General features: G+C 43.9%; 2 protein-coding genes across 3 annotated transcripts; one reads left to right on the plus strand and one right to left on the minus strand.

The window, feature by feature from the left end:
• The first annotated feature begins 9,395 nt into the window (after window positions 1-9,395).
• On the plus strand, window positions 9,396-11,343 carry LOC143769027 (E3 ubiquitin-protein ligase RNF182-like). The gene is made up of 2 exons (XM_077257629.1): window positions 9,396-9,535; window positions 9,783-11,343. Exon 2 carries the CDS (start codon window positions 9,831-9,833, stop codon window positions 10,530-10,532), a length of 702 nt encoding a protein of 233 aa, XP_077113744.1. The 5' UTR covers window positions 9,396-9,535; window positions 9,783-9,830; the 3' UTR covers window positions 10,533-11,343.
• An 8,775-nt stretch (window positions 11,344-20,118) lies between these two features.
• ZNF335 (zinc finger protein 335) lies at window positions 20,119-196,884 on the minus strand. Of its 2 annotated transcripts, none has more exons than XM_077251693.1 (28): window positions 196,694-196,884; window positions 95,935-96,852; window positions 93,358-93,559; window positions 89,137-89,211; window positions 82,194-82,412; window positions 77,207-77,311; window positions 76,357-76,485; window positions 72,195-72,393; window positions 70,498-70,675; window positions 67,695-67,807; window positions 64,409-64,427; window positions 63,453-63,569; window positions 62,193-62,269; window positions 34,623-34,783; window positions 34,318-34,547; window positions 33,777-33,879; window positions 33,577-33,668; window positions 33,212-33,471; window positions 33,019-33,118; window positions 32,767-32,943; window positions 32,492-32,634; window positions 31,902-31,981; window positions 31,551-31,621; window positions 30,007-30,084; window positions 29,303-29,386; window positions 28,750-28,815; window positions 28,451-28,532; window positions 20,119-28,369 (listed from the first exon to the last, which is right to left on the minus strand). In XM_077251693.1, the coding sequence occupies exons 2-28, from the start codon at window positions 96,835-96,837 to the stop codon at window positions 28,269-28,271; spliced, it is 4,164 nt and encodes a 1,387-aa protein (XP_077107808.1). In that variant the 5' UTR covers window positions 96,838-96,852; window positions 196,694-196,884; the 3' UTR covers window positions 20,119-28,268. The 2 variants fall into 2 exon arrangements, with proteins under 2 accessions (XP_077107808.1, XP_077107807.1); XM_077251692.1 differs by having other exon boundaries at window positions 28,451-28,535.
• Window positions 196,885-288,358: the final 91,474 nt, after the last annotated feature.

A 288,358-nucleotide genomic window follows, 5' to 3' on the forward strand; every position in this document is an offset into this window, starting at 1 on the left:
CGAAGGTCCTGCACACACCATCTATAGGAACGGACACCGCTGAGGAGATCGGCTGTCTGCAGAGGGTGAGTATAACCATTTTTTTAATTTTTTTAATTATTTTTAACATGATATATTTTTAATATTGATGCTGCATAAGCAGCATCTATAGTAAAAAGTTGGTCACACTTGTCAAACAGTATGTTTGACAAGTGTGACCAACCTGTCAGTCAGTTTTCCAAGCGATGCTACAGATCGCTTGGAAAACTTTAGCATTCTGCAAGCTAATTACGCTTGCAAAATGCTAAAAAAACCGCGAAAATACCGGGAAAAAAACGCAAAAAAAAAATGTGGATTTCTTGCAGAAAATTTCCGGTTTTCTTCAGGAAATTTCTGCAAGAAATCCTGACGTGTGCACATACCCTGAGAGTCAAAATGAGAAAACAGATCCAGAAAATAACCTTGTCTGATTTGGCAAGATTTATTTTGCAAATTATGGTGGAAAATAAGTATTTGGTCAGCTAAAAACATGCAAGATTTTTGGCTCTCACAGACCTGTAACTTCTTCTTTAAGAGGCTCATCTGTCCTCCACTCATTATCTATAGTATTTGCACCTGTTTGAACTTGTTATCAGTATAAAAGACACCTGTCCTGTTGTGAATTAGACTTTTTTGGCTCCCTCTAGTGGTTACTAGTGATATGACTCTGGGATTTCCTTCCCTCTGTTTGCACCCAGCTGGGTCGTTACTTCAGGGGTGTTGCTATATAAACCTCCTGGAACCTTAGTCCAGTGCCTGGCATCGGTGTTATCAGACACATTCTGTTTGCTCCTGTTTGCTGGTCCTGGTTCGTGTTAAATTAAGCTAAGTCTTGCTTCTTTGTTTTTTGGGTTATTTGTTTGCTATCATTTTTGTCCAGCTTGTACTAAATGTGATTCCTGACCTTGCTGGAAGCTCTAGGGGGCTGGTGTTCTCCCCCCGGGCCGTTAGACGGTTCGGGGGTTCTTGAATTTCCAGTGTGGATATTTTTGATAGGATTTTTTGCTGACCATATAAGTTATCTTTCTATATTCTGCTATTAGCTAGTGGGCCTCTCTTTGCTAAATACCTAGCTCATTCTTATGTTTGTCTTTTCCTCTTACCTCAACGTTATTATTTGTGGGGGGCTTCTATCCAACTTTTTGGGGTATTTCCTCTGGAGGCAAGAAAGGTCTTTCTTTTCCCTTCTAGGGGTAGTTAGCTCTCCGGCTGGCGCGAGACGTCTAGGATCAACGTAGGAACGTTCCCTGGCTGCTGGTATTTGTGGTGCTAGGATTAGTTATATGGTCAGCCCAGTTACCACTGCCCTATGAGCTGGTTTTCTGTATTTACAGACTTAGCATTATTCCTGAGACCCTCTGCCATTGGGGTCATAACAGTATGCCAGGCCAACATTGAATGTTTAAAGCATTGCAGAAGTGGGATAATAAGAAAGGAAATTCTGAGTTTTTTTTTTTCTTTCCTTCTCTTCCTCCCCTTTACCTTTGAGTGGCGTGTGCTTGCTGCAGACATGAATGTGCAGACCTTGATTACAAGTGTTAACCAGCTGGCAGCTCGTGTGCAGGGTATACAAGATTTTGTTACCAGTAGTCCTATGTCTGAACCTAAAATACCTATTCCGGAATTGTTTTCTGGAGACCGATTTAGGTTTAGGAATTTCAAGAATAATTGTAAATTGTTTCTTTCTCTGAGACCCCGTTCATCTGGAGATTCAGCTCAGCAAGTTAAAATTGTTATTTCTTTTTTGCGGGGCGACCCTCAGGATTGGGCTTTCTCGCTAGCGCCAGGAGATCCGGCATTGGCGAATATTGATGCGTTTTTTCTGGCGCTCGGATTGCTTTACGAGGAACCCAATCTTGAAATTCAGGCAGAAAAAGCCTTGCTGGCTATTTCTCAGGGTCAGGATGAAGCTGAAGTGTATTGCCAAAAATTTCGGAAATGGTCCGTGCTTACTCAGTGGAATGAGTGTGCTCTGGCCGCAAATTTCAGAAATGGCCTTTCTGAAGCCATTAAGAATGTAATGGTGGGTTTCCCCATTCCTACAAGTCTGAATGATTCTATGGCGCTTGCTATTCAAATTGACCGGCGTTTGCGGGAGCGCAAAACCACTAATCCTCTGGTGGTGTTGTCTGAACAAACACCTGATTTAATGCAATGTGATAGAATTCAGACTAGAAATGAACGGAAAAATCATAGACGTCAGAATGGGTTGTGTTTTTACTGTGGTGATTCTACACATGTTATATCAGCATGCTCTAAACGCCTAACAAGGGTTGTTAGTCCTGTCGCCATTGGTAATTTGCAACCTAAATTTATTTTGTCTGTGACTTTAATTTGCTCTTTGTCTTCTTACCCTGTTATGGCGTTTGTGGATTCAGGTGCCGCCCTGAGTCTTATGGATCTGTCATTTGCCAAGTGCTGTGGTTTTGTTCTTGAACCGTTAGTAAATCCTATTCCTCTTAGAGGTATTGATGCTACGCCATTGGCGGAAAATAAACCGCAGTTTTGGACGCAGGTGACCATGTGCATGACTCCTGAACATCGGGAGGTGATTCGTTTTCTTGTTCTGCATAAAATGCATGATTTGGTCGTTTTGGGTCTGCCATGGTTACAGACCCACAATCCAGTCCTGGATTGGAAGGCTATGTCTGTGTCAAGTTGGGGCTGTCAGGGAATTCATGCTGATTCCCCGCCAGTGTCTATTGCTTCCTCTACTCCTTCGGAAGTTCCTGAGTATTTGTCTGATTATCAGGATGTATTCAGTGAGTCCAGATCCAGTGCTCTGCCTCCTCATAGGGACTGTGACTGCGCCATAGATTTGATTCCAGGTAGTAAATTTCCTAAGGGAAGATTATTTAATCTGTCAGTACCTGAGCATGCCGCAATGCGTTCATATATCAAGGAGTCTCTGGAGAAAGGGCATATCCGTCCATCCTCTTCCCCTCTTGGTGCGGGATTCTTTTTTGTGGCCAAGAAGGACGGATCTTTGAGACCTTGTATTGACTATCGGCTACTGAATAAAATCACTGTAAAATTTCAGTATCCTTTGCCTCTCTTGTCGGACTTGTTTGCCCGGATTAAGGGTGCCAAGTGGTTCACCAAGATAGATCTTCGTGGTGCGTACAACCTTGTGCACATTAAGCAAGGTGATGAATGGAAGACTGCATTTAATACGCCCGAAGGTCATTTTGAGTACTTGGTGATGCCTTTTGGGCTTTCTAATGCTCCCTCAGTATTTCAGTCCTTTATGCATGATATTTTCCGGAAGTATCTGGATAAATTTATGATTGTTTATCTGGACGATATTCTGGTTTTCTCTGAAGATTGGGACTCACATGTGGAGCAGGTCAGGATGGTGTTTCAGGTTTTGCGTGAGAATGCCTTGTTTGTTAAAGGCTCAAAGTGTCTCTTTGGAGTACAGAAAGTTCCCTTTTTGGGGTTTATTTTTTCCCCTTCTGCTGTGGAGATGGACCCAGTCAAGGTCCGAGCTATTCATGAGTGGACTCAACCCACGTCAGTTAAGAGTCTTCAGAAGTTCTTGGGTTTTGCTAACTTCTACCGTCGTTTTATCGCTAATTTTTCTAGCGTTGTTAAACCTTTGACGGATATGACCAAGAAAGGTTCTGATGTTGCTAACTGGGCTCCTGCAGCCGTGGAGGCGTTCCAGGAGTTGAAGCGCCGGTTTACTTCGGCGCCTGTTTTGTGCCAGCCTGATGTCTCACTTCCCTTTCAGGTCGAGGTGGATGCTTCTGAGATTGGGGCAGGGGCCGTTTTGTCACAGAGAGGCCCTGGTTGCTCGGTAATGAGACCATGTGCTTTCTTCTCTAGGAAGTTTTCGCCTGCTGAGCGGAATTATGATGTGGGCAATCGGGAATTACTGGCCATGAAGTGGGCATTTGAGGAGTGGCGTCATTGGCTCGAGGGTGCTAAGCATCGTGTGGTGGTCTTGACTGATCACAAAAATTTGATGTATCTCGAGTCTGCTAAACGCTTGAATCCTAGACAGGCCCGCTGGTCATTGTTTTTCTCCCGTTTTGACTTTGTGGTCTCGTATTTACCAGGTTCAAAGAATGTGAAAGCTGATGCTCTTTCAAGGAGCTTTGTGCCTGACTCTCCTGGAGTCACAGAACCTGTTGGTATTCTTAAAGGAGTTATTTTGTCAGCCATTTCTCCTGATTTGCGACGTGTGTTGCAGAGATTTCAAGCTGGTAGACCTGACTCTTGTCCACCTGACAGACTGTTTGTTCCTGATAAGTGGACCAGCAGAGTCATTTCCGAGGTTCATTCCTCGGTGTTGGCAGGTCATCCGGGAATTTTTGGCACCAGAGATCTGGTGGCTAGGTCATTTTGGTGGCCTTCCTTGTCACGGGATGTACGGTCATTTGTGCAGTCCTGCGGGACTTGTGCTCGAGCTAAGCCTTGCTGTTCCCGTGCCAGCGGGTTGCTCTTGCCCTTGCCTGTCCCGAAGAGGCCTTGGACACATATTTCCATGGATTTCATTTCTGATCTCCCGGTGTCTCGGGGTATGTCTGTCATCTGGGTGGTATGTGATCGCTTTTCAAAAATGGTCCATTTGGTGCCTTTGCCTAAGCTGCCTTCCTCTTCCGATCTGGTTCCTGTGTTCCTTCAGAATGTGGTTCGTTTACACGGCATTCCTGAGAATATTGTGTCTGACAGAGGATCCCAGTTTGTTTCCAGGTTCTGGCGATCCTTTTGTGCTAGGATGGGCATTGATTTGTCGTTCTCGTCTGCCTTTCATCCTCAGACTAATGGACAAACTGTGCGAACTAATCAGACTCTGGAAGCTTACTTGAGGTATTTTGTTTCGGCAGATCAGGATGATTGGGTGACCTTCTTGCCGTTGGCTGAGTTTGCCCTAAATAATCGGGCTAGTTCCGCTACTTTGGTTTCGCCATTTTTCTGCAACTCTGGTTTCCATCCTCGTTTTTCCTCGGGACATGTGGAGCCTTCTGACTGTCCTGGAGTAGATTCTGTGGTGGATAGGTTGCAGCAGATCTGGAATCATGTGGTGGACAACTTAAAATTGTCACAGGAGAAGGCTCAGCGTTTTGCCAACCGCCGCCGCGGTGTGGGTCCCCGACTTCGTGTTGGGGATTTGGTGTGGCTGTCTTCTCGATTTGTTCCTATGAAGGTCTCCTCTCCTAAATTTAAGCCTCGCTTCATCGGTCCTTACAAGATATTGGAAATCCTTAATCCAGTGTCCTTTCGCTTGGATCTTCCGGTTTCGTTTGCCATTCACAACGTGTTCCATAGGTCTTTGTTACGACGCTACGTTGTGCCTGTGGTTCCTTCTGCTGTGCCTGCTGCTCCGGTGTTGGTTGAGGGCGAGTTGGAGTACGTGGTGGAGAAGATCTTGGATTCTCGTCTCTCCAGGCGGAGGCTTCAGTATTTGGTCAAGTGGAAGGGTTATGGTCAGGAGGATAATTCCTGGGTAGTTGCCTCTGATGTGCATGCGGCCGATTTAGTTCGTGCCTTTCACGCTGCTCATCCTGATCGCCCTGGTGGTCTTGGTGAGGGTTCGGTGACCCCTCCTTAAGGGGGGGGTACTGTTGTGAATTAGACTTTTTTGGCTCCCTCTAGTGGTTACTAGTGATATGACTGGGATTTCCTTCCCTGTTTGCACCCAGCTGGGTCGTTAGTTCAGGGGTGTTGCTATATAAACCTCCTGGAACCTTAGTCCAGTGCCTGGCATCGGTGTTATCAGACACATTCTGTTTGCTCCTGTTTGCTGGTCCTGGTTCGTGTTAAATTAAGCTAAGTCTTGCTTCTTTGTTTTTTGGGTTATTTGTTTGCTATCATTTTTGTCCAGCTTGTACTAAATGTGATTCCTGACCTTGCTGGAAGCTCTAGGGGGGCTGGTGTTCTCCCCCCGGCCGTTAGACGGTTCGGGGGTTCTTGAATTTCCAGTGTGGATATTTTTGATAGGATTTTTTGCTGACCATATAAGTTATCTTTCTATATTCTGCTATTAGCTAGTGGGCCTCTCTTTGCTAAATACCTAGCTCATTCTTATGTTTGTCTTTTCCTCTTACCTCACCGTTATTATTTGTGGGGGGCTTCTATCCAACTTTTTGGGGTATTTCCTCTGGAGGCAAGAAAGGTCTTTCTTTTCCCTTCTAGGGGTAGTTAGCTCTCCGGCTGGCGCGAGACGTCTAGGATCAACGTAGGAACGTTCCCCGGCTGCTGGTATTTGTGGTGCTAGGATTAGTTATATGGTCAGCCCAGTTACCACTGCCCTATGAGCTGGTTTTCTGTATTTACAGACTTAGCATTATTCCTGAGACCCTCTGCCATTGGGGTCATAACACTGTCCACAACCTCAAACAGTCACACTCCAAACTCCACTATGGTGAAGACCAAAAAGCTGTCAAAGAACAATAGAAACAAAATTGTAGTCCTGCATCAGGCTGGGAAGACTGAATCTGCAACAGGCAAGCAGCTTGGTGTGATGAAATCAACTGTGGGAGCAATAATAAGAAAATGGAAGATATACAAGACCACTGGTAATCTCGCAAGATCTCACCCCATGGGGTCAAAATGATCACAAGAATGTTGAGCAAAAAACCTAGAACCTCATGGGGGGACCTAGAGAATGACCTGCATAGAGCTGGGACCACCGTTAACAAAGTCTATCATCAATAACACACTATGCCGCCAGAAACTCAGATCATGCAGTGCCATACGTGCCCCCTGCTTAAGTCCGTACATGTCCGGGCCTATCTGAAGTTCGCTAGAGAGCATTTGGATTATCCAGAAGAGTATTGGGAGAATGTCATATGGTCTGATGAAACCAAAGAACTGTTTGGTAGAAACAAAACTCATATTTGGAGGAGACAGAATGCTGAGTTTCATCCAAAGAACACCATACCTACTGTGAAGCATGGGGGGGCAACATCACGCTTTGGGGCTGTTTCTCTGCAAAGGGACCAGGATGACTGATCTGCGCACATGAAAGAATAAATGGGGCAATGTATCGTGAGATTTTGAGTGCAAACCTCCTTCCATCAGCAAGGGCACTGAAGATGAAATGTGGATGGGTCTTTCAGCATAATGATCCCAAGCACACTGCCAGGGCAACTAAGGAGTGGCTTCGTAAGAAGCATATGAAGGTCCTGGAGTGGCCTAGCCAGTCTCCAGATCTCAACCCAATAGAAAACCTTTGGAGGGAGTTGAAAGCCCGTGTTGCCCAGCGACAGGCCCAAAACATCACTGCTCTAGAGGAGATCTGCATGGAGGAATGGGCCACCATACCATCAACAGTGTGTGGCAACCTTGTGAAGACTTACAGAAAACGTTTGACCTCTGTCATTGCCAACAAAGGATATATAACAAAATATTGAGATGAACATTTGCTAATGACCAAATACTTATTTTCCACCATAATTTGCAAAATAAATATGCCAAATCAGACAAGGTGATTTTCTGGATTTGTTTTCTCATCTTGACTGATGCGATGAGATGCGAACTCTGCTTCAGGAAAATGGCCGCCGCGATCTCCATCTGCGCACGCGCGGCATCCCGCGGCCATTTTCCTGAAGACGCGGCCAGCAGAGCGCCGCTTCTGCGCACGCGCGGCCAAAGGAAGATGGCCGCCCCCACCGATCACCAATGAAATAGTGCACATCGCGCTCTTTTAACTCCCCTGTGCAGTGGATTCGGGACCTTGGGCATGCGCACACCACTACGCCACCAACGGAAAACTAAGCAAGATCTGGGGGAAGACACCACGCCCTTTTGACCAGACCAGCCTGATTGACAGGCGAAAACGGCTACTTTGGTAATGTATTTTGGCAGCATAGGTGGGGAATCGGGGTCCACAAAATACACTGTTGTAATGCACAGCTCAGGCCCTATTTAACAGTATTTTTATCTCATACTGAAAAAACGGGGTGACAGGTGCCCTTTAATACTAGGGTCTTGCGATTTAACTCTTAGAAATGTTTTTTTCTTTTCATCACATATTTGTATCTGATATTTAACTATTAGCAATATACCACAATTTTTAGATGTAGCAGATCAGAGAAAGATAACCCCACCCACACCACAGCTTTCTGTGTACATTGCCTATTGACAGTAAGCTGTTTATCAGAGGAGGGGGAGTGGGCAGACCAGGGCTCAAGGGAGCATCAGTCCAGACCATGATTATCTCCTGGTAATAAAACCTTCACTGCTCTTTGGAAACAACAGCACACAGTCTAATAAGTGACACATCCCTGAAATCTGTATCTCGGCTCCTTCCTCATGCCATCTTCAGTTACCAAAGCAAAAACTTGTTGATCAATTCACTTTAAAGACTTATTCAGTTCTATGTAATTAGCAGGGTTGCTAATTTGAATTTATTTTCTGGACAGATTTTCAAAAAATTACGGTCAGATTGTGAAACCATAATAAATCATTATGATTATAAGTGATACATGTTTACAACCCACAATTTCGATAGGAAGACATTATCTGCATTCACTGTAAAATGATAATTACAGTCAAAATTATCTGTATAGGCTTTTTCAGGTTAAACAAAATGACTGGTGCCTTTAATTTTTTTAGAACAAAAAGTGCCTAATTTTTATGGACTGTCCTTGAATTTCTGCACAGCTGGCAACCCAGGTAATAAGACGTCTGTTAGAATTCACCGTGTTTGCAGTGTCCATAATTCAGGAACGCTCTTGGAGCTCCCATCAAGCGTTACTATAATTGACATATACTTTTACACCTCTGCCTGCCCCGAGATCTGGTCCTGATCATATCCAGCTGATACAGGTGCATGTAACCTCTGCTGGGGGACATGATCCCGACAGGTGTTTTCAGCCTCCGAATGTTTCACATTCAGACAGCAAGCAGAGGTCAGGAAAATTTCAAGGATGCCGAAAGTACATCCGAAAGTTGCCGAACTTTTCAGAATGCAATAAATGAGATTCGCTTATGTAAAACTGGAAATCCCTTCTAACAACTCAGATTTTTTTCATGTGAAAATCCCGCATAAGCATCAGCTGCTTAAGGTGGTGTGTTCTGGAGAGAAGCCAAAACTTTGTGTTTAGGAAGCGAGAAGATTTTGTTAGAATATGTAATGCAGTTCTGTGCACTTTGACAATGAATCACACCACATATTTTATTTATGATACAAGAATTGAGAAGGATAAAGACTGGCACAGAGTTACCTGTGTGTGTAGAAGGGAGACTCGGACGTATAGACTGGTGTATATAGGTCAGTATGTCTTCCTGTGCTTCTGGCCGCAGATACTGCAGTATGATGAGATGGTTAGGTCTCTTCTCTCTGTTTCCATGACTACCACTGGGCTTATTCCATGTTGGCTTGATACAGAGCTGAGCTGCATCATTCTACGTAACACGCTCCATCCTCCCTCAATACCTATTACTCCTGCTCCAGCCCACTTTTTATCACTGTCTCCTTCTTACCATTCCAGTTTCACTGTCCCCAATTCCTGACTTCATCTCCCTCCGATTCTATGAAAACGGATTTCTACTGACAGTTCAGGAGGTAGGTGGCAGCTCCCTCCCTCCCTCACTAAAATAAAACCCTCACTCGGATCCATCCGGTGTAGGAGGATCAGGGTTACAGAAGAGCGTGCATGAGGTGGCTTGCTAGAGGTGGGAGTGTGTGTCATTCCTCAGCTTCTAATTTCATGTAGGCTACTAATCCAACCTTCATTGTCCATATACTAATTAAAGCAGATCATCATGTCCCAGACTAGATTATTACTTTTTTTATTGTTGTTTATCCCCAGGGCCTGTCCTTCTCCACCAGCCTTCGCCGCTTTACAGACCTTGCCAAAATGACCAGCTGTGATGGGGATTCATTGGAGCCACTACTTGGTCCTCTAGAGCTGGAGTGCAAGATATGTTACAATGGGTTTGATACTAGGCAACATCGACCTAAAGTTCTAGGTTGTGATCACCGTATGTGTGCTCGCTGTCTCAAGAAGATGGCATCAAACTGGACTCAAAGCCCACCGGCTACAATATGCTGTCCATTCTGCCGTCAAGAAACCGCATTGCCTGAGGACCTTCACCTTTTACCAGATGACAGCGGCCTGCTATCCAAACTCAGTTGTCATGAATGGATCCACAAACGTGGTTGCACTGTGGCACCAGAGGTCCTCTTGAGTCCTGGGGACTTGTGTCCTAATTCCTCCGAGTGCCTAGTCATCACCATCATGGAAGTCTCAGATGATACTCCAGAGCCTGGTGAGCAAACTCCAGTGCTAGACATCTTAAGGGTGAAGATATCATCAAGTCTAGCATGGCTACCTGGATCTTGTATTCCTCACTGCTGCGGTCCTTGCAGGCCTGTGCCACGAATCCTGCTAGGTTTCCTGTGCCTCGTGTACATTAGTTCATTGCCACTTGGTGTTTATCTCATGATGACTGGGCATCTTCTAGGCATTATCCTGGTCAGCCTAGTGCCATGCACCCTAATTCTTAGTCTTTTGTGCTATTGCTTCTGCCATGAGTTAGCTGCCTGCCTTGCTAACTAACACCAACACTGATTGTGTAAAAACTATGTCACCAGCATCCCTTCACCTTCACTGACAGTGCCAAGCCTATGCCTCTAATACACTTTGGTGTGCCAAGCCCTATACCCTACTTCCATTTGTGTCCTTCGGTATAATCCATTCATTGATTCGAATCACAAGAGTCTGTGCTTACACATTGAGAATATGACCCTCTCATCCACTCTCCCTCACCATTATTCTGCATTTACTTCAAATAATATTACCTAACAAGCATCAAATTGATATTTTCTGACAACCTCAACCCTAGAAGATATCACTAGTTGAAGGTCCATACATTGGACACTTTTTTATTCACCACGGCAATAAAGGTTGCCTTGGCCTAGGTGTTCATGAAACTAAGTGTAAAGGTAAAATTCACGACATTTCTACAAATGCAATAACAAAACTACTCAGAGAACATTTCTAAGCCAAAACCCTTGAGTCAAACGTGTTTCATTAACAAAGCAATTAAACATATACATCACGTTGCATGCAAGAGACTGATGAGATTAGCATAAGTATTGCTAGTACCATTCATTTTGCATAAAGTACTAATATGCAAAAGTAAGCGACATAAATGTAGACAATGGACTATATCATGCAGACTCTTGTAATTTTAAGAAAGTTACTGATACTCTCCAGAGAGTGATGATCCCGGAGTCACTTATGATAGTTCTGGTCATGCTATGTTATTAGGCAAGGGCTAAGGCTTCTCATATTTATATGTATATTCGTATATTTTATTATCCATGCTAGCAAAATGATGTTGCAGATAAAGTGAGTTTATTTTCTATTTTGTATGTGTATTTCTTATGTGAAGGTTCTCTACATCATGTTTTAATGCACAAAATTGATTTATATTCATTTTGAAAAAAACAAAACAAACACAAGAATACCAAGGATAGTTTTTCCCCCCCCGTTTCTTATGCTTCATGATGATTTTACCATATTTTTAATCTATGTTTACACCAATATTTTGTGCCAACATTTTTGTGCATACTGTTTAAAGGCACACACGCTTTCTCTAAACCACAATCACTTGTTGAGCGAATTGCAAAAAATGTTTAAAACGTACAACAAATGTGGTGTAACGCATGTATGACACTTTTGGTGCAAATTGAGGCATTATCCTGATGAATGTAATGTAAATATCCCCAAAGTCCTATAATAGTAACAACAAAGAATCTACATGAGATATTACATATTTCTACAAATAGTTTACAACACATATTTGAACAACAAGATGTATACTTCTTAATCCGCACCAAAAGCCATTCTTAAAGGTTTTCTACAAAGATAAAAAGAAGAGTGGCAGGTTCGGATAGGAAGTCCGCTCACCTTGCAGATATATGCAACTGCCAATCAATTTCAAAGCAATCAGTAACATATATCATCTGATGCCACCTCTATGTCCTTTCTAGGGCTGGCACCAATCCCTTGATAATTAATGGAAAATCAAAAATAAGGTGATATAAACCGCTGCTGACAAATCCAGGGGTGAGGTATATACTTAATTTATTGATAACAGCATCAAGCAGATACCCTTATCAGGCTCACATATTCAACTTGGTGGGGCATTATCAATTTCTCACCTTTAGCAAATAGTCAGAAGGCCGTGTAACTTGGACGAGGATCACAACACATTGAAGGAACGGTCTGTCGCCTATCCCACCTGACCGTGCCTGACGAACAGAATTACATGCTATCACGCATGGGTTGGGAGATCAGATGGCCAGTCTGCGTATTATATTGCGTTCCTCGTTCGAGTTATATGGCTTTCTGACTCTTCCCTTAGATTCGTCATGACTCTTCAGCAGAGTTTATATGTTCCCTTACTTTTGGGCTCCCATAAAATGATTCTAGATTTCTCTTCCTGGAGAACAGTGTGGGAGCTCAGATGACTTCTTTAAAGTTGGGTGTAGGACAGATTCAGCAAAATATTTAGACTTCTGCTATATTCCTAGTGGCAACCAAGAAAATTCTTATTTTTCAGTGTAACGGTAAAATACAAAATATCACTCAACTCCCATAAAGGTGTGACTTTGCAATGTCACTCTTTAAAGAGGACCGTTCATAGAAGTTTTCAGGTTGAGCTGGGCACACAATGTGCTGCACAGCGGAATAAAACATTTTTTTTATTTGTTTGTTTTTTATATTTTGTCTCTCCATAGTAAAGATATTAGTGATCTAAGTATTTGCCATCTAATGAGTTAACTTTCGTTAAGTTCAAGTGGGTGTTATCAGACAGTTTTCACTGGGGGCGTGTACTATTACATTGCCCAATCAAAGCAGGCAGCAACACAGCCGCTATTACATTATGTGTCCAGTTTAACATGAAGCATTTGGAGAAAGACTCTCTTCAAATTTTAAGTACAGGGATGTGAAAAAGTATTTGCCCCGTCCTGATTTCCTTTTCTTTTGCATGTTTGTCACACTTAAATGTTTCAGATCATCAAACAAATTTAAATGTGAGACAAAGATAACACAAGTAAACACAAATTGCAGTTTTTAAATGAAGGTGTTTATTATGAAGGGAAAAAGATATCCAAAACTACTGGGCGCTGTGTAAAAAAGTGATTGCCCCCCTTCAAAACATTAATAAATTAACTGTGGATTATCACATCATTGGGAAGCCAAGTTCAATTTCCTAGCCACTCCCAGGCTTGATTACTATCACACCTATTCACAATCAAGAAATCACTTAAACAGAACCTGCCTTACAAAATGAAGTAGACCAAAAGATCCTCAAAAGCTAGACATCAGGCTGCGATACAAAGAAATTCTGGAACAAATGAGAAACAAAGTAATTGAGATCTATCAGTCTCTAAAAGGTTATAAAGCCATTTCAAAAGCTTTGGGACTCCAGTGAACCACAGTAAGAGCCATTATCCACAAATGGCAAAAGCATGGTACAGTCGGGAATTATTCCCAGGAGTGGCCGGTTGTTCAAAATTACCCCAAGAGCCCAGTAACGACTCATCCAAGAGATCACAAAAGACCCCACCAACAACATCCAAAGAACTGCAGGCCTCAGTTAAGTGTTCAGGACTCCACCATCAGAAAGACACTGGGCAGAGATCCAAGATGAAAACCACTGCGGAGCAATAAGATGATATAGGCTAGTCTCAGTTCTGCCAGAAAACATCTTGATGATCCCCATGACTTTTGGGAGAATTCTCTATGGACTGAAAAGACAAAAGTTGAACTTTTTGGAAGGTGTATGTCCCATTATATCTGGCATAGAAGTAATTCAGCATTTCAGAAAAGGAACATCATACCAACAGTAACATATGGTGGTGGTAGTGTGATGATTTGGGTCTGTTTTGCTGCTTCAGGACCTGGAAGACGTGCTGTGGTAAATGGAACCATGAATTCTGCTGTCTATCAAAAAATCCTGACAGAAAATGTCAGGCCATCTGTTCGTGACCTCAAGCTGAAGCTCACTTGGGATATGCAGCAGGACAATGATCCAAAATATACTAGTTAGTCCTTCTCTGAATGGCTAAATAAAACAAAATTAAGACTTTGGAGTGGCCTAGTCAAAGTCCTGACCTTTTCTTTGCCTAATATTTAAATTTGTTTGGTGATCTGAAACTTTCAAGTGTGATGAACATGCAAAAGAATAGGAAACTAGGAAGGGGGCAAACACTTTTTCACACCACTGTATGTGCCTGGAACAGTGATGCCAGGTACGGCACTTATGATTAAAAAGGTAAGTGCAGGTGGAAGATTAGCCAAAACTGCACCCACTGGCCAATGGCTGCACCATGTGGTCTCAACCTCAGGCCTCATTCATCCATTTGTGACTTTTCCTGTATGTAAAAACATACACCTTTGTTCTTACCTGTTTTGGATCAGTGTCAGTTTTTAAAGGGAACCTGTCACCCCCAAAATGGAAGATGAGCTAAGCCCACCGGCATCAGGGGCTTATCTACAGCATTCTGGAATGCTGTAGATAAGCCCCTGATGCCGGTGGGCTTAGCTCAACTTCCATTTTGGGGGTGACAGGTTCCCTTTAAATCATCTCCTATACATTAATTTCAATCTTGGACAGCCCACGGATTTCACACTTATGTCACCCATGTGCTGTCCTTGAAATCCATGGATTCGTAGACTTGTATGGATAAATTTGATCTGAGATTTGTATCATAAATAGACATGTCTCTATTCATTACAACGGGTACGTGTTTTATCTGTGAAACATACTTATGCAACACACATGGGAAACAGACATGTGAAACCGGCCTAAGGCCTCATTCAGACAAGAGGCTGTAGAGTTTGGATCAGGAGACTGTCCTCTTCACACCGATGGGCATCATGGACTGCGAATGTGAATGCAGCCTTAAAAATTGTCAGTGCATCAGTAAATGGCACAGGTCTTGTGACAAATCGGCACTGAAAAAACACAGTAAAAACACAACATATGCACACAGCCTTACATTTAGGCCAGAATAACACTTGCAGTGTTTATTATAGTCAAAGCCAGGAGTGGATTCTAAAGGAATAAGAAATATAAAGGAAGTACTTTTTCTTTATGGATCTACCTTTGGCTCAAAAAAACTGCATGTATGTTTTCTGCCAAAATTAAAAAGCATTTATCACATTTAGAAATCTCATTAAAATGATTGTTCAGTCAAAACAACTACGGTACTCATTTTAAAATACCTATTAATAAATATTAAACCTGGTGTACGTACTTTTAGATTCCATGTCAGAATGGCTGTATATTAAAATAAGCATTTCACGAGGTCAGCTAAAGAGCGAGATTGCTCATGAGTCCAAGTGTACTCAGTGACAACCGCCACAACCTGACAGAAGCAGCTTGTACTGAAAAGTGTGAGATTTCAGCAGCAGCAGGGAGGAGGGACACTGAGGAACTGCCCTCAAGAGAAGTGGGTAAAGACTGAGTTTACCGACATTCTGGAATGTATTTTTAAAGAAAGCACAGAAGATTCATAAAGTGTTATTTCTATTTAAATGTGTGCAGATTGTATTATGAATCCTGGTGACTGGTCCGCCTTAAAGGATATGTTCAATATTTTATTTTTTTTAATTAAACGCATGTATATTTGGCTAAAATTAATATTTGCAATAGAGTTTCAATAACATTTTTGCACGGTTTGGTTTTTAAAGCTGTTTGTTTCCATGCTCATTGCTAGCTTCAGCATGAGATGGACAATGAATCCGTCCGACGGCTTCTGAAAGGGAATTTGTAACTCTTTTAGGCTAAGTTCACGTGGATAAAGTGCTCTCCTCTCAGCACAGCGTTCCCAGATTAGGCTTTTGTGCAAGGACAGGGGTTTGATAGAGCCTAAAGTGACTTTGTTGGCCTCAAAATATTTGATTTTACTCACTAATATAGCGCCATTAATTCCACATTGCTTTACAGACATTATCATAACTGTCCCCGATGGGGCTCACAATCTAAATTCCCTATCAGTATGTCTTTGGAGTGTGGGAGGAAACCAGAGTACCCGGAGGAAACCCACACAAACACGGAGAGAACATACAAACTCCTTGCAGATGTTGTCCAAGGTGGGATTTGAGCCCAGGACCCCAGCTCTTTAAAGCAACAGTTTTAACTACTGTGAATTGTTCTATTTGAATCAGCTAAGAGAAGCTCAGGAAAACACAGCGTGAAACTCTGTCAGAACACAGTGACTGACAGATTCTCAGTTAACTCATCCTGCAGCCAGCAATAAAGTACAACACCAAGGCTGTAGAAGGCAAACGGTGCAAAACTTTGAATGAAACTCATATGCAAACATTTTTTTGTGCAAAATGCATGCATTTAAGTATAAAAAAGCCCCAGAAGGTGTCCGTAACCTTTAACATGTAGTAGTAGAACACGGCACTCCGGACAGCAGGTGCACCAGCAGGAGCCCAATCCGTAGTATGATATCTATGGAGAACTTGACACTCAGTTGATGTAGAAAAAAAGATGATTTATTTGCAATCCACAGTGAACATATATGACGTTTCGGTCTCGGTTTAGACCTTCTTCAGCTAAACTGTGTATAAGACAAGTGAAAAATAGAAAAAATAAATAAATAATGTGTAAACCGATGTACAAATGTATAATTAAGAAACAAGTCTAAAAAATATATATGACATATCCATATACCTTATAATCATGGTCGTCATGCCAAGTTCTTCATAGACATCATAACCTACATGATCATCCATTCATTTGATCCTGCAGCAGTTTGCAAGATGGATAAAAAACACTAAAGTGTGTCCTGAATAATTTCTAATGTGGGCAATTAACTAACCTGGGAGGATCTGGTCTGAGAAGTTAGCTAATGCCAAGAAAAGTGGGCACTTTTGTAATATGGATAAATGAAATATAGGGATATTATTGCCACCACTTCTTTAGGTGTCTGTAGGACTGTGCAATAACTCACCCATTCTGATGGGCATTTTAGGCTCCATAAGCCCAGTGCACATCCTTCCAAACCAACTCTGCGAGGCGAGGTGGCCAGTCTCTAGGATGTGTGAAATAGTACAAATACAGAAAATAAATATCATTTATGCACAATACAGTATGGACTATACACAATGGCATATTCATTTCTCAACTCTTTCTAATAAGGAACCTTTCAGATTCTTAAAAACTGATATTATAAAAATAGGAATACAGCGATGCTTCCACCTCACTATACCATAGGTGCAGCTGAAGGGCATGCTGCCCATGTTGGCTATCACAAGTTAAAATCTAATAAGAGATTTCCTATTTGGGTTTAAAGTAGTTGCCCTGATGGACAATCGGAGTAAACTTGCCCCAGCATTAGCTTCTCTAGCCTATTTTATCTGCGGAGCAAGCAGAGCATAGCAACTTGCTGTTCCTACTGTCACAGGGACACCGCATCAAAGAAGAGCCAGAAGACCATGGAGTCTGGTTTCACATACTCCTGCACTGGTTAGAAGTACTTCACCATCATATTAAACTGTGCAGGTTTTTCCCTTGCTAGTAAACATGCAGGGGTTAATCTGTTCAGATGAAGCTCCTGGATCTTTTCTCCCTGGATTGTCTCAGCTGTTCAGTGTTGGCCACTCAGCTATATATGCTCGCTTCTGGCTCCCAGGGATTGCCAGTGTTAGTTCTTACTGCCTTGTTCTGGAGTTGGAGGTGTAGTTCGCGGTTGGAGGTGGCGTTTCGAGATTGTTCAGGAGATTGTTGCTTGGAGTTTTGTCTGTGTGCTCATCCTCATCCTCTATTTGGTTTCTCTTCCCTTAAGCGCCCTTGTCCCAGTCTGTTGTTTGGTATGTGTATTTTGTATGGTTGGTATTTTCATTTATCCCTATCCGTCTTTCCATATTTGTCTACTAAGTGTGTTCCTATAAACTTCAGCTTCCCACTACCCTGGGTGTGGGGAGGGGACAGATAGGGGTGGATATAGTAGCATAGCAAGGAGCGTGACCCCTGCGTATCCACCTTCAATAGTAATCCAGGGGTCAGACTAGGCCGCCCCTAGTTTTAGTGACCTGGTTAGTGCCCATAGTCCCAACACCATTGTGACACCTACATGGGGCATTACACAGAAATGTACACATTGTGTATTGTAATGTGCCACATCTGCACAACGAATGGTGTCTGCCCTTTACAGAGGATTCCCATATTGCAGAACCTTACATTAGTTTATAATATAACTAAAATATGTTAGAGTGACAAGTTGAGTGCCAATATTTGCAGACAATAGCAACATGCCCATTGTGCTAAAGTGGTTTAATTTCTCAAAAATTATTTAGAGTAGACTAACGTTGAAGGTTATGTTAGATTCGGTATGGCACTGTATTGGAGTATACAACTGCAGGCTTATGCTGTAGAGGGACTGTCTGTAGCAGACTGCAGATGGTGCTGTTCTAGACTATATTGTATGACCTTTTAGGTTTGTTTTGCCTCCATGTTCATGATGCAGATGATGGCTGCTGCATTTCCCAATTGAACTCCATACACTTTTTGTTTTTGAAAGAACAGCGTATATATAAAGATTCCCTTTAAGAACAATTGGTATCCCAGTAATCAGACATATGGATTTGCCATAGGGGGCTTTTTCTTATAGGATATGCCTTCAATCCCATGTGTTTGTGCCATTATTTTCACATACCCTTTAAAGTCTATGGTGCTATTCTCATGTCTGTGATGTTTTGCGGACCGTGTGTAATTTCTTAATTTGATGATATCAGTGTGCAGTCTGTGATTAACATTGTAACATAAAGGAGAAGATTTACAGTTATTTTTTTTATATGTGAAAAGTCACTGAGATCCAAAACACTGAATAATAATGGCCCGTGCTTTAATGTAAAATCAGGGATGTCTGAATTAGGCTAAAAGGGGATATTGCAAAAAGCAAAATGTTATCACTCAAGGGAATACATAATCTCAAGATATATGCAAACAAAAACCCACTTTAATCATCTCATGTCATGTTCCATAGCCATTTGTAGCATTGATAACTCACCACCTACTTTGCAGGAACACATGGGAGCCAATTCATCTGCAAGAATAATATCCAGAGATTATCATAGGAAAGATTCAGGAGGGGCACACAGAAATCAGGCTGGTGGTAAGGTCAGCACTCTAAAAACGGATTCCATTAATACGTAGCAATAAGGCGGACTGAACTCACAGTGGACTCCTCTTGACGAATTGGCCCCTGTCATTCAGCCTCGTTTACAAGGGCAATGCATGTTATAACACACTCACAGATTACTATAATATTATGTAAAGGAGACGACGATGTGGCTGAAATATGATCTAAAAATAAATCCCCTTGAGAATAGGACATTCGCATTAAGCAGCTCTTGCTGTGCAAGTAACAAAGGTCAGAACATCTCGCTCCATTCTGCATAATGGCTGAGGTACATAAAAGTGTTCCCTGAACATGAGAAGCTTCCTGTAGCCCTGATGATACAATGCCCAGTATGTGTTCCGCCGCCACTGGGGAGATGCTTTTCTACAAGCTACAGGATGACAAACCACAGGGTCCATTTCTAACTCTGCTTACAATAGAGTTATTGATATATGTGGGACACTTCTGTTTCCAATGTTTTAAATTTTAAAGGGAATCTGACGGCATGTTTTTGCTTATCTGAAAGCAGCATGATGTATGGGGCAGAGACCCTGATTCCAGCTAACTGACTGGATTGCTTGCAACAGTTTTGATATACTCACCGTTTTCAGTTCTGCAGATCTAGCAGTTCCCTGAATGCTTAGCTCTTTATATCCTCGCCCATACCACTGATTGGCAGCTTTCTGTGTGCAAGGTGCATAGGCAGAAAGCTGCCAATCAGTGGTGGGGTTATACAGGGCTCATGAATACGGAGGACTACCTAGCAGAAGGTTCACTAGTTCAGTAGAGATAATCTCCTGATAAAACAGCGATTTTATCAAACTGCATTGGCAGCCATGTGGCACATTGCTGGAATCAGGGTCTCTGTCTCTACTTTATGCTGCTCTCAGATTAGGAAAAAAAAACACCTGATGATATATTTAACTGAATTTATTCTGAAGATATCAACTACTGCTAGGAGCCTTGAAGATTCATTCATGTTCAATGGAATCTGGTTCTCCTTCCAGGATCACCAGGTAGAAAACAATGCAATATATACGTTTCTAAAGAGGGAAGTGAAGAGTTTCGGGGGTCACATACATAACAGCAACCAAAGAATAACCATGTAGCAAACACAAGAGACAAGTGTTTTTCACTTCATATGTCAATTTAATACACTTGTACAGAGGCCAGAAATATAACCCACGCTCTATGTCATTTTCCAGGAATGGATCCGTAATTTACACACGTAGCCCATACAATATACAAATATGTACATATCCACATTTAAAAAAAAACACATTAATTTTTCCATAGTTTAAAAAAAAATGACAATATATCCTGTATACTGGGTTATGTCAATGTTCTGAGAAAATATTCAGCTTGATCTGCCATACAGCCCACTACAGCGCTACAGGAAAAAGAACAATTCTGCCACATGGCGCTCCATACTGCTTCTAGGGGATAAGATCTCTGTAACGCAGATCGATAGAGAATCCAACAGAAGGAAACTGTACGGAATCAAAGGCCCAGAGGTACAGCAGAGCCTTACAGTGCCCCATTACAGCCCCTTACTAGGTCGGCCATCACTCACAAACCAGGGTCGTAACTTCACACTAAGGGCAGGTGCAGAGGACCATGTATTCTCTCATCCAAGAATATGATCATCAGAAAATGCGCTAGTGTGCACCTAGACTAAATCAGAGTCATCGCATGGTTCCAGTGGTGCAATACATTTCTGATCTTCCCCAGGGAATGTCCACAAGTCTGTTTTTTCCAATCGTTGATAGATCTGACACCTTGGAGTATGTTACTGGTAGTATTAGGCTCTCTACACCTCCAATGCATAACGCTTAATACGTCAGCCACTGGCCACAATGCAATAATACAAAAAACTACATATTGCCCACAATTCATCATTTGCATTTTTTTCAGCCTCTTTTCTTTTTTGAGCAAAACTTTTCAAAATTGCGCACACGATTTATGAGTTTAGCACAAAATAAAAAATTACATGATTTTTTTCTTTGACGCACCAAAATTACCAGTGTGCTTAAAATCACTACGGGATGAGGGTAGAGAGGGAAAAAAGCTGGAGGGGCACTGGAGTACATCTGCACTAAATTTTGGAAAATCAGTCTAAAACATCTAGTAAAAGCCACAGTGACTTAAAAATCAGAAAGTCGTTAATCGAGAAGTATTCACACTAAAAACTGGTGAAAATGCAATGCTGATTTGTACTCATAGTGCACAGTGGGAGGAATAGGGGCATATCAGATGCAGTGCACATATCCATTGTGAACAGACGTGCGTGTATCCTGCCAATGTCAGCCCTCGTTTGAGAAACTTTTATTAAATAATTGATAAAGAAATATATACAGAAAATACATGATTTGAGGTAGATAATATACTTTACAGAAGTTATGTTATAACTAGCACATTGGAATAAATGCTGTGAATGGCTGAGAGAACAGAATTAATAAAGCAGGACAATAACATATCCATGTGTCGGTAAGACCTCATTCACATGTTAGTTCTTTTCACTTGCGAGAAAACTAACCCAACTAACATCAATGTTTGGGTCAGTTTTCACCGTCGGTGTTTGGGTCAGTTTTCACCCTCAGTGTTTGGGTCAGTTTTCACCATCAGTGTTTGGGTCAGTTTTCACCATCAGTGTTTGGGTCAGTTTTCACCCTCAGTGTTTGGGTCAGTTTTCACCGTCAGTATTTGGGTCAGTTTTCACCCTCAGTGTTTGGGTCAGTTTTCACCCTCAGTATTTGGGTCAGTTTTCACCGTCAGTATTTGGGTCAGTTTTCACCGTCAGTATTTGGGTCAGTTTTCACCGTCAGTATATGGGTCAGTTTTCACCGTCAGTGTTTGGATCAGTTTTCACCCTCAGTGTTTGGGTCAGTTTTCACCGTCAGTATTTGGGTCAGTTTTCACCCTCAGTGTTTCATCAATTTTTCTTGTATGCAAAACAGCCACAAATTGGTAGAAGTTTCTCAAGATTTTCATAGCAAGCAGTCAGTAAACAACAGCAACTTGGTCCATATCGGAGTCTTATAGATTTCTATTTATGACTGATTGCTCCTTAAATTTTTTGTGGATTATCATTTCAAGAAAAGAAAATGGAAAAGTGAAGACTAGAACAGGTACATATTAGTGATGAGCGAACGTGCTGGGATAAGGTGTTATCTGAGCATGCTCGGGAGCTAACCAAGAGTCTTCAGCGTGCTCAAATAATATGTTCAGACAGCCGCAACATATGCAGGGAAGGCCTAACAGGAAATCCCAGCATATGTTGTGTCTGTCTAACAGCCAAGAGACATGCAGCCACGGGGACTCAAACATATTATTCGAGCACCTCGAAGACACTCAGCACCCGAGCATGCTCAGATAACACCTTATACCAGCACGTTCGCTCATCACTAGTACATATTCTAACTGTGAAAAACATGAACAGATCACGGATGTATGAATGGCGCCTTATCAACCCTCACTTACTTTTTTTTTTTTTTAAGTTCTGGATCACAGAGGTAAAATATAATATATTATTATTACAGAAATTGTATGAGATTAGAAAAACATGGCTGCTTTTATCTCTGCAATCAATGAATTTGGTAAAAATGCTCTTAAATGGATGCCACTACATTTCCCAAAGAGTTTGTCTTGCAGAACAGACAACCTCTTCGTTAATTTCACTAGTTATAGCAATGATATGTTCCTAGCTATCATTCAGTTGTTAGGCGACGGTTGCACTGTAAGTGCCAATGATGTTCATCCAGTAATAGATATAGCTAAAACTGCTGAACACATAAAATTTTGGATACGATGGTATTAAAATACACAGAAAATACAAACAATACCCAAGAAAGTGAACAATCTTAATACATCCCAAGATTTTGGGTACACACATGAAGCATCTGTAGAAATTTGCTAAGTGCCGATGAGATGTAAAATCTCATTCATTTTGCTGTTACTGTAACGCAACGTCTGACTTTGTGCCTGGAAATCTGGACAAACGAAACATGTAGCCTATGTGCCACATTTGAACATTCTCTTCATGAGAACGTTAGCGCATGATCTGAAGGATTTCTGCAAGACGGCTTAAATGTGTTCTCTGGGAAGAGAAAAACAACAAAGAAAGGAATAAAAAAATATTATTGTAAATAAAATCATAAATACCTATAATTAGCAAATGACACTCCTTTTGTTTAGGGAGGTCATCACTATAGTATATTAAAATTGTCGATGTCTTGTAAAACTGACAGAAACCTGCCCTAGAATGATAACAGTACAGAGATTAGTGGTATAGTTTATCTCCAGGTCACCGTAAGCACTCAACATTCAGAAAGACAGGTAGGACAAAAGTGTGTGCTGTTTCTTCTCATCTCAGAACTCTTGATATCTCCAGTATTATATCAGATAGTCATGGTGGACAGCAGTGTGAGCAACCTCTTCTTACCTCAGCACCCCTGGTATCTCCAGTATTAGATCAGATAGATAGGGTGCACAGCAGTGTGAGCAGCCTCTTCTTACCTCAGAACTCTTGATATCTCCAGTATTATATCAGATAGGGTGGACAGCAGTGTGAGCAGCCTCATCTTACCTCAGCACCCCTAGTATCTCCAGTATTAGGTCAGATAGACAAGGTGGACAGCAGTGTGAGCAGCCTCTTCTTACCTCAGCACCCCTGGTATCTCCAGTATTAGATCAGATAGTCATGGTGGACAGCAGGGTGAGCAGCCTCTTCTTACCTCAGCACCTCTGGTATCTCCAGTAATAGATCAGATAGTTATGGTGGACAGCAGTGTTAACATCATCTTCTTACCTCAGCACCCCTGGTATCATCAGTATTAGATCAGATAGTCATGGTGGACAGCAGGGTGAGCAGCCTCTTCTTACCTCAGCACCCCTGGTATCTCCAGTAATAGATCAGATAGTTATGGTGGACAGCAGTGTTAACATCATCTTCTTACCTCAGCACCCCTGGTATCATCAGTATTAGATCAGATAGTCATGGTGGACAGCAGTGTGAGCAGCCTCTTCTTACCTCAGCACCCCTGGTATCTCCAGTATTAGATCAGATAGTTATGGTGGACAGCAGTGTTAACATCATCTTCTTACCTCAGCACCCCTGGTATCTCCAGTATTAGATCAGATAGTCATGGTGGACAGCAGTGTGAGCAGCCTCTTCTTACCTCAGCACCCCTGGTATCTCCAGTATTAGATCAGATAGTCATGGTGGACAGCAGTGTGAGCGGCCTCTTCTTACCTCAGCACCCCTGGTATCTCCAGTATTAGATCAGATAGTTATGGTGGACAGCAGTGTGAGCAGCCTCTTCTTACCTCAGCACCCCTGGTATCTCCAGTATTAGATCAGATAGTCATGGTGGACAGCAGTGTGAGCAGCCTCTTCTTACCTCAGCACCCCTGGTATCTCCAGTATTAGGTCAGATAGACAAGGTGGACAGCAGTGTGAGCAGCCTCTTCTTACCTCAGCACCCCTGGTATCTCCAGTATTAGATCAGATAGTCATGGTGGACAGCAGTGTGAGCAGCCTCTTCTTACCTCAGCACCCCTTGTATCTCCAGTATTAGATCAGATAGTTATGGTGGACAGCAGTGTTAACATCATCTTCTTACCTCAGCACCCCTGGTATCTCCAGTATTAGATCAGATAGTCATGGTGGACAGCAGTGTGAGCGGCCTCTTCTTACCTCAGCACCCCTGGTATCTCCAGTATTAGATCAGATAGTCATGGTGGACAGCAGTGTTAACATTATCTTCTTACCTCAACACACTTGGTACCTCCAGCATTACATCTTCCTACGTATGAAAGGAGTGGACAGAGTCTCCTATTGCATATACTCAAAAGTACATATTACTATTCTAAGACAGTTTTCTGTCAGAGTAAGAAGATGCTGACCATTTTAATGTACAATTAGTGATAACCTCCCAAATAAAAAACAGTGCGATTTTCTAATTAAAGGTATTCATTCATAACATTTCCTTTTTTTTATTCCCAAGAAGTCCTAAAATAGCACTCCATTTTTAAATTCATCCTGGTGACCTACAATTGTATTGTTCGATGGTTTTTTAATGTGGTCACCATCTCAATCAAAGATACTGAGGTGGAAGGTATGATGGAGACAACAACATTTATCAAAGATAATGATGATGACTGTACAGTGCCTGTCACACCGTTAAAACATAGGAGATCGCAGTTCAGCCTCCTAACTACAGTGGGTACGGAAAGTAATCAGACCCCTTTAAATGTTTCACTCTGTTTCATTGCAGCCATTTGGTAAATTCAAAAAAGTTAATTTTTATCTCATTAATGTACACTCTGCACCCCATCTGGATTAAAAAAAACAACAGAAATGTAGAAATTTTTGCATATTTATTAAAAAAGAAAAACTGAAATATCACAGGGTCATAAGTATTCAGACCCTTTGCTCAGACACTCAAATTTAAGTCACATGCTGTCTATTTCCTTGTGATCCTCCTTGAGATGGTTCTACGCCTTTCATTGGAGGCCAGCTGTGTTTAATTAAACTGATAGGACTTGATTTGGAAAGGCACACACCTGTCTATATAAGACCTCTCAGCTCACAGTGCATGTCACACCAAATGAGAATCATGAGGTCAAAGGAACTGGCCAAGGAGCTCAGAGACAGAATTGTGGCAAAGCACAGATCTGGCCAAGGTTACAAAAGAATTTCTGCAGTACTCAAGGTTCCTAAGAGCACAGTGACCTCCATAATCCTTAAATGGAAGAAGTTTGGGACCATCAGAAGTCTTCCTAAACCTTGAAGGCCAGCCAAATTGAGCAATCGTGGGAGAAGCGCCTTGGTGAGAGAGGTAAAGAAGAACCCCAAGATCACTGTGGCTGAGCTCCAGAGATGCAGTAGGGAGATGGGAGAAAGTTCCACAAAGTCAACTATCACATCAGCCCTCCACCAGTTGGGTCTTTATGGCAGAGTGGCCCGATGGAAGCCTCTCCTCAGTGCAAGACATATGAAAGCCCGCATAGTTTGCTAAAAAACACATGAAGGACTCCCAGACTATGAGAAATAAGATTCTCTGGTCTGATGAGACGAAGATAGACCTTTTTGGTGATAATTCTAAGCGGTATGTGTGGAGAAAACCAGGCACAGCTCATTACCTGTCCAATACAATCCCAACAGTGAAACATGGTGGTGGCAGCATCATGCTATGGGGGTGTTTTTCAGCTGCAGGGACAGGACGACTGGTTGCCATTGAAGGAAACATGAATACGGCCAAGTACAGAGATATTCTGGATGAAAACCTCTTCCAGAGTGCTCTGGACCTCAGACTTGGCCGAAGGTTCACCTTCCAACAAGACAATGATTTGAAGCACACAGCTAAAATAACAAAGGAGTGGCTTCAGAACAACTCTGTGACCATTCTTGACTGGCCGAGCCAGAGCCCTGACCTAAACCCAATTGAGCATCTCTGGAGAGACCTGAAAATGGCTGTCCACCAATGTTCACCATCCAACCTGACAGAACTAGAGAGGATCTGCAAGGAAGAAGGTCAGAGGATCCCCAAATCCAGGTGTGAAAAACTTGTTGCATCATTCCCAAGAAGACTCATGGCTGTACTAGCTCAAAAGGGTGCTTGTACTCAATACTGAGAGCATGGTCTGAAAAAAAAATGAACTTTTTTTAAATTACCAAATGGCTGCAATGAAACAAAGAGTTACCCACTGTATATACTTATAATCTAATGGTTTATTTAGGAGAATATAGAGAGAAGGATAAGCACAGTGCCCCACAGCAGATTCAGATGGTACTGGTTATAGCTGGGTCATGTGATACTGTACGGATTTTCACATTTTCATTCATGTCTACGTTTAGAGTTCCTATTAAAAACTGAACAGATGCTTTCACCTTTTTGTAATTTTCTTTGTAGCATATTGTAATGTAAGTATAGATTCCCTTGTAATATGAGCCATTCTACCACATGACCACCAACGTGAATGAGCTACTTTTGATCTTTCACCATATTTTTTTTGTCTGTTTTTATAGTTTGAGCGTGGTTCCTGTATCACTTGTTCCAGGAAAAAAAAATCGGCAGAAACTGTACGGATTTCTTCTCTGTGGTCAGTCACATCCTGTCACTTTGTCTAAGTCTGACAACTTCAGCATTCAGTTTGTTTGTTGGTTCACAAACTTGGCTTGTAGTCAACAGACTAATAAAGGCCTGAATGCCGATTGGCTGAGCGCTGCAGATTTCATGGAGTAGTCCTGACTCAGGTAGTTTAAGATGCTGATGAAGAGTGCAGGACGCTTCAGACAAAACTCCGCTGACCTCCGTGAGGGATCAGGTGCAGAAACAAGATTCTCATTTGGCACACCTTTCTCAAATAGAGGACAACAACGTCTGACAAATCAATAGAGACGCAAGAGACAAAACAATGCCAAGAGCGAAGGCAGAGAATTTCCACCCGCACCGCTCCCATCACAATGCGAAAATACAGCACGCTGACCTCAGTTATCTGCAATGATGAACAACCCCTCCGAGGGTGGATGTCAGCTTCAATGGCTAATGTGGAGCCAGATGCCATGGACAAGTGTTTATTGCAGAGGAAAAGGGAGGAAGAGGATTACCGATTTTATGATTATCCATGTACTCGGGGGATTAAATACCAAAATCTGCCCTAATCCTTTTAATCTGATAAGGGAAGAGGGAGTACAATCACAGATCAGACACCAGCTCCTGCACCAGAAGAGGTGACAGTGTAGTGTAACTGTGACCTAAAACGTATCCTGATCATTGCGTATGATTGCTCATCACCAGATCTGGGGTCCATAATAGAGGAAAACAAATTCTTGTAAACATTAGTGATGAACGAGCCCAGGGCAGCGGAGGCCGTGCAAGCAGTTTCCTCAGCAACTGTCAAAGGCTGCGCTCAGCATACACGGAGCCCAGCTAACAACTGCTGGCACGCTCAGGAAAGCCAAGGAACGAATGACTATTTCGGAAGATCCATGTTCAGTTCAGCATGAGAAATGCTCTCATTTGTCATTCTCACAGGGCCGGTTATAGTCTACAAGGTGATTTCTGTATCATGAAGTAAATAATGATGACATCAAAGCAGGCCAAGTCACCGACTAACAGAAACCATAGAACCATGTCTGCCACTAATCTGCCAGGGTGATCACGTCGTACTGTATCTCCTGCTGTAGAGCCGGCTCCGTTTCCGCACTGTACACAGTCTGCGCCATTGCTGCATCTGCCACGGCTGAGAGACACAAAAGTGGGTTATGTTCGTGCAAAGCTAAGCCATGTCTAAATAGTCATGCATGTTACTAGTGATGCCAACCTGTAACGGCAGAGTGGGCTGCAGCTTCTAGTTGTTCCTGAGTCAGAAGTTGCTGCGTGGGTGACATGGGCACAAAATGGATCTGCTGAGTGGAGAAATTCAATGATTAATTAACGCTTTGCCCTGAGCCCATTTTCGCTTCATTCCCAGTGACCTTGATTATAGGCTATGGCTCAATGAACCAGACAATACCCGCTAGCACTCTAATAACATAGGCCACAACTTGCATGGGTGGTGGGCAGGCTACCGGGGCACACAGGAAAGTCACTACAATACCACAAGATACGGCATCTAGTCACCTGGGGGTCTTGGATAAATTGTCCTCCTGCTTCATACTGAATGTGAGTAATTTGTCCATCTTGAACCTAAAAAAGAGTCATAACATGTAGATAGAACAAAAGTAAAAGATCGTAACAACAACACATTTAACAATAGCGTGACACCGTCAGAATAAATTGGTTAAAAAATTCTGGTTTTAGACATGTAGTGTCAAAGGATAACTAAAGGGGTTTTTGAGATTAGAAGAAGGCATCTGATTTTTCTTTTTTTTTTTTTTTGCCAGAGCACAAGGGTTGTACCTGAAATTATAGATTGAACCTATTTGCTGACTTGTGACTGACCTGCAATACCAAACATGGCCCATGGATAAGAGTGGTGCTCTTTCGAGGGAAAAAAAGCAGGCAACCTCTTCGAGAGTAAAGAAGATGATAATCACTGGAATAAGCCATGATGTATGCTCACAATGTGTGGAAGGTAAAACTACATTAGGGAGTCAGCAATCCTAAATAAACTAGTGTCAATAATTCGAAAGATGGATACTGTGATTTAGGCCGGAGGAGGAGAACTACTTACCCGAATATGGTGACCTTCAGGGAGCACGACATATTCCTGTGGGATGAGGTGAGAGACTCCATCTTGGGAAATTATGTACTGAACCTACAGACAGATATATCGGAAACAAATCTTTAGAAAGTCTGTACATTGTTATAATATGTGGAATCCGAACAGTGTTTTTCAAGAGAAGAAGACAAAGCAGTGAGCCAGTGATCACAAGTCTGCATATTGCATATACGTAGTTAACTAACAAGCGCTTTCTCTTTCACTTCTCTCAATGGTGAGGAGACGATCGGATTGTAGAAATCAGCAGCATCCTAACAGTGAGCACGTTACACATGATTAGGATTCTAGACGTTAGAATCCATGTTAAATTATATATAATGACACAAAAACCCCTATAAATTCGACATCTTCCACATAATACATGCAATCAGGGTTTAAATGAACATTAGCTGATATACAGACTAGCACAAACAGAAAAGCTTGTCAACAAGAGTGAAAAATTGTGCACTAACTGGCTGACTCATTTCCTGGCAAAATCTGCGAGTGGGACCAAGGCAATCAGGTGATGGCCCCAGAGGCCATCTTCTGGAAGGGGTAGTGTCTAATGAAACTGTGCGTGTAAAGAAACGCAAAATAGGCTATAGCAGGGTGCTGCTCTGGTCTGCTCCGTAGCTGCAGACAGGGCGATCTTCTCAGACCTGGGGTAAAGACGTTACCTGATTATCTGCTGTTACGAGCTGCTGGAGGGTCTGTCCATCTGCAGTTGTGATTTCCTGAATGTAGGCTGTATCCTCCTAAAAAAGTGAGAGCAAAATAATGATTTGAAGATCTAGGATCTCGAAGGTTAGAAAGCTGGCCAAAGTAATAGCATGGCTTAAAGTACAAGTTAATAAAAGGATCCTTTGGGTAAAAGGAGTTTTACGGTTTCAGAAAACCCCTGTTCCCCGGCTGAACGCAGCTACGATTGCAGGAGCAGTGGTAGAGACTCAGCACTGGACCTGGGGAAGGTGAATAAAGCACAGTTTATTCGTTATTTAAACAAACTGTAGCTGGGGACAAAGGTTTTCTGAAACTGGAAAACCCATATAATAAAGGAGCAGCTTCTGGTAAGTTGTCATTTCAGTTGCTTTATAGGGTGAGGGTGGGGGGACAGATTGGGCAGTTGTTGAGAGGTTTTTCATTAACTATGGCAACCATAGTAGCTGCCAGAATAGATAAAAACTATAGGTCTGCAGAGTTATGCAGGGTCCCAGCAGTTCTGCTCATTGAGGGCTATGAGGCCTGGGGTGCGGCCTCCTTCTCCTGAGCTGGACATTACATTTAAAGGCTTCCCCAGACTGGTGTCCACAGGTCGGGACCCGGTCCTTTTGTCTGCCCTTATTAACACACTGAGGTCAACTCTGACACATGGTAAGGTTTTTAATATTAGACAGCGTAGGACCATCCCGATCAGGGTCACCTTGTTGACGGTGGGATGGCTTTTATGCTATTTTTTGATCAAAACCAGTATTACTAAGAACCCTGTGTTATTTCAATGCTCTTTTGCTTTTGACTTATTTATTTATAGCAGGGTTTTTGCTCATTTTGTCTCTTGTAAGTTTTGTGAGTCATTAAGGGCTATGTAGCCTGAAAAAGAGAAGACTAAAGTGGTTTTCAACTACTATATTCTCGTCAGAGTCCTCAGCTGTCAGAGGGTAGATGGCAGGTCCAGTATAGTTAAGGCCTTCATACACATTAGACTAATGTCAGCTGGACCCGCCGATATCGACAGGTTCAGCCGACACTGTAATGTGTATGGGGGTGTCGGACAACTATTCATCGGGTGAAATGTCAATCGGCATGTCCAATCTGGGACTGTAGATCGCGTTGTTCTCCTGAGGATAAGTGGCTGATAAACATCCTTTATCATAAAAAACAAAGGAGCTCTTGGCTGATCGAGCTCTTCTGTGTATGGGAGAGACGGATGAATGATCGGCCGAAGCATTGTTTGACCTACAACAATCTAGTGTGTATGGTCGGCTTTAGGGACTTGTACAGACCATTGGGGGGATGGGTGGTCATTAAAGGGATAAGAAAGGTGTATTTCTACTATGTGGAATTGTTCTTACAGGACTGAAACTGATCAAAATCACTTTAGAGGCTACAGTAATAAAACAGAAAGGGTCAGCAAGAAAACATTAGTAAAGTATATACGTACATTTTTCAAACATAAAAAGGGCATAGAAAGTATTTAGCCATAAATCATTATTGACATTCTGACCTGGTTGCTCACAGTTTCCTCTTGAGCCAGGAATATGTGCTCCTCATCTAGGCCTGGTACAGATGTCAGTTCTGAAGAAAAATATGGTTTAAGACGTCTAAATATCAACAGGATGATTAATTGTGGATTACGTAGGGGTCACCAGAGAATGGTAATACATCTCTACTTCTTTCCTAAAACAGTGCCACTCTTGTCCATGGCATGTGTCAGGTATTGCAGATCAGCCCCACTGAAAGCAGATAAGCTGTAATACCAAACATGGCTCATGTACAAGACTGTGGAGGATAGAGGGAAAAAAGGAGACTACTGTCATTTTAATTGACAAAGTCATGTCCTTATCCTCATATGTACCTGCTTGCTGAGGCTGCTCTACAGTCGCTCCAGTGTGAAGTCTTTCAATATGGAATTTTAGGTGACCTTTCCTATTAAATCTGGAAGAAAGTAGAAACACTTAAACCTCTAAGTACTATTAAAACCTGTATATGTTATGTAAATAACAGGGCTCCCTTGTAAGGTAACCTCTCTGGAAGCAGGAAAAACAATATTCTCAACCGTCACCCTTTCGGGGTTTAGCGCTGCATGTCCCCGCTACTGCACTGATTGTGTACAGCCAGCAGCGGTGACATCATGCCATGCCTGCTGCTGCCAATCACTGATCTTGGCTGCCCTGATGACGTAGCCAGTGCAAGCTGCTGCGGTCAGTTAAAGGCTGCAGTGCTGTTTACATGCTGTCACCGCTGTACAAAATCAGCGGAGCAGCAGCGAGAGGTAGCACTGGACCCCAGGAGGGAGAGTAACAGCTCACTTTGGTTTTCTTTTGTCCCTTTGAAAAGGGACAACTCTTAACTAACATACCAAAGCAGAAAGATCTTTAGCATAAAGAGGAAATAGGGGTAAGGATCTACATAAAGAAACAATACAAGGAAAGATGGTGTGCCTACCTCTGTCCACACAAGTGACACGTATGCGGCCTGTGGTTGGTGTGTGTCATTGCATGTCTGTTTAAATCTTTCTTATTCCTGGAGGCAAAACTGCATTGATTGCAGCGGTGAGGCCGGAGATCAGAGTGAAGAGTCATATGATCCTGGTAGAAAGACAGGAAGAAAGTCAGACGAATCCAAGAAAGTCAGCAAATTCCCAGCTGAAAATACAAATGTAATCAAAGGAAGGGACAGACGGCCAAGCTGCTGGGTGGACTACAGTCCTAAAATCTTACCCTCACAATATCCCATGTTGCAGCAAAGAAAGTCCCACAGTCTGGGCATTTAAATCCACTGCCTCCTTCAATATGGGCTCTTTTATGGCTCTCCATTTCTGCACGTCCCCAGAAGGATGAATTACAAATTTTACAGGAAAACTTTTTCGTTGTAGGCGGAGGCTGATCGGAGGAACTCTGTTAAAAAAAATATCATTAAGAGATACTGCTGGAAAGAAAATATGCTTAAGTAACTTAGTATGGGGGTCTTACCTGGAGGTGCTGGGGCTTGCTCAGAAGCTGTACAGCATTTTTGTCTTTCCCATTTTCTGCCAACAGCATATGAGGAGATTTAGGGGGCGCATCATTCTCACTGAAGCCATAAAAATTAAGTGTAACCATTAGCTGCATACACAATGGTGCCATGACACATTACCAATGACAAAATAGTGAAACCTATGTATACCTGCACAATGGGGTCTGCATGTTGTCTGCATTTATAAGGCTGTATTCTGCAGTGGTGAAAGCCGTATTGATTGTGATCTGCTGTACGGTACCCTCGTAGCCGGCTTCTGCCATACCAGTCTCTCCATAACCAGCCTCTTGCCCTTCTGTCACTTGCCTCTCATCCATATGCAAAGTCAGAACCTGAGCCATTTGTGGCTCCTGAGATGAAGCTTCTGGCTCTTGACCATCAATGCATGCTGCCGATTTTACTACAGCTACCTGTAGCGGACCAGAGAAGATGTTTGCTTCACCTTGCTAATACATGTAGACTACACCCAACAAGGCAGCACTTTGTATCTGTACTGAATATTTACGCTCACTTACTTGCAATGGTCCTCCAGGACCATCTCTTTGGGCGCTCATGTTCAAAAGAAGATCGAGAGCTGCTTGAGTGGCAAGTTCATCACCTTCTCCACCTAAAATAAAAATGTGTCCACCAACCACAAGTAATCGGATTTTCTACCTTACCTAAAGTACAAATACAAATGGATACTGCAGAAACAAAGGGAATGATATAATCTCACCTTGTTCATAAATTATGGTCGCAGCTTCTAGTGTATTCTGCGCTTGCCCTCCATCCTGGGTGGGATGGTGAAGCATGTGATAAGACAGCTCACTGGGTGGATTCTGTAAGAAAATATGAAAATATCAAATAATACCAGATTTTCTAGTGTCATCCCATGGTTTTATTACATTTACATCATGTCATTAACTAACATCCAATTTTCTCTTTAAAGCGGACCCCAATATTCATCAATTTTCTGAACTGAGCAAAACATACCAATTTACACTGATAACAATTGATCCAATGGAGCATTCACATCACTTTGTTTAAACCTGATGATATTGGTTTGTGCAAGGCAAGAAGGCACTGCAGTGACGCCAAGCACTACATATAGACTAGGAAATGCATTTACCATTCAATCACACGCCGCTCCAGGCACTCAATGTAATTAAAGGGGACCACGTAAATGTAGTTTCCCTAGCTAAAACATTTCAGGATCTCATTGACCCACTCATCAGATTGTCTATATATAATGAAATAATGACCTGCACTTTACTGACCTCTGCGTCTTGTGTAGTTTGAGTCTGGACCATTGGTTGTTCATGCTGTTGTTTGAGCTGCTCAATCTGTTGAGGAGAGAAAAAGGGCCGCCGTCGGCATGGTGCTTCCTCTGGGTGTCGCTGCACCCACTCCTGGTACAGTTGCGCATGTCGACACTTAACATGGAGACGTAGGTTTTTCTTGTGCTTAGTGGTGAAGTGGCAATACTCGCAGGCAAAAGGCTTCCCAGCTGATAACAGGAATGAAGACCATCAAATTCTATGATATATACAAAAACCACGGGCCACTGGAACCCAAAACTTACCGGAATGTTTGGTTGCCTGGTGAGTGAGCAGGAAGTCCTGTCGGAAAGTATGATATTTGCACTGGTTGCATTTAAAGGGCTTGTCGTTCATGTGAGTGAGCTGGTGATTCAACAGCTGCTTTCGGTCTTCACACATGTAGTCACAAAACTCACATTTATACCTGAGAGAAAGAACAATAGATTTTCGGAAATGCTACTGAGTAATGTTGTATTCCTCTAGGTATTATAAGCTACTTTCTGCTGTTAGCAATAATGCATTCAAAGGAAATCAATAGGTCAACACAACTACTGTAATCTAGCAAAAGTCTTCTTCAAATTCAGCATGAAGTGGTACTTTTACGCCATTGGCTGTTATGACCTGCTACAAACATGATGCATGATCAGACACCTGCTTCTAGCAGCGTTCCTAAGGAATCGTACCTCCTTCCTCATGATCAATGACCAACAGTTCATCAACATTCTTGGGTTTACACTGCAACCGCCTTCTTCAAAGATTTTTATTGGAGTTCTAGTTAGACAACTGTGGCAGCCACTCTACAATCATCCATGACTCCTTCTGAAACGAAGTCTTAGTGGACTTTAAGGTATGTTTGAATTAAGGTTAACCCCTTCACGACATGCGCCATACATGTACAGTGCATGTCGTGTCTCTCCTTTTGATGTGAGATCCGGTGGTGAGCCCACATCTTTCCCGGCACATGTCAGATGTTTTGAACAGCTAACATGTGCCCCTAACAGTCGCACGTGGAATCGCAATCCATCCGCAGCTGTTAACCTATTACAAGCTGTGATGGTGTGATATGCTATGTGGGTATCATTTTTGTGTATATTTCAATTTTACTTATTTTCATGGTGTTCTCTTGTAGAAGGAGTTATTTGCTAATTGAGGAATCGCTGTTGCTGCCATCTGATATCAGCCCCCACAGTACTGTATTGTATGCTAATGACATGTTGACCTAGCTTGTTGAAACAATGAGCCTGAGACCTTCCCCCTCCTGACCTGTGAATGAGGAGTGAGACTTGTAAATATCAGGGAGGTGAGACACAGATCAGTCCTGTGTGGAATGATGATGTGTTCACAGGATCTCAGAGAGAAAGAAGAGTATATGGACTATGCTATCCTCTGTCTGCTGGATTGTTGGACTTTTATCCTGTTACTGAACTGCATTTGTGTTCTGGACTATTTTATCCTTTTTGTGGTGGATCGTATATGAACCTTTCGTATTTTTGCCTAAATAAAGGTCATGGAATTGTTTACTATACTCTAGCTCTGTTGATTGTGCGGTACCGGAGAAGGACCCCGTGACACGCCGCTGTCAATCTCTGACAGCGGCATTTAATGTGATCGCGCCTGAAGCACGTCACTAATCCCGCCCATCGGCACAAGTATCACATGACCGTGGGTTGCCGATGGGTTGGCATGACAGACCCGTGTTGCTGTCATTGCTGGATTGCTAGGAGCTCTGCTCAGCGGTCGGCGCTCATAGCAAGTGAGAGTTTCTGCTACACACTGGCCATCTGATCATCACCTGTGAGTAGCAGAGGCGATCGGATTATTGCAGCTTTTAGTCTATCATGGAGACTATTGAAGCAAGTGAAAAATAAAAAAAAATGTTTTTAAAAATATATATATAAAAAAACAATAAAAAAATTCAAATCACCCTCCTTTTGCCCCATTCAAAATAAAACAATAAATAAATAAACATATTTGGTATCGCCGCATTCAGAATCGCCCAATCTATCAAGATATAAAAAGAATTAATCCAATCAGTAAACGGCATAGCGAAAAAAAAATAAAAACACCTGAATTACGTTTTTCCGGTCACCGCAACATTGCACTAAAATGCAATAACGGATGCAATAATAATCAATTAATGCAATAATGATCTACACCAAAATGGTATAATTAAAAACATCAGCTAGGCACCCAAAAAGAAGCCCTCACTCAGCCCCAGATCACGAAAAATGGAGACGCTACGCGTCTCAGAAAATGCTGCAGTTTTTCATTTTTTTCTTTTTTAGCAAACATTGGATTTTTTCACCACTTAAATAAAAAAGCACCTATACATGTTTGGTATCTATAGACTCGTAATTACCTGGAGAATCATAAAGACAGGTCAGTTTTAGCATTTGGTGAACCGAGTAAAAAAAACAAAAAAAAACAACCAAAAAACAGTTGTGTAATTGCACTTTTTTTTGCAATTTCACTGCGTTTTTTTTCCCGTTTTCCAGTACATAATATTGTAAAACAAATGGTGTCGTTCAAAAGTACAACTCGTCCCGCAAAAAAATCAAGCCCTCACATGGCCATATTGACTGACAAATACAAAAGTTAAGGCTCTGGGAAGGGGAGCAAAAAAAGAAACGCAAAAACAAAAAAGGGCTGTGGTGTGAAGGGGTTAAATAATGGCCAAGCTTCATCTTTTCCACAGAAGGCATTATTATTATTCATTTTTATAGCGCCATTTATTCCATGGTGCTTTACATGTGAAAAAGGGCATACAAAGGCAAGTACAATAAACATGAGCAATACAAGGGACACACAAATACAAAAGGAGAGAGGACCCGGCCCGCGAGGGCTCAAAGTCTACAGGGGATGGGTGAGGATACACTAGGAGAGGGTAGAGCTGGTCGTGCGGTGTTTCAGTAGACTGAGGTTCACTGCAGGTTGTAGGCTTCCCAGAAGAGGGGAGTCTTCAGGTCTCCGTGGTAGGCGAAAGTCTGATGTGTTGGGGTAGAGTTCCAACACAGCGTGGGAGAAGCACAAGAAAAGTCTTGTATGCAATTGTGGGAAGAAAATAGGGGAGTAGAGAAGGAGATCTTGAGAGGATTGAAGGGTGAGTGTAGGTAAGTACCGGGAGACCATGTCACAGATGTATGGAGGAGACAGGTTGTGGATGGCTTTGCATGTCATACTTAGGGTTTTGAACTGGTGCCTCTGGACAATAGAAAGCCAGTGAAGGGCTTGGCAGAGAGGAGAGGCTGGGGAATAATGGGGAGACAGGTGGATTAGCCGGGCAGCAGAGCTTAGGGTAGACTCAAGTGGTGCAAGAGTGCTAGAGGGGAGGATAGAGAGTAGGAGGTTGCAATAGTCAAGGCGGGAGATGATGAGGGTGTGCACAAGCAGTTTTGCAGTTTCTTGGTCAAGGAATGTACGGATCCGGGAAATATTTTTGAGTTGGAGTCGGCAGGAGGAGGCAAGGGCTTGGATATGTGGCTTGAAAGAGAGGGCAGAGTCGAGGATCACTCCAAGGCACTGAGCATGCAGGACTGGGGAAAGTGAGCAGCCATTGACGTTGATGGATAGGTCAGGTGGAGGAATAGAGTGAGACGGGGGAAAAATGATGAATTCTATTTTGTCCATGTTCAGTTTTAGAAAGCGAGCAGAAAAGATGAAATAGCGGACAGACATTGTGGGATTTTCGTCAGTAAGGAGGTGATGCGTCCAGATAGATAGATCTGCGTGTCATCAGCATAGAGATCATACTGCAAACTGTGTGATTCTATGAGCTGTCCTAGGCCAAAGGTGTAGATAGAGAAGAGTAGGGGTCCTAAAACTGAGCCTTGGGGAACACTGACAGACAGGGGGCGAGGTGCGGAGGTGATGTGGGAGAGGGAGACACTGAATGTCCGGTCTGTTAGATATGATGAGATCCAGGATAGGGCCAAATCTGTGATGCCAAGAGATGAGAGAATCTGGAACAAGAGAGAATGGTCTACACTGTCAAAGGCAGAAGACAGGTCCAGGAGGAGGAGGACAGAGTAGTGTTGCTTGTTCTTGGCTGTTAGTAGGTCATTGGTGACTTTAGATAGGGCAGTTTCAATTGAGTGATGCGGTCGGAAGCCAGATTGTAACTGGTCAAAGAGGGAGCAGGAGGAGAGGTGGGAGGACAGCTCAGGATGGACATGCTGTTCCAGTAGTTTGGAGGCATAAGGGAGAAGTGATATAGGGTAATAGCTAGATACAGAGGATGGGTCAAGGGAGGGCTTTTTGAGGATGGGTGTGATTGAGGCATGTTTGAGGGATGAGTGGAAGACACCATTTGTAAGTGAAAGGTTGAAGAGATGTGTTAGGGTTGGGATGAAGACTGTGGAGAGGTTAGGGATGAGGTGGGATGGGAGTGGGTCAAGCATGCAAGTGGGGAGATGTGATCTTGACAAAAGGGTGGAGAGTTGATCTTCTGTCATAGTGGAGAAGCTGGTTTTGGAAGGATAGGGCTGAGCAGTTAAGAGGAGGGGCATTGGGGGCTGCGGGCGAAAGCTTTCTCTGATGTTATCGATCTGCTTAAAGAAAGAGGCAAAGTCTTCAGCAGAAATGAGAGGAGAGGGAGGAGGTACTGGGGGACGGAGTAGAGAATTGAAGGTGATGAAAAGCTGTTTAGGGTTATGAGACAGGGAGGATATGAGAGATGAGAAGTTTGTTTTGCGGCAGTGAGCGTGAACTTGAAGCTGGCGAGGGACTGTTTGTATGCGAAAAAGTGATTGGCAGAACGGGATCTCTTCCATCGCCGCTCAGCAGCCCTGGAAGCCCGTCTCAGTTCTTTGGTCAGGCTGGTCAGCCAGGGTTGCCTGTTGGTTGTATGAGTTTTGGAGTACGTGAGGAGGGCATCACAATGAGTGTTGCTTTTATTGTGGTGTTATAAAAAGTGGCAGCAGCATCTGTGTCATGTAAGGAAGTTATGTCTGTAAGAGGGAAAAGGGATTCAGAGAGTGAGTGTAAACTGTGGTGTTTGAGATTTCTCCGAGGGTGAGTTTGTGTAGTAGGGGTTGCACACTAGGAGAGGAGAGGGAAGAGAATGTCAGTAGGTTTTGGTCAGACAGGGGGAGGGGCGAGTTAGTGAGATTAGTAAGGGAACAGAGGCGGGTGAAGGTAAGGGCCAGCGTGTGGCTATCTGTGTGAGCGACAGCGGAGGACCATTGAGTGAGGCCAAAAGAGGCAGTCAGTGATAAAAGTTTAGAGGCAGCTGAGGTGGAAGTGTCAATGGGGATGTTGAAGTCACCCATGATGATAGTGGGGATGTCAGCAGAGAGGAGATGAAGTAGCCAGGTGGTGAAGTGGTCGAGGAAGGTGGGGATGGCTAGTTCTGGGGGGCGGTAGATGATAGCCAGCTGGAGGTTGGAGGGGGAGTAGATGCGGACGGAGTGCACCTCAAAAGAGGGAAGAGTAGAGGAGGGTGGTAGTGAAATTGGGGTAAAGGAGCAGGTGTCGGACAGGATCAAGCCAACTCCTCCACCACGTTTGTTGCTGGGGCGAGGGGTGTGAGAGAAATTGAATCCACATTAAGAAAGTGCAGCTGGAGAGGCTGAGTCAGAGGGGGTGAGCCAGGTTTCAGTAATGCCAAGGAAGGAGAGTTTGCTAGTGATAAAGAGGTCATGGATATACGACATGACGAATTCTCTTAATATCTCTTGATATTTTGATTGAATACATATTTACACGCTGCATGTTTCCAATGCCAGGAGAAAAGAAGCAGGCCCAAATCATCACCAAGCCACCACCATGATTCTTTGCGGGCAGGGTGTTCTTTTCAGAATATACTTCATTCTTTCTTCTCTAGACATACCACTGATCCATAGGTCTGATAAGCTCGAGTTTATAGTTTCTTCCACAGAACAAAATCTCTAAACTTCTGAGGTTTACTAAAATGATTTTGAGATTATTGGAGCAGACGTTTCTTGTGCTTTAGGATCAGTTCTAGTTTGTGACGTGAGGTTTTGTGCTTGGAGACCTTCGTGAATAGTATGTGTCTTACCGTGCAAACTGAAATCTCAGTAGTTGCTGACGATAATAGCGTCCTCTTTCTTCCATGTCCAGGTAGTGTATCTAGTGTTCTTAACACTGTATCTCTAGGAACATTCAATCCCCTTGCTTATCTATTTGTACTCTTGCTCTTGTGCATGCAAAGCAATGTTTCCTTCTCAACTCTTTGGACCACACTTGTGACTTATTTCCATTTTTATATTTCTAGCATACAATCAAATGTCACAGTCAACAAATCGTTCGCTAGTCCAGGTAATTGATGAGTTTTATCTCAAGAACACCTGATGAAACAAATGAAGCTCTAAATTATTTCCATCAGGTATATTTGATGCAAATTTATGCACTTATGAGCGTTTCTATTCAATAGGTTGAATAATTTTGAGGCTGCAGTAGTCATTAAAAGTGACATTTTGTGATGAATTTGGAGAAACCACTTGTTATATTAGTTGTATTGAGCTATTTAAACGGTTCTTGTATGATTGCTTTATAGCAAAAAAATTGTTTGCAAAGCAAGTTTATTAGCAAAATGTACATTGGGCTGAATAATTTTGATTACAACTGTAATATGAGGCCTGTGGTCATGCTACGGAAGGAGACCTTGTAGAGCGAAACTCAAATTGGAAAAGCACAGTGATCTAGCATTAATGAATTGTTATATGCTTCTATCCATCCTTTGTTTTTGAGAATAATACATTTATTAGCCCATTATTATAAACCACTCTTGAGAAATAGAGGTTGTTTGCCTTCTATCCAGCATACATCACAATTTTTGGACAACTTAGAAATATATATTTTGTATTCACTCTATATATTTTTGTATTCACTTTAGTTTTATACAGAAGATGGACATCTGCCCTGTTGATTTGAGGATCCTACAATTTTCACACTGACCTATTCTAAACTCTAGCTTCCTGAAGAATTCAACATGTAAAATAGCATCAATAGATAAACTCTGACAAAGGTCACCCTGCCTGTGATGATAATGAGACTTCCGAAAAGTCTTCGGTGAAGAAAGGAAGTGTGAGTCTAAAATAGCCCCAAAGGCCAGTGTAAAACCTGCAAAATTGGTATATTTTTTAATATTGTGATATGAAAAATATATCTTGCCAGCGCCAAAAGTAAAAATACCATAACAAATAATAAATTGAACACAAAAACCTGCTTTAAACAGGTTATTCGGGACTCCTAAACTTCCTTAGGATGGTTAAAAAATATCACGTCAGTGGGAATGAGGCATCTGGCACACCCGCCGGTGCCGGATGGAAGTGTTCAGTTGTAAAGCTTCATAGCACAGCTCCGTCACCTGCTGCGGCCAAGTACTGCACCTCCAATTCTATCTGAATAAATAGGAGGAGGAGGTGCAGTACCCAGCCGAGGCCACTATACAGCCGATGCTTTGCAGTTTCACAACTGAGCTGTTCCGCCAGCTTTGAGAACACCTGTTTGTTGGGGGTGCCGAGTGACCCTCCTCACCTGTCAGATATTGATGACCTATGCTAAGGATGGGCCATCAATGTAAAAGTCCCAGGCAATTCCTTTAAAAAATAGGCCATTATCTTATGATACATTCCCTATAATAAATTGATCATCAGCAGAAAATAAAAATTGCAAAAATGATCTGACTTGGACAGCAAAACCAACATGAAGATCAATACAATCCAAAATTAACACCCAAGAAAATGAATACATAAATAGGCACTGAAATATGGTCAATATCTATTAAGAATAAATGAATCCAAGGTCATGTGAACACGAGGAAGATTTCAAATGAATCGGATAAATGTACAGCCTGGAGACAAGTAGTCAATGCATTTAATATAGCGAAATATTTAAAGGCTGATCCATTTAATTATCAAGTAGTTAATGATCCAGTGGAAGAAACAGCCACATCTCAAAAATCACATTAAAAAGGTTACAACAAAACACACAGTCGATAAAAGTGACCTCAAGGTAAAGCCTGAGCCAAACTACAAATACCATAACATCAAATAATAATGAGGCTTCCAATGGCGGGCAAAACACATTACAATTGTAAAGTATAAGGAGAAATCAGAGGAAGCTCACTACTGAGTAGAAAAACAGGAAATGGGAAAGCAGTATGGGGGTGCAGACTAATCAGAGTAATAGGTGGGAGGTAAAAATCAAACCAAACAACGGGTAAGACGAGTGCCCTAAAATCAAGTCGCTATTAATGACGGTATATTAAGTGTTAATGGAATACATAAGGTAGCAGCATGTGCAAATAACATGAAGAACATGAAATACTGTGGGCTATTAACAAAGAAAGAGCAATCAAGCTTTAATTAGCTTTCATCCATCTAGGGTGCGCGTAGCAATAAAAGCCAAATGATGAGTGGTGGCCGTGGGATACTCCGCCACCGCTACATTTTCTTATGTATGAGCCTCAGTTTCTTTCAAACACAAAGAAAACATGAATGGAAAGATATAACGAACCACATAATATATTACTCAGGACCTAGAAAGCAGGGAGCTAAAACAAAATGCAGGCACTAGGAAAAAAATTCTATCTACCAATTAAAAGGAGGTAAAGGGGCACCACGTTTTTGCTACTTAATCTGAGAGCAGTATAAAAGTACAGAGAGCCTGATTCCAGCAATATGGCACTTAGGCTACGTTCACATTTGCGGCTAGCGCCGCAGCGTCGGGCGCCGCAGCGGCGCCGCATGCATCATGCGCCCCTATATTTAACATGGGGGCGCATGGACATGCGGTGCACTTGCTTTTTGCGCCGCATGCGTCCCTGCGGCGCCCGCGTCGGGGCGCAGAGGACGCAGCAAGTTGCATTTTTGCTGCGTCCAAAATCAATGGAAAAAAGGACGCATGCGGCGCAAAACGCAGCGTTGTGCATGTGTTCACATTTGCGCTGTGCGTTGCGGCGGCGACGCTGCGGCGCACACCGCAAATGTGAACGTAGCCTTACTTGGCTGCTTGCTGCAGTTTTGAAATAATCACTGTTTTACCAGGAGGAGATTATTACTGGAGGACTAGTAAACCTGCTGCCATGTAGTCCTCTATATTCATGCACTTTGTGAAATGCCGCCCACACCACTGTTTGGAAGCTTTCTGCCTATGCAGTGTACACAGAAAGCTGCCAATCGGTGGTGTGTGTGTGTGTGTGTGTGTGGGGGGGGTTATACAAAGCTCAGCATTCAGAGAAATGACAGATCCGCAGCAGAGAAAACTGGGATTTTATAAAAATGACAGGTAGAAGCCCTGGCTGGAACAAGGGTCTCTGCGGCTACATCATGTTGCTCTAATAGGGGCTGGCAAAAACCTAGTGACAGAGTTCTCTTAACCCCGTCACCCAATTTCCGTTTTTTCCTCCCCTTCTTCCCAGAGCTAGAGCTCTTTTTTTCTGTCCACATAAGACTCATGAGGGCTTGTTTTTTGCGGGACGAGTTGTACTTTTGAATGACATCATTCATTTTACCGCATAGTGTACACAAAAAAAGGGGGGGAAAAATTCCAAGTGCAGTCACATTATGAAAAAAAAAAAACTCCACAATTCTGACATTGCTTTTAGGGACTTGTTTTTACGGAGTACATTTTGTGGTAAAAAATGACCAGCCAATATATTTTTCCTCATCAATACGATTATGGAAATACCAAACAAGTCCAGTTTTTTTAAACTATTTTAGTGGTGAAAAAAAAATGTTGTCGCCATTTTCTGAGAATTGTAACATTTTTTTTTTTTTTTGCCTGATGGAGCTGTGTGGTAGCTTATTTTTTGAGGGGCGAGATGATGTTTTTATTTGTACTATTTTGGGATAGATGTGAATTTTTGATCGCTTGTTCCAGAATTTTTTGGGGACCAAAAAAGCGTAATTTTGGTGTTTTTGATTTTTCTTTTCATTTAAGGTGATTATTTTAATATTTTGATAGATTGGACTTTTCTGAAAGTGACGATACTACATATACGTATTTTTTTTTTAATATCTGTTTTCAATGGGGAGGGGGAAAGGGGCTGATTTGAACTTTAAGTTTTCATTTTATTTTGTTCATCTTTTTTAAAACTTTATTTCTGTACTTTTAATTTGGTTATGCGATGGTCCGAATGCTTGTGCTATATGCAGCGATGACTCTTATAAAATGTTATAAAATGTAAAGTGTGCTGTCCTATCCAGATCATCAGCAGCAGCTATGTGAAGGAGTTACACAAACTCACTACTTAGCATCCGAATAGTCTTTTAATGAAGATTATTTAGAGTTGCCTAATTTTGCATTTAAATTTAAGCAAATGGAAACCAGTGTCCACAGCTTTTCGATGTTCACTGGTTATTGCGGAAACCTTTGGAATTGAGTTAGCAAGACACCCTATTGTGGTTTTATGAAATGAAGCCTATTCAATACATTGGACAACCGAGAAAGTAAAACTTTTATATAGGGGTGTCCACTACTGTCTGAGGACAAACTGGAAGTGTGAGGTGGTGGACCAAAGAAGAGAAAATACTAAAGGAACACTTGAAGTCAAGAAGATGAAAACGTAATGATAAAGGGCAGCTTTGGTGATACAAGGCATACTATGAAGTTATGCAAAAGCTTCTTAGAGAAAAAAGGCACAGAATTTCAGGAAAAAGACATCTTGCCAACTATTAAGCATGGCAGTGAATTAATCATGCTTTGGGGTTGTGTTGCAGGAAATGGCATGGAAACCATTTCACAGGTAGAGGAAAGAACTGATTCAATGAAATTTCAACAAATTCTTAATGCAAACTTAACACCATTTGTAAAAAAGCTGAAGTTGAAAAGAGGATGGCTTCTACAAATGGATAATGATCCTAAATGTTACATAGTTTGGTCGCAGAAGAAACTTGTGAGAGTAGATTATATGGGGTAATTCAACGTTTATCTACACAGAACATGAGGTACATGCATCAGCTTCTTAATACAGCATAACAGGAAGTCCAAAGGATCTTTTACCAGAGAGAAAGTGAAACCAAAGTACAAGTATATGCATTACATTCAACTAAGCATATAACAGTAACAACATCGCCATCTACTGTCAGAAAAGTGTAAACTCCTCCTGCACACAAATAAGGGTACCGTCACACAGTGCAATTTTGATCGCTACAACGGCACGATTCATGACGTTCCAGCGATGCATTTACGATATCGCTGTGTCTGACACGCTACTGCGATCCGGATCCCCGCTGAGAATCGTACGTCGTAGCAGATCGTTTGAAACTTTCTTTCGTCGTCTAGTGTCCCGCTGTGGCGGCATGATTGCATTGTGTGACACAGGTTGTATACGATGTGCGCACAGTAACCAACGGCTTCTACATCGCAAATACGTCATGAAATTATCGCTCCAGCGCCGTGTATTGCAACGTGTGACAGCAGTATACGACGCTGGAGCGATACTTATACGACGCTGCAACGTCACGAATCGTGCCGTCGTAGCGATGAAAATGGCACTGTGTGACGGTACCCAAAGTCTGCATCTGTTGCATATCTGCCAAGACTAAACACACATGAAAATCCACAACAGATTACCTCAAAAAGTGCGAGCTAAAAGAATCTCACAGAACTGGAAGAATTTTTCAAAGAAAAATGGATGAAAATCCCTCAAACAAGAATTGAAAGAGTCTTGTTTGGCTACAAAAAGCGTTTACAAGCTGTAATACTTTCAAAACGGGGTGCTACTAGTACTAACTATGGAGGGTACCCAAACTTTTACATGCCACTGTAGAATACTCAACAAAAAAAAATGGCCACTATTGATCTGATAACTGATCCTGTAACTCCAAAATCCCTCTCGTCTTCACCTATTAACCACATCAGGGCCCTTGCCCCCCTTCATTAGCAGTCTATTAACCCCTTCACCCCCGGAGCTTTTTCCGTTTTTTCGTTTTCGTTTTTCGCTCCCCTCCTTCCCAGAGCCATAACTTATTTATTTTTCCGTCAATATGGCCATGTGAGGGCTTATTTTTTGCGGGACAAGATGTACTTTTGAACGATACCATTGGTTTTACCATGCCGTGTAACAGAAAACGGGAAAAAAATTCCAAGTGTGATGAAATTGCAAAAAAAGTGCAATCTCACACTTGTTTTTTGTTTGGCTTTTTCGCTAGGTTCACTAAATGCTAAAACTAACCTGCCATTATGATTCTCCAGGTCATTATGAGTTCATAGACACCTAACATGTATAGGTTATTTTTTATCTAAGTGGTGAAAAAAAATTCCAAAGTTCGCTAAAAAAAAAAAAAAAAATTGCGCGATTTTCCGATACCTGTAGCGTCTCCAATTTTCGTGATCTGGGGTCAGGTGAGGGCTTATTTTTTGCGTGCCAAGCTGGTGTTTTTAATGATACCATTTTGGTGTAGATACGTTCTTTTGATCGCCCGTTATTGCATTTTAATGCAATGTCGCGGCGACAAAAAAAACGTAATTTTGGCGTTTTGATTTTTTTTCTCGCTACGCCATTTAGCGGTCAGGTTAATCCTTTGTTTTTATTGATAGATCGGGCGATTCTGAACGCGGCGATACCAAATATGTTATTAAATAGATGTGGACATGAAAATGTACACATCGGTACTTGCGCTGGTATAGCTGCCTATCGGTACTACTTCCCCACAAAATGTAAAACAAAGGAAAAAGGGAATGATATAAGCCCAAGGCTGAATTAATAAACTTAAAATCAGTGAACCAGCATGCACGCCTGGTTAAAAAGAATGATCGATTCTTACCCTTAATGTGAAGCCATAAGGGAAGTAAAAGTCATCCTGAATGAAAGTCTGCTGTTGAGGAAAGTTCTCCAGATTCCGCTTGATTGCTCGGGCCGGTAACAATTCGTGCAACCCCCGTATGCAGCACAGCAATCTCGTGGAGACAACTCGAATCCCCCTCCGGTGCAAGCAGTGTAAACGGCGCCTGCGCAGGACCTGTGAGCCGTGGTGACGTGACCGCGCACGTGACGAGGGGTGCGAGTACGGATGGCGATATGGACCAAAAGAACAGAACAACGCGTTTCGGAGACGTCTGTCTCCTTCCTCAGGTATGGTCCATACCTCCCCATAATGGTCCTTATATAGACGCCAGCCGTACTAAAAGTTATTGAAACCCAAAAAGTTCAATCCCACTGTTCAAACCCTTGGGGATAATAGTGTCCAAAGTAAAAATCCATTTGGTTTCGGATCTAGACATGGATTTAATGAAACTCCCTCCTCTCCAATGTGGATGTATTCTTTCAATTCCCGTAATCTTCATGCTTTGTACTTTTCCCGCATGGTACTCAATAAAATGCTTCGAGAGTGGGTGTCCCAGAAATTTATTATTAATGTTCCGGATATGTTCGTTAATTCGAACCCGCAAGGATCTTTTAGTACGTCCAACGTATATTTTATTGCAGGGGCATACGATGGTATAAATGACCCCTGTAGAAGAACAAGTTATAAATTCTTCGATCCTCAATTCGGTATTCCCAATCTTCTGTTGTTTCTGTGTTTGAGTGTTATTACACATGTTGCACTTTTTACAGGGGAAAAAACCTTTTAAAACATTCCGTGAGAGAGTAGTTTGAATAGATGCTGGTTTCTTTTGCACTGTCGGAGCGATATAAGTACCTAAACTACGGCTTTTCCTATAAATAAAACGAGGTACTTCTGTGATATTGTCCCCCAGTATCTTATCTTTTTTCAATAAGTGCCAGTGTTTTCTCACTATACCTCGTAGGATATTTGAATTTGGATTGTACTGGGTAATTATTGGAATACAATCCAGATTGTCATTTTTTAATTTAGTAATGGGATTTATCAGATCCTGACGTGGTTTCAAAAGTGCTGCATCCCTAGATTCCTTCAGCATATCCAAATTATACCCCTTTTCCAAGAATTTAGTAGTTAGAGCTTCCGCTTCATCCTCAAAATCCTGTGGCTTGGAGCAATTCCTATTTAATCGCATATATTGACTTTTTGGAATGTTCAAAAGCCATTGTGGAAGGTGACTACTGTCTAACGGGATGAAACTATTGGTATCTGTTGGTTTATTGAAAGTTCGAGTTTGAATAGTACCCCCCTCGATAAAAATGGTCAGGTCTAAAAAATTAATTTGATGTGCACTAGTATTACTTGTAAAATTTAAAAAAAATTCATTTTTATTTAAATTAATTAAAAACTGATTTAGGGCCTCCTGCCCCCCTGACCAGATAAAAATCACATCATCAATAAACCGTTGCCAGAGGACCAGGTCCGCGCGCAGCACGCCCCTATGTGTGTACACGAAGGTTTCTTCCCACCTACCGACGTACAGGTAAAATATAATACATACTTATATTTTAACTCACAATTATTTTATGTACCAGGATAATTTTTACTCCCAGCAGTGGGGTACTGCTATGGGGACCAGGTTCGCGCCCAGTTACGCTAACCTGTACGTCGGTAGGTGGGAAGAAACCTTCGTGTACACACATAGGGGCGTGCTGCGCGCGGACCTGGTCCTCTGGCAACGGTTTATTGATGATGTGATTTTTATCTGGTCAGGGGGGCAGGAGGCCCTAAATCAGTTTTTAATTAATTTAAATAAAAATGATTTTTTTTAAAATTTTACAAGTAATACTAGTGCACATCAAATTAATTTTTTAGACCTGACCATTTTTATCGAGGGGGGTACTATTCAAACTCGAACTTTCAATAAACCAACAGATACCAATAGTTTCATCCCGTTAGACAGTAGTCACCTTCCACAATGGCTTTTGAACATTCCAAAAAGTCAATATATGCGATTAAATAGGAATTGCTCCAAGCCACAGGATTTTGAGGATGAAGCGGAAGCTCTAACTACTAAATTCTTGGAAAAGGGGTATAATTTGGATATGCTGAAGGAATCTAGGGATGCAGCACTTTTGAAACCACGTCAGGATCTGATAAATCCCATTACTAAATTAAAAAATGACAATCTGGATTGTATTCCAATAATTACCCAGTACAATCCAAATTCAAATATCCTACGAGGTATAGTGAGAAAACACTGGCACTTATTGAAAAAAGATAAGATACTGGGGGACAATATCACAGAAGTACCTCGTTTTATTTATAGGAAAAGCCGTAGTTTAGGTACTTATATCGCTCCGACAGTGCAAAAGAAACCAGCATCTATTCAAACTACTCTCTCACGGAATGTTTTAAAAGGTTTTTTCCCCTGTAAAAAGTGCAACATGTGTAATAACACTCAAACACAGAAACAACAGAAGATTGGGAATACCGAATTGAGGATCGAAGAATTTATAACTTGTTCTTCTACAGGGGTCATTTATACCATCGTATGCCCCTGCAATAAAATATACGTTGGACGTACTAAAAGATCCTTGCGGGTTCGAATTAACGAACATATCCGGAACATTAATAATAAATTTCTGGGACACCCACTCTCGAAGCATTTTATTGAGTACCATGCGGGAAAAGTACAAAGCATGAAGATTACGGGAATTGAAAGAATACATCCACATTGGAGAGGAGGGAGTTTCATTAAATCCATGTCTAGATCCGAAACCAAATGGATTTTTACTTTGGACACTATTATCCCCAAGGGTTTGAACAGTGGGATTGAACTTTTTGGGTTTCAATAACTTTTAGTACGGCTGGCGTCTATATAAGGACCATTATGGGGAGGTATGGACCATACCTGAGGAAGGAGACAGACGTCTCCGAAACGCGTTGTTCTGTTCTTTTGGTCCATATCGCCATCCGTACTCGCACCCCTCGTCACGTGCGCGGTCACGTCACCACGGCTCACAGGTCCTGCGCAGGCGCCGTTTACACTGCTTGCACCGGAGGGGGATTCGAGTTGTCTCCACGAGATTGCTGTGCTGCATACGGGGGTTGCACGAATTGTTACCGGCCCGAGCAATCAAGCGGAATCTGGAGAACTTTCCTCAACAGCAGACTTTCATTCAGGATGACTTTTACTTCCCTTATGGCTTCACATTAAGGGTAAGAATCGATCATTCTTTTTAACCAGGCGTGCATGCTGGTTCACTGATTTTAAGTTTATTAATTCAGCCTTGGGCTTATATCATTCCCTTTTTCCTTTGTTTTACATTTTGTGGGGAAGTAGTACCGATAGGCAGCTATACCAGCGCAAGTACCGATGTGTACATTTTCATGTCCACATCTATTTAATAGCATTTGTATTATTTACAATCCTCTGTGGTGATTGTTGTACTCGCTGCAGGCAAACTGCCTTGTGACTCATAGCGCCACTCATAACCTTCTTTTTGGATACCAAATATGTGTATGTTTGATTTTTTTTTTAATTGTTTTATTTTGATTGGGGCGAAAGGGGGGTGATTTGAACTTTTATATATTTTTTTTTTTTACATATATTTTTAAACACTTTTTTTTTTAATTTTTGGCATGCTTCAATAGCCTCCATAGGAGGCTAGAAGCATGCACAACTCGATCGGCTCTGCTACATAGAGGTGAAGTACAGATCACCTCTATGTAGCAGAAATCCAGGTGTACTTTGAGCACCGACCACAGGGTGGCGCTCAAAGTAATCGGCCATCAACAACCATAGAGGTCTCAAGGAGACCTCTGGTTGTTATGGCAATGCACCGCTGACCCCCGATCATGTGACGGGGGTCAGCGGTGCGAGGAGCTCCGGCCGCGCGGCCGGGAGCGCTAGTTAAATGCCGCTGTCAGCGCTTGACGGCGGCATTTAACTAATTAATTGGCGCGAGCGGATCGCGATTCCACTCGCGCTCATTGCGCGCACATGTCAGCTGTACAAAACAGCTGACATGTCACGGCTTTGAGGTGGGTTCACCGCCGGAGCCCACCTCAAAGCAGGGGATCTGCCAGCTGACGTACTATTCTGTCAGCTGGCAGAAAGGGGTTAATGATAAGTCTCCCTTCAGCCAAGGCTCTCCCTCTCCTTCCAGTATCCATAATGCTTTCCATTACTTATCTCAATGTGCCCTCTCCAGATAGAAAATAACATACAATTAAACAGACCATTGTATGTAACTTCCAGGATCAGTCTTTGCTAAGAAATGACAACAATTTCTAACATTTTCATAAAAAAATAGAAAGAAATCCATTGTTATATTTTTCAGCCTTTCCTATTATCTTGTTCTAAAAGATTTTGAAATATTCCTCACTAGGTACTAGGTAGATTCTTTCTGTTATAAGAAATTAACATTTAACCCTCTTGTCTCCTATAAAGATGAATTGCTAAAAATCATGCAAAGAGCGGTTACAGATGGTGTTATAACCACACAGGTGCGGGATGTGCTGATCGTCAAGAATCCATGCATTGCAACTTTGTACCTTCTTCCTAAGGTTCACAAGAGTGTACACAACCCTCCAGGTAGGCCAATAGTCTCTGGGGTGGGTGGGCTTACGGAGGGCATCGGCAAGTATATTGATTCATTCCTCAAGCCCCTGGTGGAGACTATTCCCTCATATTTGAGGGATACTTCAGATTTTCTCAGAAAGATTGACTCCGTCCACATTGATGAAGATATGATCTTGGTCACGTGTGACGTTGAGTCTCTATACACTAGTATTCGCCACCAGGATGGCTTGAGGGCGGTGTCTTATTTTCTGTCCATGACCAGCTTCTCCTCCAGTGACAATGAGTTTCTTCTTGTTCTTTTACAACTTTTGTTGACACATAATTTTTTTCTTTTTAATGGGTCCTTCTACCTGCAGCTCCAGGGGACTGCGATGGGCGCGGCCTGTGCGCCCGCCTACGTAAATCTCTTCTTGGGGCTGTGGGAGAGGGACCTATTCTCGTCGGATCAGGGTACATCAATGGAGCGGGTCATTTTTTGGGCCCGCTACATTGATGACATATTCCTGATCTGGCGGGGGTCTTCAGTTGATTTACAAAATTTCGTTGCAGATTTAAACAGGAATGATTTGAATATACGGTTAACATTTACATTTGATTTTAATATGATTGATTTTTTAGATGTCACTGTGAGGAGAGGCCTGGATGGAGTTTTGGTTGCCGATGCCTTCCGTAAGGACACGGCAGTTAATTCTGTCCTACATGCGTCTTCCTCCCACCCTCCCCATGTGATTAATTCTGTTCCAACTGGCCAATTCCTTAGAATTAGAAGGATCTGCTCATCAGATGAGGACTTTGAGGCTCAGGCCAAGGATATGACCAATCGGTTTCTGAACAGAGGCTATAGCAAAAGGTGCCTAAAAAGAGCATATAATCGGGCAAGGAATACTCGAAGACATCAGCTTCTCTATTCAACAACGAAAACTAAGAACAATTCTCAGGTAAGATTGATTACCCAGTACCACTCACAATGGAATAAGATGCAGGATGTGTTGGCAAAATATTGGCCAATACTCCTTGCCGATCCTGTACTGAGGCAATACCTACCTGATCGGCCCTCAGTTACAGCTAGGCGGTCACGCAATCTAGGTGACCACCTGGTGAGAAGTTATTTTCCACCTCAGATCCCTCCTCCTTTGTTTTTTTCCGGTCGGCCACCCCATATTGTGCCGTGGGGGTGCAAGCCTTGTGGAAAGTGTGTGGTGTGCCCCAATATTATTCATGCTAGGGATTTTTCCTCCTCAGACGGTCGCAACTTTACCATCACACAAACTATTACGTGCTCTACTACCATGGTAGTATACTATGCTTCATGTCCTTGCAATAAAGCATATGTTGGTCTTACAACAAGAACCCTTAAAGTTCGAACACGGGAGCACGTTAGAGACATCTTAGCGGCTGAGAAAGAAGACAATGTGGAATCCCTTAAGACTATCCCATGCCATTTTAAAGCCTTTAATACCTGTGACCCTTCGGGCTTCAAGGTTAAAGGCATTGACCGCATTGTTTCGAACGCTCGTGGGGGTAATCTGGGCCGTCTCTTGGCACAGAGGGAGGTTTTCTGGATTTGGAAATTGCGCACTGTACATCCTTATGGCCTTAATGAGATTTTAAGTTTTGCCCCTTTTCTATGAATGTCACCTTAGTCCGTTTTTAACATTTTCGTGTGTTCTTCCAAATGTTATGTTTGTTGCTATTATTTTTTAAATCTCATTTTATGTTTTATGTTATACATATACCCTAGGCTTATACTATATCAGGCTGGCCTTTCTCCTTACCTCAAGTGGGCTCCTTTTGGGACATATCGTTCTGGACATGGCATCGCTCACTGAATTTGAAGAATTGTGCTTCTTTTGGATATACCACTCATCACGTCTATATATATTAGTTATTGTATTACATATATTTTATCCTAAAGTCCTTTATTGTATAACTGGTAGTTTATGTGCCCTTATATGATATGTCTCATTGTACTGTATATTATATTTAAAATATTTGCACTTTACTGTTTCAATTGATGGGATTTCCCTCTTTTCACTTTATCGCACTGCGATGGTACCCACTTTATATGTATTTTTTATCTGATTGTGCGCATGGTAGCGTATGTGCCCATATACGATATGTCTTATGAGCCCATATATGATATATTTCATTGCACTGTATATTATATTTATAACACCTGCACTTTATTGTTTTAATTGATAGGATTGTTATTCCTTTTCTATACGCTATTTCATTGCGATAGAAATTCATATAGGGTGGGTGCTATCTGCTTGTGCGCATGTAGGCTGACTCCCGGTTGATCGGCGCCGCCGACGGTGTCTCTTTGGGCAGGGTTTCGTCCGGGATTGGATTTGCCGCTGACGTTTCACGTGGGCGGGGCTCCTCTCTCGGTCCGCCCTGCCTTGTGACGCCCTTGGTGACGCTGACTCCTTGGAGATGTCGGCGCTCCATGCGCCGCTTAATAGCAGTGGATTGGTCCACTTTTTGATTGGCTAGCCTGCCTTTTTAAGACAGCCCCTTTCACTTGGAAGCCACTCCCCCGGAAGAAGGCTTGAGCGCCGAAACGCGCGTAGGGGACGGTGGGCTTCACAGGGCTCCAGGCACGTACAGGTAAATATTATTAATGATTTACTCTAAACTCTGACACCCTCGTGGTGTGGGCTCAGAGGTGGTTTACAGCCCCTCTGTTGGTCGTGTGTTTGTTCCGAGGTGTGTGCCTATTTCCTGGGTCTGTTTACTTGTATTATCACCTTACACACTATGGAGTAACTTTACTGAATTTGTACTATGTGTACCTGCTAGTGCCTGGTTTCCCTGTGTCATCCCACATTCTGGCTATTCCCCTGTCACATTCCCTGTAACTTTTATGTGATTTTTGTAATAAAATTCTGTATTTTCTTATTCTTGGTTCTTCTTGGTGCGTTATTTTAGTTGGAGTACTATTAACTATTGCACTGAACCTTTTTCTGTACTTTGGTTCCACATCTGAACTTTATGTGTGTATGTGGATTTTGGCCTTGGTTGTAGGCTCAATTTAGGTACTTATACTGTTGTACTCAGGACGGAGGTGATTCAAGCCCAACATGAAGATGGACCTGGAAATAAACTCTGGCTCTCACGGTTGCCATGACAGTTCTTTATATAAGGCTGGCTTTGCTCACAGTTACAGTACTTCATCCTTGACATTCACTTAACTAGAAATGACATTGGGGTAATTATTCAGACCCGATGTCAAGGTTATACCAGGCAGTCTATGGTACTTCCAGGAGGAGCAGAGCGGCAATCTCGGGAAATGGAGGAAGGATGACATCCTGCTCTGAGAGATGTTAGCATCCAAGTCATAACAATCTACCAATTCTAGATGGAGCAGTCATTATGAAGAAAAGGAGAACTGTTCTTTACTCTATCATCTGTGCCATCCTCTTACAGTGTAACTTAGGGTCACGGATATTAGAGCAGGGATCCGGCGTGGTGCTAACAGGCAGGGTCTCAGCGTGTCACTTCACTCACCCGTGCTGTGGTCGGTTCCTTCCTTCCCATGCTCTGCATGCGGCCAGCCGGGCTCCCAGCCATGTCCTTAGGGCACGCGAGCTCCTGCCCTCTTAGGGTATGTTCCCACGTCAGTAAACGCTGCAGGTTGGACGCTGCGCACATCCGCAGCATCCAACCCCCAGCGACCAGGTGTTACAGCATAGTGGATGGGATTTCAAGAAATACCATGCCCACTATGTGCTCAGAGACGCCCATGACATCCTTGCATAAACGGACATGCGGCGCGTCTTTCCAGACGGCAGCATGTCAATTTATGTTGTGGAGATGCTCAGTCTCCGCGGCATAAATTTCCCATAGGATTTAATTAGATACGGTAAAACCGCATTATCTTATAGTCACATGCGTATTAAGTGCGGGAACTCAGCTTACTACGCATGTGAACGAATATAAATAAAGGTGTACCTTGTGACACAGCCTGAAGTTCATGTCCACTGCAGTTCTCGCGATGAGCTGACTGCGAGAACTGCAGTGCACATGACCGCCAGGGATGGGGTTATCTCCGATCACTTGCCAAGTTCTCACGATCAGCTGATCGTGAGAACTGCAGTGTTTGTGACCGCTGGGGACCGAGTTATCTCCGGTGGTCATCTACAAGCTACACCGTGTCTGGATGTTAGGCTGAGTGGTGGCATAATGCCACCGTTCAGTTTGACATCCAGATGTAGCAGAGCTGGACTCGTCGTGGGACAATATGTATATCTTCTCGGCTGACAGGTATGGTATACTGTTGCTTTTTTATTTTATTTCTCTTACAGGAGATCGAGGGCTTCGGTGGAATTAAGTGATGCAGTCATTTGGTTTAATTAAGATCTATTAAAGGAGTCTGTGTCTTTATTTAAATTAAAATACTTTATTCTGGCTGTGTCTTTATTTAACATATAACAATAGGAATAGTAATGGATAGGGGTCTTATAGATACTTCTCCATTACTAATCTGTGCGCTTGATGTCACCTAACAATACAAAGGTGACATCAACCTCACAAATATTAAACCAATTGCCACAGCTACAGGGCAAGTGGGAAGAGTCGGGCAAAGTGCCACAATTGGTGAATCTTTGGAGGTGCCAATTGTGGGGTGGCTGTGGGCTGCTATTTTTAAGCTTGTGAGGACCAAAATCCATGGGCCTCACCAGCCTGAGTATATAAGGCCGCAGCTGTCTGCTTTTTCCTTGGCTGGTTAACAAAAAGAGGGACCCCACGCTATTTTTTTTTTTTTAGGGGATCCCACTATTTTTGCTAGCCATCCAAGGTAAGAAGACTGCTGCAGCCTGGTATTATCAGGCTGGTAAGGTTCATGGATATTGGATCCTTACCAGCCTGAAACACCAGTCCCAGTAGTCTGCATTACTCTGGCTGGTTAACAAATATAGGGGGACCTCACGCTATTTATTTTTTACATTATTATTTATTTATTAAAAAGGAGGGGACTTCTCTCTGTGCTTTCCTCCACTTCCTATGTCATGTACATCTGGCTGTGTCACAGGATTCACCATTATGTAAATTAGTACAGATGCATAGTAAGCTGCATTCCCGCACTTAATACGCATGTGACTAGGGAGATAATGCGGTTTTACCGCATCTAACAAAAGTGTATGGTTAATTTACGCAGTGGAGCTGGTGCGTCTCCACTACATAAATTGACATGCTGCGGTCTGGAAAGATGCGCCGCATGTCTGTCTCTGCGGGTGAGTTGCAGGCATTGGTGCACACATAGTGGGCATGGGATTTCAAGAAATCCCATGCACTATGCTGTAACAGATGGACTCTGCAGGTTGGATGCTGCAGATGTATGCAGCGTCCAACCCGCAGCGTTTATTGACCGCGGGAACATACTCCAATATAATGGCAAACAGGAAATCACTTTTTTTCCTTACTAGAAGCCAACTTTCAATTAGCTTTATTTCAAGTGACAAAAACCGTATGCGGAAAAACGCATCAAAAACACATGTAAAAAATGCATCAAACCTGCCAGTGACCTCAGACGCAGATTTCACCTGGGTCAAATCCTGAGCCATTCCTGATAGTGTGCACATACCCTTAAAGGGCCAGCGCATGTACTTTCTATTTCCTCTCCAGCCAATGGCTGTGGGGCATTATGTATAGATTGCTTCCTTCTCACTGGGGAGGTGCCTGAGCAACCTTCCTGTTCTGCAGTCTAAGTTGCGTAAGGTTGTGTACCAGTTCCTGCTGCACTCTGGTGCAGATCCTGCCTGCTGCACTATGATGCAGATCCTGCCTGCTGCACTATGATGCAGATCCTGCCTGTTGCACTATGATGCAGATGCTGCCTGCTGCACTATGATGCAGATCCTGCCTCCTGCAGTCTGATGCAGATCCTGCCTGCTGTACTCTGATTCAATCTCTGCCTGCTTCACCATCCAAGAAGAAGTAGTTTTGGTGTGCACTCAGGTCAAAAAATTGGGGTGCTGGTGAAACTGACTGTTAAAGTCTCAGTAACAAGAATCAAAAAAATTCACCGCACTCTCAAATAGATAGTATGCAAAATACAACATGGTTTATTTACCGAAAATTCAAGCAGATAAAAATGGTGCCACACAAGATATAAGATAACGTAACAACACTGTAGTACCCAACGTTTCGACCCTCCCTGGTCTTACTTAGGGGTTACTTGGTTGTATGAGGTCTATAGTCTAGAATAAGTGGAAACAAGGCAGAGACCCTTATTGTGGGTGCCCCTGGTGCTGCATAGGTGGCATAATTTATATACCTCAGTAAAGGTTGTAATTAGCTAGTGTACTTGTTGCTCAGGTTTTCCCGAGCACGCTCGGGTGACCTCCGAGTATTTATGACTGCTCGGAGATTTCGTTTTCATCCCGGCACCTGAATGATTTACAGCTACTAGCCTGCTTGATTACATGTGGGGATTCCCTAGCAACCAGGCAACCCCCACATGTACTTAGGCTGGCTACTAGTGGTAAATCATTCAGCTGCCGTGATGAAAACAATCTCCGAGCAGTCATAAATACTTGGAGGTCACCCAAGCGTGCTCGGAAAAACCAAAGCAACGAGTACACTCGCTCATCACTAGTTGTAATCCTTATTAAGGTAAATCAGCATTGGTAGCATGACATGAGCTACTTAAAGAGAATTCAATGGTAATCCATGTGGGACTGTGTCTGCATTGGTGGCGTGGTGTAGGACAAAAGAGGCGCTCCCCAGCCTAGCCAGCATGTCCAGCGCCTGCCACCTATGCAGCACCAGGGGCCCCCACAATAAGGGTCTCTGCCTTGTTTCCACTTATTCTATACTATAGATCTCATACAACCAAATAACCCCATGAGTAAGACCCAGGAGGGTCGAAATGTTGGGCACTACAGCGTTATTACGTTATCTTGAACCTTATATCTTGTGTGGCACCTTTTTATTCTGCTTGGATTTTCATTAAATAAACCACGTTGCATTTTGCATACTATCTATTTGAGAGTGCGGTGAATTCTTTTGATTCTTGCTGCACCATCCAGTCTGCCCTACTGGGTCCAGCTGCTGCGCGTCCGTTGGTCTGTCCTGCAGTGGCACTTGGTGCCAAGCCTAACCTTACCATCAGAAGTTCTAGTGAACAGTTCGGTGCTCGCTTAGTCATGCCCCTCCAGGCTCACCGCGGTTCATGGCACAGTGGTTCCACAAACCATGTCAGTGACAACGGAGGGCTAGCCAAAGCTGATCCGGGCACCATATCGACTCTTAGGGTGCCAACCTCCACAGCAAGGTAGGGAGAACATTAGGCCTCGGAGTAGGATGATTATCACCCATACCTTCTGCTATGAAATATCTGTGATCCATTTGGTCTATATATCAAAGTACCCCCTCTGGTGATGTGTGTAGCATCTAGAACCTCACTCACCTGATGAGATATATGTGCACTGTAGACTAAGATACTCATCATTTTTTTTGCTCTTATAGATGTCTATATGTGTGTTTGTAGCCAAGTAGAAACATCGTGTGCACAGCTGCAGAGTGGAGCTAACAACTAGGTTCCCAAACCATCAATCTATGTCAAAATAAAGTCTAGCACTCAACTTAAGTATCCAATGGTGCATTTATTTGTAGCACTCGAAACATTTCAGTCCTTGTGGACTTTCATCAGTCACGTGCTAATCCTAGTAAATGTAGTGGAGCTCAATATCAGCTGTTTTACACGAATAGTGCAGAGAAAGGATAAAGGGAGGGGAAGCCGCCACACTGTACCTCAGTGTATGGGAATGTCCACTCTGGCTTATCACTAATGCTGTTGGTGCGGGGCGGTGACCACAAATAACCGTTCAGCATGTAGAAGCTGCAGGAGCCTGTATGGAGAGCGAGGGACCTAGCCTTCAGACGCGGTGTCCACCGTGGACACCGCGTCTGAAGGCTAGGTCCCTCGCTCTCCATACAGGCTCCTGCAGCCTTTACATGCTGATCAGTTATTTGTGGTCACCGCCCCGCACCAACAGCATTGGTGATAAGCCAGAGTGGACATTCCCATACACTGAGGTACAGTGTGGCGGCTTCCCCTCCCTTTATACTTTCTCTGCACTATTCATGTAAAACAGCTGATATTGAGCTCCACTACATTTACTAGGATTAGCACGTGACTGATGAAAGTCCACAAGGCCTGAAACGTTTCGAGTGCTACAAATAAATGCACCATTGGATACTTAAGTTGAGTGCTAGACTTTATTTTGACATATATGTGTGTTTGGTGTTTTGGACTCACAGTGGTGGTATTCCTTTGCAGGGTTTAACTGGGTCAGCAAGGGTGAGCCAAAGTTAAGAGGGGGTACCACTTCGTTCCCCATAGGGTGCCAAACACAGTGGTCTCCCTTCGACTTTCCATGGATTTGCTGTGGAAATTTTCTACAAATAATCCTATACATGTGTACAATCCCTATGAATGTACGGGGTACACATTTTATCTTATATTGGCCTGAGCTGACAGTAGGACTTCTCCCTGAACTCTCACTGTATATAAAGCAGCCTTCTTTCACCAATAGTAAGACAACGATGTACTGGGCTGTGGTGCTAAATCCGATTTGTCTAGTCTGACAAAATTGTGAATCGTAAAGAAGGCACATGGCGAATGAATTTGATTAAATCACCCTACCTAGGCGGCACCTCCCTGAGCCCATTAACAAGGGGTTGTCCATTAGTGTCCATAGCATAGGTGATAATGGAAGTTGAGCATCATGGCAGCTGTTGGGAATCTCAGAAGTAAAACACTTGACCTTTCTCATGGTTATCACGTATACTCTGGATAGATAATAACTTCCTCCTGCCAGAATAACCCTTTAAGCTTGACATACCTTTTAGATATGTATACGTTCAAGCCTTCTATGATGACACAGCATTTAATCTAAATTATCCAGATGTCCATTTTCTGTAAACCAGGAGGTATAGACTTTTATTTTTTTGTTGACTCTTCTTGTAGGTTGAATCTTGGATCAGCTCCTACAGTTTATTGTACTGTTATCTTTGCAGGTATGCAGTGAACAATGATATTTGCTGATATGTTGATTACACATAATACCAGGCCATGCAATTTGTTGACTTGTAAACATTGACGGATAAACTAAATAAGCAGTGCGAGTTAATCTCATCACCCCTTCACCTTGACCTGTGAATAATGCCTTGAAGAACAGTTGTGCATTATAAAAAGGGGATATGCCTGTGTAACAATATAGATCCAGACATGCATGACATCTAAAAGATCCAAAGAACCATAGACTCTTTACAAAACCATAGCCAGGAACACTCTACAGGATAGCTGTCAGATCATGGCTCCATCACAATAGACACAGATTTGAGACTCTACAGGATGCCAGCTTAGGGGACCACGGCCCCAGCTGAAAGAGTACAGATCTTCCCCATTGACCATCACTGAACCCATAGATAAGTTTGGGGTAGTCAGGATTTGGACCCACCGGTCACCTAAGACCCATGGATAAGTTTGGGAAAGCCAGGATTGGTACTCACCGATCACCTGACTCCAGGGAGATGTTTGGAATTGCCAGGATGTGACCCTCCGGTCACCTGGTCTTGTACCTCAATGGACAGCCAACTTCCTAAGTTTGTCGTTACCTCATCTCTGAGCGTGCCACAGGTGAGAGTAGTCGGCCCTGTAAACTCTGAAGTCACAGCTGCTCTTGTCCCGGCGAGTCAGCGGAAGGGTGAGATTCATTTTGCACCATCTTGGGTATTTTGCTGGGACTGTTCTATGTGTTATTTGCCTGTTTTGTGGTTCAATAAAGTATTGCCACACTGTTTTACCCAAGTAGAGTAGTATTATGCCCACGGTAAAAGGAGAGCGGAAGTTCAGGGGGATGAGCCCTGGTCCATGCGGTTTTGGCTAGCGGACTAGAGCACCCGCTGACTCCCGTGTCTCCACACCTTCATCCTAAAGTGGATAGGGGCTCATGCAACCTTTAAAGATCCAAAAGACAAGTGATTTCCAGGGAAACTGTTTTTGTAAGATGCAAATAAATATTTTTGCACAATCACAATACAGTTTTCTGACTTCCTGGTAAACAAAAGCAACTCTAAATGTTGAAAAGAAAGCATTAAAACTTCTATTCAACATTTTTATTTTTAGGACTAATGTGTAATTGTACAATTTAGGATTTGCACTGAATATGAGTTGGTGTGGATATATTAAGCTGCTCATAAGACCAAGTGTGCTTAGACATCCGGTATCTCCAGCTGTTGTTTATGCTCCGCTGTCTGCTGTACGGCACATTCAGAAAACCACAGAGTGAGCCTTTTGTGTGTAGCTGCGATAATAAAGGCGGTATTATAGTAACAGAATAGATTGCATATTGTGTATGAGTACTGGGGTATTACCATAGAATAAAGATGGATAGAGATATTTATACAGCTATAAATAACTATATTAAAAAACATGAAGTCATTTAAATAAATCACTTGTGGAGAGGTTACAATCACATAATTACCTGTTTTCTTCCACGCAGTTCAGGTGAGTCAGAAGATGATTCTTAAATGTATATCGCTTTTTAAAGGCTTTACCGCACTGCAAGAAGACCAATGTCACCAGAGCAATTGTAAAACAAAATGTATATATAAATCATATTTTTTGGACCATAAGAAGCAATTTTTAGCAAGAAAAAAATATCTTGATAAAAATTGTGCGTGTTATAATCCAGAGGCAAATACTGGCTAGCTGAGGGACCTTTCATTTCATGGGATCTGTCAAATCGCTTGATGAAAATTCAAAATCTGATAGTGTATACAGCAGCAGAGGTGTGTGTGTGTGTGTGTTTCATGATGTAGCTGTGCTGTGTTTCTATGCTGATGTAGCAGTGCTGTGTGTGTGCTAATGTAGCAGTGCTGTGTGTGTTATATTGTAGCAGTGATGTGTGTTCTAATGTAGCAGAGCTGTCAGTGTGCCAATGTAGCCGAGCTGTGTGCTAATGTAGCCGAGCTGTGTGCTAATGTAGCCGAGCTGTACATGTGCTAATGTAGCCAAGCTGTCAGTGTGCTAATGTAGCCGAGCTATCTGTGTGCTAATGTAGCCGAGCTGTACATGTGCTAATGTAGCCGAGCTGTCAGTGTGCTAATGTAGCCGAGCTATCTGTGTGCTAATGTAGCCGAGCTGTACGTGCGCTAATGTAGCTGAGCTGTCTGTGTGCTAATGTAGCCGAGCTATCCATATGCTAATGTAGCAGAGCTGTACGTGCGCTAATGTAGCTGTCTGTGTGCTAATGTAGCAGAGCTGCATCTCTGTATCAGAACTGCATGGGTGTGTGAGAACTGCATGAGTGTCTCAGAACTGCGTTTGTGTAGCAAAGCTGCCTGTGTGTAGCAAACGTATGTGTGCAGCATGAATGTACGTGCACATAAGAGACTTGTAGCTGACCTGTGTGTTTATTAAAGCTGAGTGTGCATGTGTATTTGTGTGTGCTGCAAAGACTGTACATAAGGTGCGTGCTGTAAAGCGATATGTGTACACTAAAAATGCTGCAATGAAACACTAACAATAGATCTATTATCTCCCTAGTTTACGTTTCTGCATTAAAATTAATGATATTGACCCGCACATTTCTTTACACAAACAGGAATATTTTAATTAGTAGAACATGTTTTTCCTATTTTCTGCTGACCAAAACCTTGGTTGCATCTTATAGCAAAGTGCACCCTTATGGTCTGAAAAATACGGCCATATAAAATGACAAAAGTTATGGGTAATAATGTACCTTGTCACACATATGTGGCTTCTCAGTGCTGTGTGTCTTCATGTGCTGCGTCAACCGTTTCTGCATGGTGTATACACGATTACACACAGGGCAGGGGTAGCTGATGTTTTTTGCGATCTGTAGGGACAAAGCAGACCAGAGGTGTAATCCAAAAAGAAGACAGTTCACCCGCAACCTGGAAACTCATCTATGACTGCAGGTAACCCTCATCAAAGCAGTAGCTCTGATGGAGAATCTATTCGAGACGGCTTTGCCTTGTACAACCCATTATTCTGAGTCATGTAAATAAATGGCTAACTAAATATTCTCTCCCCTCAGATCACACAGCCACTGGGCCGCTGTTGGGGATAAAAAAGGAAGGATGACTGAGTCTAAATAGGTTTTTTATCATAAGAATGAGGCCTTTTGCGTATCTCAAGTTTCATTTATTATACAGCAGGAATACAATAAAAAATAACACCTCTATGATAAAGATTGGGGACGATTCCCTAGAATTGATCACCTTGTCAATACTGGATGATGGAGCCTCCTCCAGGCCCATGCACTAATGCACATCAGTGATCCTCCATAAGACCCTCACATCCGTGTGGGAAAAAAATCACATCAAGCAGTATTCTTTTCCATTTTATATTTGGGAATAGTGGACATAATGGTAGACAGCTGCAACACTCGACTGGATGCAGACCAACCCCCAAAGCTACACAAGGACCCAACCATCCACAGTTTGCGGACTTAACTGGCCCAATTATTACACTGGCCATCGGATTCTGGCCTAAATCAGACAGGGACTCCTTATACCAATGTGCCTGCTAGAAAGAACTCTTTGGAACTGCCACATAAAAAACTTGCCTAAAAACATGAATGGTTAAGATTTTAAGGTCTTTACTTGTGATTTACAGTATAAGGGGACCACAGGACAAGGCAAAACCAATATTGTAAAATATTTAATTTCTTACCATTAAACATTTCTTTTTTCTGAAAAAAGTGGACAAAAAGGGTATTGTTATAAAGGAATATCAGTAGAAATAATCTATATAAAGAGATATACATTTTATTCCAGTTACCGTATATACAACAGTAAATCAATCTGGAAGCGATGCAAAATGCAGATATAATTGACAACACAACATTCTGGTAGAAATCTAACAAAGGACTAGAGTTGGTGTGAATTGATTTGCAGGACCAGATCCAGTGATCTGTGGCCATTGGATGGGTGCCCCGAGAACCACCTCTTATCTACTAGCATCCGCGGCTCTTCTTTAGACTAGTCACCAGGGGCGACATCACACCACAGCGACATCGTCGTGCCAGGCGGATGCTGGCAGGTCTAAGGTGGTTCCCAGAGATTCCGTCCGGTGGCCACAGAGTACTGACTGACCTCGGGATTGGGTCCTGAGAACCGATTTGCAACAATTCAACCAAGGACTCAAGTCAGAATGAAGACTTATGTAATTCTAGTTGTCCGCAACTAAATTTAAATCAATCACATACTGTATATGAACACTTTTCATACACTACTGAGATAGCTCTAATTTTTTACTACACACATATTTTGATTGTAGCTAGGTGACATTTGCACAACTTTTTATTTAAACATATAGCACTCTTACTGAGGGATCTAATACTAATGGAAAGTATACAACTTACGTTTTTCACATCACTCATGTCTTCCACTCCTCATAGAAGACACTTACTAGTATGCAGAAAGTAGTTCTATTATACTTTGCTGGGAAAATGCTTGCAGAATTTTATCATCTCAGGCTGAGATATGAGCGAATATGCCAAGGACTAATGTTTAAATTGAGTTTATAAATCAGCATTCTTTATATTATTTTGGTGTTTTTTCTTCATTTATGTTTTTGTGTCCCTTTATAGTGTAAGTACTGAAATAGTGTAGCTTTAAATCACAATAAGACCGCATTTCAGTATTTGCACTGCAGAGTCTATCATTATAGGACAAGATTAGAATAAATGCTATCAACCTCTATTATAAAAGTCTGGGGGGAATAGGTAACATAGGATCTAAACACCGACAATAGGTGATGGCCACCACTCTGGTCCTCCTTCCCCACTCTGCACATGTCAGAGAGCATGTCCACACTCTGCACATGTCAGAGAGCATGTCCACACTCTGCACATGTCAGAGAGCATGTCCACACTCTGCACATGTCAGAGAGCATGTCCACACTCTGCACATGTCAGAGAGCATGTCCACACTCTGCACATGTCAGAGAGCATGTCCACTCCCACATAGTGCACAGCTCATGAAGCACACAAATGCTGGTCACCAAGGTTAAATGTCAACCAAAATGTTCCTTAAACACTCAGGTATACAGACCTAACTTAATCCCGTAATGACCAGGGGTATTTCAGTTTTTGAATTTCCATTTTCTGCTCCCCTTCTTCCCAGAGCCATAATTTTTTTTGTTTTGTCAGTCAAGATGGCCATGTGAGGGCTTGTTTTTTGTGGGACAAGTAGTACTTTTGAACGACACCATTGGGTTTAACATATCGTGTACCGGAAAACAGGAAAAAAATTCCAAGTGTGGTGAAATTGCAAAAAAAAGTGCAATTCCACAGTTATTTATTTTACCATGTTCACTACATGCTAAAACTGACCTGCCATTATCATTCTCCAGGTCATTACGAGTTCTTAGGCACCAAACATGTCTAGGTTCTTTTTTATTTAAGTGATGAAAAATATTCCAAGATTTGTGTAAAAAAAAAAAGGGCGCCATTTTCCGAGACCTGTAGCATCTCTATTTTTTATGATCTGGGGCTGGTGAGGACTTATTTTTTGTGTGCTGAGCTGATGTTTTGATTGTTACAATATTGGAGTAGATATGATCTTTTGATCGCCCATTATTGCATTTTATTGCAATGTAGTGGTGACCAAAAAACGTAATTCCGGCCTTTTTAATTTTTAAGAGTTTAGCGATCAGGTTAATGGTTTTGTTTAGATTGATAGGTCGGGCAATTCTGAACACCAAATGTGTGTATATTTGATTTTTTTTTATTGTTTTATTTTGAATGGGCAAAAGGGGGGTGATTTGAACTTTTATTTTTTTTATATTTTTATGATGTACAATAACAAATTGTATTGTGGTACCGTGTTGGCCAGAAAAGTCGATGTGAATACTTTTCTGCCCAATTATGACAAAAGTATTCTAGGAGTGATACCTTTATTGGCTAACCAGAAAATAATGTTTGCAAGCTTTCAAAGCACGGTGGCTCCTTCTTCAGGCAAGATTACAAATAGATAAATAAGAAAAAAAGCACAACATTTAAATGATACTACAGTGGGACATTTGTTCATGAGGTGAGAGGTGTGATGCCTCCTAAAGATAAGCCAAGGATATCAAATTAGGCATTTTGTTACAAATGGAGAGGTGGTGGGAATGTACTTCTTAGGCTACTTTCACACTACATTCCCACCACCTCTCCATTTATAACAAAATGCCTAATTTGATATCCTTGGCTTATCTTTAGGAGGCATCACACCTCTCACCTCATGAACAAATGTCCCACTGTAGTATCATTTAAATGTGGTGCTTTTTTCTTATTAATCTATTTGTAATCTTGCCTGAAGAAGGAGCCACCGTGCTCTGAAAGCTTGCAAACATTATTTTCTGGTTAGCCAATAAAGGTGTCACTCTGAGAATACTTTTGTCATCACTGTTTTTAAAAACATTTATTTATTTTTTTTTACATTTTGCATGCTTCAATATTATCCATGGGAGACTAGACGCTGCAGTATTTCGATCACCTCTGCTACACACAGGAGATGATCAGATTGCCTGTATGTAGCAGAAATGCTCACTTGCTATGAGCGCCGACCATGGGGTGGCGCTCATAGCAATCTGGCAATGACAACCATAGAGGTCTGCTGCAGACCTCTGGTTGTCATGCCGACCCATCGGTGACCCGTGATCATGTGACGGGGGTCACCGATGGGCAGGATTAGTGACGTGCTTCCTGTAAGCGTGAGTTAAATGTCGCTGTCAGATTGACAGTGGCATTTAACTAGTTAATAGCCGCGGTTGGTTAGCGATTCTACCCGTGGCTGTTGTGGGCACATGTCAGCTGTATAGATCAGCTGTCATGTGCCCGGAAAGGTGCAGGCTCAGCACTGGAAACCGCACCAAACCAATGGGGGGTCCGACATGTGTGCATATTATTACGCACATGTCAGAAAGGGGTTAATATAAGAAATATACAATTATCCTATGCACCAGATCTTACCGTTCTTGCTGGTGTACAGCAGAGTGCCTTATCACATCCTTCTTGTAGACACTTGTATAGTTACACTGATCACATTTGTGCGGCTTGTTTCCTTGGTGGTTGAACATGTGTTCCTTACAGAAAAAAAGAAGGTACTTAATAATTAATATGGAATCTAAGAAAACATAAAATACGCAACAAAAACATTTAAAGCTTCAGATAAACAATATTATACTCCATTCTAGTATCTTATCCAGCGGCAAAAAGGGACGGTTTATGAACCCTAAAAAAGAGAGACTTATTATTGCATTTTATTAAATCAGCTCAGCAGGTTCTTCACTTGAGCTCTGCCCTGCTGGGTACACTCCCACCTTTGTTTTCACTGGCTGTTTGGATCAGTTTATTAAATAAGCCAGCTCCATCATGGCTGATATACAGGTCCTTCTCAAAAAATTAGCATATAGTGTTAAATTTCATTATTTACCATAATGTAATGATTACAATTAAACTTTCATATATTATAGATTCATTATCCACCAACTGAAATTTGTCAGGTCTTTTATTGTTTTAATACTGATGATTTTGGCCTACAACTCCTGATAACCCAAAAAACCTGTCTCAATAAATTAGCATACTTCACCCGACCAATCAAATAAAAGTGTTTTTTAATACCAAACAAAAAAACCATCAAATAATAATGTTCAGTTATGCACTCAATACTTGGTCGGGAATCCTTTGGCAGAAATGACTGCTTCAATGCGGCGTGGCATGGAGGCAATCAGCCTGTGACACTGCTGAGATGTTATGGAGGCCCAGGATGCTTCAATAGCGGCCTTAAGCTCATCCAGAGTGTTGGGTCTTGTGTCTCTCAACTTTCTCTTCACAATATCCCACAGATTCTCTATGGGGTTCAGGTCAGGAGAGTTGGCAGGCCAATTGAGCACAGTAATACCATGGTCAGTAAACCATTTACCAGTGGTTTTGGCACTGTGAGCAGGTGACAGGTCGTGCTGAAAAATGAAATCTTCATCTCCATAAAGCATTTCAGCCGATGGAAGCATGAAGTGCTCCAAAATCTCCTGATAGCTAGCTGCATTGACCCTGCCCTTGATGAAACACAGTGGACCAACACCAGCAGCTGACATGGCACCCCACACCATCACTGACTGTGGGTACTTGACACTGGACTTCAGGCATTTTGGCATTTCCTTCTCCCCAGTCTTCCTCCAGACTCTGGCACCTTGATTTCCGAATGACATGCAAAATTTGCTTTCATCAGAAAAAAGTACGCTTCTGCCGCTGTTTATGGTTCAAAAGTGGCTTTACCTGGGGAATGCGGCACCTGTAGCCCATTTCCTGCACACGCCTGTGCACGGTGGCTCTGGATGTTTCCACACCAGACTCAGTCCACTGCTTCCTCAGGTTCCCCAAGGTCTGGAATCGGTCCTTCTCCACAATCTTCCTCAGGGTCCGGTCACCTCTTCTCGTTGTACAGCGTTTTCTGCCACATTGTTTCCTTCCAACAGACTTACCATTGAGGTGCCTTGATACAGCACTCTGGGAACAGCCTATTTGTTGAGAAATTTCTTTCTGGGTCTTACCCTCTTGCTTGAGGGTGTCAATGATGGCCTTCTTGACATCTGTCAGGTCGCTAGTCTTACCCATGATGGGGGTTTTGAGTAATGAACCAGGCAGGGAGTTTTTAAAAGCCTCAGGTATCTTTTGCATGTGTTTAGAGTTAATTAGTTGATTCAGAAGATTAGGGTAATAGGTCATTTAGAGAACCTTTTCTTGATATGCTAATTTATTGAGACAGGTTTTTTGGGTTATCAGGAGTTGTATGCCAAAATCATCAGTATTAAAACAATAAAAGACCTGACAAATTTCAGTTGGTGGATAATGAATCTATAGTATATGAAAGTTTAATTGTAATCATTACATTATGGTAAATAATGAAATTTAACACTATATGCTAATTTTTTGAGAAGGACCTGTAAAGATATAGAAAAAGCCTTTTTAGCTAAGGTATTTATTTATGTTAATGGACTTTGGGTTGATCTTGTGATATGGTGATTTGATGGATGAACTATCTGTAGAAAGATTAATCTTGTGCAAGCCTAGATAGGTCCACCAGGATCTTCTCCAGTACATCACCTACTAAGCCTGTGTTGCAGATGTGTAGATGGTCGTTCAGTACTATCCAGATGTTTGCCAGCATAACCTCGGCTATGGACTTCCCTGATGCATTGTCCCAGATCCTGTGACTGCCGGGGCATATACCCAGAGTCCTTCATGTAGCCTCACAGAAAGAAGTCACAGGATGTTAGATTTGGGGATTGTGGAGGCCAGCGCAACATTGGTGACTCGACCTGAGACAACGCATCACTGAAACAGTGGAGTCCATATCCGAGGACAAGCTGACACGCATCTGCACACAATTGGACTACTTTGAATATTTGTAGTGTACAGATAAACTTGGATCGATAGTTGTGTCTTTTCATGTTAATAAATGTGTTATGATCCCTCGGTTATGAATACCGAGGCTATAATTTCACAACATCCTTTTTTAATCACCCTGTGTAAAAAAAAAAAAAAAATTTGTAAAACATAGTTGCTTACTTTCAGAAACCACACCATTCTTGTCTGCGGTGTGTTAATATAGAATTAATAAGAGACCAAAAATAACTACAGCAATAAATGTTATACCTAGAATGAGGAATGATAGTGGACTTTGACTTGTTAGCAGTTATGATTTAATACTTAACTAGGCTTTAATACATCCATGTTCAATTTAAAATAAAATATGGGCGGGAAAAAAACTTACCTTTAAAGAAGACCATCTCCGGCACTGATAGCTACACTGCTGGCACTTAAACATTTGAGGGTCATTGCTATCATGCGAGTTTACATGGAAAGAATAATCTTCTTGTGTAAGGAACCTAGAGCCACAGACCCGACAGATGAAGGGTCTGAGCAGAGGTTTGTTTGGTGGTTTATAGTATCTGCATATAAAAGAAAAATTAAGCACAATCATATATTCGTGATGCTGCTGAAATTCTATATCTCTTCAGTCTAAAATGTGTAAACCTAAATAGAGTCTTGCACTTAAAGAGTGCTTTTCACAAATTTGAACGCGTTAAATTAGCTACATCATGAAATAGTCACTGCAGAACTGAATAACATATCGTTTTTTATTTTTTTATTTTTCCACTCTCTTGGGGAGATATTAGCTTGTAAAGTTTGGGCTATAATTTATAAGTCCAGCTAGGCATTACTAGATATTTGTCTGGTGGGGAGTGTGATTTTTCCTCTGCATGAGGTAGACCAATCATAAGCAGGCAGAAACACACGGGGGGAAGAACACGCCCCCACAGTAGGTTAGACCAGGGTTTCTCCTGTGTGAAGCATGTAATGACAGTCTGCTCTCACTGCAGAGCTGTGTGTGATAACAAAGTGCCAGTGGAGCAGAGCTGAGTGTGATTACGAATATTTTTCATCTCATGGCAGTCAGTGTGAAGAGAAGGGCTGACATCAGAGCTACAAACACTGTGAGATGAAAGCTGCAGCTGCAGAGTATATTTTTAATAATGAAATGTGTATGTAATCGTGATCATCTCTGCTCTACTCCCTGTACTTTGAACTTTCACACCATTCTCCAGTGAAACCAGTGGAGAGAGCAGACGGTCTGCCATTATATGTCTCATAATGAGAATGCCTTCTTTTTCCCCTGTGTGTTGCTGCCTGCTTATGACTGGTCAACATCATACAGGGGAAGAAGTACACACGCCTATGAGTAAAGTGTCTGGTGACCCCCTTCGACTTACCATAAAATTATAACCTAAACTTTACAAGCTAGTATAAGAGAAAATAAAAAACTATGTTTTATTCACCTCTGCAACCACTTTTCCATGATATAGCCAGTTTAACCTGTTAATTCTGGCGAAGGTCCTTTTTAAAGGGGATTTCCGCTAGTGAGATGCCATTGCTGATATATAATTTAAACTGCAACCCACCCTCAGCACGAATTAGTACGAGCAGCAAACTGACGACATATAGCTCCCAAGCCAAGTGTTTCAACTGTCTACTCAGTCTCAATGCTCTGCTATAAAGCTGTCAGACTAACAGAGGAGGAAGATGAAGTTGGAGATCCTTGGCAATCACAACATGGGTTAAAACAGATTTCTGCACATATTGCAGCCATGCTCCTGGCTGCCGATGGGGTATGTGTGATACAGCTTTTGTCAGTTTACACACAAGTCTTAGGAGCTGTATGTCTTCAGTCTGCAGCCTGTACTGACTCATGATTACGATGGGCTGCACTTTATCTCATTCTTTCAGAACCCCTTTAACCCCTTCATGACTGGAGCTTTTTTCGGTTTTGCATTTTAGTTTTTCGCTCCCCTGTACTAGGCTCACTGTGCTTTGCCATTTCTGGACCTCCCACCTATTTCTTTATATAATCCTGACCACCCCTAGCTGCCAAAGTATACAGATATTTCTATTTCATTATTATGCACTCACCTTCGGCTTCTATAGCGATGATACTTTCGACCCCTGAAGTGTTTAGGGGGGCGACCTCGTGGTCGACAAGTTAGCTTTTGCTCTTCTTGGGGTGAGCAAGAGGAAGGATGCTCATTTTCAAATTCAGAGAGGATGACATTAATTTCCACTGGTTCATTCATTATAGACAATTGTGGAGGACCAGTACTCGCGTCAGGAGCTAGGAAAATAAAAATGCTTTGTCTCCACTAAGATGTCAAAAAATAAAACATATACCCCTTCATAATCAAATCAGCTAACAGGAGTTGTTAAACTTACATTTATGTTCCCATCTGCTGCAGGTGTCCACACCAAAACAATCTAATCTTCTCCTATTGCCTTTTTGCACATTTTTTTTTATACAGTACAGACCAAAAGTTTGGACACACCTTCTCATTTAAATATTTTTCTGTATTTTCCTGACTATGAAAATTGTAAATTCACACTGAAGGCATCAAAACTATGAATTAACACATGTGGAATTATATACTTAACAAAAAAGTGTGATACAACTGAAATTATGTCTTATATTCTAGGTTCTTCAAAGTAGCCACCTTTTGCTTTGATGACTGCTTTGCACCCTCTTGGCATTCTCTTGATGAGCTTCAAGAGGTAGTCACTGGAAATGGTCTTCCAACAATCTTGAAGGAGTTCCCAGAGATGCTAAGCACTTGTTGGCCCTTTTGCCTTCACTCTGTTGTCCAGCTCACCCCAAACCATCTCAATTGGGTTCAGGTCTGGTGACTGTGGAGGCCAGGTCATCTGGCGTAGCACCCCATCACTCTCCTTCTTAGTCAAATATCTCTTACACAGCCTGGAGGTGTGTTTGGGGTCATTGTCCTGTGGAAAAATAAATGATGGTCCAACTAAACGCAAACCGGATGGAATAGCATGCTGCTGCAAGATGCTCTGTTAGCCATGCTGGTTCAGTAAGCCTTCAATTTTGAATAAATCCCCAACAGTGTCACCAGCAAAGCACCCCCACACCATCACACCTCCTCCTCCAAGATTTCCACTGGTCTAATGTCCATTCCTTGTGTTCTTTATCCCAAACAAGTCTCTTCTGCTTGTTGCCTGTCCTTAGCAGTGGCTTCCTAGCAGCTATTTTACCATGAAGGCCTGCTACACAAAGTCTCCTCTTAACAGTTGTTGTAGAGATGTGTCTGCTGCTAGAACTCTGTGTGCCATTGACCTGGTCTCTACTCTGAGCTGCTGTTAACCTGCAATTTCTGAGCCTGGTGACTTGGCTAAACTTATCCTCAGAAGCAGAGGTGACTCTTGGTCTTCCTTTCCTGGGGCGGTCCTCATGTGAGCCAATTTCTTTGTAGCGCTTGATGGGTTTTTTTGCAACTGCACCTGGGGACACTTTCAAAGTTTTCCCAATTTTTCGGACTGACTGACCTTCATTTCTTAAAGTAATGATGGCAACTCGTTTTTCTTTACTTAGAATTTGTATTATGGCTAGAAAAAAGCAGCTAACAGTCTATTCAGTAGGACTATCAGCTGTGTATCCACCAGACTTCTGCTTAACACAACTGATGGTCCCAACCCCATTTATAAAGCAAGAAATCCCACTTATGAAACCTGACAGGGCACACCTGTGAAGTGAAAACCATTTCCAGTAACTACCTCTTGAAGCTCATCAAGAGAATGCCAAGAGTGTGCAAAGCAGTCATCAAAGCAAAAGGTGGCTATTTTGAAGAACCTAGAATATAAGACATATTTTCAGTTGTTTCACACTTTTTTGTTAAGTATATAATTCCATGTGTTAATTCATAGTTGTGATGCCTTCAGTGTGAATTTACAATTTTCATAGTCATGAAAATACAAAAAAATCTTTAAATGAGAAGGTGTGTCCAAACTTTTGGTCTGTACTGTATGTTTTGGGTGCAAATTAGAATCAGCAGTTTTAGTACAGAAACACTGATATTTGGCACTTAAACACATAATTGGGTTTACATGAATTTTTCAAATAATACCATGGGTGAAAAATGCACCAAAATGCACTTTTCTGCACAAAAAAATCTCAGTGGAATAAAGGCAGCATTTTTCCTAAGTGGAAAGATTACCTAAAGGCACCTATCAATTTTAAAAACTTCTGACATAACACTAATATGTAAAAACTTTTGAGAGTGAGGGTCCACGTCCCGAGACCTTCAGCACATTCTAAAACAAAGGGGCTGAGCACTACTGTATACCTCCTAATTTTCTGCTTGTGCAATATACTGAACCACAGGAACTGTCTTTAAAAGTGTGGGTAAACCTTGACATTTTTTTATATGTTGTATCCCCTAAACATCCTGTCTATTGGTGGGGGCCTGGGTGCTAAGACCCCCACTGATTGCTCCTAAAACTGTACAAAAGCACTCAGCTTCTACATGGCCACACACAGAAGTGTATGGACTCAAAAATACGCTTCAGAAGACATTTCATTTTCTATTACTTTAAGGCTATACCCACATTCAGCAGATTAGATGCAAAAAAAAACATTTGCTGCAATTTTCACTGCCCTATCACCAGAAATCCGCAGCAAAATGTTTTAGGTTTTCGTGCACATACTGTTGCGGAACTGTTGCAGAATTCTTTATGTCTTCACAGAATTCCTAAGAAAAAATTGACATGCTGCAGGTATAAAAAAAAACGCACTGCATGTCAATTTATATGTGGATTATATACAAAACCGTTGGGTTTTCATCTACATTGCTAATACTGGATTACGCTGCAAATATGCTGCTACTATGTTTACAAAGCCAATTTTAAGGCAGTATGCTACATGTGTATGCAGCCTAATGGTATATTTTTATAGCCAATAGATAACTTTTGCCATCATCATACGTAAAAGACATGGAAATCATACTCAACACCCCTTCATATAGAGAGAGTATTTAACAATTTTTTTACCACATCATGCAATATAATGCAGGATGTAGAAACTGATACATTGTGCCGTTGCCCTTTACTAGAAAATGTGGCACACTATACTAGCTAGACAAGCCTATGTCCCTGTATGCAGGTCCCCATCAACAGTGACAGTAGGGATTGCTTTGTTTTTCATCAATATTCTTTTTATTTGGGGGGATTTTTTTAACAATTTATGGGAAGGGAATTATAGCTGTAGACATTAAGGTGAGCAATAAAACATAACAGAGTGATGTAAGATTTGTTCTATTAAACAAGTAAGTAAGAAGATATATTCAAAGAAAAATCACAGAGGAAAAAAAAGGTTAATGCAAGCGGAAAAGAATGTGGAAGGAAAAGTTAGGAAAGGTAGAGGGAAAGGGTAAGGAAAGAAAAGGGGAAAAGATAATCCTTATTGAAGCAATATTTATAATAAAACAATTTTCAATTTGCTTAGTTAAATATGTAATTGTACTTGTACTTCTTGGCAAATAATAAAGCTTTCTGAGTACAGTTCCTCCAGCATAAGTCTGATCCATCCTCAAAAATCTGCTTTAATCTGACAGGTGTATAGAACCAACGAGATAAGATTTTAAAGTAATTCTCATGAATATTAGCATTTACATTTGATTTGCATGTTATTTCAATTGCTTCTTTCCATGACTCAGGCGAAAAACATATTTATATCTTCTTCTCACTTAACCATGTGTTTTGATTTTTCAATAGCTACGTCACTACTGAAGAGTGAATACAGATTTTTAGTGTTCCAAATAGTATTTATTCAGGGATTTTCCAGAAGAGATATGATAACTCTTGGAAGAGGTATGGGGAGAGAGAATTTTCCCCTAATACTCTTCCTTAGTTCTAAAGAGTGACATGTTTCCTCTTTTGGAAGGTTATACGATAGATTCAAGGATAGAAAATGTATGATTGAATCTTTTTTAGGTCTGGTACATAAGGCCGAACAATTCGTTATACCATTCTTTCTCCATTTATCTATAGGGAAGTCTGGAAGGGCAGGGTGGAATATGAATAAAGAAAGTTCTTCTAATGGCTAACTAATTTGATTGTTGTAAGAAATGTTATATAATTTCCTCCAGGTCATAATTACAGATTTTATTAGCATATTCTCTGGTAGAGGGAGGGACTGGTCTAGTAAATTCGCAATAATAAGAGCGTCTAAGGGAGAATTCCTATTGCTTTTCAAGACAGCAATGGACTATTGTAATGGGGAGACACACAGTACCTTGTGAACGTGGAATCTTACGTGGGCGCCCAGGCCGTCTGCGTGGCCTCTCTTTTGCCAGAGCACCCATAGTGGATTCAAATTGTTGACTGCGAGTGGCATCCTCTCCTGGACTATAGTCGCTATCATCTGCAAAGGGAAACAGTGTATGAAAAGAAAGTCATTGTATAATAAGTATTGTCATCCTGAAGGGGCAGCCTAATACAAATCAATAACAATAATAAAGGCCAAGGCCATCCTTTTATATATGGAAATACAATAATTTTTTTTATGTTAGTGGTTACATTTATGTAAAAAAATTAGCAAACGTTTCAGTCTGTGGTCTTCAGTTTCCAGACCAGGGTTATGCATTGTGTAGATTAATCCAATATGGTTATCCAATATATAATATGGGCTGCATGTGAGGTCTGCGTTTGTTTCTCTGCTCATATCAGCACAGGTTGTACCCTGCACTTGTATCCTTCTCATGAACTTTCCTCCTTATGTTATCTAGTTTCTCGATGAGAGTAAACATTTTGTGCCCTCTCCACACCGCAGATCTGTGTATAACAGTCTCCCCCAGCCCTGCTGCTATCTCTAACACTGAGAAGAGAGGGAGCAGCAGAGAGTCGTCACAACCAGGAGCCCTTATGGATTTGGGATAGTTTTGTAGCTCACTTAGGTACATAGATGACTGACAGACATCAGAAGCAGCAAAATTGTAGAAAAATTTGAATGTAGACTATTAGATGGTTGCATAATCTTGTATTTAGGAAGCAAATGACCCCCCCAAAAAATTCCATGCAAAGATATACAAAGCTTTTAAAAGTTCCCTGTATAAAACCTCAAATCAGAACATAATATTTCTTACCATTAGGATCATCTATTGCTCCAGCATCCATAATATCATCTTCCTCTTCGTCGTCCTCTTCTCTTGGTCGTACCAATTTGCGGATTGTTTTTTCATCTTTATAAGCTAAAAAAAACAAACAAGTGATAAAATGTACCTATACAAAAATTACGTGGATGAGGATCATCGGCACAGCACCACATTCATCACTTATAGATGATTAATACTCTCTGATAACAGCTGAGAATAAATGGCCACCAGGTTATGAAGAAGTGCAACATAAGGAGCTGAGACAAGAATAAACAAACTTTTCTAATATTGGAGATCTCCTGTGTTCGGAATTTTATTGCAAGATATGACAGGAAACCTCATGCATTAAGGTAGGGTAAACACAATCACGTCTGCAATTTTTCTTGTATTAAAAATCCTCTCTTTGCCCAACAGAGGTATATCTAATTAGGTCGGTTACAACCCACTCTCTAGGCTACAACCACCTCTGTAGTGGCCAGTTTCCTAGGCATGGAGCGCACGCCTGCAGCCGTTTGTTGTACAGCTTGCAAGTTCTGCTGCGAAGCTAGCAGGTTTGTTGGCTCTGACCATCTTCAGCGCCCCTGTGCTCCCCCAATGCTGCAGAGACAAAGCCACCTCTGCTAGCAGAATTGGAGCGCGTGCAGGTCATGAAGCTGTCTGAACTCTTCAGGAGCAACCAGAAAGCCAGTAGACAGGGGAGCAGTGAGCACCTGAAGAATAAACATAAGACAACCTCTTTAACCCCTTAGTGACAGAACCAATTTGGTACTTAATGACCAAGCCAATTTTTACAATTCTTACCACTGTCACTTTATGAGGTTATAACTCTGAAATGCTTTAACGGATCTCGCGGATTCTGAGAATGTTTTTTAATGACATATTGTACGTCATGTTAGTGGTAAAATTTCTTCGATATTACTTGCGTTTATTTATGAAAAAAATGGAAATATGGCAAAAAAATTTAAAATTTTGCAATTTTCAAACTTTTAATTTTTATGCCCTTAAATCAGAGAGATATGTCACACAAAATACCTAATAAATAACATTTCCCACATGTCAACTTTACATCAGCACAATTTTGGAAACTTTCTTTTAGGGACCACCTCACATTTAAAGTCACTTTGAGGGGTGTTCATGACAGAAATACCCAAAAGTGACACCATTCTAAAAACCACACCCCTCAAGGTGCTCAAAACTACATTCAAGAATTTTATGAACCCTTTACGTGCTTCACAGGAAGTGAAGCAATTTGGAAGTAAAAAATTAACATATAACTTTTTTTTTACAAACATTTTACTCCAGAACCATTTTTTTTTTTTTTTTCACAAGTGTAAAAAAAGAAAATGAACCACAAAATGTGTTGTGCAATTTCTTCTGAATACGCCGATACCCCATTTGTTGGGGTAAACCACTGTTTGGGCGCACGGCATAGCTTGGAAGAGAAGGAGCGCCGTTTGACTTTATCAACTGAATTGGCTGGAATTGAGATTTGACACCATGTCGCGTTTGGAGAGCCCCTGATGTGCCTAAACAGTGGGAACCCCCACATGGGACACCATTTTGGAAACTAGACCCCGTAAGGAACTTATCTAGATGTGTGGTGAGCCCTTAGAACCCCCCAAGTGCTTCACTGAAGTTTATAACATAGAGCCGTGAAAATCAAAAATCTTATTTTTTCCACAAAAATAATCTTTTCACCCCAAATTTTTATTTTCTCAATAGTAACAGGAGAAATTAGACAACCAAAGATATTGTGCAATTTGTCCTGAGTACGCCGATACCCCATATGTGCGGGTAAACCACTGTTTGGGCACATGGAAGATATGGAAAGAGAAGGAGTGCCGTTTGACATTTTCAATGCAGAATTGGCTGGAACGGACACCATGTTGCATTTTGAAAGCCCCCGATGTACCTAAACAGTGGAAACCACCACAACTGACACCATTTTGGAAACTAGACCCCTTAAGGAACTTATCTAGATGTGTGGTGAGCACTTTGAACCCCCAAGTGCAGAAGTTTATAACGTAGAGCCGTGAAAATAAAAAATATTTTTTTTTCCTCAAAAATGATTTTTTTAGCCCACAATTATTTACTTTCACAAGGGTAACAGGAGAAATTGGACCCCAAAAGTTGTTGTCCAGTTTGTCCTGAGTACGCCGATACCCCATAAGTTGGGGGGGGGGGGGACACCACTGTTTGGGCACACAGCGGGGCTCGGAAGGGAAGTAGTGACGTTTTAAAATGCAGACTTTGATGGAACGATAAAAAAACCCCCACAAGTGACCCCATTTTGGAAAATAGACCCCCAAGGAGCTTATCTAGATGTGTGGTGAGCACTATGAACCCCAAAGTGCTTCACAAAAGTTTATAACGTAGAGCCGTGAAAATAAGAAATAATATTTTTTCCACAAAAATGATCTTTTCACCCCAAAATTTTTACTTTCACAAGGGTAATAGGAGAAATTGGACCATGAAGATTGTTGATGAATTTGCCCTGAGTATGTTGATACCCCTTATGTGGGGGAGGACCACTGTTTGGGTGCATGGCAGAGCTCGGAAGGGAAGGAGCGTCGTTTTGGAATGCAGACTTTGATGCAATAGTCTGCGGGCGTCATGTTGTGTTTGCAGAGCCCCTGATGTGCCTAAACAGTAGAAACCCCCCACATTTTGGGAACTAGACCCCCCAAGAAGCTTATCTAGATGTGTGGTAAGCACTTTGAATGCCCAAATGCTTCACAAAAGTTTATAACGCAGAGCCATGGAAATAAAAAAATCTTTTTTTTTTTTTTTTTTCCACAAAAATGATTTTTTAGCCCCAGTTTGTTTTATTTTCCCAAGGGTAACAGGAGAAACTGGACCCCAAAAGTTGTTGTCCAATTAGTCCTGAGTACGCTGAAGCCCCATATGTTGGGGTAAACCACTGTTTGGGTGCACAGCAGAGCTCAGAAGGGAGGGAGCACCATTTGACTTTTTCAACGCAAAATTGGCTGAAATCAATGGTGGAGTCATGTCGCGTTTGGAGACCCCCTGATGTACCTAAACAGCGGAAACCCCCAATTCTAACTCCAACCCTAACCCCAACACACTCTTAACCCTAATCCCAACCCTAACCATAACCCTAATCACAACCCTAACCCCAACACACCCCTAACCCTAATCTCAACCCTAACTACAAACCTAACCCTCATCCCAACACACCCATAACCCTAATCCCAAACCTAACCCTAACTCTAATCCCAAGCCTAACCCTAATCCCAAACCTAAGGCTTCTCTTACACTTACCGGTTTTTTTGCGGCCCGTTATTGCGGGCTTTTTTGTGTGGGCTGTATTGAAGCAAATTTTCACGGTCTGCCGCAATAATGGACCATAAAAAACGTTCGGATTGCCGTTTTTTGGGTTTGCAATACTATGGCAAAAGTATTGGAAAAAAAAAAACGGCGGTCTGCAAAACTGGAAGTCATGGTCCACTGCAAAAACAACGGAAGATTGTTTTTGCGGTGCACAATGACTTCCGGTTTTGCGGACCGCCGTTGAATTACAATGGGGGCCGTGTCCGTTAGCTGTGAAAAATATTGAGCAGGCTTGATATTTTTTTCACAGCCGTAAATACGGCCCTCACGGCCATACGGCGCTCTGTGGAATTATCGTGGCCCCTTAGAAATCTATTAGGACTGCGAAAACGGGACGCAAAACCACGGTAAGTGTAAAAGAAGCCTTACCCTAACGCTAATTTTAGCCCCAACCCTAACCCTAATTTTAGTAGCCCCAACCCTATCCCTAATTTTAGCCTCAACCCTATCCCTAATTTTAGCCTCAACCCTAACCCTAATTTTAGCCCCAACCCTAATGGGAAAATGGAAATAAATAAATTTTCTTTGTTTTATTATTTTTCCCTAACTAAGGGGGTGATAAAAGGGGGGGTTATTTACTATTTTTTTTATTTTGATCACTGTGATAGGGTTTATCACAGTGACCAAAATGAACCAATAGGAAAAATCTTCCTATTGTTGCCGGGTGCCTGCGGGCAGATCTGGGCGGGTGCACTGCGCACGCGCCCGCCATTTTTTCCCTGATAAAGATGGCGGCGCCCACCGGAGGAAGGAGGGCCGAGGAGCACCGGGAGACACTAGTGAGTATGGGGGGGGGGCGATCAGGGACCCTATTTCTCTCTTCTCTGTGTGAACACATCAGAGGAGAGAGATATTACATGGCACATCAGACTTTCCTTTTCTTTTTTTTTTGTGGCCACTGCTACACTGTCAGTAGCGGCAATCGCAAAACCGGGTCGGTAAGAACCGACTTGAATTATGTTCTTTGGTGTCTCGGCTACCCCCCGACAGCCGAGACCCCGAGATCTGCCGAGTACTGCCGAGTACTTCGGTGAAAAACGACCTGAATCATGTTCTCTGGGGTCTCGGCTACCCCCGGCAGCCAAGACCCCGGAGAAAATTCGACTCTGGGGGGGCGCTATACACTTTTTCCACAGCGCCGTTAATTAACGGCGCTGTGGTTTAAGTACCCTTAACTACCGCTGATAAAGGCATATCGGCGGTCGTTAAGGGGTTAAATGGACTCTGTCAGCACAGAATGACTGTTGCAGCCAAGTACAGGTACTCGGTGCACACTTGGTGTGGCCAATGATTTATATACACTTTCCCACCTGCTTGGTTTCCATCTATCTCCACCCTTCTCTGGCTCTATAAAGTCAGAGCTGTCAATCATAGAAGAAGGGGTGGAGGTAGATAGAAAACAAGCAAGGATTATATGCTAAATATTATGCCACTTGGGAAAGCACATTGTGGTAGGTGTTTTGGGGGCTGTGATACTAACTATTCAAAATTGTACGTAAATTGAAGTGTGATGTTACTGTGCTGGCAGTGACATAAAGGCACTGCAAATTGTAAAACTGAATATGCCATCATATCCTGACCTTCTGGAACTTTTTGATGTTCCTCTGAATGTAAAGGAGTGCCTTACCTGACTGGATGTGACGCTCTTTCACATGGCGGAGGAGCGTTGACTTGGACGTACTCTTGTATTGGCACATTTTGCACTTATACTGCTGAACCACTACTACCTCCATCATCCCTTCAAGAGCTTCTAAGTCAGGCACTAATTCTGGAGCACCGGATGACCGTGACGGGGATCTCTCTTTGACAGCAACAGGACTCACAGTCAGCGGGTAACTAGATGGGACTGCAAAATAATGAAAAATAGGTTTCACACAAATAATTTGTTTCTTTCAATTTTGCAGTGTAAATACAATACACAATGGTCCCCATCCCATCTGAAAACCTCCCCTCTCCACTTACTGCAGCACAATTCTCTACATCTGGCTGTGAAGAGGTTTTACCCACAGCTTCTCAAGTTTAGTCATTGCATCTCTTTTATGCTACACCCCGTTCTCCAGTAATATCATGGGGTTTCAGACCCAAATGGAATCTTCCATGGTAGGCGAGGTAGATCGTATCCAATGTGTAGCTATTATTTACACGTATGATCATTTAGGATAGATCACACCTCGGCCTCCTGTATCTTTTTAAGCCCTTTGATTGGGTCCTAAAAAAAAAAACTTGGTACGAGTTGATGATAAGCTCAGGAAATTAAACTGTAGAACACAATGAATTAGCATTGTGGTCAAAGGCAGGAATCAGTGGTGATGTCTATATACACACACTTACACAGCATGATATCACTAATGGCAGTGACTGGCCGCCACAAGTGTGTATAGACAAAATGTGATCATCTGCAGGAAGGTAAAGAGACTGGCGGGATCAACTAAAGTGGTGGTGCTAAAATGGCAGGAGGCCAGAAAGGTTAGCATCTTCTTAAATAAATAATAGATGATTTTATTACACACGCACATACACACAAAGTGTGGAAAATATGCTGCAAAGTAAGAATGCTTAAAAAAAAAAAAAGGGTAAATTACCTTGCGTTTTGTTAATTGATAAAAATGTGAGTATATGAAAGAGTAATCTAAACTGCATTAAGATTTGGTGTGAGCAGCTTTTGCCTTCTAAACAGCATCTACAGTGGTACGGTGGCATGTAATAGTTTGGGCACCCCAGGTCAAAATTACTATTATTGTGAACAATTAAGCAAGTTGAAGATGGAATGATCTCTAAAAAGCCTAACGTTAAAAATGACACATTTCCTTTGTATTTTAGGCAAAAAAAATCTATATATATTTTCATCTTTTACATTTTAAAAATTACAAAAAGGAAAATGGGCCGATGCAAAAGTTTGGCCACCCTGCATGGTAAGTACCTAGTGGCCTTTTTGAAAGTATTACAGCTTGCAAACACGTTTTGTAGCTAGCCAAAAGTCTTTTAAATTTTGTTTGAGGGATTTTCATCCATTATTCCTTGGAAAATTCTTCCAGTTCTGTGATATTTCTGGGTCGTCTTGCATGCACTGCTATTTTGAAGTCTAGCCACAGATTTTCAATGAAATTCAGATCAGGGGACTGTGAGGGCCATTGTAAAACCTTCAGTTTGCACCTTTTGAGGTAGTCTATTGTGGGTTTTCACATGTGTTTAGGATCATTATCCACTTGTGGAAGCCATCCTCTTTTCAATTACAGCTTTTTTCACAGATAGTGTTATGTTTGCATCACAAATGTGTTGAAGTGTCATTGAATCCATTCTTCCCTCTACCCGTGAAATGTTCTCCATGACATTGTCTGCAAAACAAACATAAATCATGATTTATCCACTGCTATGCTTAATGTTTGGAAAGATGTTATTTTCCTAAACTTCTGTGCCCTTTTGTTTCCACATATACCTTAGGTGATTGTGGCCAAAGAGTCGGACTTGTATCCAAAATACCTCAGGATTGTTTAGATATTCTTTGCTCTGACACAGAATTTTATGGTGGGAACGCAGGAGAGGTTTTCATCTGATGATCCTTACATGAAGGCCATATTTGTGCAAGTGCCTCTGAACAGTAGAACAATGTACCACATCCATAATCTGCTAAAACTTTCTGGAAGTCTTTTGCAGTCATGTGGGGGTTCTGACATGTCACTCTAGCAATTGTACGAGCAGCTCTTGTTGAAATTTAGTTTGGTCTTCCAGACCTTATCTTGACCTCCACTGTTCTTGTTAGCTGCAATTTCTTAATTACATTTCCAACTGAGGAAAGGGCAACTTGAAAACACTGTGCTATCTTGTTATAGCCTTCTCCTGCTTTGTGGGTCGCCACCATTTTCAAAGAGCTATGCAGCTGCTTAGAAGAACTCATGGCTGCTGATTTTTGGCACAAGGTTAAAGGAGGCTGGGCTTTTATAAAGCTGTGAAATTTGCACCACCTGGCCTTTACTAACCATGATAGTGAACAAGCCATAACCATAACAGGATAACTTAGGTCTGAAACCTTGGTCAAAGTTATCTGAGCACACAAATCTCCAAGAGTGCCAAAACTGTTACATTTTCCTTTTTGTAATTTTTAAAATGGAAAAGTCATAGAATCATAGAATGTTAGAGTTGGAAGGGACCTCTAAGGACGTCGTGCCCAACCCCCTGCTCAATGCAGGATTCACTAAACCTTCTCAGACAGATGCCTTTGATTGAAGACTTACCACTTCTTGTGGCAGCCTGTTACACTCACTGATCACGTCACTGCTAAGACGTTTTTTCTAATATCTAATCTGTACCTTCTCCCTTTCAGTTTCATTCCATTGCTTCTTGTGCTCCTGTGTGAAAATGAGAAAAAGGATGATCCCCCTACACTGTGACATCCCTTCAGATATTTGTAGACAGCTATTAAGTTTCCTTCTAGCTTTCTTTTTTGCAAGCTAAACATTCCTAGATCCTTTAACAGTTCCTCGTAGGACATAGTTTGCAGTCCGTAAGTGAAAATATATGCTTTTTTGCCTAAAATACAAAGGAAATATGTCATCTTTAACTTTAGACCTTTTAGAGATAATTTCATCTTCATCTTGCTTAACTTCACAATAACAGCAATTTTGACCAGGGGTGCCCAAACCGTTACATGCCACTGTAGTCTTCTAGGTAAACTTGCACAGTTTTTGAAGGAAGTTTGCAGGGAGGTTGTTCCAAACATCTAGAACAACTAGCCCCTTTAAATATTTCACCATCTTACAATTCATAGACAAGTTGAATTTTACTTTGTTTCCAATCCATCCAATCAATAGAATTCCCACAATTGTGGATTATTCCTCATAGGCATATATTTGGTGTACTAGTCATAGTTACCGTACGTTAAATGTCCTGAGGGAAAGCAATTTAGACCTGTGTGCTTCTATTGAATCTAATGGCGGTGTCACTAAGTAATGTCTAGATACCTTACCCCTAAAATCCACCTTGTAAAGAAGGAAGCTGAGATGCTAGGAAACACACCCATGTACTTGGTAAGTAAGTAAAAGTAGGTTTAGGTTATTATTCATATGTTCATAAATTGTAGTACCTGAGAAAACAGGAGTTTTGCTCATTTGGTCAAAAAGATTCAAGCTCTGAGCACAATGTGTCATGTATATGGCATATAATAAAGTCTCTATAAATCCGAACTCTAATACTTTGTTGCTAAACAAAAACAACATTTTCACTTTGCCTTTATCCTGGAGAAAAACCATCATGCTGCTATCTTGAAACTATCTACATGCTTACTACTGACTATACACAGCTTTAAAAGAGTTGTGCCCATCTGGGACATTTCTAGAATGTGAACTAGTTATGAAATGAAGGTCCAATAGTGGAACAGCCATCTATCTAACAAAAAAACGACACACTGTCCAATTCCTAAGTGAAGAGGCGGACATGCACATGCTTCTGTCTCCATTCTTTCCATGGGAGTCTTTCCGAGCCATGATGTAGGCAATATATAGCAAAATGATCTTTAGATAATATCTTAGATAAGGTACTAATTTGATCTATATTACTAAGTTATCTGACTTTCTAGTAGACCACTAAGCTGATAGCTGCTTCCTACTGGGTCCTGGCCACCAAGCATCCAGCCCTATAGTTGGGATAGGAAAGCAAATGATTGTGTGTAAAGAGGGTCAGATGACTGTTGCTTTCAATAGAACCCAGAATAAAGCAGCTTACAGAAGAACAGGGACACCTGGGCTAATTGGACTACTATATATTAGTAAGTCATCTACCGTACAATTGAATTCTTACAAAGTAACCCAAGATAACCCATTTATCACAATTCCGCCTATCAGTGTGTCTGGACGCAGTGAATGACAGATCTGCCAGTCCAATCTAGAACAGGGGCATGCTGAGATGTCAGAACAGTGATTGACAGGTCAGCCGTCCAATCGGATGCTGGGGCGTGCTGAGCTGTCAGTATCATGAGTGACAGTTTAATCGTCCAATCAGGACCAGGATGTGCCAGAGCTTCAGCCATGTGCAGGCTCAGACTGGCCCACCGGAGAACCGGAGGATTCTACGGTGGGCCCAGGTACTGACACCTGCTGGCATACTGGCCAGCAGCTGCCTAGGGCCCCCACTGCTCCAGGGGCCCCCAGCCAGTGGCTATGGGGCCCCTGAGTCAAGGGGGCCCGCCCTGTGCCAGTGGCAGCAGCTGGAGACAGGATCCTGTCCCCGCTGCTAAAGCAAAATGAATATTCACACTTCCCCACGCCCCTATGGGCGTGGAGAGGCGTGAATACCATTTCTCTTTAATAGCAGACAGCGTTAGCCGCAGGCTGCAGCTAACACTGCCCCCATGTAAAGCTCCACCCAAGCACCACACACATACACACGCACACACACACAGCACTGCACACACACACACACGCAGGCACACAGAGCAGCTCACCTCCCGGCAGCCTGTTTCCTGTCTGAGACAGCCCAGATGGATGACATCATCATCCAGCGCGCTGTCTCAGTCAGAAAGCTTCCAGCGAAGGAAGAGGCTGCTGGGATGAGCTGCTGCTACGGGAGGTGAGCTGTGCTGTGTGCCTGCGTGTGTGTGTGCGTGTGTGCGAGAGTGTGTGCCTGCGTGTGTGTGTGTGAGAGTGTGCCTGCGTGTGTGTGAGTGTGTGTGCCTGCGTGTGTGAGAGTGTATGTGTGCCTGCGCGTGTGTGTGAGTGTGTGTGCCTGCGTGTGTGTGAGAGTGAGTGTGCGTGCCTGTGTGTGTGTGAGAGTGTGTGTGTGTGTGGTGATGGGCAATGATGGTGGTGGGGGGAGACAATGATGAAGGTGATGGGCAATGATGGTGGGGGGAAGACAATGATGGAGGTGATGGCCAATGATGGTGGTGGTGGGGAGGCAATGATGGAGGTGAGGGGCAATGATGGTGGTGGGGGAGACAATGATTGAAGTGATGGGCAATGATGGTGGGGAGGAAGACAATGATGGAGGTGATGGGCAATGGTGGTGGTGAGGCAATGATGGAGGTGAGGGGAGGCAATCATGGAAGTGATGGGCAATGATGGTGGGGGAGACGATGGAGGTGATAGGCAATGATGGTGGGGAGGCAATGATGGTGGGGAAGACAATGATGGAGGTGATGGGCAATGGTGGTGGTGGGGAGGCAATGATGGAGGTGAGGGGAGGCAATGATGGAGGTGAGGGGAGGCAATGATGGAAGTGATGGGCAATGATGGAGGTGATGAAATGGGCAATAATGGTAGTTGGGGGAGGCAATGATGGAGGTGATGGGCAATGATGGTGGGGGGAGGCAATGATGGAGGTGATGATGGAGGTGATGAAATGGACAATGATGGTGGGGACGAGGCAATGATGCAGGTGGTAGAATGGGCAGTGATGGAGGTGGTGGGGAGAATGATAGGAGTGGTGGGGAGAAGGCAATGATGGAGGTGGTGATGAGGACAATGATGGGGGTGGAGAGGGGCTGCATTATACTTTATAAAGGGGCTACATTATATTCTGTGGGGGGACTGCATTATTCTCAGGGGACTACATTAAATTATGGGGGGCTACATCATACTATATGAGGGGGCTACAGTATACTCTTATACTCTATGGGGGGGCTGCATTATATTCTGTGGTGGGGCTGCATTCTCTCAGGGGACTACATTATATTCTGTGGTGGGCTGCATTATACTATATGAGGGGGGCTGCATTATACCCTATGAGGGTGCTACATTATATTCTATGGTGGGGACTGCGTTATACCTGAGGGGGTTGCGTTATATTTTGTGGGGTGCTGCATTATATTCTATGAGAGGGGACTGCATTATATTCTATGAGGGGGCTACATTATATTCTATGAGGGGGCTACCCCAACAATTGCTACATAATTAAGACGTGATCTACCTTATATTATACCCTTATATTAGCGCTTTTTACCACACAATTGGTGGTCTTGTATCTATTTCTACGTAGCTACATAGTGAGCCCCAAGAATGATTTTCTCTGGTGGGCCCAAGGTGCTCCAGTCCGACGCTGTCCATGTGTCTCTTTCAGAGTAGTTACCAGCTCTCTGCCTTAGATTGCTGCCAAATGTAGCTTTGCTCAAGAGATGCGTGTTTGCTCTGTGCTCCTACTCTCGTACTCTGATCTTTGCTGCTCGACCTTGGAATTAACTTGACCATCCGTTCGCCTAGCCCTTTTGTCGTGATCCGGTACATTTTTGGAATTCTGACCTTGGACTGTTACCTGACTACGCCTTTGTCTCGCCCCGTCTATGACATACCCTCCTGGCTTTTGACCTCGGATCTCTTAACTACCTTTTGTTTGTGAGTAGTGACTAGCATCACACCATACAGCCTAATTCATAAATGTTATTAACAAAAACAACAAGATCTGCTAGAATCATCCTGCTCATTGACAATTATTGATACTCTGCACAGAATAAACTGAAAAAGATGAAGGCATAATCAGGTTGTATCACAGAAAGTACGAGATTTCACATTAGACACTACCAACGTCCGTGAAATATGGACCTTCACTGTATTTTTACCAAAAATAACATATTTTTTCCTTACCGCCCTCAGGTTCCTGAAGGATCAGATACTGGGTGATTTCAGAATTTCTGCCCTCGGTACTTGTAACAATACAGCCTGAAATGTAGAATTTGTCTAATTTACTCTACATGTACACATCTGACAAATAAAATTACAATGTTTCTGACATGATCCATCAGATGTCTGGTCACATGATCATAGAATATTGGTCTGGCATGATGCTCTTACGGGGGTTGTCCCATCCAATAAAGTATCTCGAGAATGGGAAGTTAAGAGCACTATCAAAATTCTACAGCACAAATTAAAATGAGAAAAAAATGAATATTTTGCCAAAATTTGTCAGTAAAACATAAAGGCTCCTTGACCTGTGTCATCTGATCCAAGAGATCAAAATAAATATATTATTATATTAATATATGACATATCTTTGGTATAATCAGACCTAAGTGTGCATGATGGATTGCCAGTACCTTAAAGCGACATTTTTTACTTTGTATGCATGAGAAAGTCTGTGCTTTAGGTAAGTGCTGATACAATAGCCCATTTTAAGAACACGTTTGTAATTTTACAAACCTTTTAAGAATAAACATTCTCTCTAAAAGAACAAAGGGCCAATTTTTCCTATCATTTTTATGAGACAATTAACCGTAGGCTGCATATAAACTTCTTTTCTCAATGAGAAAGTCAAAGGAAAGTTTATGAGAACCAGTATTCCATTTACATTGGGAGTTTTATCGTATCGAGGGAGTATTGCATCACATGAAAGTTTTAGTTGTCTACAGAATGACCTGATCTGGGAGGGATCCACACTTTTTCAGAAGATACAATACTCTCTAACCAAATATATGCTCTCCTATTACTACGAGTATGTTTGGGGAGGCAAAAAATGTGACACTTGCGAAATGAAGCTGGTAGACCATCATCTTGAGCCTAGGCATTATCGTTTAGAGTAATATCAACCGAAGCCACCAACATAAACGGTTCAGCCAACACTCTAATGTTTATGGGGGCACCGGCCAACTGATCGCTGAAGGAAATGCCGATCAAGCCTGTGATGCTGATCAAGCCTGTCTAATTTTGGACTGCCATTCACTAAGGTCAGCTGGAGACAAGCTGCCAGCAGAGATGTCTGTTGGCGGCCTTCTTATAGAACACATGAGTGCTTGTCTAAGCGAGCGCTCCTGTGTATGGGAGAGACAGCAGAAGCAGCTATTGGATAAACGATCGGCCAAAGCATCGTACAGCCAACAGCCATCTAATGTGTATGGTTGGCTTAACTCTTGAATCTTATTCTAACGCCTCTTAGTTTGCTATAATATACCCATTGGAGCAAATACTTGTGTTATTAAAAGATTATAAACTCCTGTATAGAAGTACAGATTTCACGTTGCTTTGCTGTGTATATTGATGGCCAATTGTTGCATTCTTATACACAGTCCCAATGTTGTCACCATCGCTATTTCCCTATCCGCCATTCACACACTTCTCTAGATTTCTTCACAAGTTGGTTCTATATGTGAATATATTTGTGTTCATGTGTTTAGTAGATTTATATATACTTTATCATTCCTCCTGGTATCTGTTTTGAACTGTGATTTGTTATGCTGTAATGTCTATTGTCTGTACAGGTCCCCTCTATAAGTTGTAAAGCGCTGCGGAATATGTTGGCGCTATATAAATAAAAATTATTATTATTATTATCAGATTTTATTCTATTTTTTACACTGAGGAGCAAAAGGGTAACGATGTTTTGAACTTTTGGCTTTCAGGCTCCATATCTCACTATCCATTACTGCTTCCAACGTGAGACGGCCATAATTTTATAGACAATCATCTTGGATAACTCATACATAAATTTGACCTAGAACTATTTTGCATATGATTAGTTATGCAGATTCTTGTAACTTCACTGAATGGTTACCGTTTTGCTCCTAAAAATCTAAATTGTAATTATTATTATTTTGTTAGTATTTTGTAAATTAACCTTTGGCCTTTAACACTTCCTGAATCCTTCTGGGCATGCTCTCAGTCAGATTCAAAAATGTCTCTATTGAAATCTGATCCCAGGTCTCTTCTATGTGTTCCCATAGTTGGTGCATACTGGTCGACTCACTTGGGTATGTATACAGTTTTTTCTTCAACTCTACCCACAAGTATCCGATTGGGTTGATGTCATTAGCCCCTTTTTCCCTCGTTTCTTCCAGACCGATTTGCACCCATCAGAGCCTAGTGTACTTTTGTCTCATCGCTCCAAATCACCCGTTTCCAATCTTTTTCTGGTCATTTTTCGTACGTTTTTGCAAACTCAAGCCAACGCTTCTTATGCGAATATTGAAGTTGAGGCTTCTTCACCTTTTTTAGGCCCACCATTCCAGACTTGTGTAACGTACGTCGCACGGTGCTTGCATAGACGTCTGTGATCACACTATTATGAAGTATACGAGCCACATTCACTGCCGTGTTTGTCACGCCACAATGGATAGAACGTGTGCTGAGCCATCTTGTTGACTGATATTTTCCCTGGACGTCCACCTCTTGGCTTTTAAAAGGATAGATGGACTTCATTTCGTAATCTTCCAATTGTCATAGCACTCACATGGAGTTTGGTAATTTTTTTGCCCGAGAGACTGCCATCGATGAGCTGGATAATGCTGTTCCTCTTTTCTGGGGAAATCTTCTTCATGGCTGCTCCTCGATTCGAACCAGTGACCTTTCACTTGGGAATCAACCTATTAATACACTGAGCTATTAGGGAATGTGAGAACAGGTTGTATTTTGTAGAATACAGGAAGAAAAACATTTTTCAACCACCATGAGTGAAAAAAATAACACTGAAGTGATATGAAAATAATCTGCATAACTAATCATATTCTAAATAGTTGCAAGTCAAATTCATGTGTGATATAGCCAAGATGATTGCCTATAAAATGATAGCAGTCTCAAGGCAATAGTGGATGGACAGATATGGAGCCTGAAAATCAAAAGTTCAAAACATTCTTACCCTTTTGCTCTTCACTGTATATTTGTATTCTTACTAGTTACAATCAGTGAGGTAGTAAACACGGGGGTAAAGGATCTAACTATGAAAAAACTGCACAAATCTCACCTGGTTCCTGTACATACTACAGTATCCAGTAATGCAGGCCCCAGTGGCTCCAGCGCAACCTGGATAAACCCTGAAGGTAAAACTAGAGAAGACAATTTGGACCTGGTTCCCTGAAAGGCCGTCAGGTGTATCACGTACCTCCTGAACTAAAGGAGAGTGCAGCATAAGAAAGAAATCCCAGAAGTACACTTACCTGCCTGGCCTAGTTACTCGGAAGTAAGACGAGAACTCCAGGCAGAAACCACTGAAGACTATCACCAGCAGAGAAGCAGGAGGGAGGTTTAAATAGTAGCACCTACAGTGTGATAGGACAGACTAGACAACAAATTAGAAATACCTGCTGTCTGAAAGAAATGGACAAAGGTAAAAGGGAATCAGCACCCAGACAGCGAGGGAACCTCCTGTGGCTCAGCGGACACAGACGCTGACAGAAAAGGATCGCGGATTGATCCGAGGCATGACAGAACCCCTTTCAGAAGGAGACCACTGATCATCCCATGTCTCACTCCCACAGGCCCCGAAAACAACCGATTTGATCAGTCAGGCATTTTTTATGCGGCACAGGAAATGTAGTGTTACGTGCAAGCCATATAGACCTTTGTAGGCTTGAGACGTACAAAGCAACTCAGTGATTTAGCTCTTACAATAATCTCTCCTGTTAAAAAAATATGGACACGGGCTGAGTTGACGATGCAACCCCTTTAATATTTTGATTGAAAATGAATCATTTGAGACTTTTCGTAGCCATCACACATTGTGCAAGATGCAACTGTACGTCAGGGCAGCACTTGCCTAGCATTCCTCTTCACCTCATCAATAGTCCTCTGTAGATTACATTGTTTTGTTGGGAAATATTTAAGCATTTTTTTCCACCACAAGATCCTGAGGTTTTTTTTAGTGTGGTATGCATGCATATCCTTCATCACTGAGCTGACGGGTCACAGAGGCTAGAGCTCCATCAACACTCTGAACACTCTGAACTGCAGAACGGCAGAGGTCACACAGGGACAAACTTAGACTGGCGGCTGGAGGCACACTTGGAACAAGTTCTTCTGACTCACAGTGTGGCTGACAATAATCGTACATATAAATGATGGAATGAACTGATTAAAAAAATTGGATTTTTTTCCCCTTACCTTGAATAAGCTGAGGGTTGATTGAGCCATGTATAATTCGATCCACAGCCGCGTTGGCAGGATAGGTGTTTGCCGGGAATTCAGAAGGTATAATCACAGGCCGATGAGTCTGGGTAAGGATGGACTGACATATGCTGCATACCCCAGGTACAGAGCAGGCTTCAGGCTGGCAAGGAAGGTTCTGCGTGTTCGATACTACTCCCTAAAAAGTCCACATACATAGTAAAGTGAATAAGCGAATACAAGCAAACTGTGACCACCATTATCCACGTAGGGATAAGAACTGTGAGTCATAAATCTACCAAGTCCAAAGCTGCTCTCTAAGTAGAGTTTCCATCTAGGACTCAAGGAAATCAGGGTGACGGCCCTTGTGAGAGATCTGGTGGAAGCCATAGTGGTTATCAACAAGCTTTCACTGACAAGTTTCTTTTTAACAAATCTACACAAGAGCACATCTATTTTTACAGGTCATTTTTCTCATTCTATTTAATGGGAAAACATCTTCAAGGATCGGTGGGCTTTGTCTGGTATTACAGCTAATCAACATGTGGAGAAAAACGATAAGATTCTTTTATCTAATGTTGCTTCAAATGTTTCTGTTACGGCTATCAGGTATCTGAATTTACATGAGACAACCAGGTACTTAGGAAAACTAGACAAGATACATTTAGGGCTGGTAACGTTGATAGGGAATCTGTCAGCAGCTTTTTGCTACCTCATCTGTGAGCACCATCTATATATATAATTGTCTAAGGGGTACTTCCGTCTTTCTGGCTGCAACTTCCGTCACGGAAATCACGCGTCGCTGATTGGTCTCGCCAGCTGCCTGTCATGGCTGCCGCAACCAATCAGCGACGGGCACAGTCCGATTAGTCCCTCCCTACTCCCCTGCAGTCACTGCCCGGCGCCCGCATACTCCCCTCCAGTCACCGCAAACTTGGGGTTAATACCAGCGGTAACAGACCGCGTTATGCCACGGGTAACGCACTCCGTTATCGCTGCTATTAACCCTGTGTGTCCCCAACTTTTTACTATTGATGCTCCCTAAGCGGCATCAATAGTAAAAAGATGTATGTTAAAAATAATAAAAAAACAAAAAAACGGCTATTCTCAATTTCTCACCTTCTGTCGTCGGACAATGCGCTCGCACCCGCCGCCATCTTCCGTTCCCAGAGATGCATTGCGAAATTACCCAGAAGACTTAGCGGTCTCGCGAGACCGCTAAGTCTTCTGGGTAATTTCGCAATGCATCCTGGGAACGGAAGATGGCGGCAGCAGGGCGCATTGCCAGGACTTCGCTGGATCCCTGCGGGTGAGTATATAACAATTTTTTATTTTAATTATTTTTTTTAACAGGGATATGGTGCCCACACTGCTAAATACTATGAGGGCTGTGTTATATACTACATGGCTGCTAGATACTGCGTGGGCTGTGCTATATACTATGTGGGCAATGTTAGATACTACATGGCTGCTGTATACTGCGTGGGCTGCTATATACTGCGTGGGCTGCTATATACTGTGTGGGCTGCTATATACTGCGTGGGCTTATACTGCGTGGGCTGCTATATACTGCGTTGGCTGCTATATACTGCGTGGGCTGCTATATACTGCGTGGGCTGCTATATACTGCGTGGGCTGCGTTATATACTGCGTGGGCTGCTATATACTGCGTGGGCTGCTATATACTGCGTGGGCTGTGCTACATACTATGTGGGCAATGTTATATACTGCGTGGGCTGTGTTATATACTACGTGGGCTGTGTTATATACTACGTGCCCTGTGTTATATACTACGTGCCCTGTGTTATATACTGCGTGGCCTGTGTTATATACTACGTCGCCTGTGCTATATACTGCGTGGGCTGTGTTATATACTGTTTGGGCTGTATTAACGCATTGGGTATTCTACAGTATGTATGTATGTTTATAGCAGCCACATAGTATATAGCACAGGCCACGTAGTATGTCTGCTATATACTACATGGCTCCTATATACTATGTGGCCTGTGCTATATACTGTGTGGCTGCTATATACATACATACATACATACATATTCTAGAATACCCGATGCGTTAGAATCGGGCCACCATCAATGTAATAAAACAGATCCTGATTCTAGCGATCACTTAGTTTACTGGGTGTAGCAGTTGTGATAAAATAGATAGAAAACAGTTCTTAGATGTAGAATGCAGCAGAGCTCATAACACTTCCCCCACCCACACCAGGCGTTCTGTGTATGTTGTCTATTGACAGTGAGCTGCTTATCGCAGGAGGGGCAGAGTTGGTGTATAAAGGAAGTTCCAAGTAGTCCAGGCAGTAATAATCACCAGGTGATAAAACCTTTGTTGTAAGTGAACAACAGCATACAGCTTGATAAGTGACATAAGTGACACATCCTTGAATTCTGTGTTTTAACCTCTACCTTATGCTGTCCTCAGATTACATAGCAAAAACCTAGTGACAGATTCCCTTTAAGATGTGTTACTGTATCAAATTCTTACAAACTAAAGAATTCTCTCTGTGTATTATTTCTCCTTTAAACCTGTAGCAAGCGTATATAGGAAAGAACATACTGTGTAGTCATGATGCATGGTGACATCTGGCACCTGGGTCAGCATGATGTCTGTGGTCTGCCTCCCGCCAGCTTCTTCATTGTTAATACTGGTCGTATTTAGTGCAGGCTGTTGAAAATCGACATTATCTGCATTGTGCTTCAAAGAAGTCTTTTGTACAGTATTATTACTTTGGCTTGGTTCTGTCGCTTCTTCTGGATCTACAATCTTAGGGATTTGTTGCCTGGTTGTCTTGTGTTCATTTATGTCATTAGGTACATATATAAAGTCCATGTCCTGGCTGAGTTGTTCATTAGAGGTCTCTTTCAATGGAGAACTTTTAGAAGCCATATTTTCCCTCTGCATGATATCCAGATTAGGAGTGGGTAGATCTGATGCATTGTCTTCTAAATCTGGGTTAACCAATTGTAAACACTGAGAGATCTCTAGCTTCTGTATCTCTGTGTTGAGAGGATCCGGTTCTTCATGAACCATATCTGAGCTTCTATCTATTGGACTCTCACTTATGTCCATACATACTTGACCATTTGGGTCAACCACGTTTTTTTTTTTGCCTGTGTAATCTGAGCTGTGCTCTATCAAATCATTCTCTTTTGTACTTGATTCAATGGGTTCCTTGCTTAAACCAGACTCTTCGGGGTCCTTTCCCGTCCTACTCGTACTGTTCTCTGACTTCACTGGTTCTGTGCCTCCAGACTCCAGCTTGCAGGATGCAATATCATCTGACGTCAGTTTATCTAAGCCTTGTGGGTCTAGGTTTAGCTGCAGCATATTGGCCGTATTGCTGGTTTCTGGCGGTGTAGACAACTGAGGCTTAGGTTGGTTAGTGCCATCTTCATCCATCAACCCAACAATGGTCTCTTGTCCTCCATCAGTGCTCAAAATCTCTACATCTTTCTCCATTTCAACAACACGGATCTGTACAGAAAATGACAAAGTATACAGCTTCAGTTATCTCTTCTTAGATATGCTTAAAATAAGGGAAAAATGCTACTGTGCATAATCTAAAATGGCCTCAGATAAAATATTACATAGAAGATACATATTAGTCAGACTAAACATCATTTGTTCCACCTCTTTATTATGTATACCGAAAGTAGTAGACTAAATAACGAATGCAATAATGGTTCATCTTCTCAAAGACCTTAACGTAATAGAATTATGGGGATTGTCTCATCAGAAACCCTTCTAAAAGGCATCTCTGGCAATCAGACGATTTGCAAAAGGTAAGCTATTGATAGCTCATCATTTTGCTGGGGTAAGCGTAGGTCCACCGATAAGAAGCCAAAGATGAAGAGTTTTCCATTCTAGCTCATAGAGGTTGGGTCCCAAGTAGATGAACCCTTTCTACGAGGTCAATATTCCCTACTACAAGGTTATGGATTGTGTTCATCTGATAGCCCCTTAAAAGATGTCTGTAGGTTGAACCTTACTAGTATATAATGCTTGTGGAGGTGTCCTGATCCTCAAAAATGGCAGATGTGGTGAAATGGGGGAGAAGGAATGGAAATATTGGTGTTTTTGTTCCTGCGGGATATTCTCAGGAGGAACAAGTTAATACCCTCCTCCCCTGAAGACAAAATGTATGCTCGATCGAGTCGATAAAGCATCTAAAAGGCAAAGGTTGGAGAAATATTTGTTGGCTGATTGAGTAGTCAGGAGACAGTCATTGTAGGACGGTTTAATATTAAAAATATGGTAGAACATTATGTACACAATTTGTTTCCACAACAATGCCTATATTCAATAACTGTATTTTAATACGTTTCCTCAGAATATGGTAAGAACAAAGGTTTCAACCTGCATATAAACAATTTGCAAAACATACCTAAAAGTCCAAAGGTTGGTGATGATATGGAAGAAAAACAACCAACTGCGTCCATGCCCAAGAGCTCATGCATGTACTGACAGCGCTATACGAATTCTGAATGTTTACTTGGGTACCAGTGATGGAGCACAAAATTAAAGGGGTTTTCTGATCGTTAAGAAATGTTAAAAAATTCTAAGGGTAGTATAATCACTTATTATTGAACTGTCTGCAGCTATAATGTCTCTGAAATGACCATGTCCGTAATGCTTACATCCTACTTGTGTGCTCCTGTACTCGGAATATGTGGTTGTACAGGAGACCACACATTACATCCCTTTAGCCCCATTATTTCCTGGCTCGCCCCCTCTCTCTATAGGTAGTGTGTGTCACATGCTGGGCAGCAGATTGTGCAGTGTCAGTGGGCAGCAAGACTAAAAAGCAGAGTCTCAGTATTAGATCTGTGTCGGCTTTGAAGACAAATAGCAATTACAGCACTATCTTACACCCTGTAAAAGAAGGGCATGCAGGCAGCTGCTAAAAAAAAGCAATCTCTGTGAGAGCAGAGGTATTATGGCAACTGTTGTCCTATGCATGGTAGTCACACTTATATCAAGCCCTGGAAGCATCAGAACTACTACCGTAAGTGCGATAATGAAATTAAAAAAAATACTTCTAAATAATGATTGGATTATATAATGAGAATTCAGAAGGCCAGGAAAGCCATTCTATAACGGTACTCACCATATGTTTTTGGTGGTCCATATAATACCATATTATTTATAATTTATACTGGGTACCACACTGATCCATGCTATTATTTATCATTTATACTGGGTACCACACTGATCCATGCTATTATTTATCATTTATACTGGGTACCACACTGATCCATGCTATTATTTATCATTTATACTGGGTACCATACTGATCCATGCTATTATTTATCATTTATACTGGGTACCACACTGATCCATGCTATTATTTATCATTTATACTGGGTACCACACTGATCCATGATATTATTTATCATTTATACTGGGTACCACACTGATCCATGATATTATTCATCATTTATACTGGGTACCATACTGATCCATGATATTATTCATCATTTATACTGGGTACCACACTGATCCATGCTATTATTTATCATTTATACTGGGTACCACACTGATCCATGATATTATTCATCATTTATACTGGGTACCATACTGATCCATGATATTATTCATCATTTATACTGGGTACCACACTGATCCATGCTATTATTTATCATTTATACTGGGTACCACACTGATCCATGATATTATTTATCATTTATACTGGGTACCACACTGATCCATGCTATTATTTATCATTTATACTGGGTACCACACTGATCCATGCTATTATTTATCATTTATACTGGGTACCACACTGATCCATGCTATTATTTATCATTTATACTGGGTACCACACTGATCCATGATATTATTTATCATTTATACTGGGTACCACACTGATCCATGCTATTATTTATCATTTATACTGGGTACCACACTGATCCATGCTATTATTTATCATTTATACTGGGTACCACACTGATCCATGATATTATTTATCATTTATACTGGCTACCATACTGATCCATGATATTATTCATCATTTATACTGGGTACCACACTGATCCATGCTATTATTTATCATTTATACTGGGTACCACACTGATCCATGATATTATTTATCATTTATACTGGGCACCACACTGATCCATGATATTATTTATAATTTATACTGGGTACCACACCGATCCATGCTATTATTTATCATTTATACTGGGCACCACACTGATCCATGATATTATTTATCATTTATACTGGGTACCACACCGATCCATGATATTATTTATCATTTATACTGGGCACACACTGATCCATGATATTATTTATCATTTATACTGGGTACCACACCGATCCATGCTATTATTTATCATTTATACTGGGCACCACACTGATCCATGATATTATTTATCATTTATACTGGCTACCATACTGATCCATGATATTATTTATCATTTATACTGGGTACCACACTGATCCATGATATTATTTATCATTTATACTGGGTACCACACTGATCCATGCTATTATTTATCATTTATACTGGGTACCACACTGATCCATGCTATTATTTATCATTTATACTGGGTACCACACTGATCCATGATATTATTTATCATTTATACTGGGTACCACACCGATCCATGCTATTATTTATCATTTATACTGGGCACCACACTGATCCATGATATTATTTATCATTTATACTGGCTACCATACTGATCCATGATATTATTTATCATTTATACTGGGTACCACACTGATCCATGATATTATTCATCATTTATACTGGGTACCATACTGATCCATGATTTGCAAGCAAATTGGGTCAGACTTCCTGAACAATTCCTCTATGCAGTAGACGGTGTGCACATCATTTATTAAATAATTGTATCACTTCTGCACTTTCATGGAATTGGAACACTTCGGAAAAAGGCACGGAGCTAAGTGTTGTGAAATGTGTCAAACCTACTAAAGATAAGCATTACGTTTTTGGCTTGAAATACTGAATACTCATTTACATCTAAACAATCCACGAGGTGACAAAAGGAATAGAAATGAGCCCAAGGTCCAGTAATCTGCACCATTCGCAATATGTTTGACTCGAAAAATCTACATTCCTGCATTCTATAGTAACGCTACTGCAAAATCTATACCATAATTTCTAATAATGCAAAATGAAACATCAGACTGCTGGACGGGGTAGGCTCAAGCAGTCCGATGCAGAACGTACAGGATCAGAAAAGGGATGAAGACAGCTGTACATGTAAAGACATAAGAAAACTAAATAAATCATCTTACAGACATATTATTTTAATTTATTACTTTGAAATACCAGCAACCGGAAGAAGGGGGCAGATGAAACATTATTTCTATCTAGCAGTCCTTAGGGGTTTTCCACAATGATGTCCTGTGTCTGGTTTAGTGTGACAATTATCCAAAACGTATGTGAATCACGGCTGAGGAAGTGATCCGGTCGCAGGTATGACTCAGAAAAAGTCACCACCCCTCCACTATCTATATACATGTCTTGACGAAAAAGCCATATCTTATTTGCAAACATTTCCTTTTATGTGTTCATAATTATTAGGTACTGGAGGCCAAACATCAAGGGAACTGGGGGTTTTGGTCTTCGCTTGAGAAGGATCTGATCCTGGGCTGTATATACAAAATGCCACCAATTTCACAGACCGGTCTGACTTATCTGACAGAGATGCCTAAAGAAAGAAAAAAGAAAGGAGCAATGTGCAAAGCCATTGTGCACACACCAGTAAGCTTCTACTGAAAACAAGCCGGAGGGGCTCTCCATGGAGAATGTGCTTGTTAATGTGTTAATACCCAAAATATTCTCATTTTAAATAACAGGACATGCTCGACAAAGCCCTCCATTAACCCTGGCCAAAGCCGAGCTCACATCTCCCCATAGCTGTGCACTGTGCCCAATGTAGAACTGTCGTCCGCAGATGAAATTTATTCACCTCACTGGAGCAAGTAATATGGCAATTGCTACTGGCATTTATGCATGCATTCAAAAAGTAATGTCTTCCAAATATAAATGACGGAACGCGGAGAAGACAAGAGAAAGGAGGGGGGAGATGAAGTTGTCATAAACGGTCTTCTGCCCTTTACAGAGAAACAGCAAGGAGTGAAGCCCAGAACTGAGGTCTGGGATAAGATTTGTGGCATCTTTTCTTCTCGTTTTAACATCACAGGTGAAATTCGTGTTACTATGAGGGAGCTTGAGGACTGATAACCTTGAATATGGGTATGTGTGAGGCTCTATTCACCAGTGTTGGGCTTTCTGGAATGTTTATTCGCATGAAAGAAGAAGTCTGAAGTACTTTTCCTGCCGCCAAAAAAACACCAGATTCCAGACAAACACGATGAAACTTCATGGGATCAGGTGAGATTCACCTGCCTCCATTCAAAAAACATACTGCAGGTGAAAAAAGTATTGAACATGTCACCAATATTTCTAAAAGGTGCTATTGACTTGAAATTCTCACCAGGTGTTGGTAACAACCCATCCAATCCACACAAGGAAAGGAATCAAACCATTGGTGTCCATAAATTATGTGTAATAATGAGAAACGACACAGGGAAAAAGTATTGAGCACATGAAGAAAGAGAGGTGCAAAGAGCCATGAAAAGTCATGACACCAGCAGAAATCTATCAGTAATTAGAAAGTTTTGCTGCCAGTTAGTAAAAAATAATATCAGCTGGTTAAACTGATGGTATATTAAGAGGTGTCTCATTATCAAGGTGCCACACAAGAAACATCTCATGATGGGTGAAACCAGTGAGCTGTCTCAAGACCTTCACAACCTTATTGTTGCAAAACATACTGAGGACAGTGGTTACAGAAGAATTTCTAAACTACTGAAGGTTCTAGGGTGCATTGTTGGGGACATAATCTGGAAGTGGAAAGAATATCATTTCACCATAAACCAGCCAAGACCAGGTACTCCTCGCAAAATTTCAGACACCAGTGAAATACTGGGAGAATATAGTCTGGTCAGATGAGACCAAAACGGAACTCTTTGGATGCCATAATAGACACCATGTTTGGAGGCCAAAAAGCACTGCATATCACCCCCAAAATACTATACCAACAGAGAAGTTTAGAAGTGGGAACATCATAGTGTGGGGCTGTTTTTCTGAATACAGCACTGACAAACTTCATACATAAAGTACAGACCAAAAGTTTGGACACACCTTCTCATTCAAAGATTTTTCTGTATTTTCATGACTATAAAAATTGTACATTCACACTGAAGGCATCAAAACTATGAATTAACACATGTGGAATTATATAGTTAACAAAAAAGTGTGAAACAACTGAAATTGTGTTATATTCTAGGTTCTTCAAAGTAGCCACCTTTTGCTTTGATGACTGCTTTGCACACTCTTGGCGTTCTCTTGATGAGCTTCAAGAGGTAGTCACCGGGAATGGTTTTCACTTCACAGGTGTGCCCTGACAGGTTTCATAAGTGGGATTTCTTGCCTTATAAATGGAGTTGGGACCATCAGTTGTGTTGCACATTAGTCTGGTGGATACACAGCTGATAGTCCTACTGAATAGACTGTTAGAATTTGTATTATGGCAAGAAAAATGCAGCCAAGTAAAGAAAAACGAGTAGCCATCATTACTTTAAGAAATGAAGGTCAGTCTGTCCGAAAAATTGGGAAAACTTTGAAAGTGTCCCCAAGTGCAGTGGCAAAAACCATCAAGCGCTACAAAGAAACTGTCTCACATGAGGACCGCACCAGGAAAGGAAGACCAAGAGTCACCTCTGCTTCTGAGGATAAGTTTAGCAGAGTCACCAGCCCAGAAATCGCAGGTTAACAGCAACTCAGATTAGAGTCCAGGTCAATGCCACAGAGTTCTAGCAGCAGACACATCTCTACAACAACTGTTAAGAGGAGACTTTGTGCAGCAGGCCTTCATGGTAAAATAGCTGCTAGGAAACCACTGCTAAGGACAGGCAACAAGCAGAAGAGACTTGTTTGGGCTAAAGAACACAAGGAATGGACATTAGACCAGTGGAAATCTGTGCTTTGGTCTGATGAATCCAAATTTGAGATCTTTGGTTCCAACCACCGTTTCTTTGTGCGACGCAGAAAAGGTGAATGGATGGACTCTACATGCCTGGTTCCCACCGTGAAGCATGGAGGAGGTGTGATGGTGTGGAGGTGCTTTGCTGGTGACACTGTTGAGGATTTATTCAAAATTGAAGGCATACTGAACCAGCATGGCTACCACAGCATCTTGCAGCGGCATGCTATTTCATCCGGTTTGCGTTTAGTTGGACCATCATTTATTTTTCCACAGGACAATGACCCCAAACACACCTCCAGGCTGTGTAAGGGCTATATGACTAAGAAGGAGAGTGATGGGGTGCTAGCCAGATGACCTGGCCTCCACAGTCACCAGACCTGAACCCAATCGAGATGGTTCGGGGTGAGCTGGACCGCAGAGTGAACGCAAAAGGGCCAACAAGTGCGAAGCATCTCTGGGAAATCCTTCAAGATTGTTGGAAGACCATTCCCGGTGACTACCTCTTGAAGCTCATCAAGATAATGCCAAGAGTGTGCAAAGCAGTCATCAAAGCAAAAGGTGGCTACTTTGAAGAACCTAGAATATAAGACATAATATAAGTTGTTTCACACTTTTTTGTTAAGTATATAATTCCACATGTGTTAATTCCTAGTTTTGATGCCTTCAGTGTGAATGTACAATTTTCATAATCATGAAAATACAGAAAAATCTTTAAATGAGAAGGTGTGTCCAAACTTTTGGTCTGTACTGTACGTGGTTAAAATTGTTGGTACCCCTCGTTTAATGACAGAAAAACCCACAATGGTCACAGAAATAACTCGAATCTGACAAAAGTAATAATAAATAAAATCTATGAAAATGAACAAATGAAAGTCAGACATTGCTTTCAACCATGCTTCCACAGAATTAAAAAAAAAATAAACAAAACTCATGAAATTGGCCTAGACAGAAATGATGTTACCCCTGAAAATAATGTGTCAAAACGGACATGTTAAATCAAGGTGTGTCCACTAACTAGCATCACAGGTGTGTACAATCTCGGAATCAGTGAGCGGGCCTGTATGTAGGGCTACAGATACTCACTGTGCTGTTTGGTGACATGATGTGTATCACACTCAACATGGACCAGAGGAAGCGAAGGAAAGAGTTGTCTCAGGAGATTAGAAAGAAAATTATAGACAAACATGTTAAAGGTAAAAGTTATAAGACCATCTCCAAGCAGCTTGATGTTCCTGTGACTACAGTTGCACATATTATTCAGAAATGTAAGATCCATGGGACTGTAGCCAACCTCCCTGGACGTGGCCGCAGGAGGAAAATTTATGACAAATCAAAGAGACGGATAATACGAATGGTAACAAAAGAGCACAGAAAAACTTCTGAACAGATTAAAGGTAAACTTCAAGCTCAAGGAACATCAGTGTCAGATCGCACCATCCATTGTTGTATGAGCCAAAGTGGACTTCATGGGAGATGACCAAGGAGCAGTAGCGTAGCTACTGGGGGGGCAGAGGGGGCCATCGCCCCGGGCCCTGTCACATGAAGGGGCCCACTGGGAGCCGGCACTGCCACTTCCGTGATGAGGCACAATACAGCACAGGAGGAGAGCAGTAAAATGCCTGCTCCCCTGCCTGACGGAGATTCTGCACGCTGGCAGCACAGTGGCCAGTTGCCAATCTCCCTCCTGCACTGTATTGTGCTGACCGACCTCCTCCCAGGGCCAGGCTGCACGTTTCTTCCCTCAGTGTGCACGCTGTGATTGGCTTAGGGCAGGCACGCTGGGTCCTAGTGCCCTAGTGATGGGCAGTCCGGCTCTTTTTGGTGATCTAGCTCTCATGGCTCCGCTCACCAAAAAGAGCCGGCTCTTTCGGCTCGTGAACCGGCTCTTTTTGGATCGTATTAGATCCCTATTGAGTACCTGTTCATGTGTCCGAAACTCCGCCCACCTACAGCCGAAACTCCACCCACTTCTTAGAGAGCCAATTAAATTGAAGAGTGGGCGGGGTTTTGCTCAGGTGGGCGGAGTTACGCCTCCCGAAGCCCGGGATTTTACGCCCAGTGAGAGCCATTCAGGGATTTTAGTGGCTCTCACTGGTGTGCCGGCTCCCATCGTTCACAGCAGGGAGCCGGCTCTTTGTGTCGGCTCGTTCGCGAACGACACATCACTATAGTGCCCACCTGCATTTCACTCAGATACTTCCTGGTCCTGCTGCAAACGTCATTGGTAAGTGGGGTCCTGGGGATAAAATGCATTAAATTGATAGGCATGTCAGTCACTGGGGGGTAAATGTGAGAGGATGGGGTGTTGTGGGGGCTTAGGTGGGGGAGGGGGACAGGGCACTGGGGGGGTGAATGTGAGCAGATAAGGGTATTGTGAGGTCTGAGGTGGGTGAGGGGCAACAACACTGGGGGGCTGATTATTATACGGTTTTGTTAAGAGACTATACGCACTCCATCACATGTGATAGTTGTTCTCTGGGATGGGGAGGTAGGGGGCATATTATACTTATCAGCTGGGTAAGCCATGAGCTGCATCACATTTAAAGCATTACTGCAGCATTTCTTGTTATTTCACCGCTGGAGTGGCGCTTTAAGGCACACGGTGCGCATTTTGCTGCGGATCCGCAGCGTTTCTGCAGCTGCGGGTCCGCAGCAGTTTCCCATGAGTTTACAGTTCAATGTAAACCTATGGGAAACCGAAAACGCTGTGCACATGCTGCGGAAAAAAACGCACAGGAACGCAGCGGTTTACAACCCGCAGCATGTCACTTCTTTTGTGCAGAATCGCAGCGATTCTGCACACCTAGGAATGCACTGATCCGCTTACTTCCCACATGTGGCTATGCCCACCATGCGGGAAGTAAGCGGATCATGTGCGGATGGTACCCGGGGTGGAGGAGAGGAGACTCTCCTCCAGGCCCTGGGAACCATATTTGTGTTAAAAAAAAAAAAGAATTAAAATAAAAAATCATGATATACTCACCTCTCAGAGCTGCACGCGGCCATCTGGTCGCAGGGTTGCTGTGCGAGCAGGACCTGGGATGATGCCGCGGTCACATGACCGTGACGTCACGAAGGTCCTTCTCGCACAGCATCTTTGGAACCGGACCGCCACGTGCAGTGCCGAGGAGATCGGGACGTCAGAGGGTGAGTATATAACCATTTTTTTAATTATTTTTAACATTACTATTGATGCTGCATATTGCTGCATATGCAGCATCAGTAGTAGGAGTAAACCCGCAGTTGAAACCGCAAGACAAACCGCGATAAATCTGCAGGGATAACCGCAGCGGTTTTGCCCTGCAGATTTATCAAATCCGCTGCGGGAGAACCCCAAGGGACCCTTCCTACTTGTGCACATAGCCTTAGGCTATGTGCACACGTTGTGGATCCGCAGCGGATTTCCATCAGGTTTACAGTACCATGTAAACCTATGGAAGACAAAATCCTCAGTGCACATGCTGCGGAAAATACAGCGCGGAAACGCTGCGTTGTATTTTTCGCAGCATATCAATTCCGCAGGTGTAAAAACACAGGCGAAATCTGCACAAAATCCGCAGTAAATCCGCTGGGAATCCGCAGGTAAAACGCAGGGTGTTTTTACCTGCGGATTTTGCAGAATCCGAACGGAAAAGTCCGCAATGTTATCCGCAACGTGTGCACATACCCTTAGAGGCGCAGTTACAGCTGCTGTGACTGAAACAGTATCGGCGCCGCTCCCTAGGCTGCAGTGAGGAATGAAGTTAATTTCCTCCTGGCATCATGACTCTCACTGCAGGCGACGCACGGTGTCAGAACACTATTAACTATTATGCTGTGTTTTGTATAGGGGAGCTGTGGGGGCATTATACTGTGTATAGGGAAGCTGTGGGATCATAATATTGTCTATAGGGTAGCTGTGGGGGCATTATACTGTGTATAGAAAAGCTGTGGGCTCATCATACTGTGTATAGGGGGACAGTGGGGACATCATACTGTGTACAGGGAAGCTGTGGAATCATCATACTGTGTAGAGGGGAGCTGTGTGCACATTATACTGTGTATAGGGGAGCAGTGGGGACATCATATTGTGCATAGGGAAGCTGTGGAATCATCATATTGTGTATAAGGGAGCTGTAGGGGCATTATACTGTGTATAGGAAAGCTGTGGGCCCACCATACTGTGTATAGTCAAGCTGTACAAGGAGGCTACTTAGGGGACATTATTAAATGTTAAGTGGGCACTTTAACATTATTGTTATTGGGGCACTCAGAGCACTGAGACCATCAAAATTTCATATGTGGTATTATTACTTTTTAGGGACAAAATGTGGAGGGCACTAGCACAGAGCATTAGTGTTCTCTAGGGGTAAATTTTATTATCTAGAGAGCACAAAGGAGTCATTATTACTATGTAAGGGGCTCAGTGGTGGCATTATTATGTGGGGCGGCACCATTATTGTACTACACAGCAGGTGCAGTAATAGGGGCACATACGGCAGCAGCGGCTCCGTGTATTGCGGTATCAGCAGAATGATTAGCTTGTGCAGGTTGGGAATAGATATGAACGGGTGCTGGAAATGTGAGACGTATGATGTGTCTTTGTTGTAATCTCTGCAGACAAGTCCTGGCTGGAGAAGTTCTTACCTTGCTCTGGGCGAGATGGAAAAGATGGGAAAAGTGAACAACTCCATAAGAAAGACCATCAGCTGTAAGTCACCATCTAAAACTGTCCAGTGATCTTTTATATGGTCTGCAAGACTGGTATCTACCACTATATGGTCTCCATATAGTAATATCAGTGTTCGTTTTTGTCTATAGATGTTTTTTCAGTCAGAGTGCGGTCATCTGCTGATGTTCCTCTATGCTCACAATTAGGGTGCACCACATAGCTGTAGTCAGGGGTACCTGGTTAGGGGCCCACTCAGATTTTTCGCCCCCCCCCCCCCCCCTAAGCTAAAACCCTAGCTACGCCTCTGCCAAGGAGGACACCTGTTGTGAATTTGCTTTTTGCTCCCTCTAGTGGTTACTAGTTTTTTGACTCTGGTTTTTCTGTCATTCCTTTTATCCGCACCTGGGTCGTTAGTTAGGGGTGTTGCTATATTAGCTCCCTGGACCTTCAGTTCAATGCCTGGCAACGTAGTTATCAGAGCTAGTCTGCTGTGCTCTTGTCTACTGATCCTGGTTCCAGTTATATCAGCTAAGTCTGCCTTTTGCTTTTTGCTATTTGTTTTGGTTTTGTATTTTTGTCCAGCTTGTTCCAAATCTGTATCCTGACCTTTGCTGTAAGCTCTAGGGGGCTGGTGTTCTCCCCCCGGACCGTTAGACGGTTCGGGGGTTCTTGAATTTCCAGTGTGGATTTTGATAGGGTTTTTGTTGACCATATAAGTTACCTTTCTTTATTCTGCTATCAGTAAGCGGGCCTCTCTGTGCTAAACCTGGTTCATTTCTGTGTTTGTCATTTCCTCTTACCTCACCGTCATTATTTGTGGGGGGCTTCTATCCAGCTTTGGGGTCCCCTTCTCTGGAGGCAAGAAAGGTCTTTGTTTTCCTCTACTAGGGGTAGCTAGATTCTCCGGCTGGCGCGTGTCATCTAGAATCAACGTAGGAATGATCCCCGGCTACTTCTAGTGTTTGCGTTAGGAGTAGATATATGGTCAACCCAGTTACCACTGCCCTATGAGCTGGATTTTTGTATTCTGCAGACTTCCACGTTCCTCTGAGACCCTCGCCATTGGGGTCATAACAGTTTGCCAGGCCAATATTAAATGTTTAATGCATTGCAGAAGAGGGATTATAAGAAAGAAGATTCTGAGTTTTTTTTTTTCTTCCTTCCCCTTTACCTCAGAGTGGCTATGCTTGCTGCAGACATGAATGTCCAGACCTTGATTACAAGTGTGGACCAGCTGGCTACTCGTGTGCAGGGCATACAAGACTATGTTATCAGAAATCCTAGGTCAGAACCTAAAATACCGATTCCTGAACTGTTTTCCGGAGACAGGTTTAAGTTTAGGAATTTCGTGAATAATTGTAAATTGTTTTTGTCCCTGAGACCCTGTTCATCTGGAGATTCTGCTCAGCAAGTAAAAATTGTGATTTCGTTCTTACGGGGCGACCCTCAGGATTGGGCTTTTTCGCTGGCGCCAGGAGATCCGGCATTGGCTGATCTTGATGCGTTTTTTCTGGCGCTCGGTTTACTTTATGAGGAACCCAATCTTGAGATTCAGGCAGAAAAGGCCTTGCTGGCTATGTCTCAGGGGCAGGACGAGGCTGAAGTGTATTGCCAAAAATTTCGGAAATGGTCCGTGCTGACACATTGGAACGAGTGTGCACTGGCCGCTAATTTTAGAAATGGCCTTTCTGAAGCCATTAAGAATGTTATGGTGGGTTTTCCCATTCCCACAGGTCTGAATGATACTATGGCACTGGCTATTCAAATTGACCGGCGGTTGCGGGAGCGCAGAACCGCAAATTCCCTCATGGTGTTGTCTGAACAGACACCTAATTCGGTGCAATGTGATAGAAAAACCGCAAATTCCCTCATGGTGTTGTCTGAACAGACACCTGATTTAAAGCAATGTGATAGAATCCTGACTAGAAATGAGCGGAAAATTCATAGACGCCGGAATGGCTTGTGCTACTACTGTGGTGATTCTACACATGTTATCTCAGCATGCTCTAAACGTATAGCTAAGGTTGTTAGTCCTGTCACCGTTGGTAATTTGCAACCTAAATTTATTCTGTCTGTAACTTTGATTTGCTCACTGTCATCTTATCCTGTCATGGCGTTTGTAGATTCAGGTGCTGCCCTGAGTCTCGTGGATCTCTCATTTGCTAAGCGCTGTGGTTTTACTCTTGAACCATTAGAAAATCCTATTCCTCTTAGGGGTATTGATGCTACACCATTGGCAGCAAATAAACCGCAGTATTGGACACAGGTTACCATGTGCATGACTCCTGAACACCGCGAGGTGATACGTTTCCTGGTTTTACATAAAATGCATGATTTGGTTGTTTTAGGGCTGCCATGGTTACAGACCCATAATCCAGTCCTGGACTGGAAGGCTATGTCAGTCTCAAGTTGGGGCTGTCGTGGTATTCATGGGGATTCCCTGCCTGTGTCTATTGCTTCTTCTACGCCTTCGGAAGTTCCGGAGTATTTGTCTGATTATCAGGATGTCTTCAGTGAGTCTGAGTCCAGTGCACTGCCTCCTCATAGGGACTGTGACTGTGCTATAGATTTGATCCCAGGCAGTAAATTTCCTAAGGGAAGACTGTTTAATCTGTCGGTACCTGAACATACCGCTATGCGTTCATATATCAAGGAGTCTCTGGAGAAAGGACATATTCGTCCGTCTTCTTCCCCTCTTGGTGCGGGATTCTTTTTTGTGGCAAAAAAGGACGGATCTTTGAGACCTTGTATTGATTATCGGCTTTTAAATAAGATCACTGTCAAATTTCAGTATCCTTTACCGCTGTTGTCTGACTTGTTTGCCCGGATTAAGGGTGCCAAGTGGTTCACCAAGATAGACCTTCGTGGTGCGTACAACCTTGTGCGCATTAAGCAAGGTGATGAATGGAAAACCGCATTCAATACGCCCGAAGGTCATTTTGAGTACTTGGTGATGCCTTTTGGGCTCTCCAATGCGCCTTCAGTTTTTCAGTCCTTTATGCATGACATTTTCCGGAAGTATCTGGATAAATTTTTGATTGTTTATCTGGATGATATTTTGGTTTTTTCTGATAATTGGGATTCGCATGTGGAGCAGGTCAGGTTGGTCTTTAAAATTTTGCGTGAAAATTCTTTGTTTGTCAAGGGCTCAAAGTGTCTCTTTGGTGTACAGAAGGTTCCCTTTTTGGGGTTCATTTTTTCCCCTTCTGCTGTGGAGATGGACCCAGTCAAGGTCCGAGCTATTCTTGATTGGACTCAGCCCTCGTCAGTTAAGAGTCTTCAGAAGTTCTTGGGCTTCGCTAACTTCTACCGTCGTTTTATCGCTAATTTTTCTAGCATTGTGAAACCTTTGACGGATATGACCAAGAAGGGCTCCGATGTAGCTAACTGGGCTCCTGCTGCCGTGGAGGCTTTCCAGGAGTTGAAACGCCGGTTTACTTCGGCGCCTGTTTTGTGCCAGCCTGACGTCTCACTTCCCTTTCAGGTTGAGGTGGATGCTTCGGAGATTGGGGCAGGGGCCGTTTTGTCGCAGAGAGGCCCTGGTTGCTCTGTTATGAAACCTTGTGCCTTTTTCTCTAGGAAGTTTTCGCCTGCCGAGCGAAATTATGATGTGGGCAATCGGGAGTTGTTGGCCATGAAATGGGCATTTGAGGAGTGGCGTCATTGGCTCGAGGGTGCTAAGCATCGTGTGGTGGTCTTGACTGATCACAAAAATCTGATGTATCTCGAGTCTGCTAAACGCCTTAATCCGAGACAGGCCCGCTGGTCATTGTTTTTCTTCCCGCTTTGTTCCTATGAAGGTCTCCTCTCCCACATTTAAACCTCGTTTTATTGGGCCTTACAAGATATTGGAAATCCTTAATCCTGTATCTTTCCGTCTGGATCTTCCTGTGTCGTTTGCTATTCACAATGTATTTCATAGGTCCTTGTTGCGGCGGTACATTGTGCCTGTAGTTCCTTCTGCTGAGCCTCCTGCTCCGGTGTTGGTTGAGGGCGAGTTGGAGTACGTGGTGGAGAAGATCTTGGATTCTCGCCTCTCCAGGCGGAGGCTTCAGTACCTGGTCAAGTGGAAGGGCTATGGTCAGGAGGATAATTCCTGGGTGGTCGCCTCTGATGTTCATGCGGCCGATTTAGTTCGTGCCTTTCATGCCGCTCATCCTGATCGCCCTGGTGGTCGTGGTGAGGGTTCGGTGACCCCTCACTAAGGGGGGGGTACTGTTGTGAATTTGCTTTTTGCTCCCTCTAGTGGTTACTAGTTTTTTGACTCTGGTTTTTCTGTCATTCCTTTTATCCGCACCTGGGTCGTTAGTTAGGGGTGTTGCTATATTAGCTCCCTGGCAGTTCAATGCCTGGCAACGTAGTTATCAGAGCTAGTCTGCTGTGCTCTTGTCTACTGATCCTGGTTCCAGTTATATCAGCTAAGTCTGCCTTTTGCTTTTTGCTATTTGTTTTGGTTTTGTATTTTTGTCCAGCTTGTTCCAAATCTGTATCCTGACCTTTGCTGGAAGCTCTAGGGGGCTGGTGTTCTCCCCCCGGACCGTTAGACGGTTCGGGGGTTCTTGAATTTCCAGTGTGGATTTTGATAGGGTTTTTGTTGACCATATAAGTTACCTTTCTTTATTCTGCTATCAGTAAGCGGGCCTCTCTGTGCTAAACCTGGTTCATTTCTGTGTTTGTCATTTCCTCTTACCTCACCGTCATTATTTGTGGGGGGCTTCTATCCAGCTTTGGGGTCCCCTTCTCTGGAGGCAAGAAAGGTCTTTGTTTTCCTCTACTAGGGGTAGCTAGATTCTCCGGCTGGCGTGTGTCATCTAGAATCAACGTAGGAATGATCCCCGGCTACTTCTAGTGTTTGCGTTAGGAGTAGATATATGGTCAACCCAGTTACCACTGCCCTATGAGCTGGATTTTTGTATTCTGCAGACTTCCACGTTCCTCTGAGACCCTCGCCATTGGGGTCATAACAGACACCATTGTTGAAAAAATATCATAAAAAAGCCAGACTGGAATTTGCCAAACTACATGTTGACAAGCCACAAAGCTTCTGGGAGAATGTCCCATGGACAGATGACACAAAAATAGAACTTTTTGGCAAGGCACATCAGGTCTATCTTCACAGACGGAAAAATAAAGCATATCAAGAAAAGAACACTGTCCCTACAGTGAGACATGGAGGAGGCTGTTATGTTCTGGGGCTGCTTTGCTGCATCTGGCACAGGGTGTTTAGAATCTGTACAATGAAATCTCAAGACTATCAAGGGATTCTAGAGAGAAATGTGCTGCCCAGTGTCAGAAAGCTTGGTCTCAGTCGCATGTCATGTGTCTTGCAACAGGATAATGACCCAAAACAAACAGTTAAAAACACCCAAGAATGGCTAAGTGGAAAACATTGGACTATTCTGAAGTGGCCTTCTATGAGCCCTAACCTAAATCCAACTGAGTATCTTTGGAAAGAGCTGAAACATGCCGTCTGGAAAAGGCAACCTTCAAACATGAGACAACTGGAGCAGTTTGCTCTTGAGGAGTGGGCCAAAATACTTGTCAAGAGGTGCAGAAGTCTCATTGATAGTTACAGGAATCGTTTGATTGCAGTGATTGCCTCAAAAGGCTGTGCAACAAAATATTAGGTTAAAGGTACCATCACTTCTGTCCAGGCCTATGTTATTACTTTTGTCAGATTCAAGTTATTTCTGTGACCATTGTGGGTTTCTCGGTCATAAACAAGTGGTACCAACAATTTTGACCACGTGTGTATAATTGAAGGAAGGATGAATAGACAAATGTACTGAGACATTCTTGCTAAACATCTGCTGCCATCAACCAAGATGATGAAGATGAAACAAGGGTGAACATTTCAGAAAAACAATAAGCTGCTAGAATGGCCCAGCCAATCACATGGCCTGAATCCAATAGAAAATTTATGGAAGGAACTAAAGCTCAAAGTTCATAGAAGGAGCCCAAGGAACGTTCATGATTTGAAGAGTGTGGAAGAATGGGCCAAAATCATACCTGAGCAATACATGCAACTAGTTTCTCCATTCTGGAGGCGTCTTGAAGCTGTCATCATCAACACAGGCTTTTATACAAAGTATAAAAAAATTTCAGTAAGCGCATTCAATACTACTTCCCTGTGTAATTTTTCATTATTACACATAATTTAATTTCTGGACATCTATGGTTTGCTTTCTTGGCCTGTGTGGATTGGATGGGTTGTTACCGACAACTGGTGAGAATTTCATGTCAATAGCACCTTTAGAAATATATTTATGGTACTTAAAAAATTGATGATGTGTTCTATATTTATTTCAACCACTGTATCAGGTATGTCCCATTATCAACAGAAGAGACTTAGCTGGGAGGGATCCTGGTCTACGCTCAGTATAATCAGAACATACATGTTGCAATAAAGGTAAAGTTATCCAATTTCCCAAGGTCCAAGATCTGTATACTGATTACCGATACAGGAAAAACACATTGACTCAAAGTCTTTCAACTGTATAAGTCGAGCAGCTAAAAGAATAAAGGGAGAAATGCAAAATTCTACATATGGGCAAGAAAAAAGAAAATTACATTTACAGAATGGAAGGAATAGAACTAAGCAATAGCATTTTTGAAAGACTTGGATATACTAATAGATCACAGACTGCGCATGAGTCAACAGTGTGATGCAGAGGCAAAAAAGGCAAACAGAGTTCTAGGATGTATTAAGAGATGCATGTGATTTAGATAATGTGAAGTACCGTAATTATCCCCCTCTACTCCTCCTTTGTCAGGCCCCATCTGAAATATTCTGCCCACTTCTGGGCACCAGATTTAAAAAAAAGACATTTAACAACTGGAGCAAGTTCAGAGAAGAGCTACCAGGATGAAGAGCGGACTACAAACTATGTCCTACAAGGAACGGTTAAAGCATCTGGAAATGTTTAGCTTGCAAAAAAGAAGGCTAAGAGGTGACTTAATAGCCGTCTACAAACATCTGAAGTGCTGTCACAGTGTAGAGGGATCATCCTTATTTTCATTTGCACATGGAAACATGCGAAGCAATGAAATGAAATTGAAAGGGAGGAGACACAGATTAGACATTAGAAAAAAACCTTTCTGACAGTGAGGGTGATCAATGAGTGGAACAGGCTGCCACAAGGGGTGGTGAGTTCTCCTTCAATGGAAGTCTTCATACAGAGGCTGGTCAGTCATCTGTCTGAGATAGTTTAGTGAATCCTGCAGTGAGCAGGGGGTTGGACACGATGTCCCTGGAGGTCCCTTCCAACTCTAACATTCTATAATTCTATGAGGCCTAAAAGACACCTCATAAATTACCGGTAGTAGTTTTTTTTATGGATTTTTCAATCAGAATATTTCACATGATTTTTATATTTAGGGCATGATTTTCTGTTTCCAGTTTATTTATGAGGCACAGTTTGATGTGTTTTGATAAAAAAAGCTTAAAGAATATTTAAATTTTTTTTTTATGTAGGTTTTTGGAACAGAATCTACTTTAAAATCTATGTAACAAAATCGGAGGGGGAATGCAATGGCCTTTTTCTAAAGGGTTTATTTGGTTTATAAACCCCATGTTCAAATACCCCATTGGGAAATTTTGTGTTAATAGAGCTGGGTGCCCCTCTCCATTACAGGATAATAAGGCTGCGTTCCCACGATGAGCTTTTAATGTTGCAGATTTTCTGCACTCATTAAGTAAAATAGGTTACTTGCATTAAAAAAACAAACAAAACGCAATGTAAAAAACCCACCAAAAACTCATCGTGGGAACATAGCCTAAGGATGGCACGTGCAGAGCTTTGTATCCCTTTCCTAATGCTTTCTGTACTGTCTCTTTTAGTGTCATAATGCTTTCCGGTTACTGACGCCTGTTAAATGATGCAAATGTTTTGTCACTCTTAAGTAATAATTGGACCCCCTTCCCCAATTTTTTCTCATGTTTTCAGTGAACATGATGTCATGTGACTATCTTACCTAAATAGCTTGAATATCAATGCCAAAACATTATGGCCTCGATTCATTAAGACTTTCATTTCATACATACAAGTAAATATAATAAATTTTGCTTTATATCTTATCTGAGAAATTTGCTTCATTGTCAAATTAAGATCTACTTTTCCCCTCCAACCTGAACTAATCATCCACTCTGAAACACAACTGAAATCTTGATCAAAGCAAGATGGATGATCGGCTCTACGAGGCGTCAGGATACACCTCTTTTCAAACACTATGGAAGGAGGAACATTGAGTACCAAAACTGTGAGAGACCAGGCAGATCGTGCTGCAGCCTTCCGCAAATGTGTTTAACTTTACTGCTGGATCACAGCAACATAGCTCAGTACTTTTGTATAATGTCCTCCATGCTGATGCTTGTGTGCTACAGTGAAAGAAGAGCATAGAATCGGTGTACAGGAGATATAGCAGTTTGCCTCCTCTAGTATACTTGCCTTATTGATTCCCCCACGGGAACTCTACCAATCTTGTCCAGGTTGCCTACCAATCTCTGATCATCTTCAGCTAGCAATCACTGGCTGTAGTGGTGTCCCTCACATCACTGCTATGGTCAATGATTGGCTGCAGTGGTCAAATATTTGTATGGCTCTGGCTGGAGCATGTACAGAGTTGTACGGAGACCTGTCCTGTCTTCTGATGCTCACTTTATAAATTGATCAACTATCTAAATGGACGTGACCAGCCAGCATCCAGTATTTGCTCATTATCACCAATGGCCGAGATAGAACATAAAAGTGTTCAGCTCTTGGCCATATATTCCCTCAAGACTATATTATGTGCATCTAAACTGCTAAAACGTTAGCGATGAAGCAGAGGGCTCTCTGATAAGCATGTCTACACGGAGCTTGATTATAAACTTTCAGCATGGCATGGTCTCAAAGCAGCACAAAAACATGAAAACAATAAGAAATAGCACTTTCATTATGCACACTACGCATATCAAATTAGCAGAAAATTGTTTTGAGAACCTCATAAGCAGGGTATTGTATAGTACTGCTTCCTGCTAAAATCAATTAACCCTGCCACGATTGTCCCAGGAGCCTACGAACAATGAACATCCAAACTTTATTTTCAAGCCATTGTATTAAGAGACATTATTGAATTTTCAATCATTTCATTTTGTATACCACAGCATGCTTACACTTGTCAGCCATCCACTTTCTACAAAACAGAAACATCAGACCTCCAGCCAGTTAAAATAGGTAGCAGTGGCAGGAGTGAGATGTGACAGACGCAAAGCTGGTTGTTGGAATGTCACATCCTCCTGTGAAGCAGCAGAGCTAGAAAAATGACGAGACATCTGCTGCATGTAGTTATGGTTATCGCTACTGCCAGCATTGGAATACATGGCAATTATAAGCTAGATTTAACACCAAGCCTCGTGCCAAACCTCACATTGCCAAGACTCCCCAGTGACATGATGAGAGTAAAAAGGCTGGCACCTTGTTACACCACATTCTTTGGGAGAATATTACGACATTCGATGGACAAAGGTTATTCCCACAATTGCATCATTTTCCACAAGGCACAGTAGATGCATACTTATTGATAAAGGGGGTGTCCAGGCTTGGGGTTCAAGTCTGGAGTCACTGTATATGACTGCAGACATTTAAATCTTCACAGTGTGCGTTTGTCAGGAATCTCCGGCGCCGGGAATGAGAGGGCAGGTGCGTCATCGCAAGTATGCAATTTGCATACATGTTGTCATGTGACGACTAGACGTGCACGGCTCGCTCAATACATGTAAACTGAGTGAGGCTGGACATGTCTAGTCGGAATGTGTCAGTAGCAAGCAAATCCCAGGGCCAGAGAATCCTGATAGCGTACGGTGAGGATTCAGAAGTCTGCGGTCACATACAATGCCTGCAGACTTGAATCCCAAGCCTGGACAACCCCTTTAATATACAGACTAAGGCCAACATAATACTTCTTTCGTATACCTTTGTATCTTTTCTCATGTATATCTGCTATCTATGCATGCAGCTTCACATAGCCAAATAGCTGGCCCTTTTCGTACACTGCTAAAACTACATTTCCCAACAGGACTCTGCTTCTTCTCAGTGTTGTAAATCCCGGCTTCTTCTATGGGCTATTGACCATATCAAACTTCTGAGTTGATGACTCCGATTTGTGATGAAAGATGACTGACAGATGACTGTGGCAGCTCTGCCATGCAATACTCAGCTTCATCCACCACAGATATTTGGCATATCATCAAGCTAATCTAAGTGTACTACCCTGTTTAGCCAATTTTATCTTCTAACATTTACATCAGTATAGCTGCCTGTGTATTTTTACATCATTTATGCTTGATACCTTATACCTTGATATCTTAACACATTGGCCGCTGCCCACTTATATATCAGTAGCGGAGTTTATTCTTTCAGCGCTGCCTACTGATATACAGGTGCTTCTCACATAATCAGAATATCATCAAAAAGTTGATATCACCTTGCATTGATGGACTAATTGATGCAAAAGGAGTTCCGACCAAGTATTGAGGGCATTTACTGAGCATACATTTCAGTAGGCCAACATTTCAGATTTTAAAATAATTTTTCAAGCTGGTGTTATAAAGTATTCTAATTTACTGAGATAATGACTTTTGGGTTTTCATTAGCCATAATCCATAATCATCAACATTAACAGAAATAATATATGAGTTTCACTTTTGTATTGAAGAACTGAAATAAATTAGCTTTTTGATATTCTAATTTTGTGAGAAGCACCTGTATACGTACCCCAATTAATCAAAATTATACAGTATTATATGTACAATATTAGCATCTTAGGACTTTCCCTTAACGTCTCAGTAATATCTTCAGGAGATAGTTGCTGATTGGCCATCTGGCTGCATGCAGGCTGCCCTGGCTATCACGTGACAATGATCAATGTGTTAACTATCCTGTACTTCGCTTGTCTCTGCCTACACAATGGAGCTTGTAATAACTAGGTAGTGTATAGCTGAGACCAGCAAGATTAAGCTGTGTTTGATGCCTGCAGCAGACAGATCAGTGATATGAAACTATAAATCCTGCTCTATTGATACATATGGCAGAAGATTATTGTCTGCCATACTCATCTACCACATCACTGACCTGTCTGCTGCAGGTTTCAAACAGCCTAGCCTTGGTTGTCTCAGCTCCAGCTCTGCACTGGCTAGTTATTACAAGCTCTGTTGTGAAGATGGAGCAGAATGGACTACAAGACAGTTGTACTCTTCTAAAAACCTAACAGTGCAATGATGTAAAAATACACATCTGATGAAGATGGCAAAAAAATGAAATCGAGCTGGCAGCGTTGTATAGAGGGTCATATACTACAGTCATGGCCAAAAGTATTGACACCCTTGCAATTCTGTCAGATAATACTCAGTTTCTTCCTGAAAATGATTGCAAACACAAATTCTTTTGTATTATTATCTTCATTTAATTTGTCTTAAATGAAACAACACAAAAAGAATTGTCCTAAAGCCAAATTGGATATAATTCCACACCAAACATAAAAAAGCGGGTGGACAAAAGTATTGGCACTGTTCGAAAAATCATGTGATGCTTCTATAATTAGTGTAATTAACAGCACCTGTAACTTACCTGTGGCACCTAACAGGTGTTGGCAATAACTAAATCACACTTGCAGCCAGTTGACATGGATTAAAGTTGACTCAACCTCTGTCCTGTGTCCTTGTGTGTACCACATTGAGCATGGAGAAAAGAAAGAAGACCAAAGAACTGTCTGAGGACTTGAGAAACCAAATTGTGAGGAAGCATGAGCAATCTCAAGGCCACAAGTCCATCTCCAAAGACCTGAATGTTCCTGTGTCTACCGTGCGCAGTGTCATCAAGAAGTTTAAGGGTATGTGCACACGTTGCGGATTCTGCTGCGGATTTTTCCGCAGCGGATTTTGAAAATCCGCAGTGCAAAACCACTGCGGTTTTCACTGCGGATTTTATCGCGGTTTCTTCTGCAAATTCCTCTGCAGGTTTCAACTGCACTTTCCTATTGGTGCATGTTGAAAACCGCTGCGGAATCCGCAGAAAGAAGTGACATGCTGCGGAAAATAATCCGCTGCGTTTCCGCGCGGATTTTTCCGCAGCATGTGCACAGCGTTTTTTTTTTCCTATAGGTTTACATGGTACTGTAAACTTTGGGAAAACTGCTGCGGATCCGCAGCGCCAAATCCGCTGCGGATCCGCAGCAAAATCCGCAGTGTGTGCACATACCCTAAAGCCCATGGCACTGTGGCTAACCTCCCTAGATTTGGACGGAAAAGAAAAATTGACAAGAGATTTCAACGCAAGATTGTGCAGATGTTGGATAAAGAACCTCGACTAACATCCAAACAAGTTCAACCTGCCTGCAGTCCGAGGGTACAACAGTGTCAACCTGTACTATCCGTCGGCGTCTGAATGAAAAGGGACTGTATGGTAGGAGACCCAGGAAGACCCAACTTCCTACCCCGAGACATAAAAAAGCCAGTCTGGAGTTTGCCAAAACTCACCTGAAAAAGCCTAAAACGTTTTGGAAGAATGTTCTCTGGTCAGATGAGACAAAAGTAGAGCTTTTTGGGCAAAGGCATCAACATAGAGTTTACAGGAGAAAAAAAGAGGCATTCAAAGAAAAGAACACGGTCCCTACAGTCAAACATGGCGGATGTTCCCTGATGTTTTGGGGTTGCTTTGCTGCCTCTGGCACTGGACTGCTTGACTGTGTGCATGGCATTATGAAGTCTGAAGACTACCAACAAATTTTGCAGCATAATGTAGGGCCCAGTGAGAAAGCTGGGTCTCCCTCAGAGGTCAGCAGGACAATGACCCAAAACACACTTCAAAAAGCACTAGAAAATGGTTTGAGAGAAAGCACTGGAGACTTCTAAGGTGGCCAGCAATGAGTCCAGACCTGATTCCCATAGAACACACTTCAAATATCAGGGACCTGGAGCAGTTTGCCAAAGAAGAATGGTCTAAAATTCCAGCAGAGCATTGTAAGAAACTCATTGATGGTTACCGGACGCGGTTGGTCACAGTTATTTTGTCTAAAGGTTGTGCAACCAAGTATTAGGCTGAGGGTGCCAATACTTTTGTCTGGCCCATTTTTAGAGTTTTGTGTGAAATGATCAATGTTTTGCTTTTTGCTTCATTCTCTTTTGTGGTTTTTCATTTAAGATAAATTAAATGAAGATAATAATACCAAAGAATTTGTGTTTGCAATCATTTTCAGGAAGAAACGGAGTATTATCTGACAGAATTGCAGGGGTGTCAATACTTTTGGCCATGACTGTACATACAAGAATAGAGTGAATTATACACTTATTATTATTTAATGAATATTAACTTATTCAATTATCACTAAATAAATGTGTATTCCAAAGGCCGAATATACTGTGTTAAATCCAGAGGCAGAGCAATGCTGGCAGAAAGCCAGCTGAGAGAGACTGTACTGATATCATCGACCAGGAACACTGGAACTAGAGGAACAAACCCAACTGGAGGGTAAATGTAGCCTGGAGTGGCATACTTTGGGATGTGGGGAGTGAATGATCTTCAGTATAGAGTGCAGGATGCTGAAGTACAACTTGTGACTGTGAGGGACAACATAAAGCCGAGTCTCTAGCAGTCCTTATAAAAATGAGGTCAATCCAATTCTCATGGTCACAGGGGAGTTATTCAGGACCAAGATACTGATGTGTTATCTTTAGGAAAAGTCTTTATATCGGGTTGCTGGGGATCCAACACTCCCACAATTATTTGATAACTGGAGCCATATCGACCAGATGGGCATAATGTCCATGTGTAGAGCTGAAACACCATAGCTCTCTACACTGTACGGTGGCCATTCTCACATTACATTAACTTCTATGGTCGCTGTGGTGTTCTCTCTCGTACACTGTGTGTTTCCTGCGGCTATAGGACTTAGTAACAGATGATCGGTTAGGGAAGTCGGACATCCATTATTTTGGTGTTCTATCTCCGAGTCGTCAATACCTTAGTCTTCGACAAGCCTTTTCCATACATGTAATAACTGGGTATCAGTAATGCACCCAATAAGTGGCTTACAGTATGTACGTGACTACATTATGGCCCTGTGCATAAAGTATATACTTACTGCAAACAACAGGATAGTCTCCATTTCTTGATGACCTTTACTTTTACTGAAGACTTCTACAGTGTCAGAGAACTGAAGCAAGAACACTTTTGTATTCATACAAGCATTTTTTAAAGCTTTATGGAAAAGTCTACAGGAGATTAAAAAAAATGCAACACCTAGAGCATACTATGTTTTTATGAGGGGAAAAAAGCCTGTCCTCCACAAAAAAAAAAAAAAAGCACCAAAATTGTTAAAAGCAAGTAACTTTTGTCATTAGGAAATGTTTTTTTTGTTTTAAACATGTTTTTCTGCCATTGTTTTATTGACTCCATCCCCATTTACTTGTATAGAAATATCATCTGAGCATGATTTAATCTGGGCAAAGGTCACTGTGAAGGGAGGGGAAGGCGGTGAGCTGTGACCACCACCTATGAATGGTGAATAATGCCTTAGCTACTGTGTCTAGGGGCATTACCTTTAATTATTATCCTGTATGTGATGATAATGAGACTGCTGAAAAGACTTTGTGGCAAGTGTGAAAAATGGAAGATCTCTGATTAACATTTAAAAAGAAAATGAATTCCCGGGAATCTACTTTATGTGTTTCCTACAATAAGTTCTTAATCATTAGGACTAAAAATGTAGATGCTCGAAACGTATAAAGTAGATTCCAAGGATTTCATCTTCCCTTCTTTTTGTTTCCATTTTTTAAGATGAACTAATACAAATTATATGGTATATTTCCTAATCTGACTATAATAACAGACGTTTACCCAAGTGATACCAAATCGAGCCCACAACACTGAAAACATCATCCCATGGGCAGACAAAGAATTGAGCGTGTTAGGAAACGTCCACATGTACGAGAATTGCTGCAGATCGTCTGTCCGGAGCTTTACAGCAGTAAAGTGGAGAACAATATACAATTCTCATCCACAACATGTCAATTTCTATTGTAGGAAAAAATGGAGGTCAATGGGGAAGTCAAAATCCGTAATACAGCCTATTTTTTTCGGTTAGAGGTTAGAATTGCTAGAGCCATGTACAGACATTTTCTTCTTCACAAGCCAGGTTTAGAGCCAGATTGTGATTTGTTGCCAGCCCAAGCAGAGTAATCCTTCCATCCTAGCGCGTCTGAGAACAAGGACAGGTGTAAATATAGCAGGCATGGTTCAGACACTGAGGGAATAGCACAACCTTCAGCAGGACACCAAGTATGAACTTACAGTCTGAAAACGAGCCAAGATCTCGGTCCTCATTACCAGCGTCCTTCTTAGTAATATTCAGGATGACAATCAATGCTATGAGGCATAATACAAAGAGTAAGCTCCTGTGTCTTGCAGGCAACTCTAGAACCCCGTTAGGGTTTGTGCACACGACATCTCTTTGACGCTGGTGTAGCCGCATTGTTTTTGAAGAACGGTCAGGTCACTTCTTATTGCCGTTTCACATCTTACGAAGCCTAATGCGGTTAAGAGAAGTGACAAAAGATGGAACACATATACTGGTGGTTTTGACATTGCTGTGCCTATGAAGATTCTTTTCGACGTTTTGTGCATTCTAATAAATAGGACAGGTACAGGATGCCTGCAGCACGCATGTGAGCCTGCAAATATCTGAACAAGTGACGTCACTGGCCCAGCTCACCTCCAATGCGGAAATGAGCAGAGCCGGATTACCCCTGTAAGTATCTAATCATGCCTTTCAGTCTCAGTACTGCCTTGGCTGTCTTCCAGGAATTCATCAGTGACGTTTTCGGAAATCGTATTTATGCATTGGTTGTGCACCTGGATGATATCTGTACGACCCACTGGAAACATGTACATGCTGTCCTGCCCTGACTGGATGCACATCCACTTATATGCCAAATTGGAGAAGTGCCTCCTTGAGAAGACCAGATCTTCCTTCTTTGGTTGTACTCTTCTAAAGAGGGAATAAAGAGAAAGCCTTAAAGAGGTTGTCCGGGCAAAAGGAAAGGTTCATCCATGGCTGCAGCTGTAAAAAATAAGATGTGATTTTTACTTAACAGCACCCGACTGGATCCAGTGCATGCACTTACATAGAAGTCACCATTCCACCAGTAGCTGGACAGCTGCGCTTGTGATTGGTCAAGTGACTTGAGCAGTGCATCACGTTTTTATGATGACACTCTAGTGAAGTTACCTGACCGCTGCAGCCAATCACATGCTACAAGGGTCCTGCTGCTGGTGGAACGGCGACATTGCTTCTTGCGGCGTAAGCACAGACATCGAGGTGACCAGCACTGGATCCAGGTGAGTGCCTGTAGGTCAGTATCAGTTGGTTTGTTATTTATTAGAACTCCAAGTCATCCGGTGAATTTTTCCATTATGCCCAGACAAGCCCCTTAACCTGTGGTCTTTTCTCCAAAGACCTTTCTCCGACGTAGCTACATGACATGCATCTGTTTGACATGTCTTAATGCTGTTTTTTTCCATGGACACTAGACTAATCCATACAATTTTGTTGAGTCACATGCATCGTTTTTAAAAATGTGTTTGCGGGTCTCAGAGCACGACCTTTTCTCATCCTATTGTGGATCAGAGTCCGCAATTAATACAATTGCTAATTGATACAACTAGAAATGACACCTGAGAAAAAAAATTGGTCGGTTTCTCTCAGATGTGTGAATACGGCCTAAAAAGATGGAAGGAAGCAAATTCTTTCCTGGGATCATTCTCCCCCAGTTAGTCATGCAGGTGTGCACAAGACATTGGACTAACCGTATATACTAGAGTATAAGCCGAGTTTTTAATTACATTTATTGTGCGGCTAAAGCCCCCTCTGTTTATACTCAACTGAGGGTCCCAGATAATGCAGGGGGAGCAGCGGGTCACAGTAGGCAGGAGTCGGCTGCTGCGGCTAAAGCCTTTGCCAGCTGCTAAATAGAAATGAATATTGACTGTGCTGGAAGCAGGGCTGTGGAGTCGGAGTCGTGGAGTCGCAGCCCATTTTGATGGGAGTTGGAATCGGAGTCATGGAAATTGAGGAGTCGGAGGTTTGGCTTACCGACTCCACAGCCCTGGCTGGAAGTGAGTATTCATTTCTCTTTAATAGCGGACACAGTAGTCGCAGCAGCCGGGTTCCTGCAGCGGCCAGGTGATCACGTGTGCCCTCTACTTAAGGGAATGAATATGCACTGCCCTCCACAACCATGAGTGTGGAGAGCAGTGAATATTCATTCCCTTTAGGAGCGGGCACATGTGATCACCCCGCCGCTGCAGGAACCCGGCTGCTGCGACTACTGTGTCCGCTATTAAAGAGAAATGACAAGACGCTGCAAGGGAACGCAGGGACGGTAAGTACGATTTTTTTATGTTATGTTTTTCTGCGGGGGGCTAGGCATACCAGGATAGGGATGAGGGGGCCCATGCATACCAGGATAGGGATGAGGGGGCCCATGCATACCAGGATAGGGATGTGGACCATACATGCCAGGATAGGGATGATGGGGTCATGCATACCAGGATGGGGATGAGGGGACCATGCATACAAGGATGGGGATGAGGAGGTCATGCATACCAGGATGGGGATGATGGGACAATGCATACCAGGCTTATACTTGAGGCAAAAAGTTTTCCCAGTTTTCTGTGGTAAAAATAGTTGCCTCAGCTTATACTCGGGTCGGCTTATGCTCGAGTATATACGGTAAATTTTTCCCAGTACTTCTACCTCAACATGTTAAGGACTTTTGTGGTGGCTTCCTCCACTTGTGAAGAAACCAAGAGTTCTCATGAAAAATCTGTAGCTTCCGTTGCCTGTCACCTGGGACCCAACTGATTTATATAGAGACTTACCAATTTTTTCTGACCATACAAATATTTGGGTTATACATGTCACGGATGACACCAGGGAGATCATGCAGATTCCACCGCTGTCACCAGTTTGTCTGGATACACAACTACACTGCCTCAAATAGTCAGGGCAATTACGCAAATGACTAACGAGTGATGGACAAGGCTGCGGCTACTTCCACAACTAGGCCAGTTATTGAAGAACTCACAGTGAGCATATGGTATATACATCTCCGATTCAAACACAATATATATATATATGTATACACCCTGGTACGGTCACTGCCAGTTCCACAATAACACAAACCACTAATAGCTGAAAGCACCAATTTTTCATGCAGGCCCATGTATGTAAAGCGCTGCAGAATATGATAGTGCTATATAAGCAAAGCATAATAAATAAATAAGACACCCATTAGAGGTAGCGTATGGCTTCAGGGGTGCGATTAACAGAGCAAGAGAAAATTACATTTTATATATTTAATCCAGAAAGGTGGGCAGTGTTTATAAAAAAATTATACAAAGATGATACAAAATGGGAACAAAACAATAAGGTATATACAATCACATAAGATAAAAGGGATAAAAAAGAAAAGTAGTAAACCGGTGTCATGGAAATGGGTTAGAGCTTAGCAGAGGGAGGAACTCCTTAGGACAAAGGACAGCACCACAGCAAGCTATACCTTCCAGGACTGATAAAATGCAACATCTTATATTCTGCTTTTTATTACATCAAGGTTACACCCACATATCTCATATGTGAGCTCATATGGGTGCTGGTCGTAAGATATATTCGCCCCTGGAGGTCTCAGGTGGTAGATATTGTCATCATGTTTCCGATCACGATTTTACCTTTCCATATGGATGAAACATGGCACAGATAGAAGCATCAACCAGTGGATCCATTGGACCAATATTAAGTTTGAGGGGTTAGAATGGCATTATGGTGATGTGAATGAATGCGTTGTGATCACCCCTTCGCTATGATGCCCAAAAAAATGTATATCTCATAAGTATCAGATGCAAATTCCAATATTCATCACTGACCACTGGCTCCAAAAAGTCTGGGGACCACTGCTTTGAACAGTGGAAGCTCTTGCCTTAGAAGTGTACTTCTCAGCCTCTGAGTAAACGAATCCCTGTCATGGTGGCTGGTTCCCAGAGCACATCTCTGCTGCAATTACCTTTTCATAGTAGGGGGTCCATACTTCAATGGAGGTTTAAGTGTCATCTTTTTCTCAGCTCCCAAGTTATAACTAATCCCATATGTTCAATGTGAGGGTGACATGTTCTTTCTCTGGAAATGTATTTCTCTATGATAGTAGACTTGTCTTCAGTTCATTCCCCTACCTGGCCTTACTACAGTAGTCTGTCTATTCTGATTGTCAGGCATATCTTCCGCCTCAATCAATTACATATGAAGTTTTTCGCACAAAAAGCAGTTCAGTATTCATCCAGGAGGTTTTTAGTTTACAGATAATCATTTGTAATCCAACAGTAATGTGGAAAACATAAAATTTTGAAGAACTACCCCCACACTTTTGTTTCCTTTAGGCAGGACAACAGGGCTTGTTTACTCCAGTGGACTGAATTTTTCTACGATAATCACATTGTCATTGTTTATCATGTATGCGCAGCGTCCTCATATGCTTCGTCCTAATTCCTCAATTTGAAATGTTGCTGCAGACACCCCAGTGCTCACAACTTTCCAATTTGGCAGAACACAAAAAAATCCTCTAAACAGCCATTTCTCGATTTAAATGAAACGTTGATATGATTCATATATCTCACTCTCAACGTCTCCCTGGCTTCCCTCAAAGGCTATCTGCTTAACAGGATTTTCTGATGCATGAAGAAACGAGCAGCAACTCTGTACTGTGTAACATACACATTAATAGGATCATGCTCCATTGAGAGAAGTGGAAGGGAAGTATGTGAATTGTATAGGAGCAGAAACATGACGAATGCTGTGACAGCATAATCCTAACAGGTTGTAGACTGTACACTTTTAGGAATTCCAGAGCAATACTCCATTGCTATTTTTCTACATCTCCTGGAGAACCTTTTTAATGGGAACCTGTCATGTACAGAAATGCTATTTACCTACAGACATGTTTAATATGCAGGTGAACAGCATTAAAATTCCTGGCCGCCTTACTGGTGAAGCTACTACATGGAGAAAATTACCTTATATTCCCTCTGTGGCTGCGGTTCCAGTCATAAGCTCATGTAGGATTGTTAAGGTCACTCAATACATTGAGAGCACTATATTCACTTCCGAGAGTGTGTGTGTAACAGGTTTTCAATGAATGTGCCAGAAAGTTATTACAGCCACGCTCACAGCATAGAAAGGGGTTACTTTAACAGCTCCCTTTACCGCCCCAATACTTGGAAACGAGTGGCAGCAGGGAGGATAGAAGATCATTTTCACCCTGTAGCTGCTGCTCCAGTAAAGCAGAAAAGAGTGATTTAAAAGCTTTATCTGCAGATACAGTCATGGCCGAAAGTGTTGGCACCTTTGAAATTGTTAAAGAAAATGAAACATTTCTCTCAGAAAATGAGCGCAATTACGCATGTTTTGTTATGCACATGTTGATTTCCTTTGTGTGTATTGGAACATTAAAAAAACCTGAGAAATAAAGGAAAATTAGACATAATTTCACACAAAACTCCAAAAATGGGCAGGAAAAAATTGTTAGCACCTTTCCGAAACTGTGGGTAAACAACTTTGTTTCAAGCATGTGATGCTGTTTCAAACTCTTCTGTGGCAAGCAACAGGTGTGGGCAATATGAAAATCATACCTGAAACCAGATAAAAGAGGAGAAGTCGACTCAACCTTTTATGTGTCTGTGTGTGCCACACCAAGCATGTAGAACGGAAAGAAGAGAACTTTCTGAGGACATGAGAACCAAAATTGTTGAACAATATCAATAATCCCAAGGTTACAAGTCCATCTCCACAGATCTTGATGCGCTTTTGTCCATAGTGCGCAATATAATGAAGAAGTTTTACGACAAATGGCACTGTAGATGATCTCCCTGAATGTGGACCGCAGAGGAAAAATTTATGAAAGGTACCAACACAGTATAGTTCAGATGCTGGATAAGACGCCCCAATAAAGTTCCCCCAAAAATCAAGCTGTCTTGTAGGCCTAGGGTGCATCAGTGTCAGCGCAGACTATCTGTCGACATTTGAACGAAATGAACGCTATGGCAGGAGACCACACTGCTGACAAAGACATAAAAAAGTTAGACTGCAGTTTGTCAAAATGTATGTAAGCCAGCTAAAATTCTTCTGGGAAAGAGTCGTGTGGACAGATGAGACAAAGAGCTTTTTAGTAAAGCACATCATTTTACTGATTACCGAAAATGGAATGAGGCCTACAAAGAAAGGAACACAGTACGTACAGTCCAATATGGTGGAGGTTCAAAGATATTTTGGGGTCGTTTTGTTGCTTCTAACACTGGGTGCCTTGACTGTGTTGAAGGCATCATGAAATCTGAAGATTATCAAAGCATTTTGGGTCGCAATGTAGTGTCCAGTGTCAGAAATCTGGGTTTGCGTCTTAGGACATGGGTCTTCCAGCAGGACAATGAACCCAAACATTCTTAAAAGATTTACCCAGAAATGGATGGAAACAAAACGCTTGAGAGTTTTAAAGTGGCCAGCAATGACTTCAGATCTAAATCCCAATTAACACCTCTTAAAATTGCTGTTGAGAGAAAGCACCCTTCAAATGTTAGAGACCTGGAGCAGTTATCAAAAGAGTGGTCTAAAATTTCAGTTGAGAGGTGTAAGAAGCTTGTTGATGGTTATGGAAAGTGATTGATTGCGGTTACTTATTCCAAAGGGTGTGCAACCATATATTAAGTTGAAGGTGCCAACAATTTTGTGGGTCCATTTTTGAGGTTGTGTGTGAAATTATGTCCAATTTGAATTTTTCAGGTTTTTTTTGTTTTGTTCTAATACACACAAAGGAAATAAACATGTGTATAACAAAACATGGGTAATTGCAATAATTTCCTGGGAGAAATACTTCATTTTCTGGAACAATTTCAAGGGTGCCAACACTTTTGTCCATGACTGTATATGGTTTGGAAACAGATCATTATAGTGCACTAAAACCCACAAATTGCCAAAGGTTTTTCTAAGAGTAGAGTTATAGTCTCTGAATCTATGCCCTGATTTTAATGCAGAACTTCAGGTTAAAAGAAATTATGTGAAGACATCCAATTACTTTACCTTCTTGACTAGAAACATTTTGGCCCAGAGGTGAGGGCCTGGGAACTAGTAGAAAATATTAACGATTCATCTCTAATTAGTAAATTTCATCTCTTTCACAAGCCTAAGAAAAAGTAGCTTGCAGAAGGGGGGGAACTGTGACAATCACTAAACACCGCTATTTCTCCACAGCCACTGCTCTCCTCCCACTCTTTGCAGCCACTGCTTTCCTCGGCTTCTCTCCATGGCATCCTTCTCGCCAATTCGGTTACCTGGCTGGGATTTATGTGCTTCCTCTAGTGGGCAGATAGTCATTCTTTGCGTTTTTGTGAGCCAGTGTTAACCAATGATCATCAGCTAACGGTCTATCACTTTAGGCCTACCTATTGCTCTGTGTCTGTCCAAAGCGCAAATGTGAACGTCTAAACTTTCTATTTCGTTACTGATCAAATTTTGTGAGCTGTCCTGCAATTACCTTCTGCCATCTAAGAGAACGTCACCTGCCCTGACCTTAGTCCAAATCCTGGTATAGGGGTTACATTGTGGAAACCAGGGAATCCCATAATATAACCTCATCTTAATTCAAAATCAATTCGGCTACAACCCAAAGGGGTCCACATTCCCAGATAGGCCTCATGTCAGCTAGGTAGGTTTCACACCACTATGGACCACACTGTATCTTCTCTGCTTTGGAAATTACATTATTTGAGCAAACCATAATCCATACAACATTGACTACTAATGTCCAACTGCTCCATTAAGGATTAAGCAGAGCTAATTAACCAATAACTATTTATAGAGAGATTGTAATGATTCTGTTTCCATCCATCTTACAGCAGATCATCCTATTTTGGACATAAGACACTTTTGAGCTTTGCTTTAAAAATGATGTGTGATGGTAGAACATGATTTAGTCAATCTAAAGCAAAATTTTAACATAAAGACTTTATATGAACCTGTCACTAACACTACCCGGGCTATAGCAGTATAAGATATGATAAAAAATGCTTACTATACCAAAATGCGCTGCACTGTTGCACTAAAACTAGGATTTTATTGATATGTAGGTTAGGTTTACAAGTGTATCTGCAGTCTATGGCACCTCGGTGCTGCTCACCGGCGGTGCTCCTTCTTCCTGACAGTGAGGATAGATGATCTGCCGCATAAGATAACCTCTGTGCGCCACAAACCGAGATGGCGTTGGCAGGAGCGAACAGGATCCATAGACTGATACGTCCACTAGTGAACTTGCGAACCTTAATTGCGGTACAGAGATACAGATGACGAAGATATAGTAGGCATCTTTCATAATTATATTGCCACAGCTCGATTTGCTCAGGAGTAATGTTACTCACAGGCTCCCTTTAACCCCTTCCCAACATTGGACATATCCATATGTCATGGTCGGCTGGTACTTACTGACCTTTGATGTATGGATACGCCATGGCGATCGCCCGGGCACAGGGCTCAGGGTGCAAGCAGTGCCCACACCCCTCCCGACACTAACTTCCTAAATACAGAGATAGATATTGATCGCAGTATTTAGCAGGCACATAAAGGGAAGGAGCCCCTCTGCTCTCTGATCTGTGCCCTGCGACTTCATCGCAAGGGGTCGATCGCTGCCATGGCGACCCGATGTCGTCATGACGAAATCTGGGTCACCAGAGCTAGCAAAACTTCCTAGATCATGCTCAAAGCATTCAGTGCAGTGCAGACAGATTGCAAAGCATAGGAATGCCACTGTGCAACGCTTTACAAGTGATCAGATTGCAAAAAGTGAAAGTCCCATAGTTGGACAAAGTTAAAAAAAAAAAAGCGTCTGGAGCAACCCAACCTATAAACTGTCCTACTAGTTAACCCCTCTAATGAACACTGCAAAAAAAAAAAAAAAATCAATAAAATCGTGGTAAAAATGATGCTTTATCATCATACCGCCAAACAAAATGTGGAATAAAATGTGATCAGAAAGATGAATGTAAATAAAAATGATATTGCTGAAAACGTCATCTTGTCCCACAAAAACAAGCCACCATGCAGCTCCATTAGCAGAAATTTAAAAAAGATAAAGCTCTCATTAGTAAAGTGATGAAAAAACATTTATTTTTTCTATAAAATAGTTTTTATTGTGTCAAAGCGCCAAAACATTAAAAACAAATATGTGGTATCACTGTAATCGTACTGAACCGAAGAATAAAGGTGCCTTATCAATTCTACCTCACATGGAAACCCAAAGCAAGTGCTCAGCGTAGAGCACAGGATAAATAAGATCCCAAAAGTTATGTAAAATGTTTCCAATAAAAGCTTCAACTCAATCCACAAAAAAGTCACCACTCAGGTCCGTCATCTGTCAATGGAAATATAGGGGGCTTCCACATTACCGGTAGCATAAGGGCTCTGAAAAAGCCAAATGGCTTCTCGCCCACCAAAAGAAATTCAGCAAATTCTGCGCTCCCATACCCAAATGCCCTTCTCCCTTCTGAGCCCCCACAGTGTGCCTAAACCACATGTAGCGTCCATACGTTTGGCATTTCTGTAGCGAGGACAGCCCGCATAATTTACAGATGTGTGTCTCCAGAAAATATTAGCTGGTCACTACAACAGCAGTTTGCAATTTTCACTCAGTAACATCCACTGCTGCTTGTTTCTGGAAAACACCCATGGAGTCAAAATAGTCACTACATCTGTAGATAAACTCCCAAAGGCGTATAATTTCCAAAATGGGTAACTTGAGTGGGGATTCTGCTTTTCTAGCATTTAGTGCCTGTGTTTATATGGAGTCCGCAAATTATTCTAGAAAAATCTGCGATCCAGGAGGCAAATAGCGCTCATCGTGTGGCTAAGTAGTACTGTACAGCCATATATAGGGTATTTCTACATTCAGCAGAAATTGTGGGGCAAATTTTGGTGCCATTTTTACCCATTTCTCAGTGTGAAAATGTAAAGTATGGGGATAAAACGACATTTTGGAGGTAAAAAAAATCACTGCCCAATGGTATAAAATTCTGTGACCCACCTGTGTTGTCACTATGGTCACTGCACCCCCAGATGAATTAATTGAGAGATGTAGTTTGTAAAATGGTTTCTCTTATGGGGGTTCTGCTGTTCTGGCACCGCAGAGGCTCGACCAATGTGACATGGCCCCCTCAAACCAGTCCAGCAAAATATGAACTCCAATATGGTGCTTCTTCCCTCTTGAGATGTGCCTCTATCCTCAAAAGTAGTTTTTGACCACATATGGGGTATCGGCGTACTCCGGAGAAATTGCACAACAAATTTGGGGTTCTATTTTCTCCTGTTACCCTTGTGAAAATAAAACAAAATGGGGCTAAAATAACAATACTGTGGGAATTTTTTTTTTTAATTTTCACATCTCTATGTTATAAACTTCTGAGAGGCATCTGGGGGTTCAAAGTGCTCACCACTGATCTAGATACAAAATAGGGTGACTTGTGGTGGGTTTCCACTGTTTAGCACCATCATGGGCTATCCAAACATGACATGACACCTGCAGACCATTCCATCAAAACCTGCGTTCCAAAACGTCACTCCTTTTCTGAGCCATGCCATGCACCCAAACAGTGTTTTTTCCTCACATACAGGTCCTTCTCAAAAAATTAGCATATAGTGTTAAATTTCATTATTTACCATAATGTAATGATTACAATTAAACTTTCATATATTATAGATTCATTATCCACCAACTGAAATTTGTCAGGTCTTTTATTGTTTTAATACTGATGATTTTGGCCTACAACTCCTGATAACCCAAAAAACCTGTCTCAATAAATTAGCATATCAAGAAAAGGTTCTCTAAACGACCTATTACCCTAATCTTCTGAATCAACTAATTAACTCTAAACACATGCAAAAGATACCTGAGGCTTTTAAAAACTCCCTGCCTGGTTCATTACTCAAAACCCCCATCATGGGTAAGACTAGCGACCTGACAGATGTCAAGAAGGCCATCATTGACACCCTCAAGCAAGAGGGAAGACCCAGAAAGAAATCTCTCAACAAATAGGCTGTTCCCAGAGTGCTGTATCAAGGCACCTCAATGGTAAGTCTGTTGGAAGGAAACAATGTGGCAGAAAACGCTGTACAACGAGAAGAGGTGACCGGACCCTGAGGAAGATTGTGGAGAAGGACCGATTCCAGACCTTGGGGAACCTGAGGAAGCAGTGGACTGAGTCTGGTGTGGAAACATCCAGAGCCACCGTGCACAGGCGTGTGCAGGAAATGGGCTACAGGTGCCGCATTCCCCAGGTAAAGCCACTTTTGAACCATAAACAGCGGCAGAAGCGCCTGACCTGGGCTACAGAGAAGCAGCACTGGACTGTTGCTAAGTGGTCCCAAGTACTTTTTTCTGATGAAAGCAAATTTTGCATGTCATTCGGAAATCAAGGTGCCAGAGTCTGGAGGAAGACTGGGGAGAAGGAAATGCCAAAATGCCTGAAGTCCAGTGTCAAGTACACACAGTCAGTGATGGTGTGGGGTGCCATGTCAGCTGCTGGTGTTGGTCCACTGTGTTTCATCAAGGGCAGGGTCAATGCTTTATGGAGATGAAGATTTCATTTTTCAGCACGACCTGGCACCTGCTCACAGTGCCAAAACCACTGGTAAATGGTTTACTGACCATGGTATTACTGTGCTCAATTGGCCTGCCAACTCTCCTGACCTGAACCCCATAGAGAATCTGTGGGATATTGTGAAGAGAAAGTTGAGAGACGCAAGACCCAACACTCTGGATGAGCTTAAGGCCGCTATTGAAGCATCCTGGGCCTCCATAACATCTCAGCAGTGTCACAGGCTGATTGCCTCCATGCCACGCCGCATTGAAGCAGTCATTTCTGCCAAAGGATTCCCGACCAAGTATTGAGTGCATAACTGAACATTATTATTTGATGGTTTTTTTGTTTGTTATTAAAAAACACTTTTATTTGATTGGATGGGTGAAATATGCTAATTTATTGAGACAGGTTTTTTGGGTTATCAGGAGTTGTATGCCAAAATCATCAGTATTAAAACAATAAAAGACCTGACAAATTTCAGTTGGTGGATAATGAATCTATAATATATGAAAGTTTAATTGTAATCATTACATTATGGTAAATAATGAAATTTAACACTATATGCTAATTTTTTGAGAAGGACCTGTATGGGGTATTGGCATTCACAGGAGAAATTGCCGAACCAATTTTGGGGTCCATTTTTTACTGTTACCTTTGTGACGATAAAAAACTAAGTCTAAAGTAATTTTTTGTGAAAAAAAGTTAAATGTTAATTTTTCCTTCCATATTCTAAAAATTTCTGTGAAGCACCTGAAGAGTAAATAAACTACCGTATTTTAGTGTGTTTTGAGCAGTTTTTAAAATGTCATTTTGGGGTATTTTCTGTCATATAGACCCCTCAAAGTCACTTCAAATGTAATGTCCCTAACAAATGGTTTTACAAATTTTGTTGAAAAAAAATGAGAAGTCACTAGTCAACTTTTAACACTTATAATATTTCTAAAAAAAGAAAAAAAAATGTTTAAAAAATTATGCTAATGTAAAGTAGACATGTGGGAAATGTTATTAACTATTTTGTGTGACACCACGCTCTGATTTAAGAGCGTTAAAATTATAATTTGAAAATTGCAACATTTTCAACAAATTTCCATTTTTTTTCCCACAAATAAAAGTCATGTCGAACAAATGTTACCACTACCGTGACGTACAGTATGTCACAAAAAAAAATTCTCAGAATCACCAGGATCTATTGAAGCGTTCCAGAGTTATTACCTCATAAAGCGTCAGTGGTCAGAACTGTAAAATTTGGCTTGGTTATTAAGGTGAAAACAGGCTTGGGGAGTGAAGTGGTTAAAGAACGAACTTTTACAATTTACAGAACAGCTCATATATTATGTTTGGAATTGTCACAAATTGCAACATGTAAAAATAGTGGTAATACAGACAGTTATCTGGAGCCTTGTGCCATTTTATTAAATATATTTCAGACATTGCACAAATTAATGATTTTTTCCTATGAGAGTATTGATAAGTCTGCCATAATGTCTCCCTCAAGCTTTGCTCTCAGTAAACAAGTAGCACATAATTCACAAGCTTTCTTGTTTCAAAACTTTATCTTGTTTAAAGGGAACCTGTCACATGGAGCATGCAGTCAGATGTCTACTAGGGAGCAAGCAATTTTTCCCATCTCCGTACATGCTATATTCCCAAATCAGGTTGCTCGCAGCCCATTGACCCAATTATAGACATTGGTGGATTTTAAAGTCAGATAAACGCAAAGTCCAACTTAAAAAGATATTACCGTATATACTCGAGTATAAGCCGACCCGAGTATAAGCCGACCCCCCTAATTTTGCCACAAAAAACTGGGAAAACTTATTGACTCGAGTATAAGCCTAGGGTGGAAAATGCAGCAGCTACCGGTGATTTCAAAATTAAAAATAGATACTCCATACCGTTCATTATGGCCCCATAGATGCTCCACATAAAGCTGTGCCACATATAATGCTCTGCACCGTTCATTATGGCCCCATAGATGCTCCACATAAAGCTGTGCCATATATACAATGCTCTGCACCGTTGCCCCATAGCTGTGCCATATATATATAATGCTCTGCACCGTTGCCCCATAGCTGTGCCATATAGTGCTCTGCACCGTTGCCCCATAGCTGTGCCATATAGTGCTCTGCACCATTGCCCCATAGCTGTGCCATATAGTGCTCTGCACCATTGCCCCATAGCTGTGCCATATAGTGCTCTGCACCGTCCATTATTGCCCCATAGCTGTGCCATATAGTGCTCTGCACCGTTGCCCCATAGCTGTGCCATATAGTGCTCTGCACCATTATTGCCCCATAGCTGTGCCATATAGTGCTCTGCACCATTATTGCCCCATAGCTGTGCCATATAGTGCTCTGCACCATTATTGCCCCATAGCTGTGCCATATAGTGCTCTGCACCGTTGCCCCATAGCTGTGCCATATAGTGCTCTGCACCATTGCCCCATAGCTGTGCCATATATATAGTGCTCTGCACCATTGCCCCATAGCTGTGCCATATAGTGCTCTGCACCATTGCCCCATAGCTGTGCCATATAGTGCTCTGCACCATTGCCCCATAGCTGTGCCATATATATAGTGCTCTGCACCATTGCCCCATAGCTGTGCCATATAGTGCTCTGCACCATTGCCCCATAGCTGTGCCATATAGTGCTCTGCACCGTTGCCCCATAGCTGTGCCATATATATAGTGCTCTGCACTATTGCCCCATAGCTGTGCCATATAGTGCTCTGCACCATTGCCCCATAGCTGTGCCATATAATGCTCTGCATCGTTGCCCCATAGCTGTGCCATATAGTGCTCTGCACCATTGCCCCATAGCTGTGCCATATAGTGCTCTGCACCGTTGCCCCATAGCTGTGCCATATAGTGCTCTGCACCGTCCATTATTGCCCCATAGCTGTTGCTGCTGCTGCAATAAAAAAAAAAAAAACATACTCACCTGTCTTGCTTGCAGCTCCTCGGCGCCATCTTCCCGGCGTCTCCCTGCACTGACTGATCAGGCAGAGGGTGGCGCGCACACTATATGCGTCATCGCGCCCTCTGACCTGCACAGTCAGTGCGGAGAGACGCCGGGAAGATGGAGACAGCGCCCGGCGTGTGGAACGAGGACAGGTGAATATGTCATACTTACCTGCTCCCGGCGTCCCGCTCCTTCCCCCTGCCTGTCTTCGGTGCCGCAGCCTCTTTCTCTATCAGCGGTCACCGGCACCGTCATTAGAGAAATGAATAGGCGGCTGCGCCCCTATGGGAGGTGGAGCCGCCTATTCATTTCTCTAATGAGCGGTCCCACGTGACCGCTCAGGGGAAGAGGCTGCGGCACCGAAGACAGTGTGACTGCAGGGACAGCGCCAGGAACGCCGGAACTAGGTGAGTATATGACAGTGCTCACCCGCCGACCCCACCACCGATCATGACTCGAGTATAAGCCGAGAGGGGCACTTTCAGCCCAAAAATTTGGGCTGAAAATCTCGGCTTATACTCGAGTATATACGGTACATATGCTGTTTGTATATTATGTATGTGTACAGTGTATGTAAATGATGCATGTATGCTGTATATTTTCGATATATGTATGATGTATGTAAATTATGTAATTTCACCCTGTGATGGTCTTAGGTAGGGGAGTGGGGCCTCAAACTGTCCCTGGAACTGGGACCCTAACGATCCCTGTCCCGGTGGTACTCTTGATGGTAGAGAGGCCCGAGTCTCTGCCCTCATATACAGAAATATAATATGAACAAGACGCACAAGACATAACAGGGATAACAGAAAATCCCTATCATACAAAAGCACCAACCAACAATGGGATGATAGGGACAGGGAGGAATAAACTAAATGGGAACCGGGATCAGGAGATAGCGACAGCAAACACCTATTCAGAACAGCGTCTCCTAAGAGCAAGGAAGCAGAGCTTTCACTGATAAGAAAAAAAGGGTCTGACCAAGTTTTATAGGAAGAGGTAATGACCCCAATCAAAAACAGCTGAAAATGGATCTGCAAGTTTCTGACCAGCATAGAAAGGGTCATTAACCACTTCCTTTCCAATATTCTTTCCAATACACCAGGTACTGTACAGAGTGGCGAACCATACGGGAATCGATGATTTTTGATTTTCGTTACCCAAAATTCTAAATTGCCATCAACAATAACAGGTGGCGGTGGTACAGGTGACGGTTGCACAGCCGCAACAAATTTTTGGAGCAAAGATGTGTAAAAAACATTATGGATCTTGAGAGTCCGCGGAAGCTTGAGACGAAAAGCTACAGGGTTGATTACAGTGACCGCCTTATAAAGACCAATAAACCTAGAAGGAACTTTCAGTTTAATATTTTTTGGTGGATAACCATACTAAATTTACATTCATCCCCAGGTCCGAACCTGAAAATCGTTTCTTATCAGCCATATGTTTGTATTTGTCCCCATGATCTTTAAATTATTCTGATCCCGTTCCCACACAGAGAGAGAGAGAGCAAAGAAGACAATTGTTCCTCCCCAGGAACCCCTGAAGACTGATCTTTACTGAAGGTACAGAATACAGAATTGTGGATGGTAGCCACATGTGAAAAAAAAAAAAATTGCCACTTACCAGTGGACTCACTACAACGACTGTTTAATGCAAACTCAGCCAGTAGTAGAAATGAAGACCAATCTTCCTGGTTATCTGACACAAAACATCTGAGGTAAATCTTCAAAGTTTGGTTTAGGCATTCAGTCTAGCCATTAGATTGAGGATGGAACGCTGAAGAAAATGCTATATGCATTTCTAAACGAGCTCAAAAGGCCCTCCAAAATGTAGATACAAATTGGATTCCCTCATCTTACACCACATCGCAATAGAGTGCACCATTTTACTAAACCTATCCACCACAAATAACAGTCTTACCAGAGGAGGAAGGAAGATCCGTAATGAAATACATGAATAAATGAGTCCATGATCGGTCAGGAATGGTCAATGGCAAAAGAGCCCCATACGGATGAGTATGAGGAGACTTGGAAAGCGCACAGACACAACAAGAAGAGATAATGTCAACTTCATCCTATCGCTACCTTGGCCACCAAAAATGATGAGAAAGGAGAACCAAGGTCGCCTTACTACCTGGGTGATCAGCCAGAGCCGAGTCATGATGTACCTTCAAAATTTTAAGACACAGATGAACAGGTACAATTTCCCCGAAGGACCAGCAGGTGCATCCCTCTAAGCCTTCAGTACCTCACCCCCAAGTTCAGAACATATTGCGGATACGACCACCCCTTTTTGCAAAATAGGGACAGCATCATCAGTACTCCCACCCCCAGCATCCGCTTGACATTCTTAATACCAGGACTGTCATACACACAATGAGGAGGCAATTCTTGACACCCCTTTTCAGAGAACACTTCCTCAAAATCGGACAGGAAAGGTGGAATGATTTTATAGTGGAGACACGAGAGATAGTTGCACCTAGGCAAACATTTTTGCAAAAATCACTCAACTTAATAATCTTTCTGGCTTACCAGTCTATGATCGAATTATGCTTAGTCAACCAAGGAAGACCCAACACAATAAGAGACTTTCCAAGCAATAACAAGAAAGCTCCTTGTGAAGAGCCCCTGTGCATAGGTTCACACCATACACTACTTGCGCAAACTTTCCCTGACCGAGAGGCACAGGGTTAATTGCAAGTATGGTGACGGGCTTCATCAGAGTACTACAGGAAAGACCAAGATCCACTGCGAACCAAGCATCCACCATATTAGCTTTATCCAAGAGGATGGATATTTTCTCAGTTTTCATACCATTAAACACTTTTGCAAGTAGGAAAAGCTGAGATACACATGCAGAGGAGATATATACACCCAGGTTGTTATACTCCACACAACCCGGGGTTAGAAGTCTTCAGACGGCTTTTTGTGCTTTAAGGAAAAAAAAAAAAAAAAGAAAAAGAGGAAAGAAGAACCGACCCCAATGAAATTCCCCTTTTGACCACAGAAAAAACACAGCCCCGTTTTGCGGTGAACCGTAAGAGACTCATACTGAAGGGCGGCCGCTCCTAACTGCATCGGTTCTTCAGAGCACACAGGGTGAACCTGGCTTTAGGAAATACCATTAGAGGGCGGAGTCACAACAGGTCTACCACTGAGGCATCTATCAATGCATATGGCCAGAGCCATGGTGGCCTCCAACAACTTGAGAGTCTTGTAAAGCGCTAAGGCGTCTTTTAGTCTTTCAGACAGGCCCTGACAAAACTGACTCCTAAGAGCAGGATTGTTCCACTGGGTGTCAGTAGTGCATCTACAGAACTCTGAGCAGAATTCCTCTGCTGGCCGATCTCCCTGCTGGAGCTGACATAGCTTAGACTCAGCAATGTAGACAGTCCAGATCATCATATACCAGGCCTAGAGCCTCAAAAAAAAATAATCAACCGACCAGAGATACCGCCAGAAGTGAAAAGGCCCAAGACTGAGGATCTCCTTGAAGGAGAGAAATAACAATCTCAACCCGTTGCTCATCACTCCCAGATGAACGAGGATGAAGCCTAAAATACAACTTACAGGCATCACGGAACACTATAAATTAATCCTGTTCCCCAGAAAACCTATCTGGGAGGGCCACCTTAGGTTCCGGTTCAGCCTGAGTGCCCGCCAGACCAACAGTCTGCTGCTGAGAGACCCTAGATTGCAGGTCTGACACTTCAAACAACAGGCCCTGCAATTATTTGGCAAGGACTACAATGGGATCCATAACAAGATAAATAAAAAATGTGTGGCCAGTGAAAATGTCACGCTTTGACTGTCTCAAGTAGCGGAGGGGGGCCTCAAACTGTCCCTGGAACTGGGACCCTATTTATCCCTTTCCCGGGGGTAGAGAGACCCGAGTCTCCACCCTCATATCCAAAAATATAATATGAACAAGGCACACAAGACAAAACAGGGATAACAGAAAACCTCTATCATACAAAAGCAACCAATAATAGGAAGGAGGATAGGGACAGGGAGGAACAAACTAAATGGAACAGGGACCAGGAAATAAACACACACATACTACAGAACACCTCCACAACAACTTCTCTTCAAACACTTAGCTTAAGCACACAGCACCGAAAGACAAATCTCCTATTCATTACAGCGTCTCCTAAGAACAAGGAAGCAGAGCTTTTACTGGCAAGACAGGGCCTGGCCAGGTTTTATAGGAAGCGCAAACAACCAGATGAGAAGCAGCTGAAATTGAGCTGCATGTTTGTGACCATAAAAAGGGTCGTTAAACCAAAAGAAACCAAATTCCATGCCCCTTCCTAGGCTATTAATATGAGTCTAAAGCTGTCTGCATAGCCTTTGCTGGTTATTAATTGTAGGGGGACCCTACATCATTTTTTTTGGGGGGAAGTCCCCCATTTTAATAACCAGTAAAGGCTAAGTATACAGATTTGAGCGTATGTAAATATGTTAATAGCCTGGGAAGCTCCATGTGTATTACCCCATTTCCAGGCTATAAACATCTGCCCCCAGCTGTCGTCTTTCCTTCTGCTGGTTTGGAAAATTATGCTGGAGCCCACGCCATTTTTTATTTCACAAAAATAATCATTTATCAATTAAATACATGTACAGTAAGCTTCACATGCACTGTACTAATTATATATGTAACTGACATGTTTATATCTATTCTATGTGTATATACTGTATGAAATACATCTAAGCTATCCTGTCGGGTCCCGATGTGATTTTACTGTAAGCGTCAATTTATTTCCTTTGAAAACTATGTAAATGACATAGATAATTAATCTATGTAAAAGCTCATGTTAAAAATCGTATGGTAATCGGTTTGGATCTAGGTGTGAAAATCGGATTGTACTCACATAAAAATTGCATGCATGACACTAATCCTACTTTTCTCGACCAAAATCAGAAAGTTTTTTTTCACGGTGATCGATACGAGCCCTAAATGGAAGATCTGCGATTCACAATACACAATGATCTTCTACACTCAGAACGCCCAGGTTGGCTTGACACACTCGTGACATGTATGTATGCATGTATACTGCATGTAAATGATGGGAAGTTATATTTTGAATGTTTATGTTGCATTCTGAACTCAAGTTGTATATAGTCACTGCACTGAACATCTGATTTATTCTTGTAATTTGTGCGCATTGAGTCTATGTTATCAATGCAGAGAAAATAAAAGACATATACTGTACACATCTATCTATATACACACACACATATGCAAATATAAAAAAGGGATTGATTCATTTAGGGGGTGCAGTGGCAATTACATTAAAAAGTTGTGATGAAAGATTAAGGGACTGAGATTTCGGGCCTGCATTCTCCACAACTCTACATCCAGCCCTGGTTCTAAATATGTTTCAGAGAAGTTATGAAAGATTATTACATTATACATGGCATAGAAACCACTTCCCAGAAATACATTTAAGAGAAATGCTTTCAAAATTTGTTATGAGAAGATGTCCAAGTGAGGCAATTTCAAGTAAATATACTGCAAAAAATGGGCAAAATGGGGCACTATTAAATGCTTAAATCCTTAGTTATGAGAGTTTTTTAGATTTTTGCATTTCAGCAGTCATGTTTCCCTCCCTCCCTGTGGTTGGTGTGACAAGGTCTTAATTAAAGAGAACCTGCCACATCCAAACGTACCATTTACAAACAATTAAAGGGTTAACCTGCAGGTAGGTAGCATTAAAATCGTGTCTGGTCTGCCTTATAGGAGCATCAGCTACAAGGAGAAAAATGAGCTTACATGGTCCCTATAGCTGCTCGTTTTCAGTCACAGGGGCAGCGGAGGAAACTGGCATTTTGACTGACAGCCTGCTCTGCACAATATGTGTGCAGGGTGTGCGCAGAGTTGGATGTCTGGGGAGTGATTACAGTCGTGCCCACAGTATAGTGCGCAGTGAGTGGAACCGCTCCATGCACCACCCCCATGAGTGAAAGTGATCGACTGCAGGGAAGATAAAAATTCTTGTTCTCTCATAAGGAAGCCAAGCAGGATTTTAACCAGTGCTGTGAAGTCGGAGTCCAGTTTGGTGCAGTCATTACAAAATGGACCGACTTCGACTCCTAAAATATATAATAAACTAGACGGTGGCCCGATTCTAATGCATCGGGTATTCTGGAATGCACAGCCACGTAGTATATAACACAGCCCACGTAGTATATAACACAGGCCACGTAGTATATAACACAGGCCACGTAGTATATAACAGCGCATGTGTTATATTGCCCAGGCACATAGTATATAGCACAGTCCACATAGTATATAGCATAGCCACGTAGTATATTGCACAGGCATATAGTATATAACACAGGCCACGTAGTATATAACACAGCCCACGTAGTATATAGCACAGCCACGTAGTATATAACAGCCCACGTAGTATATAGCACAGCCATGTAGTATATAACACAGCCCACATAGTATATAGCACAGACATGTAGTATATAACACACCCCACGTAGTATATAGCATAGCCACGTAGTATATAATACAGCCCACGAAGTATATAGCACAGCCACATAGTATATAACACACCCCACGTAGTATATAGCATAGCCACGTAGTATATTGCACAGGCCACGCAGTATATATCACAGCCCACGCAGTATCTAACACAGCCCACGCAGTATCTAACACAGCCCACGCAGTATCTAACACAGCCCACGCAGTATCTAACACAGCCCACGCAGTATCTAACACAGCCCACGCAGTATCTAACACAGCCCACGCAGTATCTAACACAGCCCACGTAGTATATAGCAATGTGGGCACCATATCCCTGTTAAAAAAAGAATTAAAATAAAAAATAGTTATATACTCACCTTACGTCGGCCCCCGGATCCAGCCGAGGCCTGTACCGATGCCCCTCACGCTCCGGTCTTAAGAATGCATTGCAGCAATAAGTCGAGATCATGTAGTGGTCTCGCGAGACCGCACGTCGTCATCTCACGAGACCGCTAAGTGATCTCGAGTCAGTGCCGCAATGCATTCTTGGGACCGGCTGCGGCGGACTTCGGAAGGTGAGAATATAATGTTTTGGGTTTTGTTATTATTATTTTTAACATTCTATGTTTTTACTATTGATGCTGCATAGGCAGCATCAATAGTAAAAAGTGAAGCGGTGTTCAAATCCCGCCCCAATCTCGCTACATCCGTTAAGGAAGTTGCAGACAGACAGATGGAAGTACCCCTTAGGAAATATATATATATATATATATATATATATATATATATATATAGATTGGGTACAGTAGTACATTGCAGGATGTGATGTAAATGTTTTCCCTAAGAATTTGGGAAAGTTATGAAGTGTCCTATAAATGTCTGTTCTGTTCCTGATCTAAGGACCTGGGCTTTTAGTGGAGATGAATCTGTGCTGCACTTTATGCACATGCTCAGTAGTGACCAGTGCTGTGGGGTCGGAGTCAGGGAAATTGAGGAGTCGGAGGTTTCACTTACCGACACACAGCCCTGATTTTAACTACAGTTTAACCCTATATATGCTGATAAATAACGTTCCCTTTAAAGCACGATACATTGTATTATCTTTTGAGGGCACATATAAATTACTGTCTTAAGCATTTTTTGCAATGCAAATATAGAAATAGATAATTCTTGACACTTTTTCTCATTTCTCAATAAGTAATTTGTTAGATTATCTATCTGGGTTGTTATAGTCATGTTGATAACACACATGGGCAGCTCTTTGTTCTGATTATGTAACAAACGTGCAATAAAAGTGTTTATTGTATAAATAACATAATAACCAGGAGATCATAATCTCTGAGGAACTCTACTTAGTATTTCACTGTAGCTGGACATCCATATTAGCCCCAGCAGCTGGGAAGAAAGGCGATTTAGCACTAAGCCGAGCAGCCATCACATGATCCCAGGTCAAAAAGCACAGGCACCGATGATGCTTATATTACACAGCCAAGGAACTGACCTGCTCCCACCAGACTGCTGAAAAGTTATTGCAGCGACATGGAAACCGCCATCAGTCAAAAAATGCCCAGTCATTATGGGGCTACAGATATTTTGCGCTCTGAAGATGAACGAAGTTGTTTTTCAATATTTTGAGAGCCACGAGGGCTAGTTGACAAGTATTGCTTTTTGTCATCTTTTTAAAGCACTTAGAATGTACTAACTGAATTATTTTAATCTGCGGATCAATATGATTACATATGATATCAAAATTATATATTTAAGTTTTCATACTTGCATGATAAAGATACTTAAAAATCACTTTGGTTTTTTTATGCAATATTCTCAGGGCCATACTATTCTTACTTTACTGTGGCCCGTGAAGTTTCCAGTGCTATCACTCTGGAGCAAATTTCCACATTTCTTATTCTGTTTACAAAGAGAAGTGGAGAATAAAACAAGAAATTCTGGAAGTGAAGGAAAAAAGGTGGGCTGGGGAGAGGGCGGCAAAGCGTAGATGGATGTAGGCATTTCTCCCTTCTGCCACATTGAATGTCACCATATGGGCTATTAAAATAGCTTTTTTTCATGGATAATGGTGTGCTGCTACCATACTTTTTTGTATATACCCACATACAGTGGGTACGGAAAGTATTCAGATCTCTTTAAATTTTTCACTGTTTCATTGCAGCCATTTGGTAAATTCAAAAAAGTTCATTTTTTTTCTCATTAATGTACAGTCTGCACCCCATCTTGACTGAAAAAAAAAAACAAAAACAGAAATGTAGAAAATTTTGCATATTTATTAAAAAATAAAAACTGAAATATCACATGGTCATAAGTATTCAGACCCTTTGCTCAGTCAATTATATTTACCGCATATACTCGAGTATAAGCCGAGATTTTCAGCCCAAATTTTTGGGCTGAAAGTGCCCCTCTCGGCTTATACTCGAGTCATGTTCGGCGGTGGGGTCGGCGGGTGAGGGGGAGAGAGGACTGTCGCATACTCACCTGCTCCTGGCGCTCCTAACGCTGTCCCAGCATGTCCCATGGTCTCCCGCGCTGCAGCTCTTCCTCTATTCAGCGGTCACGTGGTACCGCTCATTAAAGTAATGAGTATGGACTCCACTCCCATAGGGGTGGAGCCGCATATTCATTACTGTAATGAGCGGTACCAGTGACCGCTCATTACAGGAAGAAGCTGCGGTACCATGGGACAGGCAGGGACAGCGTCAGGAGTGCCGGGAGCAGTTGAGTATTTCATATTCACCTGTCCACGTTCCATTCGCCAGGCGCCGCTCCGTCTTCCCGTCCTCTTGCTGTAACTGTGCAGGTCAGAGGGCGCGATGACATATTAGTGTGCGCGCCGCCCTCTGCCTGAACAGTCAGTGCGGAGAGACGGGACGCTGAGGAGCAGTGGGCAGCGACGAGAGGTATGTATTTTTTTTTTATTGCAGCAGCAGAATTACATGTGGCACAATGCTATATGGAGCGTCTATGGGGCCATAAGGAACTGTATGGAGCATTATATGGGGCATCTACGGGGCCATAACTGCATGGAGCATTATATGGAGTATCTATGGGGCCATAACTGCATGGAGCATTATATGGGGCATTGTTATGTTTGGCTGGTGGTTAGGAGCACTAGAAATGACCAGATGAGCAAACTAGCAATACGGGACGAGCTCTGGGAAGTGGGAGCTCTGCTGACCGCAACCCCTAATCCTATCACAACAACTAAAAATAGCCGTGGAGCGTTCCTGACTCTGCCTAGACGCCTCTTCACAGCCTAAGAGCTAACTCCCCTAAAGATAGAAAATACAGCCTACCTTGCCTCAGAGAAATTCCCCAAAGAAATAGGCAGCCCCCACATATATTGACTGTGAGTTAAGATGGAAGTCACAAACACAGGAATGAAATAGATTTCAGCATAGGAGGCCACACTAACTAAACATGTGAAGGAAGAAATTAAGAAAGAATCTCCATTTTGTGCTTTTCGACTCCATTTTGTTGTTTTGATATAAATTTTGTTAGTAGGCTAAAGGTTACAGCTGTTATGAGATTTTGATGAGACCTTGATTGTTGCAACCTCGGTAGAACATGAGACTGAGGGTGTATTGTTCTACAAAACTTTGACGCACAGATTGTTCCTGCATTCTTATAGGCTAAGAACCGTGAGCGTGTTCTTATGCTGATTGGTTGAAGTGTAATTTCTATGACTATGATAAAGTCATACAGAATAAACGGGGGCCAGAGATCTGCTCGATCCCCCATACAGAGACACACGTCTCCGTCTGGTCATTTTCAGTTGCCGGCAACACCTTATATATTAATTTGGAAATCACTGGGTTAACCGTGAAGGATCACTTTAAATCCTCCCTCAACAGTTGGCGCCCGTTAACGTGGGGCTCCAAGCAGGAACGCTTCTGCCACCCGGAGGACAACAAGACAAAGGACCCTCGGACCGGACGCAGGCACTGGAAAATTGGGACTGATCATCCCCCACAACAACCACGGTAAGTTGGCAGTTATACTGTTCAGACTGACCGTTTGGTGTGGTTTTCCTGTGTTTGTTGCTGCAAAGAGGATCTGAGGTTTGTCCCCGGAGTGGGATGATTCTTGGGTGGAATCATATAGAGGTGTAGTTCCGTTGGAAGCCCAGTGCTCGAACCGTACCTCATAAGGGACGGACACCCCGGATTAACCAGTGATGTCATTCTCTTTACAGTCAAAATATCCTGAATTCCTGATCACTGTTAGAATCAGGCGCGGTGAGGTGATCGAAGATTGGGTAGGATACGTAACTCAGGTTTATATTGATTTAAATATATCCAGAGGTGTCCGGAGGGTTGAGTCTAAGACGCCCTCCTCCTTTCGCTGAGTACCGCGATTTTGGGTTGTCCCAGCGGGGGACAGGTAAAAACCCTAGTGGAATAGACTATACGGCCGCTCTGGTATCTATACACGACTAAGTAGGGGTATTTTGCTTTAAAGGAGAATCAGTCCGTGGAAGAAGAAGCCTTTGAATTGTGTGATGAAAATTTGATATTGTTAGCCCAAAGAAGGGAAAAGAAATCTGTCAGGAATGCAGGGAAAATATTCTCAATTTGGCATGTGAAATGTGTGATGAAGATTTTGTAGAAATTAATTACCGTATATACTCGAGTATAAGCCGAGATTTTCAGCCCAAATTTTTGGGCTGAAAGTGCCCCCTCGGCTTATACTCGAGTCACGGTCTGTGGCAGGGTCGGCGGGTGAGGGGGAGAGGACGCTGAGGCATACTTACCTAGTCCCGGCGATCCTGTCGCTCCCCCTGCCCGTCCCACGGTCTCCGGGTGCCGCAGCCTCTTCCCCTGAGCGGTCACGTGGGACCGCTCATTAGAGAAATGAATAGGCTGCTCCACCCCCCATAGGGGCGGAGCCGCCTATTCATTTCTCTAATGAAGCGGTGCCGGTGACCGCTGATAGAGAAAGAGGCTGCGGCACCGAAGACAGGCAGGGGAAGGAGCGGGACGCCGGGAGCAGGTAAGTATGACATATTCTCCATCTTCCCGGCGTCTCTCTGCACTGACTGTGCAGGCAGAGGGCGCGATGACGCATATAGTGTGCGCGCCGCCCTCTGCCTGATCAGTCAGTGCGGAGAGACGCCGGGAAGATGGCGCCGAGGAGCTGCAAGCAAGACAGGTGAGTATGTGTTTTATTATTTTTATTGCAGCAGCAGCAACAGCTATGGGGCAATAATGTACGGTGCAGAGCACTATATGGCACAGCTATGGGGCAATAATGTACGGTGCAGAGCACTATATGGCACAGCTATGGGGCAACGGTGCAGAGCACTATATGGCACAGCTATGGGGCAATAATGGACGGTGCAGAGCACTATATGGCACAGCTATGGGGCAATAATGGTGCAGAGCACTATATGGCACAGCTATGGGGCAATAATGGTGCAGAGCACTATATGGCACAGCTATGGGACAATAATGGTGCAGAGCACTATATGGCACAGCTATGGGGCCATAATGGACGGTGCAGAGCACTATATGGCACAGCTATGGGGCAATAATGGTGCAGAGCACTATATGGCACAGCTATGGGGCAATAATGGTGCAGAGCACTATATGGCACAGCTATGGGACAATAATGGTGCAGAGCACTATATGGCACAGCTATGGGGCAATAATGGACGGTGCAGAGCACTATATGGCACAGCTATGGGGCAATAATGGTGCAGAGCACTATATGGCACAGCTATGGGACAATAATGGTGCAGAGCACTATATGGCACAGCTATGGGGCAATAATGGACGGTGCAGAGCACTATATGGCACAGCTATGGGGCAATAATGGTGCAGAGCACTATATGGCACAGCTATGGGGCAATAATGGACGGTGCAGAGCACTATATGGCACAGCTATGGGGCAATAATGGTGCAGAGCACTATATGGCACAGCTATGGGGCAATAATGGTGCAGAGCACTATATAGCACAGCTATGGGACAATAATGGTGCAGAGCACTATATGGCACAGCTATGGGGCAATAATGGACGGTGCAGAGCACTATATGGCACAGCTATGGGGCAATAATGGTGCAGAGCACTATATGGCACAGCTATGGGACAATAATGGTGCAGAGCACTATATGGCACAGCTATGGGGCAATAATGGACGGTGCAGAGCACTATATGGCACAGCTATGGGGCAATAATGGTGCAGAGCACTATATGGCACAGCTATGGGGCAATAATGGTGCAGAGCACTATATGGCACAGCTATGGGACAATAATGGTGCAGAGCACTATATGGCACAGCTATGGGGCAATTATGAACGGTGCAGAGCACTATATGGCACAGCTATGGGGCAATAATGGTGCAGAGCACTATATGGCACAGCTATGGGGCAATAATGGTGCAGAGCACTATATGGCACAGCTATGGGACAATAATGGTGCAGAGCACTATATGGCACAGCTATGGGGCAATAATGGACGGTGCAGAGCACTATATGGCACAGCTATGGGGCAATAATGGTGCAGAGCACTATATGGCACAGCTATGGGGCAATAATGGTGCAGAGCACTATATGGCACAGCTATGGGACAATAATGGTGCAGAGCACTATATGGCACAGCTATGGGGCAATTATGAACGGTGCAGAGCACTATATGGCACAGCTATGGGGCAATAATGGTGCAGAGCACTATATGGCACAGCTATGGGGCAATAATGAACGGTATGGAGCATCTATTTTTATTTTTGAAATTCACCGGTAGCTGCTCCATTTTCCACCCTAGGCTTATACTCGAGTCAATAAGTTTTCCCAGTTTTTTGTGGCAAAATTAGGGGGGTCGGCTTATACTCGGGTCGGCTTACACTCGAGTATATACGGTAAGTCTAAGAACTGCTGTATTTTTTGTGTCTGTGTTTGTCTTTGGAATATCCGATGGGAGGGGTTGAGCAGCTGCGCTGTGGTTTTTTTTCCTTTCTGCACTGAGGAATGCTGTGATTTTTCTTATCGCTGTTTCTGAAAAGGGAGGGGGCGCTCGCGTCGCTGCGCTCTTGAGTCTCTCTGTGTTTTCTTAGTGTTGTACGCGCTGGTAGATCTGTGAAATATTGTAAATTGAAAGTGAAATTTAGTGTTTAGTTTTAGAAGGAAACTTGTAACCCTCAATCCCAAAGCACCAATATATACTGGGTTGTCAAAACTTAGTGCGCCTCCATCCTATGATCCGGCTGCGTGGATCTGTGATGTATGCGGAGTTACTAATTCTCAGTGTAGAGAGGTCTGTTACAATTGTGGAGCGAGGAGATCCGGGGTTGTAGCCCCCACCTTTCCCTTGCTAAACGCTGACGGCACCTATTATCAGCCACCGCCAGCACCAGCTCCTGTTATGCCTAGTATTGCTAGTGATTATGAGTATCCGCCCCCACTTATCTTAGTCACTCGGTCAGAGACGGGATATACAGAGGGGATAGATTTTCAGGAAATGTATTCTAATGTTATTCCTGGACCCCACCATAATGATGTGCTTTTTAGGATAGGGACAGGGGATCTCACAAAACAATATGTTGGGGCCATAGTAAATGCCGCAGATAACCAGCTCTGCCATGCTGGAGGACTGGCTGCAGTGATTTCACAGAAAGGTGGACCCATGATACAGGAAGAATCTAATTCATATATACAAACTTATGGCCAGGTAGAAACAGGACAGGTCGCAGCAACCAGAGCAGGACAGCTGCCGTGTCAATATGTAATACATGCAGTGGGGCCACGGTATAATCCTACCAACATTCGCAGGTCCAAACAGTTACTTACTGAGGCTGTCCAGAACGCAATTCTGTAATGCTTTAAAAGTTTGGGCACAAGATAGATTAGCGGACCAAGCTACCTCCCTCACAGATGTCACACAGGACAAGGGGGAGACTGCCGAGAAGTTTTATGGGCGTCTTATGGTAGTGTTTAAAGATTTGGGATTCTCATTGTATAATAAAGCCCATTCACACCTTTTTGTAGTAGCTTTAATGTCCGGCCTTAAATCTGAATTGAAGGAGGCAATAATGTCGGTCAGACCCGATATTGAGATTTCCACTCCGGATGATGCATTAAAAGTAATTAAAAGTTTTCAAAAGAATTTAGCACGTTCTGCATCAACAGGAAGATCAAGGGTTAAAACCAGCCACAGCAGTCTCTGCTCCAATTCCAGCCCCCACCCCAGGTACAAGAATGCAGCTGGCTCCTTATCAGTGGCCTGCCCAGCAGCAAATTCCAACTCCAGCCCTCCCACCTTATACAAATTCAGTCCCCTACTCAAATATTTCTTTTAACCCTATGTCTGGAGGTATTGCTCCCCAGCCCCGCCGCACCAGTTCTCACTTGCAGTGTTGGCGCTATGGCCGGCCCGGTCACTTTCAAAGAAATTGTCACACCCCTGCTGACAGATGCTACCCTCAAGTTCCCCTTTCCAGTTACAACCTAGCCACATGTCCATGGCTGGACAGCTGCGACTTCAATGTGCTATTCTCATGCCTACTAATGTGACTTTAAAAAGGTGCACTGTCCTGAACCCCCGCTACTCTTCCCCTAGTTCCTATGGATCCAAAGGGGGGAGGAGTAGGTGACATGAAAAAGGACACTTTTTCTTTCTAGAATGGATCCAGAGGAACAAGATTAGGTTTCCAAACCACATGATTGTCTAGAATTGATGTCTCAGGAAACGGCTGGTCTCTAGTGTGCCCATTCTAATGCTGATTTTGAGCTTTTTGTAGATGGATCCCGTCACCAAGATGACCAAGGACGCTTCTGTACCAGATATGCTGTGGTCTCAGAACATGAGGTAATCAAGGCAGAGTCAATGCCAGCTCATATGTCTGCACAAGAAGCAGAGCTCATAGAAACGTGCAAACTAGCAGAAGGTAAGACTGTAAATATCTACACTGATTCCAGGTATGCTTTTGGCATTGCACACGATTATGGGCCTATCTGGAGAGCCAGGGCTTTCCTGACAGCAAATGGCCACCCCTTTAAACGTGCTGAGGCAGTCCAGCAACTTATGAATGCACTACAGCTTCCCACCCAAGCAGGCATCATAAAGGTAAAGGCACATACCAAAGGCACTGATGGATGGACAAAAGGGTAACGCACTGGCAGACCAGGCTGCCAAGAAAGCAGCAAGCACTCCTGTAGCCTCTCAAGTACATCACCTAGACACCCCACCATCTCCACTTGTGTTGAAAGACATCTTAGCCCGGTTACAAGAACAGGCAAGTAAGGAGGAGAAAAATAGGTGGCAAAAGATAGGGGCTTGCTCTGATACCGTCACTGGACTATGGGGGAGGGGTGAAAAGGTCTGCCTGCCACAGGTACTGTACCCAATGATGGCACAGGTTCTGCACGGGAATGTGCACCACTCGAAGACGTCCATGTGTGACACCCTACAGAAACAATGGATTGCCCCCGGGTTTTCCACCTGCACAGAAAGCCAGGTACAGAGCTGCATGATATGTGCCACACATAATCAGAGTAGGACAGTGAAAACCCCATCCAAACACACTCCCCGGCCCTTTAACCAATTCCAGAGACTGCAGATTGATTATATTCAGTTACCCAGGGTAGGGACGTATGAGTATGTGTTGGTCTGCATTGATTTATTTTCAGGTTGGCCAGAAGCCTACCCAGTTGCCAAAGCTACGGCTAAGACAACGGCGAAGAAACTGATGGCTGAGATCATATGCAGGTATGGAGTTCCTGAAGTCATTGAAAGCGATCAGGGTTCCCATTTTACTGGAGAGATCATGTCAGAGGTAATGGCAGCACTGGGGGTAAGTCAAGCATTGCATACTCCATCCGTAGAGCAGTGGAAAAGTGGAGAGACTAAATGGAACTCTTAAGCTTAAAATCCAGAAGGCAATGACAGAGACTGGTAAACCATGGACAGAATGCCTCCCTCTAGCTTTGTTTTCAGTAAGATATACCCCAAACAGGAAGACAGGACTTGACTAGCTATGTGCAGGCCTTACATGGACACCTTGCCAAAGTGCATTTAACCATTTTCAGATCTCTTCCAGACCCAGACAAGGTTCCTGGACACCATCCCTTTGTGCCAGGAGACCTGGTGTATGTGAAAAAGTTTGTGCGCAGAGATTGTCTCCAGCCGAGATTTGAAGGACCTCACACGGTGATCCTGGTTACCCCCACTGCAGTAAAACTCGAAGGAAAGAGCACCTGGATCCACGCCTCACACTGTAAAAGAGACTGTTGTTTTTGATCCTGGAACTGAGGGCTATCCTCGCCCCTACCTCTTTGGTCCCTATTGTAAAAATAAGAATTCTGGTCCCACTATTCTCTGGGTAAACCTGACAGCCCCGGCGAATATCTGGCGATTTGATTTCTGTAATGTAGTCAAGTGCCCCGAGACTGAACGGGTGGTAGAGGAGATCATCCAGTTTTATATGTGTGTTACCAGAAATGACAACAATAACTGTTATTATTGGTCAGATGCTGCCTGGAATACGGGAGATGATTGGGGATATAAACCTAGCGAAGCCATGTTCCCAAGGATGGGACGGGTAGGAGTCTTCGTGAGAGAATGCATCTAACAGCCCTTCTGCAACCACTTAGGGGCTGTAAATGGGGTAAAAGTTGTCACCCCCTCCTCCTAAATCTCGAAAGCCCCCAATCTGCTGACCTGCAGACATTTGTACTGGGAAGGCATTATAATTATGTATTTAGTAGTGGATACTATGGGAATTTAGGCCATATACAGCTCCAGGATATTAGTTTCAGACCAACCAAGGCCCCTGTTACCAGTACAGCTAAGACAGGCCCAGGTGAGCGTTTGCAAAATGTAGTCAATGAAGTAATCCCCATTCCAGGTCTCAGTTGGCAAGAAGTTTTCTCCATAGAAACACAAACAACCCCAAGGAAAAACCTATGGTTAGAATGGGTGAGATACAATGTAAGAGTCCAGAATATCTCTGTAGGATGTATTGCTTGTGCTGCTGCGAATACACACCTATACACACATGCATTGCTTTTCCCTGATGACAACACCACTGCCTGTGTCATGAATCGTTTGAAAGGTCTGAAGTCCACTGATTGTCCAGATTATGTCCTACTAATTCATGAGAAACCCAAACTAAAGGTTCCAGGAGAAGTAACCGTATTAGCTGACAATTATACCTGCTATAATTCCCACGACACCATAGGTACACCAGTAGGGATCTTCGAGACAGGTTTCTGCAAAGGGAACAGTTCTCTAGATACTGATTTGCTAATCAAACATACAGAATATATGTACGACATTTATTGGTTATGTGGAGATGGTAAGCTCCGTCCTAGGTTGCCTAATGCCTGGATAAGCCAATGCACCCCTGTTAAACTAGCCATGCAGTTCAAGATTTTATTTTTGGGATCCAAAGATACCTGATGAACTTACCAGAAAGAGGAGAAGTCTCGATCAGCTCCACATGAGTTATGAAGAAGATCCACTAGTATATATTGATGCCATTGGGGTGCCAAGGGGGGTGCCTGACCAGTTTAAAGCCCAGAACCAGATTTATGCTGGCTTTGCTTCTATAATCCCACAGGTGCAGATTAATAAAAATGTTGACTGGATCAAATATATATATATATATATATATATATATATATATATATATATATATATATATATATTACAGAGAACAAAGGTTCGTTAATTATAGCTGTGATGCCTTTTAGGGTATAGTTGAGGGTTTGGGCTCTAACACTTGTATGACCCGTGCTGCAACCCGACCTAAGAGAATTACACTGAATCCTGTCCAGACAAGATCACATGCAGTGACATAAGAAGCTGACACAGGATTGTGGTTGGTGGATACTGGAGACATTAACTTTTGGGAGTAGGCTGACAGTAATCCTTTTGGGAAGGAGCTGTAGACCAGCATGTCATGTCGCCCCCACCACCAGAGAACCAACCACATCAGGTAGGGCAAGACAGATACAGGAGTATTATCCCTGGAGGCCCTCTGACTAGCTAACTATGCAAAAACAATTGGCTGACCCTGAGAACCAACCTTTCTCATTTTACAAACAAATAATGATAATATGATGGACGTATAAGTGCACCTGGGCAGGCCTAGGTAGTTAGTGAAAGCAATCCCGACTGGCACCTTCCTCAATCAAGAAGTAGACCCACCAGAGTACGATGGTACTGATCCAGGGGAGATCCCTAAGTATGTCCCTCTCAAGAGAGTAGACAGAACCCCCCATTCTCAGATGATGCTAAGAGATTTAGTTTAGGGACAGTGGGAGAACTCCATGTGAAGTTAGTGAAGGGTTCAGCTGCCTGGAGGCCTCTCGCTAGGGGAGAGTTTCTGAGGTGTCTGGATGAAGAAATCCACCTCCCCTTTCCCATCACATGGACAGTCTCGAAGGATCTTTCTTTAGGGAAAAAAAACTTAGTATTTGGGGGGGATTGTCAAGGTGAAAATATATATATATCTTTATACCTTTTTGTACTGCTATACTCATACTGTGAAACAATAAGTTTTTCCTATGCTTGCAGATATAACTGTATTTAAAATGGCTGCCAGTATTCACCTTTATCCTTGTTATGTATGTAATACTAAAACTTGTTTTTTGGTGTATTTCTGTGTGTATTAGGAAATTCTGTACTAGGATAACTAATGATGAAACCAAAAGCGTTGCCACCTCTGCTCTTCTCTACACCGATTTCACAAAGTTACCTGATGAAGATGTTGAAGCCAAGCGCATGGCTATCTTCAAAAGATCCCCACTACTGTTATCAATAATTGTTATTCGTAAATTCTAGTATACAGGGGGGACGGGTACGCCGCAACAGCCATGGCTGGTAACATGGCACCAGCCATGTGAAGACCAGTACCGCTCGAGCTTAGAGCTTGGGATAGTATCTCTGATGCTGGACATTAATTAACAAAATTTATCTAGGGGGGAATGTGAAGGAAGAAATTAAGAAAGAATCTCCATTTTGTGCTTTTCGACTCCATTTTGTTGTTTTGATATAAATTTTGTTAGTAGGCTAAAGGTTACAGCTGTTATGAGATTTTGATGAGACCTTGATTGTTGCAACCTCGGTAGAACATGAGACTGAGGGTGTATTGTTCTACAAAACTTTGACGCACAGATTGTTCCTGCATTCTTATAGGCTAAGAACCGTGAGCGTGTTCTTATGCTGATTGGTTGAAGTGTAATTTCTATGACTATGATAAAGTCATACAGAATAAACGGGGGCCAGAGATCTGCTCGATCCCCCATACAGAGACACACGTCTCCGTCTGGTCATTTTCAGTTGCCGGCAACACCTTATATATTAATTTGGAAATCACTGGGTTAACCGTGAAGGATCACTTTAAATCCTCCCTCAACAAACAGACAGAGGATAGAAAAGGTATCTTTGCGGTCAGCATAAAAAACTAACAAAAAACCACGCAGAGTGTGCAAAAGAAACCACCGCACCGACTCACGGCGCGGTGGTGCCACTCTGCATCCCAGAGCTTCCATCTAACAAGATTAAATCACAATAGCAGGCTGGACAAAAACACAGTGGTAACAAATAAGCTAGCAGGGACTTAGCTTTTGCTGAAATAGACAGGTCATCTGAAAGATCCAAGAGAACTGAACCAGTACTAGGACATTGACAGCTGGCATCAAGTAAAGATCTGAGTGGAGTTAAATAGAGCAGCCAGCCAAGGCCTGAATGAGATCAGCTGGAGAAGGAATCTCAGAACCAGCAGCTCCACTCACAGCCACCAGAGGGAGTCCATGAACAGAACTCACCGAAGTACCATTCATAACCACAGGAGGGAGCTCGAGAACAGAATTCACAACAGGGCATTATATGGGGCCATAACTGCATGGAGCATCTATGGGGCCATAACTGTATGGAGCATTATATGGGGCCATAACTGCATGGAGCATTATATGGAGCATCTATGGGGCCATAACTGCATGGAGCATTATATGGAGCATCTATGGGGCCATAACTGCATGAAGCATTATATGGAGCATCTATGGGGCCATAACTGCATGGAGCATTATATGGGGCATCTATGGGGCCATAACTGCATGGAGCATTATATGGGGCATCTATGGGGCCAAAACTGCATGGAGCATTATATGGGGCATCTATGAGGCCATAAAGAACTGCATGGAGTATTATATGGGGCATCTATGGGGCCATCATGAACTGTATGGAGCATTATATGGGGCTCCTGATTCAATATGGATATTCAAAAACACAACCTACTGATGTCTCAATTAATTTTACTTTTATTGGTATCTATTTTTATTTTTGACATATACCAGTAGCTGCTGCATTTTCCACCCTAGGCTTATACTCGAGTCAACAAGTTTTCCCAGTTTTTTGTTGCAAAATTAGGGGGGTCTGCTTATACTAGGGTCGGCTTATACTCGAGTATATATGGTAAGTCACATGCTGTCCATTTCCATGTGATTCTCCTTGAGATGGTTCTACTCCTTCATTGGAGGCCAGCTGTGCCCCTTTCATACATTAGTTTTTTGCCGTCAGTCACAATCCGTTGGCTCGACAGATCCGTTGCAGATGTGAAAAACTGATGTGACGGATCCGACTAGGGGGGCTGGCTAAATAAGTCTGAGCATGCTCAGTTAAAAAAAACGGAATCGTTGTCGGATTTCGTCTTTTGACGGATCCGGCGCTATAGGCTTCCATTCTAGTAAACGACGGATGGCGACAGATCCGTCGCTGTCCGGGTTTTCGACAGAGATAAAAAAAAGTTACTTGGTCCGTTGTCTCCGGCTGCTGAACAATTTTCGGCAGATCCGGCGAATGACGGATGAAATGTGAGGCCATCCGTCGCAATCCGTCACTAATACAAGTCTATGAGAAAAAAACGGATCCAGCAGCATCAGTTGTCGGATCCGTTTTTTTCAAAATTCGACGGATTGCGACTGATAGCAAAAAACTGATGTGTGAAAGGGGCTTAAGGCAAACACCTGTGTTTTTAAGACCTCACAACTCACAGTGCATGTCAGACCAAATGAAAATTATGAGGTCAAACGAACTGGCCAAGGAGCTCAAAGACAGAATTGTGGCAAGGCACAGATTTGGTCAAGGTTACAAATGAATTTCTGCAGTACTCAAGGTTCCTAAGAGCACAGTGGCCTCTAAAACCTTAAATGGAAGAAGTTTGGGACCACCAGAAATCTTCCTAGACCTGGCTGTCCAGCCAAACTAAGCAATCGTGGGAAAAGAGCCTTGGTGAGAGAGGTAAAGAAGAACCCCAAGATCACTGTGGCTGAGCATCAGAGATGCAGTAGGGAGATGGGAGAAAGTTCCACAAAGTCAACTGTCACAGCAGCCCTCCACCAGTCAAGCCTTTATGGCAGAGTGGCCTGACGGAAGCCTCTCCGCAGTGCAAGACAGAAGAAAGCCCGCATAAAGTTTGGTAAAAACCACATAAATGACTCCCAGACTGTGAGAAATAAGATTCTCTGGTCTGATGAGACGAAGATAGACCTTTTTGGCGATAATTCTAAGCGATATGTGTGGAGAAAACCAGGCACTGCTCATCACCTGCCCAATACAATCCCAACAGTGAAACACGGTGGTGGCAGCATCATGCTATGGGGGTGTTTTTCAGTACGACTGGTTGCCATTCAAGGAAACCTCAGGACCTCAGAATTGTCCGAAAGTTCAACTTCCAACAAGACAATGACCCTAAGCACACAGCTAAAATAACAAAGGAGTGTCTTCAGAACAACTCTGTGACCATTGTTGACTGGCCCAGCCAGAGCCCTGACCTAAACCCAATTGAGCATCTCTGGAGAGATCTGAAAATGGCCGTCCACCAACGTTCAGCATCCAACCTGACGGAACTGGAGAGGATCTGCAAGGAAGAATGGCAAAGGATCCCCAAATCCAGGTGTGAAAAACTTGTTGCATCATTCCCAAGGAGACTCATGGCTGTACTAGCTCAAAAGGGTGCTTCTATTCAATACTGGCCATGAGCGAATATACTTGTTACTCAAGATTTCTCGAGCATGCTCGGGGGTCCTCCGAGTATTTTTTAGTGCTCGGAGTTTTAGTTTTTCTTGCCGCAGCTGAATGATTTACATCTGATAGCCAGCATATGCACATGTTGGGGGTTGCCTGGTTGCTAGGGAATCCCCACATTTTTTCCCCCTTTACAGCAGCACTGCCATCAATCTGCAGTGTAGAGAAGTGCAACACAGCCCTATGTATGTGAACGGAGCAGCTTCCTGTACAGTAGTGCCACTTTGACAGTAAAAATGGAGAATTGACCCCATAACTGAGCATATTTACACCATTGTATAATAATTGGGAATATCCACTTATAGTTATAGTTATTATAGTAATATCTGAAGATTATTTTACCTTTTTTTTCCCTACTGTTGGGATTTATTTTTTTTTTATTTTTGCAAGGTTGTTTCTACCAATCTCTCCCATCGGGAAACAATGTACGGTCTGAGCTATGTCTCCAGGTCACCAATAAGCTGCAACCTTAGGGCTAATACTCACCTGCGAGAAACTCGGATGAGTCTCGCACGTCAATGCCCAGCACTGCACCCGGCACTCAGGAGCGGAGCGTGCAGCCGCATAGCAATGCATGCAGCCACACGCTCTGCTCCTGCGTGCCGGGTATTGACGTGCGAGACTCATCCGAGTTTCTCGCAGGTGAGTATTAGCCCTTAGAAGGAAGACAGACTTTTCAATGACTGTCCAATAATACAGGAAATCTGATGGTTCAGAACCTGTCCGGTCCCTTTCAGGCTGCATTCATTTATATCTTCAGTTTTAAAGCTGAAGTCTTAAACAGATAAAGTTTTACTTTTATTCTACTTCCATATATGTAGCAAATATTTTATATGTACCTGCCTGAAATTGGCTTGGCAAGGAGTTCGGCAAGCTGGAAAGCTTCCAAGGCAAATGTTAGGATTTGTTTCAGCTTTGTGGTAGTATGCTTTGGGGTAGTGTGGTGCCACCTGAAGGTCATTTTTCCTTACTGCAGGTTTATGAAAATTAATGTTTAATATGTATTTTGTGATAACATCATGGATGTATGGTTTGTTTGGCTATTTTCTTGCTGAAGGGGGCAAGTTTACCTTTCAAATGGTGTCTCATTTGTGTGTGTTGCTGCAGTATGAACGGAGATACAAAGTGATCACCGAAAAAGAGTGTTTTGAAATAATATAGAAGGATATATATATATATATATATATATATATATATATATATATATATATATACACACACATATATTTCATGTCCTGGAACAATTTCAAGGGTTACAACCCTTTTGGTCATGCCTCTCATAATGTGTATGTGTTCTAGGAAATGATGTATTTCTCCCAGAAGATTATTGCAGTTACACATCTTGTTATACATACGTTTATTTCCTTTGTGTATATTAGAACACCACAAAAAAAAGAAAAAAAAAAGAGAAATTGGAAATAATTTCACTCTAAACCCCAACAGTGGGCCTGATAAAATTGTTGGCATCCTCAACTTAATATTTGGTTGCACACCCTGTGGAATAAATAACTGCAATCAATCGCTTCCTATAACCATCAACAAGCTTCTTATAACTCAACTAGAATTTTGGACCACTCTTCTTTTGCAAACTGCTCCAGGTCTCTCATATTTAAAGGGTGCCTTCTCTCAACAGCAATTTTAAGATCTCTCCACGTGTTCAATGGGATTTAGATCCAGACTCATTGCTGGCCACTTCAGAACAAATACCTACAAAGCGACCCATAATTCTTTGGCAATCTACAGATTTCATGGTGCCTTGCACACAGTCAAGGCACCCAGTGCCAGAGGCAGCAAAAAAAACCAAACTCCTTTGAACCTCCACCATTTTTCACTGTAGGTACTGTGTTTTTTTCTTTGTAAACTTCATTTTGTTTTCGGTAAAGAGTAGAATGCTGTATTTTACCATAAAGCTCGATCTTCGTCTCATCTGTAAACAAGATGCTTTCCCTGAAGGATTTTGGCTTCCTCAAATACATTTAGGCAAACTGCACTCTAACTTTTTTGTGTCTCTATTTCAGCAGTGGGGTCTTCCTGCAATAGCTTTTCATTTTATTCAAATGTTGACAGATAGCTTGTGCTGACACCGATGAACCCTGAGCTTCTAAACCAGCTTGAATTTCTTTGGAATTTGATTGGGGCTGCTTATCCAGCATACAGACTATCTTGCGTTGGAACCTTTCATCAATTTTTCTCTGCCGTCCACATCCAGGGAGATTAGCTACAGTGCCATGGGTTGTAAACTTCTTGATTACGTTGTGTACCGTGGACAAAGGAACATCAAGATCTCTGGAGATGGATTTGTAACCTTGAGATTGTTGATATTGTTCAATGAAATTGGTTCCCAAGTCCTCAGACAGTTTTCTTCTCTTCTTTATGTTCTCCATGCTTAGTGTGGCACACACAGACACACAATGCAAAGATTGAGTCAATTTCTCACCTTTTTATGTGGTTTCTGATGTGATTTTTTTTCTCACCTTTTTATCTCGTTTCTGATGTGATTTTCATACTGTCCACACCTGTTACTTGCCACAGGCGAGATTGAACTAGCATCACACGCTTGAAACAAAGTTTTTTTTTTTATCAACAATTTGGAAAGATGCCAAAAATTTGGGCCGACCCATTTTTAGGGTTATGTGTGAAATTATGTCCAATTTGCCTTTTTTTGTTTTCCAATACACACAAAGGAAATAAAACGTGTATGACAAAACGTGATTTTGTAATAATTTTCTGTGAGAAATACTTCATTTTCTGCAACAATTTCAAGGGTACCAACACCAAAAGCTGTTATGTGCATAAAAGAATCGAAGGGTCCTGGTCCCACATCGATACTTCATGGTCGCTGAACCAGAGCACTGCAAATCCGCTGATTGCTTCTCAGCCACGATGTTATGCGCCTGTCACTCACAATGTAATGGACAACCAATTACAGGAGGTGCTGGTGTTGTTCCACGTATTAGGAGGTTCACAATGCTATGGTACATAGCCAGAAAAAAACGAAAAGGGTCTTGCAAATCTTTTGAATCAACTCCATGAAACAGCTACTTAGCGGGGATGCCAGGTGGAGGACCGCCATCGATCTGAACTTACCTATCCTAAGTATAGGCCAGAAATATCCAAGTCGTGACAACCAGCTTTTAAGCAAAAAAAATGGTAATTATGAGTTAAATGGTTTATGTAAAATATATTTGCGTTATCATCAGATGTGTGTTTATCCATGGAGAGTCTGAGCTCTGTCTGTGAGCCGAAAAGGTTTTACTATTACTTTTAAGAAACCTCATAGAAGGATTACAGTTTCCCGATTTCTCCCCGCTGGAGTCGTGAACAATTTAGTTTTATATTAATAGCAATTTTTCTTTTGTGGAGAAAATTGCCATGTAAGCTCCAGATCTGTAGCAGTGAGGAGCAGGCAAGTTTCAGTGGACATTGAATCAAAATGTTTGAATGACATTAGTGCTATTATTTCCATTTAAATGAGCTTACATTGAGACTGTGTGCAGATCTACAGAAAGTGGCGCTTCCATTGTGTGAAGTAATCTGCAGCAATTCTCCCTAGAGAGGTAAGAAATGCACAAGCTGCTGGCAGGAGACATCCACAGGTCACCATGTGTCTGATGCAAAGCAAAGGGAGACATTTGCTGTTTTGGTATGAATGCAATAGATGCTGGGTAACAACCAATTGCCATTACTACACCAGTAGTCAGTGCCCAGGAGAGAACGGCCATACAGTCTCTGAAAACCAACAAAGAAATCATCATCAAACCTGCTGACAAGGGAGGTGCAATAGTCATGATGAACACATCAGACTATATGAAAGAAGCAAACAGACAACTTATGGACACACACTACTACAAAAAATTGGAGTCGGATCCTACACAGGACTATTACAAGGAACTAAACAAGTTGGTATCTTGTCTGCCCGAAGAATCCATAAGAGCCGATGACCTGATACCAGAAAGTCCAAGAACAGGGACATTCTACATGCTTCCCAAAATCCACAAGATCTGGAAATCCAGGAAGACCAATTATTTCATGTGTGGGCACCCTTACTGAGCAGGTATCTGGATGGGTAGAGGGTATTCTTAAACCCCTGGTAAAGGACACACCCAGCTTCATTCAGGACACAACTGACCTATTGAATAAACTATCAGCAATAGGTCCTCTACCAGAAGGAACCATCCTGGCCACCATGGATGTGGAATCTTTGTACTCCAATATCCCACACCAGGATGGATTAAATGCCTGCAAATTCTTCCTGGAAAACACAGGGACTGATGCAAATTCTGTGGTGAAACTTATAAAATTCTTCCTCACCCACAATTACTTTGAATTTGACAAGAAGATCTATCTACAGGAGACTGGCACAGCAATGGGAAGTAAAATGGCCCCACAGTATGCAAATCTTTTCATGGCCAAGCTTGAAAGCGACTTTTTGTCCTCATGTCCCATCAGGCCTCTGGCGTACTACCGCTACATTGATGACATTTTAATCATCTGGACGGAGTCCGAGCCACAGCTAAAGACGTTCCATGAACAGTTTAATCAATTTCATCCAACCATCAACTTGACACTCAACTACTCCTGCACTGAAATTAACTTTTTGGACACCATCATTAAGCTGCAGAACAATGAAATAGAAACATCCCTGTATCAGAAGCCAATCGACCGTCCAACATATCTTAAATGGGACAGTTTCCATCCAAAACACATCAAAAAATTCTATTGTTTACAGCCAAGCCATCAGATACAATCGTATATGTTCCAACCCAATGGACAGGGATGAACACCTTGGTCGCATCAGAAAGACCTTTTTGAATCAGGGCTACCATCCAAGAACAATTGAAAACCAGATTACAAGAGCCACCAGAATATCAAGGAATCACCTGCTACATTACAAAGCTAAAGAAGAAAATAACTGGGTACCTCTAGTAGTTACCTACAATCCAAATCTGGAGGTGCTAAGGGGAGCTGCACAGAAATTACAACCTTTACTACAAAAAGATGCCCGACTACAAGCAATTTTTCCAGACCTCCCACTACTGTGTTTTAGGCAGCCCCCAAATCTAAGAAGTATCATTGTCAGAAGCTCCCTGTCCTCTCCAACAGCTGCAGGAACCTTTCCTTGCAATCAGAAAAAATGTAAAACCTGTCCATTTCTAATGACCACGGACAAGATAAAGATCTCCAATTCACATCAGGACTAAAAGATCCCAGGTACTTTCAGCTGCAACACTTCTAATGTGGTGTACTTAATTATTTGTACTAAATGTCAAACTGGGGGTCTGTATGTGGGGGAGACAGGGCAAAAGATTAGAACGAGAATGAATTCTCACCGCCACACAATAAGAGAAAGAAGAATAGATCTACCTGTGGCAATACATTTTTGTCTCCCAAATCATAACATTATGGACATGAAATTACTTGTGTTAAAAGGTAGCTTCAAATATAAGAGAGACAGAAGAGTCTGGGAAAATAAACTGATGACGACCTTTGACAGTCTCACTGCAGGAATGAATGTGTCGCATGGATTTATGTCTTTTTACATCAACTAAGGAACTTGCCCCTCAGACCATGTGGGGTCATCACAACAGAACGAACTCCAATCAGAGGACAATAAAACATTCCCTATCTAAGAACTGGCCCAATATTTATGGACATAACTGTTTATCACTCATGGTAATTCTGCTTCATGTCACCTATCTTATCCATGGTTTTTTTTTTTTTTTTTTTCTTTTCTGTGCTATGTTGTGCACAAATATGTGATTCTTCAGAATTTCTTTTAGTCTTTGCCTGATGAAGAGACCGGTGTAGTCTCGAAAGCTTGCAATTTGTTACCATCTTTTCAGTTAGCCATTAAAAGGTATCAACCACTGAGGATATATATATAGGATATATAATGAAATATTTTTAATTACTACACCTGTACACCTAATAACAGACGTAGGCCACGTTCCCATGTAGCATCTCCACTGTGGACCCCCTGTAGCGCTAATTACTCATGTACTATGTCGCCACTAAAAACACAGTGGACTTTCCGCAAGTGAATACACAGTGGAAAAGTAGAGTAAGGCTGTGTTCACACGTTGCGTTTTTTCAATGCAAATTTTAAGCTGCGTTTTTCAGTACCAGGAAATGCTATGAGATTTCAGAATTCTCATGCACACACATTGGTTTTTGTCAGACTGTATTGGAAAACTGCAGCATGTCACTTCTTTCAGGGTTTTTTCACCCATAGAAAGCAATGAGAAAGAGCAAAAACGCAGCTGTCAGGGTTTGCTGCAAAAACCTAAGGAAGTTGCATCATGTTTTTTTGGGGGGCACTAAACTTTATCACCACACACAAGAGAAAATAAAAGCGCAGCAAATTTGCAACAAAAAAATGCATCAAAACCTGCTTTTTGTAAGCAGCTTCTTTACTGCCAAGAGAACAGGTTTTGTCTGCGGAAAAAAATGCAGCATGTGAACATAGCTTTAAGCCTGATTCAGATATCTGTGTTGCATGCACGTGTTGTATCTGACTTTTTCATGGATACAACTCATACCCATTATAATATACTTTGCTACTCACATGTTAGTGTTTTTTTCATGGACTGTGTGTCTGTGCTAAATTCTCAGAGACATGTGCCTTTTTTCCCAGTATCACAGATGAAAAGTACCAGTATATGGATCCATGAAAAACATACCATCTGTCTGCCATATGTACGGAACATAATATTGTAATGGATAAGAGAAACTGTGTCACATTTATTCATCTGTGAAAAACACAGACCACACACGGATGGGAGAAAAGGACACACAGACGTACCACACACTGATGGGAGAAAAGGAGACACAGGCATACCACACACTGATGGTAGAAAAGAAGACACGGGGATACCACACACTGATGGGAGAAAAGGAGACACAGGCGTACCACACACACTGATGATAGAAAAGGACACACAAGCGTACCACACACTGATGGGAGAAAAGGACACACAGGCGTACCACACACTGATGGGAGAAAAGGAGACACAGGCATACCACACACTGATGGGAGAAAAAGAGACACAGGCGTACCACACACTGATGGTAGAAAAGGAGACACAGGCGTACCACACACTGTTGGGAGAAAAGGAGACACAGGCGTACCACACACTGATGGGAGAAAAGGAGACACAGGCATACCACACATAGATGGGAGAAAAGGAGACACAGGCATACCACACACTGATGGTAGAAAAGGACACACAGGCGAACCACACACTGATGGTAGAAAAGGACACACAGGCGTACCACACACTGATGGGAGAAAAGGACACACAAGCGTACAACACACTGATGGGAGAAAAGGACACACAGGCGTACCACACACTGATGGGAGAAAAGGACACACAGGCGTACCACACACTGATGGGAGAAAAGGACACACAGGCATACCACACACTGATGGGAGAAAAGGAGACACAGGCATACCACACACTGATGGGAGAAAAGGAGACACAGGCATACCACACACTGATGGTAGAAAAGGAGACACAGGCGTACCACACACACACTGATGGTAGAAAAGGACACACAAGCGTACCACACACTGATGGGAGAAAGGGACACACAGGTGTACCACACACTGATGGGAGAAAAGGAGACACAGGCATACCACACACTGATGGGAGAAAAGGAGACACAGGCGTACCACACACTGATGGTAGAAAAGGAGACACAGGCATACCACACACTGATGGTAGAAAAGGAGACACAGGCGTACCCACACACTGATGGGAGAAAAGGAGACACAGGCGTACCCACACACTGATGGGAGAAAAGGAGACACAGGCGTACCACACACAGATGGTAGAAAAGGACACACAGGCGTACCACACACTCATGGGAGAAAAGGACACACAAGCGTACAACACACTGATGGGAGAAAAGGACACACAGGCATACCACACACTTATGGGAGAAAAGGACACACGGACCACACACTGATGGTAGAGAAGGACACACAGACGTACCACACAATGATGGTAGAAAAGGACACACAGGTGAACCACACACTGATGGTAGAAAAGGACACACAGACGTACCACACACTGATGGTAGAAAAGGACATAGACGTACCACACACTGATGGTACAAAAGGACACACAGGTGAACCCCACACTGATGGTAGAAAACGACACAGACGTACCACACACTGATGAGAGAAAGGGAGACACAGGCATACCACACACTGATGGTAGAAAAGGACAGACGTACCACACACTGATGGGAGAAAAAGAGACACAGATGTACCACACACTGATGATAGAAAAGGACACACAGGTGAACCTCACACTGATGGTAGAAAAGGACACACAAGCGTACAACACACTGATGGTAGAAAAGGACACACAAACGTACCACACACTGATGGTAGAAAAGGACACACAGACGTACCCCACACTGATGGTAGAAAAGGACACAGACGTACTACACACTGATGGGAGAAAAGGAGACACAGGCATACCACACACTGATGGTAGAAAAGGACAGACGTACCACACACTGATGATAGAATGGCAGGCACGGTACCGCATAGGGAATGTGCCTCTGACTGCGGAGCCCCTTATGGAAGAAGCTAATAGGAAACACCGTGCAGTGCCTATTCCCCCCTCACACTACTCCCCCAGGTGATGCACTAATTGGGGTGCCCAGCTGACCAACGGGAAGAGAGAGGAAGGGGCGTCTGGCCACACCCACAAGGGTTAAATCCAGGTGCCGGGGTCAGTTCCTTCCTCTTTCTCCCCGGCTGACCCTCTGGAAGCAATTGTCCTGGATATCCTGTCTGCCATGTATGACCCCATGATCGAGGCCATACAGCGGAGAGCTGCACAGGAAGGTGAGCAATGGTTGCGATCCCTTATTTCTGGCCTGGGTGCTCACCTTCCTGTGCCCTCTTGCATCCCCCTAACCTCCCCTCAAGCCTCCCCGTCGTCCCCCAGGGCTCCATCCTCCCATACACTCTCCCCCGGGGCCTCGTCCTCTCCTGCCGCCCCAGGGCTGACAATCCACCCTCCCCTGCCTTCAGCGTCCACTGGACTACCGCGGCCCTCTCCCGGACTGCCTGCACCCCCTCCCCCCCCCGCGTACCTACCTCTGTCCATCGCTGGTGCTGCGGGCTGTTCCTCCTCCTCCACCCCGCCGTTGATTCTGTCCCCTGCCACCGGCGCCCCTCTTCCCGCTGCAGCGCTGCCCCCGGGTAGACGCTCGGGGCGTTCCTCACCCCCCCGTGCGCCTGCGGGTCGGCGGGGAGCCGGCGCCTACAAGCCGCCGCGCTTTCAGCCGCCCCGCGCACAGGTCCTTCCTCGCCGAGCGCCGCTGCCCACCGCGAGGTGCCACAACATCGGGCCCGTCCACACTGCGCCCCTCCTCCTACAAACGCGCAGGCCCTGGTCACTTCCGGTCCCTGCCTTGCAGAAAGGGGCCCGGCGTGTTTGGAGCAACCCCAGTGCACTCAAGGATGCAGGCCCGCCCCGTCTCCCAGAGCGCACCGCGGGCTGGTAGGGACACGCCCACTTCCGCCCCCACTTCCTCCCTGCAGGCTCGGAGCTCCGGGCATCACGAGGGACCGCCCGCCGCCTCCGTTAGTTCTGCGGCGCGCCAGCCGCTCGGCGGGATAGCGGTACGGTGCGGCCAAACAGCCCGGGCGCGCCGCAAGCCCCCCGCAGCCGCAGGCAGATCCCCCTCCCCGCTGCAGGCTCGGTACGACTACGCCCCGCCCACTTCTGCCCCTGCACGCTCGGCAAGCACAGCGCTGGCCTGGGGGGCCCCTGCCCACCAAATCATCCGGAGGGGCGCCTCACAGGCTGTGCTGTCTGGCCCCCTAGGCCATGTCCCGCTCAACCACCCGCCACCCCAGCACAGACCATCCGCCAGCCGCGGCCTGGCCCACAACGTCCTTCTGGCAGGCATCGCTGCAATGCCTGCACGGGGGGCCGTGGGGTCAGGTCTTCCACCCAGGAACGCGGTCGCGGAGCGCACTGATCAGGCCATCTCGTCCAACTAGCGCGCTCCGCAACCAGTACAGTATAACACAAACACGTTCGCACACAACAGGTACACAACACCAATAAATGGCGCACCGCCGACACCCCCATACACCCAGACGCAAATTGATCTGTTTAATACTCCCCCCAAGGTCCCTTCCCGCACACCCCCGGCGGCTAACGTTGTCGCCTTATCACCAACGTCGTCACACCGCCAGCTATGACACACAGCCTGCGCGGCTCAGTCTCACGCCCTAACCACGAGTCACAGGCTTATATGCCGCAGACCATCCCCATCCTCCTCCGAAGACTCCCAGCATTACGTCCACGGCCCCCCAAATCCCCACTATTCCCCCTATAGACGCTGCCAGCATACGTATCGCCACAGATCCCGGTCCGCTAGGTGGCGCTCACCATCCACATCGGGACAGTCTGACAGTTTCGAGTGCTGTGAAAGGCGGTACCGGAGAAGACGGCGCTCACCCCGAGGATCCGTCATCGGGGCTGGAGCGATGCCAACAGCGGTAACCGCTCAGCCACACTTCAACATGGCGGGAGCGACACCATCAGCGGTAACGGCTCAGCCACACGTCAACATGGCGGGAGCAACACCATCAGCGGTAACCGCTCAGCCACACATCAACATGGAGGGAGCGACACCATCAGCGGTAACCGCTCAGCCACACTTCGACAGGGCAGGAGCGACACCATTAGCGGTAACCGCTCAGCCACACGTCAACATGCCGGGAGCGACACCATCAGCGGTAACCGCTCAGCCACACGACAAGCCATTGCCGTCAAGTGCTCCAGCCTCGGCTACCGGCAGGGGATACCTACCCTCAGATCCCCGGGCTACCACTCTACCCTGGGCTCAACAAGTTATCACTACGACGGGAGTCTGAGTACCCCCACCAGTGGGAGACACTCGGCCTGCGTCACACAGCTGTAAGAGCTCTGAATTTGGCGAACATCATGCCATACACATCACAGGGGAAGGAGAATTAGCATCCACTATCAGGGCGCTGGTCCATCAGCTGACTCGCCCTGCCGGACCAACTGACACAAGGACAGCTCAATCAGCTAGCCTTCACAAAGACGCATTTTTCTGCGGAATTAGTCCCCTAGGTACACACGTAGACCCAGAGATAAAACAGAAAATATGGGATAACGATTACGTGGATATATGGTCGCTATTGTCAGAAGACCAACAATCCGTAGATAAGGAGCGGAGGGCAGGATTCGAAAGGAACAGACCTAAGATCGCCCAAACCATGAACAACTGGCTTCAGGCCTTTGCAGTCTTAGGCTGCATCATGGGTCAAAAACACCCGGAACGCTGTTCCGAGCTATTCATATACCAGGACCTAGTATATAACTCATAGAAGTCTCATGGCGGGTCAGCGGGGAGGCGGTACGACAAAGAATTCCGCAGGCGGCTTGCCATGCAACCCGACCTAGGCTGGGGCGTTAAAGCGACGGATGTTTGGTTGCGTCTTATACTATCCCAAAAACAACCCCCCTTTTCGTCGTCGGCCACTAATTACCCTCCCACCGCAGGCCAAAATTCAGTGGTCGTACGGAGACCAGGGGCCTGCTTGCTGTATAACGAGGGGTACTGCCGCTTCCACGGTTCCTGTAGATACAAACACGACTGCTCCGCCTGTGGTGGCGGACACCCCGCTGCGAGACGTACGCACCAAGCACCTGCAAGGCATAACCCCGGTGAACGTTACCGCAATGGGCCCTTGGCTAAGCCTCTACCCCAATAAAGAGGCCGCGCAGCAACTTGATCACGGTTTCAAATTCGGTTTCTTTATCCCCTTTAACTTTAGTCGCAAAACGAAATCAGCTAATAATCTTAAATCCGCTCGCGAATTCCCCGAGATCTTACGTAAAAAAATTCAAAAAGAGGTAGAACTAGGCAGGATGGCAGGCCCATTTACATCGCTGCCATTCGAGAATCTTAGAGTCTCACCCCTGGGCATCGTCCCTAAAAAAGAACCGCGGGGAAGTGCGTTACGAAACCGGCAGCAATTAGACGGTTCATTACCTCGACGATTTCTTGTTCGTTGGGCCAAAAGACTCGAAGCTCTGCTATTTCCTCCTCCAAAAATTTAAATTTCTAGCCAGTGAATTCGGAGTGCCTCTCTCAACAGAAAAAATGGTCGGCCCGTGTAATGTGCTGCCTTTCCTTGGCATAGAGATAGACACCAACGCAATGGTTTTTAGATTGCCAGAGGATAAATTGCAGAAAACGCTGCAAATGGTCGAAGATTTCTGCGGGGTTAAAAAAGTCACCCTCCAACAGATGCAGTCCCTGCTAGGTTTGCTCAATTTTGCTTGCCGCGTAATGCCGGTGGGCAGAACCTTTTCACGCCAACTATCGCTGGCGACGAAGGGCATTTCCCAGCCAGGCCATAGAATTAGGCTTACTCGCACACTGAAGGAAGACTTGCTAGTCTGGAAAACATTCCTAAATTCCTACAACGGCCATACTTGCCTCATGTCTCAAGAAACGCTAAGTAAAGAGTTAGGGCTAGCAGCGGGAGGAAATCTCAGAGACGGTTTTGTGGCAATCTACCAAAACCAATGGTGCAAAGCGGCCTGGCCAGCTCTATGGGCCACAGCCGACTGGAGCCGCGACCCAACCCTGCTAGAAGTCTTTGCGATTGTAGCGGCAGTAGAGCTCTGGGGCGCACAACTAGAGAACAGAAACATAAGATTCCCAACAAAACACCCCGGGACAGCAAAGAGCTTGAACAGCATGTCCTCTGCATCCCCACCTTTACTCGCGCTGCTACGCCGCCTAGCATTACTATGCTTAAAACACAACATCTGGTGTCGTGCCACAGTTACGCCGGTTGATGATAACCTTGTTAACGCTGTTATTTTCCAATTGGCAGGCCTTCAAAGCTCTCCTTCCGGCCGCGCAACTAGCGGGTGTCCAGTGTCCAACACTCCAACAACAGTGTCCAACACTCCTTTTGGACACGGTAGCCAATCAATAATGCCACTGATCCGCGCATCAGTTACGCCGCCTACCTGGCAGGTTTATGGTAAGGCGTGGGACGAGTGGTGCTCATTAATTCATGGAAGACCGGTGGATAGGTGCGATCGGGCGAGATGCGAGGTGCTGGTTGATCTTCTGAATTTACTCAGACAAAGAGGCACATCGGGAACATCGGCGCAGCGTCATCTTTCGGGAATAGCCTTTTTCTTCCAGCTTCTGGGGTGGGCGGACGTGACAAAGTATTTTTTCATCAGACAAGCCGTTAAGGGCTGGAAAAGGCTCCAACCTAGTCAAGAGTGTCGTCGTCCCATTTCTTTGAGTTTACTTCACGATATTATCACGATTTCCCCATCAGTATGCACTTCCCAACACGAGTCAGTCCTAATGTCAGCCACGTTTGCCATAGCCTTTTTCGGAGCGCTATGGATTAGCGAGCTGGTACCGCGTTCAAAAACCTCATCAGAGGGCGGGCTAATCAACGAAGACCTCGTCATATGTAACGATGCGCTGCGCATTAGGGTGCGTAAATCCAAATGCGACACCGCGCGGGAGAGGGACGTGGGTCCTTGTTAAGTCGTCGGACGGTCCCGTATGCCCACTTAACGTAGTGAAAAGATACACGGCAACGAAACGCGCTGGTAGATTCTGTCACACGCAGACGGCTCCCACCTTATCAAATACCAGTTCCACATAATTTTTAATCGATGTCTCAAAGCCGTCAGCGTCGATCCGTCGGAATACGGGACACATTCTTTCCGTATAGGGGCTGCTACCGAGGCGGCTAAGGCTGGGATCCCCGAAGCCGAAGTGCAGCGATTGGGTCGATGGAAATCCGCATGCTTTGCCAGATACATTAGACCTGACCTGCTTAAGTAACATATCTTGTCTTTTCCAGGCGTCCAAAAACCCGCAGTTTGGGTGGCTGGACATTCACACATCTACTGGGCAAAGAAACGAGCCGAACATCGGCCCGGGGGTGCGAATCTAGGCTTCAGGAATGTAGAGATCAACTGGAGAGGGATAAGAGGCCTACAGTGGCAAAAAATCTTCTCAGAAGTCGTCGACATCGCTAAGAGGGCCAAAGGGCCGGTGATACTAGTCTTGCATGCCTGTGGCAACGATCTGGGACAACAGAGATGTATTGAGCTCAGTTCAACGATGACAGCTGATATCGAGCGTTTCTTCCACCTGTTACCGGATATGATATTGGTGTGGTCGGAGATGGTGCCACGAGCGGTCTGGCACGGGGCTAAGGATCCAAGAGCCTTAGAACGATCAAGAAAAAAGGTCAACCTGAGAGTGGCAAGATTTATAAAAGCAAAATTTGGCATTGTAGTTCGCCACCACCTACTAGAAGGCGACAAATCAGGATTGCTGAGGCCTGACGGCATTCATCTCACGGACATTGGGCTCGATATATTTTTGTCTGGTCTACAAGACGGAATCGAACAGGCCCTAAAGCTGATGGGTGGGGGTCGGAGTCACGTGTAGGTAGTACACATCATCCTCCATGGTGGAAATGGAGGGAGGGGCGAAGCTTCGTAGCCGCTCATTGGCTGGCCGCCGGTCGGTCGCAGACTGGGCCCACGGCTTAGAGCCAGTTGCGAAATGTAATTTTCCCCTCCCTGCTTATTTATTTAATAAACTGTGACCAACTAGTTCAACCCATCTAAGCCTGTTCGCGTTGTCTTTTCGGGATCGGTGGTAGGGGGGAAGGCACTAGTTACGACACACGGGTCTCCGCAGTCTGGCAGGCACGGTACCGCATAGGGAATGTGCCTCTGACTGCGGAGCCCCTTATGGAAGAAGCTAATAGGAAACACCGTGCAGTGCCTATTCCCCCCTCACACTACTCCCCCAGGTGATGCCCTAATTGGGACGCCCAGCTGACCAACGGGAAGAGAGAGGAAGGGGCGTCTGGCCACACCCACAAGGGTTAAATCCAGGTGCCGGGGTCAGTTCCTTCCTTTCTCCCCGGCTGACCCTCTGGAAGCAATTGTCCCACCCTCCCTCCCCTACATATTTGCTAATGTTTTTTATGTTGTTTAAAAAAATGTTTTAATACTTGAAATCTAAAGCTGACGATAATAATACTGTTATTTTTAAGTCACAGCGGAAATGGAGGGAGGGGCGAAGCTTCGTAGCCGCTCATTGGCTGGCCGCCGGTCGGTCGCAGACTGGGCCCACGGCTGTGAGCCCGTTGCGAAATGTAATTTGCCCCTCCCTGCTTATTAAATTAATAAACTGTGATCGACTAGTTCAACCCATCTAAGCCTGTTCGCGTTGTCTTTTCGGGATCGGTGGTAGGGGGGAAGGCACTAGTTACGATACACGGGTCTCCGCAGTCAAGGACACACAGACGTACCACACACTGATGGTACAAAAGGACACAAAGGTGAACCCCACACTGATGGTAGAAAAGGACACACAGGCATACCACACACTGATGGTAGAAAAGGACACACAAGCGTACAACACACACTGATGGTAGAAAAGGACACACAGGCGTACCACACACTGATGGTAGAAAAGGACACACAGGCATACCACACACTGATGGTAGAAAAGGACACACAGGCATACCACACACTGATGGTAGAAAAGGACACACAGGCATACCACACACTGATGGTAGAAAAGGACACACAGGCATACCACACACTGAAGGTAGAAAAGGACACACAGACGTACCACACACTGATGGTAGAGCAGATTAACTGCCACGGCACCAGTATACTGCAATAAGTATAGTACAAGTATAATACACATAATAGCATAACATTGCACAACAAGTGTATAACATGTTACGTAGTCACACGTTATACACTTGTTGTGCAATGTTATGCTATTAGTGCGCTGCTTGGGGCATTGATTTTACATAGTATTTATTATGGCCCCAAATTATATGTACTATACTTATTGCAGTATACTGGTGCCGTGGCAGTTAATCTGCTCTGAGCCTATGGGCACTTTGACTGACATGTAGTGCGTGGTTGTTTTCCCGTTGTCCATTTCCCTGGTTTACAGCCTTTTTATGTGTGTATTTTTGTACTAATAAAGCTATTTTTATGGGAAGTTTTGACTGCTAGTGCGGTTTGTTTTGTACCATATGGTTGGCAGTTTTTTCCTGACTGATGTCTGGATATACATGCATTGAGGTACCTTTATGATTGTTTATAACTATATGTGGGTAACTCTGCATGATTATGTACTTAACAATCTCTTTGTACACTGATGGTAGAAAAGGACACACAGACGTACCACACACTGAGGGTAAAAACGGACACACGGACCACACACTGATGGTAAAAACGGACACACGGACCACACACTGATGGTAAAAACGGACACACGGATTAGCTGCTACAGGTAAGAATACATCTACTATATAATTGTCTAAGGGTCACTTCCGTCTTTCTGTGTCTGTCACGGATATTCATTGGTCGCGGCCTCTGTCTGTCATGGAAATCCAAGTCGCTGACTGGTCGTGGCAAAACGGCCACGACCAATCAGCGACGGGCACAGTCCAGCGGCAAAATGGCAGCTCCTTACTCCCCGCAGTCAGTGCCCGCTCCATACTCCCCCCAGTCAGCGCTCACACAGGGTTAATGTCAGCGTTAAAGGACCGCGTTATGCCGCAGTGTAAGGCAGTCCGTTAACGCTGCTATTAACCCTGTGTGACCAACTTTTCACTATTGATGCTGCCTATGCGGCATCAATAGTAAAAAGATCTAATGTTAAAAATAATTTAAAAAATAAAAATTAGTTATATACTCACCGTCGGCCCCTCGGATCAGGAACAGGCCTTTCCCGCTCCTCGCGACCGCTCCATGCATTGCGGTCTCGCGAGATGATGACGTAGCGGTCTCGCGAGACTGCTACGTCATCACCTTGCGAGACCGCAATGCACTCTTGGGACCGGAGCGCGCGAGGAGCATCGGTAAACGCTTCGCCTGGATCCGGGGCCAACGGAAGTTGAGTATATAACAATTTTTTATTTTAATTCTTTTTTTTTTAACAGGGATATGATGTCCACATTGCTATATACTACGTGGGCTGTGCAATATACTACGTGGGCTGTGCAATATACTGCGTGGGATGTGCAATATACTGCGTGGGCTGTGCAATATACTGCGTGGGCTGTGCAATATACTGCGTGGGCTGTGCAATATACTGCGTGGGCTGTGCAATATACTGCGTGGGCTGTGCAATATACTGCGTGGGCTGTGCTATATACTGCGTGGGCTGTGCTATATACTGCGTGGGCTGTGCTATATACTGCGTGGGCTGTGCAATGTACTACGTGGGCTGTGCAATGTACTACGTGGGCTGTGCAATGTACTACGTGGGCTGTGCAATGTACTACGTGGGCTGTGCAATGTACTACGTGGGCTGTGTTATACACTACGTGGCCTGTTATACACTACGTGGCCCGTGTTATACACTATGTGGGCTGTGTTATACACTACGTGGGCTGTTATATACTGCGTGCGTGGGCTGTTATACACTATGTTCCAAATTATTATTCAAATGACGTTTTTCTTGGATTTTCCTAAATGGTCGGTGCAAATGACAGTCAGTCTAATAAAAGTCATCACCCGTTAGAGTATACATCGAATTTTATTGAAGAAACCTCCCAATGATAACAGTATAGTCTCCAAAATGAATACTCAAAATGCACTGTTCCAAATTATTAGGCACAGTAGAATTTCTAAACATTTGATATGTTTTAAAGAACTGAAAATGCTCATTTGTGGAATTTGCAGCATTAGGAGGTCACATCCACTGAACAAAAAAAGCTTTTTAACTCCAAAACATCCCAACAGGCCAAGTTACATGTTAACATAGGAGCCCTTCTTTGATATCACCTTCATAACTCTTGCATCCATTGAACTTGTGAGTTTTTGGAGAGTTTCTGCTTGTATTTCTATGCATGAAGTCAGTTTGCTTGATGATACTCCAAAGGTTCTCTATAGGGTTGAGGTCAGGGGAAGATGGTGACCACACCATGAGTTTATCTCCTTTTATGCCCATAGCAGCCAATGACTATTCTTTGCAGCATGAGATGGTGCATTGTCATGCATGAAGATGATTTTGCTCCTGAAGGCACGTTTCTGCTTTTTATACCGTGGAAGAAAGTTGTCAGTCAGAAACTCTATATACTTGCAGAGGTCATTTTCAGACCTTCAGGAACCTTAAAGGGCCATACCAGCTGTTTCCCCGTGATTCCGGCCCAAAACATGACTCCACCTCCTTGCTGATGTCGCAGCCTTGTTGGGACATGGTGGCCATCTACCAACCATCCACTACTCTATCCATCTGGACCATCCGGGGTTGCTCGACACTCATCAGTAAACAAGACTGTTTGAAAATTAGTCTTCATGTATGTCTGGACCCACTGCAACCGTTTCTGCTTGTGAACACTGTTTAGGGGTGGCCGAATAGTGGCTTGCACCACAGCAAGCCTTTGAAGGATCCTACACCTTGAAGTTCGAGGGACTCCAGAGGCACCAGCAGCTTCAAATAACTGTTTGCTGCTTTGTAATGGTATTATGGCAGCTGTTCTCTTAATCCAATGAATTTGTCTGGCAGAAACCTTCCTCATTATGCCTTTATCTGCATGAACTCTGTCTGTGCTCTGTTTCAGTCACAAATCTCTTCACAGTATGATGATCACTCTTAAGTTTTCATGAAATATCTACTGTTTTTATACCTTGTCCAAGGCATTGCACTATTTAACGCTTTTCAGCAGCAGAGAGATACTTTTTATTTCCCATATTGCTTGAAACCTGTGGCCTGCTTAACCCCTTAACGACCGCCGATACGCCTTTTAACGGCGGCCGCTAAGGGTACTTAAACCACAGCGCCGTTAATTAACGGCGCTGTGGAAAAAGTGAATAGCGCCCCCCAGAGTCGGATTTTCTCTGGGGTCTCGGTTGCCGAGGGTAGCCGAGACCCCAGAGAACATGATTCGGGGGGTTTTTACCGACCCCCGAGTTGCGATCGCCGGTAATTAACCGTTTACCGGCGGTCGCAACAAAAAAAAAAAAAACGCGATTTGCCGTTTAATTTCTCTGTCCTCCGATGTGATCGCACATCGGAGGACAGAGAAATGTGGTCCCCGATGGCCCCCAATAGCCCCCCAATACTTACCTACCTCCCCCGGTGCTCCTCGTGTCTCCCCATGGGCGCCGCCATCTTTTTTCCGGGAAAAAATGGCGGGCGCACGCGCAGTGCGCCCGCCGCCCGGCACCCGGATGTTCTTTGGGGTCTCGGCTGCCGGGGGTAGCCGAGACCCCAAAGAACATGATCGGGGTCGATTTGCACCGACCCCTGCTTTGCGATCGCCGGTAATTAACAGTTTACCGGCGACCGCAAAAAAAAAAAAAAAAAAAAAAAGCGATCAGTTATTTCTCTGTCCTCTGATGTGATCGCACATCAGAGGACAGAGAAATAGGGGGATTCGGGGACCCTATCATACTCACCCGGGGTCCCTGGGTCCTCTTCTGTCTTCTCCTGCCAGCCGGCTTTTTCATCATGGCGGGCGCATGCGCAGTGCGCCCGCCATCTGCTGCCATCTGCCGGCCGGCAGGAGAAGACAAGTTGGGGCTAAAATTAGGGTTAGGGTTAGGGTTAGAGTTAGGGTTAGGGTTAGAGTTAGGGTTAGGGTTAGAGTTAGGGTTAGGGTTAGAGTTAGGGTTAGGGTTAGAGTTAGGGTTAGGGTTGGGGCTAAATTTAGGGTTAGGGCTAGGGTTAGGCTACTTTCACACTAGCGTTTTTTGGCTTCCGTCGCAATGCGTCGTTGGAGAAAAAACGCATCCTGCAAAAGTGCTTGCAGGATGCGTTTTTTCTCCATTGGCTTGCATTAGCGACGCATTGCGACGGATTGCCACATGTCGCATCCGTCGTGCGACGGATGCGTCGTGCTTCGGCGGACCGTCAACACAAAAAAAACTACATGTAACTTTTTTGTGCAACGTGTCCCACATATTTCAGTGCCACGTGCCACGTATTTAAGTGACACGTGCCACGTATCAAAGTGCCACGTGCCACATATTTCAGTGCCACGTATCAAAGTGCCACGTGCCACGTATCAAAGTGCCACGTGCCACGTATCAAAGTGCCACGTGCCACGTATCAAAGTGCCACGTGCCACGTATCAAAGTGCCACGTGCCACGTATCAAAGTGCCACGTGCCACATCTTTCAGTGCCACGTGCCACGTATTTAAGAGACACGTGCCACGTATCAAAGTGCCACGTGCCACATATTTCAGTGCCACGTATTTAAGTGACACGTGCCACGTATCAAAGTGCCACGTGCCACATATTTCAGTGCCACGTATCAAAGTGCCACGTGCCACGTATCAAAGTGCCACGTGCCACGTATCAAAGTGCCACGTGCCACGTATCAAAGTGCCACGTGCCACGTATCAAAGTGCCACGTGCCACGTATCAAAGTGCCACGTGCCACATATTTCAGTGCCACGTGCCAAGTATCAAAGTGCCACGTGCCACGTATCAAAGTGCCACGTGCCACATCTTTCAGTGCCACGTGCCACGTATTTAAGAGACACGTGCCACGTATCAAAGTGCCACGTATCACGTATTTCAGTGCCACGTATTTAAGTGACACGTATCACGTATAAGTGCCACGTGTCACGTATTTAATTGCCACATATTTAAGTGCCACGTATCAAGATTTTCCATGGAGAACAGACACATCCAGAGATATGTCAGCTCTCCACGGCTGCAGCAACACACTGACAGGAGCCATAGTTCCTGTCGGTGTGTCACTGCGCATGCGCGAGCGAGTTTACCGGCGGTCATTGACCCCGGCACTCTCGCTTAACGGCAGTGCTGCGTGGGAAAGTTCAACGCAGCTGTACTGCTGTTAACCGAGACGCCGGAGTCATTGAACTCCGGAACAGTACGCGATACACTGCTAGGAGCTTCGCTCCTGGCAGTGTATCGCCGGAGAGCAGCCGATCGGCGTGGGACACTCGTTTTATGGATTCTGCGGACAGGGAGTATGAATTTGGTTTATTATTTTTGGATTTTTTCCTGGAGGATCGAGGGCTTCGCCTACAAGTGTGCTGTTGGTGAGTATATACTCTGTGTTATATGTTGTATGTACTGTGTGTCATGTATGTGTATTGTGTGTAGGTGTTTTGTGTAACTTTACAATTGTGCTAAGTCGCCGGACACAGGGACAACTCTCCCATCCTAATACCGGATGGGAGTAGTAGTCCCATACGGCGACTTAGCACAATGGTGGCACTAGCGTCGCATGGGGACACACACACGCACACACACGCACACACACACACACAGAAGGACTCCATGCTGCTTCACTGGGGGGCGGGGGCTTCCCTCTTCCTGTCCGACGTCACGTCCGGTCCTGGGTGTCAACCCCTCCGTACAAAGACGCCGACACCCAGGACAAAGGTGCTGTGTGTGGAAGGTAATATGGGGCCCTAGGGGGATACGCAGACACGCCGCTGCGTAAAGAATTGACATGTCAATTCTTTTTACGCCGGCGTGTTTGCAGATAAAAGCGCCGCGTTTTTTTGCGGTGTGTCTGAACGGCAAAGTGAATTTCTCATTCACTTTGCCGGCAGACGAAAATGACATTGCGCATTTTTGAAAAGCGCCCGCAAAATAGCGCTCAAAAATGCGCTATGTCTGAAAGTAGCCTAAGGCTTCTTTCACACTTGCGTCGGTACGGGGCGGTCGCAATGCGTCGGCCCGATGTACCGACGCACGTTGTGAAAATTGTGCACAACGTGGGCAGCGGATGCAGTTTTTCAACGCATCCGCTGCCCAGTCTATGTCCTGGGGAGGAGGGGGCAGAGTTACGGCCACGCATCCGCGGAAATGTTTAGGTACATCAGGGGGTCTCCAAACACGACAGCCAATTTTGCGCTAAAAAAGTCAAATGGTACTCCCTCCCTTCTGAGCTCTGCCGTGCGCCCAAACAGTGGTTTACCCCCACATATGGGGCATCAGCGTACTCGGGATAAATTGGACAACAACTTTTGGGGTCCAATTTCTCCTGTTACCCTTGTGAAAATAAAAACTTGGGGGCTAAAAATCTTTTTTGTTGGAAAAAAATATATTTTTTTATTTTCACTACTCTGCATTATAAATTTCTGTGAAGCACTTGAGCTTTCAAAGTTCTCACCACATATCTAGATAAGTTCCTTAGGGGGTCTAGTTTCCAAAATTTGGTCACTTGTGGGGGTTTCTACTGTTTAGGTACATTAGGGGTCTGCAAACGCAACATAACGCCCGCAGACAATTCTATCAAAGTCTGCATTACAAAATGGCGCTCCTTCCCTTCCGAGCTCTGCCGTGCGCCCAAACAGTGGTTTACCCCCACATATGGGGTACCAGCATACTCAGGACAAATTGGACAACAACTTTTGGGGTCCAATTTCTCTTGTTACCCTTGTGAAAATAAAAATTTGGGGGCTAAAAAAATCTTTTTTGTGGGAAAAAAAATATTTTTTATTTTCACTACTCTGCATTATAAACTTCTGTGAAGCACTTGGGCATTCAAAGTTCTCACCACATATCTAGATAAGTTCCTTGGGGGGTCTATTTTCCAAAATGGGGTCACTTGTTGGGGGTTTCTACTGTTTAGGTACATTAGGGGTCTGCAAAGGCAACATAACGCCCGCAGACAATTCTATCAAAGTCTGCATTCCAAAATGGCACTCCTTCCCTTCCGAGCTCTGCCATGCGCCCAAACAGTGGTTTACCCCCACATATGGGGTACCAGCATACTCAGGACAAATTGGACAACAACTGTTGGGGTCCAATTTCTCTTGTTACCCTTGTGAAAATAAAAACTTGGGGGCTAAAAAATCTTTATTGTTAAAAAATATATATTTTTTATTTTCACGACTCTGCATTATAAACTTCTGTGATGCACTTGGGCATTCAAAGTTCTCACTAAACATCTAGATAAGTTCCATGGGGGGTCTAGTTTCCAAAATGGGGTCACTTTTGGGGGGTTTCTGCTGTTTAGGCACATCAGGGGCTCTCCAAACGCGACATGGCGTCCGATCTCAATTCCAGTCAATTTTGCATTGAAAAGTCAAATGGCGCTCCTTTGCTTCCGAGCTCAGCCATGCGCCCAAACAGTGGTTTACCCCCACATATGGGGTGTCGGCGTACTCAAGACAAATTGTACAACAGCTTCTGGGGTCCATTTTCTCCTGTTACCCTTGGTAAAATAAAAATTTGGAGGCAAAAAGATCATTTTTGTAGAAAAAATGCGATTTTTTTATTTTCACGGCTCTACGTTATAAACTTCTGTGAAGCACCTGGGGGTTTAAAGTGCTCACCACACATCTAGATAAGTTCCTTAAGGGGTCTAGTTTCCAAAATGGTGTCATATGTGGGGGGTCTCTACTGTTTAGGCACATCAGCGGCTCTCCAAACGTGACATGGCGTCCGATCTCAATTCCAGCCAATTCTACATTGAAAAAGTAAAACGACACTCCTTCTCTTCCAAGCTCTGCGGTGCGCCCAAACAGTGGTTTACCCCCATATATGGGGTATCGACGTACTCAGGAGAAATTGCAAAACAACTTTTGTGGTCTAATTTCTCCTGTTACCCTTGTGAAAATAAAAATTTGGGGGCAAAAAGATCATTTTTGTAGAAAAAATGAGATTTTTTATTTTCACGGCTCTACGTTATAAACTTCTGTGAAGCACTTGGGGGTTCAAAGTGCTCACCACACATCTAGATAAGTTCCTTGGGGGGTCTAGTTTCCAAAATGGTATCACTTGTGGGGGGTTTCCACTGTTTAGGCACATCAGGGACTCTCCAAACGCGACATGGCATCCGATCTCAATTCCAGCCAATTCTGCATTGAAAAAGTCAAACGGTGCTCCTTCACGTCCAAGCTCTGCGGTGCGCCCAAACAGTGGTTTACCCCCATATATGGGGTATCGACGTACTCAGGAGAAATTGCACAACAACTTTTGTGGCCTAATTTCTCCCGTTACCCTTGTGAAAATAAAAATTTGGGGGCAAAAAGATCATTTTTGTAGAAAAAATGAGATTTTTTATTTTCACGGCTCTACGTTATAAACTTCTGTGAAGCACTTGGGGGTTCAAAGTGCTCACCACACATCTAGATAAGTTCCTTGGGGGGTCTAGTTTCCAAAATGGTATCACTTGTGGGGGGTTTCCACTGTTTAGGCACATCAGGGACTCTCCAAACGCGACATGGCATCCGATCTCAATTCCAGCCAATTCTGCATTGAAAAAGTCAAACGGTGCTCCTTCACTTCCAAGCTCTGCGGTGCGCCCAAACAGTGGTTTACCTCCACATATGGGGTATCGACGTACTCAGGAGAAATTGCACAACAACTTTTGTGGTCTAATTTCTCCTGTTACCCTTGTGAAAATAAGAATTTGTGGGCGAAAAAATCATTTTTGTGAAAACAAATGCGATTTTTTATTTTCACGGCTCTACGTTATAAACTTCTGTGAAGCACTTGGGGGTTCAAAGTGCTCACCACACATCTAGATAAGTTCCTTGGGGGGTCTAGTTTCCAAAATGGTGTCACTTGTGGGGGGTTTCCACTGTTTAGGCACATTAGGGGCTCTCCAAACGCGACATGGCGTCCGATCTCAATTCCAGCCAATTCTGCATTGAAACAGTCAAACGGTGCTCCTTCACTTCCAAGCTCTGCGGTGCGCCCAAACAGTGGTTTACCTCCACATATGGGGTATCGGCGTACTCAGGAAAAATTGCACAACAAAATTTGTGGTTAAATTTCTGTTTTTACACTTGTGAAAATTAAAAAAAATGGTTCTGAAGTAAAATGTTTGCAAAAAAAAGTAAAATGTTAATTTTTTTCTTCCACATTGTTTTAGTTCCTGTGAAGTACGTAAAGGGTTAATAAACTTCTTGAATGTGGTTTTGAGCAGCTTGAGGGGTGCAGTTTTTAGAATGGTGTCACACTTGGTTATTTTCTATCATATAGACCCCTCAAAATCACTTCAAAGGTGATGTGGTCCCTAAAAAAAACATGGTGTTGTAAAAATGAGAAATTGCTGGTCAACTTTTAACCCTTATAACTCCCTAACAAAAAAAAAAATTGTTTCCAAAATTGTGCTGATGTAAAGTAGACATGTGAGAAATGTTATTTATTAACTATTTTTTGTGACATATCTCTCTGATTTAAGGGCATAAAAATACAAAGTTTGAAAATTGCAAAATTTTAAAAATTTTCGCCATATTTCCATTTTTTTCATAAATAATCGCAAGTAATATCGAAGAAATGTTACCACTAACTTGAAGTACAACATGTCACGAAAAAACAATCTCAGAATCAGCGGGATCCGATAAAGCGTTCCAGAGTTATAACCTCATAAAGTGACACTGGTCAGAATTGTAAAAATTGGCTCGGTCATTAAGTACCAAATTGGCTCTGTCACTAAGGGGTTAATAATGTGGAACATCACTTTTAAGTAGTTTTTCTTTAATTAGAATCACCTGGAAAACTAATGATCACGTGTTTACAATTGATTTCAGTGATCCATTGAGCCCTGAGACACAATAGCATCCAGTTTATTTGATAAACAAAACAATTAAGTCTTTATGACACTTAAATCCAATTTGCATAATAATTTGGAACACAGTGTATACTATGTGAGCTGTGTTATATGCTACGTGGGCTGTTATAAACTACGTGGCTGTGTTATACAGTCATGGCCAAAAGTATTCACACCCCTGCAATTCTGTCAGATAATACTCAGTTTCTTCCTGAAAATGATTGCAAACACAAATTCTTTGGTATTATCTTCATTTAATTTGTCTTAAATGAAAAAACACAAAAAGAATTGTTCTAAAGCCAAATTGGATATAATTCCACACCAAACATATAAAAGGGGGTGGACAAAAGTATTGGCACTGTTCAAAAAATCATGTAATGCTTCTCTAATTTGTGTAATTAACAGCACCTGTAACTTACCTGTGGCACCTAACAGGTGTTGGCAATAACTAAATCACACTTGCAGCCAGTTGACATGGATTAAAGTTGACTTAACCTCTGTCCTGTGTCCTTGTGTGTACAACATTGAGCATGGAGAAAAGAAAGAAGACCAAAGAACTGTCTGAGGACTTGAGAAACCAAATTGAGGAAGCATGAGCAATCTCAAGGCTACAAGTCCATCTCCAAAGACCTGAATGTTCCTGTGTCTACCGTGCGCAGTGTCATCAAGAAGTTTAAAGCCCATGGCACCGTGGCTAACCTCCCTAGATGTGGACGGAAAAGAAAAATTGACAAGAGATTTAAACGCAAGATTGTGCGGATGTTGGATAAAGAACCTCGACTAACATCCAAACAAGTTCAAGCTGCCCTGCAGTCCGAGGGTACAACAGTGTCAACCCTTACTATCCGTCGGCGTCTGAATGAAAATGGACTGTATGGTAGGAGACCCAGGAAGACCCCACTTCTTACCCCGAGACATAAAAAAGCCAGGCTGGAGTTTGCCAAAACTTACCTGAAAAAGCCTAAAACGTTTTGGAAGAATATTCTCTGGTCAGATGAGACAAAAGTAGAGCTTTTTGGGCAAAGGCATCAACATAGAGTTTACAGGAGAAAAAAAAGAGGCATTCAAAGAAAAGAACACGGTCCCTACAGTCAAACATGGCGGAGGTTCCTTGATGTTTTGGGGTTGCTTTGCTGCCTCTGGCACTGGACTGCTTGACCGTGTGCATGGCATTATGAAGTCTGAAGACTACCAACAAATTTTGCAGCATAATGTAGGGACCAGTGTGAGAAAGCTGGGTCTCCCTCAGAGGTCATGGGTCTTCCAGCTGGACAATGACCCAAAACACACTTCAAAAAGCACTAGAAAATGGTTTGAGAGAAAGCACTGGAGACTTCTAAGGTGGCCAACAATGAGTCCAGACCTGAATGCCATAGAACACCCGTGGAGAGATCTAAAAATGGCAGTTTGGAGAAGGCACCCTTCAAATATCAGGGACCTGGAGCAGTTTGCCAAAGAAGAATGGTCTAAAATTCCAGCAGAGCATTGTAAGAAACTCATTGATGGTTACTGGAAGCGGTTGGTCGCAGTTATTTTGGCTAAAGGTTGTGCAACCAAGTATTAGACTGAGGGTGCCAATACTTTTGTCTGGCCCATTTTTGGAGTTTTGTGTGAAATGATCAATGTTTTGCTTTTTGCTTCATTCTCTTTTGTGTTTTTTCATTTAAGACAAATTAAATGAAGATAATAAAACCAAAGAATTTGTGTTTGCAATCATTTTCAGGAAGAAACTGAGTATTATCTGACAGAATTGCAGGGGTGTGAATACTTTTGGCCATGACTGTATGCTATGTGGGCTGTTATACACTCCGTGGGCTGTGCTATATACTACGTGGCTGTGCTATATACTCCGTGGGCTGTGTAATATACTCCGTGGGCTGTGCAATATACTCCGTGGGCTGTGCAATATACTCCGTGGCTGTGCAATATACTACGTGGCTGTGCAATATACTACGTGGCTGTGCAATATACTACGTGGGCTGTTATATACTATGTGGCTGTGCTATATACTACGTGGCCGGCCGCGAACAATTAGCGACAGGCGCAGTCGGGCCGCGAATTGGCACGGGATTTGAACCACGCTTCGCTAATTGGTCGCGGCCAGCCGAATCCTGTGTATTCAATGTATTATTCTAAAATCTTCATAAATAAACTACATACATATTCTAGAATACCCGATGCGTTAGAATCGGGCTACCATCTAGTGGTATAATAAGTCGTATCCTGACATGTATCAGCCCCAATAACTAGTCAACAGACTAAATTCTGCTCCATATTAAGAGATACAAAATTAATATAACAAATAATCAGCAGAATTAAGTTCAGCCCTCCACAACAGAGTCTCTCATGTGGCCCTTTCGGAAAATTAATTACCCATCCATGACATTGGGGATGTTAGTCACATCAAACATAGCAAGTAGGTTTACTTCAGAAACCAATCATCGGACTGCATGGCAGATATTTACAGCTAACAAAAAAAAATCGTCAGCAAAGGCAATATGTCTGTTTTATGGAGTTTGATGTGCTGATTCCAAAAATATACTTAGTTTTGATCAATCACATAAAGTTTGTGAGATAGAAGTATTTTTGTTATTACGTTATTTGTGCATTTTTAATGTATGTGGTTTTTCCTATGTTATTCCCTTTTCTTTGCTTGTCTTAATTGTGAATTTTCTTACAGGGACAACATCAGTAAAGGTTTTAGTGAGTTTTATACGAAGGAGTATTGACAGTGCAGTCAACCAATGACTGCTTCTTGGAAAGTCACATGTTATGGGGAGGAGCTAACTGTTATGAGGCGGTAAGATTTGAGTCAGTCAGAAAAGGATGGTGATGGCAGCAAGGACTGGTATGTGAGACTCTGACAGGAGACTGGCCTCTACAGGAATCTGAGCCCTGCCACAGGAGATAGAAGGCAAGGCAATGGACAGTCGCCATTGTGAGAGGAATTTCACTGTATTTCTGGTAGGGAAAGTCACCTCAGAGGGAAGAAAACAGCTCAGCCACTGAGGTGGAACTGAGTGAGGGTCTCCACAGAGAGAGAACCTGAAAGCAGCCAGTATCACACTGAGAAACTGCCTGTCTGCAAATGTTCATCTGTAAGGAATAGGCTGCCCCATTTACCTCACAACTGTATATAGTTATCTACCAGATTACCTCCAGTAAAATCAGTTCTAAATACAAGCTGCCTCTGTCATCTCTGGGCAAATATCTACATATAGTCCGACGGCTCATCACTTTTTTTTTTAGTTTGTTACCACTATTGAACGGAACTTACTCTACTGTTTGATCTGATTTAAAGGAGAAAAATGCCCCAACAGTGTATCAACCATCCGAACAGATTCTGCTATGAGTGTGGTTCTTTATACCAAAAGGCCAAGTACGTTCAATCACTCATGATATTAAAAAGATGTACCAGATGTACTTTAATTGTCCACTTGGTGATCAAAGTTGGGCCCCTCATGTGATATGCTAAAGTTGTTCAAATGGTCTTCGTGACTGGTTAAATATGAGGAAAGTGGCTATGCGCAACCCAAAAATCATAGTGATGACTGCTACTTTTGTTTTGTCAAACTGAAGGGCTTTTCTACAAAGAACAAACATAAGATTAATTACCCTGAACTTAAATCTGCGATTGGGTCAGTTCCACATGATGGTACCTTGCCAGTTCCTGTACCACCATTGTCTGGATTGGATGAAAATGAAGTAGAACATGAAGACTATGGAGCTGAAGCTACTGGCGAAGACATGGAGACCTCAAGTCAAGATGAGTATGTACCTGATGGAGCAGCCAGAACGCTTTACTCAACATGAGTTAAATGATCTCATCAGAGACCTTTCATTGTCAAAAGATAAAGCTGAATTTCTTGCATCTAGGTTGAAACAGAAGAATCTTCTTCATGATGACATCAAAGTGTGTTATAGCTGAAACAGAAGTAACACTTTAACACAATTTTTCACAGTTGATGGACCAATGGTGTACTGTAACAATGTGAATGGCCTCTTTGAAGAACTGAATGAGTATTTTGTTGCAGATTGGCGATTGTTTATTGACTCATCCCAGAGAAGTTTGAAAGCAGTGTTCCTTCACAATGGAAATCTGAAGCCATCAATCCGTATTGCTCACCCATGTTATCTAAAGGAAAGTTATGAAAATCTGTCAGTTGTTTAGGATGCTATACAATATAAGGATCATCAATGGAGTATCTGTGGAGATTTGAAAGTGATTGGTCTGCTAATGGGAATCACAAAATATTGCTTCTTCTTTTGTTTATGGGACAGTAGAAATAGAGTAGAGCATTGTGTTCATCATGATTGGGACAGAGAAACATCTGTGTTCCAGGTAGAGACAATGTTCAGCATAATCCTTTAGTTGCTCCAACAAAACTCTTTCTTCCTCCACTACATATAAAGTTGTGATTGATTTTAAAAACTTTGAGACATGGCAAAGACAAATTCACAAGGGTTCCAGTACATTTCACAGAAATTCTCCAGCATTTCACCAGCAAAACTGAAGGAAGGAGTATTTGTTGGTCCTCAGATCAGAGAGCTTATAAGAGAGGAGGTGTTTGAAGGAACTCTAAGGCCATGTGCACACGTTCCGGATTTTTTGCGTTTTTTTCGCGTTTTTTCGCTATAAAAACGTGATAAAAACGCGAAAAAATTGCTTACATATGCCTCCTATTATTTACAGTGTATTTTGCATTTTTTGTGCAAATGTTGCATTTTTTTCCGCGGAAAAAAAAGCAACATGTTCATTAAAAATGCGGAATTGCGGGGATTCCGCACACCTAGGAGTGCATTGATCTGCTTACTTCCCGCACGGGGCTATGCCCACCATGCGGGAAGTAAGCAGATTATGTGCGGTTGGTACCCAGGGTGGAGGAGAGGAGACTCTCCTCCACGGACTGGGCACCTTATAATTGGTAAAAAAAAAAAAGAATTAAAATAAAAAATAGTGATATACTCACCCTCTGATGGCCCCCGAAGTGTTCCCGCCTCTCCGGTGCATGCTCTCTCTTCCGTTCCTATAGACGGTGTGGTTCAGGACCTGTGATGACGTCGCTGTCTTGTGATTGGTCGCGTGACCGCTCATGTGACTCACGCGACCAATCACAAGCCGCAACGTCATCACAGGTCCTGAACCACATCGGCATCTATAGGAACGGACGCCGCTGAGGAGATTGGCTGTCTGCAGAGGGTGAGTATAACCATTTTTTTTATTTTTTTAATTATTTTTAAACATTTTATCTTTTACTATAGATGCTGCATAAGCAGCATCTATAGTAAAAAGTTGGTCACACTCGTCAAACAGTATGTTTGACAAGTGTGACCAACTTGTCAGTCAGTTTTCCAAGCGATGCTACAGATCGCTTGGAAAACTTTAGCATTCTGCAAGCTAATTACGCTTGCAGAATGCTAAAAAAACAGCGAAAAAAAAACGCAAAAAAAAAAGCGGATTTCTTGCAGAAAATTTCCGGTTTTCTTCAGGAAATTTCTGCAAGAAATCCGGACGTGTGCACATACCCTAAATGATAAGGAATTGAGATCTTGGAAAAGCTTCAAGTGGATCTGTGAAAACTTCTTAGGAAAACAAAAATCTCCAGAATATGTTAAAGGTGTTGAGGAACTACTAAATGCATACCAGTGTCTTGGATGTCGCATATCTCTGAAAATGCACTTTTTGCATTCACATTTAGATTTCTTCCCTCAAAATCTTGGGGACATAAGCGATGAACAAGTAATGGAACACCGCTAGCAGGGTTTTTGGAATGTCTCAATGATGGCGGATTACTGCTGGATGTTATATAGGGACAACCCTGAAAAATCGTATCAATGACAATCTAATGTCAAGCACTTTTAATTTCTGGTCATATTTTACTTTCTATTTTGCATGTGAAATTATTTTGGTTCAATAAAAACTGTTTTGCAAGGTGAAGAATTTTTTTTCTGATATGTAGATTACTGTTTTCTTTGTCGCCAGTATACCGTATATACGCGAGTATAAGCCAGTCCGAGTATAAGCCGAGGTATATGTCGAGGGGGGGAGATGTAGCAGCTACTGCATCCGCGAGTCTCCCCGTCGGTCCGCGAGTCTCCCACGGGGGTGTTTCTTACCCACTTTTTCACAGCAGCGCTATCCTATCATGTATGGAGTCCCAGAGGTAGCGGCATGCCGGTAACGTATGGAGCAGCAGAAGCATTCGTGGAGGCAAGCAGTAGCCGTACGGCAGGTGGAGATTGCAGGTGGCCTGTATTTTCGCTGAACACACTTCACTTCCGGTCCTGATCATTATGGCTTATGAATATTCGTGACGTCACCAGAAGTGAAGCGTGCGGCACTGAAAATACAGGCCGCCCGCAACCTCCACCTGCCGTACAGCTACCGCTTGCTCAATATGTAACCGGCTGACCTCCACTAAATACATGCCAGGATGGCGCTGCTCACCGCCGCCGCTGCTGCTGTGGAGGGGGTAAGAAACACCCCTGGGAAAAAGAGACAGACTGGGGGAGAGGGGAGACAGACCAGTAGGGGTGACTCAAGTATAAGCCGAGAGGGGCACTTTCAGCCTAAAAAAATGGGCTGAAAATCTCGGCTTAGGCCTGTCCCACACGTCCAGATAATTCCGGTACCGGAGTTATCCGTGTCCGTGTGCTCACGTGGCACATCAGTGTGGCACACATGCGGCAGCCGTGTGCCGCCCGGGTACCACACGGACCGTGCAGGAGACAGCGCCAGAGATAAGCGCTGTCCCCTGCATCTGGTGCTGAAGCCGGAATTCATTCCTTCTTCCCAGCAGCGTTCGCTGGAGAGAAGGAATGAAAAATCATTGTTTTTTTTATTTATTTTTTTGTGTTTAAAATAAAGATCCTTGTCCCCACCCCCTGTGCGCCCGCCCGCTGGAAATAAAATACTCACCCGGCTCCCTCGATGCTTCCTCTCAGTGCTGCAGCTTCTTCATGTATGAGCGGTCACGTGGTACCGCTCATTACAGTGATGAATATGCAGCTCCACCCCTATGGGAGGTGGAGCCGCATATTCATCACTGTAATGAGCGGCACTACGTGACCGCTTATACAGGACAAGCTGCGACGCTGAGAGGAAGCATCGAGGGAGCCGGGTGAGTATTTTATTTCCAGTGGGTGCACAGGGGGTGGGAGGCGGCAGGTGACAAGGATCTTTATTTTAAACACAAAAAAACTATGATTTTTCATTCCTTCTCTCCAGCGAACGCTGCTGGAGAGAAGAAATGAATGGCGGCTTCAGCACCACAAGCTGGGGGGACAGCGCTTACTGTAGCGCTGTCTCCTGCATGGCACACGGACTGCACATGGACAGCATCCGTGTGCGGTACGTGTTTAACACGGACCCATTGACTTTAATGGGTCCGTGTGATCCGTGCCCTCACACGAACACTGACATGTCTCCGTGTTTTGCACTTGGACACCCGGTCCGCAAAAAATCAATGACATCTGCAGAGACACATTGATTTTAATGTGTCTACGTGTGTCAGTGTCTCCGGTACGTGAGAAAACTGAGACCTCACGTACCAGAGCCACTGACGTGTGAAACCGGCCTTATACTGTATTTCTTATATCTTATAATAATGATGCTGCTCCATGGAAACTATACGTGCTACAGAAAAATATATACATTTTTTAAATCAGGACAAAAAGATGATTCCGAAAAGTACAAAGTCACCTGCGATGATTACAAAAAATATTTTTTGTAGACCTGTGTTTTTTGGTTTTTTTTAGGAATTTTGCACCAACAGTGGTAGTACAAAACAAAACAGAAAGGACAAGAAACTTGCATCTGAAGAAATGATCAAACTATTATTACATGAACAGCAGGTATGCTGATGGAAACCCCGACAGAGCCATTCACTATTGAGGCCAATGGAGTCACTTTGGTGCAGGTCTGAAAATAATGAACGCTACCAGGACAGAGACCAGACATGGCTTCATTTCCTGCTCCTCCTGATTCACAAGTCAAATTTAGAGTATATTTTCAACCAGAAATGCATCTACAATTGACATGTGAGCTATCCTAAGGGTATGTTCACACAATTTCTGTGCCAGGCTGAAAAATTCGCAGCAAGAACCTAAATTGTTTTGGCGTGTCTTTTGGGCACAGGGCATTTTTTCAGCTGCAGTCCATTCAGAAATCACATTTGAAGCAGAACAGTCTCTCAAATTGACGTGTTGCTTTTCTTTCCATGTGCAAATCAGCACCATGTGCACTGTAGGTATAGGAGTTGGTTTATACGGATTTTGTCTTGCAGACTAGGCTCTAAAACCCACATGAAAAACCACTTCAAATACTCTTTGCAATACTCCTTTTCAAGGGAAAAACACACCAAGTTCTTTCATTAAAATGAGAGCATTTTTTGTGTGACTTTTGGCTTAAAATCTCCTAAAACTCCATGTCAAAACACTGTGAACCTAACCTAAGGCTGCATTCACATGTATGCAGTCAGTATGCAAGTTAAAGGGCTAGTCCCAAATATTAAGTGATTAAAGCTATTCATTTCATAACTCAATACAGATAAAAATGAGCACCTTTGTAATATATCTTATCAGAGAGATTGCTTCTTTATCTGCCAGGCTTGATCAGTCATTTCTCTAAATTCTCAATCCTGAGATAAAATCTGTGTTCAGTGAAAAGAGACTGTCCCATTACTGAGATAGGAGATGGCAGCTGGTGCTCATAAAGTTCTATGGGGAGGATATAGAGGAAGATATAGATATTCTGCTGAAAGTTCCATTGGACTTTATGAGCACCAACTGCCATCTGCTATCTCAGTAATGGGAAACGCTTTCTTTACTGAATACAGATTTTGGCCAGGAATTGAGAATAACTACTGATTCCTGCCGGAGAGAGAAGCAGATTTCTCTGATAAGATATATTTCAATTTCAGATTTCCACAGGTACTATTGATTTAAAAACAAAAATTAAAATGACGGTAAAGCTGGGATCACACAAACGAGAAATACAGCCGGGTCTCGCATGTTAATACCCGGCATTGCCGCCGTCACTCAGGAGCGGAGCGTGGGCCGCATAGCAATACATGGAGCCGCACGCTTCACTCCTGAGTGACGGCGGCAAGGCCGGGTATTAACATGCGAGACCCAGCCGTATTTCTCATTTGTGTGATCCCGGCCTTACTCTCAGTTATCTACAGAGCCCACTTCTGTGCTCCAGGAACCCAATCTCAAGGGGTGACAGCAGTTGGACTCTCAGCAATTGGTAACTTTAAGGGCTTGATCAGACAAGGATATGATTGGTCGGTATGTGCCATGGACCACAAAGGACCCATTTTAGCCAGTGCAAATAGCCGATTTTCCATGCACACCTATGATCTGCATAGGAAAATAAATAACAAAAACAAAACTGAAGCATGAGCAGAATCCTGCATGAAAAGTAAATGTAGCTCCTGCACCTGTCCGCAGATTGTGGACACAGCTGTCCCTTTTGTCCATAAAGCCGTCTGAACCCTGCCGTAGCCTCTCCACCTGAATATGCTCTAAGACCATGTTCATATGTTCAGTATTTGGTGAGGTTTTTTTTAACTCGGTATTTGTAAACCAAAACCAGGAGTGGGGCTGGGTGCACACGATCTGGAAGTGGCAGCTCTTTGGAGGCAGTGCATGTTCGCTGCGTCCAAAGCACTGCCATCTATTTAACGCAGGTAACTTGGCATGTGATCACTGAATCACAGCGTCCAATACATTGTATTCATGAACTTTCTCTTGTGAAGATATTAACATGCTGCGGTCTGAAAAGACGAGTCACATGTCCGTATCCGCAGATGACTATGGACGCATAGTGGAGATGGGATTTCTTGAAATCCCATCCACTATGCGGTAACATCTGGCTGCTGCGGGTTGGGACACTGCACAGCGTCCACCCCGCAGCATATACTGATTGTCTGCACATACTCTGGAGCAATCAGAGGAAAAGTATAATAGAAACATATGCACCACTTCTGCATTTATCACCCACTGCTGGTCTTGGCTTACAAATACTGATGTAAAATACTGACCAAATACTGAATGGTCTGAGGGTTCGGCCTCACATCGCAGCTGGCCTTGCGGGTGACGCTGCGACCACCTATGTCAGGCCGAGGGGAGCATTATTTTGTCTCCCATCAATAGGCGACTGCAGAGCTCGGCCTCAGCATATTCACACCATCAAGTTACAGGATCATTCGCCCCATAAATCAGGTTATCCTCTGTGCATTGGATAAAGGATACCTTGCTCATGGCAGGGTGGGCCAGATTTGGAGACCCCTTCTGAATGGAGCAAAGGGGCACACGTGCTGCTATTAGGGTCTATAGGACTGCTGGTAAAGCCATGCGCTGCAGTGGGCTCTCGGGCAGCCTAATAGACCCTGCATGGGGCAGACATGCACCTCCGCTCTAGCCAGGAGCCCCAGTATGGGGGGGATTACTGCTCAGACCCCCAGTGATCAGCAGGGCGGCCTCTATGCTATGGAGAGAGGAGAACCTGACATTCTGGAGAAATAAACCTTTACACGTGGAGGCTTAAGGCCATGTTCACACATGAACACACAGCCCGCTCGCTCCCGGGGCAGAGGTTGTGGGACTGTAACTCCCAGCACGTCCTGGTAGCAGTCCCTGCAGCCCCGGGCACAGTGCCGCCTCCTACAGGCTGTCTGTGCACTCTGCCCTGCCCCAGCACTAGTCTCCCACCATATATCCCTGTGCAGCAGGCCCTCGCTCCCCCCGGGGTCCTCTCCTCCGGGCTGCCCCTCCACTGCCTGCCTCTAGCCGCCATTTTGCTGCCGTACCCGAATGAAGCGAACACAAGAGTCACACGGACCCGCACACAACAAGCACTCCATACCGTTCTGCTGGGGGTCTCCTCGCCGCTTTTTTTTACCGCCAATATCGCCTCCGGTAGCTTCACGCTATACACGGGACTTGTTGCGATGTTTACTCTGGCACCTACGAAGACACCAACGGATCACTCCGCCAGGATCTATGTTATGTCATAAGCATCAATCTTTTCTACTTAACGCCATTAATGTGCGTTCATTTATGTGTTTCTGACATTTCTCATTTTTTTTAAATGATGTTACAAACGCTGCAAAGTAGAATATAACTGGGACTATGTTTAGTCAACTAGCGGAGTGATACCGCAGGGCCTCTCAGCCCTCATGACGTCATCAGTATGCCAGGCTCTGGCGGCCATGATTGATGTGGGCAAGAGTAGATGCATGGAAGCAGATAGCACTGTAGAAATACAGAGGGGATAGGACTGATAGAAGAGCTGCAAACAGGAAAGCCAAGCGTTAATTACATGAGTTATCCATTCCTGTATTTTGTCACAATCAGGTTATTTTTAATCGAGTGACAACTCTGTTCACGGCCAATAAACATTTCCTATAATTACTCAAGTTTGGAAGATAGTCCCTATCTGTGGGATAAGGAGAAAGTTCTTGATCGCTTGGGGTCCGACCTCTGACCCACGTATCCGGAGAACCACAGCCCTAAAACGCCCCTATTCTTGGCACTGGTCTGACCCACAGTGCCACAGTGACCGGAAATTACCTCACATCCAATACGGCAGGGGATAACTTTTAAACCTGAAAATACCTCTTTAAAAATAAGTGAAATACGTTCTGTAACTTGTTCATGGCTAGTAATGACGAGGCCAAGTCCAAGGTCCATCTGCTGGTATTCGTCGGCCATAATATAATGGAGCACTCCTACGCACTGAATCCCCCCACGGCACATACTCATTGGCCAAATGGTCAGCCAAAAGTCTAATGGGGGCCCCCGGACAGGTGTGTATGGGAGAGATGGACGCCCACTGAAGCAGAGTTCTACCCACAGCAATCTAAGGTGCATGGGGGACTTGAGATTATGAATATATGGTAGATATTTACTGAATTGACCTAAACTCTTCGTTAGGCAATCCTTGCTGTCTAACAGCTGTGAGACATGCAGCCGCGGGGACTCAAACATATTATTCGAGCACCCCGACACTCGGTTATCACACGGGCATGCTCAGATAACACCTTATCCAAGCACATTCGCACATCACTAATTGAAAGGTATCGATTCACCCCACATGTCATCAACTGCACGAGAGCCCCGGAACCACGAGTGTCTACACTGCTGGAACGGCGCCAGCACAGGAGGTGAGTATAGGCTTTTTTATTTTATCGGGGCCAAACATATAGATCAAGAAGGGGTTGTCCTAGTAGTGGACAACTCTAATAACAGACATCATTGTGCCAATGCAGCCATATTTATGTTAGTCCACATTGGCTGTTACAGCTGCTGAAAGATCGTATATGGATGAAAGATCTCCATTATAAAACTATCAGAAAAAAAAATTCAAACATGGCTGACCTTCTAGTGATAGGGTATACTATGTCATAAAAAAAGTTTGTTCATTCATTTTCATCAGCTAAAATCTGATGTTTATTTGCACTTTAAAGGGAACCTGTCACCTGAATTTGGCGGGTCCTTTTTTGGGTCATATGGACGGTGTTTTCGGGTCTTTTATTAACCCCTTTCTTTCCCGCTGGTAGCGAAATTGACTTGACGTTGATTCGCTTTATGCTTTGCCCAACTGCGGGCAAAGCTGAAAACCATTAGTGCGCATGCGCTGGCGCACTATGTCCCGGAAGTATTTCGCTGTGTTCCAGGACATAGTGCGCCGGCACATGCGCACTAATGGTTTTCGGCTTTGCCCGCAGTTGGGCAAAGCATACTGCGCGTGCGCAAGGCAAGATTGCTTTGCGCACGCGTTAACTAGGGAGGAAAGCGAATCAACGTCAAGTCAATTTCGCGACCAGCGTGCGGCCAGCGGGAAAGAAAGGGGTTAATAAAAGACCCGAAAACACCGTCCATATGACCCAAAAAAGGACCCGCTAAATTCAGGTGACAGGTTCCCTCTAAGGTTATTCATGGACAAAACGATCAATGATTGACTTTACCGTTCAGCTATAACGATTTCAGTCTTGAGGTTCATGTGATGAATGATCAGTTAGCTTCACGTCCTACATCCCGGAAGGGTGACATCTCAATAATAATCACCCAATAGAATATTCTGAACCAAGCACCTCCTGTAATTATTTAGAATAAAGAAACATATTTTCTTTCTTTTAGCAGCTTTTAGCCATTTTGGTTGCTTCTGTAGTTATTTTCTTTAAAAAAAAAACACTGATTACCGCCACTTCTCTTCCAATGCTGCCCGTTAGCAGGTGATTATACATTGCAGATTATGGGAGAAAAAGAACAGCAAATAATAAAAATGGCCAGTGAGATGATCATGAGTATTTCATTTATCACATTTTATCTCACCTGAAAGTTATCTGAAGGCCAACTATTTGCCTGAAAGCATGCCCATCGATGTGCTAGCTTGTGATATCTAGCCATACTAGTGAACTATGGTCATCTCCAATGTGGAGATATTTTTGTGGAAGACAACGAGGAAGCTTGGTAGGTACGTTTTTATGGAAACTTCTTTAAGGTGACCTTCAAATGAGGAAGTTTATTGATACTATGCCTCTGTGGAAATAGGACATTGGTTATTGAGTGACTTTTTCTTTACTGTTTTTGATATGACCTATAAAGCAAAATTGTACTGCGGCTAGTTAGTACAAGCTTCCATGTGGTTCTCATGAGTGGAAACATGAAAATCCACATGGTGAATGTCTTTACCTAGTAAACAATATACTTGTCAACCCAGATGAATGAACCTCTTAAAGGAGTTGTTCGGTCTTAAACAACAAGTATGTAGTCACTCTATGTTACTGCAGTCTTGTAAATCCTGACATAGTGTTCTCTGCGCACTGTGAGTATTCTCAGGTTTGGACAAACAATTATTTTCAAAATTGGCTTGATTTGTTCTTCTGGTCCATCTCACTCTGAACTAGATGGGAAAATATCATCAGACAATGTCAAAGAAACTACAGATAAATAAGTCTCCTGGTTTATAGATATGACTTCACCTACTAATACTTACTGGAAGGCACCAGTTACTCAATATTACCCTCAGACATTCTCAAAGGAAACGCCTATAAGAATCTACATTGCAAAAGTGTTTGGAGGACTTTATTTGGGTAGATATATTTGGGTGCAATACTAAGGAAATCCTGAAAACATGACCTGTTGGTGGCTCTTGAGGACCGGAGTTGGGGAACACTATTCTTGTCCTTCAACATTGTCCGAGCCCCTCCAGTTGCGGTGCTCCCTCTGTGACATCTCATTTTTACTTTCACAGACATGTTATGAATATAAAAAAAACTTGCTCCACTATATATCAGCTATCATGGATGCAATATTATAATCATACGTCAGCATGTAATTCTAGCTTAAATAAGATCTTTCTTCAAGATAGATCTTTTTATAAAAGGGCATCTATCTGATCCCCTAATTGAGAGAAGCCAGCAGATGCCACTGCAAGAAAGAGCATGGTAAATGTTAATTGGAGTGGCATTCATATGTTAATATGTTAATTTTTGTAGGCATACAGGGAAGGCTGTCAATCATTGAGGGTCACTGCTTGGGCTAAAATTCAGATATACTGAGTATTTTTCTTAGAAAACTATATCTCAGGTACTGTTCAGCGTAATGTGACTAGCTGTGATTGCTCTGAGGCACCATGTTAGAATAAAGCCTCCTTAATTATTATTATTATTATTATTATTATTATTACTAGCTGAAGAGTTCGGCGTTGCCCGGGCATAGTAACTAACTGTGGTTAGTTATATCAAATTATGATGATTATCCTCCATCCCATAGTCCCGTGCCCATATACCCATCATACATATCCTCCATCTCATAGTCCCATGCCCATATACCCATAATACATAACCTCCATCCCATAGTCCTATGCCCATATGCCAATCATACACATACTCCATCCCATAGTCCCGTGCCCATGTACCCATCATACATATCATCCATCCAATAGTTCCGTGCCCATATACCCATCATACATATCCTCCATCCCATATTCCTTTGTCCATATACCCATCACACATCCTCCATCCCATAGTCCCATGTCCATATACCCATCACACATCCTCCATCTCATTGTCCTGTGCCCATATTCACATCATACATATTCTCCATCCCATAGTCCTGTGCCCATATTCCCATCATACATATCCTCCATCCCATAGTTCCGTGCCCATATACCCATTATGACATCATCTTCGCCATGGCAACCATTCTGACATCATTGTCATCATGGCAACCTATTATGACATCATCATCACCATGGCAGCGATTATGACATAACCGTCACCATTGCAACCTATTAGGACATCATCGTCGCCATGGCAACCATTAGGACATAACCGTCACCATTGCAACCTATTATGACATCATCATCGCCATGGAAACCATTATGACATCATCTTCGCCATGGCAACCTTTATGACATCATCATCGTCGACATGGCAACCAATATGATATCATCGTTACACACATACACTCATTTTTATATATATAGAAGATTTATTGTTATAGCGCCATTTATTCCATGGCACTTTACATGTGAGGAGGGGTATACATAATAAAAAACAAGTACAATAATCTTAATACAAATCACGACTGGTACATGAGAAGAGAGGACCCTGCCCGCAAGGGCTCACAATCTACAAGGGATAGGTGAGGATACAGTAGGCGAGGATAGAGCTGGTCATGCAGCGGTTTGGTCGATCGGTGGTTACTGCAGGTTGTAGGCTTATCGGAAGAGGTAGGTCTTCAGGTTCTTTTTGAAGGTGTCCATGGTAGGCGAGAGTGTGATGTGTTGGGGTTGAGAGTTCCAGAGTAGGGGGGATGCGCAGGAGAAATCTCGTATGCGATTGTGGGAAGAGGAGATAAGAGGGGAGTAGAGAAGGAGATCTTGTAAGGATCGGAGGTTGCGTGCAGGTAAGTACCGGGAGACGAGGTCACAGATGTATGGAGGAGACAGGTTGTGGATGGCTTTGTATGTCATGGTTAGGGTTTTGAACTTGAGTCTTTGGGTAATGGGGAGCCAGTGCAGGGATTGACAGAGGGGAGAGGCTGGGGAATACTAGGGGGACAGGTGGATTAGTTGGGCAGCAGAGTTTAGAATGGATTGGACGGGTGCGAGAGTGTTAATGTGTTACTCCTTAATGGAGTATTCCAGCTTAAAATATTTCTTGCCTTGCCTTACCATTAAATAGGGGATAACTTTTAATTTGTTAGGAGTCTGGCCACTGAAACCCTCAATGATTGCAACAATGGAGGACTCGGGTCCTTCATGTTGCCCTAAAAGATTAGAATATGAGTTGGCCAAACCTGCTGATTTCAGTGTAAGGCTCGGGTCACACTTGCGGGTGCAATGCGAGAAACTCGCTTGAGTCTCTCGCATCAATACCCGGCACTACCGCGACACTCAGGACCGGAGCATTCAGCTGCATAGAAATACATGCAGCTGCACGCTCCGGTCCCAAGTGCTAGCGGCAGTGCCAGGTATTGATGCAAGAGACTTGTGCGAGTTCCTCGCATTGCACTCACAAGTGTGACCCCAGCCTAACCCAAGTGTCTGGATGCAGCAAACAGAGATCATGAGCCGGGAAACAGTCAGAAATTGATATAATTCTATTTCTATACAGCAGTAACTTTCAACAATTAGTTTTATTAACTATGCAAATCAACAGCAGAAAGAATAACAGTAAGTTTAGGATAACCAAGAAAGTCTTTCACTATTTAACTTTAATGTACTTTCCACAAAAGGTGGTGCGCCCAGTCATGGGCGTCACCACGTAGGTTCTCTCTGAAGCTCTGGCCCTAGCGGGGGTCACCGGGTTTTCCCGCTAGGCTGCAAGTCTCTTTCTGATGTAGTCTATCAAAGCCCATTGAGCCTCCCATGCCCCAACCGGCCTCCCAACCTGAGACCCTAATCCGAGCTGACCCTGGTACCCTAGATGATAGCTGGAAGTGACCGCCCTGTCCATGTGCTCTGTTTCTCTAGTAAGTAAATTAAAGTGGGCACCATCAACTAATATACTGTAGAAGTGATAAGTAAGGGTGGGATCACTTTGATGTATGTGAAGCATAATATAGCAACAGAAGCAAGAGAAAAAGGCACATGCATAGAATCAGGATCACCACAATGTCTGAACAAATACAAAAGTTTTTATTTCCAAACCAGAACAGCACACACAATTTTAAAAACATCTAAAACATCCCAAAGGGAACATGCATATTAGATCCAAATATTTAAGGTATAATATTCACAAGAATTATTTAACCACTGGCTACACAAATAGAGTATTCTTGCAGAGTTATAGCATAATACTCCAAGCAGGTGCTGCTAGTGTATTGCCATCCATAATATGGTTGGTGCGTAAAACCTAAATAGTGGCATTATCATCCCGCAATAACATTATTAGTTACTAGGGTTTAAGAGTCTCAAGACCCTTCACAATAACACTGGACTACCAAAGATCCCTAAGCGGAAGGTACATGTGTCCAAACAAGGGCCAGCAAGTGGATATATAAAGCTAGGCAAGCTGATACTTCACCCTAACCAGTCCACAGAAGCCGCCCCATAACCCTAGAAGCAGCAGTGCAGCCAAGTGGGAAGAGAGGAGCCACGCGTTCCGACACTCAAGGTGTCTTTTTCAAGTTGAGTGTATCTGGTCCGGGACGAATAGCTTATTTATAGGTATCTAATTAATTATTATTCTTACCAGCTGTTTGGCGGCGGCCGGAGTGAGTACCACATGTCTCAATGGCATGTCGGGGAAACCCCGGAACTGTAACTCTGCAAAGGTCAATTTGCTTGGTGCACTTGCGCACACCGTGTATCCAACAAGTCACAGATATTCTAGCGCATGCACAATGAATAACACATAAAAATGTAGGCGCAGGTCTGTTGAGTCAGCGAGCATATCCTGCCCACACCTCAAGCGCTTGCGCTAGTCCTGGTTACTACATTTCCCAATGACATGCTGAAAGGATTGTAAGGTGGAGCATAGAAAAAAGTCAGGTTACTTTATGTGCGTGCGCACCCCATATACCAAGTAAAAGTCGAAAAGGACAGTGATGCGTGCGCCATTGGTAAAGACACAGGCTCAAGTCTGCTATAGCAAATAAAGGTCGCCCAGCAGTTTCCAAATACGGACGCATCGAGAGAAGAAAGACATTGATATTGACGACCTCAAATAGCATAACACTTGATATGTGTGATGTAATTTAGGTCCTGAAACAAAGGTCATAGATATTAAAAAAAGGAGGGTGCATTTAGCACAAGATAATAAATATATAATAAATACAAATACATAGGCCATATTTTAACACGTGCAAAAATATTTTCTGTACCATTATATGGATGGTTGCTCTTTTGAGTTTGAGAAGCCCTCTAGCAAGGTGTGTTATTGTACAATAATATATACAATAGTGCAAGAACAAAAATAGTCCAATCTTCAACTAGTACTCCAAACTTGAAAACGTCGATCCACTGGTGTTTGTAATTGGTTGGTGGCTATTATCGACAAAAGAAAAAAAGAGACAAAAATGGTAGTATTGAATTAAAAAGCAACCAAAAGAAGGGAGAGGGGATGGGAAGAAAAAAAAAGGGAAAAAGAGGGTATATTTTAGCCCCTGAGCTCAACATTTTAGAAGACGGTTCAGTGAAAACTACATCTTTCTGTAGAAGCCGGTATACAGCAGCTCCTCTTGAAGGCCGTCAGGTGAGAGACAGCCAATTCATATATCCATGTGGCTTCTTGTTGGAGAAGCTCATCTGAAATATTACCACCCCTGATATTTGCACATACCCCCTCCAGTCCCATGACCCTCAACAGAGCCACCGTGAACATCTAGGAAATGGGCAGCTACTGAGGTCATAGATTTACCTTTAGATCGATCAGATCTGGCTGTAGCAATGTTCGACAGGTGCTGTTGGGTTCTATGTCGTAGCTCTTGTGTCGTTTGCCCCACATAGATCTTGTCGCATCCACAGATCAGTGCGTAAACCAAATTATGTGATCGACAATTGAAGTATGCTCTGGACTATATCTGTGTAGGCAAATGTTGCAATGAGACACCTCGACTAGAGATGATTAGTGGACAGATCGAGCAACCTCCACAGGGGAAAGAACCCTTATTGCAAGGACCCGTTCTTAATTTTGTGGTTGGGCGCCTAAAGTGACTATTGGATAAATAGTCCTTAAGATTCTTAGCCCTTCTTGCCACTAATTTAGGCTGGTCACCAGTAAAGGATCTTAGTCTTGTCTCGCTCCATAAGATTCCCCAGTTGGTATTTAGGATCTGATACACATCATTCCACTGATTATGGAATCTCTTAATCAGATTGATCTTATTTGTTGTTGGTCTTACCCGAAGTTTTAAAGCATCTTCTCTTGTCTTTTTCATTGAGAATTCAAAAGCTCCAGAAATAATTCTCAGAGGATACCCTCTTTCACGGAATCTATTCGTCAGTAGGCGGAATTCCCTAATGAAGTCCTCTGAGCGACTGCAATTTCGTCTAAGTCGGAGAAACTGTCCCTTGGGAATTCCTTTTCGCAAATGTGCCAGATGAAAACTCCTAAAATGTAGAAGGTTGTTTGTGTTAGGGGTCGAGTTCCCGCTGCTGCACAGGGGAAATCTCGAGCCATGTCTGCTGCGGTCTACCATTCTGCATCAGCCGCAGTGGATCCTGCTCAGCAGAGACGTCGGTCCCGGTGTCTCGCTCAGCCTGATACTGTGCAAAGGGTTACTGCTGCCTTTTCAGGCTCTGCTTTTGTAGCCAGCACTGGTCAGTGGCGAGCAGGCTTTTCTGGGACTAAGTCCTGCTTTGCACACACTGAGCATGCCCATGGGAGGACCTCTCATTGGAGGTCGGGGGTCACACGCTCAGGTCCTGTAGCAGCTCCAATTGGACCACTAGGAAGGTCCTTGTCTGCTGCAGATATATAAGGTTTGCTTGGCCACACAGCCATGAGCTAGTATCAACCTATGTCATGAGCTTTGCTACTTGGTGGTCATGTCTGCATGTGCTCAGGGTTGGCTGAAATAAGCCCCTAGAATACCAGCACCTCCGGTGAGGAGTTTTGTATGCTTGGATTCAGGGCCCAGGTGAAATAAGCCCCTAGAATACCGGCACCTCCGGTGAGGAGTTGTTTGTGTGCTATGCTGTCTGCATGACCACTATTTGCTTTGCTCAGGTAGCTGTGATCCTCTGTGAGGTTAACAGGGCACAGCGTTTTCATATCTTTGCAATTCTGTGAAGTTAACAGAGTTCGCTTATACCGCCATATAGTGCCACCAATTAGTTTGCAGCAGATATCTCTGCACGGTGGACCCTGAGCTGCGAACGCACCTTGTTTCCTTCCAATACTTGGTGCGTTCCGCTAGCCCTAACAGTTTGTGGCCATCTTTTTCCTAAATAGAGTAGTGACGATACGATTTTGATTAATCAGCAGTTTTAGATTCATGAAATCAACTGAGCTGGTGGAAAAGAAAGAGGTAAGTCTGATATTCCAGCAATTGTTATTCAGTTCATCAATATAGGTACCCAGTTGTTCAGAAGTACCAGACCAAATCATGATGATACCATCTATATATCGAAACTACTTCAGCACAAAAGTGGAAAAGGTGTCTCCTCCCAAAACCCCATAAAGAAGATAGCGTAGGAGGGCGCGCTTTTAGCCCCCATGGCAGTGCCCGATACTTGTTTGTAAAAAATCCTTTCAAACACAAAATAGTTTTTTTCTAGAATAAACTTGAGTAACTCCAAAACAAAAGTATCATGTCTCCTATCCCCTGTAGAGTATTTGTCCAAGAAATAGGAGACTGCCGTCATACCTAGATTGTGTTCAATGTTGGTATAGAAGGCCTCCACGTCAAGGGTTACCAAGATGGCGTTGTCTGGTATCTCCAACGTCTCACACAGTTGTATAAGATGTGACGAGTCACGTACATATGAGTCCAAGGCCTTGACCATAGGCTGTATGAAATAATCAAGATAAGAACATGGCTTCTCATACAGTCCACCCAACCCAGAAATGATTGGTCTACCTGGTGTTATAGTGATGGATTTATGGACCTTTGGTACCATATATAGTGTTGGAACCACAGGATGATTTGTTGTTAAGAAATCTAATTCCTTTTTGTTAATTATACCACAGGAATGAGCCCTTGACAGTAGTTTGTCTATTTGCATCTTGAAAATTGAAGTCGGGTCTGATGGTAACATTTGATAATGTTAAGTGTTACCCAACTGGCGTTTGGCCTCCTGGCAATACATATCTTTGGGCCAAAGGACGATGTTCCTGCCTTTATCTGCTTCCTTAATTTAGAATAGATCGTTATTTCTGAGTCCAGATAACACTGATCTCTCATTAGATTGTTCTGACAATTCTTGTCCAGTTTCAGTGTTTTAATATCCCTACAGGTTGTGTCAAAAAATATTTGAATGGCAGGAAACAGAAAATTTTGGAGTAGCCTGCGATGGTAGTCTGTCATTGAATCTTTTCCTACCCTGTGCATTATCATTTTCGGTTAACATTTCTAGCAGGTCTCGAAAGACTTGTCTATCCTGATCGGGGAGGTCATCAATTAATGACGAATGATGATATAATATTTTGAATACAAGTTATCTGCAAAAGAGGTAAAGATCCTTGGTCAATTCAAATTTCTCTAGTCCACTCATCAGTGAAAAAGAAAGTCCTTTTGTGAGTAATTTAATCTCCATCTCCGATAGTTGGTATGAAGAGAGATTAATGATGTGTAACTCACTTTTATCACCATCTGTTTCATCTACAGGGTGGCCTGTATTTAATAACGTCTCCGATTACTGAAACGTGTTTCTCGATTTGAGCTTGGGGACCAGGCCCTGAAGTTCCGATTTCTCTTTACACAATTTTTTGGATTTTCTTCACCCCCTTCTATGCTGCTTTCTCGGTCGCTCGTGTCCGTTGATAAAAAATCACTGCTCAAATTAGGGGCTGTGCCAGTACTTGTTTCATTGGTCTAGTTGTCAGGGACTTTAGTGTTAAATTTCCTCATGTTACCCTGATGCGTCTATTTATATACTCTTTGTTTCTCAAAATCAGTTTTGTCACTCTGGAACTCCTGGTTTTGGCTTACAAATACTGATGTGAAATACTGACCAAATACTGATAGTGTGACTGCAGCCTAACAGTTCTTTAAGATGGATTTTAAAAGGATCTACTTGTGTTTTTTTGTCAAATGAATCTAGCCTGGATTCTTTTTCTTTAATGTCATCCTTGACCTTAGACAAGACCAAACTGTCCTGCTCAATTAGGATGTCAATGATTATATATGAACATTTTTGTAAACCATTTTCCCAAGTGTTTCTAAACTCCTGATCCACCTCCCAGGCTGGGAAGATCTGTACTCTGAGCCCATGGGGTATAAGACCTAGTCTTTTATACTAATCCAAGCTTTTGATATTCCACCATATCTTAGTCAATTTTTTTATGTTGGGTGATCAATTCTGAAGTTAAATTCTGAAAACCATCCCCACCACTACTACCTGTGGCCACAGCTCTGTTTCTCTGCAATTGTCGGCGGGCCTCTCCTGGTGCTGTCTCCTCACGGATCTTCTAGGCTTGACTGTCGGTGGAAGTCTCTGCTGCAGAGAGGACTATGCCTTGGCTATTGACAGGCAACCTCGTGTCTCGGAGGCTTGACCAGCGCAGAGCACAGATCCTGGCTCTGACCAGCATAGGCATCACTTGGATGTCTCTTGCGGGGAATCTAGACCTTGCCAAGTGGTGATCTGCACCCAGGTGGTGCAGACTTTCCTCTGGAGTAAGTCTGCGCCACTTTCTTCCCTCACAGCTTCTTATTACATCAGCAAGACCGATGTACTGTCTAATATGTATGGGGGCTTCCCAAGTCTTTTTAGACAGGTTATGTAGGGGGAAAGAAGGATCAGGCATGTTCAATTAAAGCTACGAATTCTTTAGCATGCAGCTTTCTTCCTACGCCTCATACTGAACACTTCTATGCACAGCCGAGTGGAGTGTGCATGTAAATGGTAGGGTGTCTAAGAGGGCAGCATGGTGGCTCAGTGGTTAGCACTGCAGCCTTGCAGTGCTGGGGTCCTGGGTTCAAATCCCACCAAGGACATCTGCAAGGAGTTTGTATGTTCTCCCCGTGTTTGCATGGGTTTCCTCCCACACTCCAAAGACATACTGATAGGGAACCCTAGATTGTGAGCCCCAATGGGAACAGTGATTATTTTTATTTCTCTTAAGTATTGGCACATGTGACCGGAAGCAGGCGGCTGACACTGCACGCTACTGAATGGATACTCACCGCTCTCTGTGATGATCGGTCCAGGTGAGTATTCCGGCAGCTGTGCTCGCTCTGCTTGTGAGAAGCGCATGACATCCCTGCCATGCGTTGCTTGCAAGCACTAAGCAGCTGCTGGCACTAGAGCAGGATGCTGTGAGGGAGAGCCATGTAGGTGAGCGTAATGTTTTTTTTTTTTTAATCTTTCCTGATGAGACCATGGATACCAGGAGCGGGATAGGGCCAATTATAAAAGAAAAAGGATGTGGCCAATCATACCAGGAACGGGATGGGGCCAATTATACCAGAATAGGGATGGGACCAATCAAACCAGGACTGTGATGGGATCAATCATGCCAGGATAAGGATGGGACAATGCACACCAGGATAGGGATGAGGGAGCCATGCATACCAGGATAGGGGTTATTACAGTACAGAATTGACCATTTTTTTTCTTCAAGTTTTTTTCCTAATTTCCTCCTCTAAAACCTAGGTGCGTCTTATGGTCCGGTGCATCTTATAGTCCGAAAAATACGGTATATAGGCACTCAGCTCTAATGATGGAAATCCATCAACACCTTTATATCTTCTATGTATTGCTGCATTCCCAAGTAATTACTGTCTTAATTTAAATGCAAATGCATCTGTTTCCTGTTTTGGCCCTGACACAGCATTTAAAGAGATTCTCCCTCCAGAGGTTGGTTCCCCACCCAACTCCAGCCTCTTTAGCTTGATTGATGGCTTACTGTCTGATTTCCTTGCCTATTCAAACCAAACAGGAAAAAGAGTGGTGATTCACAGAGTGAAGACAAGGGTGTATGTTCTCTGGATCTTTATTTATACATAAAGATCCAGGGAACACACACCCTTGTCTTCACTCATGTACAATCTCTTGTTTGCTGTGTCTTATGTTGGGGGCAACACATTTGGAGTGCCTTTTCTCTTTTTCTTTTCACCGATTTCCTTGCCTGGCACCTGATGTCACACAGAGAGTGAGCTATCAGGCTAAAGAAGCTGCATCTACAGTGAGCAGAGAAAACTGCCAATCAGTGGTGGAGGTGGGGTTATACACAGTTTATGAATATGGTGGATTACATAAGCAGGTTAATTAGTCCTCTAATGATAATCTCCTGCTGATAAGGCTGTGATTTTTTTCAAAACTACAGTAAGCAGTCTAGTATGTGTCAAATCGCTGCAATCATGGTCTTTGTTTCTATATTATCCTGCTCTCAGATTAGGTGGCAAAAGTTTTTTTTTAAGTAATATAAAAATCGCTATGGGGTGCTCACTGTGTCAACGGTGCTCTGAATTAAATAGTTCCGTAGATTTAAATGAATAGAAAACTTCAGCACTGAAAATAGGAATTTATTAGTGATAAAGCAAAACTAAATCAATCAGACCCAAATGAATTCAGATATGAATGAATCGACGTTTCGGCACTTCATGGCCTTTTTCAAGATATATCTGTATATGAAAAACACGAAAGTATTAATACTGTATATAAGACTATACAAAACAATAATAATGGGTCATGGTATCAAATTAAATAAAATAAGTGCTTAACCCCTTAATGACCGCCGATACGCCTTTTAACGGCGGTAGTTAAGGGCACTTAAACCACAGCAACGGTGCTGTGGAAAAAGTGTATAGCGCCCCCCAAAGTCGGATTTTCTCCGGGGTCTCAGCGATCGCCGGTATTAACCATTTACCGGCGACCGCAAAAAGAAAAGTCTGCTGTGCCATTTAATTTCTCTGTCCTCCGATGTGATTGCACATCAGAGAACTGAGAAATGGGGTTCCCGATCGCCCCGGTACCTCCCGGTGCTTCCTCCCATGGGCGCTGCCATCTTCTTCCGGGAAAAAAATAGCGGGCGCATGCACAGTGCACCCGCTGAGATCTGCCGGCCGGCACCCTGCAGATCTCGGGATCTCGGCTGCCGGGGGTAGCCGAGACCCCAAAGACCCCCGGGTTGCGATCGCCGGTATTAACTGTACACCGGCGATCGCAAAAAAAACTCAGCTGTGCCATTTAATTTCTCTGTCCTCCGATGTGATCGCACATCAGAAGCTAGAGAAATAGGTTCCCTGATTGCCCCCGATACTTACCAGTGTCTCCAGTGCTCATTGGCCCTCCTGCTTTCCCCGATGGGCGTCGCCATCTTTATCTGGGAAGAAAATGGCAGTGTCAGGAACACTTTCGCTTCCTCTGGACCATGTTGAGTGTGATACACACCATGTCACCAAACAGCACAGTGAGTATCTGTAGCCCTATATACAGGCCCACTCACTGATTCCAAGATTGTAGACACCTGTGATGCTAGTTAGTGGACAAACCTTGATTTACCATGTCACTTTTGTCACATTATTTTCAGGGGTACCATCATTTCTGTCCAGGCCTATTTCATGAGTTTTATTTTTTTTAAATTCTGTGGAAGCAAGGTTGAAAAGCAATGTCTGACTTTCATTTGTTCATTTTCATAGATTTTTTATTTATTATTACTTTTGTCAGATTCAAGTTATTTCTGTGACCATTGTGGGTTTTTCTGCCATTAAACGAGGGGTACCAACAATTTTGACCATGTGTATATAATAGTTGACATAGTGCAGTGCAGCAGGGTTGGTGCAGTGCAACAGATATTTGGCGCCCCAGGGTCCTGGTTGTAGTAGCGTTGCTTTCCTCATGGAGACAGTGATGTTATGCTTGAAGGCAAGAAGGGATAACTGTAACCAGGTACCACAAACATGCAACACATTCACACTCCAGGCCACCAGGGGGAGCTTTTGATCCTATTTACTAGGTGACTCCCCATATATATATAACTGGTAGTCTGTAGGAAAAGTCAGTGAGTTCCAGGAAGGTCCAGTCAGTGCTAGCCAGGAGACTGACTGGATCAGTCTGAGGCAGAAGAGGGTTTACGGAGCTGTGTAGCCGCAGTGCAGCAGTTCCCGGAAAGAGACATTCAGAATTAATTGCAGTGAACGTGCAGGAGAGCAAAGCACAGGAGAGGATATCAGGGGGAGACCAGCCCCAAGCAGGCTGCCTCCTTCTGAGGCGCGGAGACCGGTAGCCGGAACACCGAGGTTGTAAGCACCTCTATGACTTACATCAGAGACTGGCAGGAGAGCTGAACTCCAAGTTACCTGTCTGACCTAATTAATACCCAGGAGGCACGGTGACACCCTTAGAGGCTGGGGCATGCTAGAGTCCCTATAAACCGCCTCAAGTCACTAGTCATATGGGTTATGTCCTATCCAAACCGGGGGAAAGAGAGAGAGATAAAATCTGTGAGGACCTTATGTGAAGCCATAGGCAGTAAGGAACTACACCACCATGGCATTAGAGGAAGGCTTTGATTTCCACCTGGATACGGGGACTCCTAACTTGCCTCCAAGCTGGCCGGACCCTGCCTGCCCTGTGATCCGGTGCCCTGGACTGTGGCTGCCTGAAGACTTCAGTAAATAAGGTAAAGAGACTGCAAACCTGTGTCCTTGTTCTTCACTGCACTCCTCACCATCTTCCATCTACACATCGGAAGCCCTGGGCATACACTTCACCTGTGGGAAGTTATACAATCTAGCTGCCATAACATCACCCCAGAGGACCCCTTAAAGCAGTGTCGGCCCCCACTGACCGAATACCACAGGTGGCGTCACGAACATAAACTTTTTTCCCTTTAAAGACCTTTCCCCTTTTACATGGGCGCCTGGGGCCACGGACCGGGTCGCAACCACCGTGACATCCCCCTGTGAACGCAGGACCCGGTACCCCACGGCCCTGGCAGGGCGACTCAGATACGCAGGGACCACAGAAACTTCAACATAAACAGTGTCTTTATTTTCAGACTTACATGCAGGAGTGATATCCTCTTGATCACAGTTCGGTTTCCACAAATATACTCCGTGTTCAAAACACATTGCTGTGGACAATGACACTGCCGTGTCTCTTGGGTGCATCAGCCTCCTTGAGTTCCCTGGCTTTGTGTTAGCTCCACACAGACCTGGGTTGCACAGAGCCTCCTGCTCTGCAGCTTGCAAATTCCAAACTGACACTCCTAAGGCAAAACTGACAGATTTAAATGGAATCATGGCCATAGAGCCACTTCCAAAACCCGGAGTGGAGATGGGATTTGCCCCACTACCAAACCTGCAAATCTCCCTAAAAATGAAAGCCCTTGAAGGATTTTCCTAAAAATCTGACTGGGTCACTACTTGGACCCAATCCACTCTTTTTTTAATTTTGCCTTGTGATTCACATGCATTCTGCTCTGAACACAAGGCGCTCCAGCAGGTTTAATAAGACTCTGTCCGCATCCTGGGGGACACATATCGATGCCCGCATATGATCCCCGTCACTGCCTCACAATAGTCACATAGGAATGTGAGACCATCATATTGCGATTGTAATAAAACTATATTGCTGAGGTTGCAAATTCTTGTTCTAAGCTATCATGAATAATAAATGTCTTCTGGTTTTGCTTTTATTTTCCAATAGACTTTGGTCCATCTTGCCATGAGCCTCTACATATCCATGAACAGTTAATTAATTAAATGTACGATAAAATTGTAAGGTCATCTCTATATATAGTCGGTACTTATAGCTTTACAAGCTGCTAAATACATAATAATAATGCCAGGGTATTGATTCACACTTGACATCATGATTTATATTGATGTACATTGCAATTTTCTTTTCAACATGTCTTTTAAGATGAGTTATGTAAAATATGAGCTTGGAAGATAAAAATTCAATATGCTCATATGTTCCTAATATAGTGAGGCAGAGGCCTCATTTTCTCTTCCAAAAAGCATAGCCAAATAGATTAAACGGGTTGTCTCACTTAAAAATAACTCATTTTTAAAGCTAGCATTAGAGAATACTGGGTGAGGTCTCATCTATTAGGCAGGGTGGCCACAAAGAGTGGTTATGTCTCTGAAGGGCTCAAAGCATATGTGTGGAAATGAGTGGATCACTTTGCACAACCCCTGTATATGGACAAGATCAGTTCTGCCTTGGACAGGAGCTGTGAGAATTTACTGACTAGTGATAAGCGAACCCCTGGATCTTTGGGTCCAGCGGGTTCTGCATAACATTTAAAAAAAGTTTGGTTCGGCTACCAAAAAGTACCTGAACTCTGACCCCATTCAGATGAATGGGGGGCCCGAGCATCTGTTGTTTGCCATGAAGTCACCTGCATGACAGCGCGGCAAACACTGCCTCTGATCGACGGTAAGATCATTATCGCCGGTCAGAGAACTGCGGTTCTCAAGCTGTCAGATGACAGGGTGAGCCAGCAGCTGTGACCGGCTGTAAAAAGTTTACTTCAGGTCACAGAGCCGTCGGCCGATGTGAGTACTATTCCCATCAGCCTACGCCTGCTGTCGTTGTTAACAGCAAGAGCAGGTGCCGCTGATGGGAATATACTGTAAATAAATACATTTTTTTTAAAAATGACTAGGGATCTGTTCTATTTTGATAACCGTCATGGCAAAACTGGCAGCTGTGGGCTGCAACCCCCAGCTGTCAGCTTTGTCAGGGCTTGTTATCAAAAATCATGCGTTTTTTTAATGATTAAATAAAATGGTGAGGGGTCCCCACATTATTGACAACAGCCAAGCTAAAGCAGACAGCTGGGGGCTGATATTCTCAGGCTGGTAAGGAGCCATGGATATTGCCCCCCCCAGCCTAAAAATAGCAGCATGCAGGCACCCAAGAAAAGGCGCATCCATTTGATGCGCCAATTCTGGTGCTTTGCCTGACTCTTCCCACTTGCCCTGTGGCGGTGGCAAGTGGGATTAATATTTGTGAGGCAGTTGTAACCTTTGTATTTTCAGGTGACATCAAGCCCACAGGTTAGTAATTGTCAAGCGTCTATCAGACATCTATCCATTACTAACCCATAGTCATATTATAAATAAAAAACACCCAGAATAAAGTCCTTTATTTAAAATAAAAATCCGCACTCTGTTTTACAAATTTATTTAAAAATAACAAAGTTACTCACCTTATGCCCATTCTACTGTATTGAAGCTCTTGTGCAGGTTCGCAGATTACTATTTCTGACCATTCAGGTTTCCCAACGTCATTTGATTGGCATTACCCAGAGACGTAGCTAGGGGTTTGGCTCAGGTGGAGTTCGGGTGGGGCGAAACTTCTGAGCGGGCCCCTAACCAATGTAACCCTGATTACAACTATGCTGGTGCACCCTAATAGTAGATGTAAAAAATCATATAAAACCCAATATGTTTATTGATAAATAGTTAAAATGCCACCTAACCTGTGGCTACACCACAGCCACAGGTTAGGTGGCATTTTAACTATTTATCAATAAACATATTGGGTTTTATATGATTTTTTGCATGAGCTATCCCAATTTTTCAATAAACTAATAGTAGATGTAGGAAAACCTCAGCAGATGACAGAGCTGTTACTAAAAATAATCTCTATACAAAGACCAACATTGATAATACCGCCATATGGTGACCTGCAGAACGTATTAGAGCTCACAGTACAGTTATTGATGGTGACTTAAAGCTAACTTTCCTTCTGGTGGAGTCATTCGCTTTTCCCATCTTTACCATCTGGCCCAGACCAACATGGCAACTTCTTCCAGCCAGGACTCAGGTGCAGAGATTACAACGAAGACAAATCTGACTTCTCACATTCCAGGCAGCATGCCCATCTATCCCCAACCTGCACAAACTCCTTATCCTCTTGATACCCCAATGCTCAGAGTCTGCTGCCATATGTGTCCCTATTACTGCACCTACTGTGTGGTACTGTGGGCCCACTAATTTTCCTAGTACTGGAGCCCTAGAGTCCCCTTTCACTCCACTCGTAAAGTATGATGTCAGCAACAGTGCCCCATAAAAACCAAGATACCCCTACAGTAATTCCTCCACAGTACCCTCCACACGCACAGTATGATATCCCTACTGTATCCTGCCCCTCAACTGCCCCGGAAAAATATAGTGACCCCAACACAGTTTGATCCCCCAACTGTGACCCCCACACAGTCCTCCATGCAGTATAATGGACCTACATACAATATAATGGCCCTACATCTCTCCACACTGTATAATGGACCCCACACAGTATAATGGACCCTACACAAACCTTCACATTGTATAATTGCTTGCATACAGTAAAAAGCCTCCCACATATTATAATATCCCCCAAATAGTCATCCATAAAGCATGATGTGACAGCATAATGCACCCCATAGGCCATACAATATAATGCACCTCATAGAGTATAATGCATCCCATAGCCCCTACAGTAATGCACCCCATGGCTTATACAATGTAATGCACCCCATAGCCCATACAGTATAATGTACCCCTTAGTCCATACAGTATAGTGCACCCCATAGCCCATACAGTATAATTCACCAAATAGTCCATACAGTATAATGCACCCCATAGTCCTCAATACAGTTTTATGGCCATTACAATGTTCTAAAAAAAAACAAAAAAACAATACTCACCTCTCCTCCTCGTTCCTCCACTGTTTTGGTCTCCGCAGCTTGTCTTCTGAAGAGTCACACATCTCAGCGTAGAGGATGCCATGTAGTGTCATCGCGCTGAGACGCCAGACACCGTGGATGTATGATGCAGGAGGAAGCGTTAGCTGACGCTCCCTCCTCCATCATTGCTTTCAACTGTATCAGTAGTTGCCGACACATTTGAACTTGCGAATTTCAAAAAACTGACCATCACACCTGTGTGAACAGGTGCTAACGTAGAGTCACCAAATTATGTACAATCAAATAAGTAAGGCAGCTGTCACTAAGTGACTGTCCAAGCGTGACACGACCCAATGGGTGGTCGGTCACAAAGCGGCGAGACTCACAAGGGAACACCGAGGACACAATAACAACAGTGGGCCCTGCGATAGGGAATGGGGAAATGGACACCTCCTGTACTCTCCTAAGGATGTGCCCTAATCTTCCATACGTCCCTATACAGGTTCTTTCAACCTGTCGCCGAGCTGGATACCTTAGCCCTCACTCGCCCTGCACCTATCCCTGGGTAGGCAATTGGCGAGTGAGAACACTGGTCCCACCACTGCACTAATAAAACACAAAGGGAAAGTTTAGACAAACAAGGTATAAGCAAACAACACTTAGCTTTCTCTGCTCCAATGCACAGTACAGCAGAGTAATGCACCAGGTATGAATATTCAGCAGAAGAACCACTGCACTCAGAAAACTCCTTCCACCTGCTTGGTTGATCTCCAGAAGGACCTGTATAACCAACAGTCAGCTGATGCACCAGGTGACCTTATGAAGGATGGTGGGAGTGGTCACCAACATCAGCTGACCCAGCAGCAATGCAAAGCAATGCAATAACACTAGCAGCCACCGGGAGAGGAAAACTGCATTAACCCCCGATGACCTGAAAGCGGATCTGCCACAGATCCAAACCTGCATTGTGACAGCAGCACTCTGTAGCCCCAAAACTTGCAAACATGAAATAAAATTGAATTGCATTACTGCACTAGAAATATGAAAAAATGAGAAAGTTTAGCGCATAAATTGGCCAATTCATGTGTACCTGGAAGCCACAATAAGGCATTTCTCGTTTACTAGGACCCAACAATGCCAATCCTCGCTTAGAATAAAGTCTTCATCTGTATGGGAACCTGTAAATCCTCTCATTTGAACTTGCGGGCAGGCAGCGCCAGCATCAGAGCTGGCATTGGGCTCCCCCACTTCCAGCTCACGGGCCCCATAGGGCAGTGACAAAAGATATATACCTATAGAGTATTGTGGAGCCAGGTACTTATATCTACTTGATATATCATATGACTTGTATGTACTATTAGCAAATAGATCAATGGCTGCACTCAACTGTACTAAAGCAAGGGAAATGTGCGATACATGAAATGTGAATAGCTTAATGGCTTGTGAAATCTATGAAAAAACACATGAGATGCTTAGCACAAGATTTGGCCAAAAAATGTGAGCCCATCCACCAAACGTCAAGGTAATCTCAGATTGGATGGGTCCCTGACCTGACTGCCTAGTGTGAACACTTACCTCTGGCTAATAACATTGTAAAGCCTGCATTTATAGGAAGGTCGGAACCAACTGTGTTTGGATGTAATTAAAATCACAGCATGGTGAAGGGCGGGGTGTTCAAGTCAGAAAAAATAGTACATAGTAAATTTTTGGCCAAATCTTGTGCTAAGCATCTCATGTGTTTTTTCATAGATTTCATAGACTACAGTTGAGTGCAGCCATTGATCTATTTGCTATGTAAGTCTTTTTTGGTTATGCACCAGTTCAGACTAGATTGCTGTTCAGTCAGTTTACCTATTTTATATGTACTATTGATCTGTCAGAGTTCCTACAGGGACCATATACCATTACAGACTATTATGTTATACACAATGTATTTGCGTTTTACTATTTATCACATTATTCATTGCTCCTGTTATTCTCAATGTACTCCACAATGATTTAATCATGTTTCTGGACTGACTTACTCTTATTATGCTACTGTGACTTACTTAATTGTGAGCCACTATATTGGAGAGTTGTATATTTCTGTATTTTTATTATGTATTAATAAAAGTTGTTTTTATATACACAATACATGGTTATCTACACCTTTTCTTATTTGAGCTCTTTTATTTCCTTCACTGTACAGTCATATACCCTAGTAGGTTTAGCTTTTATTTTTGTCTTAAAAATCCCCATTTCTCCCACAAAGAAAAAATACCAGGAAACTGCTTTGCAAGATGTGATTATTAATTATATCACAGTCTAGGTTACAGCACTGACTTTTCGGACAGACCTCCTAGCATGAAAGAACCCTCAATACTGCTGAGACCTTCTGTCATGTCCCATGACTCGGGAATCATACAGTATTGTATTGTTGCTGTTGTGTTGCTATGCAAAAAGGTTTACCTTTAAGTAATTTGTCCTCCCTCTTTCTGCCTCCCTAGCTCTGATGTCAGTAACCCTTCCATTTTTCTAGCTCATTCTTTGTATGGCAGCCATCGTAGAACCTCATGTCTTGCAGCTCTGGCTCAGAATAGTCATTTGACCTAATGAAGCTGTTACAGCTACCACAACTGTTACTGCGCATAGCTAAGAGAATTCAGCTTAAAAATAAACCTTGTTCTGGAATTTTCATAAGTGCCTCTGCAGTTAAGACAAGCTACCTGATGAAACATCTCTTTGTGTGAGTAATGGTACATAGAGACAACCAAGAAATGGTGTCTCAAGCGCCCTATACTCGCAGTCTAGTTATAGAGTCAGAATACCTTCTGTAATCAGCTGAATTCTGTAATTCTACATGAATCTAGAATGTACCTATCATTCTCATTTTTTGGATTGTTTATCCCGTGTTCTGAATTTAGGCGTTGACTGCTCCGTTGAATTCTAGCTTCCTGCTTGTCTCACTGCTGGCCAGAAATGTGTCCTCTACCATAAGACAAGCTGATTCGGCAACTTCAGGGCAGCCCTTGCAAGCTCTATAGCAAAGAGCTTGCAAGTGCTGTACTCTTTGCCTAGGAGACCCACTGATAGACTGCAGATGTGGTTATTAATCTAGCACAATAAACAATAGAATTAAAGATCCCTGCGTTTTGGGAGTGAAGAGGATTTTTAATAACTAGGATATTGCAAAGTTGCTTTTTTTAAAAAACAACTTTGCAAATTTACCCATTTAAGATCAGAAAACAAGTTTATTTATTGTCGTCAAGAATATTCTTGTAAAAACATCTGCACAAAGATATGAAGAAGTGGGCATACATTCTAAGAGGGGGCTAGTAAGCAAAATTTGGTTTTGATAAAGTCTTCTTTAAGGGATAAGTAATGCTGGAAATCCTTGTACTTTAGAAAAATCTATTTGTGCTTGCTTTATAAACATTATCAAGGTCAAAAAAGAAAAAGCAATATAAAAATAAATGTAATACTATAAAAAAAATCACAGTATTGCAAAAATGTATTCCCAGTGCTTTGATGGGACCGCAGATGTTAATTCTTCAGAACCACCCTTTGCTACTCATTACTATAATTAGATTTTTTCCCTATCATTTCCCATGAGTATGGCCACTTCCATAAGCGGGAAAATTCCCCATGATTCAGCTTCAAATGTAGAAGTTCCCTGAAAGTGCAGGCTGAAATGAACACCAGGCATGCGGGCTGCCAGTTATACAGGTCTCTGCGTGCATAAGAAATACCTGTTGACATACTTTTACAATCTGGGCATCCTAGCACACTCTTATGGTGAAACCTATTGCCGTTTTCCTGTCTTATTCAGGAAGCTGTTTCTCAAGAAAATATGCTCATTTAGTAGTAGGTTCCAAGAATATGAAGAAATGTACCCAAACCACAGAGTTAAGAGGGGGATTCAAGCAAAGCTGCCGTAGAGAGAATAAGAAAAAATTAAAAGATTTCGACTAAAAATGAGAGAATCAATTTGATGTCGAATTCTATGAAATTCTCAGGTGCTATTGAAATCGAACAATTCACAAGTCGATTTGCACTAATCACCAAAATCCTACCGCCATTTTACATCTTACAGAAGATTGCATCCGCCACAGAAGGCTCCCATGAGATCTGAGGCGATCGCGCCGACTCATCCATTTTGCCTTGCAGCCACCACATCACATGGAATAATGCAGCCAATCAAGAGGGATGATCATATTCTATATAAAAGCTGAGGCTGGGAATGCAGCATCCATTTTAGGGTTTTCCAAGGGGGTTTTCCTAAAAACAAAAATTCATTTTAATCAATAGTTCTTAGAATAATAATAATTTCCACAAATTGATGTTTTTAATTAAAATGATGCTGTGCTGAGATAATCTTATAAATGTGCCCCTGTTATGTACTGTGTAATGTCTGTGTTTTACCGTACAGGAACATGGTCTGATCATACCACAGATCCTGGGCTGGGGAGGAAGCAAAAGTGCGGCGCCCTAGGGTCCAGGTCGTCGCAGTGGTATTGCTTTCCTCTCAGGGAGAGTGATGCTACGTTTGGAGGCAAAGAAGCATAACTGCATCCAGGTATCACAAACATGCAACACCTTTCACACTCCAGACCACCAGGGGGAGCTTCTGCTCCTATTTATTAGGTCACTCCCCATATATATATAACTGGTAGTTTGTAGGGAGAGTTAGTCAGTTCCAGACAGGAGTCCATTCCTGGCAGAGCTCCAGACAGGAGTTCTGTTAGTTCCAGACCAGAGTCTGACGAGGATGGAAGGTTAAAGGAGCTGTGCATGCCCTCAGAGCTGCAGCTCCCAGAAAGAGACATTGAAAGGCAAAACTGTATTGCAGCGAGCGTGAAGGAAGTCGAAGCAAAGGAGAGGATACCAGAAGGGGACCAGCCCCGCTCAAGCTGTCTCCTTCTGAGGCGCAAAATCCCAGTAGCTGGAACACCAAGGGAGTAAGGACCTCTACGCCTTATTTCAGAGACCGGCAGGACAGCTAATTGCAGGTTACCTGTCCACACCTACACCCAGGAGGCACGGTGACACCTACAGAGCCGGGTTATCTAAGAGACCCTATAAACAGGCTCAAGTCACCAGTCATACGGGTATTGTCCTATCCTATATGGGGGACAGAGAGAACGGAACACCACATCTGTGAGACCCTTATGTGAAGCCAAAGGCAGTAAGGGACTACACCACCGCAGCGCAAGGGAAGGCTACTGATTTCCACCTGGACGAGGGAACTCTGGACTTGCCTCCAAACCGGCTGGACTCTGCCTGCCCTGTGATCTGGTGCCCTGCACTGTGGATGCTTCAGTAAAGTGTTGTGAATTACGCTCTTTGGCTCCCTCCGGTGGTTGTAAGTGGCACTTTTGTGAGTTCTGCTCTTGGGCTCCCTCCGGTGGATTTAAGTGGTACTGCTGCTCCTTGGATTTAGCAGTCAGCAGCTGCTTCCACTTATCGTCTATTCTGGCTCGGCTATTTATCCTGGCTCTGTCATTCAGCCAGTGCCAGTTGTCAATGGTTCCTGGTTGGATTTACATCTCTCTTGGATTTCCCTGATATTCTGTCCAGTTCAGCAAAGATAAGTCCTTGCTTTGTTCTTTTGCAGTTCACTTGTTGTGGACTTAATCGTTCTGCACATGCTATGTTTTTTCTAGTCCAGCTTGTCAGTATGGTTTTATTCAGTTAAGCTGGAAGCTCTGGAAAGCAGATTTTTTTTGTAAACTCTGTGGTGGATTTTTCTAGTTTTTAATACTGACCGCACAGTATTCTGTCCTGTCTTATCTATCTAGCTAGATTGGCCTCCTTTGCTACATCCTGGTTTCATTCTGTGTATGTCATTTCCCTCTCCACTCACAGTCAATATTTGTGGGGGGCTGTCTGTCCTTTGGGAATTTTCTCTGAGGCAAGATAGCTTTCCTGTTTCTATCTTTAGGGGTAGTTAGTCCTCCGGCTGTGACGAGGTGTCTAGGGAGTGACAGGAACATCCCACGGCTACTTCTAGTGTTGTGTTAAGCTCAGGAACTGCGGTCAGTACAGGTACCACCTCCTCCAGAGCACGTCCCATGTTGCTCCTAAACCACCAGTTCATAACAGTAAAGGTAACGAGACTGCAACCTTGAGTCCTCGTTCTTCTCCGCGCCTCTCACCATACCACCACCTACACACCGGGAAGCCCTGGGGACATACTTCACCTGTGTGAAGGTATAACATCTAGCTGCCATAACACCACCCTAGCGGACACCTTAAAGCAGCGTCGGTCACCCTGACCGAATACCATAGGTGGCGTCATGAACATAAACTAAATTCCTTTAAAGACCTTTCCCTTTTACATGGACGTCCCAGGGCCATGGACTGGGTCAGCCACCGTGACATTCCCCTGTGAACCGCAGGACCCGGTACCGAGTACCCCATGGCCCTTGGGGGCGATCCAAAAGAGTATACAGACATTACAGCATGGGATGGTAAATGATTGTTTCTTTGAAGTAAAGCATTGTTTAGAAACAGGCAGGGAAATGTTTTACCTCACAAAAAAAATCAGATGTATACTCTTTTGCTTCCTCCCCTGCCCAGGAGATGTGGTATGATCAGACCATGTTCCTGCACGGTCAGACACGGCCATTACACAGTACACAGCAGGGTCACATTTATAAGATTATCTCAGCACAGGAACATTTCATTTAAACACATCCAATTGTGTAAATTATCATTAATCCAAGATCTCTTGATTAAAATGAACTTTTGTTGCAATTGGTAGGGGGAGAGAGACATAGGAGAGGTTCCAGCAGCTGTACCGTATGTAGTGTGAATGATCAGTGATATGGTGTAGCTGGAAACTGTCCAGCTGCATTTGTATTACAATTAAACATTTTTAGTTTCTTCATTCTTAATGCACTAAAAAGCAGCTAACCAGCACAATATGTTTTAAAGATGAAGATTTGAAAGTGTCAGTCAGAGACAGCTTGCTTATCATAAGAGACTGTGTTTTTGCATTTTTATGTGGTCTTTTTTGCAACGGAGGAATAATTGTTTTTCAAATATAAAAAATAAAAATTCCCTAAAATCCAAACACTTAAAGGGACTCTGTCACCCCCTCCAGCTGTTAGAAACTAAAAGAGCCACCTTGTACAGCAGTAATGCTGCATTCTGACAAGGTGGCTCTTTTAGTTATTGGTGCAGTCAAAGCAGAAATAAAGCGTTTTATAATTTCGCAAAAATACCTGTCTTTAGCCCTGGAGGCAGGTCTTAACCCCCCTGCTGCACACGCCACACTGCCGTCACTCAAGGCTTCTTCGGCGCCGGGCACCGCCCCCCTCCGCGCTGTTTTCAAATCAAATCCGGCGCCTGCGCTGTTTTGTTCTGCCTGGGGCAGGCGCAGTGAGCGCTGCCCGTCTGACCTCAGATGCAGTCTCGCAGACTGCGCCTGTGTGGCCACCCAGCTTGTGAATCCCAGCCCCGCATTGTGTTATGCATTATGCACAGTGCGGGGCTGGGATTCCTGGGCATGCGCACTGCGTGTGTCAGCCACTCACCCAGGTCCCCCGCCTTACAGCGTGTGTATCTTCAGCTGATCGAGACTGCATCTGAGGTCAGACGGGCAGCGCTCACTGCGCCTGCCCCAGGCAGAACAAAACAGCGCAGGCACCGGATTTGATTTGAAAATAGCGCGGAGGGGGCGGCGCCCGGCGCCGAAGAAGCCTTGAGTGACGGCAGTGTGGCGTGTGCAGCAGGGGGGTTGAGACCTGCCTCCAGGGCTAAAGACAGGTATTTTTGCGAAATTATAAAACGCTTTATTTCTGCTTTGACTGCACCAATAACTAAAAGAGCCACCTTGTCAGAATGCAGCATTACTGCTGCACAAGGTGGCTCTTTTAGTTTCTAACGGCCGGAGGGGGTGACAGAGTCCCTTTGAAGCAAATCTGTCAAATCAATTTTGCATCCATACTAATAGTATGCTTGGGCAGCCCTTTCAGGATATGTAACTTTCTGGATATGTAACTTTTATTGCTGTGTGTTGCCCCGTTGCAAGGAAAATTTGCTTAGGTCAGGAGAGCAGACGACCAGTCTGAGGATCGCGATGTGATCCTCGGTTGAGTATTAGGGCAGTCTGACTGAATCACTGCCGCTGGCACATGGGGTGGGAGGGATTGTGGGTGTGGAAGGGGTGAATATAAATTTTTCGGGGCTTACAGTAATACAACGTGGCAACGCACAGCAATAAAAGTTACATATCCTGAAATGACCTGACAGACAGATTATCACCTTTAACTACGACTGTCTACTTCACATGTGTGTGTGTCACAAACATTTTTTTGCCCATCTCTTTTACTTGTCAAATTTTTCATCCGAACATGCCACCCGATACAGCACATGTTGCAAGTGCTGGGTTTTTGGCCTCTTTTTACATCATTTTTGGAAAAGGGGTAACATTTTCTAAAAGATGTAGTATATGTGCATAAATGTTTTTACAGACCTGTTTAACTAGTCCAGTATGATAACCATAAACACCATGCCTATCATTTGGACTGCTGCCACATTTTGTTTTCAGTACCTGTACCTACCTAACTAGCATTTAGTGTTGCATCCTTTGGGGCAAATAGAGGACATTTTGAAATATATCTCATATCACTCATCTTATTCACAGCAGGATGATGTTACCTCAAGCAGCGACACCATCAGTTTTAGTCAGAGTTCTGCACAGGCTGGTATACCTGATCACAATTGATTAAAAGGGGAAAATTTGCACTGTTTTTTTAATTTAAAAAACAAGGAAAGTCTAATATATGGGTTATTGGTTACTACCACGTTACCATATGCAAGGAGGGTATAAGAAAGAGGAAAGTCAGTTCACCGATATCAGATGCACCTTGTTGAGACCGCACGGAGTCGTGAAGGCAATGCATAAACAAGAAAAGATTCTCCAGTGATGATAGTATGATTGTAGATAAAATTTCAGATTTATTAGTACGTTTTTCAAAAACAGCAAAGGTTGTTGGCAAATCAGGTTTTTTGTGGGTCCAATGTGGTTTGGCAGTAACCTTTGCTGTTTTTTAAAAATGTACTAATAAATCTGAAATTTTATCTACAATCATGCCTATCATCGCTGGAGAATTTTTCCTTGTTTCTTTTTAGGGTATGTAGAACTAAGCAAATGGAGATAACTTCTAGGAATTCCTTTAGCCAAAGCCACTAACATATTTCTTGAAGGTTGTTCGACTCTTCCACTCCACAGATTTTCATAAATTTTAATATTTCAGCAGCAATTGGACCAGCATAGGAAACATCCGTGACCAGTTAGTTCACTGGGAACCTTCAACACTAAAAGACATGATCCAAAGCAAACCTTCCCTTTAAGGGTGTTGTCCAGCCACCCAAAAATAGTTCCATTGTGTATGAAATGTAGGAAATATTATATACTATTTTTTAAATATTTTTTTATCTTTAAAACGTCCCAGATGTTCCATGTTCCTTAGCTATTGAAATGAGCCAGTCGGCCTGCTCCCTATATCACATTTTGAAACACAGGGTGGGGATGAAAGCTCTTTGCTTTGTTGAAATAAATGTGTAAGTGGTACTGTCTTTATCGCACAGATCATTGTGTCATATCACATTTCATACATAATGAAACATAATCGTGATCTGCTAAACAATCTTTTTACGAATTAGCAAAAACTAAAAAGACAGTAATGAACAGTTGATTATTCACAATGGTCAGAGCCAAGAAATTCCACGTTCCAACTGTACAATGGTCAAGACAATTCTATGTATACAAAATGAGCTACAGAACCTAAGCAACCATATATCCAGAATCCATAATCAGCATCCAGATTTATTTTATGAAGTACTATGAGGACCATCACCAGTATTCAGAGAAGATTTTGTTGCCTGTAGTGTGGACACTATGGTACTATATTAGCACAAGAAGGTTCAGAAGGACTGGATTTTACTGTGTCCTCACTGCTCAGTATCTCACCGATGGGAAATAAAAAGAATACCAAATATATCTATCTCAATAAAAAATGTAAACTGTGTTAACTTAATCATGGTAAATTATAATGTGGCTCAGTAGTGTGCATAGCCCTGTGACAAGGTCACTGGTAAAATACTGGAGGGGAGATATGCATCACTGAGGATGTTAGCTTCAGTGATATGAACCTGGGAAAATGCTCCAGCACACTAAGTTAACAACAGCATGCAGCCTGACATGTGAGACATCGTTGAAATCTGTGTTTTAACCCCTACCTTCTTCTGTCCTCAGATTATATAGCACAAACCCGCTGACAGATTCTATTTAAGGGCAGGCCGGATCCAATGCTTATTAAAACAGCCTTAGACAGATGGTAGTAGTCATATAAAGATCAAAAGAAAGGTTGCCTTATCATGGCTAGTGGGCATACACGAAACAGCCAATTTGTGTGTACTGTATATTGATATAGAATGCAATGTTATAAAAGCTCCTGTAAGTGTAATGTATTGATTTTACAATACTTTTGTTCATATAGAGTATTTATCTCAAGATCATCGGCAAACTCTGCTTTCTAATGTAATCTGATGTATTTAACCAATACAGACATTGTTAGCACATCTCATCAAATTTAGCTGAATTTATCAATGGCCTGCAGATAAATGTCCCGTGTGGTTCTTCAAGCATAAGATATTCAACTGTTGATTGAATATTGAACATTGCTGTATTGACCTCTCCATGCAGTACATGCTCATGGATGGTAGTAATTGTGAAGGTATCTCCATGGACACGTAGGAGCAAGCTGCAGAGCAGCACTTACGGTAGGGACAAAAGTGCTCACTGACATTTAGCATGAGAAGCTTCCTTTCAAATTATGGTTATTTTTAGATGCAGCACATTGATGGAGCTCTCTGGTTACTGGGATGCAGTTTTAATTTTGCATGCATGATCATACTTAGAGCTATGGAACATATATCCATTGTGGCATGGACAATGTACAATGCATAGATAAAAGGAATGGTCACTATCTCCGTTTTTGTAACACAAAAATATACCGTAGTTACAAATCATACTTAGATCCTCCTTCATGGTTAATATGCCTTAAAACAGCACACAGTATTTATTTAATGAAAATGAGTGGCATTGCCGCATCAGATAAATCAACTTGGAGGTGCTAGCCCTTGCTGATCCTTGTATCTTAGGAGAAAGGAATGATACAGTTGTGCCTTTTCTTCTATGCAAAAATATCCCAGCCTTGTTTCAGGCAGCACATCCAATATTTTGTGTTCACTTTTATAAAGATCTTATGGCATAGCTAATGCAAGGGTCTTACTTAAGTAAGCTTACTCTTAATAAGTTCTAACTTTGGAGCATGGTGTTTATTAATATTTTTCCTAAAACAGTTGTGCGATTTAGAAACCCTCTTTGAAATATCCAATTCAGATAGTGGAGAATCCAGGCTGTCTACCCTGCTTAGACTGCCATGAACTATGCACTGATGGTCTTTGCCTTTGTTCTTCTTAAAGGGAACCTGTCACCCCCAAAATCGATAGTGAGATAAGCTCACCGTCATCAGGGGCTTATCTACAGCATTCTGTAATGCTGTAGATAAGCCCCCGATGTTACCTAAATGTTACCAGGTCCGATGGGTGTCTCAGGTCCGGTCAGAGCAAAGTACTGCAGTGCGCAGCCGCAGCGTGAAGACCAGAAGAGGACGTCATGGAATGAAGATGGGAGGCTCCGGACCGGACCTGAAACACCCATCGGACCTGGACCGCAGCGGGACCGCCCCTGGGTGAGTATAATCTAACCTCTTTTTCTCCTCTTTTAGGTAACATCGGGGGCGTATCTACAGCATTACAGAATGCTGTAGATAAGCCCCTGATGACGGTGGGCTTACCTCACCATCGATTTTGGGGGTGACAGGTTCCCTTTAAGTGTGCCACATGATAAACTTATTTCTGTTACCTGCACTCTCCTCTCTTCATCATGGTGTCTGTCCACTAATTTGGCTCTGCTGTTCCTGGCTCCGGTCTGCACAATCTACTAAAACAAGATACCTATGCATTAATCTGACTCTACTGTTCCTGGGTGCTATCTGCATACTCGGTTCTGCTGAAATAGAGTTCTGGTCTACTAATTCATCTCTGCAGATCCTGTATTCTGCTCAGGTACGGACTGGGGCTGAAATTCAGCCCTGGCATTTGAAATCACACATGCCCATGTTGTCCTTGTCCCCATGAACCAGATGGGATATATTACTAATATTAACCTGGATGGAGGAAAGCAAGATTTACTACAAGACCAATATTTCTAATGATACCTCCGTCACAACTCTTAACAGTATGGGTGTCTTGAGAACATCGATTCTGTTAACAACATAGCAGACAAGGTGGCCCATGACCAGACAGGTCCTTCTGGCATTTGCCAAAATTGCCAGATGGCCAGTCCGGCCCTGATCTGCTGCTATAAGGTTCCTGTCTGTCAGAATAGCTTTGCTGTTCCTGGGTGCTTTCCTTTTGCTTAGCTCTGCTACAACCAGATACCCACTCCATGGTTCCACATGCTTCCAGTTGTCTTATATCTCTGCACTGCTTCTTCTGATCCAAGCTCTCCATCCAGACCTACTGCTTAGCTTAGCTTCATGTCACCGACTGAGCCATAACAATTCTGAGTTATCAGGACCTTAATCTACTAAAAATATGTAGGAGTGTGGTGGGAGCTTGATTACCAAAGTCTCATCCATTTTTTATTATTATTATTTATCATTATAGCACCACTTATTCCATGGCGCTTTACATGTGAAAAGGGGTGTACATAACAAAAAACAAATTCAATAATCTTGAACAAAAAGAGTCATCGACTGGTACAGGAGGTGAGAGGACCCTGGGCTCGCAATCTACAAAGGATAGATGAGGATACAGAAGGTGACAGTAGAACTGGTCGTGCAGCGGATCAGGGGTTACGGTAGGTTGTAGGCTTGTCAGAAGAGGTAGGTCTTCAGGTTCCTTTTAAAGGTTTCCACCGTAAGTGAGAGTCTGATTTGTTGGGGTAGAGAGTTCCAGAGTAGGGAGGATGCACAGGAAAAATCTTGTATGCAATTGTGGTAAGAGGAAATAAGAGGGGGGTAGAGAAGTAGATCTTGTGATCTTGTAAGGATCGGAGGTTGCATGCAGGTAAGTACCGGGAGACTAGGTCACAGATGTATGAAGGAGACAGATTGTGGATGGCTTTGTATCCCAAGGTTAGGGTTTTGAACTGGAGTCTATCTGTAATGGGGAGCCAGTGAAGGAACTGACAGAGAGGAGATGCCAGGGAATAGTGGGGGGGGGGGACAGGCGGAGTTTAGTATAGATTGGAGGGGTGCGAGAGTGTTAAAAGGGAGGCCTTAAAGCAGGAGGTTGCAGTAGTTGAGACGGGAGATGATGAGGGCATGCACTAGTGTTTTTGCAGAGTCTTGGTTGAGAAATATTGTGAGTCCATTGAGTTGTGATACATTAATCGTAGTCTGTGTACATATTACATCCATAAAATAAAAAGACATTAAAGTTCTCATATACCAAAATGTCAATGACCAGGATTACAAGACTTGTGGGGAAAAGTAAGATCATGAACCATATTCAAGAAATGAGTTTTCAATTCTTAATGCCAAAGTTTTAAGGTTTCAATATTGGCGAAAAGAGAAAGACTTTATTCTTTCTCATGAATTTGCAGTAGTCTTCTTTATCCACAGGAGGCTCGTTAATGGGTAATTTGCAAACTGTGTACATAAAATGTAATGACAGTAAGTCTCTTCATTATGTTGGTTCTATTAGATTTAAGCATCCCTGGAAAGATACCAGGCATAGCATGTAATGTTGAGACGGCACATGAAGTTTGTAGCCATCACGTCCACTTTTCAGCAGCAACACAGTTGGAATATGTGTCTTAAAGACTGTTTTACAATTTTACTTTGACAACAATTTTTGTTCAGATGGATTAGATATGAATCCAGATTTACCCTGGACTAATGATGAAAGACGTCATCTAAAGACATTCCATTGCGTTAAATTCTGCAAGAAAAGTAGGCTTCCATGGGACCATATTGGCATTAAGAGCGAATCAAAGCTAACATGGATTCTTGGATTTGATTTCATGTTGAATGTCAAGAAGAATGATATAATTACAAGGCAACATGGCATAATTTTAACATGTTATTGTTATGGTCATGCTCATGTAATAATGGCCGGTCATAGCTTTTTTCTCAAAGCTCCACCATAAACATATATTCTCAGATTGGCTTATTCTGCCCACCTCCTTTTCCCACCAACTACAACCAGCTTATTTTATAAAGCCATGTAAATCAACAACGTACCCATAGGAACCCCACATACATATTAACATGAATGCAGATTTGGAGTTCAACCCATATTTTAGTGCTGCCTTGCAACAGCATTATCCAAGTCTGTACAATGTGAAAAATTAATGTTTTGCATTATAAAATGTAATTTCTTTCACAAGCCAATGTAAGCACTTTTATGTAGCATTCACTTTTCAGATGACTCCTAACCCTGTTATCTTTGTAGTTGGATTGGCCCCCCCATAGTACCAGAGTATCTTCAGGTGGGCCCAGGCAGTGACAATAATTCCTTCTAATGCAACAGATCCTGACAAATCCAGAAAAAGACAAGTGTATGATTTATTTATTTTGGGTTGATTCATAAATAAGTTCATATTTTGTAGAACACCTGAAAATCTCATATGCTCGCTATATATTGACCATCCCGCCAAGACAGGGATTGTATCAAGAAGGCCACACCTTAAGACATCCTTTTAAAAAGATAGAAAGGTTCCACTTAATACTGTGCCACTTAAAAAAGCTTATTAAAATACAGGATATAGAAAATATATACATCAGTATAGTAGCAGTCTTGAACCATTAAGGGATCTTACCAGTTCACTTTAAGGATATATCAAATAAAATAAAAACTGGCATATTGTTGACCATGCCATGATAGTGTGAAATAACACACGATGCGAACAGATTCTGGGGTTTGTGCAACCAATGGCATAAATTAATCTTAACATACTGTCTTGTCAAATGCAGGAAATAAATCCTGTAGGGTAGAGTTTCAGAAAGGACAGCCCGTTGGTCACATCTGACCTTCTAATGCTTTTTTACAGCTCCTTCTTTGCCTGCAGAGCTTAGCCATGTCCAACAGAGAAGCAGGACAAAAATTCAGTGTCAGACAAGTTATAATTAGAAAAGAGATAGTGGGCGCGTGGACCACACAGAGATGCGTGTTATATAAAGCATGTTATTACAATTCTACAACTTCTGGTTCTCTTTATTTTGATGGTTTATTAAAGGAATTCTCTCATCAGAAAACAGTATATAGTTTGATCGGATTTTTATTCTGAATATAGAAAAAATAAATTTGGTAGTTGTGCTATTTTCTTACATAATAATTCATTTAAACAAATCTGGAAATATTCCAGTTTTTACACCATCTACACAAAAGGCTGACTTTTACTTTTTTCCACAGGTAATCTTATACTCCATCACATCTTGGAGGCTGTATGAGTCTATTAATACGTTTCTGACAATTATCACCTATTAATAACTAAAAAAAGAAAGAAAAAATACAGTTCTGGCTGTCCTACGTCTGTCACTGTGGAGAGCCATAACTAATTGACTTTGTCAGGGCTGCGGGAAGCCAAGGTTAGGTTTTACCTCCATCACACATACTGTCATTTTCACCATAAGGTGATCTCAGCCGAGTGCTCTCTGATATTTTATCGAATAGTACCTTTACCAATGTTATACTATGGAGCAGTCTTTTTTATGTCATGCCGATTATGCGCAACAGAGTCCTAATGGTCGCCACTTAATTGTCGACTTTTCTTTCATGTTTTTTAAGATCTATAACTTTTTTATTTATTGGTCAATAGCGTTGTATCAGGGCTTTATTGGCAGTTTGTGGTCCATATGACTTTCTGATCTCTTTTTATTCTTTTATTTTGGGAGGCAAAGGGACCAAGAAGCGGAAATTCTGCCATTTAGATTTTTTTGCTGTTTTGGTGTTTACCATATGGTATAAATATTGTGATTTTTTTTTAATTCAGAAAGTTATGCATGAAGCAATACCAAGTATATTTATTTTTTTTATATTTTATTTACATTCCAGGAACAGCGAGCAGTATAAACTTTGTTATTTTTTTTATATGTTTCCTTTTTTATATACATTTTTCATTGGTCCCCCAAGAGCCACACCCACATGATGATTGTTTTCAAAGGGCCGCTTGTAATTGTAAGGATTCAGACAGACGTCTGTGAAACACAGTACAATATGCAAGCATATAATATATGAAATTGCTGTAGAACAAGAAAGTAAAATGAAGATACTTAGAGCATAAATTCGCCAATTCATGTGTTCCCAAGAGCCATTGACAAGGCGACCTTCTTTGCTGGGAACCTAACCTAATATGATACCTCTCCTGAGCTGATAGCCTACAATTATATGGGTGGGTAGGATCAAACTGTGATTAAAACCACCATAGGCTGATGGGTAGAGTGCTTGGTCAGAAAGCTTCTGTATACAAATATCAAAGACTGACAGTCACTTCCAAACAGAAAAACAGGTGTGAACAGGTGCAATTTAAGAGAGTCATTACGTAACTAACAAATTAAAACTGCACTCTGTGACGCTATAATATGCAAACATGGAATATATGAAATTGGAATTACATTGCTGCTCTAGAGAAAGGTGAAATGAAGATACTTATTGCATAAATTGGCTAATTCATGTATGCTCAATAGTGATGAGCGAGTATAATCGTTACTCGGGTTTCCCCGAGCATGCTCGGGTGGTCTCCGAGTATTTTGGCGTGCTCGGAGGTTTAGTTTTTGTAGCCTCAGCTGCATTATTTGCAACTGCTAGACAGCCTGCATACATGTGGGGGTTTACTGTTTGATAGGGATCCCCCTGTCGGGGGGATAAAAGCTGGCCTAGCTTGAAGAGCAGCGTGGACGGACACTGGCTCGTCTGGATCGTCCCCAGGAGAACTACTGGGTTCGGGACCAGGATAGGAGCTGGTGCCATGCAACACACAGAAGCTTCAGGGAAAGTGCAGGAAATATTGTCTTGATTGCACCTTGTTCAGTAAAGTTTTACGGATGGAGCAGAACTGTGAATTGTGGTGTTTCCTGAGACCTCGTTCCCTGCAACCGGAGATACTGTATGCTAAAGGTAACTGACTGTACTGCAGGACTGGGACTTCACCTGTCTTTTCATGTGCAAGGTGCCAGGGTGCTCACTGACTGTGTCCTAATAAACTCGCCCACGACTACCACCGCATGCCACCTTGTTACACAAATATCAAACACGGCTGTTCCTGTTAGTAGTAGGGCTAAGAGAACTGTTCCTGGGTAGTAGGACTAATAGAGCTTTTCTTAGGTAGTAGGGCTCAGAGAGCTGTCCCTGTGTAGTAGGACTTACAGAGCTGTTCCTGGGTAGTAGGACTAAAGTAGTAGAGCTAAGAGTACTGTCCCTGGATAATAAGGCTAATAGAGCTGTCACTGGGTAGTGCGACCAATACAGCTGCCCCTGGGGAGTAGGGCTTAGAGAGCTGTCCCTGGGTAGTAAGGCTAAGAGAGCTGTTACTGATAGCAGTGGGCTAAAAGTTCTGTTCCTGTGTAGTAGGGCTAAGTGAGCTGTTCCTGAGTAGTAGGGCTAGAGACCTGTCTCTGGGTGGTAGGGCTAAGAGAGCTGTTCCTGGGTATTAATGCTCAGAGATCTGTCCATGTGTAGTGTGGCTAAGAGAGCTGTTCCTGGGTAGTAGGACTAAGTGAGCACTGTCCTTGGGTTGTAGGGATAAGAGCACTGTCCCTGAGTAGTAGGGCTAAGAGCACTGTCCCTGGGTAGTAGGGATAAGAGCACTGTCCCTGGGTAGTAGGGTTAAGTGAACTATTCCTGGGTAGTATGGCTAAGAGAGCTGTGCTAGACCTCAGAGTCCAAGATGGACTGCTCTCTATGCTAAATGTTGGCTACATCTGCTCTGATTCAAAGATGAAACCACAGAAAAGTGCTGTCTGACTGCGTTCACTGCATTCTCCTTTTGTGCTGTCTGACTGCGGTCACTTTTTTGTGCTGGATGATTGCATTCACTGTGCTTGCCGATTGCGTTCACTGTGTTTATTGCATTCTCTGTTTGTTCTGGCTGACTTTGATCATTGCATTCACTGTTTATGTAGCCTGACTGTGATCTCTGCGCTCACCATTTGTGCTGGCTGACTGCGTTCACAACTTGTACAGGTTGACTGCTATCACTGTGGAGCACCCCCAGACGCAGGGCAGCGGGGTACTCGGTACCGGGCTCCTCTGTCTCAGTTCTGTGGTTGTCACGGTGGCTAGACCCGGTCCGTGACCCTGCTAAGGGGCGTCCAATGAAAGATGTAGTGATGGTGGTGCGTGGTGCAAGTCGCGATGAATAACGAGGACACAGGGTTGCAGTCTCTTTACCTCTTTACTGAAGGCTTCAAGGTCCTCAATCCAGAGTACGGTTAACAGGGCTGCAAGAGACCGGCCGGTCCGATGGCACCTCCAGAATTCCCTTTGCAGGTGGAAATCTGTGCCTACCTTCTAGCACCTGTGTGTTGTAGTACTTCCCTGCTGAGCACCATGGGATAGTCCTCACAACTGTTGTGTCTCCTTCTGATGTTATTTCCCACAACTTATGTCTGTTCTGATCTTCTTCTCCGTCCCCCAGATGATATGGATAGGACGCACCCGTATGACGGGAAGGCCTGGAGTTCTTCCGGGACCCTAGCGTCGCCCCTCTCCCACAGTTGCCCCCTATGGCTTCTTAGGTGATTTTGGTGAGACAGCCAACCTAAAATCAACTGTCCTGCCTCTGTTTGAAGTATTGCTTGGAGTCTAATACTTCCTCGGCATTCTGGCTACCGGCTATGTGCCTCAATAGGATGTTGCCTCAATCTTACAGCACGACTCCTACTGGTGTTATCTCCTTTTTGCTTTGATCTCGTTTCTCACTCTCCACAATAAACCTCGCTTCTTGTCCTTTCTTGAGATACCGCCGCGATGTAGTGCAGGCGTGGTTCCTTAACGTTCTTTCCTGTTCACTAGGCCTCTGTCAGGATCCCACCCCTGACAGGGACCCCCTTGAATCTTCCCCTGCAACACCCTCTGCCACAGGATGTTGCCTGGTTCCAACCCAGTCAGCTTTCTCTCTAACTTTCTATCTAACCCCCAGTTTTACCAGATTGTGAGGAGTGGCCTAATACATAGCGCCCTTAGCTCCCCCTGGAGGCCAGACTATGAAGTGTATTGGTGTCTGTGATACCTGGTCAGGTGAACTCCTTCAGTGCCATCAGACGTACCTTCACTCCCCTTAGCGGCGGAGCATCAGTACTGCAACGACCAGGACTCTGGTGTTCACTGTTTGCGCTGGCTGACTGCCATCACTTTGTTGACCTTTTGTGTTGCCTGAATGCGAGTGTAACACCCCAGGTTCCTGGTTGTTACAGTGGCATTGCTTTCCTCACGGGGAGAGTTATGTCACGCTTGGAAACGAGGAGGGATCCCTTTAACAGGTATTCAGCACATACAACACCGTTCTGACTCCAGGCCAGAAGGGAGAACTCTACACCCGACTTCAGGGGAGCTGCTCTCTCTGGTCAGGAGGGGGAGTCAGTTGCTAGGCAGTTGGGGAGAGTTAGACAGTTGGTGAGAGGAGAGTGAGGAGTGAGGAAGGAAAACTGGGGCCGTGCAGACGAGTGATTCTGCAGCTCCTAGGAAGGAAAAAGAGAGCAGACCAACTTGTAAATAGACTGAAAGGAGGAAGGAGCAAAGGCGAAGTAAAGAGAGAGGAGAGAGAAGTTTTGACTGAACTTCCTCCATGCTGAGCGCATATACCGGTAGCCGGAAGACCAAGGTTGTGGGGGTAACTTCATGCCCCACGGCAGAAACTGGTGGACAGCTAGATTTCAAGTTACCTGTCCACCATTAACAGCCAAGGACACAGTAACAGATAGAGCACGGGTCGTGATAGAGATCCTGTAAAAAGGCTCCAGTTACCTGTCGTATGGGTTAGTGTCCTACCTAAAGGGGGACAGAGAGAGAAGGTGAGGACCTTGTGTGAGGCCTAAGACAGCAAGGGACTACAACAACACAGCTCTAGAAGGAAGGCTTCACCTGTGGGAAGCCATACCATCCCTGCTGCCATAACATCACCCCAGTGGACCCCTTTGTGCAGCATTGGTCACCCCTGACAGAATACCACAGGTGGCATCAGAAACTTTTATTTCACACACCCCTTTAAAGACCTTTCCTTTAACGTGGGCGCCCAGGACCACGGACCGGGTGACCGCCGCTGTGACACATCCCTTTTAATACCGGACCCGGTATCGAGTACCCCATGGCTCTGGCGGGTGTTCCAAGATAATTGTGTTAAATGTTTGTTTTTGCTGACTGCGATATCTGCTTTCACCGTTTGCGCAGGTTGACTGTGTTTATTGTGTGCAATGTTCACTCTGACAAAGGTGGCACCTGCTCCTTGTGCTGGTGCTGCCTCCTTTATTGGCTGCGCCTGCTCAGGTTCAAAGATCACATCAGCTCCCTGTACCAGCTTCAGCTAAGCACTGCAAGTGTCGGTTTAGAACGCAGAACGTACTAAGTAAAGGGGGTGGCGCCAGAACAGGGGGTGGGTGCCATATTAGATTTTGACCTTCAGCACACACTTCAACGCTATTCTGACCGGCTCTCCACTTTCCCCGTACTGATCTCGCGAGTCGCATAGAATGACATGGCGGGCCAGATTCCGCCCTCGGGCCTTGAGTTTGACACCTATGTCCCAAGGGAATAAGAAATCACTTGATCAATTGTACAATACACTACAATGCTATAATATTGCAGAGTATTCTAAAATTACATATCTTATTTGGCTGGGCTTCATAGCTGTACAAATATGGCAGACACAGGGGCATTCAATAGGCCCCTCATGGCTGCCATGACAATACCATCAGGACCATGCAATCATGTTTCTGGAATTCGTGATAGGGATTGGAAGGGACACCTTCCCCCATTTCCAACCCCCTAAATGCAGTTGTTAGGATTGACAGTGTCATGTATGAGGTTAAACTGCTGATTTTAAAGTGCCAAGGTTAAACTAACTCTGATCACAGCAGTTACATTCAGGTGCCAGATGCATATCCTATTTGTTGCACATTTTCATGTCCACTATGCTAAATCCCCGTGAGGAAATAAGTTCAATACCTCCTGGTAGCCGCACTATTAATAAGTCAGCTGGACAGCATTGTAACGCTATTATTATTATTTAACGGCCTTCAGCTCGATCTCAAGCCATGGCAATTTGATGTATGAATAATCTGTATGGGTACGTTCCTACGGTCAATAAATGCTGCGGGTTGGATGCTGTGTACTTCCCCAGTGTCCAACCCGCGGTGTCCAGATGCTACAGCATAGTGGATGGGATTTCATGAAACCCCATGTCCACTATGCATGCGCGACTTACCTGTGGAGACGGACATGTGGCGCATCTTTCCAGACCGCAGCATGTGTATTTATCTTGCGGAGATGCGAGTCTCCGCAAGATAAATCTCACCCATAGAATGTATTGGACGCAATGATTCTGCACAGATCAATGAACGCATGCGGAATCACCTGCATTCAAAAACCGGCAGTGCTTTGGACGCAGTGGACTTGTGCTGCTTCCCAAGCGCTGACAATTACTGACCGTGTGCAGTCGCCCTAAGAAGATCGATCTTGTGCAAGTCTAGATAGGTCTACCAGGGTCTTCTCCACTGTTATTTTCACTGTATCAAGCCATCGGGTTGCTGGTCTTCCTCTTCGCCTTGTTCTTTCTATTCTTCCAACCATGATGTCCATCTCCAATGACTGATCTCTACGTATGATATATCTGGAGCGCCCCCACACCGCCGCAGGGCCGAGGGGTACCCGGAGCCGGGCCTCTGAGTCTCAGTTCTGGGGTTGTCACGGTGGCTAGACCCGGTCCGTGGCCCTGTCTGTCAGTGGGGGACGTCCTGTGCAATAAGTGGTGTTGTAACGGTGCAGTTGTGGGGTGCAGGTCGCGGTAAATAACGAGGACACCAGGTTGCAGTCTCTTTACCTCTTTACTGGAGATCTCTGAGTCCTCAGTCCAGAGTACGGCTCACCAGGCTGCGCAAGTCCGGCCGGTCCAATGGCACCTCCAGAGTCCTCTTCACAGGTGGAAATCGGTGCCTTCCTTCTTAGCGCTATGTGTTGTAGTCCTCCCCTGCTGTGCTTACGGAAAGTACCCCACAACTGTTGTGTCTGTTTCTTAAGTTCCCTCACAACTCGATTAAATGATGTTCTTCTAATCGTCCGTCCCTCCCTGATGTTACGGTTAGAACGGCACCCGTTTGTCGGGTAGGCCTGGAGTTCTTCCGGGACCCTAGAGACGCCCCTCTCCCGCAATTGCCTCCCAAGACTTCATAGGTGATATGTGTTAGACAGCCCGCCTTAAACTGACTGTCCTGCCGCTGTTTAGAGTATTGCTTGAAGCTGAATGTTATAATACTCCCTCGGCGTTCCGGCCACCGGTAGTGCGCCTCAGTAGGGTGTTGCTTCGGTCTTACAGCACGACCCCTGCTGGAATTCTCCTATCGCTTGATCTCGTTTCTCACTCAGCACAATCTATCTCGCTTCTAGTCCTTTCTTGAATCCCGCCGCTTCCCGGAGCTGGCGCGGACCCGTTACGTTCTTTCCAATGCCAAGCCTCTGTCAGGATCCCACCCCTGACAGAGACCCTACTGTCTCTTCCTCCACAACACCCTCTGCCACTGAGTGTTGCTTCGTCCAATCCAGTCAGCTTTCTGATCTAACTTCCTGCCTGACCCCCAGTTTACCCACTATGGTGGGGAGTGGCCTAATGAATAGAACCCTTAGCTCCCCCCGGAGGCCCGGCTGTGAAATGTATTGGTGTCTGTGATACCTGATCAGATGAACTCCTTCAGTGCCATCGGACGCACCATGGCTCCCCATAGTGGCGGAGCCACAGTACTGCAACGACCAGGACTCTGGGGCGCTGCACTCCCCCCTGGTTAAACACAGTACTCCGGGACTGGGAAGAAAACAACAATACAAGTTAGCAAAAAGACATACAATTTTTGTTGAGTGTAATAACAATAAGCATATTTAAACAGGCTTCCCTTTATGGGAGGTGAGGACACTTGAACGTTACAAACATGGTTAACATTATAAATTACAGGCTATAAATAACTCCTGTTACCCAACCGGGTATTCTACTAAGTGCAAACATTATTGAACAATAATTTAACTTTGCCTTTAAGGATATACACTCTTAGTCCATTAAAGACCTTCCTATAGTCACATTATAAGGTACTTCAACTTTTTTCATTCTCCTTCTTTAAATCTGCAGGACCGCCTGTCCTATCGGCACCAGACCTACTGCCTCTCCTTTCAGTTACAGGACCGCCCCGTTCAGCCAGGGCCTACTGCCTTTTCAACTACTATACACAGTATAGAACATAACTTTTCTTTCAGTTCGAGAACACTGAGCCGGCTCTACTTGGCTCCTATAAGGACTCACCCACTAACCCTTACAGGTTCACTTTCTGTCCTTAGTAACACATTACTAACTTTCGATGGGGAACGCAGGGTTTACCTTCTACTCCCCCCTTTTCTTATCAACATTATCAACTATCTTCTTTTCATTTAACCAGTTAAACACATATAACTTTTCTCAGGTAAACATTATCATCGTTTTCTTCCATTGACATTATTGCTACCGATCTTAAAGCAATATCACCATTTACGTGCATCAAATGAACATCCCCTTTAAGAGAGGACCAAGTCTCTGTGAGGTAGCACATCTTCGCAAGCTACCAGTCCATACTCAGCAAAGGTTCCAGTGCGGTATCTTCGCAAAGAGTCCTTGTTTAAGTAAAACCAGTAGGGAGCGCCTGTAATAAGGTGCAAACTATGTACAACGAAGTTCTGATCATGCACTGTTCATGATTTCTCAGTTTTTAAAACTTGTGCAAAAACTCTCGGCAAAAAGGCAAACAAACCAATAGGGATCCATAAAAAAGGGGTTAACCCTGAGCGGGTTGTAGCAGAAAAGAGTTAACTATTTACAGTTAAGAGGAACAGTAAAACCTTACTGTGGTGAAGCGGAAGGTGGTCTCCTATCCGGTCTCACCAGGCCAACAGATCGCTCGGGTGAGCCAGGGCGCCTTTCCGGTCTCAGCAGTGATAAAATCCCTCGCCGGGAGGTCCTCCTTACTGGCAGGCGCACACGTCCCTCCAGGGTATGGCGAGGCTGGGCTTCTCGTGGTTCCGCGGGGCCGGGCTCTGCTGCTTTCCCCACTGGATCATCCCCTTCTGGTGTTCCGGCAGCGGCCTGGAGGGCAATGCATCGCTGCACGCCTCGCGCCATCCAGCCAGCCTCTCCCGTAGCCCTCCTCCATCGGGTGTAGGTGACGGCATCACCTGGCTCCAGATCGCGAGCGATCCTCCCGCTACAAGGCTCCACCTCCTCCCGGTCTACGCGGACCTGTATCGGCTCCCCGATCTCCTGGATCACTCCCCTTCCATACTGAGGATTAAAGGCCACCACAACACCCCAGTGCGATGGCGGAATCTCCGGAGCACTTACCAAGTCAACCTGCTCTGCAGGCTGGGGCCGGCTCCGCCAGGTTGCCATCAGATGCCGTAAATGTTCGGCGTCCGGCATGATCTTCAGGCCCGGCGTTTGTAGCGTGCCCTCAGCCGCGGTCAGGTGGGAAGCAACAGGAGACAATCTGATCTCTGTGGGCTGGCCTAGCCGGGTAAATACGCGGGCATCGGCCTTCAGCCGGCGGGCTAGCTGTCGGGCCTCGGCTGCAGCCACACATTCTTCAGACAGCGGCAGAGGGGGTCGGCCCATCGATGGCCCTGTGAGGGTCAGATCCCGCAGCGTTGGCGTTTCTGGGGCTATCTCAGGCTGTGCCGCCTCAGGCCGAGCCGGGTCAGCCCCGCGTGGGGCTCTTGGTGCCGCCATCTTTTCCTCCTTTTCCGCGTCTTCTTCCCGCGGCCTCTTCCGTGGGCGGCCCCATCCCCATGGTCTCCACCCTCCGACCAGGATCAGGAGGCGGACCTCGGCTGTTGTCGGGCACGTCCTCAGAACACAGAAATATTTAGACTGGGCGGCCATTACTGTTCGCGCTCTCCAGCTTGCCTACGCCCCCTCCACGCCCCTCTTCTCTCCCTGCGCTCTCCTCAGCGCTGCAATGGCGGCGGATTTTGGCGGCAACTGGCGCAACACAGTCCTTGCAATTACATACAGTCCAAGCACAGTAAATCACAGTTCCTAGGCACACATGACCTGATTCCTCAGGCTTAAGTAAATCCTGTTCGTGACGCCAAGTTGGAGTGCCCCCACACCGCCGCAGGGCCGAGGGGTACCCGGAGCCGGGCCTCTGAGTCTCAGTTCTGGGGTTGTCACGGTGGCTAGACCCGGTCCGTGGCCCTGTCTGTCAGTGGGGGACGTCCTGTGCAATAAGTGGTGTTGTAACGGTGCAGTTGTGGGGTGCAGGTCGCGGTAAATAACGAGGACACCAGGTTGCAGTCTCTTTACCTCTTTACTGGAGATCTCTGAGTCCTCAGTCCAGAGTACGGCTCACCAGGCTGCGCAAGTCCGGCCGGTCCAATGGCACCTCCAGAGTCCTCTTCACAGGTGGAAATCGGTGCCTTCCTTCTTAGCGCTATGTGTTGTAGTCCTCCCCTGCTGTGCTTACGGAAAGTACCCCACAACTGTTGTGTCTGTTTCTTAAGTTCCCTCACAACTCGATTAAATGATGTTCTTCTAATCGTCCGTCCCTCCCTGATGTTACGGTTAGAACGGCACCCGTTTGTCGGGTAGGCCTGGAGTTCTTCCGGGACCATAGAGACGCCCCTCTCCCGCAATTGCCTCCCAAGACTTCATAGGTGATATGTGTTAGACAGCCCGCCTTAAACTGACTGTCCTGCCGCTGTTTAGAGTATTGCTTGAAGCTGAATGTTATAATACTCCCTCGGCGTTCCGGCCACCGGTAGTGCGCCTCAGTAGGATGTTGCTTCGGTCTTACAGCACGACCCCTGCTGGAATTCTCCTATCGCTTGATCTCGTTTCTCACTCAGCACAATCTATCTCGCTTCTAGTCCTTTCTTGAATCCCGCCGCTTCCCGGAGCTGGCGCGGACCCGTTACGTTCTTTCCAATGCCAAGCCTCTGTCAGGATCCCACCCCTGACAGAGACCCTACTGTCTCTTCCTCCACAACACCCTCTGCCACTGAGTGTTGCTTCGTCCAATCCAGTCAGCTTTCTGATCTAACTTCCTGCCTGACCCCCAGTTTACCCACTATGGTGGGGAGTGGCCTAATGAATAGAACCCTTAGCTCCCCCCGGAGGCCCGGCTGTGAAATGTATTGGTGTCTGTGATACCTGATCAGATGAACTCCTTCAGTGCCATCGGACGCACCATGGCTCCCCATAGTGGCGGAGCCACAGTACTGCAACGACCAGGACTCTGGGGCGCTGCATATCCAAAGTAGGCAAGTCATCTATGGTGATAGGTTACATTTAAAGGGACACCATCATGTGAAAAAAAAATGTTATTAACCTAAATATATGGGGTTAATCTGAAGATTAATAGTGTTCTAAGACTGTACAGCTGCCGCACTAAAAGCCTGGCTGCTCGAATGAAATTAATTTTATTTCTCCCGGCAGCCTCAGGCTTTCAGTCATAGAGCTGTGGCCTCTGTCACTGCTCAGTACAAAGTGAGTGACAGCTGTAACCACACCACTGCCATTGGCTGCCAGCTGGCTCTACAATGTATTAGTAAAGAGCCAGCTGGCATTTAGTGCCGAGACAAGGTAGCAGCAGACACTCACTATGTACTGAGTGGTGACTGATGCCACGCAGCTATGACTGAAAACCAAAAGCTGCCAGGGGGAATAAAGTTCACTTCCTTCCATCAGCATGGCTTTGAGTAGGGTGGCTGTGTAATAAAGTGCAGGGTTGAGTATGTCACCACAGAACAGACAGACTAACTGTTGAGGGGAATTTATTAACAGGAGTAAGATTCTCCTCACAGTTAAGCGGAATCGAAAGGGTTAACGAGTGTTCTTGTAGCTTATCAGTCCAGGGAGGTCCTGACTGGAGGGTCCTTATTCCAACGTGGGTACAGTCACCAGCAGTGCTTGAGATCCTGAAGTCTCTCTTCTGTCTCCTGGGAACTGGAGACTCCGGGGTTAAGCCTTTGGAGTGTTTTCTCCCAGTGAAGCTGGAAGCAGGAAGTAACACAGCCACTCTGCTGCCAGTCTCTGTATATTAGGCTGGCAGTCTCTCTGCAGCAGCAATGCTACACACACACTGAGCAGTTTACTTGTCACACTCATGGGTCCTGGCTTGTCACTGCGGTCACCGAGGCTGTGCGCTCAGGTCACTGTCAGAGGATGCGTCTTCTCTGATTACGGAGGCTTCCAAGTCCACACTCTCACATCCAGCCTTCACTACAGCTGGTATCTCAGCCTCAGTGCCCTCACGGGGAGCACTCTCTCTCGGGGAGCACGGTGCTGCAGCCTGCTCTCTCTCTGGCAGCGCTGTCCCCTCTGTCTCACGCGCTCTGCTCTCCCGCTCTTTTCTGACCACACCCCTCTCTCTTCCTCTCTGCCCCCAGCAGTCACATGGTCCCTTTTGTCCAGGGCAGAAAGTCCTCCCCCCAACAACCCAGCTGTCCGACTAAGTGGTTCCAGGTAAGGAGCAGGGAAAGCAGCCTCCTTACAGCTGTACATCTTCAGAATGCTATTAACCTGCAGATTAACCCCATATCTGCAGGTTATCATACTTTTTTTTACTTGGCATGTTCCCGTTAAGTATTAAGAACTTATCGCTGCCTTCTCTTTTATCTACCATGGCCGGATATTTACTGAATTACACCTATCTTTCCAAGTCCCAGCCATCTTGTATACAGTGTAACAGTATCAAATGCCTTTTAAAATCTATATATGCAACATCCACAGCCTTTACATGCAACAAGCTCCTATATCTGCAGTCATAGGGTAAAATCTGAATTGGATAGAGAGAACTGACGAGTTTATAGATAATAGATGTTAGGAGATTAGACAATGCGGACCGAATATGAAGACTCTTGTGAGATAATTCTTGCTGGAAAGGTATGGGTTTTCTGAGACCTGGAGGGGTTTTGGAGAAGTCCTGTGTTGTACAGGCAGTCCTCTGGGTACTGATGTCATGAGTATTGAGACATCACATCACATTACCAGAACAGTCAACTATACATAACATCACAGGGCAATGATTGGCTATTGCTGTTGTGTGATGTGACATTACTACCCTTAGGCAGGCAGCAGACCATGAGTTAAAAAAAAAGAAATCTTTTGCATGACTGTATGTTTAAGGTATGTTTGCTTACTGCCATCCTGAACAGTGAGAGATTTTCTGGAATTCACCAGGATCTTGTAAAACTACTTTTACGCTTAGGTGGCTAGGTTCTTCTTCATTAAACGGGTTAATCATACACCACTCGTTTCTGCATAGAGAGGTGAGGAGGCCAAGTGATGTCACACCTATTGACACTTACTGGGACACATAGGACTTGTAGTATCCGGCAGCGGCTGCTACACTTTCAACAAAACTGTGCTGTTCATGTCCATTCAATGTTTACATTTGGCAGAATGCTAATAACAGTTTTTTGGTGTAGGGGGTATGGGGGTGCTGGATATCGGACACCTGCAATCTGATATTAATCAACTATCCTAAAGATACAGTACTGTGTAAAAGTTTTAGGCAGGTGTGGAATAAATTCTACAAAGTAAGAATGAATTAAAAAATAAAAGTGTTAAAAAAATGTAAAGTGAATGAACAAAAGAGAAATCTAAATCATATCAATATTTGGTGTAAAACAGCATCAATTCTTCTAGGTACATACACTTGCATGCAATTTTTTAAAGGAATTGGCTGCGAGGTTGTTCCAAACATCTTGAAGAACCAACCACAGATCTGTTGAGGTAGGTTTGCACAAATCCTTCTGTCTCTTCTTGTAATCACACACAGACTCAATGATCTTGACATCAGGGTCTCTGGGATAGCATAAAGAGACATAAGGATTTACACAAGCCTACATCCACAGAAGATCTGTGGTTAGTTCTCCAAAATATTTGGAACACCCTCCCTGCTGAGTTCCTTCAAAACAAAAACTGTTCGCAACTGTACCTAGAAGAATTGATGCTTTCATGCTGCTTTGAAGACAAAGGGCGATCACACCAACTAATTATTTGATTTAGATTTGTATTTTGTTCATTCGCTTTACATTGTGCTAAATGATAAAAAAAATGATAAACCTTCTTTAACCCCTTAACGACCGCCGATACGCCTTTTAACGGCGGCCGCTAAGGGTACTTAATCCACAGCGCCGTTAATTAACGGCGCTGTGGAAAAAGTGAATAGCGCCCCCCAGAGTCGGATTTTCTCTGGGGTCTCGGTTGCCGAGGGTAGCCGAGACCCCAGAGAACATGATTCGGGGGTTTTTTACCGACCCCCGAGTTGCGATCGCCGGTAATTAACCGTTTACCGGCGGTCGCAACAAAAAAAAACAAAACGCGATTTGCCGTTTAATTTCTCTGTCCTCCGATGTGATCACACATCGGAGGACAGAGAAATGTGGTCCCCGATGGCCCCCAATAGCCCCCCAATACTCACCTACCTCCCCCGGTGCTCCTCGTGTCTCCCCATGGGCGCCGCCATCTTTTTTCCGGGAAAAAATGGCGGGCGCACGCGCAGTGCGCCCGGCACCCGGAAGATCTTTGGGGTCTCGGCTGCCGGGGGTAGCCGAGACCCCAAAGAACATGATCGGGGTCGGTTTGCACCGACCCCTGCTTTGCGATCGCCGGTAATTAACAGTTTACCGGCGACCGCAAAAAAAAAAACAAAACAAAAAAACAAACGATCAGTTATTTCTCTGTCCTCTGATGTGATCGCACATCAGAGGACAGAGCAAAATAACAACAAAAAAACACATAGCTAGTAGGGAAGCCATACAGGCTAGCCACTGGTTACAGCCATGCAAACATCTAATGGGACTAAATACAGGACCAGTCGCTACTATGAGACAATAAGGGGATATGGGTCACAAGGGCCCAGACAAAACGACCAATAAGTCCGAAGTAAACTCATGTATGTAAAAATTCAAAAAACTTTATTATTCCACAGAATTCATATATATCCATTAGGGGCAAACACAAGGTCCAATTTACCTTAGGTGGAAAGCTGGGTGGAATGTCCACAGGATCCGTGCGTCCTCCCCGACGCACGTTTCGGTTATTACACCACCTGCCCCCTGAGGAAGGTGTAATAACCGAAACGTGCGTCGGGGAGGACGCACGGATCCTGTGGACATTCCACCCAGCTTTCCACCTAAGGTAAATTGGACCTTGTGTTTGCCCCTAATGGCTATACTGTATTGGACAGCTATTTTCTTGCTCGCACTAGTGGGACTTGTTTACAAGGTCCAAGATGTATAGTATAAATATATTGACTGATTCATCTACTAGGTTCCAATTGGCACATGCTTTGATTAATATGGGTGTGTGCGTCTTGGGCTCCGTGCGTCCTTTAGTTGTTTGTTTTTATTAATATGCGGTGTTGAGGCACACCTTGCAGCACCTGATACTCACCTGTACCTTGTATATGTAATGTATGTCTTTATTTATATGAATTCTGTGGAATAATAAAGTTTTTTGAATTTTTACATACATGAGTTTACTTCGGACTTATTGGTCGTTTTGTCTGGGCCCTTGTGACCCATATCCCCTTATTATCAGAGGACAGAGAAATAGGGGGATTCGGGGACCCTATCATACTCACCCGGGGTCCCTGGGTCCTCTTCTGTCTTCTCCTGCCAGCCGGCTTTTTCATCATGGCGGGCGCATGCGCAGTGCGCCCGCCATCTGCTGCCATCTGCCGGCCGGCAGGAGAAGACAAGTTGGGGCTAAAATTAGGGTTAGGGTTAGGGTTAGGGTTAGAGTTAGGGTTAGAGTTAGGGTTAGGGTTAGGGTTAGAGTTAGGGTTAGGGTTAGGGTTAGAGTTAGGGTTAGGGTTAGAGTTAGGGTTAGGGTTAGGGTTAGAGTTAGGGTTAGGGTTGGGGCTAAATTTAGGGTTAGGGCTAGGGTTAGGGTTAGGCTACTTTCAGACTAGCGTTTTTTGGCTTCCGTCGCAATGCGTCGTTGGAGAAAAAACGCATCCTGCAAAAGTGCTTGCAGGATGCGTTTTTTCTCCATTGGCTTGCATTAGCGACGCATTGCGACAGATTGCCACATGTCGCATCCGTCGTGCGACGGATGCGTCGTGCTTTGGCGGACCGTCGACACAAAAAAAAACTACATGTAACTTTTTTGTGCGACGTGTCCGCCATTTCCGACCGCGCATGCGTGGCCGGAACTCCGCCCCCCCGCACCTCACAATGGGGCAGCGGATGCGGTGAAAAAACAGCATCCGCTGCACCCGTTGTGCGGCGCTTACAACGCTAGCGTCGGTACGTCGGCCCGACACACTGCGATGGGCCGAGTACGACGCTAGTGTGAAAGTAGCCTTAGGCTTCTTTCACACTTGCGTCGGTACGGGGCGGTCGCAATGCGTCGGCCCGATGTACCGACGCACGTTGTGAAAATTGTGCACAACGTGGGCAGCGGATGCAGTTTTTCAACGCATCCGCTGCCCAGTCTATGTCCTGGGGAGGAGGGGGCAGAGTTACGGCCACGCATGCGCGGAAATGGCGGACGCGACGTACAAAAAAAAGGTTACATTGAACTTTTTTTGTGACGACGGGGGCTAAAGTTATGGTTAGGGTTGGGGCTAAAGTTAGGGTTGGGGCTAAAGTTAGGGTTAGAGTTGGGATTAGGGTTTGGATTAGGGTTGGGATTAGTGTTACGTTTGGGATTAGGGTTGGGATTAGGGTTAGGGTTGGGATTAGGGTTAGGGGTGTGTTGGATTTAGGGTTTTGATTAGGGTTATGGTTAGGGTTGAGATTAGGGCTGTTTTGGGGTTAGGGTTGTGATTATCGTTAGGGTTGTGATTAGGATTATGGTTCGGGTTGAGATTAGGGTTAGGGGTGTGTTGGGGTTAGGGTTGGAGTTAGAATTGGGGGGTTCCACTGTTTAGGTACATCAGGGGGTCTCCAAACACGACAGCCAATTTTGCGCTAAAAAAGTCAAATGGTACTCCCTCCCTTCTGAGCTCTGCCGTGCGCCCAAACAGTGGTTTACCCCCACATATGGGGCATCAGCGTACTCGGGATAAATTGGACAACAACTTTTGGGGTCCAATTTCTCCTGTTACCATTGTGAAAATAAAAACTTGGGGGCTAAAAATCTTTTTTGTTGGAAAAAAAAATATTTTTTTATTTTCACTACTCTGCATTATAAACTTCTGTGAAGCACTTGAGCTTTCAAAGTTCTCACCACATATCTAGATAAGTTCCTTAGGGGGTCTAGTTTCCAAAATTTGGTCACTTGTGGGGGTTTCTACTGTTTAGGTACATTAGGGGTCTGCAAACGCAACATAACGCCCGCAGACAATTCTATCAAAGTCTGCATTCCAAAATGGCGCTCCTTCCCTTCCGAGCTCTGCCGTGTGCCCAAACAGTGGTTTACCCCCACATATGGGGTACCAGCATACTCAGGACAAATTGGACAACAACTTTTGGGGTCCAATTTCTCTTGTTACCCTTGTGAAAATAAAAATTTGGGGGCTAAAAAAATCTTTTTTGTGGGAAAAAAAATATTTTTTATTTTCACTACTCTGCATTATAAACTTCTGTGAAGCACTTGGGCATTCAAAGTTCTCACCACATATCTAGATAAGTTCCTTGGGGGGTCTATTTTCCAAAATGGGGTCACTTGTTGGGGGTTTCTACTGTTTAGGTACATTAGGGGTCTGCAAACGCAACATAACGCCCGCAGACAATTCTATCAAAGTCTGCATTCCAAAATGGCGCTCCTTCCCTTCCGAGCTCTGCCGTGCACCCAAACAGTGGTTTACCCCCACATATGGGGTACCAGCATACTCAGGACAAATTGGACAACAACTTTTGGGGTCCAATTTCTCTTGTTACCCTTGTGAAAATAAAAACTTGGGGGCTAAAAAATCTTTATTGTTAAAAAATATATATTTTTTATTTTCACGACTCTGCATTATAAACTTCTGTGATGCACTTGGGCATTCAAAGTTCTCACTACACATCTAGATAAGTTCCATGGGGGGTCTAGTTTCCAAAATGGGGTCACTTTTGGGGGGTTTCTACTGTTTAGGCACATCAGGGGCTCTCCAAACGCGACATGGCGTCCGATCTCAATTCCAGTCAATTTTGCATTGAAAAGTCAAATGGCGCTCCTTTGCTTCCGAGCTCAGCCATGCGCCCAAACAGTGGTTTACCCCCACATATGGGGTGTCGGCGTACTCAAGACAAATTGTACAACAGCTTCTGGGGTCCATTTTCTCCTGTTACCCTTGGTAAAATAAAAATTTGGAGGCAAAAAGATCATTTTTGTAGAAAAAATGCGATTTTTTTATTTTCACGGCTCTACGTTATAAACTTCTGTGAAGCACCTGGGGGTTTAAAGTGCTCACCACACATCTAGATAAGTTCCTTAAGGGGTCTAGTTTCCAAAATGGTGTCATATGTGGGGGGGTCTCTACTGTTTAGGCACATCAGCGGCTCTCCAAACGTGACATGGCGTCCGATCTCAATTCCAGCCAATTCTACATTGAAAAAGTAAAATGACACTCCTTCTCTTCCAAGCTCTGCGGTGCGCCCAAACAGTGGTTTACCCCCATATATGGGGTATCGACGTACTCAGGAGAAATTGCACAACAACTTTTGTGGTCTAATTTCTCCTGTTACCCTTGTGAAAATAAAAATTTGGGGGCAAAAAGATCATTTTTGTAGAAAAAATGAGATTTTTTATTTTCACGGCTCTACGTTATAAACTTCTGTGAAGCACTTGGGGGTTCAAAGTGCTCACCACACATCTAGATAAGTTCCTTGGGGGGTCTAGTTTCCAAAATGGTGTCACTTGTGGGGGGTTTCCACTGTTTAGGCACATTAGGGGCTCTCCAAACGCGACATGGTGTCCGATCTCAATTCCAGCCAATTCTGCATTGAAACAGTCAAACGGTGCTCCTTCACTTCCAAGCTCTGCGGTGCGCCCAAACAGTGGTTTACCTCCACATATGGGGTATCGGCGTACTCAGGAAAAATTGCACAACAAAATTTGTGGTTAAATTTCTGTTTTTACACTTGTGAAAATTAAAAAAAATGGTTCTGAAGTAAAATGTTTGCAAAAAAAAGTTAAATGTTCATTTTTTTCTTCCACATTGTTTTAGTTCCTGTGAAGTACGTAAAGGGTTCATAAACTTCTTGAATGTGGTTTTGAGCAGCTTGAGGGGTGCAGTTTTTAGAATGGTGTCACACTTGGTTATTTTCTATCATATAGACCCCTCAAAATCACTTCAAAGGTGATGTGGTCCCTAAAAAAAACATGGTGTTGTAAAAATGAGAAATTGCTGGTCAACTTTTAACCCTTATAACTCCCTAACAAAAAAAAAAATTGTTTCCAAAATTGTGCTGATGTAAAGTAGACATGTGAGAAATGTTATTTATTAACTATTTTTTGTGACATATCTCTCTGATTTAAGGGCATAAAAATACAAAGTTTGAAAATTGCAAAATTTTAAAAATTTTCGCCATATTTCCATTTTTTTCATAAATAATCGCAAGTAATATCGAAGAAATGTTACCACTAACTTGAAGTACAACATGTCACGAAAAAACAATCTCAGAATCAGCGGGATCCGATAAAGCGTTCCAGAGTTATAACCTCATAAAGTGACACTGGTCAGAATTGTAAAAATTGGCTCGGTCATTAAGTACCAAATTGGCTCTGTCACTAAGGGGTTAAAATACTGTATGTCCTTAATATTACATGCCAAAACAACCTCTTCAAGGTCAATCAAGAAATACACGCAAACGTTAATACAGTATATGGGATTTCTTATGGAAAGACCATTTGATGACAGTCATTCATTATTCATTTTTTCTCTTCTTTGTGTTTGGATAGACAAGTTTTTCTGTAAGGCAAAGTAAACAAAGCAACCAGACAGTTTTCACTGCATAGCAATGTGAAAAGTTTCACGCCCGATGGCGTTTTTTCATTCCTGTAGAAGTTACAAATAAATAACAACTTATATGACTAAACACCATGGTAACTCATAATATGACAAAAATCTGTACCATAGGTGAAAAGGACCAACAAGACCTATCATCACGATAAGCACATAACGCGGAAAGAAAAAAGATGACAAATGGTCACACACAATAAATAGAAATACTATAAACTTTATTAATAGCATACCACAATATTAAAACCAGGTGAAAGGAGGGAAGGTAGTAACAGCACAAAAACCTCTGTTATAGAGTTAACAGGAAGGGTGCCACCAGGAATACCAGTCCTACAGGCTTATACATTATCAGAGTAGAAAAAATAAGCAAAAATAGGAAACAAATAATAAAAAACTAAATAAACAAAAATAATAATTTGATCCTACTGCAGTCAGGAATACCAAGCCAAATAACAACAGTTCACATATAAGATAGGTAAATACAAGAACCGCTATAGTGCTAACCTAATTGAAGTCCCATAGCCTATCAAACAAACATAGTAGATATTATTGGAGCAAGGTACCCACCGCACAGAGGACTGTAGTACTGGAGGCACGCTTCCACCCCAACGCGCGTTTCGGCGATCACACCTTCATCAGGGGGCCCCCCCTGATGAAGGTGTGATCGCCGAAACGCGCGTTGGGGTGGAAGCGTGCCTCCAGTACTACAGTCCTCTGTGCGGTGGGTACCTTGCTCCAATAATATCTACTATGTTTGTTTGATAGGCTATGGGACTTCAATTAGGTTAGCACTATAGCGGTTCTTGTATTTACCTATCTTATATGTGAACTGTTGTTATTTGGCTTGGTATTCCTGACTGCAGTAGGATCAAATTATTATTTTTGTTTATTTAGTTTTTTATTATTTGTTTCCTATTTTTGCTTATTTTTTCTACTCTGATAATGTATAAGCCTGTAGGACTGGTATTCCTGGTGGCACCCTTCCTGTTAACTCTATAACAGAGGTTTTTGTGCTGTTACTACCTTCCCTCCTTTCACCTGGTTTTAATATTGTGGTATGCTATTAATAAAGTTTATAGTATTTCTATTTATTGTGTGTGACCATTTGTCATCTTTTTTCTTTCCGCGTTATCTGTAGAAGTTACAGTAGATATGTATGATTGATTAGATTGTCATTGGGAGGGTTGGAAAGGTCCTTCCTGTTCTGTTTTATATTGTTGTTATATAACTTGTTAAAACTTGTGCCTGTGCTATCTTCGTTTTTAACTCTGTCTAGGAGCGTGGTTAAAGGAGTATATTTTAGGGAAGCGTGTCATCAGAAAATCACCTGTTGCTTAGATCAGATCTTTGTGTTAGTTTTCTTTTTTAACAATATTTTTTGCTCTTAAAATGCTAATTTGTTTTTTATCTGTGGATTTTCCACATCTAATGCAGTTGTACAAGGAAACTGCGAACGTAAAACTCAGCGTACCCGCAAGAGAAATTGACATATTGCGGATTTCAAACACTCACCGTATGTCAGTATACACTGAGTAAAATAACACAATGGGCACGAGATTTCAATAAATACCATAATCTTTGCTGGAACGGTGATTTTTTTTTGCAATATGCAATATGCAGTGTCAAAAACGTACCCAAAAATTCATTATGAGGCCATAATCTAAGTCTAAAAAAGCCGCAAACATGATATGAAAAAACCCTCTGTCAAATTATTTTTATAGGGAGTGAAATGTTGGACAGCTAATTGTATTTTACTTCTATGTTAATAAGTTGATAGTAATGGTGGGTCCTGCTGATCCTTTTGTTATTAGAGGAGGTGAGCTGCTGGCAAAGTGTGGGGTAGTCGGGAGAAATATCTGTCTGCTGGACTAAAGAAACTAAAGCTATCGAGAAAGGAGCACTTAAAGTGTAAGTATGTAGATGGCAGGAGGGAGGAGCTAGACACAGAGCTCCTCCCTCCTCCTCTTCTACCTTCTACCTACATAGAATCTCATCAGCACCAACTGCCATCTCCTATCTCAGTAATGGGAAAGTCTGTCTTCACTGAATACAGATTTTACTCAGAATTCAGAATTTTCATTATGACTGATCAATTCTGTGAAAGAAGCTGATCTCTCTGATTAGATATATTACCAAGTTGCTTGCTTTCTTGTGTACTATTGATTTATGAAATAAAAATTAAAACAATGGCTACATTTTAAATGGAATCTTAATCTCAAAAGCAGCATAGAGACCCTGATTCCAGTGATGTGTTCACTTACTGGTCTGCTTTCTGTATTCTTTCAGAAAATCCCTATTTTATCAGCAGGAGATTGTCACTAGAGAACTTGTAAACCTTCATATTTATGAGGTCTGTATAACCCAGCCCCCACCTCTGATTGGCAGCTGTTTGCCCATGTTGTACAATGTACCCAGAAAGCAGGTCCAGAGGGGCATGATTACATCATGTAAAACCGAACTGCTCTCAATGAAGAAACGCCTCAGGAGTAATCAAATACATTTGTATATGCTGAGGATGGCTTCAAAAGTTTATTTTTCCAATAATAACCAATATTGTCTCAGACATTAGAGGTATTAGTGGGAAGCTGGATTCACATTCTAAACTGTACTGTCGACTGGCTTTAAAGACTCAAAGGTTCCCTTTCTCAGAAGGATGCTCATTAGTTACCTCAAAAATGCTGTTATCATTTCTAAGTAAGAAATTTAAAGTTGCTGCCCCCCCCAACAAAAGTTCATTTTATTCACTAAATCTCGGAATGAAAATAAGTTCCACAATTGGATGTGTATAAATAAAATGTTCCTGTGCTGAGATAATCTTATAAATGTGCCCCTGCTGTGTACTGTGTAATGGCCGTGTCTGACCGTACAGGAACATGGTCTGATCATACCACAGCTCCTGGGCAGGAGAGGAAGCAAAAGGGTATACAGATAACACAACATGGGGTCACACCTGATTCATTTTGTGAGGCAAAACATTTCACTGCCTTTTATTAATTCCTTAACCCCAGAGCTTTTTTCAGTTTTGCGTTTTTCGCTCCCCTTCTTCCCAGAGCCATAACTTTTTTCTTTTTCCGTCAATATGGCCATATGAGGGCTTGTTTTTTTGCGGGACAAGTTGTACTTTTGAATGACACTATTGGTTTTACCATGTCATATACTAGAAAATGGGAAAAAAAATTCGAAGTGTGGTGACATTGCAAAAAAAGTGCAATCCTACACTTGTTTTTTGTTTGGCTTTTTTACTAGGTTCACTAAATGCTAAAACTACTGACCTGCCATTATGATTCTCCAGGTCATTACGAGTTCATAGACACCAAACATGACTAGGTTCTTTGTTATCTAAGTGGAGAAAAAAAATTCCAAACTTTGTTTAAAAAAAATTGTGCCATTTTCCGATACCCGTAGCGTCTCTGTTGTTCGTGATCTCGGGTCGGGTGAAGGCTTATTTTTTGCGTGCCGAGCTGACATTTTTAATGATACTGTTTTGGTGCAGATACGATCTTTCGATCGCCTGTTATTGCATTTTAATGCAATGTTGGGTGATCAAAAGACCATAATTTTGGCGTTTTTAATTTTTTTCTCGCTATTAGCGATCAGGTTAATCCTTCTTTTTATTGATAGATCTGGCGATTCTGAACACGGTGATACCTAATATGTGTATGTTTGATTTTATTTTTATTGTTTTATTTTGAAAGGGGCAAAAGTGGGTGATTTGAACTTTTACATGTTTTTATATTTATAAAAACATTTTTTTTTTACTTTTGGCATGCTTCAATAGTCTCCATGGGAGACTAGAAGCTGCCATATCCCGATCGGCTCTGCTACATAGAGGCAATGTTTAGATCGCCTCTATATAGCAGATTTACTGACTTGCTATGAGCGCCAAGCACTGGGTGGGATGATTCCACCCGTGGCTATTGCGGGCACAAGTCAGCTATTCAAAACAGCTGACATGTCCCGGAAAGATGTGGGCTCACTGCCGGAGCCCACATTATAGGGAGGGATTAACCATAAATACTTAGTGGAATACATACCAGTCAATAGTAACAATATCCCTATATTAGCAATATATTATAGGGAGGGAGACTGACATCGGTTTACTATTACGCCCGATGTCGGTAAGGGGTTAAACAATGTTTTACCTCAAAGAAAGATTCAGCTGTGATCCCATGGTGTAATGTCTGCATACTGTTTTGTGTCTTCCGCTGCCCGGGAGCTGTGGTATGATCAGACCATGTCCTTGTGTGCTTAGATACGGCCATTAGGCCTGTTTCACACGTCAGTGGCTCCGGTACGTGTGGTGACAGTTTTCTCATGTACCGGAGACACTGACTCACGTAGACACATTAAAATAAATGTGTCTCTGCACATGTCAGCGTGTTTTCACAGACCGTGTGTCCGTTTGAAAAACACGGAGACATGTCAGTGTTCGTGGGAGCGCACGTATTACACGGACCCATTAAAGTCAATGGGTCCGTGTAAACACGTACCGCACACGGATGCTGTCCATGTGCCGTCCGTGTGCCGACTGAGTACCACACGGACTGTGCAGGAGACAGCGCTACAGTAAGAGCTGTCCCCTGCTTTGGGTGCTGAAGCCGGAATTCATTCCTTCTTCCCAGCAGCGTTCGCTGGAGAGAAGGAATGAAAAATCATTGTTTTTTTATTTTTTTTGTGGTTAAAATAAAGTTCCCGGCAACCAACCCCCTCCCACCCCCTGTGCACCCGCCCGCTGGCATTAAAATACTCCACCTAGCTCCCTCGATGCTTCCTCTCTGCGCCGCAGCTTGTCCTGTATGAGCGGTCACATGGTGCCGCTCATTACAGTGATGAATATGCGGCTCCACCTCCCATAGGGGTGGAGCTGCATATTCATCACTGTAATGAGCGGTACCACGTGACCGCTCATACAAGACAAGCTGCGGCACTGAGAGGAAGCATTGAGGGAGCTGGGTGAGTATTTTATTTCCAGCGGGCGGGCACACAGGGGGTGGGAGGGGGGAGGTGACAAGGAACTTGATTTTAAAGACAAAAATAATTAAAAAAACATTTATTTTTTATTCCTTCTCTCCAGCGAACGCTGCTGGAGAGAAGGGATGAGTGTGTCATGATCTCAATGGCAAGAGATCATAGCATCAGCATATATAGGAACTAGCTCTTGGAAGATGGAAACTGAGCTGACCATGAACTAAACCTAACGCACAACTAGCAGTGGCCGGGTAGCATGCCTACGTTGATTCTAGATGCCCAGCACCAGCCGGAGGACTAAATAAAACTAGCAGAGGAAAATATTAGTCCTAGCTCACCTCTAGAGAAATACCCCGAAAGGAGACAGAGGCCCCCCACATGTATTGGCGGTGAATCAAGATGAAATAACAAACGTAGTATGAAAATAGGTTTAGCAAATTTGAGGTCCACTTACTACATAGCAGAAGACAGGAAGGACACTTTCATGGTCAGCTAAAAACCCTATCAAAACACCATCCAGAAATTACTTTAAAACTCTGGCATTAACTCATAACACCAGAGTGGCAATTCCTGTTCACAAGAGCTTTCCAGACACAGTAACGAAACTACAGCTGTGAACTGGAACAAAAATGCAAAAACAAACATGGACAAGAGTCCAACTTATCTAGTAGTTGTCTAGGAGCAGGAACAAGCACAGAGAGGCTTCTGATAACATTGTTGACCGGCAAGCAACTAACAGAGCAGCAAGGTTATATAGCGACTCCCACATCTTGATGGGAACAGGTGAACAGAGAAGATGAAGACACCAGTTCAATTCCACCAGTAGCCACCGGGGGAGCCCAGAATCCAAATTCACAACAGTACCCCCCCCTCAAGGAGGGGGCACCGAACCCTCACCAGAACCACCAGGGCGATCAGGATGGGCCCTATGAAAGGCACGAACCAGATCAGAGGCATGAACATCAGATGCATTCACCCAAGAATTATCCTCCTGGCCGTATCCCTTCCACTTGACCAGATACTGGAGTCTCCGTCTGGAAACACGAGAGTCTAAGATTTTCTCCACAACGTACTCCAACTCACCCTCAACCAACACCGGAGCAGGAGGCTCAACGGAAGGCACAACCGGTACCTCATACCTGCGCAATAATGACCGATGAAAAACGTTATGAATAGAAAAGGATGCAGGGAGGTCCAAACGGAAGGAAACAGGGTTAAGAATCTCCAATATCTTATACGGGCCGATGAACCGAGGCTTAAACTTAGGAGAAGAGACCCTCATAGGGACAAAACGAGAAGACAACCACACCAAGTCCCCAACACGAAGACGAGGACCAACACGACGACGGCGGTTAGCAAAAAGCTGAGTCTTCTCCTGGGACAACCTCAAATTGTCCACCACCTGCCCCCAGATCTGATGCAATCTCTCCACCACAGCATCCACTCCAGGACAATCCGAAGATTCCACCTGACCAGAGGAAAATCGAGGATGAAACCCCGAATTACAGAAAAACGGGGACACCAAAGTGGCAGAGCTGGCCCGATTATTGAGAGCGAACTCCGCCAATGGCAAAAAAGCAACCCAATCATCCTGGTCAGCAGACACAAAACACCTCAGATATGTCTCCAGGGTCTGATTAATCCGCTCAGTCTGGCCATTCGTCTGAGGATGGAAAGCGGACGAAAAAGATAAATCTATGCCCATCCTAGCACAGAATGCCCGCCAAAATCTAGACACGAATTGGGTCCCTCTGTCAGAAACGATATTCTCAGGAATACCATGCAAACGAACAACATTTTGAAAAAACAGAGGAACCAACTCGGAAGAAGAAGGCAACTTGGGCAGAGGAACCAAATGGACCATCTTAGAGAAACGGTCACACACCACCCAGATGACAGACATCTTCTGAGAAACAGGCAGATCTGAAATAAAATCCATCGAGATGTGCGTCCAAGGCCTCTTAGGAATAGGCAAGGGCAACAACAATCCACTAGCCCGAGAACAACAAGGCTTGGCCCGAGCACAAACGTCACAAGACTGCACAAAGCCTCGCACATCTCGTGACAGGGAAGGCCACCAGGAGGACCTTGCCACCAAATCCCTGGTACCAAAAATGCCAGGATGACCTGCCAACGCAGAAGAATGAACCTCAGAGATGACTCTACTGGTCCAATCATCAGGAACAAACAGTTTATCAGGTGGGCAACGATCAGGTCTATCCGCCTGAAACTCCTGCAAGGCCCGCCGCAGGTCTGGAGAAACGGCTGACAATACCACTCCATCCTTAAGGATACCTGTGGGCTCAGAGTTACCAGGCGAGTCAGGCTCAAAACTCCTAGAAAGGGCATCCGCCTTAACATTCTTAGAACCCGGTAGGTATGACACCACAAAATTAAACCGAGAGAAAAATAATGACCAGCGCGCCTGTCTAGGATTCAGGCGCCTGGCGGTCTCAAGATAAACCAAATTTTTGTGGTCAGTCAATACCACCACCTGATGTCTGGCCCCCTCAAGCCAATGGCGCCACTCCTCAAAAGCCCACTTCATGGCCAAAAGCTCCCGATTCCCAACATCATAATTCCGCTCAGCGGGCGAAAATTTACGGGAAAAGAAGGCACAAGGCCTCATCACGGAGCAGTCAGAACTTTTCTGCGACAACACTGCCCCAGCTCCGATCTCAGAAGCGTCGACCTCAACCTGAAAAGGTAGAGCAACATCAGGCTGACGCAACACAGGGGCAGAGGAAAAACGGCGCTTAAGCTCCCGAAAGGCCTCCACAGCATCAGGGGACCAATCAGCAACATCAGCACCCTTCTTAGTCAAATCGGTCAATGGCTTAGCAATATCCGAAAAACCAGCAATAAATCGACGATAAAAGTTAGCAAAGCCCAAAAATTTCTGAAGACTCTTAAGAGAAGAGGGCTGCGTCCAATCACAAATAGCTTGAACCTTGACAGGATCCATTTCAATGGAAGAGGGGGAAAAAATATATCCCAAAAAGGAAATCCTCTGTACCCCAAAAACACACTTAGAACCCTTCACACACAAAGAATTAGACCGCAAAACCTGAAAAACCCTCCTGACTTGCTGGACATGAGAGTCCCAGTCATCCGAAAAAATCAGAATATCATCCAGATACACAATCATAAATTTATCCAAATAATCGCGAAAAATATCATGCATAAAGGACTGGAAAACTGACGGAGCATTTGAAAGACCAAAAGGCATCACTAAATACTCAAAGTGGCCCTCGGGCGTATTAAATGCGGTTTTCCACTCATCCCCCTGCCTGATTCGCACCAAATTATACGCCCCACGAAGGTCAATCTTAGAGAACCACTTGGCCCCCTTTATGCGAGCAAACAAATCAGTCAGCAACGGCAATGGGTATTGATATTTAACAGTGATTTTATTCAAAAGCCGATAATCAATACATGGTCTCAAAGAGCCGTCTTTTTTTGACACAAAGAAAAAACCGGCTCCTAAGGGAGATGACGATGGACGAATATGTCCCTTTTCCAAGGACTCCTTTATATATTCACGCATAGCAGCATGTTCAGGCACAGACAGATTAAATAAACGACCCTTTGGGTATTTACTACCCGGGATTAAATCTATGGCACAATCGCACTCTCGGTGCGGAGGTAACGAACCAAGCTTGGATTCTTCAAAGACGTCACGATAGTCAGAGAGGAACTCAGGAATTTCAGAGGGAATAGATGATGAAATGGAAACCACAGGTACATCCCCATGAGCCCCCTTACATCCCCAGCTCAACACAGACATAGCTTTCCAGTCGAGGACTGGGTTGTGAGATTGCAGCCAAGGCAATCCTAGCACCAAATCATCATGTAGATTATACAGCACCAGAAAGCGAATAATCTCCTGGTGATCCGGATTAATACGCATAGTTACTTGTGTCCAGTATTGTGGTTTATTATTAGCCAATGGGGTGGAGTCAATCCCCTTCAGAGGAATAGGAGTCTCCAAAGGCTCTAAATCATACCCACAGCGTTTGGCAAAGGACCAATCCATAAGACTCAAAGCGGCGCCAGAGTCGACATAGGCGTCCGTGGTAATAGATGACAAAGAGCAAATCAGGGTCACAGATAGAATAAACTTAGACGGTAAGGTGCAAATGGAAACAGATTTACCAAGCTTTTTAGTGCGCTTAGAGCATGCTGATATAACATGAGTAGAATCACCACAATAGAAACACAACCCATTTTTCCGTCTAAAATTCTGCCGCTCGCTTCGGGACAGAATTCTATCACACTGCATACTCTCTGGCGATTTCTCAGTGGACACCGCCAGATGGTGCACTGGTTTGCGCTCCCGCAAACGCCTATCGATCTGAATAGCCATTGTCATGGACTCATTCAGACCCGCAGGCACAGGGAACCCCACCATAACATCCTTAATGGCATCAGAGAGACCCTCTCTGAAAGTCGCCGCCAGGGCGCACTCATTCCACTGAGTAAGCACAGACCATTTACGGAATCTTTGGCAGTAAATTTCCGCTTCATCTTGCCCCTGAGATAGGGACATCAAAGTTTTTTCTGCCTGAAGCTCCAAATGAGGTTCGTCATAAAGCAACCCCAAGGCCAGAAAAAACGCATCCACATTGAGCAACGCAGGATCCCCTGGTGTCAATGAAAAAGCCCAGTCTTGAGGGTCGCCCCGGAGCAAGGAAATCACAATCCTGACCTGCTGTGCAGGATCTCCGGCAGAGCGAGATTTCAGGGACAAAAATAATTTGCAATTATTTCGAAAATTCTGAAACCCAGATCTATTCCCCGAGAAAAATTCCGGCAAAGGAATTCTCGGCTCAGATACAGGTGCATGACAAACAAAATCTTGCAAATTTTGTACCTTCGTGGCGAGATTATTCAAACCTGCAGTTACACTCTGAAGATCCATTGCAAACAGGTGAACACAGAGCCATTCAAAGGAGAGAAAAAAAAATAAAAAAAAAAAAAAAAAATTTCAGCAGACTACTTATTTCTCTCCTTTCTCAGCCAAGGATTTTAACCCTTTAGTGGGCCGGTCAAACTGTCATGATCTCAATGGCAAGAGATCATAGCATCAGCATATATAGGAACTAGCTCTTGGAAGATGGAAACTGAGCTGACCATGAACTAAACCTAACGCACAACTAGCAGTGGCCGGGTAGCATGCCTACGTTGATTCTAGATGCCCAGCACCAGCCGGAGGACTAAATAAAACTAGCAGAGGAAAATATTAGTCCTAGCTCACCTCTAGAGAAATACCCCGAAAGGAGACAGAGGCCCCCCACATGTATTGGCGGTGAATCAAGATGAAATAACAAACGTAGTATGAAAATAGGTTTAGCAAATTTGAGGTCCACTTACTACATAGCAGAAGACAGGAAGGACACTTTCATGGTCAGCTAAAAACCCTATCAAAACACCATCCAGAAATTACTTTAAAACTCTGGCATTAACTCATAACACCAGAGTGGCAATTCCTGTTCACAAGAGCTTTCCAGACACAGTAACGAAACTACAGCTGTGAACTGGAACAAAAATGCAAAAACAAACATGGACAAGAGTCCAACTTATCTAGTAGTTGTTTAGGAGCAGGAACAAGCACAGAGAGGCTTCTGATAACATTGTTGACCGGCAAGCAACTAACAGAGCAGCAAGGTTATATAGCGACTCCCACATCTTGATGGGAACAGGTGAACAGAGAAGATGAAGACACCAGTTCAATTCCACCAGTAGCCACCGGGGGAGCCCAGAATCCAAATTCACAACATGAGTGGCGGCTTCAGCACCACGCTGGGGACAGCGCTTACTGTAGCGCTGTCTCCTGCACGGTCCGTGTGGTACTCAGTCGGCACACGGGCGGCACACGGCTGCCGCACGTGTGCCACACTGATGTGCCACGTGAGCTCACGGACACACGGACACGGATAACTCCGGTACCGATTTTTCCGGTACCGGAATTATCTGGATGTGTGAGACTGGCCTTAGGGCTGTCCCACACGTCCAGATAATTCCGGTACCGGAAAAAATCGGTACCGGAGTTATCCGTGTCCGTGTGCCCGTGAGCTCACGTAGGCCATACGTGCGGCACACGTGTGCCGCCCGTGTGGCGAGTGGGTACCACACGGAGCATGCAGGAGACAGCGCTAAAGTTTAGCGCTGTCCCCTGCATCGTGCTGAAGCCGCGATTCATATCTTCTGTGCAGCAGCGTTTGCTGCATAGAAGATATGAATAATAGTGTTTAAAAGAAAGATCTATGTGTCCACCGCCCCCCCCACCCCCTGTGCGCCCCCCCGCTGTTCAGAAAATACTCACCCGCATCCCTCGTTGGCTGTCGCTCCTTCCTGGTCTGGCCGCGGCTTCCACTGTATGCGGTCACGTGGGGCCGCTCATTTACAGTCATGAATAGGCGGCTCCACCTCCCATAGGGGCGGAGCCGACTATTCATGATTGTAAATGAGCGGCCCCACGTGACCGCATACAGTAGAAGCCGCGGCTAGACCAGGAAGCAGCGACAGCCAACGTGGGAGCGGATGAGTATTTTCTGAACAGCGGGGGGCGCACAGGGGGTGGGGGGGCGGCGGACAGGTAGATCTTTCATTTAAACACTATTATTAATATCTTCTATGCAGCAAACGCTGCTGCAGGGAAGATATGAATCGCGGCTTCAGCACCATGTGGGGGGGACAGCGTTTACTGTAGCGCTGTCTCCTGCACGCCACAGGGACCGCACACGGAGAATGTCCGTGGGAGGTCCGTGTTTTACACGGACCCATTGACTTTAATGGGTCCGTGTAATACGTGCGCTCCCACGAACACTGACATGTCTCCGTGTTTGGCACACGGAGACACGGTCCGCAAAAAATCAATGACATCTGCACAGATGCATTGATTTTAATGGGTCTACGTGTGTCAGTGGCTCCGGTACGTGAGGAAACTGTCACCTCACGTACTGGAGACACTGACGTGTGAAACCGGCCACTATTCTTCATATTTTCTCTGCAGCAAACACTGCTGCAGGGAACATATGAATCGCGGCTTCAGCGCGATGCAGGGTACCACACGCGTGGGTACCACACGCTCCGTGTGGTACCCACTCGCCATACGGGCGGCACACGTGTGCCGCACGTATGGCCTACGTGAGTTCCCAGGCACACGGACACGGATAACTCCGGTACCTATTTATTCCGGTACCGGAATTATCTGGACGTGTGGGACAGCCCTTACACAGTGCACAGCAGGGGCACATTTATAAGATTATCTCAGCACAGGAACATTTTTTTAATGACATCCAATTGTGGAAATTATTATTATTCCAGGATCTAATGAATAAAATAAACTTTTGTTGGTGGGAAAACCCATTTAAGGCTCTATTTCATTCAGACCCTTTAAACCCAGAAGTGATTAAAGTTGACCAAGTTCATTCTCTTATGTCATGGTCACAGCAGCACAGGAATATAAGATGATGTGAAATAATGCAAGGTTCTTAAACTGAAGAGCGGGTGGATGTTTTCTCTTCTGGTCTAGAAAATAACATGGTCGACCTTAAGTTTCTCAATCCATTTCTCAACAGAGCTCCTGGGAGTATGACCCTGAGGAAATGGAATACTGTGGGTTACTGCATTCACTCCGGAGTTTCCAGTATTGGGAAGCTCACACACTGCAGGTTTGATTTAGTTTTTCCATTCATTTTTATTTTTTTCATATTATCAAAACCAGAATTATATCCATGAAGGAAAAATACAAAATGATAAAGCTCCTCTTTACTTTTCACCAGTGCTGTACATAGGAGTGAGGGGGCACCCCATACAGAAGGACCTTGTGTTTGATTCCATGCTTGGACTAATTTCTCGTCCTCTTGTTAAGTGATAATGGAAGAGCAGTCCTACACAGCTTCTGCCCAATAGCAAATTCGATGGGTCTCCTCCTTTAAAGGACCCATTGAAACTGCATGTGTTCCCCCAAAAGTATGTACACCCTTCCTATTCTGTAACAAGGGCCGTAAGAAAGAAGACAATGATAGACTGAATAAAATCAATCATGTTAACTTTTCTTTATACTCCTGAAAGTACATCACTACTGTACTATCACTTTAACAGGTACAAGCAGTGTAAGGCCACGTTCACACATCAAGCATTTGGTCAGTTTTTACCTCAGTATTTGTAAGCCAAAACCAGGAGTGGTGATAAATACAGAAGTGGTGACGTGTTCTATTATACATTTCCCCTGACAGTTGCATTACTAGTTATGGATTGCAAATACTGAGGTAAAATACTGACCGAATACTCAAAGTGTGCATGTGGCTTTAAGGTCCCATGAGCGACTACTCTTAAGGCCGAAGTCACACTAATAATACGGACGAGAAAACATCGCATAGCACCCGGACCATTGTTAATCTATGGTAAAGCTCACATCACCGCTTTTTTTTCTCGGGCGTATTCTACGTGTGAGTGAAATCACAGCATGCTGCGATTTTATGCGTATACAGTATCGTCTCGCCAATGCAAGTCTATGGGTGCGAGAAAAAAAATGCACAGCACTCGCAGTATTTTTTAATTAAATACATGTCCAGCAATTTGCACACACACACTACTAATTGTATTTGTCACTGACATCTATATATCTACCTATTTGTATGTATTTACTGTAATCCATCTCTTCTATCCTGTCGGCTCCTGCAGTGATTTTACAGAAGCCGGCAGATGTATTACCAGCTTTTCTTCTATCTTTCTGTGCAATATATATATATACTGTATATATATATATATATATATATATATATATATATATATATATATATATATATATATATATATATCTTGCACAGAAAGATAGAAGAAACGCCGGTAATACTGACTTGCTATGAGCGCCAAGCACTGGGTGGCGCTCACAGCAAGCTGGCATTGACAACCATAGAGGTCTCTAGGAGATCATGACTGGTGTCATGCCAAACACCAGTATATATATGTATATATACACACACACTGCTAAAAAAATAAAGGGAACACTTAAACAACAGAATATAGCTCCCAGTAAATCAAACTTCTGTGAAGTCAGACTGTCCACTTAGGAAGCATCACTGTTTGACAATCAATTTCACATGCTGTTGTGCAAATGGAATAGAAAGCAGATGTAAATTATTGGCAATTATCAAGACACACTCAATAAAGTAGTGGTTTTGCAGGTGGGGATCACATCTCAGTACCAATGCTTTCTGGCTGATGTTTTGATCACTTTTGAATGTTGGTTGTGCTTTCACACTCGTGGTAGCATGAGACGGACTCTACAACCCACACAAGTGGCTCAGGTAGTGCAGCTCTTCCAGGATGGCACATCAATGCGAGCTATGGGAAGAAGGTTTGCTGTGTCTGTCAGCGTAGTGTCCAGAGGCTGGAGGAGCTAACAGGAGACAGGCCAGTACACCAGGAGATGTGGAGGGGGCCATAGGAGGGCAACAACCCAGCAGCAGAACCGCTACCTCAGCCTTTGTGCAAGGAAGAACAGGAGGAGCACTGCCAGAGCCCTGCAAAATGACCTCCAGCAGGCCACAAATTTGCAATGTGCTATAAAAACGCGAAAAAAACGCGGAAAAAACGCTAACATATGCCTCCCATTATTTTCAGGGTATTCCGCATTTTTTGTACAAATGTTGCATTTTTTTCCGCGAAAAAATCACATCGCGGAAAAAAAAGCAACATGTTCATTAAATTTGCGGAATTGCGGGGTTCCGCACACCTAGGAATGCATTGATCTGCTTACTTCCCGCACGGGGCTGTGCACACCATGCGGGAAGTAAGCAGATTATGTGCGGTTGGTACCCAGGGTGGAGGAGAGGAGACTCTCCTCCACGGACTGGGCACCATATAATTGGTAAAAAAAAAAGAATTAAAATAAAAAATAGTGATATACTCACCCTCTGATGGCCCCGGAGTCTCAGCGCTGCATGCTGCCGCTTCGGTTACTATAGCTGGTGTGTGGTGAAGGACCTGCGATTACGTCGCGGTCTTGTGATTGGTCGCGACGTCATCGAAGGTCCTGCACATGCAGCGCCCCCACACCGCCGCAGGGCCGAGGGGTACCCGGAGCCGGGCCTCTAGGTCTCAGTCCTGGGGTTGTCACGGTGGCTAGACCCGGTCCGTGGCCCTGTCTGTCAGTGGGGGACGTCCGGTGCAATAAGCGATGTTGTAGCGGTGCAGTTGTGGGGTGCAGGTCGCGGTAAATAACGAGGACACCAGGTTGCAGTCTCTTTACCTCTTTACTGAAGCTCTCTGGGTCCTCAGTCCGAAATACGGCTCACCAGGCTGCGCAAGTCCGGCCGGTCCAATGGCACTTCCAGAGCTCTCCTTGCAGGTGGAAATCGGTGCCTTCCTTCTAGCGCTATGTGTTGCAGTCCTTCCCTGCTGTGCTTACGGAAAGTACCCCACAACTGTTGTGTCTGTTTCTCGTGTTCCCTCACAACAACTTAATTCGCAATGATCTTCCTCGTCCCTCCAGATACTATGGTAGGAACGCACCCGTATGACGGGGAGGCTCGGAGATCTTCCGGGACTCTATCTGCGCCCCTCTCCTGTTGGTACCCCCCTTTGCCTTCCTGGGTGATGCGTGAGACAGTCCGCCTCAAGCTAACTGCCCTGCCGTAGGTCTGAGGTATGGCTTGAAACTCTTTACCTCCTCGGCGTTCCGGCCACCGGTAGTGCGCCTCAGTAAGGTGCTGCCTCTTTCAGCACAACCCTCACTGGTATCTCCTTTCGCTTGATTTCGTTTCTCACTCAGCACAATCTATCTCGCTTCTTAGTCCTTCCTTGGGCACCGCCGCTATGCTGAGCAGGCACGGTCCCTTTACGTTCTTTCCATGCCAAGCCTCTGCCAGGATCCCACCCCTGGCAGAGACCCTACAGTCTCTCCCTTCACAACACCCTCTGCCACCAGGTGTTGCTCCGTTCAATCCCGTCAGCGTTCTCTCTAACTTCCTGCCTGACCCCCAGTTTACCCACTATGGTGGGGAGTGGCCTAATGAATAGCACCCTTAGCTCCCCCCGGAGGCCCAGCTGTGAAATGTATTGGTGACTGTGATACCTGCTCAGAGAACTCCTCCCGTGCCATCGAACGCAGCATGGCCCCCCTTAGTGGCTGAACCATGCTACTGCAACGACCAGGACTCTGGGGCGCTGCACTCCCCCCTGGTTAAACACAGTACTCCGGGACTGGGAAGAAAAACAACAATACAGGTTAGCAAAAAGACATACAATTTTGTTGAGTGCAAATAACAATAAGTATACTTAAGTAGGCTTCCCTTTATGGGAGGTGAGGACACTTGTAACGTTACAAACATAATTAACCTTATAATTTACAGAGTATAAATAACTTCTGTTACCCAACCGGGTATTCTACTTAGTGCAATTTTTGAAATAATAACTTAACATTGCCTTTAAGAAACTCACACTCTTAGTCTATCAAAGGCCTTCCTATAATCACATTATAAGGCATTTCAACTTTACATTCTCCTTCTTGTGAACCTGCAGGACCGCCTGTCCCTACGGCACCAGACCTACTGCCTCTCCTTTCTTCTACAGGACCGCCCTGTTCAGCCAGGGCCTACTGCCTTTCGCTACTATACACAGTATAGACATAACATTCCTTTCGGTTGAAGAACTCTGAGCCAGCTCTACTCGGCCCCTTTAAGGACTCACTCTCTAACCCCTACGGGTTCACTCTCTGTCCTTAGCAATAAAGTAACTTTTCAATGGGGACGCAGGGTTTACCTTCTATCCTCACCCTCATTATTACTTCTCTTACTTTCAACTATGCAGACCTCTACTTCTACCCCTACGGGCTCTCTGCATCTTTCCTGTCTTCAAAACATTATTCAAATTTCACATTTTAACAAATTCAACACATATAACTTAGCATGTAAAACAGTTACATTTCTTTTCAAGGCATCATTATGGCATTACTGTTCTGCAACAGTATCTCTCTCAAGTTCAGTTTCTCACATCCCCTTTAAGAGGAGACCAAGTCTTTCTAAGGTAGCTCGTCTCCTCAGCCTACCAGCCCACGCAAAGGTTCCAGTATGGTATCTTCGCAAAGTGTCTTTAACTAGAACCGGTAGAAAAGGTATCTTCACAAAGTGTCTCTGGCTCAAACCAATAGGGCAAATATCTTCGCAAAGTGTCTTTGGCTAAAACCAGTAGGGAGCACCTTTAAGAAGGTGCAAACTATTTACAAGGGAAGTTCGAATCATGCACAGTCCATGATTTCTGCAGTTCTTTAAACTTGTGCAAAAATTTTAGGAAAGGAAAACAAACAAAGAGGATCCCGGGTCAACAGAGGGATCCATTAACCCTGGGCGGGTTTAGCAGCAACTTAAAGGAATAAAAGACAAACAGTAACTATTTACATTTTCACAAAGTGACTCTTCTTTCAGAAGTTTCCATGAGGCGCCTCCTGGCGGGCGGACCCCTGCAATCCAGGTTTCAGGTCCACTCCCGCTGCCAGATACACCCCATGGGTTCGGGTCTGTTGCACGACCAGGTCGTGCGCGGCGATCAAGGTCTGTGTTCCCACTTCTCTCTGTGCTGGCACATCAGGGACATTGATCGCCCGCAGAGGAATTTCTTTAGCCACTACGGTGGTTGCGGCGATCGGGCGGCAGATCGCTAGTTCTGTGGTTGGGCAGGTGGAGGCGACCAGGGTGGTTACAGGTCGGTCACACGGCGGCACTTTGGCTACAGGGGCTGGTTTCTCTTTCTTGTAGACGTTCAGGGCGAACCACCCCTTTTCCCCAAAATGCCGGGTGTAAGTAACACTGTCTCCCGGATAGAGGTCTCGATCGGGGTGACCCTCTCTAAGGTGTGACTCGACATCCCGTCGGTTAACAAAGACCTCCGCGTATAGCCCCGGTTCTTTAATGAAGCCCCAGCCTCCTTGGAGTTTAAAGACAGTGACGATACCCTGCCTACGCGGGGCCTGGTGAGTGGTGGGGTCCTTACGGGCCCGGTCCTTGACCGCCAAATCTTTTTGATGGTAGGCCTCCCGTTTAGCCTGATGTGCTTTCTCTTCCTCTCGCCACCGCTGTTCTAGCTGGATCTGGTATTCCTCCCAGCTTAGGGCCTGTACCATTTCCCCCTTCTGGGTCTCCACCCCGGGGAACCCCATGAGATTGGATCCAGGGTTCACCCAGCGGCACACCGTGCGCTCCGCGCTGACCTCACACGGCAAGGGAGTAGGGGTGATTGGGGCTCGCATACGGTGTTCCATGCCCGTAGCTTCCTCCACGTGGGTCGCTTCCTGGTCTTTTTCCCGCTCTCTCCTGCGTGAGCAGTTTCGTTTTCTCTGCCTCCGCCCCCCATTAAGGATTAGGAGGCGGATCTCTGCTGCTGACGGACACGTCCTCACTGCACAGAAATATTTAGACTGGGCGGCCATTACTGTTCGCGCTCTCCAGCTCGGCTACGCCCACTCCACGCCCCTCTTCTCTTCCTGCGCTCTCCTCAGCGCTGCAATGGCGGCGGATTTTGGCGGCAAATGGCACAGCACACAGTCTTGCAATAAAGTACAGTCCAAGCACAGTAAATCACAGTCTCTAGGCACACATGACCTGATTCTTCAGGCTTAAGTAGATCCTGTTCGTGACGCCAAGTTGCAGCGCCCCCACACCGCCGCAGGGCCGAGGGGTACCCGGAGCCGGGCCTCTAGGTCTCAGTCCTGGGGTTGTCACGGTGGCTAGACCCGGTCCGTGGCCCTGTCTGTCAGTGGGGGACGTCCGGTGCAATAAGCGATGTTGTAGCGGTGCAGTTGTGGGGTGCAGGTCGCGGTAAATAACGAGGACACCAGGTTGCAGTCTCTTTACCTCTTTACTGAAGCTCTCTGGGTCCTCAGTCCGAAATACGGCTCACCAGGCTGCGCAAGTCCGGCCGGTCCAATGGCACTTCCAGAGCTCTCCTTGCAGGTGGAAATCGGTGCCTTCCTTCTAGCGCTATGTGTTGCAGTCCTTCCCTGCTGTGCTTACGGAAAGTACCCCACAACTGTTGTGTCTGTTTCTCGTGTTCCCTCACAACAACTTAATTCGCAATGATCTTCCTCGTCCCTCCAGATACTATGGTAGGAACGCACCCGTATGACGGGGAGGCTCGGAGATCTTCCGGGACTCTATCTGCGCCCCTCTCCTGTTGGTACCCCCCTTTGCCTTCCTGGGTGATGCGTGAGACAGTCCGCCTCAAGCTAACTGCCCTGCCGTAGGTCTGAGGTATGGCTTGAAACTCTTTACCTCCTCGGCGTTCCGGCCACCGGTAGTGCGCCTCAGTAAGGTGCTGCCTCTTTCAGCACAACCCTCACTGGTATCTCCTTTCGCTTGATTTCGTTTCTCACTCAGCACAATCTATCTCGCTTCTTAGTCCTTCCTTGGGCACCGCCGCTATGCTGAGCAGGCACGGTCCCTTTACGTTCTTTCCATGCCAAGCCTCTGCCAGGATCCCACCCCTGGCAGAGACCCTACAGTCTCTCCCTTCACAACACCCTCTGCCACCAGGTGTTGCTCCGTTCAATCCCGTCAGCGTTCTCTCTAACTTCCTGCCTGACCCCCAGTTTACCCACTATGGTGGGGAGTGGCCTAATGAATAGCACCCTTATCTCCCCCCGGAGGCCCAGCTGTGAAATGTATTGGTGACTGTGATACCTGCTCAGAGAACTCCTTCCGTGCCATCGAACGCAGCATGGCCCCCCTTAGTGGCTGAACCATGCTACTGCAACGACCAGGACTCTGGGGCGCTGCACACACACACATCATCTATAGGAACGGACGCCGCTGAGGAGATCGGCTGTCTGCAGGTGAGTATAACCATTTTTTTTATTTTTTTTATTACTTTTAAACATTCTATCCTTTACTATTGATGCTGCATAGGCTGCATCTATAGTAAAAAGTTGGTCACACTTGTCAAACACTATGTTTGACAAGTGTGACAACCTGTCAGTCAGTTTTCCAAGCGATGCTACAGATCGCTTGGAAAACTTTAGCATTCTGCAAGCTAATTTCGCTTGCAAAATGCTAAAAAAAAACGCGAAAAAAAAGGGAAAAAAACGCAAAAAAAAAAATGCGGATTTCTTGCAGAAAATTTCCGGTTTTCTTTATGAAATTTCTGCAAGAAATCCTGACGTGTGCACATACCCTCAGAAACTGACTCTACGAGGATGGTATGAGTAACCGATGTCCACAGATGGGGGTTGTGCTCACAGCCCAACACCGTGCAGGACGATTGCCATTTGCCACAGAACACCAGGATTGGCAAATTCGCCACTGGTGCCCTGTTCTCTTCACAGATGAAAGCAGGTTTATATTGAGCACAGATGACAGACATGACAGAGTCTGGAGATGCTGTGGAGAGCAATCTGCTGCCTAACACATCCTTCAGCATGACCGATTTGGCAGCGGGTCAGTAATGGTGTGGGGTGGCATTTCATTGGAGGTCCGCACAGCCCTCCATGTGCTTGCCAGAGGTAGCCTGACTGCCATTAGGTACCGAGATGAGATCCTCAGACCCCTTGTGAGACAATATGCTGGTGCGGTTGGCCCTGGGTTCCTCCTAATGCAGGACAATGCCAGACCTCATGTGGCTGGAGTGTGTCAGCAAGTCCTGCAAGATGAAGGCATTGAAGCTATGGACTGGCCCGCGTGTTCCCCAGACGTGAATCCGATTGAACACATCTTGGACATCATGTCTCGCACCATCCACCAACGTCATGTTGCACCACAGACTGTCCAGGAGTTGGCGGATGCTTTAGTCCAGGTCTGGGAGGAGATCCTTCAGGAGACTATCCGCCGCCTCATCAGGAGCATCCCCAAGCGTTGTAGGGAGGTCATGCAGGCACATGGAGGCCACATGCACTACTGATCAGCCTGTAACTTCACTTTCCACTTTGATTTTGAGTATCATTCCAAATCCAGACCAAACTGTAGATTTTGCCACTCCTAATATTGTAGCAATTTCTCGGATGGGTTTTTTCTGTTTTCGCAGCTTTAGGATGGCTTGTTTCACCTGCATGGGGAGCTCTTTTGATCGCATGTTTACTTCACAGCAAAACCTTCCAAATGCAAGCACCACACCTCAAATCAACTCCAGGCCTTTTATCTGCTTAATTGAGAATGACATAATGAAGGGATTGCCCACACCTGTCCATGAAATAGCCTTGGAGTCAATTGTCCAATTAATTTTGGTCCCTTTAAAAACAGGGTGGCACATGTTAAGGAGCTGAAACTCCTAAACCATTCGTCCAATTTTAATGTGGATACCCTCAAATGAAAGCTGAAAGTCTGAACTTCAACTGCATCTGAATTTTTTGTTTAAAATTCATTGTGGTAATGTCTATAACCAAAATTGGAAAAATGTTGTCTCTGTCCAAATATATATGGACTTAACTGTATATATATATATATATATATATATATATACACTACCGTTCAAAAGTTTAGGGTTACCATACAATTTTGTGTTTTCCATGAAAACTCATACTTTTATTAATCAAATGAGTTGCCAAATGAATTGAAAATGTAGTCCAGACATTGACAAGTCTCAAAAAAAAGATTTTTATTTGAAATAATTTCTCCTTCAAACTTTGCTTTAATCAAAGAATGCTCCCTTTGCAGCAATTACAGCATTGCAGACCTTTGGCATTCTAGCAGTTAATTTGCTGAGGTAATCTAGAGGAATTTCACCCCTTGCTTCCAGAAGCCCCTCCCACAAGTTGGTTTGGCTTGATGGGCACTTTTGCGTACTATACGGCCAAGCTGCTCCCACAACAGCTCAATGGGGTTGAGATCTGGTGACTGCGCTGGCCACTCCATTACAGATAGAATACCAGCTGCCTGCTTCTTCCCTAAATAGTTCTTGCATAATTTGGAGGTGTGCTTTGGGTCATTGTCCTGTTGTAGCATGAAATTGGCTCCAATCAAGCGCTGTCCACAGGGTATGGCATGGCGTTGCAAAATGGAGTGATAGCCTTCCTTATTCAAAACCCCTTTTACCTTGTACAAATCTCCCACTTTACCAGCATCAAAGCAACCCCAGACGATCACATTACCTCCACCATGCTTGATAGATTGCATCAGGCACTCTTCCAGCATCTTTTCAGTTGTTCTGCGTCTCACAAATGTTCTTCTGTGTGATCCAAACACCTCAAACTTGGATTCGTCTGTCCATAACACTTTTTTTTTCCAATCTTCCTCTGTCCAATGTCTGTGCTCTTTTGCCCATATTAATATTTTCCTTTTATTAGCCAGTCTCAAATATGGCTTTTTCTTTGCTACTCTACCCTGAAAGCCAGCATCCTGGAGTCGCCTCTTCACTGTAGACGTTGACACTGGCGTTTTGCGCGTACTATTTAATGAAGCTGCTAGTTGAGAACCTGTGAGGCGTTGATTTCTCAAACTACAGACTCTAATGTACTTGTCTTGTTGCTCAGTTGTGCAGCGGGGCCTCCCACTTCTATCTACTCTGGTTAGAGCCTGTTTGTGCTCTCCTCTGAAGGGAGTAGTACACACCGTAGGAAATCTTCAGTTTTTTGGCAATTTCTTGCATGGAATAGCCTTAATTTCTAAGAACAAGAATAGACTGTCGAGTTTCACATGAAAGTTCTTTTTTTCTGGCCATTTTGAGAGTTTAATGGAAACAACAAATGTAATGCTCCAGATTCTCAACTAGCTCAAAGGAAGGACAGGTTTATAGGTTCTCTAATCAGCCAAACTGTTTTCAGCTGTGCTAACATACTTGCACAAGGGTTTTCAAGAGTATTCTATCCATCCATTAGCCTTCTTGCACAGTTAGCAAACACAAAGTACCATAAGAACACTGGAGTGATGGTTGTTGGAAATGGGCCTCTATACACCTATGAAGATATTGCATTACAAACCAGACATTTGCAGCTAGAATATTCATTTACCACATTAACAATGTATAGGGTTTATTTCTGAATCATTTAATGTTAGCTTCATTGGAAAAAAACTGTGCTTTTCTTTCAAAAATAAGGACATCTCTAAGTGACCCTAAACTTTTGAATGGTAGCGTATATATATACAGTACAGACCAAAAGTTTGGACACACCTTCTCATTTAAAGATTTTTCTGTATTTTCATGACTATGAAAATTGTACATTCACACTGAAGGCATCAAAACTATGAATTAACACATGTGGAATTATATACTTAACAAAAAAGTGTGAAACAACTGAAATTATGTCTTATATTCTAGGTTCTTCAAAGTAGCCACCTTTTGCTTTGATGACTGCTTTGCACACTCTTGGCATTCTCTTGATGAGCTTCAAGAGGTAGTCACCAGGAATTGTTTTCACTTCACAGGTGTGCCCTGTCAGGTTTAATAAGTGGGATTTCTTGCATTATAAATGGTGTTGGACCATCAGTTGTGTTGTGCAGAAGTCTGGTGGATACACAGCTGATAGTCCTACTGAATAGACTGTTAGAATTTGTATTATGGCAAGAAAAAAGCAGCTAAGTAAAGAAAAACGAGTGGCCATCATTACTTTAAGAAATTAAGGTCAGTCAGTCTGAAAAATTGGGAAAACTTTGAAAGTGTCCCCAAGTGCAGTGGCAAAAACCATCAAGTGCTACAAAGAAACAGGCTCACATGAGGACTGCCCCAGGAAAGGAAGACCAAGAGTCACCTCTGCTTCTGAGGATATGTTTATGCGAGTCACCAGTCTCAGAAATCGCAGGTTAACAGCAGCTCAGAGACCAGGTCACTGCCACACAGAGTTCTAGCAGCAGACACTAGTGTTGAGCGATACCGTCCGATACTTGAAAGTATCGGTATCGGAAAGTATCGGCCGATACCGGCAAAGTATCGGATCCAATCCGATACCGATACCCGATACCAATACAAGTCAATGGGACTCAAGTATCGGACGGTATTCCTGATGGTTCCCAGGGTCTGAAGGAGAGGAAACTCTCCTTCAGGCCCTGGGAACCATATTAATGTGTAAAATAAAGAATTAAAATAAAAAATATTGCTATACTCACCTGTCCGACGCAGCCTGGACCTCAGCGAGGGAACCGGCAGCGTTGTTTGTTTAAAATTCGCGCTTTTACTTGGTTACGTGAAGTCCCGGCTTGTGATTGGTCAGGGCGGCCATGTTGCCGGGACGCGGACCAATCACAGCAAGCCGTGACGAAATTACGTCACGGCTTGCTGTGATTGGTCCGCGTCCCGGCAACATGGCCGCCATTAACCAATCACAAGCCGTGACGTCACGGGAGGCTGGACACGCGTGCTTTTTAAAATACGCGCATGTCCAGCCTCCCGTGACGTCACGGCTTGTGATTGGTTAATGGCGGCCATGTTGCCGGGACGCGGACCAATCACAGCAAGCCGTGACGTAATTTCGTCACGGCTTGCTGTGATTGGTCCGCGTCCCGGCAACATGGCGCCGTGACCAATCATAAGCCGGGACGTCACTGGAGGCTGGACACGCGCGCTTTTTAAAATACGCGCATGTCCAGCCTCTCGTGACGTCACAGCTTGTGATTGGTTAATGGCGGCCATGTTGCCGGGACGCGGACCAATCACAGCAAGCCGTGACGTAATTTCGTCACGGCTTGCTGTGATTGGTCCGCGTCCCGGCAACATGGCCGCCCTGACCAATCACAAGCCGGGACTTCACGTAACCAAGTAAAAGCGCGAAATTTAAACAAACAACGCTGCCGGTTCCCTCGCTGAGGTCCAGGCTGCGTCGGAGAGGTGAGTATAGCAATATTTTTTATTTTAATTCTCTCTTTTACACATTATTACATTAATGTTGTTGCGATACCCGATACCCGATACCACAAAAGTATCGGATCTCGGTATCGGAAATTCCGATACAGCAAATATCGGCCGATACCCGATACTTGCAGTATCGGAATGCTCAACACTAGCAGACACATCTCTGCAACAACTGTTAAGATGAGACTTTGTGCAGCAGGCCTTCATGGTAAAATAGCTGCTAGGAAACCACTGCTAAGGACAGGCAACAAGCAGAAGAGACTGGTTTGGGCTAAAGAACACAAGGAATGGACATTAGACCAGTGGAAATCTGTGCTTTGCTCTGAGGAGTCCAAATTTGAGATCTTTGGTTCCAACCACCGTGTCTTTGTGCGACGCAGAAAAGGTGAACGGATGGACTCTACATGCCTGGTTCCCACCGTGAAGCATGGAGGAGCAGGTGTGATGGTGTGGAGGTGCTTTGCTGGTGACACTGTTGGGGATTTATTCAAAATTGAAAGGATACTGAACCAGCATGGCTACCACAGCATCTTGCAGCGGCATGCTATTCCATCCGGTTTACGTTTAGATGGACCATCATTTATTTCAACAGGACAATGACCCCAAACACATCTCCAGGCTGTGTAAGGACTATTTGACCAAGAAAGAGAGTGATGGGGTGCTACGCCAGATGACCTATAAGACATAATATAAGTTGTTTCACACTTTTTTGTTAAGTATATAATTCCACATGTGTTAATTCATAGTTTTGATGCCTTCAGTGTGAATGTACAATTTGCAGTCATGAAAATACGGAAAAATCTTTAAATGAGAAGGTGTGTCCAAACTTTTGGTCTGTACTGTATATATATATATATATATATATATATATATATATATATATATATATATATATAGAATGTAATCAAGAGGATGATGGATAGTCACAAGCCATCAAACAAAGAGGAACTGCTTACATTTTTGCACCAGGAGCAGTGTGAAAGACTGGTGGAAAGCATGCCAAGACGCATGAAAGCTGGGATTAAAAATCATGTTTTTTCCACAAAGAATTGGTTTCTGAACTCTACCTGAGTTAAAATATTAGTATTGTTGTTTCTAAATGATTATAAGTTTGTTTTTCTTTGCATTATTTGAGGTCTGAAAGCACTGTGTGTTTGATTTTTTAATTTTGACCATTTCTCTTTTTCAGAAAAAAAATACAAAATTTATTGCTTGGAACATCGGAGACATGTTGTCAGTAGTTTATAGACTAAAAGAACAATTTATATTTTACTCAAAAATATACCCACATAGAGAATAATCAGACAAACTGAACATTTTGTCAAAATTAGGAGAACTATGAGTCAAAAATAGCCAGAAAAATTATTATTAAATCATCAAAAATTTTATTAAAGAACAAAATTTCATAAGTAAATAAATACCATGATAAATACAAACATGTGATGATGAATATATAGGTACATCAGAGTCCCAGGCACATGAAACAGGATACTGCCAAAAAAGTGCATCCATGCAATTGCTATCCAGTCTAGCCACACATATGTGGGCTGCGGCACTCTTACTATGGTAAGATTAGTGCATGTTTTTTGTAATGACTTAGCCACAAGCTCAGTGGTTAGATTATGATATGCATATTGATAAGTAAAGCATAATTACCCATAGTGGTGTAGCAGATCCAAATTCAGTGCCAAAGGATTACCCCAACGCGCGTTTCGCGTGCTAATAGTAGCCTCGCTTCCTCAGGAGCATCACATGTTTGTATTTATCATGGTATTTATTTACTTATGAAATTTTGTTCTTTAATAAAATTTTTGATGATTTAATAATAATTTTTCTGGCTATTTTTGACTCATAGTTCTCCTAATTTTGACACTTCTGTTTTGAGTCGCCATTTTGTTTGTTATTTGTACTGATGTTCTGTCGGTATATAAACTGAACATTTTGCAGTTTTCTCTTATTTTTTTTGCCAGAGCTACAGATATATTACATATACAGTATATATATTCTATTCTAACCCGTCAGTGTGATTTTATTGTATGCAGCACATGAATTACCGGTTTTTCAAAGGACACCAGTGCATAAAAAAACAGACAACACTCGCATGCTGCGAGTGCTGTGCTATTTTTTCTCGCACCCATAGACTTGCATTGGTGAGACTCGGCCGATATACGCATAAAATCACAGCATGCTGCGATTTCTCTTGTACGTAGAATACGCTCTAGAAAAAAAACGGTGATGTGAGCTTCACCATAGATTAACACTGGACCGAGTGCTATGCAATGTTTTCTCTCATAGCACTCGTCCGTATTATACGCTAGTGTGACTCCGACCTTAGTAGAACAAACTGGGCTTTTCTCTCCCTCCCTGGGTCCGGCACTGCTACCGATGTCTGTTATTGTCTGCAGGGCTGATGTAATGTTGGTAGTAGTGCTGCAGTCAGTAAAGGTACCGTCACATTAAGCGACGCTGCAGCGATAGCGACAACGATGCCGATCGCTGCAGCGTCGCTGTTTGATCGCTGGAGAGCTGTCACACAGACCGCTCTCCAGCGACCAACGATGCCGAGGTCCCCGGGTAACCAGGGTAAACATCGGGTTGCTAAGCGCAGGGCCGCGCTTAGTAACCCGATGTTTACCCTGGTTACCAGCGTAAAAGTAAAAAAAACAAACAGTACATGCTCACCTGCGCGTCTCCCAGCGTCTGCTTCCTGACACTGACTGAGCTCCGGCCCTAACAGCACAGCGGTGACGTCACCGCTGTGCTTTCACTTTCACTTTAGGGCCGGATCTCAGTCAGAGCAGGAAGCAGACGCTGGGAGACGCGCAGGTGAGCATGTACTGTTTGTTTTTTTTACTTTTACGCTGGTAACCAGGGTAAACATCGGGTTACTAAGCGCGGCCCTGCGCTTAGTAACCCGATGTTTACCCTGGTTACCAGTGTAAAACATCGCTGGTATCGTTGCTTTTGGTGTCAAACACAACGATACACGGCGATCGGACGACCAAATAAAGTTCTGGACTTTATTCAGCGACCAGCGACATCACAGCAGGATCCTGATCGCTGCTGCGTGTCAAACTAAACGATATCGCTAGCGAGGACGCTGCAACGTCACGGATCGCTAGCGATATCGTTTAGTGTGACGGTACCTTAAGTGGCTTTGCTAAAGTTGAAGACATGAGCCGCTGACATCACTGGTTGCTGTCCTGTAGACGTGATGTCTTCTCTCCTATCAATAATAGACAGATAGCCGAGAATAACAGACTGCAGCAGTGGAGTAGACTCAGCGCTGGACCCGTGGAAGGTGGGTGAAGGATAGTTTATTTCATTGGCGGACACAGACAGAAGAGGGCTCCTGTGCAATAATATTATATGGGCTCTTTGCAGCCCTATAGCTGATCATAATGTATAATTACGGTACACCTGCTTTAGAGGACAAAATGGGCCCTTTACCTTTTGGGCTCCAGTGCAGCTGCACAGGTTGCACCAATGACATGTCCGCCTCTGGTTTGTTTTACCAAAACAAGCTGCAGCCATGGGATAGGTTTGCTTCTAAACCAGAACGCATGTTATAGAAAAAATGAAAGATTCAAATGATCACAGTAGAACCACTCTCACACTGTGTCACAGTCTCTTGTTTTGCTTTCTCGCCTTTTGTCAGGTGTCCATTTCTCTTTCTTTTCTTATCTTTTCTTAGAGCAGGGGTGGAGAACTTTAGGCCCACAGGCCGTTTATGACCCTCGATGATCTTTTATCCAGCAGGTTCCCGGGGACCGCAGTGCTTGGGCCAAAAGCTGTATTTTGACAGTCATGAGCCCTTTAATTTATTCTTGCTCTGTGAGTATGTGCATTCAGTATTCACTACTGAGGTGCATCATCTTGTGTACACAGGAACAGGATTCACACTGCAGAGAACAATGGCCCAGTATAGATGCTCAGTGTGAATTATCTGCCATGGTTTGCCTATGTAAATAGGCTTTAATTATAAACGTTTGCTGATCAGCGGTTGTATCATGCCTCTGGAGCGCCCCCACACCGCCGCAGGGCCGAGGGGTACCCGGAGCCGGGCCTCTGAGTCTCAGTTCTGGGGTTGTCACGGTGGCTAGACCCGGTCCGTGGCCCTGTCTGTCAGTGGGGGACGTCCGGTGCAATAAGTGGTGTTGTAACGGTGCAGTTGTGGGGTGCAGGTCCCGGTAAATAATGAGGACACCAGGTTGCAGTCTCTTTACCTCTTTACTGAAGATCTCTGGGTCCTCAATCCAGAATACGGCTCACCAGGCTGCGCAAGTCCGGCCGGTCCAATGACACTTCCAGAGTTCTCTTCACAGGAGGAAATCTGTGCCTTCCCCCTAGCGCTATCTGTTGTAGTCCTTCCCTGCTGTGCTTACGGAAAGTACCCCACAACTGTTGTGTCTGTTTCTGGTGTTCCCTCACAACTCGACTAGATGATGTTCTGCTAATCCTCCGTCCCTCCCTGAGGTTCGGGTAGGAACGGCACCCGTTTGACGGGTAGGCCTGGAGTTCTTCCGGGACCCTAGAGACGCCCCTCTCCCACAATTGCCTCCCAAGACTTCATAGGTGATTTGAGTTAGACAGCCCGCCTTAGACTGACTGTCCTGCCGCTGTTTGGAGTATTGCTTGAAGCTGAATGTTATTCTACTCCCTCGGCGTTCCGGCCACCGGTAGTGCGCCTCAGTAGGATGTTGCTTCGGTCTTACAGCACGACTCCTACTGGTATTTCTCCTTTGCGTGATCCCGTTTCTCACTCAGCACAATCTATCTCTCTTCTAATCCTTTCTTGGGCACCGCCGCTACCCGGAGCAGGCACGGTCCCGTTACGTTCGTTCTCGTTGCCAAGCCTCTGTCAGGATCCCACCCCTGACAGAGACCCTACTGTATCTTCCCCTACAACACCCTCTGCCACAAGGTGTTGCCTGGTTCCAACCCAGTCAGCTTTCTGATCTAACTTCCTGCCTGACCCCCAGTTTACCCACTATGGTGGGGAGTGGCCTAATGAATAGCACCCTTAGCTCCCCCCGGAGGCCCGGCTGTGAAATGTATTGGTGTCTGTGATACCTGATCAGATGAACTCCTTCAGTGCCATCGGACGCACCATAGCTCCCCATAGTGGCGGAGCCACAGTACTGCAACGACCAGGACTCTGGGGCGCTGCACTCCCCCCTGGTTAAACACAGTACTCCGGGACTGAGAAGAAAACAACAATACAAGTTTAGCAAAAAGACATACAATTTTTGTTGAGTGCAAATAACAATACGTATACTTGAACAAGCTTCCCTTTATGGGAGGTGAGAATACTTGAACGTTACAAAACATGGTTAAACATTAAACATTATAAATTACAGGCTATAAATAACTCCTGTTACCCAACCGGGTATTCTACTAAGTGCAAAAATTGCTGAACAATACTTTAACATTGCCTTTAAGGACATACACTCTGTATCCACCAAAGACCTTCCTATAATCACATTATAAGGTAAATTAACTTTTTTCATTCTCCTTCTTTGAATCTGCAGGACCGCCTGTCCTATCGGCACCAGACCTACTGCCTCTCCTTTCTGTTACAGGACCGCCCCGTTCAGCCAGGGCCTACTGCCTTTTCAACTTCTATACACAGTATATGGAGCGCCCCCCACACCGCCGCAGGGCCGAGGGGTACCCGGAGCCGGGCCTCTGGGTCTCAGTCTCGGGGTTGTCACGGTGGCTAGGCCCGGTCCGTGGCCCTGTCCGTCAGTGGGGGACGTCCGGTGTAATAGGTGGTAGTAATGGTAGCGATGTAGCGGTGCGGTTGTGGGGTGTAAGTCGCGGTAAATAATGAGGACACCAGGTTGCAGTCTCTTTACCTCTTTACTGGAGATCTCTGAGTCCTCAGTCCAGAACACGGTTCACCAGGCTACGCAAGTCCGGCCGGTCCAATGGCACCTCCAGAGTTCTCCTCTCAGGTGGAAATCTGTGCCTTCCTTCTTAGCGCTATGTGTTGTAGTCCTTCCCTGCTGTGCTCACGGAAAGTGACCCCACAACGGTTGTGTCTGTTTCTTAAGTTCCCTCACAACTCGATTTGATGTTCCTCTGTAATCCACCCCTTCCCTGTATTCAGGTTGGAATGGCACCCGTTTGTCAGGTAGGCCTGGAGTTCTTCCGGGACCCTAGAGACGCCCCTCTCCCGCAATTGCCCCCCAAGACTTCATAGGTGATATGTGGTAGACAGCCCGCCTGAGACCGACTGTCCTGCCGCTGTTTGGAGTATGGCTTAAAGCTGTATTCTAATCCACTCCCTCGGCGTTCCGGCCACCGGTATTGCGCCTCAGCAAGGTGCTGCCTCTTTCAGCACAACCCCTGCTGGTATTCTCCTTCTGCTTGATCTCGTTTCTCACTCAGCACAATCTGTCTCGCTTCTAGTCCTTTCCTTGAGTCCCGCCGCTTCCAGGAGCCTGCGCGGACCCGTTACGTTCTTTCAATGCCAAGCCTCTGCCAGGATCCCACCCCTGGCAGAGACCCTACAGTCTCTCCCTTCACAACACCCCCTGCCACAGGGTGTTGCTCCGTTCAATCCCGTCAGCGTTCTCACTAACTTCCTGCCTGACCCCCAGTTTACCCACTATGGTGGGGAGTGGCCTAATGAATAGCACCCTTAGCTCCCCCCGGAGGCCCTGCTGTGAAACATATTGGTGTCTGTGATACCTGATTGGAGGAACTCCTTCAGTGCCATCGAACGTACCATGGCTCCCCTTAGCGGCGAAGCCACAGCACTGCAACGACCAGGACTCTGGGGCGCTGCACTCCCCCCTGGTTAAACACAGTACTCCGGGACTGGGAAGAAAAACAACAATACAGATTAGCAAAAAGACATACAATTTTGTTGAGTGCAAAACAATAAGCATACTTGAACAGGCTTCCCTTTATGGGAGGTGAGGACACTTTTAACGTTACAAACATAGTCAACTTTATAAATTACAGGCTATACATAACTCCTGTTACCCAACCGGGTATTCTACTTAGTGCAAATACTGGAACAATAAATTAACATTGCCTTTAAGAAACATACACTCTTAGTTTACCAAAGGCCTTCCTATAATCACATTACAGGGTAGGGTAACTTCACATTCTCCTACTTTGAACCTGCAGGACCGCCTGTCCCTATGGCACCAGACCTACTGCCTCTCCTTTCTTTTACAGGACCGCCCCGTTCAGCCAGGGCCTACTGCCTTTCGCTACTATACATAGTATAGACATAACATTCCTTTCATTTAAAGAACTCTGAGCCAGCTCTACTCGGCTCCTTTAAGGACTCACTCTCTAACCCCTACGGGTTCGCTTTCTGTCCTTAGCAACAAAGTAACTTTCTATGGGGACGCAGGGTTTACCTTCTATCCTCACCTTCATCATTACTTCTTTTACTTTCAACTATGCAGATCTCTATATCTACCCCTACGGGCTCTCTGCATCTTTTCTTTCTGCAAAACATTATTCAGATTTCACATTTCAAACAAATTGAACACATTTAACTTAGCATGTAAAACAGTTACATTTCTTTTCAAGGCATCATTATGGCATTACTGTTCTGCAACAGTATCTCTCTCAAGTTCAGTTTCTCACATCCCCTTTAAGAGGGGACCAAATCTCTCTGAGGTAGCTCGTTCTCTCAGCCTACCAGTCCATGCAAAGGTTCCGGTATGGTATCTTCGCAAAGTGTCTTTAACTAGAACCGGTAGGAAAGGTATCTTCACAAAGTGTCTTTGTCTCAAACCAATAGGGCAAATATCTTCGCAAAGTGTCTTTGGCTAAAACCAGTAGGGAGCACCTTTAAGAAGGTGCAAACTATTTACAAGGGAAGTTCGAATCATGCACAGTCCATGATTTCTGCAGTTCTTTAAACTTGTGCAAAAATTTTAGGAAAGGAAAACAAACAAAGAGGATCCCGGGTCAACAGAGGGATCCATTAACCCTGGGCGGGTTTAGCAGCAACTTAAAGGAATAAAAGACAAACAGTAACTATTTACATTTTCACAAAGTGACTCTTCTTTCAGAAGTTTCCATGAGGCGCCTCCTGGCGGGCGGACCCCTGCAATCCAGGTTTCAGGTCCACTCCCGCTGCCAGATACACCCCATGGGTTCGGGTCTGTTGCACGACCAGGTCGTGCGCGGCGATCAAGGTCTGTGTTCCCACTTCTCTCTGTGCTGGCACATCAGGGACATTGATCGCCCGCAGAGGAACTTCTTTAGCCACTACGGTGGTTGCGGCGATCGGGCGGCAGATCGCTAGTTCTGTGGTTGGGCAGGTGGAGGCGACCAGGGTGGTTACAGGTCGGTCACACGGCGGCACTTTGGCTACAGGGGCTGGTTTCTCTTTCTTGTAGACGTTCAGGGCGAACCACCCCTTTTCCCCAAAATGCCGGGTGTAAGTAACACTGTCTCCCGGATAGAGGTCTCGATCGGGGTGACCCTCTCTAAGGTGTGACTCGACATCCCGTCGGTTAACAAAGACCTCCGCGTATAGCCCCGGTTCTTTAATGAAGCCCCAGCCTCCTTGGAGTTTAAAGACAGTGACGATACCCTGCCTACGCGGGGCCTGGTGAGTGGTGGGGTCCTTACGGGCCCGGTCCTTGACCGCCAAATCTTTTTGATGGTAGGCCTCCCGTTTAGCCTGATGTGCTTTCTCTTCCTCTCGCCACCGCTGTTCTAGCTGGATCTGGTATTCCTCCCAGCTTAGGGCCTGTACCATTTCTCCCTTCTGGGTCTCCACCCCGGGGAACCCCATGAGATTGGATCCAGGGTTCACCCAGCGGCACACCGTGCGCTCCGCGCTGACCTCACACGGCAAGGGAGTAGGGGTGATTGGGGCTCGCATACGGTGTTCCATGCCCGTAGCTTCCTCCCATGGTAACAGGCGCTGAAGTCTATGGGTCCCCGGGAGAGGTGGTGCTGCTACGGGACCCACTAACACACCCTCTGCTAGTGGGGTAGGATCGGCGGACTCACCCACTGGTACGATTCCACCTTCTGTGACAGGTCCCGTTGGTTCTTCCGATGTCCGGGAATCCACTGCCGGTCCTACCTGATGCGGGGCCTGGACTCTCACATGCAGTTGGAGGAGCTGGTTATATAAATCCTCCATCTCGGCTCTCAAGAATTTGGTGTTATCCACGGAGGACAAGCTGCTGGGCTCAGCCGGGTAGTCAGGGGAGACTTCCACTTCAACCCCGCTGTCGGGTTCGGAGCTGCTAGCCATAGCGTCCTCCACGTGGGTCGCTTCCTGGTCTTTTTCCCGCTCTCTCCTGCGTGAGCAGTTTCGTTTTCTCTGCCTCCGCCCCCCATTAAGGATTAGGAGGCGGATCTCTGCTGCTGACGGACACGTCCTCACTGCACAGAAATATTTAGACTGGGCGGCCATTACTGTTCGCGCTCTCCAGCTTGTCTACGCCCACTCCACGCCCCTCTTCTCTTCCTGCGCTCTGCTCAGCGCTGCAATGGCGGCGGATTTTGGCGGCAAATGGCACAGCACACAGTCTTGCAATAAAGTACAGTCCAAGCACAGTAAATCACAGTCTCTAGGCACACATGACCTGATTCTTCAGGCTTAAGTAGATCCTGTTCGTGACGCCAAGTTGGAGCGCCCCCCACACCGCCGCAGGGCCGAGGGGTACCCGGAGCCGGGCCTCTGGGTCTCAGTCTCGGGGTTGTCACGGTGGCTAGGCCCGGTCCGTGGCCCTGTCCGTCAGTGGGGGACGTCCGGTGTAATAGGTGGTAGTAATGGTAGCGATGTAGCGGTGCGGTTGTGGGGTGTAAGTCGCGGTAAATAATGAGGACACCAGGTTGCAGTCTCTTTACCTCTTTACTGGAGATCTCTGAGTCCTCAGTCCAGAACACGGTTCACCAGGCTACGCAAGTCCGGCCGGTCCAATGGCACCTCCAGAGTTCTCCTCTCAGGTGGAAATCTGTGCCTTCCTTCTTAGCGCTATGTGTTGTAGTCCTTCCCTGCTGTGCTCACGGAAAGTGACCCCACAACGGTTGTGTCTGTTTCTTAAGTTCCCTCACAACTCGATTTGATGTTCCTCTGTAATCCACCCCTTCCCTGTATTCAGGTTGGAATGGCACCCGTTTGTCAGGTAGGCCTGGAGTTCTTCCGGGACCCTAGAGACGCCCCTCTCCCGCAATTGCCCCCCAAGACTTCATAGGTGATATGTGGTAGACAGCCCGCCTGAGACCGACTGTCCTGCCGCTGTTTGGAGTATGGCTTAAAGCTGTATTCTAATCCACTCCCTCGGCGTTCCGGCCACCGGTATTGCGCCTCAGCAAGGTGCTGCCTCTTTCAGCACAACCCCTGCTGGTATTCTCCTTCTGCTTGATCTCGTTTCTCACTCAGCACAATCTGTCTCGCTTCTAGTCCTTTCCTTGAGTCCCGCCGCTTCCAGGAGCCTGCGCGGACCCGTTACGTTCTTTCAATGCCAAGCCTCTGCCAGGATCCCACCCCTGGCAGAGACCCTACAGTCTCTCCCTTCACAACACCCCCTGCCACAGGGTGTTGCTCCGTTCAATCCCGTCAGCGTTCTCACTAACTTCCTGCCTGACCCCCAGTTTACCCACTATGGTGGGGAGTGGCCTAATGAATAGCACCCTTAGCTCCCCCCGGAGGCCCTGCTGTGAAACATATTGGTGTCTGTGATACCTGATTGGAGGAACTCCTTCAGTGCCATCGAACGTACCATGGCTCCCCTTAGCGGCGAAGCCACAGCACTGCAACGACCAGGACTCTGGGGCGCTGCATATAGATCATAACATTACTTTCAGTTTTAGAAGCACTGAGCCGTCTACGTATGGCTCCTAGGAGGACTCACAACCCAACCCCTACGGGTTCACTTTCTGTCTTCTGTAACACATTATTAACTCTTTCTTTACAATAACTAACTTACTATGGAGGACTCAGGGTTTACCTTCTATCCCTAGTTTCTTATCAACATTCTCAACTATCCCCTTATAACATCAATCTTCATTACTATTTTCTTTCTGGAAACATCATCTGCATTTCTCTACATTTAACCAATCAAATACATATAACTTTTACATGTAAGAATTATCATCACTTTCGCTCATCAAGACATTATTGCTATCCATCAATCTTAAAGCAATACGATTCTTCAAATATACACGTGGATGTCCCCTTTAAGAAGGGACCAAATCTTCAGGAGGTAGCATTTGTTCTCTAGCTACCAGTCCATACTCAGCAAAGGCTCCGGTGCGGTATCTTCGCAAAGAGTCTCTTTCTAAGTAAAACCAGTAGGAAACACCCTTAAGAAGGTGTGAACTATGTACAAGAAGTTTGTATCATGCACTGTTCATGATTGCGGCAGTTTTTAAGACTTGTGCAAAAACTTAGAAAAAAAATAAACAAAACAACAAGGATCCCGGGTCAACAAAGGGATCCATAAGGAATTAACCCTGAACGGGTTTAGCAGCAACAGTAAACAGTAACTATATACATACTCATGGTATCGAGGTTTATTCTTACTCAGGTGGCCTTGGCCCCTGGCCCCCGACTACTGTGGCACGGATACCAGCGGCAGGCCCCGCAGGGACCACCAGGTCACCCGGTGTCTGAATTTGAAGACTGACCTTGCTTGCGAGTTCAGCAGCCGCTACTACGCGTACGGTGGTGATGGTCACAAGATCTGACAAATCCGGATCTGTCATGATCGGGGCAACAGGTGAGGCCCCCTCAGGTTCACATCGCCGAACATCCCGAGCACACCATCCTTGTGTGCTCCTGTGACGGGTGTACGTCACCTGGTCCCCCCTTCGTAGTGGATCGCCATTCCGGTCGCAGCAGGGAGTCTTCACATTGTA

This window comes from Ranitomeya variabilis, chromosome 4 (genome assembly GCF_051348905.1).
Source record: "Ranitomeya variabilis isolate aRanVar5 chromosome 4, aRanVar5.hap1, whole genome shotgun sequence".
NCBI classification, from domain to species: domain Eukaryota; kingdom Metazoa; phylum Chordata; class Amphibia; order Anura; family Dendrobatidae; genus Ranitomeya; species Ranitomeya variabilis.

Bases quoted from the DNA above. Each gene is read 5' to 3' on its own strand.
- LOC143769027 (XM_077257629.1), top strand. From the start codon at position 9,831: ATGACCAGCTGTGATGGGGATTCATTGGAGCCACTACTTGGTCCTCTA.
- ZNF335 (XM_077251692.1), bottom strand. From the start codon at position 96,837: ATGGAGAAAGATGTAGAGATTTTGAGCACTGATGGAGGACAAGAGACC. The intron at 33,880-34,317 runs GTCAGTAAAGTG...ATTTTCTTACAG, and splicing joins AAACTACACAAGACGCAGAG to AATCCACCCAGTGAGCTGTC. The intron at 30,085-31,550 runs GTCAGAATGTCA...TCACTTTTTTAG, and splicing joins AGGAAACTGTGAGCAACCAG to GAGGATACAGCCTACATTCA.